The sequence below is a fragment of the Chionomys nivalis genome, chromosome 8, assembly GCF_950005125.1.
Source record: "Chionomys nivalis chromosome 8, mChiNiv1.1, whole genome shotgun sequence".
Classification (NCBI taxonomy): Eukaryota; Metazoa; Chordata; class Mammalia; order Rodentia; family Cricetidae; genus Chionomys; species Chionomys nivalis.
This window is the reverse complement of record NC_080093.1, coordinates 91,264,836-91,545,475: the sequence shown is the minus strand read 5'-3', so window position 1 is coordinate 91,545,475 and position 280,640 is coordinate 91,264,836. Positions and strand designations below refer to the sequence as shown.

Sequence of the window (280,640 nt, the reverse complement as noted above, 5' to 3'; positions counted from 1 at the left end):
TTTCCTGTCCACTCCTTACTTCCTGGCTGTAGATGCTGTGTGAGCAGCTGCCTCTCACCACAGCTGCCGTGCCCACCATGATGAACCCTATTCACTGGCAGTTTAAGTTAAAATAAACCCTTCCTCCCTCATATTGTTCCTGTCAGATAAATTAATGACAGCAAAAATCAAAATGACTAATAACGCCATGCTTGTATATTAGTAATCCCAACAATTAAGAGGCTGAGGCAGGAAGACCATGAGTTCAGAGCCAGCCTGGGATATGTAACAAGACCCTGTGTCTAATTAATTAATTAAAACTTTGGTGCCGAGGCCAACAAGATAGTAAGTGGGTAAAGATGTGCCCCTGACAGCCTGAGTTTGATCCCCAGGGCCCACAATGTGGAAGGAGAAAGCAAATTTAAGAAGGCTGTCCACACATACAGCATCCTCCCCCATAAGTAAATACAATTTAAAAATGTTTAATTGATTAAGACATCCAGTGCCAATGGGATAAGAAGGCTATGACTAACTTTAAGTAAAGCTTCGTGCAGTGGTGAAGAGGGAACAGATACACCTATAATCCTGCACTCAGGAGACACAGGATGATCTCGATTTGCAGATCAGAAGAGGGCAAAAGACCCCTGGGACTGGAGTTACAGACAATTGTGCTGGGGGCTGAACCCCAGTCCTCTGGAAGAGCAGCCAGTGCTGTTAACCTCTGAGCATCTCTCCAGCCCTTATAGCCTTCTTATCCAGCACCTGTACCAGGTAAGTACTGGAACTAACAAATAACAAAGACTTATTATTAATTATGAAAGTTTGGCTAATAGCTTAGGCTTATTCCTAACTAACTCTTATAACTTAAATTAACCATTTATATTAACCCACATTCTACCATGCACCTAGATTCTCCTCCTCCACTTTCTTTCTCTCCCTGGAAATCCCATCCATATGGCTATTGGCCTAGCTATTGGCCTTTTAGCTTTTTATTACCCCAATCACAGCAAATGTATCTTCACAACAATGTACAAATATCCCACAACAATGTTGTAATGATTTCAGCCACATAAGGCTTATACTTCTGGGTTCTGGAGCCATACACGTGCAGATGGGCCCTCGGGGAGAGGTGCCTGAATGTTAAAGGGCTCTGAGTGACCCACATGCACGCATGAGTGGTTACATCCACTAAGACTCAGCTAAGCCCTCGCATGCAGGCACGGTTAAGTCAACGATGACTCAGCTAAAATGTTCAGTTCAGTGTGGATTTTTTTCTAAGAACTTCACTTCAAAGTCATGCCAGCCATTTTTTTCACGTTTTCCTCATATCTTCCCAAGTATTAATTACAATAGGCTCTCGTCAAGGATCCATTTTTTTCTTTTCTTTTTTCAATGAATGGGAGGCCATTCAAATTTTGTAGGCCGCCTAGACTGCTCTCCCAGTCTCCGGCACCTTGCTCTGTGTTGGAGTCCTGGGGATGACACCCACATCCTCTGAGGTTCAGTGCTTGCAGTCTTGCCTGAAGGACTCATCAGTCCGCTGGAGAGTGATCAGTTGGTTGGGAGGAGCAGAAACTATCTCAGCTAACTTACATGAAGGTGGATTTATTATATAAAAAAAAAAAATGTTCACAACCACCCCAGCTCCCAAAGTCAGCTGTTCAAACAATTTACTGAGTCTGGAGCCTTTCCTGGATTAACAAAGGAAGAGCCATTAAAGGATAATGTGGTTCATTTATCATTTCAATGGATTCCCAGGCAGAGCAGGAAAGAAACCAGACCTCTCCCTGATAATGGTGCTCACTAACGTTGGGAGGGAAAAGGCAAGATGCCCTTCTAATTGAGGAAACATATCCCTTTCAATAGAGTACAGACTGTGCTCACTGGAGCTGGATGGTAATATCTATTCCTGGGAGCAAAGCATCAGCTAAGATGGCAATTCTATTAATCTGACCCGATTCCTGCTCACACAAATAAGAATAGCAAAAATGAAACCTAGCCAGGAAAATCTAAATACGGAACCAACCACCAACCTGGAGGCTCTTCCTACTTCACCCCGTCCCATCGGTCTATATACAATTTTTAAGACTTCTGGGACAGTAAGCACTATATTTAAATAGTCCTAAGGAGCCTACCAAAAATCGACACATTAAAATTTGGGACCCTGGGGTAGAAGAGGGTGTTCTAAGGAGTAGTACCTGTAAAGGGTTTTTCCCCCAAGGAAGGTGGTGGCTTCTAATGCAGCAAGGGTCCGAAGGGGTCCGTGGAGAATGAAAAGTTGTGTGTGAAGAAACCTACACAGGACCACTCAGGCTGTCGGTATGGCTGGAGATACTGGTGAGAGAGAGTGGAATAATGAGAAAGTCTGCTCCAAACATCTCCTGTTTTCCGAAGAAAGCCATGGCAGCCTACAACACGGAACTCCTAGTGGTGAGAGAGCAGAGGACAGGAATGTCATAACGACAGGGTACTGTGGCAGAGGGCCGCCAAGGAACAGTAAAGTCACTGTTACCTGGGAATAAAAGCCTGGCCACTGTCAGCTACGCAAGCTGAGACGTCTCCCTCTCAGGCTCAGAGGCCTTTATTAGGGTGCCACTAGGGTTGCTGGCTTAGACTGCGGGAGAGACTTTCCAGATGAGTGCGAGGGAAGCAAACATAGCGAGTTTATAGATCAGGAGAAAGGACCGTGAGCACTTGAGGAGGGTCAGGTGCCCTGTTCGGAGAGGAACGTGCCTCCGCGATTCAGCAGCACCCACATGATTTTGAGAGTGGGGGAGGGGCTGGAAAGTCATGCTGCTTGCTCTTGCAGAGGACCCAGCTTGAGTTCTCAGCACCCACTTGGTGGCTCACAACCATCTATAACTCCATTTCCTGGGAATTCAATGTCCTTTTCTGGCTGCTAGGGTTACTATATACACACAGCACACATACAGACAGGAAAAAAAACTACACAAAAAATAAAATAAATCTTTAACTAAAAAGAGGAAAGCAGGGAGTTACATTGCTTAAAAAAAGTAATCTGTAGCTAAAGTCAAAAGAGGAAGAAAAACGTGTTATGGTCTGCTTATTTCTTACCAAAAGAAATATCAAGTTAATTTTGCTATGCACAGGTCACACAGAGAGCATAAGGCATGTGTTAACCTTGAACAGAGTTCATTAGGCATCTTAATAATCTGTGGTATTTTCAGGAAGTGGGGATCGACACAGGACAGCATCCACTTGGCTGAATCTCTCCACTCAGCAGCAAGAGCCTGATCAGGTTCAGGTACGTGAGGGTGAGGGGCTCTCCTTCTCACATCCCCTAGCCTCTTCCCATCATTCCATCCTGCTTCTGGGAGATGAGACCAATGCTTTTGTGTCCTTTTGTAAATTTGGGGACATAACTTTCTAAGGAGGGTGTTGGGGGCACTAATAAGATGTTAGAGAGGTTGGGTATTCAAAATGACCAGAAATGAATACCTGGGTATTAATTCTCCTGATTTCAAGTCCAGAGTTGATCCCACTCAATTTTGACACCTTAATTCCTCATCTAATCTTGTCATGCACTCGCTTTTCATCAAGCTTCATAAAAATACATACTTTTAACCAGACAGGGTGGCACATGCCAACAATCTCAGCACTCAGGCAGTACGGGTAAGAAGGTCAGGAGTTGAAGGATGCATAGTGTGTTTGAGGCCAGCTTAAACTGTATAAGACTGTCACGTAAACAGAAAACAACCAAACAAAAAAGCATATACTCTTTTTATCCTGAAGACTGGTCATGGGAAGCATTACACCACAGGTTCTGCTCCACTATAACCTCTTTCTTTCTTCTCTTTTGTCTTCCCTCACACCCCAGGCCCTACTCAGAGTGAGTCACGGACAGGTATTTTACCCACCTAGAAAGCCTTGACTTATCAACTTCTACCTCAAATGAGCTTGTCGATGAACGTCCCTTATAAAACCGCATTATTCTCTCTTGAACAAATCTGGTTTGTGTCTTTCCTCCATCTTGTGAACTTAGAATCAAGTGGACCATCTCACAGAAGGAGGGTCCAGAAAGGCCTTCGAGCTGGAACCTTGTCAGGAGCCATGTCCCCCCAAAATTATTATAGGAATCACCGCCGTGAGGAGTTTTGCAGAGAGCCCCACTTCCCAATTGTATTGAGAATAGTCTTATTGACAAAGCCTATCCCACACCCAAATTAACTGTTAATAGAGAGCTATCTGTTAACGGAACCCGCCTCACATTCCAAACTATCTAGAGAACTAGGTGTGTCAACTTGTGACTTCCTGACCAAGGAATCGTGACCTGACCGATCGTAACCTCTTGGCCTACGAGATGGGCGTGGACCACGTGGCAAGATCCCATGCCCTAGCCCCCCAAGCTCCTCATCCAGGGGCTATATAAGCTGTAACCATGACTCTAATAAACGGAGGCTTTGACAAGTTTGCTTGGCCTCACTCCTCTTATTAGCCCATGTCTTTCAGGTGGTACCTCTCCATGACCCTGGAATAACTGACCAGCCAGGTGGGTTACAGACCCTAGACAGAGTAACCCGTCAAGGCCGTCGACAGAACCTAGAGAGCTGGGTTTCTCCTCTGATCCCCAAGAGCCTCCTGCTCTCCTAGCTCCTCCTCGGGCACCTGTTCCATTCTGCTTGCCTCAAAACTAGACGTCCTGTGGCTACTTACCAACAAAGTGGAAGGCAACCCAAGAGTGTGGGCTCTTCCCTGTAGCCTTAGAACTCTGGGAACTGGAACAGAAAAATTACAGCGAGCTCAAGGCTAGCCTGAGCTACAAAGTGAGTTCTAAGACAACCAAAGCTACATAGAAAAACTCTGTCTCAAAAAAGATAAAAATGAAAGAAAGAATAAATTAAAGAAAGGAAAGGAAGAGGGTTATAAAGAGAGCAAGGGGGGATAAGAAGATAGGAGGAAAGGAAAGAGAAAGAAGTGCAGGGAAAATAGGCATCCCAATCCAGCAAAATCTACTAGTGAATGATTATAGTTATTGATTCTTAATAGGATTTCTTGAGAGATGAAGAGCAAGAATACCAAACTGGAATATAGTAATCCCGGCAGCATCTTGTAGATCAGTTTTTCATTGTTATAATATGACACGTGAGAAATGATTTAAAAGAGAAAGGGCTGTTGTTAGCTCACTGGTGCAGAGACCTCAGTCCGCAGGCACTGGATTCTTTTGCTTCTGAATCAGTGTGAGGTGAAGCTAAACATCATGTCAGGAAGCTGGGAGAAGAAGGTTACTCACCTTGTGGCAGCCATAACACAGACAGGAACAGACAAGGACAGTACAGCCTTCAAGAGAATGCTCCCAGGGGCATGTTTTCTCCAACCAGGCCCAGCTCTCACTATCTCCCAATAATGGCTTCGACTCTAGGAATCCTTTAGTGAAGTCAGTGCCCTTGTGATACAGTCATTCTCAATGATTACATTCACCAACTGGGCATCAGGCTTCAACACAGGAGCCTGAAGAACACCTCATATCTCAACCATTGCAGTTGGCAAGGTGGGATGGTCCTTCCCACTGGGAAGTAGGGTCTGTTTCCTCATCCACTCAATCTACACTGGTCTTTTAGCTCTGGTCATCAAGAGCCCCAGAGCTGGAATGTGCCATATCTGGGCCTCAGCCCTTTATTTTTCCTGGCCCTGGCACAATAAACTACTCCAGATTAGCCTGCTGCAGAAGGGTGGACACATGGCCCAGGCTCCCACGTCACTTCTGCCGTTAGACAGACAACAACCAGACGTGAGTAAGTAAGGCCATCCTAGGCTCCCAGCTGACCAGCCAGATGGTTTACAGACTCTTGCACAAAAATATACGGTTGTCATTTTAAACCACTAAGCCTCAGGCTGATTTGTTATGCAACATCAAATAACTGACAAGACGTACACTGTGTGTGATTATATACAATATGTAAGCCTGGTTGCTTACACTTCTAATCTCAGCACTTAGGAAACCAAGACAGAAGGATTGCCATGGGTTCAGGGACAATCTGAGCTACTTACTGAGCTACAAAGGCATGGCTCTGTAGCAAAAGCCTGCAAAAAATTAATTAAAAATTTAAAACCTGGGTAGGATGGAGTTACAATTCTATAACTCTAGCCCTCGGGAAGTAGAGGCAAAAGAACCATACATATTTGGAGACTAGCTGGGGATGCATGATGCTCTGTCTCAAAAATAAATAAATGAAATTAAAACATTTAGTAAATTTACAGATGTCAGTGCTTATTTTAAAAAAATTTAAAGAAGAAATAGCCAAGCCCACAGCAGCCGTGTATCCCTTTGAGGAACACCGAATTTCATGTAATGCAGATTCTAGCTAGTACCAGCTAACTGGCTGATTTCCCTTAAAATGTGATTCCATAATATGGACTGAAGGTTTGTCTTTGCTCACTGGAAGCTTACAGACTTGACAGTAGTAACCAGGTGAGATCGTCCTGGAGAATTCCACTACTGAGAGCAAACCTAGTTGGCTTCCCTTGGTCCCACTGCCAACTCTTTCACTAATGTGTTGGGTGAAGACTGGAGAGCGTGAAGAACAGACACATCTTGTGCCCCACACAGATCTTCTTGGCTCCCCTTTTTCTCAGTTAGAAGAGAAAGCAAGCATCATGCACACAGAGCATCCGTAGCTAACTCACCTTCACTTTTTGCCCAGAGAACATGCAGTAGTATGAGTAAGAATGGGCCCCATAGGCTCAATGTTTGAATGCTTGCCCTGAGTTGAAGGAACTATTCAGGGCGGATTAGAAGTTGTGGCCTTGTTGGAGCAAGTGTGTCACTGGGGGGGTGTCTTCCGCCCGCCCCTCCATCTCTCTTGCTCACAGAACAGGATGTGCACTCTAGCCTGAGTCCCAATAAACGCTGTCTATCATAAGTCACCTTCATCACAGTGTCTCTTCACAGCAATAGAGAGGTAACTAAGGGGGCGATTCAGTTACTCACAGAGATGACCTAACTGGATGATGGGCATCCCCTGCCCTGTCCTGTGTCTCTTCCTACTCTCTGGGATCTCTGTCCAAGAAAACTACCAGCCCCAAGAGTCCTCGTCTCTGGCTCTGGTTGGTGTGTATGGTGCAGGGAGAGGTCTGGAACTCACAAGATGGAGAATGTTACTCAGAGTCATTCTGCCCACCTCGTCCTCAGGTGGGGAGAACCTTCTGGTAAGCATGAAATGTGGCCCCCTTCCCCTCCGGGCCCTTCTCAGGGATATATCCACAAAACTCTGTTCTCAGTCTTATCAACAGTTCTCCAGTGTGGCCTTACCAACCTCTGATAGAACCATGAGTTACCACACACAAATCTGTGTAAATTCATCCCCAGGACATGTCGTTCAGACTGTCAGTGGCTGACTTCCCCTCCGTCTGACACCTGTGCCTGGATTTTTATGGATTTTATTTTTTTTATCTTATGTTCATGAGTGTTTGCCTGTGTGTATGTCTGTGCATCCTATGTGTGCCTGCTGCCCATAGAGGCCAGAAGATCTGGTCCCTTGAGATTGAAGTTGCAGGTGGTTGTGAGCTACCACGTAGTTGCTGGGAACCTAATCTATGTTCCCTGCAAGAACAAGTCTCTTAACCTCTGAGCATCTCTCCGGTCTCCTTTTATTTTATTTTTTTAATTGGTTTACAATGAGGTAGATTTCCTTATTGCATACATAATTTGGTTGGCTCATCCTCTTCTCCATCTTCCGACCACCATCTCCATTTATAAACACAGTAATTCCCCTTCTCCTTTCCTGTCCCACATATTAGCTTGACCACCTCGACCTCTCTCCCCTGAACCGTGGCCCCCTTCCATTTGCCGCATCCTGTTCTCTCCACACACTCACTCCCACATACCTAAACACGTAAGAATCGGGAGCTGAGATCTGCATACGCGAGAACATGAGCCTGGGTCACACACTTAATATGATCCAGCTTTACCCATTGTCCTGAGAGTTTCATAATTTCATTTTCTTTAAGGAGGAATAAAATTCCATTCTGTATATGTACATTTTTATTATCCAGTCATTGAGTGATGGACACCTAGGCTGACTCCACTTCCTCCCAGTCAGCCCCTATGCACGGTGCCCCTGTTGTCATGGACACCTAGGCTGACTCCACTTCCTCCCAGTCAGCCCCTATGCACAGTGCCCCTGTTGTCATGGACACCTAGGCTGACTCCACTTCCTCCCAATCAGCCCCTATGAACAATGCCCCTGCTGTCATGGCACAGTGTCGTGAAATCCCTTAAATAGCAGTACCCAGTTGCATCAAAGAAAGTCCAGTGGAAGAGCTGATGCTAAGCCAGTGAGTGCGAAAATATTTATTTATAATTATGATAAATGTTAGCAAAGAAACATGCTAAAGAGGGACAGTGAGATGGCTGTTTGCATTTAACTATGCGAAACAAATTGAGTTAGATTCCTAGAACTCATGTAAAGGCAGAAGGAGAGAACTAGCTCCACAAAATGGTGTCTTCTCTCTCACACACACACACCACACACACACAAATGCACATGCACACACACACAATAATAAAAGCAACAATAATAATTTTAAAAGAAAACATAGAGAGATGGCTCGGTCATTAAGAGCATTGACTACAGCCAGGCATGGTGGCTCATACCTTTAATTCCAGCACTCAGTGGCAGAGGCAGACATTTCTCCAAGTTTGAGGTCAGCATGGTCTACAGAGTGAATTCCTGAACATCCAAAGCTACATAGAGAGACCCTGCCACAAAACAAAATAAAAAACAAAAACAAACAAAAAAAAAAAAAACCACTGACCACCCGTGCAAGGGACCCAGATTATGGCAGCTCACAACTGTCTGTAACCCTAGTTCCAGGAGATTTATCACCCTCTTCTGACCTCTGCAGGTATCAGGCACACACATGGTGCACATACATGCAGGCAAGCAGAACACACACACACACAGAAATAAATCTTTTTTTATTAAAGAAAGAAAAATACTAAACACCATGACATTGTATTATATACATGGACCTGACTTCATGATGCTGAAGGTGACTTGCAAAAAGGCACCATGACGAAACTGTATTTAAGTTAAAACTCAAATAGCAATTTGTTTTTGGGTGACAAGCGGGTACCCAAGAGGCAGAAGAATCGCTATATTAAGGTTTCCCTGGAGAGCGTGTGTCACCAGCACAGACTCAGGAAGAAAGATTATCGCTGTAGCCTGCCAGGAGCCCTGCCACCTTGCTCTTTACATGAGGACAGGAGAGCCTGAGGGAGGCAAAGCTGCTGTGTACCCCAGACTTTTGTGTGCAAGCATGAAGCACACAGTAGGGCTGGGATATAGGGACCAGACTTTGTGTGAAACCATGAAGCACACAGTAGGGCTGGAATATAGGAAGTTTTAAGGAAGGGTTTTCAAAATATCATGTGGGTGGCCTGCGGAAGGCAGCCTGCGGAAGGCGGCCTGCAAAGAAACAACTGAAGACAGGAAAACCAGTGAAGGCAAACCGAATTGTATGGCCTCATAATCCCTCCGAACTCCTCCTCTGAGCACATGGGTACAAACAACCCTAGAGGCTGATATTGTGATTAGTAAGATAAAATTTTACAGACATTAAACATTAAGGTAACATTATTTTCCTAAATTCATCTCCCCCCTCCCCCCGTTTTACATTCACTTCAGTTCAAAATGCTTCCATCCTTTATCCTAAAAAACAAAATCCCAAGTTTGTTTTCTCTTCCCTCACACAGTTCCTAATTCTCATGAACGTTAGGGGCCAGGGATGGCGCTCTGTTGGAAGAATGCCTGCCTAGCAGGTGCCACACCCTGAGTCTGTTCCCCAGCACCACATAAACCTGGTCTGCTGGCACATGCTTGTCATCCTGGCTCTCGGAAGGTGGACGCAGGAAGACCAGAAGTCCAAAGTCATCCTTACATAGTGACCCTGTCTCAGAAAAATAAAGTTCTCAGTTCTAGCAAGGTTCCCTGTGTGGTCTGTCTCTCCTTGCATCTCCTTCACAGCTTGGTTACCAAAGAAACGGAACAGAAACCTGCGTGTATTAACCACCTAGCCGCAGATCTCTGTCTTCTGGGGACCCTAACCAAAGCCTGACTTCTGGGTTGTGGCGGGCTCCGTAACTTCCTCATTTTACCTGCTTCCTATTACCGTCCCCTTACCACGGGCCTTGAGCCTGGAACATTTGGACTTCGAGGAAATCACTCCACACCCAAAGGCTCTCCGTCATGCCTCAGTGGCCCCCACAGCTCCTCAGCTGTGTATCTTTCAAGGAACCCTGCTCATACTTGAGTGTTCACACCCTCCTCAGACTGAATCTATGCCTCCAAATCCAAAACCTCCTTATACTGCAGCCCTTAACGTGTTTGTTATAATGATTTTGTTTCTATTAAAATTTTACTTCCATGACTGTCAGCTCCTCAACAGTAGTGACGACCCTAGGGCAATCCACCCTGGTCTCATCAGAGCCTGTCGTGGGTTCTGTCATAATCTGCATGTGCACTTGTGTTGTGGGGTAGTTGTCCACTGTGATGATAGACAGCTGTGATGGTTTAATACAGAGCTGATAGGCAGGAGGTATCGGCGGAACTTCTGGGCAGAGAGAGAGAGGAAGAAGGAATGAGTCTAGGTAGTCAGGAGACACCAGGAGACACACGGAGGAGACGGGAGGTACAAGATGGAAGAGAGGCAATACCACTTGAGAGAACGTAGATTGAAGTAAATGGGTTAATTTAAGCTGTAAGAGCTAGTGGGACAAGCCTAAGCTAGGGCCCAGCCTTAAGGTCCAGCAAACATAAGCTGTCATAATTAATAAGAAGTCTCCGCATCATTATTTGGGAGCTGGCTGGTGGGACAGAGAAAGACTCACTACACACTTGCTAAAAAGTGAATGTGGATAAACTAAGCCTAAAAGTCCCACTACCTTTGAGCTAATTGGCCTGGTGACAACAGAGCTCGGACTCTAGATGGCCTGTGCTTGGGGATTTGCCTTGGACCATTAACCCTGATTCCTTCCCGCCTCCAAGGAGTCTGGTGTGAGGGACAGCTAATTTCTCTCTCTCTCTCTCCATCGTATCTTACCTGTTTACACCTGAACCCCACCTTGGGACCTAAGTCAGATGTCCCCCCAAGTGTGACGCTGCAGTGCCATCTGCTGGTGGTTGGGACACCTGCAGGTCAGGCTGGAGAAGGAGTGAGGCTAGATTTAGAATCACTGTTTTCATGATGCCCTTAAAGCCCAGCTATTGGACCCTGCACCAGGAAGTCCCCACACACCAATGGAAGCTCAAAATTAATGAAAGTTTTTCTTTAGATTTCCCACTAGTCAAAGACCCTGAATTACGTCTCAAGGGGAGATAAATGGTGTTTGGTGATGGCGTAGATGTGAAAACTGAGGCAGTAAAAAGAATTGGAAAAAAAAATTGACATTTGCTTAGCATTTAACATTTGCAATGCTGGCATGGCTTGGGCCTTTCTTCAACCTTTTCAGAGCCAAAGTTCCCACCCTTAACCTCCCCTTTTTCCAGAGACCCTAACCCCATGGCCCAAGTATTGTCCTCAGTCCCCTAAGAACAGAGTCATACACTCAAGAGCATTAACTACAGTAAGGTGTGACTTGGCAGAACATTTCCTCATATTCTGAGAGGATCTGAGCTCTGTCTGCAGTGATGGGAGACACCAGGGTACAATAAGGGACTGTCTCAGCCTTTGGTAATAAACGCCTCCTGCAAGCCTTCTCTGTCCCTTTAGAACAAGGACCCTGCGTCAGACCCTCAGTGTTCAGAGACCTATCCTCGGGTCCTCAAAGACCAGAGTATCTTTTCCAGACCCCTCATTAACACAGCAACCCCTCTACCAGCATGAACAGACTAGGAACCTTCACTCAGACCTCACTCGGTCTCCTCAATGACTAGAGTCCTCATCGACCAGGTACTTCACACAGACCCCTCAATGACCAGTGTTCCTCCCTCGGTTCCCCCAGGTCTCAGTGACAGAGACCCTCCCTCAGTTGCAACATTAGGGATGAATTTCATCACTGGATCCATAAAAAGGAGGTTATGGTGTCATCAAAGTAGAAACACCCAAATAGGGCAGAAAACAAACTTTTTCGTGAATTTATCATTTGTAGAAAAACATTCAGTGAGATAAACAAAACTTTATTGACCTTGTTTGATGGCTTTACTGACTTATTTTCTGATAGATACTGTTTTGTTTAAGATAACATAAAAGCAATTAGCAACTTTAAGGTGTTAAAACTTTCAACACTTTTGATCCATCCTCACTCCCATTGGGACCTCTCATTTGCAGCTTTGTGGCCAAATATCTTTCGTTAAGGTCCAGCAAACATGATGAGCTAGACAGTCCCTTCAGACCACCCAACTAACTGTTTTCCACTTCCCTCTGGCCCCCCAAGAAGTTGAAATCTCCCAGATTCTTCCTCCTGCCTTGTCCCCAGGCCCTTGGTACAGACAGAGGACACAGCTGTGTCCAGGCCACTAGAGGTATAGACTCTAATTGGGATAAGCCCAGAGATTGCTTCCCAAAAGGCCAGCGGTAGCTTCCCCTGCCCAGTCTGCCTGTGTTAGCAGCAATTAGCAATGACTCTCTGGGATGAATCTGACACACACCGTCCTCCCGGACAGTGTCAGATAAACAGAGCCGCTTCCACTCTGACCCCAAATCCTCTGAGGCTATAGCACAGGGTCAGAAGTTAGTGTGATTTATGAGAGCAATTAGAGTCAGATAGAAAACAAACAAAAAACTTCACCCCCAGCCTGAGCCATCTTTTCCCTCTGTTTTGGCCCATGCTGGGCCTTCCTGCTTTTAACTGGTAGGAGACTCCTGCCAGGGACTCTGTTAAACTTTAACCACTGTTTTCATCACCAAATGCCACAAAGCCTACTTTTTGCCTTCCGTACTATTAATAAATAGAGCCTCCAGGTTGAGGACTCATGCCAGAGAAATAAAAGCACCCCTTGTTAACCCAAAGCAAAAATGGGTCAATCACTAACTTCATTCAGTCAGTCAGTCTGTACTCATTCATTCATTCATAGTGAATTTACTGAGCACAGGTTCTATGTTAAGTCTGGAGAACAGACAGTGCTTAAAATTAAACTTACCTCCCCACTGGGAGGCACAGATTGCAGACTACATGGATGTTTGTCATGTGTGTGTATGTGTCCCTCCGACACATGCCACTGCCCAGTCCTGGGATCACCGAGCCACGCCCCTGTTGACTCGAGTGCTCAGGATCTGAGCTCAGGTCCTGATGCTCGTGTTTTACACTCTGAACTGTCACCTCTGCTCTTGCATGGTTATTGATGGAGAAACGGTTCAGCACTCAGAGCCCTGGCTGCTCTTCCAGAGGACCCAGGTTTGATTCCTAGCACACACATAGCAGTTCGCAAGTCTGTAACTCCAGCTCCAAGGAATCCAATGGTCTTTTCTAGCCTCCAAGGGCACTCATCACGAAGGCAGGCAAAACACCCATACACATGAATTTTTTAAAAAAAAATTAAGCAAAAGGGCATAAGAAATGCTGAAAATTAGCTGGATTGTCTCTGTGTCCAGGCCTGTGCTTCCTTCTCTGGGTGAAAAACAGATGAAGCTGCACATCTGTCCATGACGTACATCTGTCCATGACGTACATCTGGCCGGCCGCTCCTGTGAGAGAGGCTTAAAGAAGACCCTGGGTGTAAATCAAATTCCTTTGGGTTCATTCATTTGCTTTAGTCTGAGTGTTGATACCATCTTACTGTGTAGCTGAGGAAGGCTTCAGTTCTGGGACTGTACCAGGGTCGCCCTGTCCCTCTCTCGTCTGCCCGGTGCTGGGACTGTACATGTGTGTCATTACTCTTGGATAAATAAAGGTCTTGAGAACATTTCAAGCCAAGTGTGGTAGCGCTCACCATTAATCCCAGCACTCCAGAAGCAGAAGCAGGGAGATCTCTGTGAGTCAGAGGCCAGCCTGGTCTACGAAGAATTTCACACATGGCTGTTACACAGAGAAACCCTGTCTCGAAAAAAAAAGAAAGAAAAGAAAAAGGGAATATTTCAAAACTCCCATGCAGAAAGACAAAACAAGCTAACTAAAGAGGCCCAGAAAATGAGGCCAAAATGTCAAGACAGAAACGAGAGACCAGCTATCCAAGCTGAACAGAAGACAGGCTGAGTTTAGGAAGCATAGTTGCCAGCTGCTGGAGGCTGGGGATGCCACAGACCCAGAGAGTGGCCTGCAGTAAAGGCAGGCTGCTTAGGAGTCAGAAAAAAGGGACACACAAGCTTCCTAGGCAAAATGGTTTGCTCACTTGTATATTCATCTATCTGTTTATCTAGGAACATGGTAGTTAATTTTTTTTTTCAAGTTTGATAGGAAAATAGACAGGTAAGCAAACATGAAATACAACATGTTAACTGCAGTTAAGAATATATGCCTGAGGTGGGTGCAGCGGCAAAGGCCTTGGACTCCAGAATTCAGGAGGGTGTGGCGGGAATATCCTCATAAGTTCCAGGCCAGCCTGGTCTACATAGTGAGTTCCAGGTTAGCCTGGAATACAGAGTAAGACCTTATTTCAAAAAAAAAAAAAAACATATATATATATATATACACACATATATATGTGTGTGTGTGTGTGTGTGGGGTGTGTGTGTGTGTGTGTATAGGATTGGTAAGATGGCTCAGTGCATAACCACCAAATGTGAGGATTTGAGGTCCACCCCCAGACATCTCTAACTCGCATAAGTTGCCCTCTGGCCTCTACGTGTTCACCATGACACATACGTACATACATCCCCATACATGTGCACATGCATGAAAGCACATACACATAAATAAAGGTAACAAAATACTTTAAAACACACACGTAGCTTAGTGTAGTCCCACCACGAAAGTTCTTTGGGTACTCACTTGCACCCTCACTAGTTTGGAGAGCAAAGGGAAGGAGGCACCACAGCCTACACTGAGGAAGTGCTTCTCTAGGCCTGTGTTCCACGTGTAGCCAGCAGGAGTGGGCAGATTGCGAGCACAGTCACGGTCTTGTCAGCTTCAGATTATTGTATCTAGTTGATATGTTATCGTTATTTTTACCATTGGCTTTGGTCCCTGCAAGAATTCTCCCTAGGTTTAGATAAAATTGGGTTTAGCCTTTGAGATGCGTGTGCATATGGACGTCATCCACCGTGTGTGGGTGATGAAGGAAAGCTTAAGAATGGCCTCCACGCACGGCTGCACACAGCACAGGGTGAGTCACGAACCTCAGACCAGAAAGGAAGCTGAGTGGGAGGCCCGAGCAGGCAGAGCCTCAGGTGTGAATCGTGACAGCGCAGTCTGGAGGCAGTCGGGTGGCAAGAGACCGCGCTATTGGCCTCCCACCGATGCCCACACCTAGCCAGTCCTGGAAGCTGACAGGGGGTTCCCAGAAGGCCAGCGGCAGGTCAGGGTCCCCTATCACAGCAGGGTGCAGTGCTCTGCAGAAGGAGATGTTGGGGAATCTTTTCTATTTTCTCTTCTGTTCAAAAGAATTTTTTCAGAAAACGCTGCCTATATCTGCCTTTTTGGCAACGAATATGCAGCTCTTGTTTCACTTTAAGGTGTTTATTAAAAGCAATATTTTTAAGACCTTAAAATGAAAATGCCAGCTTGAGCTATGTTCAGAAGAATGGAAGAAAGTTTTGCTCACATCCCTCCCTGACTTATTTAGGGGGGGTGGGAGTGAACCAGTTACGAGTAGAGAGGCAAGGGTAGGCAGGCGGTTTTCAGTCATAATAAAAGGAGAGAGAGAGAGACAGAGACAGAGAGGCTGAAAATGATTGTAAGATCTGAGGCAGCTGGGGAGGTGAAGGAGAAGAACTGGGACCTCCAGCTTCGTGGTGGCGGACCACCCACCCTCTCTGCAGCTGTTTTCATAGCCCGAGAGAAACTAAGGTGAGAGCCGGCTCTAGGCCTCAGAAGCCCCACAAAGCCCAAAGACAGCTGAGCTGAGGTGGGAAACTGAGTAAGGAATGTCCCCAACTGTGCAGCCTCTTCCCTCATCCTTAGGCCTGAGTCTTTGAGAATACGTCCACATGCCATGTTCCCATAAAACGTTTCTGGCGCTTTGACCCTGACTGACCTCTCTGTTAGCATTAATTATTAGCTTAGATCCCTTACTTGACTTGCTTTCTGTGAGCTTTCTAACAGTCTGTACTTGGCCTGCTTATGAGTGCTTTGGGAGAGTCTTTTAAAGTCAGTTTTTTTTGGAAAGGGGTTGTTTTGTTTAGTTTTGTTTTTACTTTACTTTTTTTTTTTTTTTTGAGATGGAGTCTGCCTTTGAACTTGCTGTCTAACCCAGGTTGGCCTCAGACACACCATTCTTCTGCCTCAAGCTCCCAAACTCTAGAATTAAAAGTGCCACACCAATCTAATCTACATGGGAAGTAGAAAAAGACAAGATCTCCTGAGTAAATTTGGAGCATGGGGACCATAGGAGAGGGTAGAAAGGGAGGGAGGGGAATGGGGAGGGGAGTGGAGAAAAATATGCAGCTCAATAAAAACAATAAAAATAAAACAAAATAAAATAGCAAAAAAAAAATGTCACACCAGCTCTCGCTACAGCTAACTGCAAACATTTCCTTCACTGGGCCTGGTGTGGTGGCGCACGCCTTCAATCCCAGCACAGGGAAGAGAGGCAGGTGGATCTCTGTGAGCTGGAGGCAAACCCGGTCTGTATAATGAGTTCCAGGACAGCCAAGGTTACAAAATGAAACCGAAAACAAATTCCCTTCATTTGTTCTTTTATTCGGATTATCTATTTTTAACGCTAAAACTTGAAACACCCTGGTGTAAGGTCAGACAAGTGTTTAATCTCTCTGTACATGAACACGTCTGTTACTTTGAAGGTGGAGACTCTTGCCAGAAATAGATACTTTATAGTTCTGGATTTGTCTTGGGTATTTGGGGTCTTCGTTTGCTGTGTTCTCTCTCTCTCTCTCTCTCTCTCTCTCTCTCTCTCTATATATATATATATATATATATATATATATATATATATATATCCCTCCATCTAGAAAAGGCTTGATATATAGTGCAAGAAGAGGACCAAAGTTATTTTTGCTTTGATGACAAGTGTGTACAGAATAAAGTCTTTCCCCAATGATGTCTGATTCTACCCTTATAGTATGCTGATTCCTTTCTTTTTCTTTCTCTATCTCATTATTTGTTTGCTTGATTGCTTAATTATTGATTCCTCTCTTTTCCTCTTTTTCGGCTGAGAGCAGAAGCCAGAGTCTCGCACATGCTAGGCAAGCACTCAGCCACTGAGTAGCAGCTCCAAATTTATAACGCATATGGAATCCGTGCACATCAGGGTCATCTTCATCCCAGGCAACACACTTGATTCTAGAAAGGAATTTGGCTGTATGGTCTAGATTCCTGTGTTAATTTCATTCTAAATCACATTTTACACCCAGCTATTTAGGCAACAAATCTTCACTAAACATTGACAGTGAGCCAACAACCAAGTACTGGCAATAGGGAGAATAAGGTAGACCCAGGCTTTCATGCTGAGCTCAATACTGACTAGATGATAAAGACAATGTGCAAATGTGTTTAGTAACAAACAGTCCATCCTAGAAGTGACAAGATGAGGACCGCAGAGGGCCGCAGGGAGGTCTCCAAGTGTGCCCTGGTGTCAAGTCAGGAAGCTAAGGTGACTCAACCGTATGGAATGGGGTTGATGTGACCCAAGCAACGAGGAGATGAAGAGCAGACACACAGACACACGTACAGGAAAACCAAAGTCAGAAGGATGTGTGCTTTCAGGGAGACAGGCTGGAAACTCTGTGTGTGTTTTACATATCATACTCAGAGAGGCAGGTTTAGCTAACCATGGTAGGGAGTGTCTATAGTGATCAATCTCGGGCTGTAAACATCGAAACGAAGGAAGCATTCATCAGTGACATTCTTCCGCTCATGGTGTCAACAACTGCACATGGACCCACAAAAGGCTTTGCCGTTCCCATGGTCTGAAGCATCGAGGTCCTTGGCGTGGCTGTGCACTTGTGAACAGCACACATTCACTCAGGACTTCATCCATTCCCCACAGTCACAGAATCTGAGCTAGGCTGAGACCTGGGCCAGGTTAGACCCTGCCAGAACCTCGGTTCTAAACTCACAAGACCAGTGGAGCCTAGAGTTGAGAAAACTGGTTTTGTGGTGGTGCACACCTTTAATCCCAACACTACTTACAAGGAGGCAGGAAGATCAGGAGTTCAAGGTGAGCCTCAGCTATTTAGAGTATTAGAGGCTAGCCAGGACCACAAGAGACACTGTCTAGGGAAGAAAAGGGAAACCAGACAGAAGACTGGTCAATTGCCAGGCAGTCTTAGCAGGAAGGGGAGCTTGACTCCACCACAAATGCCTTTGAAATATTTCTACATAATTCCTTCTTTTCCAGAATCTTTCTTGGGTTTCTCTGTGTAATAGCCCTGGTTGTCTTGGAACTCACTCTGTAGACCAGCCTGACTCCAAACTCACAGAGATCCACCTGCCTCTGTCTCCAAGTGCTGGGATTAAAGGCGTGTGCCACCACCTTAACTGCTGAGCTATCCCTCCAGTCACCACCACCACCGGCACCAGCACCAGCACCAGTGCCTCCACTGCCGCACAGACGGGGAGACTAAGGCTTGAGGTGTCTACTTTCCCAGTGTCCAGATCCCAAGAAGGGAGAGATGAAACCCGAGTCAAGAGCACATCACCTTGGGTTGTTCTTTTCCTTGCTGGGGGAATCTTTGCTCTCCTGAAACTTAGCACTTCCTGGTTTCACGCCACCCCACCCTCAGCCTGAGTCTCTGTAAGTTGACATTGACTCACCAGAGTTCTTAGACTGGCTCAGTCCTGGGTCAGACCCTGGAATCTCTCAGGCCATATATGGTTTTGTCTTTCTAAGTTCTCTGCCTATTGACCATTACAGCTCAATGAGCTCATAACAGTCATCAGGGCCCAGACACTGCTGCAAGCATTTGTACCAAAGCCTCAGTACAACTTGTACCATCGGGATCACAGTCTTACTGGGAGTTTTATGGGACTGGAGTTGTCATCTCTGTAGGGCATGGCCAGGACCCACCCATATGGCTGCCATATTTCCCATTCTCCAGACCCCTATGTTCCAGTTGGTTCCCACCACCTCACCACAATGCCATGTCAACATAAGCAAACTATACCATCACTAGTCCAGGTGTGGCCTAGGCACCACTGCCAGTCCTTATCTGTTTGCTATCAATCATTGTAAGTTCAGAGGTTGATAGCTACGTGTCCCAGAACTTGGGAGGCAGAGAAAGGGGGATCTCTGTGAGTTCAAAGCCAGCCTGGTACACGCAGTGAGTTTCAGTATGCAGAGCTACATAGTAAAGAGACCCTGTCTCAAATAAACAAATAAATAGCTCAGAGGTTGAGAGTAAATACTAAGAAACTTGTATAAAGCCTGGTATGGTGGCGCACATCTTTAATCTCAGCACCAGGGACATAGAAGCAGGCAGATCTCTGTGAATTTAAGGTTAGCCTGGTCTACACAGTGAGTTCCAGGACAGCCAGAGCTACATAGGAAAAAAAGGGAAAAAAGAAAAGACAAAAAGAAAGATTTGTATAAAAAAATTTGATAGACTACTAGTATGTGGAGCCAGATGTGGTGGCCCATGCCTGTAATTCCAGCACTTGGGAGGCTGAGGCAGGAGGATGCTGAGTTCAAGATCAGCCTTATTCACTACTTAGTGAGCACCAGACCAGCACCATGTAGCAAGACTGTCTCAGAAAGAACAAAAACCATGATCTGTGGTTACAGCTCATCCTGTGGGTGACTTGACCAGTGTTATATAAAATCCTCAGCGTCTTGAAAACTGACATGAAGACACATATCTGTGATGCCAGCACTCAGGAGGAGGAGGAAGGTGGACTGAAGGCGAAGGCGTAAGTCACAAACAATCCCACGCTACTTTGGAATTATGATTAATATAATGGTTATTTATTTAAAGGGGAAAAAACTTACAGATCACCGTCCCAGACAACAGCCCTCTGCGCAATCAGGAAGGGAGTCTAGTCGCTGGAAGCGGAGCAGGAAGTAAGAGAGCAAGGAGAGAAGTGGCCGCTTTTTTAAGGAAGAGAGACCATGCCCCAATGGGCTGGTATCTCAGCGGCTATTGGCTGGAGGAGCAGAAGGACCTCCAGCAACAGTGGACCAGGAGTTCAAGGTCAGAGCTGGGGGATACAGCTCTGCTGGTAGAACACAGCATTTAAAAAAAACCCCAAGGTTTGATTGCCAGCAGCACGTAAAACTGAGAAAAGCAGTACATGCTTGTGATCCCAGTGCACAGACACAAACCCTGCTCCATGTGGACCAGCCCAGGATAGACAGACCCTGCAAAGACGGTCAAGGTCTTCCTTGGCTTCATATTGAAGCCTTTGACTCAAACTAAAAGACTAACAGTATGTGGTTTGAATCTTATAATTCAAAATTCTTCTAAATGCACTCTAGAATTCCAAGATCCCAAAGAAGAAAGAGGACATGGTGGGAAAAGCTGCTGATCCCTAAACCCAGTCTGCAGATACACCGGGGCTAATTTGTCAGCCTTAACAGGTGTGTAACAATTACACATGATTTCATCTTAGCGGAGCTGAGGGAGGGGTACACAGCAACATTATACTCTGAAAATTCCCTTTAAATCTATGTTCAAAGTTAGATTTTTAATTTTTTTGAAAGATTTATTTTTTATTTCATGTGTATGAGTGTTTTTGCCTGTATGTCTGGGGATCCTGTGCATGCAGTACCCACAGTTGCCAGAAGAGGGAGTCAGATCCCCTGGAATTAGAATTACAGGCCATTGCTGGGCCTCCTGATACCGGCTCTGGGAGCTGAATTCGAGTCCTTAGAAAGAACAATATGTGGTCTTAACTGCAGGAACATCCCTCAGCCCTTAAAAAGGAAAAAAAATTAATGAAACTAGTCTTCTACGACAACGTTTTGGAAGCATGTTCATACAATGGATTTGTCATGAAACCTTTTATGAATGATCACCATGAACGCTGGGTGTCAAAGGCCAGACAACAGAGCCATTGCACCATACATACTATAGCTAAAGGCCCAACACACGGGGCTAGAGGTGGGTTGGTGGTTTAAAGCACTTGTTTCTTGTGCAGAGGACCTCCGTCCCCAGCACCCACATGGTGACTCATAACCACAGAATAGACCCTGTCACAACTCTGGACCGAGTGTGGACAGCAGCAAGAGACTGGGGCATGCCAGTGTGTAAGGACGGATGCTGGGCCAGCCTGAATACCAGGGTACTCCAAAGTGCCTTTATTTGTAGGCTGGAAGAGCCCCTGTCTGGCTGTGTCAGAATAGGACAAAGCCCTAGCTTGTGATTCGGCCCCTTTCTCGAGAGTTCTGGTGGTGCTGGGACATGCATTAATTCTGTTTCACAAGGTCTGACACAGACATCCCAGGAGGATCCTAGCTTGTTTGGGGTGTGTGGATGGCAAGAACAGCTGATTCAACCGTGGGGGGTAGCTAGGCTACACTTACAGAGAGGTTTGTCCAGACCTCTGGGCTGCTGACCCTCCTGGGATATTTGCAATGGACCCGGGCAGCTTAAGCCGCAGGCAGAATCCTGTCTCCAGAGGTTCTGCCTGGAGACATCTCCTCAGAGTGTCTTGTGAGAATTCATCTCATTTCCCCTCCCTGATCCCACTGTAACCACAGAGGCACAGCCTGCAGCTGAGCCTGTCTTAACTGACCCTTCTCACCCTAGGGACAGGCCTCCTGTGGCGCCATCTGGTTCAGGCTTCGTGTGAGGCCACAGTGCCATCTGCTGGCTATTGTGAGCCTTGCTGGCCATGCCAGTAACAGGCTGGACTTGGCCAATATGAAAAGCCTTCTCCGTTTTCAGTTCAGGATTAAAGAAAGCGGTTCTCCCTCAGATGCCAGGCTTGGAGGATCAGAGCCGCCCTCCAGGTCTTTCATCACCACAGCTTCTTCCAGTCATCCACCCTGGATGTACGCACTCATACTCCAGCCCCACCCCGGTAGTGACCAGGGCTCCCTAGGTCGTGAACCCTGTGGTCAAGACCTCTTACTGGGCATCCACAAAAACCAGAACTCCTTGTTCCAGCTCCGCAATGGTAAGGGAGCTGCAGTCAAGCTTCCCTCCATGACAGTCAGCCCATGCAATGACAGAGACCTGTGCTCAAAACGACTAGAGGCCAGGACCCCTCAATGAAAGTCTGTAACCCAGTGACTGAAGGACTGAAGAGCCCACTCTGTTAGGTACCTAGAGGCCAATACTTGGAGGCCACTGCACATTCAGACTGGCATATAAGACTGATAAGGTCCTATTTGGTTCCCTGTCTATCGCCCTGTCCCTGGACTCAGCGGAGACCAGTGCACAGGGGTCCCAGTGTACAGGGGTCCCAGCTTGTCCTTTCTGTGCTCTTGGCACCATGCCTCAGACCTAGTACGAGCTGTGCTCCAGTCTCTCTGCTAGAATGATCTATCCCTTCGTAGGAAGTCTGGCTGGAGAAAACCAGACTGCATCTTCCAGCCACCTGTTTCTGCTGCTACCTAAGCCTGACATCTGGCCTTTGCCAGAAGTCCAAGAGTCCCAGATCTCTGTACTGTGTCAGCTCACTGCCCACAGAGTCCATCAAACCTCAGATGCCTTTATACAGAAGCCAAGAACCTGTCAATCCCAGCATCCTGCAGTGCCTCCTACCTGCTTCTGGGACTGGCTTTTCTCCTCTTTTCCCTACAGATCCTAGAACATTCAGGCTTTCTTCCCCAAGCTCCCATCCTGCTGAGTTCACTTCTTTATTCAAACAAGGCACCACGTGCTAGGAATCCACCAGTGCAGCACAGAAATGCAAGGAGCAGCAACAAAGCAGGGACGTTGGGGTTGAGAGTCAAAGGATGAATAGGAGTTGACTAAAATATCAAGGGGTAGGGAAGCATTTGCAGAAGGAACCACGATGCAAACGCACAAATTCAGAAATGATGTCCCGGTGTGTCTAGGACATCTGAGGGCTAGGGAGAAGGGAAGAAAGATTGGAACAGAATCAGGTAGATAAGGGTTAACATTGTCTGAAACAACTTGGAGGAAATAAGTATGAATTCTTTTAATCTTTCATTTGATCAGTCAAATGGCATTGTAGAAGTTTGGAGAAGAAGAAACACAAATACAGTCAGGTATACCAGTTGGTTCAGCTACTCAAACCATGAATATTCACTGAATGTTGAAGTGAGTTCAGTGGTAATCCCACCTCCTCACCTCCTCCAAACTATGTGTTCTAGAGCCTGTAATTGCGACTTGCTGGGAAAAGAGAGTCTGCAGAAAACTAAGGGGGTCCTAAAGCCAATGACAAGTACCCTCACAAGAGACACCCACCAAACTAACTTTGATGGCCTGTGCCTGTAATCCCAGCACTTGGGAGGCTCAAACAGGGGGATTTCCATGAGTTCAAAGTCATCCTGGACTATACACCAGGCAATAAATGGGGCTACATATAACAAGACCGTACCACCAAAACAGGGCAGACCAATATATAGTTAGATCCGCTGATCAAGTGCTTAGAAAGGATTCAAAAACCTTGGGTGAAATCTCTAGGGCCACGTAGACCCAGTGTGGGGGTGCACATCTGTGATCCCAGTATGGAGGAGGAGAAGGCAGAAGGATCTGAAATCCCAAGTCATCTTGCTACACTTCACATTTTAGGTTAGCTCAGCCTACATGAGACACAGTCTCCAAAACAAACAACGAAAGCAGGCTCACAACGGCATAGAGGGTCAGGCAAAGACAGTGGAGAAATTGGCACAGCCATACCACAAACTACGGAAGGCCAAGTGAAGGGTCCTTCCTTGTGCCCTTTGGAGGGATATGGCTCTGATAAGTCTTTTCTATTTTTAAGCCTGGGCCTCAGAACTGTGTGTGAATAAGTTTCCACTGCCTGAAGCTACTGGGCTGTGGTTATTTGTTACAAAGTCCTCAGCGGCTGCCCTGGAGCAACCGTGTGCTGGGATTGGCACTGAGCATGCAATCCACACAAACGCACACTCTGTATCTTATCGTTGAACAAACTTCATCTGCTCAATAAATATTTGCTTTAGTGCCTATTAGATGCCAGCTACTGTTCTAGAAACTGGGTTACATGACAGAACAAAGGCTCCACTTCCACACAATTAATTCCACATTAGCAACTCCTTCATTTGTTAATCTCTGGGTGGCCTGATTCTGGTTGGAGACTCGGTCCTTTCTGTGTCTTCTGTAGTGCTAAAGATTGAATTCAGGGCTCTCAAAGGCTAGGCAGGCTCTGCCACTGAGCTCCACCTCCAGTCTTCTTTCTATTTAGGACATTGTCACAGTCTCTCTCTAGCGCCCCAGATTGGCGTTGAACTCACACTTGAGATTACCCTGCCTCAACTTCCTGAGTATCTGGGTGCCTGGCCACCAGGCCCCACTCAAGATTCAGTCTTTCTCACCACCCACGTGACCTATTTCTTATATTGAACTCTGTCTTGAGGTTGGACTGATGACTCAGCAGTTACAAATGCTTACTGTTCTTGCAGAATACCTTCAGCTCCAGCGCCTAAGTCAGGTCGCTCTAAACTGCATGTAACTTGAACTCCAGAAAACCCAACACCCTCTTCTGGCCTCCTCAGGTAGCCACTCACAGTGAGCCTACCCACTCACAGTGAGCCTACCCACATACGGTGAGCCTACCCACTCACTCACAGTGAGCCTACCCAAACACAGTGAGCCTACCCACTCACTCACGGTGAGCCTACCCATTCACGGTGAGCCTACCCACTCACTCACAGTGAGCCTACCCACACACAGTGAGCCTACCCACTCACAGTGAGCCTACCCACACACAGTGAGCCTATCCGCTCTCAGTGAGCCTACCTACTCACGGTGAGCCTACCCACTCACTCACAGTGAGCCTACCCACACATAGGCACACACTCATACACATAATTTAAAATAAAATATTTATAAATAAATAAATTCTATCTTACTAGAACATGCAATGTGGTTCATTTTCTCACAAGACCCTAATCATATAGATGTAGAATGAGGTATTACATTCAAAACTGTGTTGAGAGAAGATCCATTGAGCACCAAGAGATGCAAAGGGTTTCAAACCACAGGATAAAGATCTGTACGTGCCTGGCACCGTGGCATACATCCTTAATCCCAGCACTCAGAGGGTAGAGGCAGACATCACTGTGAGTTCAAGGGCAGCCTGGTCTGCACAGCAAGTTTTGAGCTACAAAGTGAGACTCCGTCTTAAAAAAAGGAAAAGAGACAGAAAGACAAGAAGAAAGGAAGCAAGGGAAGGTGTCAGGAGCCATGTCCCCCCAAATTATTATAGGAATCACCGCCGTGAGGAGTTTTTGCAGAGAGCTTCACTTCCCAATTGTATTGAGAATAGTTTTATTGACAAAGCCTATCCCACACCCAAATTAACTGTTAATAGAGAGCTATCTGTTAGCGGAACCTGCCTCACATTCCAAACTATCTAGAGAACTAGGTGTGTCAACTTGTGAACTCCTGGCAGAGGAATCGTGACCTGACCAGTCGTAACCTCTTGGCCTACGTGACGGGCATGGACCACGTGGCAAGATCCCGTGCCCCAGCCCCCCAAGCTCCTCATCCAGGGGCTATATAAGCTGTAACCATAAATGAAGGCTTTGACAAGAATTATGCTTGGCCTTCTTCCTCCTATCAGCCTATGTCTTTCAGGTGGTGCCTCTCCGTGACCCTGGAATAACTGACCAGCCAGGCGGGTTACAGACCCTAGACAGAGTAACCCGTCAAGGCGGTCTACAGGAAGGAGGGAGGGAGAGTGGGAGAGAGGAAGAGAGGGAGGGAAGGAGAGAAGGAGGGAGGGAAGGAGGGAGGGAGGGAGAGAGGGAGGGAGGGAGAGAGAGAGAGAGAGAGAGAGAGAGAGAAAGAGAGAGAGAGAGAGAAAGAAAGAAAGAAAGAAAGAAAGAAAGAAAGAAAGAAAGAAAGAAAGAAGGAAGGGAATGAAGAAAGGGAGAGAGGGAGGGAGAGAAGGAAAGGGTACAGAGAGAGGGAAGGAGGGAGGGAGGGAGGGAGGGAGGGAGGGAGGGAGGGAGGGAGAGAAGGAAGGGGTACAGAGGGAGGGAGGAAAAGAAAAGATCTGGGGCTAGCATTGCATTTCAGGGAGAGAGAGGAAGCTGTGGAGTCATGAAATGCATCTGAGGGTATGAAAAGAACAATGCATAGCTCCTGGTCTGGTGGCACAGGCCTGTGATCCTGGCCACTGCGGAGAGTGAGGCTCAAGACCAACCTGAGCTAGCTATTCAAACTGTCTCTAAAAATGAAAAATAAGAAGGGATTTGGGATTGGCTTCTGTGGCAGAGCACCTGTCAAACATTTGGGAAGAACTGAATTATGTTTCCTATAGTCGTAGAACTTAGGAGATAGAACTTGGGAGATCAGAAGCTCAAAACTAACCGCAGCTCTATGACAAATTCCAGGCCATCCTCAGTTATAAGAGACCTTGTCCAAAAAACGTTATGAATGGGAATATAGTTTAGAGTACGTGTTATGGTTGTGGCCCCTAATCCCTTTAAGAGACAAGCCACGCCCACTCCCTTCCCCATCCGCTGAGGCAGGCTGATCTTCAGCTTCTGGGCTGAGCTCGCTCTCTTTTTCATCTTCCTCTCAGAGAGGCAGCTTTGCTTCTGCCTCTCTCCCCACTTCTCCTCTCCCCCCCTTCTGTCTCTCCTCTTCTCCTCTCTCTTTCTCCCCCTTCATAACCCCCTGAATAGATATTCAATCTCACTCTGCAAGTCGTGTCTATCCATGTTTCTGTCTTCTGCCCGCCTGCCATTGTCTCCCTGCCTGAGACCAGCCATTGTTCAGGGACCAGCAGCCATCTCTGCCTGGGACTGGCTGCTTTCAGGGACTGCTGCCTGCCACCACATGGCCTGCCACCACTGCTTGAGACACCGCTCTGGGACCGGTAGCCATCTCTGCCTGGGACTGGCTGCTCCCAGGGCCCGTTGTCTGCTGCCACATGGCCCGCTACCACCATTTGGGACCTACAGCATTTCTGCTGCCTACTGCCACCAGGAATCTTGAAGCATTTTTTTAAAAAAAAATTATAAAAGTACGGGTTTGGCCTAGTAAGAAAAGAAAGGAGCCAAGTAACCAAGGTTGTGGGGTAGATGGGGCTATCTCTCACTCAAACTCTTTAAATCAGGAGTTCTTCACCTGTAGGTCATGACCCCTTTGTGGAAGGAATGACCTTTCCACAGAGGCCGCACATCTGATCTCCTGCATATCAGGTACTTACATTAGGATTCACAGCAGGAGCAAAACTGCAGTTATGAAGTAGCAACAAAATTTGATCTTATGTCTGAGGTCACCACACATGAGGAACTGTATTAACAGGGTCACAGCACTAGGAAGGGTAAGAACTGAAAGACCCCCGGTGTAGGGAGACCCTCCCAGTAACTCACAAGAGACCGTCCTTGCTGCAATCACACGAGGTTTATTTGACAGGTACCAGAGCAATGGGGTCGAGACTCATAACCCATGCAGGGGAAGAGTTCGACCCCGAGTCACTGGGAGAAGGGGTTTTTAAGGGAAGAAACCACAGCCCAGTAATCTGAAGGTGGTAGAGAGGGCATCATAGAAAATTCCGAAAATCCAGTGATGATCACAAGGGGGCAACTCCTTGTTTCTCAAGATTATTCTCAAGATTATAATCAGCTAGTTCCTGAAGCAGAGTATTCAAAAAATACCAATGATCATCACAAGGAGGAAACTCCCTGTTTCTCAAAATTATTCTCAAGATTATAATCTAACTTTATCTTCAGCTAGTTCCTGAAACTGAACCAGGTAATCCTAGATTTCTGATTCTTCTCTCCCTGCTTAGATTTTTGGCTCTATTTTTTTTCCTGCTAGGGGGGTTTGGATTTATCCAGGTCTTTCAGAACCACTGCTTTAAATGGCTCCCAACTGCGACCTTTATAGTCACTGCCTCCATCAGTTCTTCGCTTGGGCTCACTCCATTTCTTATCCATTCTCAGCTGTCCAGTTGTGATTTCCTCCCAAGGTCTTCTCCCTTGCTCTTCCCTCTGCAGGATTATTTCCCCCAGTTAGCTCATCACAGCTCCTTTGACTCTTGAAGAGTTCTAACCCATCTGTTTGACCTGAATACACACTGAGCTTCCCCTCCCCTCCCCACCCCACCATCCCACCTCTCCCCACCCCCCCATCCACACTGCTTCCTCCATAGCAGTTATCATCCCACTGAGCTCCCTTCACCACACTACTTTTGTCAACACCATGGTAACGAGGACTTCTTGATATTTGTTTACATATTCTCAACACCGAGAATTGTGTCTGTCACATTGCAGGGTTCTCTTCTAATTTACCAACGCAAGTAATTAATTCACTAGGAGTGTGATCCGATGTATAGGGTGTGTACATGTCGGTGTGTGTGTGAGAGAGAGAGAGACGGAGGGAAAGAGGGAAGAAGGGAGGGAGGGAAGGAGGGAGGAAGGAAGGGAGAGAGAAATGCTGCCAATTAAACCCAAGACTTCATACAAACACGCTATCACTAAACTATATCTTCAATCTGACATCCAATTTCAAATAAGGCCAGCCATGATAAGCTAAGTATGGGCAGGTCACCCAAAAGGAAGTTCTTTATTTTTAACTATTGTCACCTGCCATCTCTCATCTCCAAACAGGGAAGACTAAACTAGCATCAAAGTCAGAGAGGGTGCTTGCTTTACCAGCCCACGCACTAAAACTGGAACGATATAGGGAATATTAGCAGGGTTCATGCATGAGGATGAAGTTCAAATTCATGAAGTGTTCTATATTTTAAAAAAGAAAAGCAGGGCTGGGTGTGGCGTCGCTGGGTGTGTAGCATCACACGCCTTCAGTTCCAGCACTGGGGAGGCAGTTCTCACAACCTTGAGGTCAGGGATACATTGCATAGGAATTTATGGAGGGTTTACATGACCGGGGATCAGTTTACCCAAGATGGTTTTAGCACTTAAAGTATTCTAAGGAATACTTTCACAAAATGGCACAGCTATAACTCAGGGGTCCACTACACTAAGAGACTTCAAGGTATATATTAACTCTGGCTATGAGGTCTTGCAGAAGTCCCAGCCTCTTAGGAGGTAAGAAATATTTCCATAACAATAGTTCATTACTAATGCGCATAATCCTCAGAATCTCTGGTGCTTACAGTCAGCTGATCCCAAAGATGCTGATGTCCAATGTGTCACCCCAAGTCTAGGTGAGGGTCCACACTGGCAACAGCTCCTGTTTTCTTTTTTATTGTTGTTTGAGACATTCTTTCGTAGTCCAGGCTGGCTTAGAACTCTCTGTGAAACTGATGCCCTTAAGCTTCTGCTCTTGCTGTCTTCAGCTACCAAGTGTTGGGTATAACAGGCATGTGACAGACACCACATCTGGTATTGGCATTCCTATTTCTTCTTTTCTGAAAAAGGAAGATCGATATGGGGGGAAAAACAGAATCCATAAAAGAAAAGTTGAACTTTAAAAAAAATGCATTCCAATAGCTGCCAAAAGGGGAAAAATAAAACTAGAAAAAAAATTGAAACATCTATTTTGTTTTGTTTTGTTTTGAGACAAGTTCTCCAAAGACTCTGGCTGGCCTTAGTCACACTTGTTGTGTGACTGAGGATGGCTTTGAACTCCTAACCCTCCTGTCTCTGCCTCCCATGTGCTGTCCAGCTCAACATGGGAACTACTTAGTCTCTTTAGGAGAAAAGAAATTCTTAGAAATTTGTAACACCAACAACCAGGCTGGAGAAGTGCCTCAGGGATTAAAGAGCACTGGCTGCTCTTCCAGAAGACCCAGGTTCAATTCCCACCACTCACAAGAAGGTTTACAACTGTCTATAACTTTGGGTTCAGGGGGTCTGAAGTCCTTTTCTGGCCTCTGTGAGCACCAAGAAATGTGCATGTGTACAGAAATACATGCAGGCAAAATACCTATACACATAAAGATAAAAACCAAATCTTAAAAAAACAGAAACAATTCAAAAAAAATGGATAAAGGAAAGAAATCAAATAAAAATTTTACAGATGGCTAGAAATACAAAAGGTTCAGTCACAGGGAGGCTCTCAGCTTCGCTCATGAATCCTACCACACAAGCCAAGCTAACACGAAGAGTTTCTACAGGGAGTAGATGCCAGCTACGGTTGTCATAGCGGAGAGGAGCTTGGTGGCCAGAAACAAAGAAGACAGCTTCATTTTCCTTTACCTTTCCACTCTCCACCCTTTCGAACCTACCATTTGAGTTTAGATTCATGTAAATATGTTACCTGTTTTTAAATGTAATTCAAAAATCTTCAACAAAAGGATTGGAACTGAAGTCACTATCACTGTCTGAACCCAAACCAGTTTCCAGACTTGCATGGATCTTGCTGCCTTTCTGCCGCCTCAATCTAAACTTCTTGCATCGTACAGATCGCTTTAGCCACTGCTTCCCTAAAAGGCTCTCATGGTCACTTTAGTCCCAACTGAACCTTTCATCTTTCTGAACACAGGAACTGTTTTTATACATCAGTCCTGAAAGGACACCAAAATAAAAATTAGTCACTCCAAAACTCAACATGTTCTCTACAGATCACACACCATAGCCATGAGGACGCAAAGTGAATTGAATGCAAATCTAATTAGATGCAGTGCGGGGGGGGGGGGGGGGGGGGCAGGAAGTGGGGAAATGGTTTGGGCGGGGGAGGAGTGCTTGATACACAAACTTGACGGCCTGAGTATGGATCCCAAGAGCCCAGACAAAGCCAGATTGTGGCCTCTATAATCCCAGCATTCCCACAGAATGGAAGACAGAGAGAGAAGCTGGAAGGCCAGCAGTTGGGAGACACAGCAGCAATCAACAAGAGACCCTGTTGTGCTCTTACCTCTCTGTCTGCCTCTCTATATATGCATGCATACATACATACATATATGTTCAATGAGGTTTTCTATCCTGCCCAGTTCCTGCAATCATTAAGTCCCAAAGAAATCACACGGAAGTCTACATTAGTTATAAACTGATTGGCCCATTAGCTCAGGTTTCTTATTAACTCATAACTTATATTGACCCATTATTCTTGTCTATGTTAGCCACATGGCTCAGTACTTTTTCAGCGAGGCAGTCACATCTTGCTTCTTCTGTGGAGGGGTCACAACTGCATCCTCTTCCCAGAATTCTCCTGTTCTCATTGACCCACCTCTACTTCCTGTCTAATTGTTCCACCTATACTTCCTGCCTGGCTACTGGCCAATCAGCATTTCTTTAAAATATAATTGACAGAATACAGACCATGGTCCCACACCACATATATACATACATATGTACACACTCATATACTATATTTTGCAAAAAAAGAAGAGGAGGAGAAAGTGAGGAAAAAAGAAAAAAACAGGAAAGCAGAGAGGAATTGAAGTGAGTGAAGAGAAGGGGAGGAGAAGAGAAGGAAGAGGAGAAAAGAAGGGAGAAAGGGGAAAGAAAAGGAAGAAAAAAGGGAAGGGAAGAGGAAGGAGCAAAAAAGGGAAACTTCACCTTCATTGCCAGCCTTTGTCATCTGTATGATCTTTGACCTTCCATTCATTTCCCCACCTGTCCTACACAATGTTTGGCTTTCAACATGCAGAAGAGCCTTATGAGGCATGAAATGAAGATGAAGTAAGCTCTGCCTGCCTAGTTCCCTTGCACACAGGTCCGCCTGCACAAGACGCTGCAGTAAGGCTGAACCATGTTTCGTCACCCACATTTGGAATCATTCCTCAAAGCAGATGGTTTTACTTATTCTGACTATGACACCAGCGTGGAAGTAGAGTAATATCCCTACACATTCAAACATTTCCAAATGTCACTAGGCTTCCCTAATCAGTCGGCCTATGTCGCCCAGAGTGCTGTTTCCTATCTTTGCTCAAATCAGCAACTTCTTAGCCCAAATGTCTGCTTGTGTCTTTTGTGCTAGAGCAGTGGAAACCTTTCAGTCTACGATGTGGGAGGTTCTTCTGTATATGTGTTGCTTTTATTGGTTAATGAATAAAGAGGCTGCTTTGGCCTGCAGCAAAACAGAATCCAGTTAGGCAGAGAATGATGGGAAAGAGAAGGCAGAGTCAGTGAGAAGCCATGTAGTCATTGCAGGAGACAGGATGCCAGATGAAACCTTACTGGTAGGCCACAACCACATGGCAATACACAGGTTAATAGAAATGGGTTAATTTAGCCAATAAGAAACATGAGCTAATAACCCAAGCAGTGTTGTAATAATACAGTTTCTATGTGGTTATTTTGGGTCTGGGAAGGCGGAAAACAATTGAGCAGTTTCCACCTGCAAATCTAAAGATAGGAATTAAAGCAACACTTGTAAGGTAAGGAACTAGATCACTTCCTTGGTTATTTAAAATACTTTTTAGATTTATTTATTTTATTTTATGTGTATGGGTGTGCTGCATCCATGTATGTCTGAAGTACTCAAAGAAGTCAGAAGAGGGCATCTTAGATCCTCTGCACCTGAAGTGGCAGATGGTTGTTGAGGGGATCCCCAGCAAGCATCATGCCATAATTGGTATAGAAACATCTGAGTGAGGTAAGAAGGAAACTCAGTTCAGTCTGACTTAGCTGAGCTGGTTCAGTCTTCTGGAGTCTGGCACCAGGCAGTTTATTTTAAATGTATTTATGTTCAGTACAGTTTTGGAAAAAGGTTTCCTGGTAACAATTATCTCAACCCCCCCTCCACACACACACAAATGTTTAAGGCATGACTACATCAAAACTCTTGCAAATCACATGTAACCTCTACCATAAAGATGGGCTCTTTAGTTTAAGGGCCTAGGATCTGGTGTAGTGTACAACCAAGAGAGTGTAGAAAGTACCAGGCTATCCAGTATATGTGGCATCTCCCTAAGGATGGGTTCCATGGACTGAGAAACAAAGTTAAAGATAAATGCCTAGGGAGGGAGAGTCTGGGGTAAGTATTTTGGGAGATTTGGGTGAGGACTGTACTTACATATAGCAAAGGTCACCAGGTGACAAACAAGATCCACTCCCAGCCTTCTGGTTGGGAAATGGGTATACATTTCCTCCATTGAGGAGATGATCCTTCATGACTAATGGCCCTGGTTTCTTTAGTACCTGTCTGTGAACACTCATGATGTATGTGCTGGGAAACAAACCTGGGTCCTCTGCAAGAACAACAGGTTCTCTTAACTGCTGAGCTCCACTCCTCACAGTCATTTTTTTTTTTTTTTTTTTTTTTTTTTTTTGGTTTTTCGAGACAGGGTTTCTCTGTAGTTTTGGTGCCCGTCCCGGAACTAGCTCTTGTAGACCAGGCTGGCCTTGAACTCCCAGAGATCCACCTGCCTCTGCCTCCCAAGTTCTGGGATTAAAGGCATGCGCCACCACCGCCCGGCCTCAGTCATTTTTTGAATGTCTCCAGGTTACTTATTTTCTGCTATTGTTTCTGGGGTTTGTTTTGTGTTTTAGACAGGGTTTCTCTCTTTAACCTTGGCTGTCTTGAAACTCACTCTGTAGACCAGGCTGGCCTTGAACTCAGAGATCTCCCTGCTTCTGCCTCCTTGAGTGCTGGGATTAAAAGTATGCACCACCACTGCCCAGCTCCAGTTTACTTCTTAACCAGGCAAGGAGTGGAAGAAATTTCTCTGATCCTGGTTTCAAATTACCCATCATAAAGGCCAGAAAGGTAGTGTTAATCCCACCAAGAGAGAATAAGACCACTACTGCAGTTTAAACTCAAATTTGAAGCAAACTTTAATTAAACACTGGCCAGGTTGATTGACCTTCTGGCCAGATCCATCTCTGGTTTTTCCAGAAAATGGCCACAAGTCACAGTGTGAAGGGGCTTAAAAGACAAAATCCACAATTTGCTGTATTTCCCATCAGGTCCAATCAGAAGCAAATGTCTTCTTCTGATGCATTTCCTGCCTTTAACCTCCTGCCCACATGTGATCAAACATATCCAGGGTAGCTGCTTAGGGAGTGAAAATGTGTGTCTTTTATCTTACATAGTCTCCAGCATTGCAGGAACTGTCTGTCTTGGGAAAGGGGCTTGCAGATCAGAGGCAATTTTGTTTCGTGGATCTCTTAGGCACAGTAATTAAGATAAAACTAACTTTGGCTCTCACAGTGACTCATCAGCTAAGAGTATTTGCTGCTCAATCATGAGGACTAGAGTTCAAATCCCAGCACCCATGGAACAAGCTGGGCTTTCTACAAACACCAGCCCTGAGGAAACCAGCTTTTGGTCTGTGGCATGCTCACCCTGCACATATCTGTACACAAATAAAAATAACAATAAATAAATCTCTTAAAATGAGAACAAAATGAACAATTCCTTGGTTATTTGCAGTGTGACATATTTTCCACTTTCATAATCATGTCTAACCTCTGAGGCATGCTGTCTGGGAAGGTCACGTGGCATCTTCAGATCTGTGGCTATTTCATAAACTTGAACTAAATCATGGCTTGAACAAGAGTTTCACAATGAATTATGGGGAAAGAGGATGGGACAGAGTCACACAGAGGGAGTAAGACATCAATACTGGGTTCAAGACAGAAGCTTGGGCAACCAGGAAGAACCCCAGACTTGGATTTCTCCACTGACTGACTGTGGGACTTAAATGGACTTAAATCACAGTCTCTCTGAAATGTGGTTCCTAAAAATTTAACCTCCTTTAGGGACTTGTGACACTTTCATTAAAGGTCCTTCCTTTTGTTTTTCTGTTTGCTTTTTTCCTTTATTTGGTTTGATTTTGAGTAATGCCTTGCTGGATAGTTCCGACCACCCTCACACTCAGCGCCTCTTTAGATGAGACTAGTGGGGTACAGGCGCCGCACAACTCACTTCCCCACTTCTTTCAGAGATTCTTTTCTAAATTATTAGTGTGTATATGTGTGTACCTGCACCGGGGGGGGGGCGAGGGTAGGGGTGCCAGTGTATGTGGAGGTCAGAACATAGTTCAGCCACATTGTGGGATCCAGGGGTTGAGGTCAGGTTATCAGGATCTCATGTAAACATCTTTATTCTTTTGTTTTTCTGTCTGTTTTATGAAGTGCAGGCGCATAACTTGGAGCTTTAAGCACGCCAAAGCAAGCACTCTAGTAGTGAGCCACACCCTCAGCCCCGAGCTTTGCTTTCTTTTCATTGGGTTTGTCTCCGTGTTTTTGAGCGTGGTCTCACTATGTAGCTCTGGCTGGCACAGAACTCACAGAGTTCTTCCTACCTCCTGGTTGCTGGGATTAAAGGTGTGCACCAACACACCTAGCCCTCAAACTCACTGTTAATGATAAAAAGCAGAGAGGAGGCAGGTGGTGTATCACATGCCTTTGATTCCAGCACTCTGGAGGCTGGATCTCTGAGTTCGAGGCCAGCCTGGTCACAGAGTGAGTTCCAGGACAACCGGTGCTGCACAGAGAAACCATGTCTCAAACAAACAAGAGAGAAAGAGAGAGAGGAGAGAGAGAGAGAGAGAGAGAGAGAGAGAGAGAGAGAGAGAGAGAGAGAGAACAAGGGATGGAGAAAGGGAAGGAGGAAGGAAGGAAGGAAGGAAGGAAGGAAGGAAGGAAGGAAGGAAGGAAGGAAGGAAGGAAGGAAGGAAGGAAGGAAAAAAATTGTGGGTGTGTGAGGAGGAGCTGCTGGCTGTCATTTTCAGCTATCTGTTACTCAACATGGAATGTAATACTAAGGGGAAAATAACCAATAGAGCCCAGAGAGAACAAAGAGTGAGACACGGAACAACGCCATCACTGCTGGGAACAGGGTTTTCCTACTTCCTGGCTATGTGATTCGAGACAAGTTACTTAAGTCTCTGAACCTGTTCTGTCATCCGTAAGAAAAAGGCACGCCACACAGTGAGTGTCGTGTGTGACTTCTAGGGCGTTAAGGCAGGAGACATGGAGAGGATGACTATCATGTAGGACTTATTTGTTAAAACAATGGAATTTTAATCTGTATGGTTCCTAAATCATCTGTCACATAGAAGGCAAAAATCACTGTGGGTGTTGCCGAGGCAGAGCGGGTGTTGTGGTGAAAGAGGAATCAGAAATATGAAAATATCTACCAAGTTGTGAGCCCGTTTATGGTAGACAGGCTTGATCCTGGCAACCTGAAACATGGTGACGTCTTGAAGCAGAGACCGTGGGAAGCTGTGACTTCAGCACTGCATCCTGATCTTCAGCCACAGAGCTCCTGCTATTCAAGTTCAGGAGTAAAGACAGAGAACTGGGTCTCCCCTGTTGGTGGAGTGCTTATCTACCACATGTAAAGTCCTGGTTTTGATCCCCAGTGCTGCACAGATCAGGCACGGTGGGCATGGTGGCACATGCCGGGAATTTCAGCATTTGGAAGGGGGATGCAGAGAGAGGAGTGGAAGCTGAAGGTCATCTTCATCTACATTAGAGCTCAAAGCCAGTCTGGCCTACAAGGGAACCTGTGAGTGGAGGAAGGGAGGGAGGGCAAGAGGCCCAGGAACTAAGAGTGTCTATGGGAGAACTATTGTGTTAGATTATACAGTATGGTTTACATGGACAGGAAGCTATGGTGGGGTAGATACCCAGGAACAAAAAAAAGGGAGAAGGACTGGGCATTGGAAGGTGTTTGTGGTACTGACATTAGACCTAGGGTCTTTCTCATTCTGGAGGTACATCCCTAGCCTTGCTTTTATTTTTTATTATGAGACAGGGTATAAGCTTTTAAGGCTGGCCTTGAACTTGAGTTTGTAATCCTCCTGCCTCAGCTTCCTGTGTAGCTGGAATTACAGGCCTTTCCCAGCACGCCCAGCTAGACTAGAACCATGGATGAGGTCAGAAGACAATGGCGGAAAAGTACCTACCTCTAGGGCTCAGCTTCTTCAGAGACTAAACATGGTGAGAGATGTAAAAATCTCTGGCTTTACCAACTGGATCTCCCCTTGTTCAGCCCTCGGGGTTGAAACATTCTTTTCTACATTACACTCCCATTACACATCTCTGAGTCACTAAAAATGAGCTGTCCACATTGAAACTGTATGGCTGGCGACAGCAATGTCTCAAGCCACATACCCGTGTGAGGCAGCTCTGCATTGACAGCCTCCTCCAGCAGCGCTGGAGATCATTGGCAAATACTGGGGACATCGTCTGTCCATGTGAGTGCTGACAGGAACCAGCTGGGCTTGGCTTGTTTGGGTGACTGACGGAGGAGGCACAAGCTACCCAGTCATTGTGATGCCAGCTGTGACAAGACTCACAGCTGACCCTCTCTTTCCAGATCCCTCTCCCAAAGTAAAGCAGATCTACACCGCATGAACTAAAGTACCGCACTGAACCTTCTGCCCTGGATTCTCTATCTGCATTCCCACCACTAGAGCGATTCCAGTTTTCTTCAAGATAATGTGACTACTCCCAAATCTAGAACAGAATTTAGCTGGGTGTGGTGCATGCCTTTAATTCCAGCCCTTCAGAAGCGGAGGCAGGAGAGCTAGCCTGGTCTATAGATTGAGTACAAGTCAGTCAGGACTACATAATGAGACCCTATTTCAAAAATAAAATTAGAACAGATTTTATCACATATTTTCTTTTTTTTTTAATATTTATTTATTTATTTATTTTACACATATTCTGTCTGCGTGTATGCCTGCAGGCCAAAAGAGACCCCATTACAGATGGTTGTGAGCCACCATGTGGTTGCTGGGAATTGAACTCATTACCTTTGGAAGAGCAGGCAATGCTCTTAACCACTGAGCCATCTCTCCAGCCCTTATCACATATTTTCTATAAAGCTAAGAGCACAGGTGTTAAGACTCATCCCATCCATGCTGTGATTTCTCATCTCTGACACGGGTGTCATAGCTGATACAGGTGATGCATAATGAACAAGATGGCAGTGTGCAAAAAAAAACTATTTATTGACACTCAGATCCAAATTTCATATAATAGTTTGTCTCTGTTCTCTCCCACCCCTGCCTGATAAATATGTGACATTTAATACCAATTAAATCATGCCATGTTCACTGTAGTCACACACACCTATAATCCTGGAAATCAGAAGGTTGGGGTAATGACATGCTTTGTTTGATCACACAAACAGTGACAGAACTAGGATTCAAACCCAGGTGGTCTGAATACAAAACTCCCCTTAAGAGTTCCAGGACCAGCTTTACTGGAGGGGAGTCTATATTCCCTGCTCTGGAGTTGACTGCTTATAAATGCAGTCTCATTTCACTGGTACTCCCTAAAAATTCCACAGGAGGGAGACCTTTCCCCACCCAAACCCAAAGATGCAGGTTTTCATTTGTGGTCTCCTGGGCAGTTGAAGAGCTGGTTGGCCACCTGTATAGAATTTACACAGGTCTCCTGACAAAGAGACCCAAGAATCATAAGCAGGCGCTCAAACAAATTATCTCAAGGTAGGAATTAGCTCAGATGGGAGATTACTTGGCTATCATGCACAAAAAGTCAGGCTTGAATCCAGCACTGCACAAAAACCAGGCCTGGTGGCACGCACCAGCAATCCCAGCACTGGGGAACAACAGCCATGAAGATCATAAGTTCAGGTTAATCCCAGATACATAGTTCGAAGTCAGCCTGAGCAACATGAGACCCTATCTTTAGAAAACAATAACAAAACAAGCAAAGACAAATAACCCAAATTTAACTAGAAACTTTTCAGCCCCATTCAGACAACCCACACTGATCAACCACTCTCAGAAAGTGGCACCAATTCCTGTATTGGTGTTTTTCATATATGTATTATGATTATGTATGTATAATATCACATGCATGCCTGGTATCTGGGAGGTCACAAGAGAATGTAGGATCGCTTGGTGGAGTTATGGATAGTTGTGAGAAGCCATGTGGATTCTGGGACTAGAAGCTCGGTTTTCTGGAAAAATAACAAGTGCTCTAACCACTGAGCCATCTCTCCAGACCCCGAAGCCTTTAATCTTTATGCAACGACCCTTCCCCGAGAGCTGCTCATTGTGCAGACAAGCCCACAGGAGGTTCCAAGGTCCTAACATGTTGGAGAGTAAGGCAGTTCTCACCACTCTCAACACCAGCCTCGTTCATGGTGACGTAAGTTTTATACTGGAACCCTCTCCTGCGACTGAGGAGGGTGTGGTGGGTACACATGTGCAGCCCAGATTTCCATCTGCACTTGAGACGGTCATGACCCTCAGCCTCTAAGGAGCCTCTACCTAGAAGAGTCACCTCGTCTGTGGCCACATCCCTTCCCGAGGCAGAACACATCCTCTGACGGACCAACTTAGGGAAGACTGAAGATCCAGCATCCTTCCCTTTGCTTGGAACAGCTCTGAAGGTCGATCTGCTATAGGATCAGCTGAGGCCTCTGGAGAGACTCTCCTCACCCACTGCTCTTTGCTTCCTTCCCTTCTCAGGTGTTGATTCTAAATGCAACCCATAATAGCCCTCCTACATGTTCAGCTCCAGCTTGTGGTCTGGAGAAGCCTGATCTCCAGGTGTTGGTCCTGGGAGTTATCTGAGAAAGTAGATGCTGGTTTAACATGGAAGTGAAAGGGATGGGTTGCTCAACACCTAGCTGGTGGCAAAGACAGTATTCATCCCCAGCAAAGGGGCACTCAGGAAAGGTCCTGACAAACAGGGTGACTTGGTAGTGTAAGGGAATGTATTCTCTGGCTTAGTGCATTGTACTTCCTTGTTTCTTTTGTTGAGATAAGGTTATATTATGCAGTTCAGGCAGCCCTGGAGCTTACTGTGTAGCTCATGCTGGCCTTAAACCCATAGCAACCCTTATGCACTGAGATTACAAACACTAGCCAGAACATCTGACCTGTGAACCAGACTTTTTAGAAAATGCAAGAAAAATGCTAATTATAAGGATAAGAGAAATAGCTAGCTATTGCTCAGCCCTGTCAATATTCTGAGGAGAAAATACAACAAAACAAAAGCAATTAATTGACAGAAAAATTTGAAAATGATAGTGTAAGTGAGGTAGGTACGCTTCAATTGACAGCAATGATTTGAGGCCTTCACAAAGCGGGTTTTGAGAAGATGTGTATAAAGCCAGAGTCACTACAAAGTAACTGTGCCATGGACTCCACAGGACATGAGGTTTACTAAAGCAATCAGGAACGTAAGGCAAAGTAACTGTTCTGTGGACTCCAGAGGACATGAAATTTACTAAAGCAATCAGGAATGTAAGGTGAAGGTGGAACCAGAATGCCCTGAGAGATCATATGGGTTCTTCTATACAGGCCAAGGCTGGCCTAAGGAAATACCACTATTTAGTTGGACTCGTGGACAGCAAGAGAGAAGTTACCTTCCAAAACAGAGAGGAGGCGGCAGCATGTAACCATCTGAACATCAGAAGGCTGGTAGCATAGCCCAGCTACATGAGAACCAATCACAAAAATAGATAGATGATAGATAGATAGATAGATAGATAGATAGATAGATAGATAGATAGATAGATGATAGATTGATAGATGATAGACAGATAGACAGACAGATAGATGATAGATAGATAGATAGATAGATAGATAGATAGATAGATAGATAGATGATAGATAGATAGATAGATAGATAGATAGATTGATAGATGATAGACAGACAGATAGATGATAGATTGATAGATAGATTGATTGATGATATAGATAGATAGATAGACAAATGATAGATTGATAGATAGATTGATTGATTGATGATAGATAGATGAGAGAGAGAGAGAGAGAGAGAGAGAGAAAAGGAGAAGGAAGGGGGAAGGAGTGAAGAGCTTCTAGGGTTGAAAATAAATAGCTTTTGTTATTTGTTTTTTTTTTTCGGTATCACAAACAGTTTTTAAGACAACAAAGGTGTGTGAGGTGTAGTGTCCCATGCATTTAATCCCAGCACCTGGGAGGCAGAGGCAGGTGGATTTCTGTGAGTTGGAGGCCAACCTGGTCTACAAAATGAGTTCCAGTAAAGCCAGATCTGCACAGCAAGAACCGGTCTAGTGGGGGATGGGGGAACAAAGATGTGTTAAATTATGTGTTTATCTTCACACCTGTGTGATCAGTTTTGATGGCCTCTTTAGAACTATAACACTTCTTTGAAGTAAGTGTCTGCGGTTAAGTTTACTTCAGTCTCCCTTGTGAACAGATGTACCATCTCCACCCTGCCCTCCAGGAAGTATACCTCAGTGAGGCAGTCCTCACTTCTTGGAAGTGTCTGCTTTTGTCCATCTTCGCGAAGATCTTTGGGCTACACTGAAACATGTGCCTTTGGTTTTAAATAGTCTTTATGTTCATCCTGGAGGTCTGAGTGTGCTGGTCTCAGGTTCAGGTCTGAAGTTTGGGGGCTAAAGACATGGCTCAGCAGTTTAGAGCATTTGCTGCTTTTGCAGAGGACCCTGGTTTGATTCCAGGTGCCCACATGGAAACTAGCAACCATTGGCAACTCTATTTCAAGAAACCTGTCACTTTCTTCTGACCTCCCCAAGCACCATGAGGCATTCTCATGGTGCATGTACATACACAAAGTCAAAATATGCATATACATAAAATAAATAAACACATCTAGGTTTTTTTATTTGAAGAGTCAAACAGTCACAGATCAGAAATAACGTGGGGCTAGGAAGAATAACGCCTGCACTAAATGTATCCTTTTTCTTGTTAGCAATACAATGTAACAACTATAGTTATTATTAGGAATAAGCAGTCTAGATGGGATTTAAAGTATATAGATGCGTGTAGCTTATATACAAATGTAGCGCTATTCCTGAGCATCCTTGAGCTTTGGTATACAAAAGTATTCTGGGAAACACAGCAGGAAAACTGTACCTAACTCAGAGCCCTCAGGAAAGTCCAGCACGTTATCTTGTGTGGTCATTACCATGATTGTCTGAGATGAAGTCTGCAAGGCAAGGGGAGTCCCTTGAAACTCGTCCTCTAAGGAAACTGCTAGCGGGATTTATAGCCTGGGCTCTTAGCCCGGGCAGGAGTCAAACAGATTAGACTGCTCTTTGCTGTTGTAAAGTGCCTTTGTCTTAGCTTTTCTCAGAACCAGAATGGAAATAGCAATAGTTTTTACTTTGCTTGGAGGCAGGGTCTCAAGCAGTTCAGACTGGTCTAAAACTTGACCACAGACAAGGGTGACCTTCAGCTTCTATTTCCCCTGCCTCCACCTCCCAAGTGGTAGGATTACAGGCATGTGACACCACACCCAGCTCAAGAATAGTATTATAGCTATTTGTGGGATTGGGGTGAGAATTGAAAATTCGTCATTGTAAAGTACACAGATCAGTGTTTAGCACATTTAAAGAATTCAATAAATTGAGCTTTTTTAAAAAAATTTTCTAAGTTTTTGAGACATAGTTTCATGCAGTTCAGGATGGACTCAAACTTCTCAAATTGACTTTGTAGCCAAGGGTGGCCTTTAATGCCTATTCCTGTTGTCTCCAATTCTTCCTCTATTAAGAAGGAAGAAATGGCATCCTTCTGTGAGCCCAAAGTCCCCTCTATCCAGATAATTCTGAATTAGATTCTCAGCTAGAGCTACACTAGGAGACTTTTGGCTGGCACCCACCAGTAAAGCCAGCCAGCACTGTGGAGGCTGAGCCAAGACACAGCGAGACCCTGTCTCAAAGTAAAAAAACAAATAAAATAAGATTTAAAACACTTACGTAACTGCTTTCTGACTGGAGACCTCCAAAAGGCAAGCTAGAACCTATACCTGGCACCATTATCAGGGTTGAGGATCTGTGGTCACAGGCCCTAGGAGAGAAGCTCCTACTATTTACTCTGCTAAATAGGCACAACATTTAGATGACTCTGGTGTCTGATTTCTGTACCCGTAGATCACAGCACGTCTCAGCCCTCAACAGAGAAGCTTCTTGAGGCAGATGAGAGTTCATACAGACACCTACCGAGAGAACAAGAGACTTCCAAGTGATCTACCCTGACTAGGGTCTAAATCACATCTCTCTTCACAAGGAGAGGAGACTGAAAGAGGTGGTGAAAAACCGAAAGAGCCAGAGGCAGTGGATGACTACAAGCTGTTTTGGGGTACAACAAGGAAGTTGTCTGCAATGAAGTCACAGCAATTGTGACAACATGCACAGGATATTCAAGCTAGACAAAATTCCAGCCTGGGTGTTGGAGCACCAAAGTCCCACTCCTAGCTAAGGAAGATGATGGCATTGGATAGCTACGAGGAGAGAAGAGTCAATTCTCTTTAAGAATATGTCTTCCGGTAAGTCACCAGACTCCAGGGCAGGCCGCACACCTAATAGTGTTGCTCTTCTAGAGGACCTGGTCCAATTCCCAGCACCCACATGACAGCTCAAGACATCTGTAACTCCAGTACTGAGGGATTCTACGCCCTCCAGCAAGCATTACACACATGGTGCACACACATACAAAATACCCACGCACATAAAATTAATAATAATAACAATAATAGGACAAATTTTTTAATTAAAATAAAGTAATATTAACAAAAAATTAAGTGGCTCAGGGGTGTTGTAATGCTTCTAGAGCATATGGAAACCCAGGGGAGGGACTTCTATGGCAGATCAGTCTGCTCAGTGAAAGGATCGCTACCCCAGCCCTTTCTCCCTGTCTCCCTTCCAAGTCAAATGGCTAGCCGAGCCTGGTATCTATTCTAGGAATCTGAAGGTAAAAAACGGGGACCGAGAAGCCTTCTAGGAGTCTCCTAAAAGCTTCCACCAGTTCCAGTCCGAAAGCCCCGGGCAGTCCCTGGCCAGCGCGCCCCGCACAGCAGAGGCTCATGGTGGCGGCACTGGTCACCGCAAAGTGCACCTGCCCACCTCCAGCGTCTCCCGGCGGCCCGCAGAGATGGGGCGTGGCAGGGGCGGGATCGGGGCCGGCCGACGAAGCCCCCTTTTGCTCCGCCCCCAAGCTTTGACAACACTCCCCGCGGCTGCTGGGGAAATCAGAGGAACAGGAAGGGGAGGAGCTGTCTTGTGGCTGGCTGCTGAACGATCAGTCAACCACAACCAAGGGTGATCGGGTGTCTCCAACGCTACCCGGGGCCCGAGGGCCAGTGTGGGCCTCGGCCTGTTGGGCCTGGAGGGGTATCCACTCCGGCCTACGAAGTCTAACAATGCCCCACCACGGAGCGTCATCCGGCCAGGGCCATCTCAGAGCCTGCTGGGAGCAGAGGCTGGAGAGGTCCTTACCGGCACCCAGGGTGAAACTCCTTTGGATGGGGCTGGGCCTGGTGCTGATGCCGGCTCTGTTTGACTCCGTGGTTCTCTGGGCTCCTGCCAGAGCTTATCCTCTTCCTAACCAAGAACATCCCGTCAAATTCAGTGCCAGAGTGCCTCCGCTCCAGAATGCCTTCGGGTGGCGGAACCTCACCTGCCCGGCCTGCAAAGTCTTATTCACTGCTCTAAACTATGGGCTGAAGGTGAGCACTAGAAGGGAGGATTGTAGTGGAATGCTGGGGGCAGGGTGAGGGGCACTGATCTGCCCCGGGGCTCAATATACTCTCGGTAGAGGCTGCTTCCTCTGTGTTCACGGCAACCACTTCCCACTGTGACCTTTACCCCACTATGACCTTTGTAAAATAAGAGTAAAGAACAATGTCTTGAGAAATCCTGGGCTTGAAAGAATACCAGAGCTGAGCTAAAGAGTGGACAGGTAAGGGCCTGGTGCGCCTGTCGCGAGGCACTGTGTAGGAGGCACTGAGATCTCTTTATCTTGGTGCCACTGAGTTCATCCTAGCCCTGATTTAGACACGGAAGCCTGTGGAGTGGTGGCCGGGGTTCACTTGGTTCTATGTCTGACCTCTCGTCTTTGTTTCCATCCACCACAGCAGGAGCCTAATGTGGCCCGGGTAGGCTCTGTGGCCATCAAGATGTGCAAGATGCTGAACATAGCACCACTGAACGTGTGCCAGTCGGCTGTCCATCTCTTTGAGGGCGATATGGTGGAGGTGTGGAGACGTTCGGTTCTGAGCCCATCTGAAGCTTGTGGCTTGCTTCTGGGTCCCTCCTGTGGGCACTGGGACATCTTTTCAACGTGGAACATCTCTTTGCCATCAGTGCCGAAGCCACCCCCCAAACCACCGAGCCCACCGCCCCCAGGTGCCCCCGTCAGCCGTGTCCTCTTCCTCACTGACCTACACTGGGATCATGACTACCTGGAGGGCACAGATCCTAAGTGTGCGGATCCACTCTGTTGCCGCCGGAGCTCTGGGTGGCCGCCCAACTCCAGGGCAGGGGCTGGGTACTGGGGCGAGTACAGCAAGTGTGACCTGCCTCTGCGAACACTGGAGAGCCTGTTGAAAGGGCTGGGCCCTGCCGGCCCTTTTGAGATGGTGTACTGGACAGGAGACATCCCTGCCCATGATGTCTGGCAACAGTCTCGCCAGGATCAGCTGAGGGCCCTGACCACCATCACAGACCTCGTGAGGAAGTTCTTGGGGCCTGTGCCAGTGTATCCTGCTGTGGGCAACCACGAGAGCACTCCTGTCAATGGCTTCCCTCCCCCCTTCATAAAGGGGAACCAGTCTTCACAATGGCTCTATGAAGCAATGGCCAAGGCCTGGGAGCCCTGGTTACCAGCTGACGCCCTTCACACCCTCAGGTACTTACAGTCTGTGGAAATTCAGGAAGGGAGAAGAAAGATGGACAGAGGGAAAGGAAAGAACTGGGTAAACTCTGTTCTAATAAGTGTCCTCAGCATCTCCTGCCCTTCCCTTAGAACTGTGTAAACTCTGTTCTAACAAGTGTCCTCAGCATCTCCTGCCCTTCCTAAGCTGACCCCACCTTCCCTTTCTTATCTCCAGCCACCCTCTTTTAGAAGTGAGCAGTGCAACCTCACCACACCCCAGCTCGCATCTGCTTAGGGCGGCTCTCTCTTAAATGATTCCCCTCCCCTTTAAATATCTCCCATTTTCCTCAACTTGACTTAGGCTCATAGCATCCCCCCTCAGAAAGGCCTTTGCTCTCTGCCTTCCTTGAATCTCTGTCCTGAATTCCTGGAGCCCTCAGCACTCTGAACCTTCTTTACTGTGGGAGGAGCCCTGTAATTACCGCTGCTTTGGTCTTCAGCTAGGATGGGAGCTCCTGGAGGTGGGGGATGATGTCATGTGTGCCTATTCCTGGCACAGGACCAGGGGTGCAGGACTAGGATTGTCCAAGAAGTGACACCTCTTGCTTACTTTGTTTCAGAATTGGGGGCTTCTATGCCCTTACCCCACGCCCTGGCCTCCGCCTCATCTCTCTCAATATGAATTTTTGTTCCCGTGAGAACTTTTGGCTCTTGATCAACTCCACAGATCCTGCTGGACAACTCCAGTGGCTGGTGGAAGAGCTTCAGGCCGCTGAGAATCGAGGAGACAAAGTAAGGGGGAGTAATCACCCTGGTGGAGTAGGTGCTGTGGGGGCTGGGAACCTGTGGACAGGGATAGGGCAATGTCACTTCACTTCCTGGAACCCAGTGTTCCCTGGAGTCCACGGTCACCCTCTGATGTCCTTCAGGTAATCAATCTTCTGGCCACTCCGCCCAAGGCTATCTGTTGTTCCTCAAATCTCTGCTAACTGCCCCTAATTCTCCCTTCAGGTGCATATAATTGGTCACATTCCTCCAGGGCATTGCCTCAAGAGCTGGAGCTGGAATTACTACAAAATTGTAGCCAGGTAAAAAACTAGAGGGCTGGAGTGTGGAGCATGAAGGGTTGAAATCCACTCAAGAGTAGAATGTGGTGGCACACACCTTGATCTCTGTGAGTGCAAGGCCAGCCTGGTCTAAAAAGTGAGTTTCAGGACAACCAGGGCCATTACACAGAAGAAAAAAAAAAAAAAAAAACTGTCGGGGGGGGGCAGTTTCCTCAAGCACCTCACAGTCTCCCAGTCTTCTCCACGGGGCGGAGGAGCTACTTAGCAAGTTGGAGAAGGACCACCCTAACTCCCCAGATCTACCCACCCTCACTTCTGCCTCCCTACAATCTAATGTCACTGTGTCTCTGGCCAGGTATGAAAACACTCTGGCTGGTCAGTTTTTTGGCCACACTCATGTGGATGAATTTGAGATCTTCTATGATGAGGAGACTCTGAGCCGGCCGCTAGCTGTAGCCTTCCTGGGGCCCAGTGCTACAACCTATATCAACCTTAATCCTGGTAAGTGAAGCAGAAGGGAACCTTCCTTCCCGAGGCTTGTGCGACAGAAAGGGAAGGAAGTCAAGGCATGGCAGGTCCTCCCCAGAGTTGCCTTTGTTCCTTTTACCATGTCAACCCTTTCTTGCAGGTTACCGAGTCTACCAAATAGATGGAAACTACCCCGGAAGCTCTCATGTGGTCCTGGACCATGAGACCTACATCCTGAACCTGACTGAGGCCAATGCACCAGCAGCCTCACCACACTGGAAGCGCCTCTACAGGGCTCGAGAAACCTACGGACTTCCAGATGCTCTGCCTGCCTCTTGGCACAACCTGGTCTACCGCATGCGGGACAATGAGCAACTTTTCCAGACCTTCTGGTTTCTCTACCATAAGGGCCATCCGCCTTCAGAGCCCTGCGGCACACCCTGCCGCCTGGCCACGCTGTGTGCCCAGCTCTCAGCCCGTGCAGACAGCCCTGCTCTTTGCCGCCACTTGATGCCCAATGGGAGCCTCCCAGAGGCCCATAGCTCGTGGTCACGGACCCTGTTGTGCTAGAATTCCAGGGCCCAGAGTGGGGAAAGTCCGTGTGTTAGGAAAGGGACACATTCCTAAGCACTGCTGAGTCAACCAGGCAAAAACTTCTGGGGAAGGAGCCCTGTCGGGCCAGGGAGCAAACCTTCTCATGGAGAGCTTGTTTGGCTGGATCTGGGGGAGGGTTTGGCTGCCCTACCTATACCCAGTGTCTGGATTGCCCCTGAGGCTGATGTCCTCTCAAGGCCACAGAGCTGAGGTCTCCAGTGCTCTAAGGATCCAGACAGGAGCTGTCGCCCTAGGCCTGTGCTACCCTCCAGCGAACCCTGTTGCTACCTGATCCTGCCAGGCTGCTAAAATAAAAGAGACTTGGACTCCAGATTCCACTGGCCCAATTTCTTCTTCCCAAACAGGGAGGGCAAAGGGAGCCTGGCAGCATGATCCTGACTGAGGAGTTCATGTGAGCTGGGGAGACACACAGCAGCGCAGACAGACTTTATTAGTGATATCAGTACAGCAGAGGTGCCCGCAGGACAAGGGAGAGGGGATCCATGCCGAGACCAGTCCCCTCCTGCCCTGCTGGGCCTTTGAGGGTGGGGCCTGGCTTGGACCAGTTCCTCCTGCTTCACCTCAAACACTGGGGATGGAGAGCCCAGGGCTGGCCTTGCTTCTGGCCCTCATGTCATTAGCTCAGTGTAATGACTTCTGTGAAGGAATTCAATTTCTCCCAGCTCCTAGGTAGGGAACCCCAGCTACTGAGGAGGGGCAGCCTGGGGGACATGAGGCCTAGGAACAGTATCCAGGGCCCCTAACCCTTGAGTTCCCTGGGGCCCAATACAAGCAAGTGGAGGAAGGATGGGATTTCTTCATGGGGTCTGGGATCCTAGACGTTTGGGCTTGAGGGAACCCCACAACGACTGAACACCCCTGCGGACAGTCCACCCTACGCGTCTGGCAACTGACTCCGCAGGGGGTGCTGGGAGGCAGGAGGTGGAGGTCTGGGAACGAGCATCCAGACACTTCTGGTAGCGGAGCTGCAGAGAAGCAGAGGGGCAGTCACTCTCCATCTCAGCCCCTTAAGGTCACACCGCTATCCCACTCCCCTCCCTGCTTACCATGCATGCAGCCTGCACAGCCTCAGAGAGGCTGGCAGCATTGGGCTCGCACCAAAACATGTGGCAGCAGAAGGAGGCTGGGCCGGCAGCCATGATGAACGCAAACGTGTGTACATCTCTGCCCACAGCCAGGAAGGAGAGGAACCGAACCCGGCACTCCCCCAGCACTGCCTCTGTCTGCAGGGAAGGCACCCAGTTAAAAAGGAACACCCAGGCCCTATCCCATTGAAGCACACCCTTCTGACAGTCCTCACCAACTTGACGCCCCTCCATGGCAAAGCTCAGTCACACTTTCTCCTACCCCGCCCTTTACCTGCTGGTGTAAGATGGTGAGAGTGGCAGGGGCCACACTGACGTGGCTTGGGGTCCACTGTTCACGGCTACTGGAGGACAGAACTGACTCCAGGGCCCCATTAATCACATCCACCCCTGGAAGACACAGAGACAAACATGACAGCTCTGCCGGTCAAACTCGGGCAGCCTGTGGCCTGAGGATGTTGCTGTCTAGGTCATCCGTGACCTCAGTGACTCCCGACCCTTGCTCTTTCTATCCTGAATCTCCAGCTTGGTTTTCTTCACTGACTCTCGCTTCAGTCCCCTAAATGGAAGCCCCTCCCCACCCCCCCCCAGAGCTGCGACTTCCCCATCTGTTACCATGCATATTCAAACATTACCTGGACTCTTTGATACAATAGTGGCTTCCAGTCAGCCAGGTTCGTCCTCTCTCTCCAGACCCAAACTTTTTAAAATATTTATTTATTTATTGTATTTATTTATTTATTTTATTTTATTATGTATTTATGTTCACGGAGGTCAAAGGACAACAGGCAGGAGTCAGCTCTCTCCTTCCACCATGTGGGTCCAGGAGACTGAACTCAGGTTGTCAGGCCTAACTGCAAGTGCCTTTACCAGTTGATCCACCTCCAGGCCCGGGTTTTTTATTTGTTTGTTTGATTGTTTGGGTTGGATTGTGGTTGTTTTGTCTGTGAGACAGGGCTTCATTGTGACTTCAAAACCTGGTATAGACATGGAGTCCAGGTCAGCCATGGCTACACAGTGAGACCTTGACATGAAAACAGAAGAGTAGTAGCTAGGAAGAGGAAGAGGCTCAGCACTGGGGTCAGCTGCAGCGGTGCGTGATTACCCAGCACTGTGGAAGCACAGGTAGGCAGATCTCGGTGAGTTTCAGTCAAGCCTGATATACACAGTGAGTTCCAGGACAGTAAGAACTATGTAGAAAGACCCTATCTCGAAACCAAAACCAAACTAAAACAAAATACACACACATACAAACACATCAATCAAACAGTAAGTTCAACAGGAGTGGGAGGAGAAGATATGATAATAGAAGGTGAATATAAACAAAATACATTGTATACATGTAATGAAATATAGCAAAACTCATTATTATATATAACTAATATATGCTGATAGAAACATTCAAATAAAAAAGGTCTCTCTGGAAATGGTGGTGCACACCTATAATCTCATTACTTCCACAGAGACAGAATGAATTATACGTAGTGAGATCCAGGTCATTCATAGCTACCTTGTCTCAAAAATCAAAATCAAACAATCCCATAATGGTCTCCTCCACTTCAAAGTCCTATAAAATCACAGACGTGGAAGGCAGAGTCAAAAGGTTCACCACAAGTTCAAGGCCAGTCTTACCTAAACAACTTTCAGTAAGAGCTACTAGTGAGACAGGTGTGTGTGTGTGTGTGTGTGTGTGTGTGTGTGTGTGTGTGTGTGTGTGTGTTGGGGGGGGAGGGTGATATGAGGGGAAGGATGCCCTGAAGGACATTTATTACTAATAGCCAAGTCCCCAAGGGCTTTTTTTCAGTGTCCACTTTAGTCTTCCTGACTACCATCCTAGGTCTCACCTGGGAAGCCTTCTCCAGGGCATGGAAAGGACACTCTTTTTGTTGTTGTTTTGGGTTTTGTTTTTGTTGTTTTTTAAGATATGTTTTGCGTGTGTCTGTGTGTGTAGTCCTAGCTGTCTTGGAACTTTCTGGTCCTGAACTCAGAGATTCACCTGCCTCTGTTCCGGAATGCTGGGATCAAAGGTGAGCACCACCACACCTGGTTTCAGAGATAACTCTTATCAAGGTGTCTTGTAACTGAAGAAACCCTCTTTCTACTGTGGGTTACGGTCATTTCAAGGACAGAGACCAAATGTGACGGGATTCTGTTTCTCAGTCTGACACGGTTCATTTGCTGAAGGTTTCAGATACACAGGAATGGCATCTGATATGCTACACTAAGGCAGCAGGGGCATACGTGTGGAAATGGGAAGTCTAATAAGGCAGGAGTGCACAGGAGGATGACGACACAGGAAGGAGCAGATGGGCAGAGTCACGCTGCAAGTCGCCAAAGCAAGGCAGAATGGTGTGATGTCTACGACATTTAAACTGAAGCGATGGGAAATTTCAAAGTTCATGGGGGTGGAAGAATCACCCAAGTCAAATGAAAGAACAAGCGGATGATCTTGGGGTGGAGCCTGGCTTCTGAGTCTGTGGTGGGTTGAGGGAGATGATCTAGAAAAGGCAGCTGGCTGAGTGTGGTGGCATACACCCTTAATTCCAGCTCTTGTGAGGCAGAGGCAGGTGGATCCCTGAGTTCAAGGCTGGCCTGGGATACAAAGAGAGTTCCAAGACAACGAGGACTACACAGAGAAACCCTGTCTTGGAAAAAAGAAAAAGAGGAGGGGGGGAGGGAGGGAAGAAGAGAGGAAGGGAGGGAAGGAGGGAAAAAAGGAAGGAAGAAAGGAAGGGAGGGAGGGAGGGAGGAAGGGAGGGTGGGTAGCTGAATTCATAGATCAGGGTTAAAAACCTGCACTCCTATTCCCCTATCCTGCTCATCTCTCCCCTGCAGCCGCTGTCATTTTCAGATACACTGCGCAATGCACGCCTCTTTGATTGTCTCTTCTCGCTGGAGTGTAATCCATTCGAATGCCAGACCATGCTCAGTGCTGTTCACTGATATATGCTGAGATTAGAACGATGCCTGGCACAAGTAAGGTATGCAAGAATAACCTACTGGATAGATGGGTGAACCCTGTAGCTTCAGGGAGGACACTGTTTAAAAAAAGGGAGGGGATAAAGAGGGAGCACAGGGTTGGCAAGATAAATCAACAGACTTGCCACAGAAGCCTGATGACCTGAGTTTAATCCCCAGATCCCACGTAAAGGTGGAAGGAGAGAACTGACTTCTCAAGGTTGTCCTCAGACTTCTATAGGTTAACAGATGCACACACGCATGCACACACGCACGCACACATGCATGCATGCACATTTTGACAGGAGTGTACCGATAAAAAGGAAGAAGTAACCTAAGAACCCACTGGTCCAAAAGCCCTGTCTTTGAAAGGACAGACCCATGGAAGTGACAGGGTAGCCAAGGATTGCTTTGGAATTGTGAGGTCCTGTGTATAGCGTCAAATGAAACGGAACAGTAATGAGTTGGGGCTTATAACTGGAAGAGTCAAGGGGGGGTTAGAAGTTGTGGGTAAGAAGGAAACCAAAGCCAAGCAAGTCCCCAGGTCCGCAACCTGTTTCTGTTCTCTGAGAACCTGTTTTCACCTCCAGCTCCTGTTCATTATTCCTTCATTCTTTCTTTCTTTCCTACTTTGATTTCTTTTGGAAGGAGGATCTTAGTTATGTAGCCCAAACTAGCCTCAAGGTCATAATCCTCTTTTCTATGTCTCTCGAGCTGGGACTGCAGGCGTGCACCAGGATGCACCACAACAGCCACCATTCCTTGGAGTCCTCTCTTTGTCTCCTCCCACCTCTTTCCTGTTGTCACTGTCCTGGAAGCGTCATCTTCCTCCACGCAGACATTAAATACTGGAAGACTACAAAGGTGACCTAACCTATTTTCCCTTTCACTCTGAGCTGCCCATATTCTGGTGCCAACCTCTGGTGCCATACTTAGGACTGACTGTCTCTAAAACCTAATAATGCCCAAACTTCTATCTCAAGTCCAGATCTCTGATCTCAGCTATGGACAAGACCAATGAACCTAGCTGCCAACCTGATTCCCACTTAGTTTGTCCAAGGGTACGTTGAATTTGGCGTATTTAAAACCGAACTCACAATCCCATACCTAAACCAACCTCTGCTAGTATCTGTTACTTTTAGCTGCTATCCAGTTAGCACTCGGCTATCAAGTCAATGCCAACCACTCTTTAACAATGCCTTTAAGTCATCCGTAATGCCTCTGCCTCTCACCCTACTGATGGTCACCAACGCCTACTGACTTACAGTCCTTTTCAGCCCCGCTGTTGTCTAAGATACTCCCAATACCAACTGCCATGAACGTCAATATCCTCCTGCATTCCCTACATGTTCTTCCATCTGTTCAACATCTTTCTTCGTGGTACAACTAAAGCAAGCTTTACTATATTCAAATCTGTCCAAGAACTCTCCTGAAACATGTACGGTTTGGGTACATGTCAAGTGTTCCTCACAAAGGCCCATGTGTTAAAGCCTCAATCCCCAGCCCTGTGACTGGAAGCTCTGGAACCTTGAAGAGACAGGAACAGCAAGAGGTCTGTCCCTGAAGGGGACTGTAGAACTTTGTCTTCTTCTTCTTTTGTTCCCAGGGTGTGAAGGGAGTAGCTTTGCTGTAGGATGTGACACTGTCACAGACAAAAGCCAAATCATGAGCCAAATAAACTGTTTCTCTTTCAAAGTTGATTACCTCTGGTGTTTTTATATAGTAATGGAAGCTGGCCAATGCAAATGGCTCCCTGTATCTCTTACCTTGAAGAAAATATTAGTATCCTAAACTAGGGGTCTCTCAGTTTGACCAGTGCACATCCTCAGCACAGGCCTTTACAACTATCTCTTAGTGCTTCCCAAGTCCCAGTGTCCCCTGCTCTGGACCCTCACACACCGTCCACTCAGCTGAGCATAAGATTCCCCTGACCTGGCCTGCCTTCATATAACTTTAACACATCTAATACTGTTCATATTTCTCAGCTCACTGAACACTGTCACGAGAAGACTGTTTTCTTTTCTTCCTTTTTTGCATGAGGGAGGTAGGTCGAGGAGACAAGGTCTTTCTCTGTAGCCCTGGGTACTCATTATACAGCTCACCACACTGTGGAAACCCTGTTTCAGCTTCCCAAGTACTGGGATTACAGATGTCACTAGACCTGGCTTCACAGAAGTGTTTTCTGGTTCCCCAAATTAAATGAAGGTCTTTGGTTACACCTTGCTATTTCCTTTCCATAAAGGACTTAATTTATAATGACATTTGTTTGATTGGTTCCTGTTTACTATACTATAAGTTCCCATAAATGCCATGAAAGTTCGGCTGTGGCCATTTTCCCCAGTGCCCAACACAGTGCCTGATACAAGGTTTCAAAGGCAATTGTTAAGTTAATGAACAAACAAATGTAGGTTCTTTGAAAGCATGGTCTCTTGTCTCATTTCATTATCTGCAAACAGGTATTACTGTAACTGTTACGTACGATTATCAAGAATTAATGAGGGTTGGAGTTTTAACTCAGTGGTAGAATACTTGTTTGTATGCCTGAGGATTTGGGTTTGATCCCCATCACCTCACACACACAATTAAATAAAATACTTTTTAAAAAGCCTTTATGTTTCACAATACCAAAACCTGTGTCAATGATACTTACTGCTTCTTTCTCTGGATGCTCACGGCTCAGTTAAGACTGAACCCAGTGCCAGGCTAAGGCCGTGCGTTTCCAGAAACTCAAATACCTACCTCCCAAGCCCATCAAAGCTCTCCCATGGGATGGGGGTTCAGGGGAGAAACTTTCCCAATGAGCCTAGCTCAGCACTCGTCACGTGATAGCTGTTCACTATCACACAGATGGAAATGTGCTCAGTGGAGCTGCAGGCAGGACACAGGGCAGGCGGGGACAGAGCTATAGGGAGATGGGATGAATTCTGAAAGGCAGGGATCTGCCTGCCACAGATGACAAGGTCCAAGAGAAGCAGCCCCAGAAAGTACAGGGTGGGGACAGAGCTCTAGAACTGAGGGGTGGCCCCTGAGGAAGAGTGCACACGTACCAACAGGTTTAGCAACAGGTACATTCCCGAGGTAATAGACTTGGAACTTCTGTACCAGCTCATTCTTAGGTGCTGGGAATTCCACTGTGGAGAGAAGAAGAGGGTCGGCCGTTCTAGCCTGCAGCAACGGTGCAGAAGCTATGCACTTGCCCAGCCAAATCCTCACCCCCACTTCTCCCTGCCTCCCTCTACAGAAGCCCCTCTACTTAAGTAAAGCATCCCATCTCCACATGCTGTGCCTGCCTAGGAACCTGTGCCTCTTCTTGGGTCACCTCACCGTAACTAACAAAGCTGAGCTGGGCCTTGAAAGGCTGTAGAACTCACCTTGGAAGGGGACATCCACAAGTTTGGAGTGGTCCAGGGAGAGTCCATTCACCAAGCAGCGAGCATTGCGCCGTTCAGACATGATCTGAGGAGTGAATGGGGGTAGGGGGATGGGATCTGTCAGAGTTACATCGCCCTGAAGATCCCACCTAGTTACCCACCAACTCAGCAACCCTGCCCACACCCTTCTAGAGCAAAGGTGACAGCTAGTCCAGGGAGTGGAGGGGCCGTGCCTTGGAGCAGATCTCATGCAGGCTGGTGGCGATGTTCTTGGCGGGTGCCTCACAGCGAAACACGTGGCACTTGAGCATCTGGGTCAGCTTATCACGAGCTACGTAGGCAAAGTCCCTGTTGGGGGAGGGTCACTTCAATGTTTCCTAGAACCATCAAGTACCAAGCCTGGCCCCCACTCCACCCACATCCTCTCTGTCCGTGGCAGCTCCTACAGGGCTTCTGCCCTGGTGATCTGTAGGTTCTGTCTTAAGGAGACAGATAGGTAAGCATGCTGAGATGGGGGATAATGCCCAGCATAGCACATGAGAAGGTACAGGGCACAGTAAGGGGGCCTAGGTGCTTCGAAGCATCAGGTCCAGGCATGGGAGGGAGCACAGCCAAAGCAGATGGGCGTCAATACCTCTCTCTGGGTCCGGCAGCACAAGAGAGCCAAAGAAGAGATTAGAGAAGAGGATTCTGACTGCTGGGTGGATGAGCCCCACCCTCACCCCACAGACTCTTGTGCTCACCTTCCACTGTCCCGCCCGACGCCCCACACGCGGATGCTGACGATGGGCTGGGCATGAAGCAGCGCCTGGCTCTGTGGCTCCACCAGTTTTAGTGTCTCATCCTCCAGCTGGAGCAGCAGATCCTTTCCCTGCAAGCCCAGGAGGCGGGACTCAGTGGTACCCCAGTGGGAAGGTGGCAGAGACCCGCCAACTCCAGCTCAAGGGACATTAGCCACCCCCAGGGAGGAGCAGGGCTTATTTAACCATCAGACCACCCAACTGGGGGCCTTACTCCAATAAAGGTTCCCATGGCCCTTGTCATCCCCGTCACAGTTCAGCAACCGCCCCTCATGGTGTCAGCCTGGGGTTACACATCCAGCCCATGGCATACTACTTAAACCAACATCCACTCCGGTAGCCTCACAACCCTCTGGGAGACAAGTCCAATCTCCCGCATCTCACAACTCCCTGCATCTCCCACACTCCCACCACCTCACCAGCTCAGGCCCTCACCTCTCCCCAGCCCCCAGACATCGGGTCATGTAGATTGTTTTTATGGTAGGAGAGCTGACGGATACAATTGTTAACTGCCACGCTGCTGCGTCCTGGAGCCAGCTCCTCCTCAGTCATCTCTACCCAGCCTAGGGAGCGCACGGCGAAACACTGCCAGACACAGAAGAGGGTTAGGGTAGATCTGAGATAGAACTGGAGGTGCCCTGGGCAGAGGACAGAGGGGCTCCTTATTTAGAACAGAAAAGGTGGGGTGCATTCTGAACCAAGACGGAAGCTCCACACACAGGACATGGGCAGAAGAGACACCAGATGATCCAAGCCTTCAGAGTCCCCAGGAGACCCTTGGGCCAACTGAGTTAAATACTGAAGGTGTCAGAAGACTGCCCAGCTCGGACACACAGCCCTGTGACGAGACTGGGAAGAACTCCCCGTTTGAGAGCTGGCTGAGACCACAGACACCCTCACAGCACACCATGGGGGCCTGCTTACAAAATGGGTGTTGGTCTTGAACAAACCTTGATCCCTGGGTTGGCATTTCGTTGGGGCAGCTTCTCCTCCTCTTGGGGCAATGGTTCCGGGCTAGAGGCAGATGAGAACACTTGACATGGTACCCCTGTTTTTGGGGTTGTCCCAATACCCCTTCCACACAGAACCAGCCTACCTCTAGCCCACTGTGCCTGGTGACTCACCTGAGGCTCTGAGCTGGGAAGGGCAATGTCCCCTCCTCAGGGTCCTTCAGCCCCAATTCCATTGGGGCCTCCTCACTGGGTTCATCCTTTTTCAAAGGAAAAAGGGATCGAGGAATTAGGGCCTTTTCCAGTCACCCCCACAATGAAGCTAGTCTTTCATTTACCTTCCAAAATTCTCCTTCCTCAAAGCCTTCTTGGTGAGCAAAGCCGGTCCAGGTAAGCTGGAGAGGGGATGGTACAGGGGTGGTAGTGTCACCTTGTCCTGGCAGCACAGCCCCTTCCACCCCTGGCATGGAACAATAAGCTGCTGAGTCTCACCTGGGATTCCTCTTGTGGGCTGCTCCCCTGTGAAGGCGAGGCTCGGCCTGGGGGCTCCCACTGGGTGGTCCCTGTTGGGATGTGCCAGTAGTAGGTCCCTGAGGTGTCCTGGACCCTCATCCATCCAGCTGGCAGATCGGAATCCGTCTCGAAGGCGTTGGGGTTCCAGAAGGAATCTGCCAGGTAGGAGGCTCAGTGAGGGCCAACCCACCCAACGAGCAGTCAGTAGATGCCCAGTCCCCTTCCCAAGCCCCCATGGCTGGGAAGGAGGAGCCAAGGAAGGGACAGTATAGTCCCTGCTTGCTTGTTGAGTCACCAGTGGTGAGCATGGCTCAGACCTCCTCGTGGGCCCTGCTGCTGCCCAATGTGGCCACATGGAGGGAAAGAAGAAAGCAAGGAGGAAAGAAGGTGAGAGAAGGAGTTGAGTGATCCCAGTTCACCTCTTCATACATCGTGCATGTGCGTATGTCTGGCTATATAAAGGTGCACACACTGACAGTTCCTGTCCATGTGCACACGGATTCACAATATATGTAAGCCCTACTACACACCTGTGCAGCCATAAATAGTACACAGCACATAGAAAATTCTGGAAGGTATCACATACAGGTGCACTTGTAAATTCAGCAGCAAACATAGCAACACCAGTTACATACTCATGTAGAGCTTTGTGTATATACATACATACATGCATGCATACATACACACACACACGCAGCCCTACCACAAAGATGTGTACATACCACACCACCAAAGGCTCCCAACATATGTGTGAGTACCACACATACAGGTGAGGACACACTCAGACACAATACATTATCAACCCTTGCCACCTCTGTGCAGTCACTACACACACACAGACACCCACCACCCAGACCCCCACACACAAATATGTCATGCACACACATACAGACTACATATCTGTGATATACACCCTCCTCTCCTGGATCTAAATCACTCCATCCTGTCATCCAGACTGTGTGCCCTCCACTTCTGTTCTCTTTGTCAGCCCCGCCCCACATCACACCCAGCCCCATGCTGCCCCTCACCTGGACTGTTGTCCTGCAGGATGATGGCCAGGAAAAAGTCCTGGGAGAACATGGCGCTTACTCCCTGCCCCTCCTGCCTCCACCCTCCCTCCTCACATCCCCTTCCAGCCCAGCCAGCTGGGCTCACAGCCTGGTGCTGGGCTGCAGAGAAAAGCTCATCCCGCCCCCTTCTCACCAGGGCAGAGCGTCTGCCAGGCAAGATCCTCCTCCGCCTGGAGTTCTCAAGGGAGGGGCCAAGACCACCATTCTAGGGAACCTCCTTGGGATGGAGATGGGATGAGAAGAGGGGCTCATGAGACCCCAGCTCCTCCTATTCTACTTTCCTTACCCTGGTTCCCCTCCTCTATCCTGAGTCTCCATCCCATCCTCCAGCAGTGACATCAATGACACAGTTAAGCCAGTTTTACAAACACCAGGAGACTCAGCCTCGTGGGAATAGCTCAGCCACCTGGGGCCCTGCAGAACCTATAGTGCTCAACATAAACAGGGTGTGGCTTCCAACCCTCAGGGATCTGTCCCTTATCCAGACCCTACCCAGCACTTTCAACTAAATGGTGGTCTTTGAGAGCCTGAGCCCTAGCAAGATTGAGGATTTGAGGCTTCCCAGCACCACCCCCCTCACCTGCCAGGGCCCAGCTAGGCTGCAGCGTCTCCTCGGCAACCGCAGCAGCACTGGGATGGCTGGGAGCGCCCAGACTGCTGACGTGCTTCCCGTTACCAAGGATACCAGGAATCCTGACTGGTCCAAGAGGCAGCACTGAGGGACAGGCAGTCTTAAGACCCAAGCTGCTGGGTACCAAGACACAGAGGGGCTGGGAGTGGGTGTGGCTATGCCAAGGTGTCTCCACACCTGACATGAGTTAGTCAGACGAGGCGCTCCGCCATCCTCAGCCTGCAAATGAGGTAAGTCCGCAGACACCCAATGAAAAGGGGTCCTTTGTGCCCATCCACCTTCTAGGCAGCCATCACTGTCTCCACCCTCACTATCCCACTCTACTGAGGTTCAGCAAATGTGTGCTTTCCCCCAGACCCTCCCCCTTCAGGACTTTGTTGCTAAAACCTTCCAGGAACACCAACCCCAAGGGCCCTTGCCCTCCCCAGCCTGCTTCACGGTGGGTCGGGCATTTCTGGAATGTGGGGAGCAGTTTACGGTTCCCCTGACTGAGTCATGCACACCAATCCATCTGCCATCCCTGTCAGCCCGTGCCTTCCTGCTTCAAAGAGCTTCATCCTTCCGATCTGTCCTGGAGGGGGCAGCTCCTCCCGCCTTGACCATCTGGGAGGCCCTTCTGGAGCTTGGCACATCTCTCTCCAAGCACAACCCAGCCGGGGCCTTTGCTTCCACACACGCGCATTAATTCCACAACCGTGCACTTTCCTTCAGACACTCACGTGATCCAGATATCATTATGGCCTCCCTCCCTCCCTCCCTTCATTCACCCATGAATGCCTTAGTGGCTTAGGCAGGCAAACTAGTTTGCTCAGGAGACCATGATTGTGTAGTGCTCCTTCTCCCCTCCCCCTGTGCACATCACTACTACAGTCCGACAACCAGCACGCTTTAATGTGGATTACTGCAGAATCCTCTCAACTGGCTTCCTCTGTCTCCACTACGGACTACAGCCTGAATGGTTCTTAGGAGATGCCAAACCAATCAGGTTCCTCTCCAGTCTAATACTCTTAACTGCTCTCTCATTACCCTCAGGACAGAATCCAAACCCCTCCTCGGGTTTTAGGTGCTCTTAAGAGCCCCTAGTTGTCTGCCTCTTAGGCTTGCCTCTGACAACTCCCTAGTTCTCCTCCCTCCCTCCTAGGTAATTACTATTACTATTACTAGCTACATTACTCAGTCCACCTTCAGACAACAGTGTAAAGAGAGCTCTCACTGCAGACCCATCTTCCCCGCTCCCGCAGGATGGCAGGGCACCCTCCTTCTGCTCCTCTACCCACCTGCTTATCATCACTGATTATGGCTGTCTATTTCTGTCTCCTCACCAGACACTCAGCACTCACAAGTACTGAGAGGATAAGAACATCTTTGTCCTGTCAGGTCTGTTCTCAGCATTCAGGACAAGGCCTGGCTCAGAGTGTGACTCCAACACAGGTAGGGAATCCATTAATTCATGACCCATTCACACCGCTCACTCAATTCACACAGCCCATTCATCACCCATTCACACTATTCACTCAATTCACACAGCCCATTCATCACCCATTCACACTATTCACTCAATTCACACAGCCCATTCATCACCCATTCACACTATTCACTCAATTCACACAGCCCATTCATCACTCATTCACACTATTCACTCAATTCACACAGCCCATTCATCACCCATTCACACTATTCACTCAATTCACACAGCCCATTCATCACCCATTCACACTATTCACTCAATTCACACAGCCCATTCATCACCCATTCACACTATTCACTCAATTCACACAGCCCATTCATCACCCATTCACACTATTCACTCAATTCACACAGCCCATTCATCACCCATTCACACTATTCACTCAATTCACACAGCCCATTCATCACCCATTCACACTATTCACTCAATTCACACAGCCCATTCATCACCCATTCACACTGCTCACAGTCCATTCATCACCAGTTCACACTACTCACTCAATTCACAATCCATTCATCACCCATTCACACTACTCACTCAATTCACACAGTTCATTTAGTCAAAAACTACTTTGTGGAGATCTCAAAATGGGGGAAAAAACTTTTGTTCTATCCTACCCCATTTCTACTTAGCAGAAACCCACCATCTGTGACTCTCATAAAAGAAGAAACACATCCAAGAAGGAACAAGCAGTAGCTGGACCCCTCCTACTGCTGGGACTGGCCTAACACCTCCGCAACCAACAACCCCTAGACTCCAGGAGTCCCCTCTCACTCCTCCATGGCCTGTTGAGACCACTGGCCATGCCCAGCACACCCTTAGTCCTTCTGTATTGCTGTCCTCCCACCGCAGAAGATCAGAAATGCTGCCACCAGTGACGACAACCAGGCCTCTATTTGGCCAGCGACTCCTGCCCAGGGTAGCAGAGGAAACCAACTGTAATCAGCAGTGAGGCGAGCCTCAGAGAGACACATATGACCTGCACAGCTCTTCTGAAAAGCCAGAATTAGTTACTGACATTTAGAATTTGGGAAGTTTACATTGGAATCTAACTTTCGGTGTGTAGATCTTTTTTTCTCTAAACTCAATCCAATAAGTAAGTAACTTGAATAAAATGAAAGATGCTCCCTTTACAGAGGACGGAGACATTGGCCACCAAAAGCCACTAACAGCACACAAGGAGAAACAATTAGACTTTACCTTTGGTATTGTACCACCTATGAGGTGCCCTCCTTGCAAAACAAAACAAAAAGCCACCAAACCAGAATCTGACCAAGGCTCTAGAACAATCTACTAGTTTACACAAAATCCAGAGGAAGAATATATTCAAAACTATTTGGAGAAAGAAGCTAAAAAGTTCAGATCATGGAAAACTCAAGACAGAAAACATACTGTGTGCGCAATCAACAGAAAAATAAAGCAAAAGTTTATACACGTTCAGGAAACTTCAAAGTCAGGCATTGTGGCTCACGCTATAATCCAGCACCTGGGAGAGGCAAGAGCATCATTACCAGCTGGAAGCCAACCTGATCTACATAGCAAGTTGTTAGTTCTAGGTATCTAGGATTATAAAATGAGTCCCTAACCAAGCAAATAAATAAACGAATAAACAAATTAAAAGAAAGAGGAAAGGAAAGAAGAGCCAGTAAGATGACTCTTCAGGTAACGGCGTTTGCTGTCAAGCAACACCTGAGTTCAATCCCCTAAACCCACATGTTAGTTTTTATTTTGGTTTTTGGTTTTGTTTTTTTGTTTTGTTTTGAAACACGGTTTCTCTGTGTAACAGTTCTGGCTGTCCTGAAACTCACTTTGTAGACCAAGTTGGCCTCAAATTCACAGAGATCTGCCTGCCTCTGCCTCCCACGTCTGGGATTAAAGTTGTGCGCCACCATTGCCCGGCAAAACCCACATGTTGGAAAGAGAATCAACTCCTGAAAGTTGTCCTCTGACTTCCATATGCATGAGCATGCATTTAAAACAAAACAAAAAACATAACCATTGTGGATATCAATTCATATAGTTCTCATCTTTTCAGAAGGCTAAGTGGGACAGTTACCAGACAACTATGCTAACAATAAATAATCATTTGATAGTATGAGTTCCCTTCCAAAACACACAGATAAATATACGCAAAACCAGGCTGCGTATGTAGTATGGTGTGGTTCATGACTACAATCCCAGCACACTCCGGTGGAGACAAGGACCCAGCAAACCTGGGGTCAGCTGAGGTTACAGAGCGAGACTCTCTGAAAGGAAAAGAATTAAACACACACACACACACACACACACACCTAGATTGAGGCTCAGCAGTGAATAATAAGGCATTGATACAGCAAGATTAACTATGCATTAATGATTATAAAAATGGGTAATGAACAGGTCAGGCTGTCATCTCTACTTCTGTATGTGCTTGAGAACATTCAGTTGGGCTTTTCAAAAAGAGAAGATAAAGAGCTCAGGTATCTGTAATGCATCTCCCATGCCAGCATCCATTTAGTAGAGTGTAGACACTGTTAGCACCTTGAGAAGTCAAAGTCAGAGTCTGTCTCCGCATCTGTCTTTCCAGGAACAGAACCTAGGTTGAGTATGCTAAGCAAGTGAGCTATCATTGACTCAAGCCACCCCCCACTGAAGCTTTTCTTATATTCCCACACTCAGATCTTTTGGGCTGTAGCTACAGCCACAGTAGGGAAATCTCTACTCTGTATAACATTAGCAAATACAGAGTCCCAACTTTATTAAATGGGTCGCATTTAGCGATCAATCTTTGTTCTCCAGTATCTATCTCCCTAGAAGGAAGCACAAGTTTACTTTCTTTGTCCCCTAACTTTTAGCCAATATTTCATTCCTGAAATGGCACCCTGGCAACGGCCATAATGGCACTCTGCAGAGGGCATGTGGTTCATAAGCAGAAATGAACCCTCCCAGTTTGCAGAGGTGGAAAGCGGGAGTAGACATGACTCTCCCAAGTCCACCTTGGTGCCGTGCTGTTCACAGAGCTCACTCAGTCTGGACTCAGAGCTGCTTTAGCTTTTAGCTGTTATGATACAGGACTATCTGTGACCCTCGGGAAGCTATGACACTTGTCGGGGCCTTTTTCTCATCGTTTGTAATATGGACATAGAAAGAGTATCTATGTCACAGCATTACTGTAATTATAAGTACCACAGTGCTGACTAGAGGGTCAGTTTCTTAGTAAGTGCTCATCAAAGCAGTTAGTCTACACATCAACCATGACAGCCCACACAATGAATAGATACACCCTTCACGGCATGCACGACAGACAGACCTATGGCCAAGCACCCTCTGACTGAGGCAGCAAGCTCTGCACCTCGTTCTCGGGCTGGCCCTGGCTTCTGCATGACTCCATGCCCTCCCATACTGCCACATCTAGCTCCACATGGTACCTGTGTCCTCTGGGGAGCCATAGGACGGGCTGCCCTGTGATAAGGTGGCCCAGCTTGAGTCCTCATCACTGGCTGCACTGTTCCGCATGCCAAATAGGAGGCTAGCGCTCTTGCTATGTTCCCGGGGGCCATCCATGAGGGCCTGGGGCCCAGAGGGGACTTCCACACTCTCCAGGGGCTCGGGCAGCCCTGGAGGAGAAGACAAGTCCTCCTCTTCCTCTTCTTCCTCCTCGTCTTCATCATCCTCCTCGGCCTCCCCTGCTGCCTTCTCCTCTCCTTCATCTGGTCCCTGTTCCTGGGTGTTGATGATCAGGCCGGGTCCACAAAGCCCTCGGTTGGCTGCATTGTGAGCTGAGAGCTCCAGCTCAGAGTATAGATGAATCAAGCCTTTGGGACCCAAGGGTGCTGTCTCAGCCTCCTGGCTGGCCTCTTCTGCCAAGGTCAACGTCACATTTCGGTTCTGGTCTCGATGGGCCGTGGCAGCCCTCCGAAGCTGGTTCTGGCCTTCCTTTAACCACTTGGCGTTGGCGGGGCCTGGTTCAGGCACACCACCCTCTCCCATAGCATTGCGAAGGTCCTTGGGTACCACAGCTGTGGCTTGCAGCTTGGCGTTCAGCAGCTGGTTATGGGCAGCGTGCAGGGGCAGCGGGAGGCTGAGTGCAGGGCCTCCGTGGCTGTTAGCATTAATGGCCGATTGGCTCAGGGATGATGGAACAGACATGGCCTTGGCAGATCCTGCGAGACAGGAAGGAGAGACCATGTTAAGTAGTCCTGTTTCTGACCAAGTCTTAGGTTCTGTCTCTCATCTTCTTGTGCTCCGTAGGCCAGCACACACCAATACATGCCTCATGAGCTACATTCCCATCAGACTGCAGCCCCACCCCCACCACAAGCCAGGCCCAGCTCTGCACCGTCTTTCCCTGGTGTTCTGGAGCAGCACAGTAGTGCCTGCTTTCTCCTCATCACCAAAGGCAGAGTGTCTGCACAATGGCTCTCTGTGCATCCCCACGCCCCACTTGACCAGCCGGGGCTCACTGTGCCAGGGACATAGCCAGCACAGGACAGGCTCGTGTGTTTTGGATACTAGACACTGACTATCCCTTCCCTCCTACCATGGTGTTATCTGGACCCCCCTCACTGCCAGCCACCCTAGGCTGTATTATAAATCACTCATACCAGCCATCCCTCAGCCCATTCGACAATAATGACTGGCTAAATAGGACAGATGGGTGTGTAGAGATGGCAGACAATGTCCAGGAGAGCAGGCCACAGAGAAAGGGCCTTCAGCTCCAGTTCTTGGCCATACAGAGCCTTAGTATAGACAGTGTTTGTCTGTGAAATATCTCACCTAGGGCACCAGTCTCTGCTGCCAGTCCTTATAATGCTCTGGTCCCCTCAGGAGTCTCTGATCTGGAGCCTCCAGCCTTTCCAGTCTTTTTGTGCAAGGATCACTTTATCGGAGAGACCTTCCCTATATATCTGTTTTTTAATTGCAGGCTACCTCTCCCCAGCTTAGTAACCCCACAGTCTTCCCAGGCATGAACTTTCATCTACCAATATAATTTATCATTTGTGTTTTTATTTACTTATTTATTTATTTATTTATTTATTTATTTATTTTGAGACAGGAGTTTCTCTGTGTAACATCTCTGGCTGTCCTAGAACCAGGCCGGCCTCACACTCACTGAGATCCACCTGTCTCTGCCTCCCGAGTGTTGAGATTAAAGTGCCTCCTGGCTTCGTCTGTGTTTGTTTACTGACCTCCTGATGGCTAAATTCCATGTTGGTCAGGATTTTGCATTATTGTTGTTGTTTACAATACCGCATTCCCAGCCTCTAGCAATGTCCTGGCATAGAGCAAGAAGCAGGAGCCTGGTGATTAGCAGTCACCGAGGAAGTGTATAGCCTGCCCTCACATCTCCCCAGACCCCAGTTATGCTGTGCTCTGGATCCGCCTGTCTCCGCAGTGGCTTCTGGTACCTTGGTCACACTCCTCCAGTCTGCATGTGAAAGGGGACCCCTTCAGTATCAGCCACTTCTCAGGTGTCTACCACACATGCCCCGACCAGGTTCTAAGTATGACTTATCCTCAAGGGTCCCTGGACAGCCTCCACAACCCAATCAACCCTTCTCACTGTCAGTGACCTGTGCTGGCTATTCTGTGACCCCTGCCTTCCTTGGAACCCCCACACCAGTTCTTCCTCCTTGATCACCCACTACCCAGTCCTCCACTCTTAATTCTTCTCCCTGCAGTCTACTGTCACTCTCCCGCCCAATAGTGTCACTCGAAGCTCTCTCCTCCTCCTGGACCCTTCCTGGGCAACAGGACCCCCACTGCATACCTCTTCCCCCCATCTCCATTCTCTCTTGGCCTTCACCTGCCTCGGTCTCCTCTGCTGCCCATATGGAGTGCAGCTGTCATAGTGTACCTGAGCAAGGCCCCCATCTCTCCAGGCTTGGCCCAGGACCCGGAAGCAGGAGTCACAGTTTGCATCTCTACCATTTCTAGCTCCTGCGAATGTAGCACAATGCTAGGAACGTGCACGAAACAAATGAAAAAGGTTTCTGTGCACGTGTGTGCCTCACCTTCACGTTTAACTAAACTGTTGGGCTGCCCTGCGGCTCTACCTGGACTGCGAGCAAACCCATGGTCTCTGGAATCAATGGAGAGGAAAAAATAGGCAGTTCTGTCTCCACCCAGAGCCACAGTAATTTTCCAAAAATGGAAACCACATTGTGTCACTCCCTGGTTGACAAAATTAAAGGGCTCACCACTGACTTTAGGATAAGGTCTGAGCTCAGTTTACAGGATACCTGAGAGGCCACTGCAGCCAACTCAGCCCCTCTCAGCCCCCATCCCCGTCACACCTTATATTCAGCCATATGAAGTACGAGAGGCTCTGGAACACATCAAACAAAACCCAAGCCTTTGTTTACACTGTTTCCTCAGCCTGGATTCCTCACCTAAAAAGGACCATCCTTTCCTGTGTTCCACAACAACCAGCGTCACATGCTATTGGAATATATGGCACTCTGTCGCACTCAGAATTACAATATCATCAAGGATAAAATGTTGTGTGTCTGCCAGAGTGGCCACTGTGTGGAAGGGAAGGATGGATGAAGGGGACAGACGCTGGGGAACTAGAAACCTGGAAGTGTTGAACTGGCTGGGAACAGATACCAGGAAAGTCTGTACAGCCACCTCAGGCTTGGGTAGGCAAAGAGATCTTAGGGAAGGTGCTGGAAAACGATGAAGGAGCCCTAAAAGGCAGGATGAGACAGGAGTCCCGGTCAGGTGAGGCTCAGGTCTGTGTAAAGAGGGAGGAAAAGAAACACCTAAACCAGTGCTGTGGCTTAATGACTATCCAGTGGCAGCTAAGACCCCATGCCCCTGGACAGCTCATGGGACTTCAGGAAGGATGTGTTCTCTGCAGCAGAGGTGGACAAAGCCATGTTTCTAGGTCAAGCTGAGGCTGACCTTCGTGACACTGGGAAGTGTACCTGCAGAGAGCAGATGTTTTGTGGGTCAGGGCAGAGCCAGGTTGACTTTAAGGAGTCATGACCTTTGGCTCCAGGGCAGAAAGCGTTGAAGTAAGAAGTGAAAAGTCTGTTCCAAGTGCTGAGACAGAGCTGACTAGCCTGAGGCAACATGACCACCACCTTCTTACTTATGAGAAAAAAAAAAAAAAAACTACCTAGTTTCTTCAAGAAAAAACACAATCCAACTCCTTTCTCACTGGGATTATCCATAGTTGGGGCAACTCAAAGGATAAAAAAGGGCCAACATGGCTCATTAGGTAAGGGAGCTTGCCAAAAAGTCACAAGACCCAAGTTTGATTCCCAGGACCCACATGGTGGAAGGAGAGAATCAATTCCATAAATTGTCTTCTGGCCTCCATACCTTCACACCTTCACTGTGGTGCATGCACACCTATATCCCCTGACACACACACTCATATCCCCCCACACCTATATCCCCTGACACACACACTCATATCCCCCCACACCTATATCCACACACACACACACACATACACATACACACACCTATATCCACACACACACCTACATCTCCCCATGCCTACATCCCCCCCCAATAGGACATGGATCCTCCCCAGGAGGAAATCACATTCTAGGGAGTCACTGTATAGCTCCTTGCTGCATAGTAGGACACAGACATCTAGAACAATTACTGGCACCTATATGCACCTTCTTCTTTTTTATTTTAATTATGTTTATTTATGTATTTTGTGTGCGGTCACACCCTCACCACAGCACACGTGTAGAGGTCTAAGGACAACTTTCAGGAGTCTGTCTTATTCCTCCACCACATGAGGCCCGAAGAGGGAACTCAGATCATCAGGTCTGGTGGCAAACACTTTCACCTGCTGAGGCCATCTCGCCGGGCCACGAACAAGCACTTTTTATTGACGATGCAGTGGTGGAGGAAGAACAGGACACCATCAGAGCCTGGGACTTCATGCCTGCGCACCAGTCGGAATTCTCCTGGATCATCCGTCCTCTCCCATTCTCTCTGTCTCCTCTCCAAACTCACAGGAGAAAGGGAAGCCATTTGGGGAATATCCTCAACCATCCAAACTCGATGAATCTGTTCTCCTTTCTCTTTTTGCCTAAACCAAGTGCTGCACCTACCACTTACATTCTCTCAAGGTAAGAACAAGATAGTTCTTAGCCTGACCTTCCCCTGAGCTCTTCAGTGCTTTTCTCTCCGCTCACTACGGCCAGCCTCCTCTTCCCTCCTGGATTTTCTACCCCTGCTTCAGTGTCAGCAAGAGAGGTAACCACACCTACTAAGGTCAACAGAGGCTGTGGCATTTAACCGGTGGATGCCTAGTTGGCATGTGTACTCTCGGGAGAATTTAACCCCGTGGCCCCCACCCAGTGTTCATTCATAGCTCCCCTGCGCTATATGCCTGGATTTCTTTCCATGCCTATGGATGTTGTTTTCTTGGCCTGTTAGACTTCCTTGCTTGCTCATCTTCCTCTCACCCATTACAGAGTGGGTTTCTCAGTTTTACTGTACCCCTTTCTCTTCCTTGTCCTGTATTCAGTAGAAGTAGTCATTCATGTGTACAGATTCAGCTGTCACCTATACAATGATGATTTCCAAATCTCAAGCTCCCTCACCTGAATTCCAGACACATACAATCAACTCTCTACCCAACAACTCCATCTACCTCTCCCAAAGGTCTCTCAAACTAATACATTCATTCCTGTTTCTCATTCCTATCCCCTCATCTCATTCTCTTTCAGGGGCCATGGATGAAATGACCACCCATTCTGTTGTCCAGTATTGAACAATCCTAGATCCATGTTTCACCCTTGCTGCTTACAGTAAATTCATTCCTAGACAACGACCTCGTTCTGAGAATAAAAATTCTGGACTTATCCACTCTGTAGTACCTCCACTATCAACCACAATCTGTGCCAAAGTCAACGACCTTCTGGTCAAAAACCTTAGCATTGTCTAAATTGTCCTGTTAGTTTGCCCATGGTCTTCCTCCCCTCTGGGAGGAACTCTTATAATTGACCTCTCCAACCAAAGCAGCTTTCTTTGATTCCTGGAAGGCATCATGGTCTTTGTTCTACATGGTTTCTCTTCAGCCCATTTCTGGGACTTCATTATACTAACTTCCCCTTTACACTCTAGTCAAACTAAGCAATTCCTCAACGCAACCTTCCCTTGACCCCTTCACTCTGACCCCCAGCCAGTCTAGCTGCCGTTCTTGAGGTCTGTCAAAGCACTGTGCATCTTCCTTCATGTTTAGCCTTTCAATGCCATTCTTGTTTGACATCTTCACAGACCCTCATTTCTCTATGGACAAGAGCCAGCCTATTCTGTTCTTTGATTAAATCCTTAGTGCCTTGTAAATATCAGGAGCTCAAATCCTATCTGAATAAATGATTAGACGCATTTTTAAAATGACCATTACGAATCCAATGCTGATAACAGCTAAGGGGGGGTAGGCAATGGGGTGCGATTGGAGCAGTTGGGGGCATCTAGAGTAAGTTTGACAAGAGTTAGAATCAAGTGAAATTAACAGACCCAGGAATTACTGAAGTAGTGGGTGACACAGAAAGGGGTGAAATTCTGTGGCGGAGAGAGGGAGTGTCGCTCAGAAAACCACTGTGAGCAGAACCTGAACTGAATGGACAGCTGCCATTTTGGGGTCTGAAGGAACAGCAGATACGGAAGTAAGGTACAAGGAGAACAAGAGATGTGAAAATTAATTCACCTTGGAGTCTACAGGTTTGAAATTCCTGTGGGATGATGAAAAGGGTGCCGGAGGCCAGCTGGGCATATGTGAGTTTGGATTTCATCAGAGTGGTCTGGGCCAGACAAATAAATCTGGGACTGGACAGTTTACGTATTAAATTTAAAGAGCTGGAAATAGAGGAACTGGTAAGGGAGAAAGGACAAAGTGAAAGACCGCAGCTCAGGCCAGAACCCAGGGCCACATATGCAGAGAAGAGAGAAAGAAGAGAGCACCAGAAACTGAGAAGCAGCAGACAGTGCCTAGGAAAGAAACCAGGAAAACCTTCAAGGAGACTGAACTGGCACAAACCAGCTATACGCTCCTCAAAGGTAACAGGATCTCGACAATGGGTCCATTGAAGTTACAGGGAGGGCTCCGGTGACCTTGCCTGGAAGCTCGGGTGGACGTCAGAGAATGGAGTGGATTTTAAAAATGAATGGGAAGTTGGGGGTTCGAATGCAATAGACAAACAGAACTCAGAAGAGGCTGGGAATAACCTCTGAAATGGAGGGGGGAAACTGCTCCGAAGAGCACTCAGCCACTGCTAGGCCTCTCTCCGGCTGACATGAGAACCTCGCCGGCCCCAGGGCACACCCCTCGGTCGCTGAGGACAACAGAAGGCAGCTTGACAGATCCCAGGCCTGGGACTCTAGACTGGAATCAGGCGACCTGGCTCCTACCCGGCTCCAAGTCCCCTTCCCAGCACTAGACCTCCCCTCCCCCACTCTTCCACCGCCCCTCGCTTTGCTCCCCCCCCCCCCCCCCCCGCCACCTCAAGGCATCCTAGAGGATCAAGAAGCATAGCTATGGGGAGAGGATCGGTGTGAGTATGGAAGTGAACCCTGTGGAGGGTGGTCTGCAGGCCCGCGGTAGGAAGGCGAAACTGGGATGAGGCAGGGGGATCAGGCCTGGTCCGGAGACCTAGACCCTGCGAGGAAGGGGCTGCAAGGGCTGCAGGCTGCTGAGGCTGGGGATCCCGCTCCCGGGGCTGTGCCGGGGCAGGGGCAGCTCCTACCTGTGCAGCGAGGCCCCAGGCCCAGGTGGCGAAGGTGGCTCAGGCTGCAGGGCTCCCGCTCCGCCGCAGCTTCTCCATCACAACATCCCCCGCCCAGGAGCGCGCAGACCGCGGGGCCGCGCCCCGAGCGGCGGAGTCGCGCACGGGAGGGGGAGGGGCGCCATCTTGGCCGGGGCGGGGCGCGCTTGCCTCCGCGATCTGCACTGGCTGCGGCTGCCCCAGCCGCACCCTGCAGACCCTTGGCCCTCTGCGAGCCCTGCGGCCCATGCTTAGCCCGCCTGGCTGGCTGCACCCGGCTCCCAGGACCGCTACCCAGCTCTCCCTTTCCATGCCACCAACTCACCTTTCGCGTCCGCGAGGCCCTGGTACTGCACAGACGCCGGGAGACGCTCCTGGAGCGTGGAGCCTGATCCCCACTGGGGCGGTGCTGAGACCGCGGCCGCGCCTGGAGAGGCTGGCAGCCGGCTGCTCTCTGGCTCTTGTGGCAGCACTCCCTGACGTCCTGGGGATAATAATAGCGCGTATTTATTGACCGCTTGCTCTGTGCCAGGCTCTATGTTCAACCGTTTGCATGCATTCATCCTCAGATCAACACTATGCAATCCCCACAATTGTTATTCTCGAATTTGAAAGGCAGGTGCTGACATTGTGAAGGGTAACGCGACTTGCCCGCAGTCACAGAATAAACTAGACCATAACTGAGATATTTCTTAACACTCTGCTTGTGTCTCTGAACATAAAGCGGTGACACAATCCCCCACCCCGGCTCCCGTTAGAAATTCACTAAAGGAAAGTGTAGAACGAGAGTGAAAAATATGAGGAAGAACTGTTGGGTGCTTGCTATATTCCTGTTCGCTGCTGGCCCTGCGTGGGCAGTGAGGTAGGTCTTAGCAGTCGTCAGATCGCTGGCCCAGATCGCATCAATAATAAAAAGAGGCAGAACCCCTAAAAGCATGGTCCCCTGAGCTTTAATCGTGAACTCCGAGCATACTGAACAATTGATTGGAGATGCATCTAACAGTGCCCAAAGTATATTCATTATTTCATCTTGTGTTTGTCTTCTAAGGAATTTTCCAGAAGTGGAAAAGTACATGCACACGCACATACGAGCACACACATGCCCATGCGAGTACACACACACACACACACCAGATCTGGATGAATGATCTTTATCATACCCTGACTAGTTCAAAGCAGGTACTCCAAGGTTGTCTTTGAATATATTCTTACTTATCTTGTGGTACATATAAACGTTTTTTTAACTTTTTGTTGTGGACATTCTCACATATGTGCAAAAATAGAACAGTGTAACAAAACCCCCAAAGTCCGTCTCTCAAAAGTTCATTGCAATCTAACAAGGGCCTATAATATATAAACCATGTTGGTTCCCACGCAGGACAAGAGGATCCCCAAATGAATCTGGTTTAGCACCTGACCCGAGTCCTTGAGAAATGAGCAAGGTTTTTCTAGAAGGATAAGGTATCCTTCTCATTCATTCGTTCACTCTCAACAAGTAATTATAATGTGTGAGGCACTGTCCTTGGTGCTAAGAACACCCAAAGGAACAAGGTGAGAGAGTTCCTGTTTCCATACCATTTCAAAGTTAACAGAAAGAAGAGACAACAAGCAAGTAGTTAGAAATATGGTGTCTTAAAGAAAATGTACAGGGCACTGTGTGGGTAGGGTTAGTCTGGCCTGGGAGGTTTGGAAAGCCCACACGGGAAGTAGAATTTAAATACGAGAACAGGATAAAGGTAGTAAATATTAAACTGAAGAAGAGGAAATTTTTCAAAGTAGCAAGAGGACAGGAAAAGCATGGGTGCTGCTATAGTTAAAGATCTCCACCCAAACTCACGTTGAGTCAAGAGGACAACCTGAGTTATACATAGTAAGGTCCTGTCTCAGCCCCTCCCATCCACCCTGACCCCAGAAGTCACAAGGGTTCTGCTTTCATACATGAGTTTATCCATTCATGGGTTAGTGGAATAAAGGGTTATGTGGAGGACAGGTCTGTTATAAAAGCCAGTTGGTTGCTCTTCTCTCTCTCTCTCTCTCTCTCTCTCTCTCTCTCTCTCTCTCTCTCTGTGTGTGTGTGTGTGTGTGTGTGTATGGTTTTATAAGACATGGTTTCTCTTTGTAGCCCTTGCTGTCCTGGAACTTACTCTATAGACCAGATTGGTCTCAAATTCAGAGATACTCCTGCCTCTGCCTCCCAAGTGCTGGGATTAAAGGCATTACTACCGCAGCCCAGCCAGGCTGTGTCTTTTTTATGCACCCCCCTCCTCTTACCATATGATGCCCTGTGCCATCTTGAAACCCTGCAGAGTCCTAACAGCAAGGTGAACCTCACTAAATGTTCACCTTGATCTTGTACATCCAAGACTCCAGAAATAAAAACTGAACAAATCTTTATTATCTGTAAATTACCCAGTTCGTGGCATTTAGCTATAACTACAGAAAATGGATGAAGGCAAGTGTTAATGGCGCAGAAAATGGCAAAAGAGATGGAACAATGCCAAATCAAGTCAGGTCTTGTACGGTCAGTTGAGGGTTCAGAACTTTAAGGGCAGTAGAAAGTCATCAGAGCTTAAAGTGAGAGAATGGCAGATGTGGTCATCTGGGTATTGAGGGAGAATAGATAGAAGGGACTGGAAGGATGGCTCAGTGGTTAAGAGAACTGGCTGCTCTTCCAGAGGTCCTGAGTTCAATTCCCAATAACCACATGGTGGCTCACAACCATCTGTAATGAGGTCTGGTGCCCTCTTTTGGCCTGCAGGCATACATGCAAACAGAATACTATGAATAATAAATGAATAGATAAATCTTTAAGAAGAGGTCAACCTTGGAAGGGTAGAGACCAATTAGGAAGCAGTTAAGGTGTTCTAGGCAGGAGATGATGAGTAAGGACCATACAGTGGGATTAGGAATGGAGAAAATTGCAAATCAGGAGGTAGCAGTCACAGAATTTAGTGATCAATTAATTTGTTAGGAATAGACTTGGGGGAGTAGCTTTTAGATTTTTGCTTTGACCAATGAAAAATGCCAGAATATCACTCACCTAAAATGGCCCCACCAAAATTTTCTCTCTAAGTCTCATTGAACAGGAAGCTGAGGTATTCCAGGAAATATTTCCAGATAATCCCAGAGACACAGACAGTCTGATGAGAACTGTTACTTTTCTGTAGCTAGGCTTTAAAACACCGTGACCAAGGCAACTTGGGGCTTATCTAGGGCTTAACAGTTCTGGAAAGAAAAAAGCCCATCATCATCATGGCAGGGAGCATGGCAGCAGGTGGACAAGGCATGGCGCTGGCATTGTAGCTGAGGGCTTACATCTTGATCATCAAGGCAGAGGATTGACAGGAATGTCCCCAGTGACTCGCCTCCTCCAATAAAGCCATATCTCTTAAGCCTTCCTAAGCAGTTCCACCAAGTGTTCAGTCTAATGGCCTATGGGACCATTCTCATTCAAACCTCCTAGACTAATTAGCTATAGTACAAGAAAAAAAAAACTAAGTGTCTTCCATACTGGGTTCCTCTTCAAATGCTGAGATTTTAAGCACATGCTGCCATACTCAATGGCATAACTCATGGAGTTATGCTATTAAATTGGATAAACCAATCAATTAGCATTCCTTGCCAATTGCTGCCCATGTCATCTATATGGAAGAACAGAATTTTCGTCCATATTAACACTTTTAGGGAAAAAAAAACAATGCTTCACTACATGTGACTATTGGAGGTTTATTAATTTTTACTTACTTATTTATAGAAACATTTTTGCTTATTTATTTTGTGTGCATATAAGCGTGAGAGCTCATGCATGCTATGGTGCTTGTGTGTAATACAGGAGACAATTGCAAGAGTTGGTTCTCTCCTTCTACCGTCTGGGTCCCAGGGATGCAACTCAGGTCGTCAGTCTTGCACCAAGCCTTTACATGCCTGGGCCATTTTGTGAGCCCAAATATTGTCTTATATGATTTCTTGTATTTAAAATAATAAACCCTAGTACTTCTGAGTGGTGGGTTTTGTTTAGAAAATCTATAGAAATCTGGGTGATGATGGCTCACACCTTTAAACCCAGCAATTGGGAGGCAGAGACAGGCAGATCTCTGAGTTAGAGGCCAGCCTGGCCTACAAAGCGAGTTCTAGGACAGTCAAGGCTACACAAAGAAACCCTGTCTGGAAAAGCAGAAAGGAAGGAAGGGAGGGAGGGAGGGAGGAAGGAAGAAAGAAAAGAAAAGAAAAGAAAATCTATAGAATAAGATATTCTCCTACGCTACATGAGGTGGAATTCAGAAATCAGACTGCAAGCCTGGCAAGGACTTCCTTAAGACACTTCAGTAGAAATATCCTAGGCCCCAACAGCACTAAGGTAAAAAAGACATGAAGGTCTCAAATGCCTGAGATCTGAACTCTAGAAATGCCAGGATTTAGGGAGCCAGCAAAAGAAAGAACAAGCCAGGAAGGAAACTGAGAAGAAACTTGAGAGTAAGAGAGGAGATGAGAGAAATTAACAATGTGGACCCGATCCAAGGAGGGAGTTCAAGGACATTAAACCATCAACAGCATCAACTTCTGCAAAGATTTCCAATAGGGTCGAAGCAGAAATGGTGTCCTTTGAATCCAGCATGGTGAAGGTTGTGAACTCCCATGATCCACATCAGCAGAAAACTGAGGTGTCCAGTGTGGTGAACTGAGCAAACAGAAAGTAGATAAGCAAGTGAAGGACTTCCATGTGAGAAACTCGGAAGAAACAGGAGGTAGGAAAATGATTTGAGGTTGGAGTTAGGTTTGGGGCCACATGTGATGGTGCACACCTTTAATCCCAGCACTCTGAAGAAAGAGGCAGGCGGATCTCTGTGAGTTAGAGGCCAGTCTGGTCTACAAAGTGAGTTCCAGGACAGCCAGGGCTACGTAAAGAGACTCCATCTCAAAAGAAAAACTGTCTGGTTTGGCGAACTGCAGAGATGACTTAGTTAATAAGTTATTAAGTACACTGTCTACTCATTAAGAGAGCCCTCAGCACCCACATGGTAGCTCACAGCTGTCTATAAGATGAGCTCCAGGGGATCTGATGCCCTCTTCTGGTCTCTGCAGGCACTGCATACACATGGTGCACAGACATGCTGCCAAACATACTTATATGCATAAAACAAAGTAAATCTTTTTTAAAAAATTAAAAGGTTCTACTTTTGTGGAATGGAGATTCCTCAAGAAACTAAAAACAAAGCTCTTGAGAGACGAAGCAGGAGGATCTCAAGTTTGAGGCCACCCTGGGCTACATATCCATATCCTGTTTCAAATTTTTTTATACATTTAAAATCTAAAGAAATAGGGAGGAAGTGGCTAGAGAGATGCTTAGTAGTTAAGAGCACTGTAGCAGAGTCGAGTTTGGTTCCCAGAACCTGTACCAGGTAGCTCAGGAGCACCTGTGACTATAACTCCAGGAGAGCCTACTCCTGTGGCCTCTGGGCGTAGCCATACATAGGTGGCACACTTACACAGACACATACACTTTGTTTGTGTGTGTTCTTGTTTGTTTGTGACAGTATTTTTTGGTGTAGCCTTGGCTGTCCTGGAACCTGTAAACTAAGCTAGCCTTAAACTTAGAGGTCTGCCTGCGTCCCCTGAGTGTAGGGATTAAAGTGTGCAACCACCCTATCTAGTTCACATTTAAAAAGAGGTTTGTTTTTTGTTTTTGTTTTTGTTTTTCGAGACAGGGTTTCTCTGTGGTTTTGGAGCCTGTCCTGGAACTAGCTCTTGTAGACCAGGTTGGTCTCGAACTCACAGAGATCCGCCTGCCTCTGCCTCCCAAGTGCTGGGATTAAAGGCGTGCGCCACCACAGCCCGGAGATTTATTTATTTTTATTTGTGTGTATTGGAGGAAGAGTAAGGCCAGAAGGGAGCTTTGTATGCCCTGGAGCTGGAATTACAGGTAACTGATGAGCTGCCTGGTCTATGAAGTTCTAGTTTGGAGCTCAGAGAGAAGTTCTGGGAGAGCATTATATGCTCTTAACTGCTGACCCATTCATCCAGCCCCCACATAGATAAGTAAATCACTAAACTAAAACTAGAAATTGCATCTAACTCAGAAATCCCACTCCTGAGAATAAATACCCTTTACTATTGGCACATTTTCACCAATCCTAACCTCAGTTATGTGACCCTATCTGGGAAAGCTGTGTCTTGGAGACCCGCCCTTCCCGCTCTTTGCTTATATAGGGTCTTAGTCCCACAGCCCATTTCACAGTGGGCTCCAAACTCAGAGCTACACTTGCATAGTGAATGTAGGGTATATGGTCTGAGCTCATTTCCGGGTTTGAAAACCCAACCCCTGTGTTCAAACACCCACCAATTCATGAGCGCAAGATCCCATCAATCCCTGGGCTTGCCTCCAGCTCAGGACTAGAAATTCTACCAATATCCATCCTGGAAATTCTGCTCTTCTGCCCCTCCCCACAAGAAACGCTAAATAAAGCCTGCCTCCTGCTCAGTTTTCTGCTGCTTCTCACCCAGCAGAGGCAGCTACTCTCCCGCATCTTAATCTCTGTGTGAGGTTTGTTGTGTGGTGTAACTTTGTGGCATCCTTGGCTCCTGGCTGCCAGGATACCTTTCCCTCAGAGCTGCGACACTTAGAATGATCAATCAATTCCGAGATGAACACACAGCTAAAGAAGAACACAGAAATCAGGTCCAGGAATTTTCCTGGAACTATCAAGCTCAGTGTAAGCCTTGGCAGGCATCTTGTCACTAAGGAGGTGGTGCCTTCCTGACAATGAGGCCAATGTGGGAGAAAACAGCAGGGCTCAGAACAGAGAGGCCTGATAATAACAACTTAACATCTGTATTGCTCTCGGCTTGAAGTCAAAATCTACTTACATAGGTTTTAGCCACATAAATCAACAGATTTTTCTCTTTGCTTCTATGACTTTATGTTTCTTTTTTACAACATATGAGTTGTGATGGATGTAGGTATGGCAAATTTCACCTGTTGGTACTCACCCCAACAGCCACTTGTCTGTAACACCCCCGGCACCATCTAAGCCTAGGATCTGAGAACCACAGCTCGTGTATCTCTCTGTCAGCTTGGTCCCAGTTAAGTCTGAAGGTGGAAGCAAGGGAAATCTCTCCCTCCTTTTCTGTCCTTGTCTCTAGCCACATCAGCCGTGGTCCCTGAATGTCAATCAGAAATAAGGATGGATCCAAAAGTATCAGCAGTACAAGCCAGTTCAGATGTGCCCACCCCAGCTTCTGCATCTTTAGGCAATACCTCTTCTCTGTTTTGCTCCTCTAAACCATGATTGACAGTTAGCTTCCTAGTGTTTGGATAATGCTGTTATCCCCCACAGGCATCTCCAAACTCAACTTTGTAACAACTTTTTTTTTTAATTTCTTGTCTTCTTGGAATGCCCAGAGTTTGCTTTTTTTTTTTTAAAGATTTATTTATTATGTATACAGTATTCTCAGTATTCTATCTGCATGTGTGCTTGCAAGCCAGAAGAGGGCAACAGATCTCATTACAAACGGTTGTGAGCCACCATGTGGCTGTTAGGAATTGAATTCAGGACCTTTGGAAAAGCAGGCAGTTCTCTTAACCGCTGAGCCATCTCTCCAGGCCTGAGTTTGCTTCTTTTTGTTCTAAAATTTTCAAATGTTCTGTTAATTCACTAGTGTGGGATTTTTCCAGCTTTTTTATGTAGGTGTTTAGTGCCATGAACTTGCCTCTTAACACTGCTTTCATTGTGTCCCATAAATTTGGGTGTGTTGTGTTGTCATTTTCATTGAATTTTAGGAAGTCTTTAATTTCCCCCCTTTATTTCTTCCTTGACCGATTGATGATGGTGAGCATTGTTTAATTTCCATGTGTTTATGGGTTTTCTGGAATTAGTATTGCTGTTGACTTCTAGTTTAAAACCATGATGATCTGATAGGGTACATTGGGTTATTCCAATTTTTATGTATTTGTTGAGGCTTGTTTTGTTTTGTTTTTTTTATTTATTTATTAAAGATTTCTGCCTCCTCCCCACCACTGCCTCCCATTTCCCTCCCCCTCCCCCGATCAAGTCCCCCTCCCTCGTCAGCCCAAAGAACAATCAGGGTTCCCTGCCCTGTGCGAAGACCAAGGATCACCCACCTCCATCCAGGTCTAGTAAGGTGAGCATCCAAACTGCCTAGGCTCCCACAAGAGGTTTGTTTTGTTACTGAATATGTGGTCAATTTTTGAGAAGGTTCCATGAGGTGCTGAGAAGAAGGTATATTCTTTTCTGTTTGGATGGAATATTCTATAGATGTCTGTTAAAACCATTTGAGTCATAACATCTGTTAGTTCTTCTATTTCTCTGTTCATTTTTTGTCTGATTGACCTGTCCAGTGGTGAGAGGGGAGTGTTGAAGTCTCCCACTATTAGTGTGTGGGGTTTAATGTATGACTTAAGTTTTAGAAGTGTTTCTTTGACATATGAGGGTGCCCTTGTATTTGAGGCATAGATGTTCAGTATTGAAGATTTACTCTTAAAGGATTTTTCCTGTTACTAATATGAAATAACCTTCTTTGTCTCTTTTGACTGATTTTAGCTTGAAGTCTATTTTGTTAGGTATTAGGGTAGCTACACCTGCTTGTTTCTTAGGTCCATTTGATTGGTATATTTTTTTCCCAACACTTTACTCTGAGATGATATCTGTCTTTGAGGTTGAGATGCGTTTCTTGTATGCAGAAGAAGAATGGATTCTGTTTTTGTATCCAATCTGTTAGCCTGTGTCTTTTTATAGGTGAGTTGAGTACATTTACATTAAGGGATATTAATGACCAGTGGTTGCTATCTCCTGTTAATTTAGTTTTCATTGTTGGTGATGTTAATTTGTGCATTTTTTTTCTTCTTCGGGATTTGCTGTTATGAGATCATCAATTGTCTGTGTTTTTGTTGGTGTAGCTATCTTCCTTGGGTTGGAATTTTCCTTTTAATATTTTGTGTAGGGTTGGGTTTGTAGCTAAGTATTGGTGATATCTAGATTTGTCAAGGAATATCTTGGTTTGTCCTTCTATGGTAATTGTCAGTTTTGCTGGGTATAGTAGTCTGGGCTGGCATCCGTGGTCTCTTAATGTCTGCATAATGCTTGACCATGACCTTCTGCCTTTCATCGTCTCCAGTGAGAAGTCAGGTGTAATTGTGATAGGTCTACCTTTATATGTTACTTGACCTTTTTCCTTTGCAGCTCTTAATATTCTTTCTTTGCTCTTTATGTTTAGTGTTTTGATTATTATGTGGCAAGAGGACTTTCTTTTAGATCCAGTCTATTTGGTGTTCTTTAAGCTTCTTGTATCTTCACAGGCATATCTTTCTTTAGGTAGGGGAAGTTTTCTTTTTTTTTTTTTCTTTTTTTTTTTGATTTTTTGAGACAGAGTTTCTCCATAGTTTTTGGTTCCTGTCCTAGAACTAGCTCTTGTAGACCAGGCTGGCCTCGAAGAAAGTTTTCTTTTATGATTTTGTTAAATAATTTTCTGTGCCTCTGAGTTGAAGTTCTTCTTCTTCTATACCTATTATTTTAAGATTTGGCCTTTTCATGGTGTCCCATATTTTCTGGACATTTTGGGTTAAACTTTTGTTAGATTTAATGTTTTAATTTTTATTTAATTTAATGAGTCTATTTCTTTTGTTGTATCTTCAGCGTTTGAGATTCTCTCTTCCATTTCTTATATTCTGTTGTTCATGCTTGCATTTGTCGTTCCTGATCTTTTTCTCATGATTTCTGTTTCTAGAATTCCTTTGGCTTGTGTTTTCTTTATTGTTTCTATTTCAGTTTTCAAGTCCCGGATAGTTTCTTTTATATGTTTGGTTTCTTTTTCTTGGTTTTCTTTAAGTGATTTGCTGATATCTTCCAATTTTTGTTTTTTCCTCCATTTCTTTAAGGTAATTCCTCATTTCATCTTTAAGAATTTCAAACATTCTCTTGAGGTTATTTTTTAGATCATTTTCTTCTGGTTCATCCATATTTGGTTGTTCAGGTCTTACTGTTGTAGGGTCTTTAGGTTTTACTGGTATTGTGTTGCTCTTTGTGGTGTTATATGTGATTTTACCTTTTCTACTCATCTTTTCCTCTAATAGGTGTGGTTGGGGCTGTCTGAGATTCTGTTGAATAATCTTCTAGGTGCCAGTGAATCCAAAGCTCATGGTTGCTCCTCGTGGTACACTCAGTGTCACAGTTCTAATTACCCCATTGGTCACTCCTGTTCCTGGAGATAGCTCAGCACTCCTGTGCTTTGCTCTGCTCCCTTGGAGTTTGCTATCTCAGCCCTACTTTGTCCTAGGTTTCTGGCTCTGATCTGTTTCTGTAAATCCTGGTCTGGATCCCCTCCTGCAGAAGTCCCTGGCTTGGAGATGAACTTGTTCTGGTGGAAATTGCTCACTCTGGATCTAGTTGCTGGCTCTATTCTGATCCGCCCATGTCCTGGGACTGGATTTGCTCCTGGCTTCTACTCCTGGTGGAGCTTGTTCTCTCTGTCCTAGGTAGGTTCAGTCCCACTCTGGTTCCAGTAGAGATTGCAGACTCTGATTTAGGTCATTGGCTCAATCCTGGTCTGCCAGTGTCCCAGGACTGGGTTGGATCCCGGGACTGGATTTGCTCCTGGCTTCTGCTACAGGTGAGCTTGTTTCTCCTTCTCTTTTTATAGCTAAAAATGACAGTAAGACAGAAAAATGAAAGTATTGTTATGAAAGTCATTCAAATGCTCAGTCCTGGTGTTCAGTCCGGGAAGCAAAGCATGGCTTTCAGGGACTAGAAAACAGTGAAAGGGAGAAGAGCAGAAACATGGGTAGGAATGGGGTGTGCATGGAAGAGGGTAAAGGTAGGTTAGGTGGTGGTGGGCACGCCTTTAATCCCAGGGCTCGGGAGGCAGAGACAGTGGAATCTCCGAGAGTTTGAGGCCAGCCTGGTCTACAGAATGTGTTTCAGGACAGCTAGGGCTACACAGAGAAACCCTATCTTGAAGGAAAAAACAAAAAAAAAAAAAAAAAAAAAAAGGGAAAAAAAGGTAGATTAGGCTCATACATGGTATGGTAGTTTGAATAGGAATGGCCCCCATAGACTCATGTGTTGAGTGTTTGAATGCTTGCCCCATAGGGAGTGGCACTATTAGGAGATGTGGCTTTCTTGGAGGACGTGTGTCGCTATGGAGGTAAACTTTGAGGTCTTATATATTCAAGCTATGCCCAGTGTGGCACAGTCTCCTTCTGCTGCCCACAGATCAAGATGTAGACTTCTCAGCTCCTTCTCCAGCACCATGTCTGCCTGCACGCAGCCATGCTTCCCACCATGACAACAACAGACTCAACCTCTGAAACTAAGCCAGCCCAAATTAAACATTTTCCTTTAGAGGGGAGAGGAAGGGCTGTGAGAGCCAGAAGGGCCAAGGACACCACACACACACACACACACACACACACACACACACACACAAAATCAATTAACCTGGATTCATAGGAGCTCACAGAGACTGAGCCACCAACCAGAGAGCACAATTACTAAAAGCCCAGAGACAGAAATTGGGGTTCAACCTGAAGGTCAGAAAAGCAAAACAGAGCCGGGCAGTGATAGTGCACACCTTTAATCCCAGTACTCGGGAGGCAGAGGCAGGTGGATCTCTGTGAGTTTGAGGCCAGCCTGGTCTACAAGAGCTAGTTCCAGGACAGGTTCCAAAGCTACAGAGAAACCCTGTCTCAAAAAACCAAGAAAAAAAGAAAAAGAAAAAAGAAAAAGAAAGAAAAGCAAAACAGCTAGTCACTGACTTACCTCTACTTCAGTCTGAATCTCAGAATGAGACTGCATGTAAGAGCTGTTTTGTATTCCTCTCTGGTGCTGGGATTAAAGGCGTGCACCACTACTGCCTAGTTTCTATGGCAAACTAGTGTAGCCACTGGGATTAAAGGTGTGTGTCACCACTACCTGGTCTCTAAGGCTGATCAGTGTGGCTGTTTACTCTCTGCTCTTCAGGCAAGCTTTATTTATTAAAATACAAATGAAATATTACTCTAAGAGAACATGGGACTGCCCTAGGCACTCTGCACATATGTTATAGATGTGTAGCGTGGTCTTCTTGTAGAACTCCTAACAGTGGGGGCAGGGATTGTCTCTGACTCTGTTACGTGCTTTAGGGACCCTTTCCTCCTACTGGGTCGCCTCATCTAGCCTCAATAGGAGAGGAATGCCTAGTTTCACTGCAATTTGATATACCATGGCTGACTGATCTACGTGGGAGGCCTGCACTTTTCTGAAGAGAAAGGAAGAGGACTGAGTTAGGGGGGATGGGAAAAGAGGGGAGGCTGGTAGAAGAGACTGGAAGGAGAGGAGGGAAGGAGGGGAAACTTGATCAAGCTGTAAAAAGTTAATGGATTAACTAATAAAAATTAAAAATGTGTTCCTTTATACATATGTGTTGCTGTGGTCATGGTGTCTCTTTACAGCTATAAAACCCTGAGATGTCTGGGAAGCGGGATTGAGGGGTTTCTTCACAGCGAAATGGTTGTGAGTGAGGAAGAGCAACAGTTTGGCCACAGGGCAGCAGAAGTAGGGGAAACATTTGCGTTCGATACCTTTCTGCAACTGAGAGGACACAGTCAGGAGCGCGGTGGATAATGGCCATAAAATGGTGCAGCGAAAAGCTGGAAAGCTGGCTGGGGTGAAAGCGCTGGGTTTGGCAGAGCGAGCCTGCCTCACTGGGAAGCAGGACGAGTGGTCCAGGAGGAATCTTGGCATTGACCTTGGGCCTCATGCACAGACACCTACCTACACACGTGTCCACACACACATTCAAAAACAGGCAGACACACGTACTAGACAAGCATTCCGTCACTGAGTGCGTGGTAGTTTGAGTGTAATTGACCCATTCTCATAGGGAATGACACTATTAGGAGGAGTGGCTGGTTAAAGTAGGTGTAGCCTTGTTGGGGGAAGTGTATCCCTGTCCTGTGTGGGTGGGCTTTGGGGTCTCTTTTTTTCTCAAATGTTCCTCAGCGTGACTTTCAGTTAACTCCCTGTTGCCTCAGCTACAACTACAGCAGCACATCTGCCTGAGCAGTGCCACGCTCCCCAGCATGATGGTAACGGACCAAACCTCTGAAACTGTGAGGGAGTCGCCCTAATTAAACGTTTTCTCTGTTAAGAGTGGCTGTGGCCATGGTGTCTCATCCCAGCAGTCGAAGCCCTAACTAAAACAGAGTTATATCACCAACCCTCTTATTATGTTTTATTTGGAAAAGGCCTTGCTATGTTGCCCAGACTGGCCTTAAACTCATTCTGTAGCCCAAGCAGCCATGCTTGGCTTGGTGACCTCTCAGCTACCCAGTCTCTGCAATAACTGGGATGGCAGACCTGTGCCACCAGGAGCAGCACTACACCCATTCTGAAGAAGTCATGGAGAGTAGGATGTAGATGATCAGAATAAAACCTCCAGTTTGGGGCTGGAGAGATGGCTCAGCAATTAGAAGTACTAGTTTCTCTTCCAGAGGACCCAGGTTCAATTCTCAGCATCCACACGGCAGCACCCAACTGTCTAGTAATGCTGGTCCCAGGGGATTAGATGCTCTCCTCTGGCCTCCAACAGCATATATGCAGTATACCGCACAGTACACATGCAGGCAACCCCCCCAAACACATAAAATAAATAAAAAAAAAAACACCTCCACCCACCCAGATAGAGTTTCAGGCTTTTTTTTCTTGGCCCTAAAACAAACGAGCCTCCAATCTCAGCTGATTTTGGAAGGGAATAGATTCTCAGCTGAGATCCACTGTTACACCTCTAACCGGATGGTTGTAATGGAGCCTAAATTTGGGTTGGCATCTGAGCAGAAAAGAACCAAGCATTGTAACTTCTATGTGGGAAGCATCTACTGGCCTCTGGGTGCAAGCACCATGGAGGGTCAAAGGGAAGCCAGACGGCTCCTACCAGCAGACGGCATGAGGTGCCATGGTGTAGGAGGTGCTTCTGTATTTGTGTTGCTTTCATTGGTTAATGAATAAAGAAACTGCCTTGGCCTTTTGACAGGGCGGAACTTAGGTGGGGGAGGGGGACGACAGAACTGAATGCTGGAAGGAAGAAGGGCAAAGTCGGAGAAGTCATGGATCCTCCACCTGAGACAGTTGCCAGTTAGAATCCACTGCCACGTGGCAATACACAGATTAATGAAGATGGGTTAAACTAATATGTAAGAGTTAGCCAATAAGAAGTTAGAGCTAATGGCCAAGCAGTGTTTTAATTAATACAGTTTCTGTGTGGTTATTTCTGGGCTATGCTAGCCGGGCAGCCTGGACAAACAAGCAGCCTCTCCGTGCAACAGAGCCAGGCCCCAGAAGGATCCCCCAGAGACTGGTTCTATACATACATATCACTATTACACTTTTCAGAGTCGTTCCTTCTGTCCCCAGTCTGCCACTGATACACACCTCCTGTTCTTGCTTTCTCACTTGGGCTTAACTCAAGGCAATGAAATTGTGATGGCTGAATTCTACCAGAACCACTCAGAGCTACAATTTGACTGCCCCCACCCCCCCCATAGAAGAGAGTCCACAGCAACTCCAAGCCATCACACTTTGGATAGCATAGCTGCCCCTAAGCGCTAGGTTCCTGATGCTCTAGGACCAGTTGTGGTCAATCTGCAAGTTAGGTCAGAGTCTTAGCTCTCTTCCATGCCATGCATACTCAACAGTTTCTCTTCCTACGCTGGTCCTTTTTTCTCACTGTGTGTAGACAGGAATACATCATGTTCTGGGCTGGGAATGTGGCTCATTTGGTAGAATGTTTGTCCAAAAGACACAACGTACAGGGTTTAATCTCAAGCATGGCACAAACTGGGCATGGTGGTGCATGCCTGTAACTCTAGCACTGGAAAGGTCACGGCAGTAAGGTTAGAGAAGTCCTTGGCTAAATGGGAAGTTTGAAGACAGCCTGGGCTACAGGAGACCCTGTAAGAAGAAGGGGGGGAGGGGAGGGAAGGGACAAGGAGGGAAGGGGAGGAGGCTCAGAGGAAGTAGAAGAAATAAAAGAAAAAGCAAGCTGATACAACCTGTGGTTTGAATTAGAAAGCCATCTATGTATTTTCCTTGCTTCCCAAAGCCCTGTTTGAGCTTGGGAGTCTCAAAAGAGTGGTTGCTTGAGCAGGAGAGATGGCTCAGCTTTTAAGAGTTCACAGCGCTCTTGACTGGGATCCATGTTTGCTCCCCTGCACCCACGTTGGGCATTTTATAACTGCCTGTAACTCCAGCACCAGGGGATGCAATTCCTCTCACCTATGTGGGCACCTGCACTCATGTGCACACACCCATACACATTCCTATACGTTCTAAAATGATCACACCCACACACATTCTTATATGTTCTAAAATGATCATACCCATACACATTTCTATATGTTCTAAAATGATCGCACCCATACACATTCTTATATGTTCTAAAATGATCACACCCATACACATTCCTATACGTTCTAAAATGATCACACCCGCCGGGCGGTGGTGGCGCACGCCTTTAATCCCAGCACTTGGGAGGCAGAGGCAGGTGGATCTCTGTGAGTTCGAGACCAGCCTGGTCTACAGAGCTAGTTCCAGGACAGGCTCCAAAGCCACAGAGAAACCCTGTCTCGAAAAACAAAAAAAAAACAAAAAACAAAAAAAAAAAAGCTAAAATGATCACACCCATACACAACCCTATATGTTCTAAAAATGATCACACCCATACACATTTCTATACGTTCTAAAATGATCACACCCATACACATCCCTATATGTTCTAAAATGATCACACCCATACACATTCTTATATGTTCTAAAATGATCACACCCATACACATTCCTATACGTTCTAAAATGATCACACCCATACACATTCCTATATGTTCTAAAAAATGATTAATATGTATTTTAAAAAGAGAGTTGCTAGCTTTTCAGTTCAAATGAAGAAGACTGTTTCTCAGTCAACGCCCCATGATTCATGTGAAGAAGCCATCCAGTTTTATTAGGATGAAAATGGAGAGGTAGCTGGGCTGCACTGGGCTAATTCCCGTCAAGGCTTCTTCTTATTGACTGCAGCCAAGGAGGCTGTTGACTCTCTGGGGCTGAGGAACCACCTTGGCGGCATTCAGTTTGTCTATACTACTGTAGCAGTACAGATTGGGCCCATGGATAAGGTATAAGCTGGGACCTTTGGAAAAACATGAATAGGGACCAAGGGACTTGTCCAAACATAGGGCCCCATCAATTTTCTCATGGGGCCAAGAAAGCTCTGTCCATATCGCCTGAGCTCCTGACTTCAGGTCCAGCCACCATAGCCGCCGTCCTGGAAAAAATAGGGAATACACTTAACACGGCTCCTATATCATGAGGACCTTCATTTAGCTTTTCTCATGCCCTCCTGATCATCTATGCCATGAAGAGTCAGCAAAAGAAGACCCCTTAGCACCCAAAAGCTCCTCACCTGCTGTGACATAGAGCCTGGAAGAACCAGGGCAGATAAAGGTCGAATCCACTGTGTCAAGGCTGATCCCAGGAGGGCTCCCGAGTTCCTTCTCCAGCCGCTTTGGATAACCGCTTACTAGGGTATTGCCTCCCTTTGTCAGGAAGACGTATACTTGAGTGCCCTAGGGGACAAAGGAGAGTAATGAACATAGACCTGTATAGCCCTGTCCTCCTCTCCATGTTAAACCTCACTCCCGATACACACCTGGATCAGATAGACTTTCCCATCCCAGGAAAAGGCAGCATCGACTGCCGAAGGCCCCTGGGGCCAGTGATGAGCAATGGGCCAGCTATGCCACCCATCACGGCTGGTGTCCAGACGCCAGTAGTGGGAGCCTGTGGGATACCAAGAGGTAGTGTGAAAGCTAACGCAGTGGAAGGACAAGCCAGGGGTACAGGACTGAGTCGTGAGAGGGAAAGAATGCATGCCAAGGCCAAGAAGAAACAGGGAGCGTGAGAGGAGAGCCATGCTGGGGGCTGTGGCTCCACAGAAGCTGGAGTCAGCAGGGCGGACAGAGGCAACCGCGGAGAGCAGCAGACAAGACTTCAGTGTGCGGTGTATGTGAGCGAGGCACATGCACATGTGTGTGGAGGAGGACACACACACTCATGCATGTGTGCAGAGGCCACAGGGGGATGTCGGCTATCCTGCTTTATCAACCATTCTCCCCTCTCCCCGCATCATTCTCTTGAAAACCAGATCGCTCACTGACTCTAGAGCTAGGCTGGCAGCCAGCAAACCCCAATGGTTCTCCCACCTCTGCTCCCCAATGGTAATGGGGTTACAGGTGTACACCCTGGTTTACCTGGCCTTTTTCATGGATCCTGGGGAATCCAAACTCAGTTCCTCACACTTGAGCAGCTAGCGTCTGTCCGATCGTTTGGTCTCATAGTAATATACTAAAAGAATTAACACTCCCACTCATCTCCCTTCCCCTCACGGCTCTCTAATTATACTTGTGTTTCTATCTTCCGTTGAAATTGCTCAAGGTCAGCACTGTCCTCCAAATATACTGGTTAAGTTCTACCTCCTGGCTTTTGGCTGCAACTGGGTCTCAGTTCTCATGTAGGTTATGACCTTCTGATCCTCTGCCTCCACCCGCCATGCCAGTTTATACAGTGCTAGAGATCTCCAGAGCTGTGTGTATGCTAAGCAAGCCCTCTGCCAACTGAGCTACATCCCTAACCAGTCCTTCTTTATTAAACATTCCAAGAAAGAATCTTGGCTCCTACAATTCCAGACTTATCCGGTATGATGATTATCTTTTTGACTATCGTTTTTGGTCTTATATCTAAGACATCTGAGTTCCTGTTTTGTCCTCTTTCCTTCTCTAAATACCTTTGGCTCCCTTGGTGGGTGTTCTCACGAAAACCATCCGTATGCTGAGGATGAGCCTGACCTCTTCTCCACTCAGAACGACATTTCCTTTGAACTTTAGGCTCAAATTCAACTGTCCACCTGACACATTCATTTGATCCTATTTGGTACTCCAAACCTAGCATGCTCCAGCCACTCTCTGTCCCCCCAAACACACGTCCCCACACACTTACTTTGTGTTTTCCCCTAATGATCCCACATGCTTACCATATATGCATACTCTCCTGACACTTACATGTTCTTACTGTGACATGTGTTCTCAGCCCAGTTATGTATAGTCACGACATGTATGTTTCGTCACAGCTCTGTTTTCATTAAGACGTGCATTCCTGCTGAGAGGATACACTCTCCATGTAGCTATATATTTCTCAGTAGAACCTGTTAGTCACAACACACTATATTTGCTCAGAATTAAAAAGGTAATTTCACTTTTCTGGGCCCTTGGCATTTATGCCACTTTTGCTACATATATCTCAGGTTGGGTGTAATGTGGTTGTTTCCTCCCCGTTTTGTAGATCTCTTCAGTGTAGAGAGTGCCCCATCACTACCTGCCTGAGGAGTCATATGTCCCCAAATATCATGAGGTGGCTTTTACCATCTGGTGACAAAGGACAAGGGATGGGTCTCTTCATTGGACAGTCAAAGTAAAAATCTCCCTGAAGCTACATCCTAAGGGTCTGGAGTGCACAATGCTTCTTTTCTGTTCTTTGCAGTGGGAACATCTCATCCCTAAGTGATGCTGAGTCCAGAGACCAGGATGTAAGAACTAAGCATCTTGGAAAGATGGGTTCCTAAATAAATGAAGGGGACCCAGAGTACCCAGAAAGGCATGTACGAGAGCAAATGACACAAGGAGGCACAGACACAGCCAGATCCAGAGAGGAAGCGAGCCAGGAGTCTCAGAGAGACATGCAAGAACAAGCGATACAAACAGGCATGGACACACTGAATCCAGAGGACTCAGCAGGGCAAGGGAAACTTGAGAAATTGCTGGGATAGAAGGGTCCCGCCGAGTACACAGACAGGGGAGTAGGTGCCACTGAGAATCAGACTGGTAGAAGATGTGGAAGGAAGGCTGGACAATCAAGGATAAGGCTGAAAGTACGCATGTGAGGGGATGGGAGTGCAAAGTGAAGGTGAGGTGCAGGGACAAAATACAGGACATGGTGAAGAAAGTGCAGGGGCTGTGTAAGAGAAGAGGTGCAAGAAAAAGAGCCAGGAGGCTGGAGATGGGGAATTTGGGGTAGTCTCTCACCACTGAAGGCATAGGTAGCACCACGGTGGTCAGACATTAATGCAGTCAAGCCGGGATCTGGGCTACAGCGTGAATGCATAGGATGGGTGCTATTCGTTGCATTTCTGGGTCTACCATGGCCTGGAAGAGAGGGAGGGAGTTTGGGGTTAGAGTAGGTTCTGCTGATGAAGAGATAGCCAGGGTTAGTAGGAATATGAGCTTCCCCTGTTTGTGGATAATAGGAGAACTCACTCCTAAGATGTTAGCATACAGAGTTAAGATGGGAGGTGAGCATATGAGGTCAGCAAGCTCAGCCAGCACGGATAAATTCCAGTAGGTCCCAGATGCCGGGGCTTTCTCTCTCACCTCTGCCAGGGCAAGACATGAAGTAGTCACGGGCATCCAGAGGGTATCTGGGAGGCACCTCTCCTGAGACGGGGTTGAAGCGCAGGAACTGGTTACCCTGGAAGCAGTAGTAGCGTTCAAGCCACCTCAAGGCTGCGGTGCAATTCCCAACAGCTGGCCAGGAGCGTTCCTTTTTGGTTCTTGTAGCAAAGTCCCAGAACCACTTGCGGTTACCTATGACCAAGAAATCAAAGCAATTCAACAAGGCTGGGTTATGCACACCTTGGACCTGCACTGGGGTCCACAGTGGATGGCAGCTACATAGAGCAAACAAGCATAGCAGGGAGGCAGCTGAAGAGAGCCATCACACATCGAAAGTCAACAGCAAGGTGCACATGATCAACCCAGTGATAGGAAGAGTCGAGAGAAGTCAGAGGAAGAGGAAACAAGCTGAAATGTGAGGTAGGAGTTAGAAAGCAAAGCTGAAGGCAAATTCGGTATGCAGAGAACAGTGTGGAGTTTCTGGAGACAAGGCCAGGGGATGTCAGAAGTCCAATCTGGAAGGTCAATAGGGCTTTGGTCATGGTGAGATGTGTACATAAGGGCAAGGAGCAGAGGTCGGCCCCGGGGTCACGAGGAATAAAAGAGAAATGTTAGCCCAGTTACCTTCATTAGAATGACTTCTGCCCCTTGCTCTACGTGACCTCTAGCCTGTAACAGGCTTTCCCATTTCCTTCCATATAAAGCCAACAGTGACGCTCCCACCATCAGCATGGGCACCATGACACCATCTGCGTTCTTGGACACACCTTGGAAGAAGAGGACGCCTTCACTCGGGCATTCTCCATGGTGGCACTCCACAGCGGCATCCAGTGGGTATGGGATTCCAGGGAATTCTTCTTGGAGCAGCTTTGGATATCCATTTTCCTTCTTTTCAGGGGGGTACACCCAGATTTTGTCTCCCTGCATTCGGAAACACTCTTTTCAGAACTGTTTACCTCCCGATACATTGCGTGTGTATGCACTTAGACAGCATCTCCTCACAGTTCCGTGCATTTTCAGTCCGCCGGTGGAGTACACCATTTTGCCCCTAGTACAATACTCCCAGCCAACAGTCGCCAAACTACAGCACATACACATCTGGCTAAGTATAAGCAGACACTCCTGTGTTACACTTAATTATAGCACTCCAGTTTTGGCAAGCACATCCATAGTAGGTATCTTCTAACCACTCACCCATTCACATATTCATTTGCCCATTTATTTATAGATTCATTCAAGAAGCACATACTGAATAACTATTCCAGCCTGAGCATTATGAGAAGCACTGAGCATCCAGGGATAACAAGTGCCCTTGAAAGCAACTGCTACATCCCAGCCATTCAGTTACCGAGGTGAAAAGCATGCACAAAGCACATTGATAATATAGGGGAATGTCTAGTTATGTCTGGAAAAGTCCCAGAAAGTTTTAGCATTGGAGAGAAAGCATATGACCGAAGAGATGAAAATGAGCGAGAATTTACCGGGTGGACAGAGGACAGCAGCATAGAGGACCCTAACAGGTACAGAGTACTCAGAAGGCTTGGTGTGACCTCATGTGACTGGTACACAATCAACATGGCAAGGGGAAGAAAACCAAAAAACCAAAACAAAACAAAACAGAAAAAAACAAGACCAGCTCCCTCAGACCCACGTGCACCTAGCATATGGCAACCAGGTACATGGCAGTACCTTTGCTGAAACAGGAAACACAGAGGAAAGGCTGCTTTGTAAAAATGATGCTTAATTTGGGAGGCTGCTGGATTTGGGGCAGCTAAGGAAAAGCTAAATCAAATATTTTTCAACAAGAAAGTGAAAAGAGATTTCCGAAATTCAGAACAACAACCCAGATCTGGTTTGTAGAGCACAGAGCCCTCAAACCCAGGGCAGTGGTTGGAATCACCCAGGGAAGGATGCTTGGAAAGGCTCAGAGTGGATCCCCAAACAACAAACATTTGGGGACTGTTTGTACTGGCTAGTTTTATGTGACCTTTACACAGCTAGGAGTCATCTGGAAGGAAGGAGCCTCAACTGAGAAGATGCCTCAGTAAGATCCATCTGTAAGGCATTTTCTTAATTAGTGATTGATAGGAAGGGCCCAGTCCATTGTGGTACCATCCCTGTGTCCCAGGTTCTATGAGAAAGCAGTCTGAGCAAGCCATGGGGAGCAAACAAGTAAGTGGCACCCCTCTGTGGCCTCTGCATCAGCTCCTGCTTCCAGGTTCCTACCCTGTTTGAGTTCCTGTCCTGACTTCCCTTGTTGATGAACGGTGATGTGGAAGTACAAGCCAAATAAACCCTTTCCTCCCCAACTTGTTTTTGGCCACAGTGTTTCATCACAGCAGTAGTGACCCTAATGAGGACACTGGTTAAGAAGAGGGAGTGGAAAGAGGCTGGAGAGAAAATGAAGCTGTCAGTCACTGCCACCCCAACCACACACACCCTTAGGCAGGTTAAGAGAACTTCTTCCTATGAGCGGACAGGTTGGGCCAGGGCGTGGGGCTTCATGAACACAAGAGTCAGTGTATTTTATCTTTTGCTTGCCCCCTTGGCCAGGTGCCACTGTCTTGGGAATAATCTTCCCCACATATAAACAGGATCATATATACAGGATCATAGAGGTCAAGGAAAGAAATTGCCATGAGTTAGGAATAACAAGGCCAGCTAGAACTAGATTAGGTATGAAGGATGGCCATTGGATATTGGCCTTTCCTGCCACAGGTGCACACGCTCCATCTCTCTGTCTCTCTGTCTGTCTCTCTGTCTGTCTCTCTGTTTCTCCCTCTGTCTCTCCCTCTGTCTCTCTCTCTCTGTCTCTCTGTCTCTCTCTCTCTCTCACACACACACACAGGAAAATAAGGCACAGGGAGAGGAAACTTTGTACCTACTGGCAAGGGTCCTGCCATAGTTTGAATGTGTCCTTCAAGGTAATATGTTCGTTCCCATGCAACAGTGCTGGGAGGCAGAACTTAATAAGATTAGTTCATCAGGGCCTAGCCTCATAAGTGGCTCAATATGACAATGGGAGCGGGCCTAGTTAGCATAAGTGTGGGCCACTATAAAAGCAGGTTTAGGCCCTTCCGGCTCTCTTGTGCCTTCTTTCTTTGACCTTGGTGCCATCTCTCTATAGGCTGTAAGAGAGCATGAGTTCTCTTGACAAATACCAGCACTATGCCCTTGGGCTTCCCAAACTCCAGACCCACAGGCCAAGGAAAATACTATTCATTAAAATCATCTAATATCAGATATTCTGTTGTGGCAGCAGGACCTGACCACGTCAGGCTCCACGCCAAGGACACCTGAGGGAGGAGGGACTCTAAGGTTGATTCAAGCCCTTTCTGGCCCAGCTCTTCCCTAGACCCCGCAGTACCTTGATCAGGAAGACACTGTCGGGACCACGGCGGAATGCAGCATCCACGGAGCCGGTGGAGTTCTTCCACCTCTCTGAGATTAATTCCCGGACCCCTGCATGACCCCTCCACACGAACTCCCCTGAAAAAAACAACATTCTCTGAGGGTTCCAGAGCAAACCTTTGGCTGATTGAGATAGTTTCAAAGAACTGCTATTGATACCCTCCAAAAACCCCTGAGCCCTCCCACAGATGAAGACACCCTCTCAAGGGATCGTGCTTGGAGGCCCAGATACGCCAACCTTTGTCTCTTTTAGACAGACTAATCCATGTAGCCTGGGCAGGTCTTGAACTTGTTATTCTCCTGCCTCAGGTTTCCTAGTTCTGGGAAATTTATATATTACTAGCATATGCCAGTATGTTTAGCTTTCTCCTACCTTTAAAGAACAGCATGGTTCCATTGTGATCCAGGGTGGTAGCATCAAAGCTCCAGCCATCCGAGCAGCGCTCTGGATCAGAAGAATATCAGTTAAGATGATAAAATGCAGAGACAGAGAAGACAGATTCAGGGAATTGGGGCCTCACCGATTACATCTGAGTCTGGCTTGGTTGCACTTTCACCAACATTTTCAGCAACAGTCTCACGGGCACTAAAGAGAACACAAATAGATATCTGGGTCCATTGGGTGCTACTCCTCTTCCGTAGCTCATGACCCAAGCCTGGAAACCGGCCCCATCACACTCAAGGCCAGATCACAATCCTCCATTGCTAACACCAGCTTTACTCACGAAGGGAGAGGGTTGGCAGCAGTCAGGGACCAGCACAGGCCCAGCAGCCCCAGGGTTACAGGTGATACCACTGTCCTAGTCATGACTGGGTTGGAAAGGCCACAGACAGCACTGGGCGTGAAGCTGAACTTATATAGAACTGGTAACAGCACCACCCCCATTTCCAACCCTATTGAGAAAGATTTGATTTCCACGGCTATGCCAATATTGGCAAATGACATGACAGCAAATAAGGTCGAAGTCTAAAAAAATCCAAGACTCTCTCTTCCTGGCACTAGCCCCCACCCCCTCCAGCAAATTTCCAGCTGCCAAGACTCGCTCACATACTTACAACAGCTGTAAGTGGTCATAAACGAGAACAGGATGGCTGTTTATCTCTACAAGGGGAGAGGGAAGAAGAGGGGAGAACCAACCTTCTTTGTGTAGTTGAGTATCAAGTCCAACTCAACTAAAGCCCACGGCAACTAGACAGATCGCTGCTTATAACCCTGCACACGCAAATGAGCTTCCTCAGAAATATTCAAGAGAACCTTTCCCAAGCATCAGTCATGGGGACCTCCTCTGGGGGGTACCCCAAACCTTTACAGCTTTATCTCTGGCCTACTGGTTTGGAGATATTGTCTCATTACTGCCAAATAATCCAAACCCTGACCCAAACTCAACCCCTGACCAAAAAAAAAAAAAAAAAAAAAAAACATAGTTGCAAAAATCTTCTGAGGGAAGGCACAGGGCCTGAAGAGAAGGCATTTTTTTTCCCCTGTTGTCTCTCTCAATAATTCCAATTTAGTGGGGAACACTTTATTTAGCTCTCACACTGAGCTGTAATTAGGATTGCAGGGTTACAACTGATTTTGGTACAATGTTGCCGTATCCATGCATGCTTTCTGGGCCAGCTTTTCTGACCTCCCAGCCTCTCCTTTCCTGTATGTCACCTACCAAAAACTTGAAATTCCATTTTTCCAACCATGTATTGATTACTTTTTGTTAGTTTTGTTTCTTAAGCAATCCAGGGTTTTCCGCACACCGGGCAAGCGCTCTGACATCCCCGGCCCTGATCTTGTTTTGTTTTCACTTTGCTGACCTACTTTTCCTCTTATTATGACATTTCTGAGAATTTCTCCTCTTCTGAAGCAAGTGGACATTATTAATGGGGGTACTTTTATGGCAGGTACATACTGAACTTTAGGGGTCACAGTTGCTTGTCACTGTCCTTTCTCTGGTGGTTCTGTTTTTCTCCCCAGTGTTTAGGTTCCACACCTTTCTGAGATATCACCTGTCATTTCTCACACCTGCTATTCTCATCACTTTGCTAGGATCTCTTCCAAAGCCGGCCTCATTTACACCCAAGATTTGCTGCCAGCTCAGTAGAGAATTGTAGGTAGTGCCAACTATGCTTTAGACTAAGTCTCCCAGATCTCTGCTCCTTACTGATCTTTCTTACTTGGTCTTATGGTCCTCCCATCCCTCTCCACAACCATAGCAGAAGCCCGAGATAACGCTGTTCTTCTGCTCATGCTGAGCACAGCTCTGCTCCTCTGGCCCCATGATCTCTTTTCCATTCTGCAAAACTTCCTCTGACTAGAAAACCGGAGTTCTGGGAGTTCCAGGGCATGACACCAGTCTCTGCCATCACACAATGTTCTCTTCTGACTAAAAATGAACACGTTTGTTAGTGTCACTTCCTTATGACTCAGTGGGCAAAGATAGACTCCCAAAGGACAAAGCTCCTACACCTGAGGTCTGCCACCCACCTTCTCCCATGGCAGGGCATCTCTGGCTGGATCTGCACTGACAGCTGGCACTCCCGGACTCCTCTCTTCCTTCTTCACAGCCTCTGATACCTTATATAGCCTTTCTGGGGATCCATTACTAACTTGTAGGCCAGTCTCCCTCTGCCTGGCAGAGTCCTCTAGAGAGATATACAACTAGATGCTCATTTTATAGTATGGCCTCTTCCAATACAGCTCTGGGCCCCTTCATTCCATCCCTGGATTTAACACCTGCCTCAGAACAGTGTTTCTGGCCCTTTAATATTGTTGTTTCCTAACTTGTCTACCATTCATCATCTGGTGGCTTAAATGCAATGCCAGAACCTCCGGGGACTTTCTAGGCCTCAGTATTTCATAGCCTCAAGCCTCAACACAGCACTGACCTTGCTTTCTATCCTCTCACCAGAGGCGGCCACCTCTGCTTGTCCCCAGTCCATCCAGCTCTCCTCTGCCTGGACCAAGAGACTTGCCCACAGTTACGCACAGGCGCCCCCTGGAGACCACAGGCACCAGTGCACTCAGGCCTTCAACCACAGGCCAGAGGCTGGGAAGATTCCCCTCCTGCTGACCGACTTTCCAAGCTTGCCCTGTCACTTCTAACCCCTAGCTACATGAGTTTAGGGGCGCATCCTTTTCTCTGCTCCCTTCTTGTCCTCTGTAATCTTCCACTGTTCAGAGGGGACTTAGAGACCTCAATGTCCGGCTTGATTTCTGGGGAAATTCAAGCTCTCAAAAATACAGTCATTTCCTTTTTGGTATAATCTTTTCAAGTCTCCCAACCAACAGCTTTTTTACTTCCTGCAGGAAAGACTGAACATAAGCCAGCAAAAGCCTTGATATCCCCGGGCATTGCTAGGCTCTATATTTAAGCTGAACATTGACCTCATTATCCCTTGGGACAGCTATGTCCAACCTGCCCTAAAGCTAATCTGATTTCAGTCATTCCTCCTGGGGCCACTGACTACTCAGTGTGCTAGGCCAGATGCTTTCACTGTGTACCCCAGAGTAGGCACTGGGTTCTCCCTCTCCTGTGGTTCGAAAGCTTAGGAATAACTCCAGGCACCTAAAGAGCTCACAGCTCCCAATGGACCCCTCCAACAAGAACATTTTTCTTGCTTTATAATGGATCTTGGGAATAGCCCCTTCCTTTTATTTTGTTTCTTATTTGAACGTGTGTGTCTACTTGTCTGGGTGTGTATTGTGTGCAAGCAGGTGCCTGAGGAGGCAAGAGACGGGGGTTGGAACCCTGGAACTGTAGTTACAGGCAGTTGGAAGCCTCGGAATATGGGTGCCAGGAACCACACTCTGGTCTTCTGAGACATCTCCTCTGTTTCTAAACAGTCCATTCCTATCTCCCTATGAGTAGAATTTATTCATATCTACCTATATTTGCTGTTGTATCAAGCAACTTATTGAAATTTCATTTAGTTAAATGTGCTATTTTATTCTTGTGGTTTGCAAGTATTTATCCTCTCCAAATTCATGTACTGAAAGTCTACTCCCCAATGAGGCAGAGGTGGGAGGTGGGACCTATGGGGAAGGTTTTAGGGAAAATGCAGTTATAAAAAGGTTCTCTCTCTCTTCTGTCATGTGAAGAGCAGCCCCTCCTCCCTGGGCACCCAATCTACCAGTACCTTAGTCTCGGACTCTCTGGCCTCCAGACTAGCACCTTAATGTCTCAGACTCTCTGGCCTCCAGACCTGTGAGGATACATTCCTTTTATAATCATTCACGTGGACATTTTGGGTTAGCTGTAGAAATGGTCAAGGCAGAACTGTTTGTCTTATTTTATGATTGTGGAAACCAATATAGATATCTTAGCCAAATCACAACATTAGCAACTGATGGAGCCCTGATTTAAATTCTGGCTTCCTGATTCCAAGGTGGGCTCCTAAGCTTATGAGGGCCCATGCTGCTAAGTACTTAGTAGGTACTACTAGAGGGAGGAAGTCCTGATTCATAACATTTGCTGCCTTCTATGGTGGAAATTCTTCTATCACAGTTGATCAGGCTACCAAACGTTTGAAATACAGTAGGGGAGACTTGTCTACTGTATGGAGTTTATGTGGTCTTCGTACCCCACAGACATAAAGAAACTCAGGGCACAAGTAATAGTAAAATAAGTAGCAAGTGATGCTTTTGAATATTCTTCATTGTTAATTTTTTAAAAAAAGATGTAACTTTAAGGTCATAGTTGAATATTTGTTTTTTGGAGATAGTATGTAACCCAGGTTGGTCTCACACTACAGTCTCCTGACACTGAGCTCAAAGGCTTGTTTGGTTGTGTTTCAAAGGCTTTTTGAGACAGGGTTTCTCTGTGTAGCCCTGGCTGTCCTAGAACTCACTCAAAGCAGACCAGGCTGGCCTTGAACTCAGAGGTCTGCCTGCCTCTGTCTCTCAAGTGCTGGCATTAAAGGTGTGCACCACCACTACCAAACAGCTCACAGGTTTCTGATCATAGATCCCAGAGAAACCTACATGCCCATCAGCATGGAAAGGTTCATAAACTTTTGCTAATACACATTTTTATTTTTAAAAACCCTACATGAACCCTTAAAACAAAACAAAACCAAAAGCCTGGGGATATAGCTGGGCATGGCAGTATATGACTTAATTCTAGCACTCAAGAGGCAGGGGCAAGAGGATCTTTGTGAGTTCGAGGGCAGCCTGATCTATGTAGGGAGCCATGATGCCTAGCTACAGTTTAATGACTGGCTTTTAGAAACCATGTCTCAGAGTCCCTGATAGCTTTTGTGAGGCAGGGACAAAGAACTACAGAACCCACTAGTCACCATACTGTTTAATTGTGTAGAGAACATAATTATTTTTTGGTACTGGAGAATCAAATATGGAGTCTGGCACACATTAGACAAGCATCCTACCAGTGAGCTATACAACAACAACCCCAAGATAACGGCTTTATCTGCTTTTTCTCCCACGGATGTATCTTCAGGATATGGAACAATGCCTAAAATACTGTATTACATAAATATTAAATACTGTGAGTTCTGCTTTCTAATTATACATAAAGCCTGTATACTTCCTTCTGCCCCCTTACTAGTACATGCCCCATGTTTTTCATCTGCCCACTGAGATAGCTTCCTTCTGTTCCTCTGGAATCAGTCTGCTCCTCCACACCGTTTTCATTATCATGGTGCTCTCCAAAATGATACCTGAGGTTACCTGTTCTTGCTTAGAAGACTTATTACATATTCCAGCTTTGTCACACCTCACCACCTCTTCACCTGGCCCCCTTTTGAAGCAGGCTGGCCTGGAACTTGCTATGTGGACTAGACTCTCAAATGCATAGAAATCCCACTGCTTCTGCCTCCCAAGTGCAAGGATTGAAGGCATGTGTCACTGCCTGGCTCTTTTCTCGTTCTTATACTACCCTCCTTAAAAATAAGCATCTGACTGAGGAGCCTTCTCTTTTACAGCACACCTCACATATCAGCTTTTTTGGGAGGTTGTTTTAAGACAGATCTGGCTATATGGGCCTGGTATCATTGTGTAGCCCAAACTGGCCTCAAACTTAAAGCAATTTGCCCACCTTAGCCTCCCACGTAAAGACAAAACTATACATTGTTTTTGCCTTTTGGGATATATGTCCTGGAACTCTCTATATAGACCAGGCTGGCCTGGAACTCACAAAGATCCTCTTGCCTCTGGAGTGCTGAAATTAAAAGTACATACCACCATGCCCAGCTATGTCTCCAGTTCCTGTTTATTTGGTTTTTAAGGTACACTAGGGTATTTAAAGATACAGATTAGCAAAAAGTTTATGTACCTATTCCATGCTAATGGTCAATCTGGAATCTGTTTTCTGTTTTAAAAGCTGTGCTAGGGGCTGGAGAGATGGCTCATAGGTTAAGAGCATTGCCTGCTCTTCCAAAGGTTCTGAGTTCAATTCCCAGCAACCACATGTTGGCTCACAACCATCTGTAATGGGGTCTGGTGCCCTCTTCTGGCCTGCAGGCATACACACAGACAGAATATTGTATACATAATAAATAAATATTAAAAAGAAAACAACAAAAAACAAAAGCTGTGCTAAACATTTGGTGCAACTCTTTTCGTAGTTGTCCAGCATACCCTAGATTTTCGCCCCTAGAACTGGGAGGGAACAGGTGATTTTGAAATGCCAGGTCTTCCACAGGAGCAGTTTAGAGATGTTAATCACTTTCATTTCCGCTGATGTCTCCTCCCTGCCACTCTTCACACCAGCTCATCACTGTATCACCCCTCCCTAGTGCTTAAGTTCTTCAGCGGTTTGTGTTACAGCTCTAACTCTTCCAATCGAGTCTTTTCCTCTCCTCAACCAACTTCTTTCTGAAGCTACTTTGGCCTCCTTCAGATTCCAAACCCATCAAGACCTCCATTCTCAGGAAATTCCTGCTTTCTTTACATAATATGGTTAGTCCCTTATCCACTCTGCTTCTTTGGCAGATGAGGAGAGACCTCCCGTTTGCCCCACTTAACACTTTCTGTCCTCGAACTTTCTTTTCCCTTCACACTTGATCTCAAGTTGTCTTACACATGTGGCTCTTTGTCCTGACATGTCTTCTTTCCTACTAGGTGTAACTTTGATAAGGATATGGGCCATTTCTATCTTGTTATCCTAGGGCCCATTGTTCTTTCCGACCAATTGTCTAGAGTAGTAAGTGTCCAGCAAATCTTTACTAGATGAATGAGCCTGTGGAACATGCACAGCCATAGGGCAATGGTTCTCAGATTGTGGGTTGCAACCCCTTTGTCAGATATCCTGCATATGTGACAATTATGTAGCAGTAGGAAAATTCATAATAGTGGGAAAATTAGTTATGAAGTAGTAACAAAATAATTTCACAGTGAGGAGCCACCAAAACTAAGGAACTATGTTAAAGGGTCTCAACATTAGGAAGGTTGAGAACCACTGCCATAGATGAACAAGCAGGACTTGAGTTCATGCAGGACCACAAAGTGACTTTCTGGTTTGTCATGACTAAGGATTGGTAGTGATGCCCCATGTATGTGAAGATCATTTGAGCCACCTCAATTGAATCAGGACACGATTTCTACAGTTAGGCAACTATTATACTTACCTGAATCTCAGTTCAGAACTAGTAGAAAACACCCAGTGTGGGTGGACCTAGGAGGAATTAAGTGACTTCATTTTGAGACACCTCTTGCATAGCCTAGGAAGCCTGCCTAATGTAGAAACAAGCTCTAGAGTCCTGTTCATTCGCTGGTGGAAGAACTACTTAGAACTTCTCGTCCAAGGAAGGTCCCCCTTATTGTCCCTCTATTTCCCTCTTTAGCATTTCGGCATTCCAAAATAGATTGAAAATAGGAAGTTGGAGCTTCTATTCCACATCACAGCTGGTGCTTGCTCGGAACGGAAGGAAGGAATAGATGAGCCCACTGCCTCTTTTGCTCAGTGCATGGACCGAGGCAGCTCTGCTCAGAATCAGAGCCAGAGGGGTAGGCCTGGTGTGAACACTGCCCTACAGCTTTCAGGAAATTGTGTCCCTCCACCTGCCTACTAGGTTTCAACCAGCAATGATGGGAAGGACCAAAGAGGTAAGTATAACCAAGGCTTTTATGTAGTCCAAGTAGCACATCCTTGACCTCTGCCAAGATTTCACGATGTTTATAGTGCCTCCTATCGAAGCCTAGGATTTATGCTATGTTGGACAATATCTTCTTCTCTGTCCCAATAACCTCTTATGAATCTTGTGGACTTTCTCTGCCAGTCATGCTAAGTGCACAGAGCACAGGATAGAGAAGGCACTGTAATTTACTGTTAAGAGAATGACAGCTACAAACCAACTCTGCTCTTCAGTCAAGGCTTCAATCTCTGATAGAGAAAGAGAAACTGTAGTCCCTACCTCCCAGGTCACTGAGTACTGCTTTAAGTATCTCTGGGATTAGCAGTCCTACCATGAGACTAGAGCTCTGGAATGCAATGTGGAAACCTCAATTTCATTGTGGGAAAGGGGCGGCAACCTTGGAACAGAGAGCTGGAAAGGGTTAGGGGTCCCGGGCTTTGGGAATGGCCTCTAGCGCTGACCATGGAGTCTCTTACATTCAGGCTCCACTCGGAGAGGCCGCGAGGAATGCTTTCACGGGACTACAGTCGCTCTCCTTGCGGCCCTGGCTGTAAACAAAGTCTCAGAAAGGGGGTGGGGGGTGGGAAATGGCCTACATCTACAGGACTTGGAGAGATACAGGGCCCAGGAATGAGGAACTGGCAAGTGGCTGAGGATCCCAGGGATTCATTCTTGCTCTCCTCTCCTGAAGTGTTACATGAAGATGGAAGGAGGACTTGTTGAGGGGCTCCAGGGGAGCTGCAGTGGAAATGACTGAAATACATTGTATACATGTGTGAAATTGTCAAAGACTAAGTAAAAAAATATCCTTTAGGGCGTAGAGAGAAGACTTAGAGGTTAAGAGTCCCCTTCGTTCTTGCAGGATCTAGGTTTGGCTCCTAGCACCTACAGGATAGCTAACAATCACCTCTAACTCCAGATCCAGGGGACCTAACCCTCTCTTCTGGCCTCCACAGACACTGTGTTCAAGTAGTACACAGTCATATAAACACAATACCCATATTAGTAGAATTAAATGAATAGTTAAAACAAAACAATTTAAAAATATTCTTTAAAAATTTCACCACTTGAGTCAGGCAGTGGTGACACCTTTAATCCCAGGCAGGTGAATCTCTGTGAGTTCAAGGTCAGCCTGGTCTACAGAGTGAGCAGGACAGCCAGGACTGTTTCACAAATAAACCCTGACTAAAAAAACAAAACAAAAAAAAAAAAAACCACCACTTGTTGTAGAGACTGTGTCCTTTGCCTGTCTGCCCGACTGCCTTTTAGTTCAAATTAGACACCAACACCCCAACTCTTCAGAGACCCACCCCTCAAGAACCTAGCAGAAACACCTTGGCAAACACATTTATTTAATACGGGGTGGGGTATTGCTGTCTCTGTCAGTGTGTATGGGGTGGCAGGGAGACAACCAGAGGGACTTCCTTTGTGAAGTAAGAGGTTGTTCTGGCCCCAGGCTGGGGGGCAGAGAGCAGACTGAGGGTGTTAGAGGGGGTGTGTAAATGGGGTAAGGTGAAGCTCTGCACACATCCTTTGGACCAGTCCAGGCCCACCCAGTCACCAAAGCAAGAACCGAATAAATAAAGTGCAACCGTGGGGTTGGGGAGGCAGGGAAGGGCACTGGGCACACCCACGCCCACAGCCCACATTCAGTGCTGCCGGGTCTGGCCCACCTCTTAGCCAGACCCTCTTGTCCAATCACCCCTATGTCTGTCCCTCCACGAGCCAAGCAGGGCCCTTGTGCAGCTACTGGAGGTAGCGATAGGCCTTAAAACAGTGGTTGCCAGCATCAGCCACTACCACGTGGCCATCCGAGGTCAATGCCAAGCCCTGTGGGCCGTACAGTGGCTCCGCAGAGGTGTTGATATAGGATAGGAAGGAGCCAGAACTGTCGAATACCTGAGAAAGAAGTGAGAACGGAAGCAGAGAGCACAGTCAGGCAGAGAAGAGGCTCGGCAGGAAGCTTCACTGGGGTCAGCCCTGGGCCCTACTCACCTGAATTCGGCTGTTGCCCCAGTCGGCTACAATGATGTTCCCGTTGGAATCCACAGCTACTCCCGTGGGGGCATTGAATTGCCCATTGCCCTCGCCGTGTGAGCCAAATTTGAAGAGGAACTCTCCGTCAGCGTTGTACACCTGGTGGGGGAAGGGGCTAGGGACTGGGGCCCTGACCTCAGGCAGAGGGCAAGGCCGTGGAGGGTGGGGTAAAGCTCCAGGGAGAATTCCCAGATCTGCAGCTTAGCCCAGACCACACACAGTATCCCACTGCCCATCAGACATTTCAGCTGAAGCTTCCCTGGGAAGGCAGTACTTCCCATTTCTCTGTCTCAACATGCTACTACCCTGCTGCCACGGCTGGTTCTTGACTCCACCTTCTCAGCTGAACAGCAAACAGATGAGCACACATCCCTGATTCTGTCTCCGCTGTTTCTCATAAACACTGCTATACTTGTGTCAAGGACCAGACTCCCATCATTTCTCATCTAGATCATGGCCTCTAGTATCGCCCTAGTCACTGGGGCCTTTCTAAGATGAACAGGGGTTCATCACATCCTATCTGAAATTCCTCAAACACTCCTCATAGCTTTTAAAAAGAGAGACAGCCCCTTCACAGGGACACAGGCATTATCCTCACCTTGCACCAACAACATACCTAGTGTAAATTACCCATGGCTTCCAGAGCACACCATAAATGGTACTGACTTCCATGGCCTTTTCCTGTCTTTTTTTAAATAGTGTATCCTGTACCCCAGGTGGTCCTTGAACTCACCACGTAGACGAGGATGACCCTGAACTCCTGACCTTTACTTCTAAGTGGTGGGATTACTGGTGTGTATCACTACACCTGACTGCCTCTGTATTTCAGGCCTTCCCCTGTTCCTCCCACAGTTCCCGGCATCCATCCCAGAATCTATCACTTCAGATTGTAATTTCCTGATTGTCTTCTCGTTCCAGACAGACTCTAACCAAGAAGACAGGGAATGGGTTTGTTTCCTCAGCACTGAATCCCCAGCTTCTAGCACAGTGCCTGGGACAAAATCGCCATGCCATAAATGTTTAATGGTTCAATGAAGGATTGCAAGGGGGCTTGGGAGAAGGAGGGAAGGGAAGAAGGAGTTTTTTGAAGGGGGCACTGACCTTCACCGAATGGTTATGGAAATCCGTTACTACAATCTCATTCTTGTTGTTTACAGCCACAAAGTGGGGCCCTGAAAACAGAAAGTGGGTCTTAATGAATTAAGCTGAGGCACTCGGTCAGAGAAGGGTAGGATCTCTGGACGGGGTGAGATACCCTGTCTCTGGAGGGCTGGAACTAGATATTAAGAAAGGGAAATTGGAGTGAAGATATAGAAGGGGCCTTTATAGCTAAAGGACCCTGGGAAATTCCGTGGAACTCGAATATCACAGGTTGGACCTTGGGATTGTTCTCTCCTACCTGCAAAGTGGCGGTCAGTGGCCCCACGGCCTCCAAAACGCCCAACCAGCTTGCCATTGGGCTGGAAGGTGAAGACACAGCAAGATTTGTTGTCTACCACAATGATATGCCCGTTCCGGTCCACAGCCACTCCTTTGGGCCCCATGAGGCGGCCAGCTCCAATCTTGGTCTATAGGAAGGGCAAACCATAAGGGACTTCATTCTCACGAGTACAGTAGAGAGTAAAGTCCTGGCCTGGCAGCAAAGCAGAATCTTGAGCTGGTGATAGACCACTTTAGGCCCTGACCTAGTGTGGTCAGTGGAGCAGGTCACCAGGGGTTCAGAGTACAGCAACAGCAAGCCTCTCACCTTGAACTTGCCCTCAGGGGAGAAGATGCTGACCCAACGGTTGTCATAGTCTGCCACAATAATGTCTCCATTGGTGTCCACTGCCACACCTGTGGGACGCTGTAGTTGCCCAGGTGAGCGCCCACGCACCCCAAATCGGAACTTGAACTGGCCCTCATTGGAGAAAACCTGGAGTGGAGGAGCAAGGGAGGGAGCAGGGAGGAGGGGAAACACTGTGGGTACAGAGGAAAGGGAGCTGGGTCCTAGTAAGGTCCCATTTATTCTGTCATTCCACAAGCACTTGCTGACACCATGCCAGGGGCACAGAGGAATCACACAAAAGATACCTTAGAGGACTTACAGTAGGGATATGGAGGGGAGTGTGAAGACACAAGAGGGACCAAGGGATGGTGGGGAAGGCGATATGTGAGCAAACACTTATAAAGATGCCAGTTATGAACCAGCAAGAACAATCTTTGAAAGGAATGGAGCCCAGCTAGCATGAACCCTGTCTGAGGACCTTGCTAGTGTATGGAGTAGTGAACAGGAATCACATGGAAAACTTATGACCAGAGAAGTGACAGATCTGCTTTCACGAAAGTATTCTAACAGGACAGAGTCAGGATTGGAAGGAGGTGTAACAGGAATCCAGATGAGAAAGAATGACGGTTTGTACCAAGGAAACAGTCGAGAGGGAAGCAGATGGATTCAAAAGGAGCACAAGAGGAAAACAATAGAATTTCACAGCAGCGTGGAGAAGGGTAGGTGAGGAGAAAGTCCAGTTCCCTTCGGTCTATGGGCTGACAAGGGAGCCTTTCTTCTGGACAGAACTTTGTTTTAAGAATTTTATTTTATGTGTATGAGTATTTGCCTGCACACATCTCTGTATACCACCAGCGCCGGGTGTCCATGGAGGCCAGGAGGGGGCACTAGATCCCCTAAAATTAGAGTAATAAGACACTTGTGAACTGCCATGTAGTTGCTGGGAATCAAACCCTGGTCCTCTGGAAGAGCAGCAGGTACTCTTAACTGCTGAGCCATCTTTCCAGCGCTCTGGAATGAATCTTTCAATCTCCCTTTCTCCTACTCCTGCGCCTTAGCCTCTCAAGATGCTAAGATCTCTTCATCCTGAAACATCTCTTTTAATCTTCTTTTCCTCTTAAGCTAATTTGACAGCTCTATCACCCGTTGCGTAATTCTCATATACTCCATTTTGTTACAGCCTCTGGGGAGAAAGGATGGATCAGAGCCAAGAAGCTAACACAGAGAGCTCAGGTTCCGTGCCTTGGGCTCGATATTCAGTTCAGCTCCACTCTCTCCTTCACGGGCAGGACCATCCTACCACAGCACATCATGTTCTCCTGACATGACCTTGTAGCAAGCCTGGTCACTTAGTATAGCACTTGTGTTCTGCACTGGTCCTATGGAAAGTCAAAATCGTCAGGAGAAAGGAAGTGCCACAGGATAAGGAATGGAAGTGGTGAGGGGGAGACTAAGAGGAACAGCAGTGGGGAAGGCCACCAGCCGTCGCCCACTGGAAGCTCCAATACAGACTCAACATTGGGGAGGGTTTCGAAAGCCTCGTTCTTCCCACCCTTGCTCACACTCCCTATCAGAACTGGCCAACTCCTATTTATCTTGAGAGCTCCAAAGTTTCCAGGTCCCTTCTTCAGAGTTCCCACTTTCTTCACGTCAGAACATACATGTAAAGTTAGAAACTACAGTATACATTTTATTCTTCTTAACAGTTGTCAGCTTGTGACGGAAGACCTGTGGTCTGCCCCTTCTAAGGATGCAAGCCCAGTTAGGAGCTGGTGCTATATCAGCTTTGTCTGCCGCTGCATTTTCAGTTGTGTATGGCTTCTGGCATTGAGGATGCATTCAACCAACAAAAGAATCCTCCAGTTCAATCTCAGGTCTAAACTCAATGAAAAGATCCATTTGAATGCCACAGAGCAACCTCAAAACTCAACAGGGATAAAAGTGAACTCATTAACTTAAAATGGGGCCTGCTTCTTAATGGGAACGCCACTGACCCAGCCCACCAAGTCTCTCCATTCTCCATCCCAGCCCCTTATCCTATGACATCTGATACTCAGTAAAAGCTGTTACACTATTTCCTTTCCAGCACTAGAATTTGCTGGCCTCTCATTTTGGCCCCTACACCTCTCTCCTATATCATGGTGACATTAAGTAGATCTCTGACTTCAAGGATCTCAGCAGAAAATGACAACAACAAAAAGATAAAACAGATAAAAATAATGAACCAACTCAGAAAGAAGAAAACTCCCACAGCAACAGGCTGCGGAAAACAGAGAAGAATGTGATCTGCATGCTGCCTGCAGAGAAAGAGGATGCTCAGCAAATGCTTGGACTACGACAATAACACAACGCCAGTTATTTACAAATTAAATTGTTTGCTCAAAATCATAAAGTATTTTCTTGTTGTTGGGCATGTGTGTTCTTTCAGTAGGGTTCCACCTTGCACTATAAGACAAGCTCACAAGGACCCCCAAGCCTCATGAGCAAAGTAGGGGAGGCACATCCTATAGATGTGAGCTCAGCCTACATCACTCCTGAGGCGTCCAGAGTAAGAGACAGAAACACTCAGCTTTGGAACCCAAGAACAGGCTTCCGGCAGATATGACATCAGGGTAGACTTGGAATTAAGAGAAGCAAGGACTGTAACAGAGTAGCGGATGTTTGGAAGAGAGGACCATGCCAGGCCTCTCTCACAACCCCTTGCCAGAGGGCCCACCAGCACCAGCTTCTCTGTGTGTGTGAACAGGACAGGTGTCCCAAATCTCAACCTCTGTGCTAGAAAGCATGTCTGGCCTAAAGAAAAGAAAGGAGGAGGAGGTGGGAGGTGATGCTGAGCAGAATCCCAGCATTAACCCAGAACTCCCAAGTACACCTCCCCCACCCATCATCTAGGCCAGTCCAAATCCCTTATTCACTTTCTCTGGTCCTCTACCCTAAGAAAAACAGTGAGCCAGCAGCCTGAGACTGGCTGCAAGGGTTTCCGCTAGGTAGAGTGGGGTCAGGGAGTCGACGAGAGTGCCAAGACAGGCAGAACTGGACTCGTGACAAGGGTGTTCAAGCAGGGTCGGGAAATCTAAAGGTGCAGGTGTTCTAAAGTAAGGATCTTTGGGTTAAGGTGTACATTTCCAAGAGCTGAGGTGCACAGTAGCTAATCTCACAGGGTAAAACCAAAATTCCAAAGAATCACTTCCAAAACCATTTAGAATCTGACCGTGGCCTCTCCAAGTTCCTAATAGCAAGCTTCCCGCAGCTCCTTCCCATCCCCTTGCCTTTGTTTATAGTCTATACCCGGACAATGACATTTCTAACAACAGCTAGGTGGTAGGTATACTGCACTACACCATTTAATACTCCCAACAATCCCGAGAAATGCTTTTCCTAATTTTACACATGAGTTAACTACAGTGTCAAGGGGTCACATAACTTGCTAGTACAGGGAGAGCCAGGATTCCAACTGAGGTGTCTGGTTTCAGAACCCAAGCATTCAATCACTACACTATCTGCCACATTCGCATCCACTGTGCTAGGATCGGGGCTTTCTGCAAGGGATCTAGAGAAGGGAACACATCTTTCCTGGTTGTAGCAGAGACCATGAACACTGAGTATGACTGATGCCTGAATCCGTTGTGTGAGGTACAAGGAAAAGAAAAGCAGGTATAGAACCACGTGAGGTTGTGTGCCACCCTCTAGCTGATGACAACCAGATGGCTGCATTCTTCAGGCAGATAACAAACCCTGGAGCCAGGTTGGTATGCTGGAAGATAGTGGGGAAGGGCAGACCTGCAACCTGACCACTAAGTTAAGTTGACTAGCCAGCAGACGGTTCAAGAAAAGACAGAGAGGAGAAAGGAAGGAGCCGATGGAGGAGCTTACACGGCTTCGGCATGGCCTGGGAAGGAACGGCAACAAAGCACAAGAGCCCTGGCTCTGACTGATGGTCCTGGTGGGCAAGAGGGGCTCAGAGTCACGCTCTTTAAAGATGGTTCTAATCGTGGGTTTCATCTTCAGGAGGTGAGCTGAAGGCTGTGGTGTATAAATCCTCTCCAGTAGTAAAGGAGCCAGGCAAAGAGGCTTACCTGAATGCATTGGTTGTTGCTGTCTGCTACCACTATGCGGCCACTGCTCGCGGCAGACACACCTTGTAAATTAGTGAATTCACCTTTCTCCCTTCCACGGCTGCCTGTGGGTAAGAGACGAGAAGGAAAACACCAATTAACTGAGATCAGTCTGAACTTCTCTCCCCGCCTCACTGAGCCCCTGCCTGAGCCAGCCTCCACCATCCTTCCTTAGGCCCCCATCAGGCCCTCCCCTCAACCTTCATCCATTTGGCTCTGTGCTTGGCCTCCCTACCAACGCGGAAGACAAGTTCATCCTCAATTGGGTTTTCCTTCCGTTTGCCACCAGTGCTGTACATGGAGCTGGGCCTACGCACTGCCTTCTGGCGCACGTGGCTGCCAGGACCACCGGGAGACTTGACCCGGCGCTTCACATCATCCGGGGAAGGTGGCAGGTCCCCGGGCCGCAGGGCTCGCACACGGAAAGGGCTGCCACGAACCGGCTGTCCATAGAGCAGCACTGAGAGGAGCAGGTCGCCTTCTGTGCGTGCAGTGTACACCAGCTCATAGGTGCCATTCTTGTGGTCCACCACTGGCACCGCGAGGCGTGTGCCGTCAGGCCCAGTGATCTCTGCACACAGCTCTGCGCTGCCTGTGCGCACCAGCCGCCCATCCTTGTCTTTGGTGGTGACGGTGAGTGAAGCAGGCTGGCCCACGAGTGCCTGGCGCAGGCCCTCGCCCGTGGCCACTGTCTCATGTGCAGTGGCACTGGTAGTGAGCAGTGCACCCAGATTGAGTACCGATCTCCTCAAGCCATCGACTTCAAGGACCAGTTCCAGCTGTGCATTCTCATGCGGCCTTTCTGGGAAGGCCTGAGCCGCCAGTGCAGCCAGCCTCTCTCGCATGTGCTTTCTCACCAGCAATACCTCAGGGGCAGAGCCCAGTCTCAGGGCCTGCTCTGCAAAGCTGCAGCTACTGCCAATGTGTTCCTGACCCTGGCGCAGTGTGTCTAACTGTGTCTGCAACACCTGTTGAAGAAGAGGAGATTGAGTGGGTGTGCAGACTAGCAAAAATGGAGCTGCTGTGATTACTGATGAGCTTGTAGTATCATGGCAGAAAAGAAATACACATAGATGCATGTGGACAGGGAGGCAGAGGACCACAGCAGTGACAGACCAGGTGGACAGGGAGGCAGAAGACCATAGCAGTGACAGACCAGACCATGTGGACAGGGAGGCAGAGGACCACAGCAGGGACAGACCAGGTGGACAGACAGGGAGCAAAGGACCACAACAGTGACAGACATGTAGAGAGACAAAACAGAGGCTGGAGAAAAGGAAACCTTAAACGGACAATGGAGGCAGAAAGAACATCTCGTCACAGACCACGGTTAGCAAGGATGACCCAACACACCTTCTGCTTGGCCCCACAAATGCTCTCCAAATCGCTGACCAGAGCCTGCTTGCGCTGCTGCAGGGCTTGCTCCAGGTCCTCAAAGGCTGCACTTATCTGGGCCAGGGCCTCTGCCTTGCGCTCTTGCAGCTGCTGGCTGATGCCCCCAACTAAGGCGATAGCTGCAGAGAGCTGCGGCAATCTGAGGAGGTGAAACGTCTCATACCAGGGCTGCTGGAGGGGCCTTCTCAAGACAGCCTCACTACTGCCCTCTGGAAGAACCCCTCTCTGACCTTCTAGAGCCTTCTATTCTTACCCTTCCCAGGCCCGTTCTTTCCCCTCCCCAGAGCCCCTGCCAAGCCCCTGCTGAGGCACCAGTCCAGATCCCCTGAAGATGCCTACCGGCCACGCACAGCCTCAAGCTGGCGCTGCAGGGCTGCCTTGTGCTGCTCTACCACGTCGCGCAGCAGCACGGTGCCATGCTCCCGGTGCTCCCCTGCGCGGCACTCACCACACATGGCCGTCTCACAGGCCTCACAGTAAAACTCCATCGTCTGGTGGGACAAGGGCTCCTATGAGGAACAGCCAGACACTACACTTCTTTGTCCCCTCCTCTTCGGCCCTCTTTACCCCTGTCAACACCCCACCCACGGCCACCCTACCCTTATCACTTCTCCTTCTCCTCCCACCCCAAGTCCTGGCCTCACTGGGCCTCGCTTGGGCCCACCTTGCCTTCATGGTTGGGGCAGGAGAGAGGGCGGCCAGCCACTGCGCTGAGGGGGTGGGGGTCTTCAGGGTCGTGGGCCCCCTCAGGTGCCTGCTGCATGGCCTCCATCAGGCTGCTGATGAAGAAGTTGTTCTGCAGGGCTGAGACACCCTGTTCTGGGAGGATGGATGTCTGCCGGCACACTGGACAGGACAGCGTCAGACTCTGAGCAGGGATATAGTTCTGGAGGCATCTGGGCAAGGAGAAAGAGAGTCAAAGTGGGGGGGGAGGGCCATAAGCACCCTCATAGGTGCCTAACTCCTTTTACACAGATGTGCCATTAATATTTCATTTCGAAACTTCTTTGTGCTGAGCGCACATACATACACAGAGGCCTCATCGACCAGCAGGTGTTAAAAGGCTCTTGAGGACTGAGCAGAAATACATCCGTGGTCTAAGAAAAGACATGTCTGCATTCCTCCACTTGAACAAACACAGGCTCACCTTTCATAGGTGTTTACCAAGTCTCCTCAAGAAAATATGTAACAAGCCCTCCTCCTGCTTCTCCTGCCCTCCTAACTCATTAAACATTTACTGACTGCTTATTCTTGCCAAATTTGTACCAAGCTCTGGGGATAAAAAATAAAACGCAGTACCAGCTTTTAAAATAGTTCTAATCTTCAGAGGGAAAACAGATACAGAATTAGAGTTTAACGAGTAAGGACATTGGTCCTTGAGTTACTGTGCCGCGGTTCGATTCCCTGGCCAGGGACCCAATCCACTGTGTGACCCTAACAAGTTACTTTCACAAGTTCTCTTCCTTATAAGATGGAGACAGTATGGAATTCAATCGCATGAGGATTAAATGTAAAAGGCCCGATTTCATGTCAGGAGGATTAAATGTAAAGTGTCTGGCCCACTAAAGCATGATGCACAAAGGGCAAAGTAGATATGGTTGTGAGGGAATGTGTGTGGCTCAGGTGAGTGGCGAGGAGGCCAGAAGAGGCTTCAGAGGTGATGGAAAGGAAATCTGTGGAGGAATAATTGTTAGGCCAAGCAGAGAAAGATGGAGGGAGAGGAAAGAGTGTACATAAAGTACGTTAGCATGAAGGGGGGAGCAAGGAATCAGAAGAGAAGGTGGAGGAGCCTGGCAGTGGACCCTGGCGGCAGCAGTGGCGGCAGCAGCAGCAGCAGCTACTGACAGCAGAAGGAGGAATGGGAACAGAAGGTGGAGGAGCCTGGCAGTGGACCCTAGCAGCAGCAGCTACAGAGGTAGCAGCTGTGGGAGCAGCAGTGGTGGTGGCAGCAGTGGCAGCAGCTATATGACGCCAGAAGGACATAGTGCTGGGTGCTACGCTTTGTACTTTGTATGAAGAAGCACATGAAGGGTAAATGGTCAGAGTAATCAATCTAATGGATTGGAGCATTGGAGCCTGGTTTTAGATGTAAAGCAGCCCTGTGCTTGACCAACAGACTCACACTATTCCAGGGAGGAGGAGAGATAGACCTGGATTCAGGCTACGGGTGGGAATAAATTTATACTGAAGAACCATGGCCAGGTGTGGCAGCACATGCCTGTCGTTCCATCACAATGGAGATTGAGTAAGAGGCCTGGCTCAATTTCAAGGTCAGCCTGGGCTATGTAATGAGGCCCAGCAGGGGTGGTGGTAGAGTAAATTTAGAGAATAAGAGAAAAGCAAAAAGAAGGTGGGAAGCCAGCAATGATGAGTAGGTATGGGGAGTGAGGGAGACCATTCTTAACTGGCTTCTGGCCTCCTAGCCTGGGCATCCAAGGGAATGATGGTGACATAAATCACAATAAGAAACACAGAAACAGCACTGGGGTGGGGGATAGGAGACAGAGATGGGGGACATCAACATTCAGATAGCCTCAGCAGCCAAGAGAGAGGATGAGATCAGAGAAGATGTGGACAGTGGTCGGGGAGAGGGACAGAGAATTCAGCAAAGATGAACATGCCAGAAGAGTGACAGTGTCGGGGCAGCAAGGAGAGCACAGAAGGAGGGAATGAGTCACTAGGGTGGGAAGTGGCTGAGGAGTGGAAAGTGCCCACTGCATTTGGCAAACATGAAGAGACTTTTCTCTGGGAAGGCGACACTGATGGCAACAGCAGTGGGAGAAAAGCTTAAGTGGTACAAGTCGTAGAGTGGCGGAAAGGCTGGGTATTGAGTGGGAAGGGGCTTGAAGAACTCACTGGTGCTGCGGGGGACAAGAAAATAGCTTCTCTGTGCTAATAATAAGGGGTAGGTTTTGCCATTTACCCAACCTAGCACTGAGCCACGCCCCAGCCCAGCTTATTTTCAAGCTGAAGTTCACAGTACAGAAGGGGCAATGGGGGAGGCTAGGAAGCCAGGAGAGGGACACGCTGGGCCTGAAGGGGAGGCATGGACCCCGTCTTTCGATGGAAGGAAGGAACACAAGAAGGGTGGCTTTAGAGGAGCATGGGGACAGAGTCAGAATAAGGGTGTCTAACTTGCCTGAGGCAGGATCAACCACGGAGTGAAGAAGGGAGGAGTGAGGAATGGTGGTGGCCCCGGGATTAGTCACCAGAGGGAGGGAGAGGACAAAGACTCCTAGAGACAGACACCAGACTGAAGGCAGCTGTGCTTGGAGATCATGAATCTATGGAAGGAAGATACCCATGGCGCAAATGTCCCGTACCTCAGGCTCTTCCTTCACTCTGGCCCATACTTTTGTTCTTAATTAAAATGTGACAACATTATGTGTAGGGAAAGATTTTAAGTGCTTTACAAATATTAACTGGTTTCTCTGTGACCTACTTCTCCCTGAGGTCCCTCCCAGTAGAGTGGTTTTTGTTTCATGCTCCACATTCCTTAGGACCAGGCAGTGGGGTTGAGCCCTCCGTCTTCCCATCTAGAATATTTAATGTGTCTGCAGCTCTTCTGAAGCTTCTCTCTTCTGCCTATACCACACCATCTTGCTACTGCATCCACTGACCTTCGAGGTGTTTCTCCACTTATTGAAGTTCTTTTCCTAACCCAGTTCTTGTCATACCCTCGCCCCCTCACATTCTGGCACCTTCCTCAGTGGCTCTGACATCTACCAGATGACCCTCCTCCAGCATGGTTTCTTCATGCTTAGTGTCTTACCACCAAGAACCTTTCCTGCCCTCCACCTCATCTGTCCATTCCCTGCTCCCACTGCCACCCACATCTCATCAACTGTCACTCCTTGGACTCTGAAATCTGTCCCAGCCTGTCCCTGCTGGCTCTCATCCTCTCTTCTAGCTCTGTTTCCACAATGTACCTTGTAAGCGATGGACAACTCCTTCCTGTTTGTCAAACATCCTTGGATTGCCATCATTTCCAAACGGTTTTGTTTCTTCCCTTGGTCCTTTAATATTTACTCTCCATACAACTAGTGAGCCTTAAAATTTCTTTTAACATATATGCAGAGGACCTATATGCTACAATTACATATATCTCACTAGTTGTAGAAGAGGAGACGGCTAGTCTCGCTGCAACTTGATCTACCATGGCTGGCTGTCAGCCATAGGAGGGAGACTCACGGTATCTGAAGAGGAACAGAGGAGGAGAGGATGGGAGGTGAGGCAGAATGAAGAACTGGAAGGAGAGGCAGGGAAGGGAAACTTTTGTTGGGATATAAAAAACAAAAAATAAATAAAAACAATCAAATTTTAAAAATCTAAGTCAGACATGATGTCACACACCTGTAATCACAACACTCGGGAGGCTGAGGCAAGAGGCTCACCTGTACCATGCCAGCCTGGGCTACAAGAGACTTTGATTCCACCTCCTCCTCTCTCCTGCCTCACTCACCAGCACACACTGGCTTCTTTTCTGCTTTTCTCCTCTGTTTACTTCCTTTTTGATTACTTTTTATTCTTTCCCTTTGAGACAGCCTCACTACATAGCCCCTCTAGCCTCCAAGGTGATGGAAATTAAAGCCTATTCCATCATACCCAGATCCGTTTGCTTCCTCAGCCAGCACCCTTCTCTCTTCCCACATCCTTCAGTTATTCATATGCTGTGGAGCCTTGGCTATCTACTTAATAACTTAATGACGTCTCTAAAATGGGAACAATGTATCTTTTGGAGCTGGGAGGATGTTTCAGTGGGTAAGAGCACTTGCTGTGTAAGCAATGAAGGCTTGAGTTTGAATCTCCAACACCCGCACAAAAAGCCAGGTATAGCTGATGTGCCTAGAACTCCAGCGTTGGGGGGTGGAGGCAGCAGATTCCAGAAGCCCGCCAGTCAACCAACCTAACCAAACAATGAGCTTCCAGCTCAGTGAAAGATCCTGTTTCAAGACAGTAAGGCAGACAACAATACAGAAAGACACCTGGGAATCGTCCTCCGGTCTCTACATGAATGTATGTGGACTTACACAGCTGAAAAAGGAACCCGCTCATACAGCACTCACGAACAAGGGAAAAAATATCTTAAGTCAATCAATACATGTAAATCAAGTAGAAAGTCCATAGCCAACTGTAAACAGTCACTGATTTCCCCCAAGAATGCTCAGTGATCTGGGCATAGAACCAAGTGCAGAGGCATCCAGTTACAGCTCTGACCCAGCACTGAAATTCTATGGCATGGCCTTAGCAAAGGACAAAGGTGTGAGGGAAGCGGGCGAGGAACAGTTAGATGATCAGCTGTAGAGCCAAGGATGGCTAGAAAAGAAAGGGAAGCCTGGGCCGAAGTGACACATGGAGGAGAGGAAAGAGGAGGTTAGGCTTTTGATTGAGTCAAAGGTGACATAGCAGGAGCAGGTGACAGGAGCTAGAAGAGGAAGACTGGAGTGTCACAGAAGTACTAGTCTGTCATCTGTCACCTGGAAACTTGCACTGACGGTGCATCAACTAGCGGATGATGTCCAGGGCAACGTCAGGAATCGAGACATAAGTGGGTAGTGGGGGTCACAGGACGATGGGAGAATCTGAATGGGCAGGAAGGCTGAGATCTTTGCTCACTGATAAATGGAGACGAAGGTAAAGCTGGAATCTCAAAGAGTAGGGTTGCCAGGGAAGCAGGATCAAATTTAGTAGAAGCAGGGGATAGACGGAAGGTCTGGAGAGACTCTGTCGAGAAGACCCAGGGACTAGGTCATCTAAGATATAGCCATGAGCTATGAGGCCAGAGAGAAGATGTTGCCAAAATATACAATGTGATCATGAAGAAAACCACACAAAGGTCTTGAGTGGCTATCAGGTAAGACAAATTTCCTAATGGGTGTCTTGAGTTCACCTGCCTATCTAGTTTCATCCCAGGCCACTTCTAATCACTCACTCTGTTCCAGCTACACAGGGCTTCTCACAGGCCCCCTCATCCAACACATTCCCCACCGAGGCTACGTGGCCTTGTTGAGCTTTCCATTCTGCCTAGTCTGCTCTTACACTCCCTTTACCTACCTAACTCCTGTTCCTCTCTGGATGCAAAGGATTCTCCAAACTGTAACAGATCACTGTGGGCCTAATAATCCAGCTCTATGATTATTTGATTGCTACCTCCCTCACTTTACTACAAACCCTTTAAGCACGAAGATCATGTCTACAGGGATGGGTATGATGGTGCATGCCTTCAGTCTCAGGCACTTGGGAGGCAGAGGCAGGTGGATGTCTGGGAGTTCAAGGCCAGCCTGCTCTATATCATGAATTTCACGCTATCAAGGGTTATACAGAGAGACTTTGTCTCAATAAATAAATAAAACAAAATTCTGTCGGTAGTTCTGCTCCTCGGTGCATATTCAATGACTCATATTGGGTCTGACACATAGTAGTTACTCAGCAAAGAAATATCAGCGGAATGAAAACACAATCAATGGAAGCCTAGAAGCTGGGAAGGGCTGCCTTTCACTTAATGCCTCAGAATAGGCAGGGAAGAACACACCTAACTTCATATATCCATCCTTCCATCAGTCACAAACTATACTGGCTCCAGTGCCAGTCTGTATGATTTCTCCTCTGGCTGCTCTGTGGTCCAGTAACACTGTGGCCCAGTACTCAGGGTTCCTGGTTCTCTCACAGCTTATTGCAAGCAAATCCTTATGTCCTGCACGATGGGACACACTTGTCCTTCCTTCCCACGTGTGCCCATTCCCTTTATTTATAACACGCTTTTCCCTCGTGGGGGGGGGGGTAAGAGGCGCTGCAGGGTCCTTGTCCCTCTCTGGTAGCTCCCCTCACCTTTCACAGAAGGTATGTAGACAAGGCAGAACTTTGGGGCACCGGTACCGGTCCAGGCAGATACTGCACACCAGAAACTGCTTGTCCATTGGCTGCACCTCCGGGCCAGGACTGTCCTCCCTCTTTGCCATGGTGACCACAGATGGCTCCTGCCACTCACACCAGCCTGTGTACAGAGAAATAGTCAACAGCAGGGAGGCCGGCACTCCCTCTCCCCACCCGATCTCCTGCAGAGAAATGTGCCCCTTTCTTCCTTGCCAGGGACAGGACAAGGTGGTGGCTGGAAGATCAGGGTGAAGCGCATGGGCTGAGTGACTCCTGAGCATGGCACTATTTTCAGAACACAGATTTAGGGTTACACTGGATTTTAAAGCCCCTCTTTTGCCGTTTTGGTGATTCTGGATCGTTCTCCAAACCTGTTTCTAATTCCTAATAATGCAAATACTAATTCCCATCTCTAATACTTGTTTTAAGAATCTGAGAGGGTCCAAGTCACCGTACAGGAATAGCTCGTTCACTGACACCCCAACTCTTTTCTGCTCAGCCCCTTTCCCGACACTCTGACCCCACACTTAGCACATCTGCCTGGGGTTGCACTCTTTGCCACACCAATCAGTACTGAGACTGACCCCAAGCATTCCTTTCTGCCAAACCCATGCTGTTGCTCCCATCCCAGGCTGCCCCCGGGCTCTCTGCTGGATGCAGTAACTGTGCCATCCCACCCACCACCCCTTCTAACCACCGTGACTTTTCTGAGCAAAGATTTGACCCTACCATTACTCTTTTTAAATTCCTTCAATGGTTCTCCACTGTCCAGAGGATAAAGTCTTTAAACTGGGCCAAAAGGCTGAACAGTACCTTGTCCATACCTCCCACTCAATCTCTGGCCTCACAGTCTATGATCTCTCATAATGGTTTCAAGTCCTAGAAAACTCCAAGCTCTCTTTGTTTCTGTAGTTACACATTCTGCCCTCTTTTGCCTGAGGTATTCTCATGTCCTTGCCTAGGCATGTAAATGCCACTTCCTTTAGGAAGGTCCTTTGGGACTTCCCACAGTCTGGGTTGGGTGCTACCCTGTCCCTCCAGTCCTTGTATTTCCTCCATCCTAGACCTTACCCTAGCCTATGACTGTTACTTCTCTGCTCCCCTCATATGCAGTATTCTTGAAAGCAGGCATACCACGTTACTTCTCCATTTCTAGGGCTTGGCAAGGACTCTGGTTAAGAATGACCTATCTTTACTGGGTCTGATGACTAATTCGAAATATTTATTTACTAAAGGCCTACTGTGCAGAGACACTGGAAATGTCTGAGCAAAGGTGGGGAAGCGATAGCGAATTAAAAAGTATGATATAAGTAGCTGGGTTGGAGGCACACACCTTTAATCCCAGCACTTGGGAGGCAGAGGCAAGTGGGTCCCTGTGAGTTTGAGGCCATAATGAGTTCCAGGTCAGTCAGAGCTATGTAGAGAGATCATGTCTCAAAAACAATTAATAAGAAGAAAGTATTATAAGTAACAAGTAAATACATAATTGGCCATAGGTAGCTAGGAGCACTATGAAGAAAAATGTGACGAGGAATTAAGCTCTTTACTGAGTGATCACAAAGGGCTCTGCAAGCAGAGAAGTAGGGGTACTGGGAGGAACAATGGGGAACCCAGGGAGGGGCCTGAAGCAAAAGTAAATGCACGTTCTTGGGAGAAGGCTCGTACTTAAATGGACTATGTGCTTAAAGCAAAGTGAATAACAGTAAGAACACTGAATATTACTTTATCCTAAGACAGGCAAAGGGATGAAGCAATTTACAAATAAGTGAAAACAAACCAAGACATTCTTTTGGTGTGATGACAGCTGCAGAGAAACAGAAGCCAGGGTAGGGTGAGGAGGGCTAGTCAGGAAGTTACCCCAGTTCTTCAGGTAACATGGTGTTACACAGCTAGAGGCAGAAAGGATGAATGAGGACAGTGTCATGTTCTAGATGCCAGAGGGAAAGGGGGGCATTGATAACAACTCCCCTGTTTCTCAAAGACAGAAAAGGCTAATAAGGGGCTGTCTGGGTCATGCTGTTCCAGGTGCGCTAAGTTTGAACTATATACATGATGTTCAGGTGGAGCCGTTGAAGAAGAAGGAGAATACGAGAGCTCAGTCTGGGCTTGTTATTGATTTGGACTCATTGGCATATTAATGGCCCTTAAAGCAATGAGATTGGATGATAGAGCACTTCGGGACAGAAAGATGAGAGTGATGGGGGGTGAAATAGGTTAAAGACTAGACGTGTTCACTATACTTGGTTAGGGCAGAAGCCAGGTCAGAATGATGAGTGAATGCATGAAGTTAACAGAGCAGATGTAGATAATCCATAACAGAAATCTACCCAGGAAGAAGCTGAAAAATAGACAGTGAGTAGGACCAGATCACCACTGCTATGCCCAGTCGGACGCACCACAGGCATCTTAAAGGCAATGGAAGAATGGCAGCCCAGAGGACTCTCCAGCTTTGGGGACAGTAAGAGAGCTAAAGTGCATTTGTCCTGAGTGGATGTGCTGCTGGGTGTGGGAAGGAACGGAAGGACTTGCCTGAGAAATTTGCGGGACACCATAAGACGGAGGGCAGCTAGACGACAGAAGAGGGGGGCTGAAGACAGACTAAAGCTTGAAACTGTAAGTGGGAAGGCCTGCTAAGCCTGGCTGGGGCAGCTGGACATTAGGCTCCACCCCTCTCAAACGCAGGGGATCTCCCAGCCTGTCACAGAAGCAAGAATTGGGCTACATCCAGGGACCAACAGCTCCTCCCTCTCTTCCCCTTCCTGTTTCAGCTTTCCATTCAGATTCTCAGGGCATCACTTCTGCTGTGGCCATACCCGAGCCTCAATCTAGGGTTCGCTAGACTGATTCATTGATTCCCTGGGGTCTTCCTGCTCCTGGGTCACCGTTCTGTTCTAGACATCACGGCCGACACTTGGAGGACCTTGGACGCAGAGCTAAGTTGCATCCTCCTTTGTGGGTGTCTTTGTTCCTTATCCCACCCATATCCTTCCTGGCTCAGTCCTAAAGGCACTTTTCATCCCCATTCAGAATTCACTGGACACCTCTGCAGGGATACAAAAGTAAATGAACACCGCTGAGCTTTCATGGATTCCACAGTCAAATAAACAGATTTCTGCAATGCAGTGTGGTGATGAACATGACAAGGAAACACGATTGCTAGAAGCACAAAGTAAGTTCCCTAGGCAGGGACAGGCCCAGAGGAAAGGAGACTGGGAAAGGGGAAGTTATAGAGCACGCGGTGCCTTCTGTCTCTGGAAGCTGCGTTACCCACTGTGGCAGGAGAGGGCTAACACAAGAGATGCAGAGCTAAGCAGGGTCCGCACCACACAATGCTTTGTTGCCCTTATTAAGGACTTTAGACTTTACCCGCTTCCCTGCTAGGGGATTAAGGCTTTATCCAAAGTGCAAAGGAAAAGTTTGGTGATGGGGGGGGGGGGGGAGTTAAGCCCAGAATGACAAAAGTAGATTTTTTTGATTGCGATGTGGAAAATACAGGGGTCAAGAGTGAAGTTTAAGAGGCTGACTTGAAGATGGTAGTTGCTAGGGAAGGCTGGAATAGTTTTCACAGGGAGAAACCAGTAGAATCTGGTAACTAGTTGGTGCTAAATGAAGAGACAGGGTAGGAGAAAGGATTAGAAATGGTTGCTAGTTTTCTAGCTTGGAATCTAGAAGACTTTGGATGACAAGGTGCCAAGTCCAGTGCTTAACACAATGACTCAAGTGGAACAGTCCAGTTGTCAGTTAGAAAGTAGGAAAGAGAAGACACGGATTTAGATTTCTTTGGTGTAGGGATATTCCTGAAGCCACAACGAAGTAGATGACACCAGAGCAGAGTGAGAAAGGAAGGCCTACAACTTAGCCCCCGTGCACGCCAACATTTAAGATAAAGGCTTAGAATATAAAGTCTGCAAAGAAGAGTGGGAAGGAATCAGAGACAGGAATGTCAGAGGAGGCAAGCTGTCTGGAGGCAAGGGGAGAAGAAGCCTCGCCATCAAAGCAGTGATCCTCACTGTGAAGCATCAGAGGCCCCATCAGTTAAAGCCCCCAAGAAGCTGCTCTGGCTTCAAGTAGTGTACTTTCTGGGAGATGCAGCAGTCAGATGCTGAGAGCTAAGGAGCTGATTGTGAACAAACACAGCTAGTGCTGAATAAATGGGATCTTTGACATATAGGGGAAAACAGGTTTCAAAGCTTTTCAGGTTCTCAAAATCTTCAAACATCCAGCCTCCCCCAACACTCTTCTCCAGTCACACTAGGTTCCCAGTGTACAGGGCTTCCACAGCTGTGAACTGGAGGTGAGCACAGGCATTGCTGAGGTGTGTATGGGTGGAGGGAACTGGCTAGGCTCACTTGCTAAAATGATTCACTCCTACTCACTAGCCTCTAGGTGTGTTTGACCATTTGAGGCTCAGAAACATAACAAATGTCTGTAGGCTGTAGCCTCTGGGCTTTCTCCAAAGGAAAGGTAACAACAATGGAAGAGGAAAAGCCCTTAAACCTGAGCAACCCTTCCCTTCCCAGGGAAGGAAAGCGATGAAATTCACATCACTAACCCCGCCCCCACCCCAATGCCTGGCGGAGTAGGTACATGGATCATTCAATTAAATGTCCCTGGACACATTCTAGAGACACAAAGTTAGATCAAGTGGCTCCCTACCTTTCACCTGTGGGAAACTGACATGTAGATACATGATGACAATGTGATAAGAGCCATGATATTAACAAGTTCAAACTGCTAGGGCAGGAAGTATCTAGTTTGGTGGAGAATAAAAAAGGTTTCCAGAGGAAGGGGTATTTGAGCTGGATCTTGCGGGACAAACCTGAGTTTGATAGGTGCCTTGGGAAAACTGAGTAAAAGAATGGAAATATGAAACATTTACAAACAGAATAAGAGTGTAAGAAGGTAAGCCTCAAAAGGGCAGCACCTAAACCACATGGTTTTATGACCCACTGATCTAAATACCCCACTCATTGCACTGGCTGCCCCCACTGCCCATTCCTTGTGGGGTTTTGATTCAGGGTCTCTTCTCTGCTTATGTAATCTCATTATTTCCTACAATCTTAATTCACATGAGGATCTAGCCCCCAAAGCCTTGTTCTGAAAGACTCTCAGACCTGTATATCTCATTGCATTTCTGGTCATCTTTGCCTGGATGACAAACAGAAATAGTCCCAAACGGAACTGATTTCCTCCAGACCTTTTCTTCCTGCTGTGCTTCTCCTTTTCATAACAGGCACCACCATTCACCACGCCACATCAGTCAGGGCCCTAGTAATCTCAACTCTGATGCAAAAATGTGCTCAGGTTTAAAAAGTGGAAAGATGTATCCATTGGGGCTGGGGTCCCCATGACCCTATACTTGTGCAACATATGTAACAATAACCAAAGAAAAGGAGGCTGTCAGTTTGAGAGGAGTGTATGGGAGAGGTAGGGTAACTAGGAGGGACTGGAGGGAGGAAAGGGATGGGACAAAGTGATGAAATTCGATTTTAGTTAATTTTTTTTTTTTTTTTTTTTTTTTTTTTTTTTTTTTTTAGTTTCTCAAGACAGGATTTCTCTGTGTAGTCCTGGTTGTCCTTGAACTTCCACTGTAGACCAGGTTGGCCTCGAACTCAGAGATCTGCCTGCCTCTGCCTTTCAAGTGCTGGGATTAAAGGCATGTGTGCCACCGCTGTTTTTTAAGGTTATGAAATTGAGGATCTAGTCCTGTCACTAACTCCATTACACAAGATAAGTCTAAGCAACTTTCTACCCCATACCCATATTTGTAAAATGGGAGGGAAAGGGTTTTCTTGTTTTCAAAATCTGAGATTCCAGAGGCTCCCTTTCAAATTAAAGACTCCTACAGACAGCATTGTGCCCACAAATAAATCCCACCTCAAACTAGCCTGATGATTTGATTGCTAATTTCCATTACAAAGCTAAGCATATTAGAGCGAGCTCACAGGCTGCCCCTCCCCTTGCTTTCCAAAATAAATGTTGTCTGAGTTTAAGTCACCCATGGCATCCACTCTCTGCACTCTTCTGTACAGCAATCGTGTTTTCTGGACATAGGCGCTACTATCCTAACTATGGTCCTTTTATCTCAAGTTCTATTAGCAGAAATGCCCCTGTCTCCTAAGCAGCTGGGTCAGTAACTACCATATAGAAAGTCCTCAATAGACGCTAGTGACAGGAGTTGTGTTTAAGCGCTGCAGGTCCCTTTCACCAAAGAAAAGCAAAATCAAAAGCAGTAACAAGACAAAGGAACAAAGTTCCAAGGAGAGAGACCTCCATTTAGCATAAGGTAGCTTTCCCACAGCATGAAAGAGTAGGTGCTCTCTCACTAGAGGCATCCAAGCCAAGAGAGGTAGGGCACCTGTCAGGCCTGCAGCTCTCATTCGCATTCTGCAGCAAACAAGAGCCCTGCTTAGGAGATAGGCACTGATGTGCTGCCCAGTGTGGCTGGAGGGACCTGTAAAGATAACCACTGCACCCACCCTGAAATCTCGGATTCATCTCCCCTATGGGGCAAGTCCTGGTTTTTGTTTGTTTGTTTGTGGTCCACACTGGACTCCCACACCAGGAACATGCACAGGGCCTGCTTTTAGTCATACTGACCTCCCTGGGGTGCAGCCTGCCCTTCCAACCTGCAACCATCTGTCCCTGCAGGTTTGCGACCCAGGTTCTGAAACCAAGTCAAGGAGGAAGGTGGTGGGAACTAGGGAGGGGCCTGGAGTCCTCCAGGCGGAGCCCAGGTTGAGGGAGAACTAGAGGGGTCCTTTCCTACAAGAAATAGCCTCTGCAGGAAGCTTCCTGTCCAGCAAACAGTGCCCGCAGCGGAGGAAGGATGTCCTCCATCCTGACTGGTGGGCTTCTTGGAACCCACGGAGGACGGAAAAGGGAGCAGGGGTGGAGGCGTCTGTACCAGGGAGAAAGGAACCCTTCGGACAAGCGGGGCCACAAGATTCCAGAGTGCAAATCAGCAACCCCACCCACCACACACCACCATCGGCCGCAGCATTCGGTACCCTCCGCCAACACACACAGGCTCCCAAAACCCGCGCTCCTAAAAGGAACCATCACCCATCCACCCGCGCCTCCCCCCACCGCACAGCCCGCAAACATGGACCTCACGTGAGCAGCCACAGCCCAAAGAATCCCCCCACTGCTCTCACAGACACGGACACGCCTCACGTGGACAGAGACTGGAACAGCTTTTGAAAAGCATCCGCGCCCCCACCCACAGACGCTCCGATCGACACACAGCCGCTAGCACCCGGACCCGGACCCCGACACACAGGGGAACCAAACGCACCCTGGGGGCCCGCGCGGCGCACTCACGGCGTGGGAGCAGGATGGGAGGGCAAGGCCAGGACTGCAGCCACTCGGAGCGGCCCGCGGCGCTGCCCCCGCTGCCAGCGCCCGTCCGCCCGTCCCTGCCCGCGGCGCCGCCCCACGTCCCGCGCCTCCGCCTGTCCCCGCGCCGGCGCCGCCGCCGGACCCGTCGCACAGGCCGGAGGGAGGGGCCGGGGCGGGGCTGCGGACCGGCCGCGGGAGGGGGCGACTCGGGAGCTGAAGGCCCGCCCCAGCCACGCCCCCGTCTCACAGACCACGCCCATCATCCCCTCCGCCCTGCGGCTCACCGCGCTACCTCCGCGGTGCCACTAGAAGCTGGCGAGCCGATCCCGGATCTAAGACCTAAGATCCCGGATCCTCGCCCGCTGCCTCCGGCTTCCGAGGCCTCAAGGCAAGCAGATGGGTTCAGGGAGTGGCACTTGGTGCCGTCAAGGAAAAGCAGCTAGAACCAGCTGAATTCAGTACTCCGAGACCCCGTCCCAGCTGCTTTTGATAGCACCTTCTCTGGCTTTCCTGGGGGCTCCTGTGAAATCTGCTAGTTTGGTTTCCGCTGGGTAAGAGGGAGGGGGACCACCTGTACCTCGGTCCAGAACTCTGGGAGAGGGGTTTGAGGGCTAACTGGGAGCTTTCATTCGGTTCTAGGTGCCTCAGGAGCCCCCTCGTGAGGAAATTTGGTTTAGACCGTTCAGCGACTCCATCCTCACACCAAAGACCCAGAGCAATTCTCAGGATCATTGCATTATGAAAAAAACGGCCTTGGTAGACTACAATAAAAACTGTACATTAACAGGGACTGAGTGTTTATTACGTGCCAGACAGAGCTAATCACTTTACATACATTATCTCATTTAATACGCATAACCGTAATAGGTAGCTGCTTTTATTAGCTGCTTTACAACGGAAGGAGAGGAGCGTTCGTTCCCCAGGCGTTAATCCTAATCAGCTAGAAAATGGTGGAACCAGTTTTGGGCTCTGTTTTCAGGTTCTGTCTTTAACTATCTGGAGACACAGTGCCCTTACAACGAAAAATCCCCATTGGCCCACGAAGTAGGGGCTAATATGAGGACCAGCACCTCAATAATCAAGGCAGACAGCCGACTACATACAGTCTAGCCAAAACCCAGGAAGCCTGACTCCGGGTTGCAGTATCAGTGACTCTTCCAGACTGGAGTGTGCCCTGTTCTAGGAGAACCTGCTGACTGGGCTGGCTCCTTTCTCCACCCTCCAGAGGTGAGGGAACGCTGAAAGTCTGCAGTTGTCTTTGGGGCTGACAATGGGTGGCACCTGAGCCCCGACTAGTGTTGCTGCAGTGTTCTTGTGACTTTCCACATAATTCAGGTTTGACTTCAACGGGAGCAGTGCAGGTGCAGCAGGAATGATCAAACTGCCTTTACCTCTGCAAGCAGCTGCTCACTGCTTGTAATGGAGCTCAGGCAGGGTTCATGCTAAATAGAGTCAAGCTAGGGCCACTAGGCTACCCAGTAACCCAGAAAGTCTATTTTCTCAACCCTAGGCTTTTTCTAGGCTGTCAAATCTCTGACTGAGAGGTTTCTTAGTTCCCTTTCCCCAAAGATCAGAAGTCCTACCTCTTGTCACACCCACTTAATTTTTCATTCCAGACTTCAAGTCTATTGGCCCTTCTGCCTGGTCTATTAGCTTCTTTTCAGAATTGTTTTTTATTTTAAACTGGCCTCACCACCCTACCCCAGTCTAAGCTAGATGCCCCTTATCAGGTGCTCCCACTGTATCCCGTATCCTAGCACTTCTCATTGTATTGTAGTTGCCTGGTTACTTGTCTCTATCCCCCACTTGGCCTTAAGCACTGTGAGCAGGGACCGGGTTTTATTCACTGATGTTTCCCCAGGGTCTAACGCAGTGCCTGGCAAATAAAAGCACTCAGTAAACATCAGCTATATGATTTAACGCATGATGGTTAGCCAGCCCAACCCTCTGGACCCTACGCTCTTCAAACCCATAGCTGTCTTGGTACTAAGGGGGAAGAGGAAAAAAAGCTTTGGCTCTAACTAGGACTGAAGGGGATCAGGCCTTCAGCAGCTTCTGAAACTTGGCCACAGCTCTTGTGAATTCCTAAGAATTGAATGCATGACTACTGGGCATTTCTTACCAATCCACCCTCTTGCTAGTCCCCCACAAATTGACCTCACTGGGCCTGCTTTTATGAAAGGTTTATTCCTAGTGCTAGAACCCAGACTTCCTGGGCTCTGAGCACAATTCAACTGGGTGGGTAGATGAGGGGAGGGCCCATTCAGATGCAGGGCCATTAATGGGGCTCCCCATTTTCCCCACCCCTTTGGTCCCAGTTCCCTTCTCTGCAATGGACACATATTGAGGAGGGACAAAGGGTACTGGAGGCAACACTATTGGCCCAGGGGAGCCCAATAAGAGCTGCCATTGGCTGACAGAGCCTTTTGAGGTTCTGTCTTTGGTGGGGGGGGGCCACATCCCAAGAGCTGGGGATAGGCCGGAGGAGTGATGCCATTGACCTGGGAGTGTTTTGTCATAGCCTTTGGCTGTGGAGTGAAAGGAAAGATCTGGGAATGAAGCCCAGTGGCTGGGAAGATAAAGGACAGGGCAGCAGCTTCTGGGCCTACAGGCCCTCTTCAGACCACAGCAGGACGGGCAAAACTGGTGTCAGACCCCATTCAGGAAAGGGGAGCCCAAGCCAGAAAGTAAGTGACAAAGGACATCCCGCGTCCAATCTCCTGCACCCTGGGGCTGCCCCGCCCAGTGTCCTTCTTATTAGCCAAGTTGGGCTGGGAGTCGCTCACTGCTCCTCTAGCCAGGAAGGCTTCTCAGCTCCTGGAGGCCGCAGCTTGATGTTGAACTGCTGCAGGGTCTGCTCCAGTTGTTTCTGGTTCCCAGCAAAGTAGGCGGACACCGCATTGTGGAAGAGCAGCAGCTGTTTGTGCATCACCTTGATCTGGGGGCCCAGCAGGGTCAGCTAAGGCTGGACTCAGGCACCCTTCTTGAGGGGCTGTGCCTAAGCCCAGGCACTGACCAGGGCATATGGACTCTGCTCTGACAGTGCTTTGGGGGTGGGGACTTTCCAAAAAGTCAAAATAGAAGGGGTAATATGAAGAAAGAAACCTGTCTCGGTTTGTTGGGTCTAGAGTTCTGGCACCCCAGCAGAGGGGGCATTTTTTTTCAGGTGTGTTCCTAGGACTAGTAGCCAGATCCTCAAAACAACAACAAAAAAGGCCAGAGATCAGGAAGGTGACCCGAAAGGGCTCAGGTATCAAGGGGCAGGGGAACCCACTCCCTAGCCAGCAGCGTCTCCCCACTCAACAATCAGAGGGGTCCAAAGGGAAGGGTACTACTGTCAGATGGGAAGGTGATTTAGGACCAAGGGAGTAGGGCAGCACCTTGTTTTCTTCCAGGAACTTGAGCTTGATGGCCACATCTCCCCGCAGCTTCTCATATTTGTCCCGATGAGTCTGGAAAGTGGCCTGGGCACTCTCAAGTCGACCACGTGTCCCTGCATCCCGGGGGCCTAGGCTGAGCTCCTCTAAGTCTGTCCGGTAGGCATCATATTCCAGCCTGGGGAGGGGGTGATAAAGGCCGGTCTCCACCTCTTCACCAACACACGTAACTCCTTTCCTTCCCGAATTTGTATGCCCCTAGATGTTCAGATTCTCACCCATGCCAGCCAACTTCCCAAACCTTGCGCCCTGTCAGAGCCCACACCTGGCAGCCTCATACTGTTTGACAGTCATGAGTGTGTCTTCCATGGTCTTGGTGACCAGTGTGTTGATGCTAGAGACAAAGAAGTTCACAGCCCCTAGCAGCGTCTCCCCATTCTTGCACAGCAGCTTTTGCGTCTCTGCATTATAGCCAAATTCCTCCTAAGGGCAGAAGGGAGGCACAGGCCTTGAGTAACAGCCCTTACCTGATCCGAGCCGTAGAGCCCTTCATATCCCTCCGTCCCAAAGAAGAAACAGCCATCAAAACTAAAACAACCAGACTGCCTCTAGCAAGGCTCTCTTAGCCACAGAGTTAGCGGGGTCACCCTGGGGATGCCTGGGGTAGGAATGTAGAGGCAGAGTTCTTGGTAAGTTTACAAGACAGGAACAGGGAAAGCTAGTGCGGCAGGCAGGGGAGGGACTCCGATTAGGCCAAGCACCAAAGGCATTCTTGATGACATGGAGAAGGGTTACTTGTGAGGCACCAGTGCGCCCTCTCCCACAACCCCTCCAACTTTTGGACCTCTGTACAAACCCTTAGGCTGCCTCCATAGGTGAGTGATGCTGGGGGCAGGACTGGGCACACCCCAGAGGGATTCTCCCTGGGGGCTGCAGGAGGGAGGGAGGGAGGGAGGCTGAGGAATGCCTGCCTGGAAGGGCCAGGGCCCAGGACCCCCACCCTCTTTGTTTTGGCTGAGGCACCTGAAGCTCTGGGGACTTCTGGCTGAGGTCAGCAAAGGCATCACCTAGTGCATGCTGGGTCTGCAACAGGCTGTAGAGGTGGGCTGTCAGTGCCCGGCCCAGCTGCAGGACACTTTCATACTTGCGCTTCGTCTCACGCAGCAGCTCAATCTGCAGCTCTAGCTCCAGGTCCACAGTCCGGGAGCCTCGGCCAAATCTCTCTGATAACAGCTGCTTTGTGCACTGATTGGGAAGTGGGTGGGAGGTCAGAAATCTAAACACCCCAACACCAACAAATAACTACTCCAGCACCCCCATTCTCTTAGTCACAGCAAAGATCTGTAGTAAGATCTGGGGACAAGGAAAAGGTACTCATGGGGAGTTTCTGGAAAGAGGCACCTGAATCTTACCTTATATGTGTTGATGCCCCACTTCTTGACGATGTCAAACTTTTCTCCGGCAATGCCCCGGGCCACCTCATCGCCAGGGCCAGAAGGTGAGGTGCTCTGAGACGGATGGCGGCCAGACCCTAAAGAACCAAGTTCTCTGACAACAGCTTCCCTCACATACAACCAGATAATTCTGTGATCTCACTTCCTTTCCTCCCAGCACATGAAGTGACCTCTCTGAAGGAGGAAAGACTAAACACCTGCACGCTTCTGCTCACAGGGGGAAGAAGGACTCATGCCCCGACAACCAGCTCAATTCAATGTGCATAGCTGGCATTCTTGGGATAGGGTAGGAGTGTTGCTGGTAGACAGGGAAGAGGAGACACAAGCAAAGACAATGAGTGGAACTGAAAACAGGGAACTTGGTTTGTATTTCCAAGTAGAAGTCTAGTCAGTAGAAGTCTAAAAGAAAACTCGGAGCAGCTCACAAATTGGCCTTGAGCTCCGGAGCTCCTGTGACTCGGCTCAGGTGGTGGCACCGGAGAAGGAAAGACAAATGAGACTAAGCAGCAAGTGGGAAGCAGATGACCAACTCTGAGAGCTGGTCTGGGATTGTCAATTCTCCAATACATGATTCAAGCTTTCCTGTGTGTCCTATGTGCCTCCAAACTGTCCTAGTCTCCCTCCCACTCAAGCTTCCTGTCTCTTATCATTCATACCTGTGGGGATGAGTCCATCACCAGAGCCCCCATAGCCACCAGACACAATGCTAGTTTCGTTGAGGTTGGGTCCAGACACCATCACCTGCTGGAGGTCCTACGGGTCAGAGAAGATGGGAGCGGCTGAAACATTTTGGGGCTGGAGACAGCACACAGTTATAAAGTCTGTATAGAATCATAACGAAGATTTGTAAAGTATAAAGTGGGTTAACTAAACGAAGGCTACTGGGATGGGGAAAGAGAAACATTTAGGAGTTTGCTGAATTGAAACAAGTAGAAGACTCAAACAGAAGCACCTGCTCCAGCCCATCGTCTTCAGGAAGCTGCCCAGCTTCACCATTTCCATGGATGGGGATCTCCATTGTGGCAGCCTTCCCTAGGATCCCGTCCGTCATGGCTAGGGAAGGGACTGGAGTCAAGGTCTCCACCCCAGCACGCTGTAAAGCCCAACACAGACAATCTTGGAAAATGGCCAGCACTCCAGAACAAGGAGGCCTTTCCTGTGTTCTCAGAGGTGTTAGGGATTGTCCTATGGCTAGAGCGTCCCTGGGCATCAGCCACCACTTCTTTCCTTGAGTGTGTGTATTTCTTTTCTTCCAAGTACATTATTTCTAGAGATGCATGCATACCAAAGCCTCGGGGTTGGGATGTCTTCTCACAACCCACAACCTCACCTTTAGTAACCACGCATGCATCCAGTCACTCAACAAACATTTAGCAAGTGCCCACTATGTGTGAGATACCGAGGCAATGGTATTGCAGCAGGGAGGACCAGAGAGAATGTCTGTGCTCTCTGGGAACTTAACCATGCATAGGCATGTTTACCAGGAGGCAAAACCCTTTCCTAGGCTCAGAAGCTCACTTGTCACTCAAGCACGCTCTGAGATCCCTGGCTTTCCCATCCTTTGGTGTTCCTTCCCCTCTTCCTTTACACGGTCTATCCTCTCTCCACCTCCTGCACCTGCCTCCCTCAGGCCCTCCCCACCAGGCCTTAGTTGAAGCAGTTGGTGTGTTCCTGGTGTCAGGTAAAAGCCTCTCTTTCCCAGGACACAGGCAGTCCCTTCCAAAGTCAGTTTATGCCTCCCAGATGTGAGAGGTCCCCGCCACCCTCCCCCCCCACACACACCTGGGCATCAGGTGTGTCCTCATCTTTGCCAAGGGCTCAGGACATTTTCTCAGCACAGGTTCGTGCGTTCAACTTCCCTTCGTACAAGTATGTCCTTCTCACCTGGGCCGGGCCACTCTTCCCCTCAGGGCGCGAGGCCCGGACCGCGCGCGGGGACCTCTGGTTCCAGTTCTCGTCGCGATCTTAGCAGCAGGTCAGAGATTCGGCGGAAGTGACGTGGTCTCTGGGCAGAAGAAGCCGGCCACGTCGCAGAGAAAAAGGGCGGAGGTGACGTTAGTAGTCATGGGCAGGGCGATACTGGGGCCACACCTCCCAACTCTTGGTTACTAGCGAGAATTTACTTCCGGGGCGGCTCCGCGCCCCCAGGGCGGAAGTAACGTGGGCTACGCGCCCCGAGCGTGATGGAGCAGCAGCAGCTAAGAAACGTGAGTAAGAGCTAAGTTATTCTCGGGGCTAGGCATGCGGTTTGTTTCCTGGGGTACAGGCTTCCCTGCGCACCCTGGGAAGCTCAGGAGTGGTGAAGTCTTCATCCGCTTTTCTCTCAGTTGCGAGACTTCCTGTTGGTCTACAATCGGATGACCGAACTGTGCTTCCAGCGCTGTGTGCCCAGCCTGCACCACCGAGCTCTGGACGCTGAGGAGGTGGGGATTGACGGGGCCCTAGAGTTGACAATAATTGACATGACACACACCCCCTTCCTCTCCGTTTGAACCTCGTTCTTCCACGACCTCACCCGTAAACTGGGGGGACCTGGAGGGAAGGAGGCAGGCTTGACACGACCCGTTTTGGTCTCTACTTACATCCGTCTTCCTTCCAGGAGGCCTGTCTGCACAGCTGTGCTGGGAAGCTCATCCATTCTAACCACCGCCTCATGGCCGCTTATGTGCAACTCATGCCCGCCCTTGTCCAGCGCCGTATCGCGGACTACGAGGCTGCCTCGGCCGTGTCAGGTCCTGCAGAGCAGCCCAGAGACTCGGCAGCAGGCAGCTAGCCATCCCTTGGCCCGGGAGAGAAGGTGCTTGGATGGGCGCCTCTGTGAACTTTGGTCTTGACGAAATTTGTACAGAGATTGAGCCTGAAAGCTGGACATTATTGCTCCTTTTCTTGGAGCCAATAAACCGAGTTTTTACTCTGGTTTATTTTCTGGGCAGAAACTTTTTTGTCCATTTATTGGTATTGACCTGTATTCTGTCATTTAGTGTCTATCTACCGCACTCAGCCCTGGCAATTGAGAAATTGCCTCAGTTATGTAGAAGGACAAACTAAGCATTCCCAAATTCCCAGGAGAAGCGCAGGTACTTTTAAGGTTGGTCATTGCAACAGGAAATTGGTTCCAAAAGGAGAGTTCTCAGTGGCTGTGCTTGAGTCTAACTTAACGGCCTGAATATATTGTCTAATAACTAGTTTTATCTGAACTGTCATACAAAAAGAATTGTACTAGATCTAGGGGAAGAAGGGGCAATATAAAACAACAAAAGGAGGAAGAAAACAGTACCGCAATAGGCGTTAGCCACCAATTCTTAGGAGATCAGTGAAAGCAGAACAAAGACAAGCCTTTAAGATTTAAGGAAATTGTCCAGAATTTCAGTCATTTCCCCAGTTTACTATCTTAATATTTCCTATCTTTGTGAAATCAGCAATAAATACTTTAAACAACAACAACAACAAAAAAAGGCTTTCTTCTCATCTTTAGGGCAAGTCAAGAGGACTGCACTAGTCAGATTTCAAGAAGAGAAACCTAAGGGAGAGGTAGATGCTGGTAGAGGGGACGGTTAGATATAATCTGTGCGACCCCTAATGCATCCTTAGTGTTTCACTGCTTGCCCAGAACCTCCCAATCCCAGCTCTACTTTCCACCTTACATACTTCTCTTTGTAAATGATGCCAGCTTTTCTGGTTTCATTACTGCCCCCTCCCTCTGAGGCGTTGTGGGGTTCACATCTGTATACAGATACCTCCTTTCCTGGCCCTGCCTTTTCCATGACATCATCCCTAGTATGGGGATAGGGAAGGAAGTAGGATGTGGCAAATACCACCATGTGGGCTTCAAGGATAATGAGAGGATGCAGGGCAAGCAACAGTATGGGGTCTATATTTGTTTTTGTTTTACTGGGGCTTACACTCAAGGGCTGTGCATGTCAGGTAGAAACTCTAACAGCTTAAACTATCCATTTCCTCTTCACTGCTTTCCTTAATCCCATCCCATCCCTTCAAGTATGGCAACAGGTGGCCAGCTTTCACGTTTCACAGAGGGATTAAAACGTAAATTCCCAGCCAAAATCAACCATTCACAAAGTAAATTTTCCCCCACCTAGAGGTCAGAAATATGCTTTTTATTTTTGAGATAGGATCTCAAAACTGACCTGGAAATCACAATAACTAAAGATGACCTTGAACTCCTGATCTTCCTGCCTTTACCTCCCTAGTGCTGGCCAGCCAAAAAAATTGAAATATTTAGTCAACTCTATGTTAAAATGCAGCTCTTTCTCCAGGCCTTATTATGCATGCCTATAAGCCCACTGCTTAACAGATTGAGAAATGAATTTGAAGGCAGTCTGCTGTGTATCAAGCCCCTATCAATAAAGTGCAGCTGAGACAGTAACTACAATGGGCTGCTTCTCAAAATCATGTCTGTTGAGTATATTGTATAAATTTATCTTATTTATTCATTTTATTGCAAACCTATGATGTATTATTTCCATCTACCAGGTAAAGAAGAACCCAGAATGTATGAGAGTTCTGTCTTATACACAGTTCTTTGAAAACAGATTCTAGTGTGTCACTGTGTTTTTTTGTTTGTTTGTTTGTTTTTCATTTTAGGTGATTTTGCCATGGGGTCCATTGGCCTTAAACTTGTAATCCTCCTGTCTCAGCCTCCCAGGTACTGGGATTACAGACATGGGCTACAACTGGTTGCTAGATAATTCTTTAGGAAGATAAAAATTGCTGATGAGGCACTTCCCTGTAGAATGACCTCATGTCTACCAGATAAAATTCACTCCTTGACAGTACAAATGTAAGTAAAGCAGCTTGTGAACATCTTAATTCCCAAAGACAGGAAGGTAGAAACCCACGGGAGAGCTCTCTCACATCAGCATTGTATGTATCCTTTCAGTAAACACGTCCTGTGAGTTGTCTTTGCATCCTTTGTTCCCGTATCACGTGGTTAGTGATTGCTAGGAAAAGACCAGGAAGCCACTCTCTTCAAACTACCTGAACTTTGGTTTTTTTGTTTTGTTTTGTTTTTTAAGATGGTCTCAGTATGCAGTCTCACACCTTGAGTTCAAATCCTTCTGGCCTCTACTTCCCAAGTGTTGGGATCACACGTGTTTTCCCCACACTCAACCTACAGAGCTCGTTCAGGATTATATTTGCATCTTCTGCCTTCAGTGCAGCGACAAATGTGCCTCCATCTGCTGTCGGTCCTTTTCTACCTTCAATCTCCAGTTTCTTCCCTTCAACACTTAGGAGAAAACCCACTCCTATGGTCCCACTTCTTATAGTTGGTCCTTTCAGGTCTTGTCATAAAGTGATGGCCATTGGTATAGTGAGAACAACAGGGCAGTACTGTTGGGCACGGTATACAAGAATAGTTTTGTTGTTGTTTTGGGGGGGATCTTGGCAGGGTTTCCTACATGCTAAGAAAGTGCTCTATCATTGACCTATGTCTCCAGCCCAAGAGTTCTTTGACATCGCCTGGCTACATCACACACGTTGGAGACAGAGGTCGTGGTCCTGTCGTGACTTTAGAGCTTCCCTGTGTGTTCCTTGGCCCAGTCTGCTGGCTTTAAGATTGTTCATCCACACAGCCCTCTTACTGCTTTACTATTCTCGCCAACTCTGTCTTCCGCTAAATAGCTCTTCCCTCAGGTAATGATTTAATGTTTACACAAACAGTCCATTCACTAGTTCTGTCTTAGCTCTTCATTTAGTTGTGTCTTAGATATTGCCATCATTCTAAACCATTCGATCTTGAGAATACTATTACTAAATCAAACAACGGAGCACTATTTCTTGAATTTTATTCACTGACCATATTCTTTCTGCTTGGTTTAGTAAGTCATTGCCCCTGTTGTCCTTTGATTTTACTGTAGCTTTCATGTTTTTTTTTCTCACTAGCGTTTGCTTTTAAATCTCTAGCCAGCTTAAACCCCAATGATTTTCTTGCTATAAGCTGAACTTTTTATTGCACTGCCTCCTCATGAAACATTTGTTTCTCCTTTTGAATAGCTAAATGCTGCTCAAGGAGATCACCACAGAACAGATTTATGCCACTTTGAATTCTTGGTTAAGTTCAAATGGAATCTCAGCCCTCACAATCTCATGATTGTGTGTGTGTGTGTGTGTGTGTGTGTGTGTGTGTGTGTGTGTGTGTGTGTTATAGTTGTTTGAGCAGGGTTTCATTCTTTAGCCCTGGCTGGCTTGGGACTTAAGAGATCCTCCTGCCTCTGTCTCTCAAGTGCTGGGATTAAAGGCACACACCACCCACACCACCACACTTAGTGATTTTCAGTTCTTTGCTGCTTCCCAAAGTAACTATTTTAGAGTCAGTATTTGTAACCCTCTTACCCTGTTTTCTTTTTCTAGGCCATATTATTTCTCCATGAGGAAAGCAAAGCTATCTATAGGTAATCTCTACTATCCGACTGCTGACTAGCCCATTTGCATCATTCCCTTCTAAGTAGGGAGAAGCCCCCTTATGTAATGCCAGTGACCATTCTTGGACTTTGAGTCTTAGTTATTTCCTTCTTGAATGCTTCCAACTTCCTCTTGCTTATTCTTGTCAGTTTCTAAATATGGTAAGGACTCCACTGTTTAAAAAAACCCTTATACCTACTTCCCATTGGGTTAACATCCTACTTTTACCACTTGACAGCTATATCAGACGCAGTTGTGTCCGCCTTGCAAATCATTCTCCACTCCCTTTCCTCAGGCTAGTGCATTGTGAGTTATGTAACCCTTACTCCATTGAAATAGTACTTACCAAGATCACTTGGGTGATAACCTTGTATCTCTAAATCCATTGGTTATTTCCTGGTCCCCTACTTATTTTATCTCTCAGTGGATTTGTTGTTATTTTATACTTTGTTTTTTGTTGATGTTCCATCAGTGCCTTAATTCCACTCTTATGTGTTCCTCCTACCTCTTTAACCATGGTGTCTTAACCTTCATAGTGTGCTCACCTTCTTCATAGTCTTCACTAGGTCACTTTTTCTCTCAAATTTTTCTCAATGGTTTCATTCCCCCACTTTGGGTTTTAGGTACTGATGAATCCCAGGTCTTCAAGCTACTTGGTATCTTCACTTATGTATTGCAAGAACAAGTCAAACCTAATTGTTTTCTTATAAACTTTCCTCTTATTCCTGGTATTCATCTAGTTGTAGAAGCTAGAAACCTAGCACATCCTTCTTTCTCATCTTCCACTCAGTTGCCAAATTTCACTTTATATTTCTAAATATTCCTGGATTCTGTTTCTCCCCATCTTCACTGTGATCTTCCAGTATTAGAGTTACAATGCTGCTTTTCCCTATGGCTACTTTTGCACCCCTTCAAACCTATCTACTCATCAACCAGGAAACAAACATGCTTAAAACCATTCTTATGATAGAAACTAGAACTTTTTCAGTGCTGGGGATCGAAACCAGGGCATTGTACATGCTATGCAAGTGCTCTATCCAAAACCTAGAGTTCTAGTCATGATTTACAGGGCCTTGTATAATCCCGTCCTACCTCTAACTTTATCTTAACTATAAAGTACTATCAACCCTATTTGTTGACTTGACTTGAGCCACACTTCACTTTTTCTGTACTCCAACCACACTGGCCTTCATTTCCATGGTCCTGTCATGTACTGTTCTAAGGGCCTTTGTACTTGTTGCTTCCAGGTTCATGATGCAGGAGAGAAGTCAATACTTTACCTACTAAACTTTCTAATCCAATTGCCATTTTCTTAAAGAAGTCTTCCCAGATTCAGCTCCCATAGTTCTTTGTGCATTGAGTGTGTGACACTTTTTAATAGTTTGTACCTCATGAAGACAGAGTCCATGTTTTTATAACTTACATTGTATCCTCATCAAAGTAACTAGTGCATAACTTTTAGCTTCCTTCATGTTCAAGCTATTATTAAGAGAAAACCAAGAGAAATTTTGTTTTATTGAATGATAGAGAATTGAATTTGCAATTGTAGTCTTTTGCCAATAATTTAGAGTTTGAAGTATTTCTGTTGTTAAGCTGTCACTATATTGCCTAGGCTGGTTTTGGACCCCAAAGGTGTAAACTCACTCAAGACAGAAAATTGACCACAGACCAAAGTAAAGATACCTCCATAGTCCAACTTGTTGAGTTAATGATTTATCGGGATTACTCTTCCCTGGAGTGTGCATAAGGGGTTACTTACAGGACCAGAAATGACTCCAGGACAGCATATTACCAGAAGCCCAGCCCAGCATGGCTGACAGCTCACAAAAGCTAGAACCTGGGGCATCCTGCATACTTGGCAGGCAGCTTGTTTGAGAGTGTCTCTCAGCAGTCCATGCTGTGTACGTAAGCTTGGAGAGGGAGGGGTCTAGTGCCTTTGGTCAGATTCAGGAACTTTTAAAGCTTTTGATTTGTTTACTTCCTGATTTGAAGGAGCTTCCCTGCAGGGTAGACTACTTCACCTCTTTCCTTTTTCTAAAGATACTTCCCTCCAAGATGTAGTATTTGGTCTGGGAAGAAATTACTACACAAGCCGGGTGATGGTGGCGCACGCCTTTAATCCCAGCACTCGGGAGGCAGAGGCAGGTGGATCTCTGTGAGTTCGAGACCAGCCTGGTCTACAGAGCTAGTTCCAGGACAGGCTCCAAAGGCACAGAGAAACCCTGTCTCGAAAAACCAAAAAAAAAAAGAAAAGAAAAGAAATTACTACACAACACCATGTTCGCTTCTGGAATGCTAGGAATGTTTTGCTTTTTGTTTAACCCAAAACTCAATGGACAGTATCTTCTAACATTGTACGATAATCATCACCTGAAAGTCATCTACAGCATTTTATTGGTTGAATTTGTAGGCCCTCTAGTCCCGTGTAAATATTTCTTAAACACTTGAATTCTTTTTATTAGCAGCTTAATTTAACTTTCATCAGTTCATGATACAGATGACCGAAGCTGCCTCTTAACAGCCTTTTGTTGTGAGTCCAGATTTGATTAGTTGGAATAGCTTTGATTAGCTCAGTTAATGATAGCAAAGAGTCAGGAACAGCAGCTTACCATGTTTTTATTTCTTTTAAATAAAAAACCTAATCCAAAGCCTGTGGTCTGAGACCTAGGCTGCTTCACAGTTTTCTGATGGGATATCACCTTCATTCTTGTGACCTAAGGTGAAGCTTTCATCACAGAACAGAATAGATCAGTTTGCTGGTGCAGGATATGCCTTCCTCCCTGGAAGTTGCAAGGAAGGCTTGAACTGTAATCTCTATTGCCAGTCATCTACCCAGCTAAAGATTTCTAAGGAGGGGGCTGGAGAGATGGCTCAGAGGTTAAGAGCATTGCCTGCTCTTCCAAAGGTCCTGAGTTCAATTCCCAACAATGACATGGTGGCTCACAACCATCTGTAATGGGGTCTGGTGCCCTCTTCTGGCCTTCGGGCATACACACAGACAGAATATTGTATACATAATAAATATTTTTTTAAAAGATTTCTAAGGAAAGGGACTTGACTTTAGAATGACATACCAGTTCATTTTCCCGATCAGCCATCTGTAATACATCCTCTTTGGCTTTGGCTTCTGTGTCATCAGGCTCAGCATCACAACTGGGACTTTGTCTGAACAGGTCTCACATGGCCTTTTTAGACTCATCTTTAAGTCTCTTTCTTTGGTTATGTTTTTGGTGTTTTGTCTTTTGCTTGCCATAGAAAGGACATGTTGTTTGTGGTTCTTGGATACATTTTCTGATTATGAACTCTGTCTTTGCGTTTTTGGTTAGTCTTCACACTCACTACTATGTGTTTACATATGGCTCTGATGTTAAGTTAGCTGATGATTAAAACAGTGAGAGGGGGGCAGTAGTTCTCTTGGAACTTAATGTGTAAAGGTTAGTATAGGAAAAATAAGCACAACCATGGTAAGTTTTGTATGGAAGAGTGTATATTGTCATGAAAAATAACCCTAGTACAAATTTACCTGTTTGTGGGACCAAGGTTTTGAAGAAATGGTTGGGTTTTTTTTTTTTTGCATTTTTATTTTTAAGAGAGGGAGAGAGTATGTGTATATAAGCACAGATATATATGGGTGTCCCTGGAAGCCAGTTTCCTGGAACTAGAAGTTACAGGCAGTGGTAAGCTGCCCGATATGGGTGTTGGGAATCTAACTCGGGTCCTCTGAAAGAGTAGCAAATGCTCTTTACCACTGAGCCCTCTCTCCAGCCTCCTGAAGAAATGATTTAAAATTTTAAATTACATTTATACTTATTTTGTGTGAATGTCAAATGCTCTTTACCACTGAGCCCTCTCTCCAGCCTCCTGAAGAAATGATTTAAAATTTTAAATTACATTTATACTTATTTTGTGTGAATGTGTATGTGTGGACATATGTGCCATACTGTGCATGCAGAGGTCAAAATTCATCTCAAGGTGCATCATTAACCTCTGCCCAAGCTTGCTTCATGTTGGACTGCCATTACAGATTTTGAACTTATAATGTCCATACATGAACCAAATTCCATCTTTCCATCCCTCCCTCCCCTCTTTCTTACACACACCCACACACCCCTCTGGAGAACCCTCTTTTTTTTTTTTTTTTTTAACAGGAGGTGAGTTCAGGGTCTGGCCGGTCTATAGAGTAAGTTCCAGGATAACCAGGACTGTTATAAAACAAACAAACAAACAAACAAACAAACAAACCCTGTATATGTGTGGGGGGGAGCCAGGTGATAAAGTTATTATTTGAGTATAAAACAATAAAATGGTGATGAGTGTGAATAAGAGGTTTGAAATACTCTTATGCAGAAAAGGGAATTAACTGATAATACATAGTTAGACTTCAAGGCAATATTGAGGACTCAGCAGTGTTGTTTGTTTTTTACTCTTTGTTCTTTGGGGGCCCACCACCCAGCTCCCAAATAAACACATGGAGACTTATTCTTTCTTATGATTGCCTAGCCTTAGCTTGGCTTATTTCCAGCCTGCTTTTCTTAAATTACCCCATTTATCTTTTGCCTCTGGGCCTTTACCTTTTTCTATTGCTGTATATCTTTTCTTTCCTTCTTTTCCATGTCTGGCTGTGTGGGTGGCTGGCCCCTGGCATCCTACTCTCCTCCTCCTCTCGATCCTCCCTCTTTTTCTCTTTCTACTTTTCTCTGCCTGGCAGCCCTGCCTATCCCTCTCCTGCCTGGCTATTGGCTGCTCAGCTCTTTATTAGGTCAACCAGGTATTTTAGGCAGGCACAGTAGCACAATTTCACAGAGTTAAACAAATGCAACACAAAAGACGTCAACACATCTTTGCATCATTAAAGAAATATTTCACAGCATAAGCAAATGTAAGATCTTTAATTAAATACACAACATACCAGGAATTACTGAACAAAATTCCCATTCATTTTTGCCTGTCTGGAAAACTTACCTTAAGGCCTAAACTTCCTGACCTTCATCAACTTGAAGAGTTGGTTGTTTATGCCTGTAGTAGTTTTTTTTTTTGTTTTTTTGTTTTTTGTTTTTTTTTTTTAATTCTTTGTTCTTTTGGGGCCTGGTACCCAGTTCTCAAATAAAATACACAGAGACTTATTCTTACTTAGAAATGCCCAGTCTTGCTTGGCTTGTTTCTACCCAGCTTTCCTTAATTTAAATTAGCCCATCAACCTTTTGCCTCTAGCTTTTACCTGTCTCTATTCTTTGTTTCCTTCTTATTCTGTGGCTGACTGTGTTGCTGGGTGACATCTACTCATGGTACCTAGCACTAAGGACTGGGGATAAGCTAAGGGGCAATAAGAACAGTTAGAATCTTTGCAACTATGAAGTTTATATTTTTAGTCAGGATAAACAGGTAAGTTAATGAGTAGATGAGATAGCAATCAACATGGAGAAAAATAATTCGGGGTAAAGAGGAAGGTATGTGGGAGAGTGTTGATTTCTATTGGGAAGTTAAAGAATTCATTGTAAGCCTATTTGATCAGAGACTTGCAATGAAGTCTTGAGAACATGTGGGCAAAGTATTCACTCTTATATACTTACACTGATGAGATGAGCCAACAAGGTCACCCAATCTTTTCCAAACATCCAGACATATGAACCTGTTGGGGGCATTCTTATTCAAACCACCACAGCCACTGAAAACAAAGGTAAGATGTGGAAGCTTTGCTTTTACCCGGGTTTGGGTAAATGAGCAAATGACGAACACATGCAGCTGCCAGGTCATGCCCTTAATAAAAAGAGGCGTCCTTTTCATCATAGTTGGAGTGGACCTTGGCAGATGCAGAGGTGAACGCTCTTGGACCCTGAAGACTGTTACCATAGCCTTTGGGAAGAGAGAATGCTCCAGTCATAGCCCTAAGAATACTTGTGCTTGAATATAATGTGAGAAGTTGGATGTGGCACATAAGCATATCCTTTCACTTAGGAGGCTGAAGCAGAGCAATCATGAGTTCAAGGCCAGCTTCCCTTTCAAGACTCTGGAGATCAAACACAGGGCTTTGACCGCGTAGGGCAAGTGCTCGACCACTGAGCTACACCTCCCGCCCATGGATATCTGATAAGTATCTCAGACTTCAAGCTTGAAATATCCAAAATCACCACCAGCCCCCAAGCCTACTCTTTTTTACCATCTTCTTCATCACAGTTCTGGCATACCAAATTTCCACTGATTGGGGCAAAATCTTAGAGTCATACATACCTCCCCATCACAGAGAGACAGGATAGGGCTTCTGTTTTTGTTTTGTTTTGTTTTGTTTTTTTAAATTAAACCAGTCATAGATTCTCAGCCCCAACTAGATGTGTGGCTTTTGAGAGGGATAAAGGGTTTTTGTCTTCCGCATGCTTCTTTACGGAAGGTGAGGTGCACAAACAGATAGGCTGACCAGGGAGAGGAGGGGAAAATCAGTGAACAGATAAGCGGGTATATGTATTACACTTGCTCCACACAGCCTAGATGCTGTTAGTTCCCCCAAATCAATCCTGTCATTCCTTCTTTCTCCCAGATTCTCTTTTGGTCAGGTTACACGCGACCTGTAGGTGTGGCCGGGGCTCGGGGCCCGCCCCCAAGCCCCGCCCACATTGCATGCTGACCCCTCCTGGCTCCGGGCTAAGGCTTGGGCCTCCAGGATTCTGTAACGGTTCTAACTGCTGGGAGTCGGTGGTCCTCAGCTCGGGATCTGCATCTGCTGCCCTGATTGCTCAGATCTCCCTGCTCCTCGGGAGGCTCCTCCCACGGGCAAGCCCGGGGCCGCTTCCTTCTGCCCCTTCCTTCCTGTAGGTGTCCTCACCTGCCACCCCACTGAGCAGCTGACTTTCCCCTCAGGATCTTCTTGGTTTGTGGCGAAGACTTCAGGTGATTTGAGTTTTGCCACCTCTGAGTGACGACCCCTTTGTGTCTCCTTTTCAAGGCAATTACCAGCCTCCACTCTGAAGGTTCCCTGCTGTGAATGCAGTTTTCCAAAGATTTTGCTAGCGTGTGTCTGTCTCCGTGTTAAGTGGTTGGAACTGAGCCTAAGTTCGTTCTCTACAGCGAGAGCTCCGCAATGAAACCTCATCCTCAGGCCTCTCCCCGTTCCCTTCCAATGCCTTCTGCATCCCGGACACCAGGTGAGACAGGACAATTCCGAAAATGGTGGGAGGCGCTTCTCCTGGGTCCTCCTGGGACCTTCTGCTGGTCTTCCTGTGCCCTGCAGCTCTATCCATCTTGCTGTCCTAGCCCAGAGCCTGAACCTACCCCTCCCCACCCTGCCCCAACAGGGCTGGATCACACAGGTGAGACCCAGCAGCCAAAAGCCTGGAACTGGCATTTAGACCCTCAGCTGTGGGCAAGATCAGTTCGGCAACAGTTGAATACCTGCCTCCGCTTTATTCTGGAAGAGAGGAGAGTACCTTCGTCTCCCAATAAGCCCTCAGTTGAAGTCCTTGAATCTAGGCTGACTGAATGTAGCTGCAGCATTCAAGGACATTCCTGGGACTGTTGGAAGAAACAGAAGCTCCTTAAGGAAGTGGTTGAATCAGAGCAACGGACATCGCTGGAGCTGCTGCTGTCCGAGCTGCGGTCCCTGCTGTCAGCTGTGCTGCAGGATTGCAGCTGTGAAGCCTGGCGTTATCTGCATGCAGTACTGGGCCTGTTGCCTCCATATCGTGAGATGCTAACTGGTCAGCTCGAGTTGCTGCCTTTACTGGAGCAACTGTATTGCTGGGCACCCAAGGTCCAATCCCAACTCCACCTGGATCTGCTAGATGCCATAGATAAGGCCTTTCCCCCAGATACCTCTTTATTACACAGTTCTTCCCATGTTGACTGCCGTCCCTGGATGAAGAGGTCTTATCGAGGGCCTCCATGCCCAGCATGCCCTTTTGTGAAGGCCCGGTGGGGCAAACAACAAAAGCAGGAACTAGCCACGTGGCTGCGACCATTGACACTGCCTGAGCTACAGCACAGCCTGGGCATTGTTGGTGTTGAGGTGGCCCTAGAAGAGACCCAGTGGCTGAATAGCCTTAGTCTCCTGCCCTTGGCACTGGCGACAGACATTCCTGTACAGTATGGAAGCAGCGATGCTCACCTCGCAGAAGGGGAGCCTGCTGAGAGAAAGTGAGTGGCCTGGTCCAGGGCTTTGAGTAGAGGAGAAAAAAATACATTAGTTTTAGGTGCCTGCGAGAACACTGGCTTTTTGAGTCCCCTCCTTATGGCTCTTCAGGATTAGCCCAACTCTAAACTACTCTGGACAAGGCTGTACCTTTCTTTCTCCCCTTTCACTTGCAAAACAAAGTCAATGTCTCTCAATGCTAATCCTTGGGAAATGCTGAAATCAAAGGTCAGCGGTTAGGAAGCCAAAGCTTAACCTTGCAGTTTCCAGTCAGAAGCTTCCTTGGGGGTTCATTTTCTCTGTCATTTATAATCACTGAACCACACTTTGGGGCTTATCTTGTGTGGTCCTGGGTGCTTGGTATGGATAGGGTTCTTGGTTACTCCTAGGGAGTGCTTGTCTGCCTGGTCTTCTCCCACAGGTCTCTATGAAGTATTTCAGGTCTAAGACAGAATGCTGCCTCTGAGTCATCTCTTTGACTTTAGTCCAGCAACTTCTCACTAGCTCTGGTCTGATTTTCTTGATATTTTGTAACTTGTCTATGATACAGTCTAGGGGGAAAAAGCTAGTTTTGCCTTTAATCAAGCATGACTTCCTCAGATTTTGCTTTTAAATTTATGACTGGATCAATTTATGACTCTTGTAGCCGGGCGGTGGTGGTGCACGCCTTTAATCCCAGCACTCGGGAGGCAGAGGCAAGCGGATCTCTGTGAGTTCGAGACCAGCCTGGTCTACAAGAGCTAGTTCCAGGACAGGAACCAAAACCACAGAGAAACCCTGTCTCGAAAAACCAAAAAAAAAACCAAAAAAAAAAATTTATGACTCTTCATGAAGTCTCTGATTCCTAATGGTAGACAAGAGGGGCAGGTTCCTGGAGCTGTGAAGGAAGGTGGCAAATGCCAGCAATTTCTGTCTTCAGTCATCCCGACAGAGCTTTGCTTTTTCAGAGAGGCCCCAAGACTAACTTTTCTCTCTTGCGAGACCTTAACAGAAATGGTCATGGGCTGATATATTAAGAAGGAATCAACTTCTCATATCTCTCTGAACCTGGCAGTCAATCTCTGAGGTCTACCTAATGTTCTACAGAGCTGTCTTCCAAGGCCCCGATTCATTTAATTACTATTAGATACTTGGATGTATCTAGATGTTGGGAATGGAAGAAATGAATCAGACAGACTCAGTTCTTTCCTTTGGAGCCTTGCAGTTTGGTAAGAGAGACGTTAGGGCATGTAAGATATGATGGATCTCTTGTTAATGCAGAAGGATGCTCACAGCCTTTAAGACACAATAGCTGAGAAATAGGTGCTCCATCAGTATTTGTAAACTAATGGGATCAACAAGCTATGGTAAGAAGAGGATATGTAATACAGCAGAGTAAGGGATCTAGCAAACACACGGGAAAGTGACCTTGCAGAAAATAAAGGGCACACTGTCCTTCAGACTGGGGAGACAGTATGAGAGAAGGCAAAGGAAACCAAGGGAGAAGCTCAGATTATGCAGGCAAAGAAGAATGTGATGAGACTGAAGCTAGGCAGGGTTGAGCATCCAACCAGTTAGATGGAGGGGCTGGGCACAGTAGCTGTTTGTCTATGACATCAAAACGAATGAGCCTTGAATTCAGACTGGACACTAGGGATCTGTTCAGGAGCCAGTACTTCTGATTTTGTGATTATGTAACCTCACTACTAAGGAAATACTGTTTTTATTTTTTATTTTTGTCATGCTAGGACTTAGGATCAACCTGGGTCTTCGTGCATGCCAGGCAACTGCTGTACCACTGAGCCAAAGGTTTAGTCGTGTTCGTACCTTTTAATTGAGATAGTGGTTTTCTAAGTTGCCTCTGTTGGTCTTGAACTCACTGTAGCCAGGCAAGTCTTGAACTTGATATCTTCTTTTGATCGCAGATATAGTAGTTAAGATGATTTGGTCCACTATCAAAGCCTATTGCTGATAAGTAGGACAGAGGGCTTATAGGGGAATGAGCTAGAAAAATAATGTCTTCCTAGTACTGTATACAATGTTACATAACACTACTGCAGTAATCACAGCCAGTCTAGTCGGATCATTTATCAGGAAAAGTTTTTCATGCTGGCTATAGTTGTCTACAGTTGGCAAATGTGTGGTGGGCTGACTGCATTTGCCCGGTATGTGTGTAGATTAGACAGGCTCTGACTGTATGTACCACCTGTGTCCCCTGGGGCACTTGATCTAATTCCTGCTTTCCGTGGTCAGTGATGGCAAAGCCCCCCTCTAGGCACTGACCTTTTTGTTCTGCTTTTCTCCCTGATTTATTTTGTCACTCAGGTCTCAGCGTGCCTCTGAATCTCCTGAGGAGAAGGCCTTCAAGAAGAAAAGTTCTAAGACTTCCTTACTGAAAAGTAAAGTGAAATCCCTTCTGAAGACAGACTGGTACCAGAGGAAGATCCACTTCCTCTATCTCAATGTGGCTCCTGACCGGCACTTTAAGTAAGAGCCGCCCCCCACTCCTTTCTTTCTCCAGCTCACCCACTCTCCAGCCTCACAGTTCCCAGCCACCGCCTCTGCCCTCTCCAGCTCCTCTTTACCCCACTTCACTTTCACCGTCTGAACTGTGCCTTTCTTTCTTTCTTTCTTTCTTTCTTTCTTTCTTTCTTTCTTTCTTTCTTTCTTTCTTTCTTTCTTTCTTTTTTTTGAAACAAGGAAAGCATGTATTTATAGCCTCGGGAGCACACTTAATGCTGACCTTATCTAACTACAGTGCAAGAATCACATGTCGAGATCTCAATGTTAGAGAAACATTGGTTTTCCAAAATTGGTTTGTGTTTAGACTGAACTAAAATCTTCTTTTACTTCTTGGCCTCTTTTGTAACCAGCGAGACTAACAAACAAGTAAATAAGGTGAGACCCTCCCAATTCCATACCAGCTGCATTCATTCACTTTCTCCTTTTCGACCCACTTTTTTCTTCTGGTTTTTTTTTTTTTTTGGTTTTTCGAGACAGGGTTTCTCTGTGGTTTTGGAGCCTGTCCTGGAACTAGCTCTTGTAGACCAGGCTGGTCTCGAACTCACAGAGATCCTCCTGCCTCTGCCTCCCGAGTGCTGGGATTAAAGGCGTGCGCCACCACCGCCCGGCTTTTCTTCTGTTCTTAAATGGAACTCAGGAACTCACAAATGCTAGGTGAGTGCTCTACCACTGAGCTGCACCCCCGCCCTAAGTTCCTCTTTCCATCCTTCCCTCACTCACACCCTTTACAGGCTCCGATAGCCACTATTAACACACCCCATCCCCACCATACACACACTTCAGCATCGTCAAAATGGCAATGTATCTTAAAATATGAAGAAGTATCACAATGGCAGGATTATTCATCTTAGCTTCTCACAGAAGAATACTGAAGCTTACACAGATGATGTCCTGAATTTCATGAGATGTTCTGTATCTGAAGATAAGGACTTGGAACAGGCCAACAGGCTAGATGCCTTTTTCTTTCTCACCATCTATCTCTGGCTTAAATTTCTTAGTATTTGTTCAGTCATTCTCGTTTGAATACTGTTCTGCTGTCTTCCCACCTTTCCTACTTTTTTCTACCTCCCTCCCTTCCTATCTCCTTTTTCTCTCCCCATCCTTCTTGGGTCTCCTCAGGATATGTGCACAAGTTCTTCGGTTCTCACTAATCAGAGATGGTTTTCATTTTAAAACAGGCCTTACAACCTGGTAGTGGTGCCACCGGACCAGGTGGATCCCGAACACTACATCTTCTCTCCCTTTGGGATCCTGCATGTGCATCCTGTGGAGGGCAGTGAGACCATGACACTGGGTACCTGGCATCGCAACGCCACCATCTGGCACGAGCTCCAGTGCATTCCATTCTTTAGGAATTGCCTCTTACAAAAGGCTTTGACCTGGTAGGTAATGACAGAGTTGGGTTTGGGTAGAGACGTGGATGAGGGAAATATGGGAGCGTATTGACACTCACCTCTAACCTGCAGCTGGAAGAAGAATGTGAGGCTGCACGGACTGCACCGAATCCAGACTTTCCTGAAGAGTCATCTGCTCTTGGCTGTTCCTCACTTTGGAGCTGGGCTGCTCCATATTAGCAGGTGAAGTATTACAAACACACCTGCCATGAAGTTTTCAGTTTTGCATACTGGGTATGCTAGGCACACCTGGAGTCCTCTCAGAGGCTGGGGACTGGGTATGCTGGGGACACCTGAAGTCCTTCTCTCAGAGGCTGGGGACTGGGTATGCTGGGCACACCTGTAGTCCTCCTCTCAGAGGCTGGGGACTGGGTATGCTGGGCACACCTGTAGTCCTCCTCTCAGAGGCTGGGGACTGGGTATGCTGGGCACACCTGGAGTCCTCCTCTCAGAGGCTGGGGACTGGGTATGCTGGGCACACCTGTAGTCCTCCTCTCAGAGGCTGGGGACTGGGTATGCTGGGCACACCTGGAGTCCTCTCAGAGGCCGAGGCAGAAGACCAAGAGTTTGAGGTTGACCTATGTTACATAACAGACCCTATTGGTTTTTTTTGTTGTTGTTGTTGATTTGGGTTTGGGTTTGGTTTTTGGTGTGTTTATGTGTATGTTGAAATGCTAGGGACTGAATCTAGTGCCTCCAACATACTAGGCAAGTGCTCTGCCACTGAACTGTATCTCTAACCTTCAACATTTTGTTTCAATAACTTCAAAAAATTATTTGGAAAAAGGAAATACCACGTCCATTTATAAAATTTTAAGATACAAAAAGCACAAAGAAAAAACTCTATAATTTTACCATTCATAAATAAGCACTAAGACTATTACATTTTAGTTTTCTAGTCCTTTCTCCTATTATATACAAAATATTTGTTACATATTGTTATATAACCAGTATTCTGAATATATAGTTCCATGTAATTGTATGTTCTTCTATACCAACTTATTTTAAGTATAACACAACTAAGTACTAAGCCTGTGGGTCAAACTTAGACATTTGAACCCAGAAATTCTTTAATCCCCTCCATTTTTCTCTCAAACACACCCACACTTTTTTGACAGTTGGTTATTCCTATTTTTATCCCTTGCTCGCCTTTCCTTCATGGTGCGTCAGGTGTCTTCTGTGCTAGGAGTTGCAGGCTCAAAGGCTCAGGGAGCCTCACTGTACACACTGTAGAAGGCCGTGCTAAGTGAGACATTGGGGTCACAGCACGGCAGCCTGGAGATTGCTTCCGAAAGGACAGCCACTTCTCAGTTCCAGCTAACTGACGTTCTGGAGAACAGGCCCACTGTGATCAGCTCACCTTGTGTTTTAGCATTTCCTAGAGATCTATGTATCATGGTAAAATTTAAATTTAAAAAATTAAATATTGAGCTGGGCGTTGGTGGCGCACGCCTTTAATCCCAGCACTTGGGAAGCAGAGACAGGCGGATCTCTGTGAGTTCGAGACCAGCCTGGTCTACAAGAGCTAGCTCCAGGACAGGCTCCAAAACCACAGAGAAACCCTGTCTTGAAAAACCAAAAAAAAAAAAAAAAAAAAAAAAAAAATTAAATATTGAAAAAATACTGTGTTTTAATTATTTGTGTGTGCTCATGTTCATGTGTTCTCTCTCTGGTGTGTGTGTGTGTGTGTGTGTGTGTGTGTGTGTGTGTGTGTGTAGATCAGAGAATAACTGAGGGAGTTAGTTCTTTCCTTCCTTCCACCGTGTGGGACTTGGAGCCTGAAGTTAGATCATCAGGCTTGGTAACAGCAAATGCCATCTTGCTGGCTTTACAAAAATTTAAAATTTTAGCTGTTGGGTTCAAGTTTGAATTAAAAGACTGTGACTGTAAGGATTAATTCTTAACAATGCACAGTGGAAACTTTGATACAATGGATACCAGTTTACAACCTCTACTTTAGGCTGGTACCATCCTCTAGATTTGCCTAGTCATCATAATGGTTTTATTTATTTATTTATTTATTTATAGACAGTGTTTCTCTGTGTAGCTTTGGAGCCTGTCCTGGAACTAGCTCTTGTAGACCAGGCTGGCCTCAAACTCACAGAGATCTGCCTGCCTCTGCCTCCTGAGTGCTGGGATTAAAGGCATGCCCCACCACTGCCCGGCCTATTTTTTTTTTTTTAATTTTTTAGCTGTTTTGTTTTTCTGGTTGCTTTATGAGACAGGGTCTCATATACCCCAGGCTTGCCTCTAACTTGCTACATAGGCTAATGTTAGCTTTGAACTTCTGATCTTGCTTCAACCTCCCAATCGTTAGGATTACAGTTATGTGTCCCCATACCTGGTGATGGTATAAATTATAAGGATTTGGAGTTTTGAGGACTGTTAGGTCTGAATCTAGATCCTGAAAACTAGCAAGGAGTCTGTTCTTTGAGCCTCAAATCAGTGGTCTGCAAACTCCTATAGATTTGAACTACACAGTGCAAATAGCAAGAATTACATGAGATTATGGACAGAAAGTACTATATGTCTGGTGCCCTTTAGCAGGTACAGGATAGATACCATAAATTCATCATTAAGTAATCATCCTTACTACTTATTGGGGTTGTTCATATTTTTCAAGGAATCTCCAGAGCTATGGATGGAGTTCTGGGGAAGCAGGGAGGGCAGAGAACAGGAGGAGCTTCCTTGGTGGCAGTCAACTCTAGAGAAACTGAGGTTTAATCACCTTTGATCCGAACATGTGCCTGTCAACCTTGACTTTTTAGGACCTTATTTTCCTTATTCCCAGGATGAAGTCTCTTGTCTTTTCATATCTTGGGATTTATCTGAGCCCCTCTTGAAATAAAGGTCACTAGGTATGAGCATCTGTTCATTCCATGAGGCTTTTCTAAATCATTTTCCACCTGGCAACTGTCATTGGTCACTGGGAATATTACAGTCTATGTAAACATTTGCTCAGTCTGGGTTGAACTGGGTTGGGAAGAGTTCAAAGGTGTTGAAAGAGGTATGGCTGGGATACCAGCTCTAACTAATTTATTTATTGATTCTAGGCTTCTTCAGGAGCTTCGTTCTGTGTCCTGGCTACCCAAGGAGCCAGATAAGAGCTATGAGCTTCTGGACCTGCAGAAGACAATAGCCAAAGAGAATCACAGGGCTCTGAGAGTGTTCTGTCGCTTTCTGAATCTATGCACATCCATCCTTCAGCTGGTAAGAGGCTTTACTTTCTTGTGAGCCTTTTCTCCAACCAGAGCTGTTCAGAGTTCCAGCCTTCTTTTGATTACCCTGGGACCCCTGTGTGACTTGGATCCTGCTGTTGGATTAGACACAGTTTTCTGCTCAGCAACTATAGTTTCTATTCCAGGACAGATGGATCAACAAAAATTGAGCAAAGATTGGGATCCTAATGTTCTCTAAGGGTTTTTCCTGGCCTAGGAGCAGGGGGAAGAGGAAGGTCTGTTTTGTCAGGTGTTTGTGCTAACAGGAAGCAGTTGGGCATTCAGGAAATTAAGAACTAGAATTCTTACCTTTCATGCATCTGGGATTATCTTTGAACCTGTGGCAGGCCTCTGTGGCTAGTAGAAGAATACAGTGATGGAATCTATCCTAATTATGACTGCTTTGTATCTGAGGTCCACATCCCCATTGAGTACTCTAGGTGTCTTGTCAGGTTCTTGCCTCTTGCCTGTCACCTGTTTTTTTTTTTTTTTTTTTTTTTTTTTTTTGGTTTTTCGAGACAGCGTTTCTCTGTAGCTTTGGTGCCTGTCCTGGAACTAGCTCTTGTAGACCAGACTGGCCTCGAACTCCCAGAGATCCGCCTGCCTCTGCCTCCCGAGTGCTGGGATTAAAGGCGTGCGCCACCACCGCCCGGCTGTCACCTGTTTTTATGCTTTTGTTTGGTGTTTAAACCAGGTGGCATTGTGGCAGTGATGGGAGGTGGAACCTTTGGAAGGTGATAGAGCCTTGAAGGCTCTGCCGCTGCCCCTCCCCCTCTTCACCCTTTTCCTCTCACTGGAGGATGTGGAAAGAAGCCTCTTCTCGACCTCCACAACTGTGAGAAAATAAATTTCTGTTCTTTATAAATTATTTAGTTCCAAGTAACTTGTTATAGCAACACAATTGGACGAAGACAATCCATTGTGATTGTCATCTGAAAAGGGACCCAAGGCTGTTTCCAGATAGTGTCAGAGTTAAGTATGGGATATACACTTGGACTTTGCTGAAGAAGTGTTTGCTGCATATGAGAAAACCGCTACATGTCTGTAGCAGATTCAGAAGTGCTGTGTTCGCTGGTGTGTGTGAGAGTAATGTTCTGCTCCCACAGAGTTTGTTAGACATTGTAAATGTAAATCCTATATCAATTGTATGACAAGCTTGAAGCTTACCTTTTCACTGTTTTAATTATGTCTTTTGGTAAACAAAAATTTTAATTTTTAAATTTTTTACATGTATGCGAGTTTTTCTTGCATGTGTGTCTGTGCATAATATGTGTACCAGATGTGCACAGAGGCCAGAAGTGGACATAGGATTCCTTGGAGCTGGAGTTACAGTTGGTTGTGAACCATCATTTAGGTGCTGAGAATTGAATCCTGGTTCTCCAGCCCTTGATTTTACTCTTCTTAAAGTTTTTTTTTTTGTTGTTGTGTTTTTGGGTTTTTCGAGACAGGGTTTCTCTGTGGTTTTGGAGCCTGTCCTGGAACTAGCTCTTGTAGACCAGGCTGGTCTCGAACTCACAGAGATTCACCTGCCTCTGCCTCCCAAGTGCTGGGATTAAAGGCGTGCCACCACCGCCCGGCTCTTTCTTAAAGTTTTCTTAATCAAGTGTAGCAGGCTTCCTCTTTTGGGTCACCGTCCAGCGCCCAAATCATGACATGGGGAGCATTATTATGAATGCTCAGCCTTAGTTTAGGCTCATTTCTTGCTAGCCCTTATAACTCAATCTGTTTCTCTTCATCTCATCTACATTTTGCCTCAGGGCTTTCTCCCCCCCCCCCTTACTTTCCTGCTGTCTCCATGACTGGCTAGTGGCGCCTAGCTTCTGGCTCCAGGTGTGTTCCTCTTTCTCCCTTGTTCTCTTTGTTCCTTCTCTTTTTTTCTCTCAAGCCTAGATTTCTCTCATGTATTCTCTCTGCCTGCCAGTCCCACTTATTACTCTCCTGCCTAGCTATTAGCTTTTATTAGACTAACCAGATGCCTTAGGCAGACAAGGTGAAACAAATGTAACACATCTTTACATCTTTAACAAAGGCAGCAGAAACAAACATCTAAATATTACTTTGTCTAAAGTAATATTCCACAACAATCAAGTCTTTTGAGTCCTTGTTTAAAATATCTGCACTTATTCCGAGTCACACAATAATATCTTATGTTTTTCTACAGTAGTTTTATTACTTCATCTTTAGAGTTAGGTTTATAGTCTGTTTCAATTTTTTTTATATGTGAGGTGAGGTAAGAGCCAAAATTAATTTTCCTTTGAATTAATCTCTTTTTGGCCGGACAGTGGTGGTGCATGCTTTTATTCCCAGCTCTTGGGAGGCAGAGGCAGGTGGATCTCTGTGAGTTCAAGGCCATTCTGGTCTACAAAGCAAGTTCCAGGATAGCCGGGGCTACACAGAATGCCCCTGTCTCAAAAAAAAGAAATCTCTCAAAAACCTCTTTTTTCCATTTAATATTATTGATTGATGTGGGATGTCCTTCTGTATATGTGTTGTTTTTATTGATTGGTAAATAAAGCTGTTTTGGTGGCTTAGCAGAGTAAAGCCAGGTTGGAAATCTGAACAGAGACAGAGTAGCTGAGGAAATGTCATGTAGCCACTGGAGAAGAAAGATGCCAGAACATTACCAGTAAGCCACAGCCTCATGGCGATACATAGGTTCATACAAATGGGTTAATTTAAGATATAAGAGCTAGCTTGGAATATGATTGAGCTATTGGCCAAACAATATTGTAATTAATATAGTTTCTGTGTGATTTTTCGTATCTGAGACACAAAAGTGAATATTCATTTACAATTGATCTTTCCTTCTTTCTTTCTCTCTTCCTCTGTCTATTTTTTTCTGGTGTATTTGTGTAGGGTATACATTTGTTTGTATGTTTATATGGATGTATGTATAGGCCAAAGGTAGATGCCAGCTGTGGTCCTCAATCGCATTCTATACCTTCTCTGTTTTTGAGACATGGTCCCTCACTGAACCTGACACTTACCAGCTGTGCAGATTTGCTTATCAGTGAGCTTCAGGGATCTACCTGTCGCCAGCCCACACACTAGAGTTCCATTCCAACTTCGTCTTCTTTTTCGAGACAGGGTTTCTTTGTGTAGCCCTGGCTGTACTGGAATTCACTCTGTAGACCATGCTGGCCTAGTGCTGGGATTAAAGGCATACGCCACCACTTCCCAGTTTACATTCCAACTTCTTAACTTGGGTGCCGAGCTCTAAACTCAACTCTTCATGCCTTTGAGACAGATACTGTTTTCTTAAATGATACCCTTTTAAATCTGTAAGAGTTTGTCTCTAAAAATCTGTACCATTCGTAAGCCTACCCATATTTTTTCAGGATCACACTGACTTCATTATTACAGCTTTCTGATGAGGCTTTATATCTGGTATTGCAAATCATACACCTTTTTTCATCTTAAAGATTGCCCTGGCTATATTGCACTTGCTTTTTTTTTTTTTTTTTAAGCATATGGTCTCTCTTTGTAACCTTGGCTGTTCAGGAATTAAATATGTAGATCAGACTGGCCCTAAGAACCCGAAGATCTGTCTGCCTCTGCCTCCCAAGTGCTGGGATTAAAGGGGTGTACCACTAAGCTGTCGTCAGTTCCTTAACCATGAATGTGGATCTCTTCGTGCTTTGTGTTCGTGACTTTCTCTTAGATGTCTTGAACACATTTTATTAGATTTTTCACTAGGTCATTGTTTTCTAACTAATGCTTCAGTGCCATTCACTATGGGTAAAAGATATCATTGCAAAAGAAAAAAAGAGTCTTTTAGACTATGGGGCAGGATTTTTGTTGTTTTGAGATAGGCAAGAGTTTCTTTTCCTGGTTCTGAGGATTGAACCCCGAGACTTACATATGTTAAGGTCACTGCTCTAAAGAAATTAAACATTGTTTAAGAAACAAAAAGACAAGCATTAGACACATAGAACAGTTTTCTCTGCTGCTGCGTGGAACAGAATGAAATATCTCCTGGCCAGTGATCACCTTCAAGAGGTAGGGGTGGGATATGTGAACTCAGTAATTCTCACAGCCGCTCACTGAGCTGTTCAATCCAAACTTTTAATTTGTGCTGAATAAATGCATTCCATGTATAAATGCATTAAAATACAGCATCATGAAGACAATATAGTTTTGAAACGTTAAAGAAAAGATGTTAATTGTGGATGTTTTGTGACTCTCCCTTACTCATTTGCTAAAGCTTTTTTTTGTTGTTTTGTTTTTGTTTTTTGAGACAGGGTTTCTCTGTGGCTTTGGAGCCTGTCCTGAAACTAGCTCTGTAGACCAGGCTGGTCTCGAACTCACAGAGATCCGCCTGCCTCTGCCTCCCGAGTGCTGGGATTAAAGGCGTGCGCCACCATCGCCCAGCTTGCTAAAGATTTTTTTAAAAATTAAGAATGGATGTTGAGAGCCGGGCGGTGGTGGCGCACGCCTTTAATCCCAGCACTCGGGAGGCAGAGGCAGGCGGATCTCTGTGAGTTTGAGACCAGCCTGGTCTACAAGAGCTAGTTCCAGGACAGGCTCCAAAACCACAGAGAAACCCTGTCTCGAAAAACCAAAAAAAAAAAAAAAAAAGAATGGATGTTGAGTTATATTTAGCAGACATAAAAGAAGTATAAATTCCAAGTTATTGTGCCTAGTGATGGTATTTTCAAACTGTATACTGATTATTTTTCAATCATAATTATTATTGTCATTTATATAAATTTATGCTGATTAGCAACCAAGGAGACCCTTCAATGGAAGGCATTATATTCTTTCTCTAAATATTTAGGATGAAACTACTCTACAGAGTATCAGATTTCAGCATATCATATTTTTACATTATGATTTATAACAGTAGCAAAATTACAGTTATGAAGTAGCAATAAAAATAATTTATGGTTGGAGGAACTGTATTAAAGGGTCGCAGCATTAGGAAGGTTGAGAAAAACTGTACTAGACTGACAGCTATAAAGAGGGTATTGCCGTAGCATGGAAAATGACACTTTGCCATTATTGAGGACATGCGTTCTTAGGGCTCAACTGAGTTGCAGAACACGGAAACTTGAGCTCATAGAGAACAGAAATACAATGCGCAGACATCAATCTGCTCTAATCACAAGCTCAGTGGAGCATAGCAAGGAACAGGGGAGCATCAGGGACCATCGGGTTCATCTGGCCAAGCATAGCTTTCCTATGTCTCTCTTAGATTCCTCAACTGGACAGATGCAGAAACTTGACAACTTTCAGCCTCTGTCAGTTTAAAATCTTTCTAGATCCAAGAAGAACCCATAGAAACTCCCCACACCAACTTCTCAATTGCAAGTCTATGTCAGTGCCCATAAATATCTTGTAATAGAATGTATGTTTCTGAGCAGGCTCCATCATCCCAGGCCTAATGGTTAGAGTCCAAATCCTGTGATCATTACTAGCTTTAATCATGCAATCATTATCTGCGCATTGCCTTGTGACACTCCCTTTTTCTAATCGAGGTTCATCCTGGGTCTTTTGTTTGTTTGTTTTGAGGCATGGTCTCATTATAACTCAGGCTGACCTTTAGCTCCTGATGTTCTTGCCTACATATTTCGAATGTTGGGATTACAGGTATGTACCACCAAGGTCAGCTGCCTTATCCCGTGGCCTTTCCACAGGTAGGCCTGGCCTATCACTTTAACACATAAGTCCTCTGAATGTAAGTCCTTGGTTTGCGTCTTCTCAAGTCATTTAAAAAGGTATGGAGCAGTCTCTACTAAAAAGGAACCTTCCACATGCAAATCTAGGCTCTAGGTTCAGAAAACCAAGACCTCGTTGCTTGCGGGGACCAGTGGGTAGCTGCTTTCTTTCCTGTCCTTCTCTGCGATGAGTTTCACCTTTCTCCCTGGAAGGTTCACGAAGACACATATCAAATGCAACAGGGCCTGCAGGAAAGAGTGCAAAACTGGAACCGGATCAGGAAAGGCCAAGGCTCTGTACACCTTCAGAGGGTGTTGTGCAGGCATTTGGAGAAGAAGCTGAAGCAGGCAGAAACATGGTTGCTGAAGCTGGGAAAGTTTGCCCGCATGATTGACTACATGATTTGTCAGAATCTTGTTTCCATCTTAGAAGATGAAATAACTTCCTTTATAGCCAACACCATGCAAGTGAGGTGGTGGGTAGGGTGGGACCAGACTACATGGGGGCAGGGGAGGTGCCCTTTCATCTGGCCTGTAACCTCTCGTGATCCTTTTTTTACAGGTCCCAAGAGAAAACCCCTTTCTCTTATCACAGCTGGTCTTTGATGACAATGGCCGGTTGTCTCCTATGCCTTGTGTTGAAACTATCATCCAGAGTCTTACTAAGGGCCTGCAATCTATCAAAACCTCTGCCTTAAAGGTTTTTTGGATTGGGCAGGGGGCGGGCCCTTGGAACTCCTAGTCCTATCCTCTATTGAATCCAAACTTCTCAGCCTGCTTAGACTCTCATTGTTTCTCTTTTTCTGTTCCTTTTCTGTCTCCTAACATGAAGGTAGTGCAGTCTACAGACCTGAGAACCTCCATGGATCCCCTGAATTCTGAAGGTATTTAAAGTGGCAGACACAGGAGATAGGAAGTCTGCATGGAGGGCAGGGACACACGTAGAGTGCAAATGGCATAGAAGTGGACAAGAGGCTCAGCGTCAGGCAGGGGCAGCTCTAACCTGGGTCCTGTGCATGTCTATTGGGAGGTAGGAGAGTCCAGAGGGAGTTGTGCTCACCAATTCATGTGCTTATGTACATGTGCTTGCTTATTCATGCACTTATGTAATTGTGTGTGGTGGTGAGTGTGTATGTGGATACATTGTCTGCTCCCCGGTTCACTCCAAATTCTGGATTTTCTCTAATACCATAATTGCATTTTATTTTCTGTTGAATTTGATTGTTAAACTAATGTGTGCTTGTTTGACAAGTTCTGCTTGCTCAGCATCTTCATGTGGCCCTGTTATTTCTGATAGGCCAATTCATTAAGATGTTGAGATATTAATCTTCAACTTAAAGAAAAGTAAAGTTTTTAAATGATTTATTACTTATTATTTTATATGCATTAGTGTTTTGCCTGTATGTATGAAAGTATCAAATCTCAGGGAGCTGGAGTTACAGACAGTTGTATGCTGCCATATGGGTGCCAGAAATTGAACTTGGGTTCTCTGGAAGGGCTGCCAGTGCTCTTAACCACTGAGCCATCTCTCTAGCCCTAATCCTCAACTTTGTTAACCATCAGAAAGGAAATACATATTGACATTCCCTTTTCAGGGTACTAATGTTGTCATAAAAAAGCATTAAAAACATTAGATGTCTTTTAATTTTCCTATCCAACTGATATGTCTTCATGAAGATGAATGAAAAATGAAATTAATTTTAGGAGATCATTCATAAAGAGAAAAGGGTTCTGGAAAAGGAGTCTGTATTTTATATTGATAAATACATATCAATCACACTCGATGGGCACATATTTTCAAAAAGTAAGCTTAGATTAAGTGACAAAAAGTATTGGTGTTTTACATACCCATAAATGCTGGTATCTTGAGGCTAAAAGTGGCTAGCTACTCACTGGTACTTTGGAACTTGTGTGCATTTTCCTTAGTTGTTTAAATATTCCACATAGGTGAGTTTCTAATTGCTTTGTCATTTTGCCAGAATCCCTTCTGGCAACACTGTTACTGTTTCTACGTGGAACAGCCTATAAGGTATTGTAGGCAAGAGCCAAAGCAGGCAAAGACTAGAAGATTACTGCAGTAATGTGCCCAAGAGTTGCTGTCTGGACCACAAGTTTCCAGGCTCTTAGCATCTTATTGAAAGAACTGAAAGAGCACACACAAATAGCAAAGCAGCAAGTTTTACTTAAAGAGACAGTACAGGACACACTGACAGAGAGCAGTGGGCCATGCGGGCTAGGGTGCCAAGTGTTGTGAGGTCTGAGAAGATGAGGAGGGCTGCTAAGTGGTAGAGTGTGGTTGATTCTTTGTTTTAATCAGCAAGCTTGAATTATGTAAGCCTAACTTTGCTATGTGTATCTTTTCCCATGATGCCTCTGACTCTAAGCATAAGAATGCCCAATTATGCATAGGCATAAATGGCAAATAGGGGATTTACCCTAAAAGTTCACTCAGAACACTGTGCTTGAATACGAATCTGGTTCATGCTGGATTGCCCCTTCCCCCTTGCCTCTGGTTTCTAGATAAATTCTGTAAAATATTTGAATGGAAACTAACCACAAAAGGAAAGATACTAAGAGGTTGCTGAGGGGAATAACTTATTTCAGTGTTTGAAATGGATTCTACACTTCAACTACAACTCAGTGCAGGATGGAGAGTCCAGGTTGTTGGCAATGGAGAGTGTGTGTAGTTTAAGCCAAGCAGAGTCCAGACTTCTAAGCTCTCTTTATGGTTGCCTGCCTTTGTAACGGCAGTGAAAGACAATGGTGACTTGGTTAAGGTGAGGTAAAGTGATGATAGGTGTGGGGAGATTAGCTGGACTTTGGATATAATCTAAAGGTGGACCTCGTGTATGTTAGTGTGGTGGTTGACTGAGAGTGGCTCCTTCAGGCTCATAGGCTTGAATACTTGCTCCTCTGTCAGTAGAACTATTTGGTAAGGGATGGGAGATGCCGTCTTGTTGGAGGAGGTGTGTCACGGGGGCAGGCTTTGAGGCTTCAAAAATCTCCCATACTTCCTGTGTGTCCTCTGCTTCCTGCTTGTAGTTTTGTTTTGTTTTGTTTTGTTTTTTTATTCTTTTTTACTTAAAATTTCCAACTGCTCCCCGTTTCCCATTTCCCTCCCCCTCCTCCCACATATTGCCCCCTCCCCCCGCTCCCCTCCCCCTATCCCCACTCCACTTCTCCTCCCCCTAGTCCACTCCCCCTCCCTCTCGATACTGAAGAGCAGTCCAAATTCCCTGCTCTGCAGGAAGACCAAGGTCCTCCCACTTCTATCTAGGTCCAGGAAGGTGAGCATCCAAACAGGCTACGCTCCCACAAAGCCAGTTCATGTATTAGGATCGAAACCTAGTGCCATTGTCCTTGGCTTCTCATCAGCCTTCATTGTCCGCCATGTTCAGAGAGTCCAGTTTCAACCCATGCTTATTCAGTCCCAGTCCAGCTGGCCTTGGAGAGCTCCCAATAGATCAGTTCCACTGTCACAGTGGGTGGGTGCATGCCTCGTGGTCCTGATTTCCTTGCTTATGTTCTCCCTCCTTCTGCTCCTCATTTGGACCTTAAGAGCTCAGACGGTTGATCCAAATTGGGTCTCTGTCTCTCTCTCGATCCATCGCCAGATGAAAGTTCCTGTGCCATTCTCCTTGGCCTCTCGTCAGCTCTCATTGTCCACCACATTCAGAGAGTCCGGTTTTATCCCATGTTTTTTTCAGTAGCAGTCCAGCTGGCCTTGGTGAGCTCCCAATAGATCGGCCCCCCTGTCTCAGTGGTTGGGTGCACCCCTCATGGTAAACCCAAGGAAAAACATATAGATATCCTCCCAGCTATGGGAAATAGACAAGATTGATGGGCAAAAAATGGGAATCTTGGGGGGTGGGGTGGGATGGGGATGAGGGGAGATGGGGAGAGAAAAGTGTGAAGGAGAGGATGAGGGGAACTGGGGGAATCGGGGTGATTGGGGGTAAAGGAAGGCTGGATGGGAGAGCAGGGAAACTCATACCTTAGTTAAGGGTGCCACCTAAGGGTTGGCAAGAGACTTGAACCTGGAATGGCTACCAGAAGCCCAGGGCAATGTCCCCAGTTAGTTCATTGGGGCACCTGAGGATAGGGAACCTGAAATGAACCTATCCTATAATCATACTGATGAATATCTTGCATATCGCCATAGAACCTTCATCTAGCGATGGATGGAGATAGAGACAGAGACCCACACTGGAGCACCGGACCGAGCTCCCAAGGTTATAATGAGGAGCAGAAGGAGAGAGAACATGAACAAGGAAGTCAGGACCATGAGGGGTGCACCCAACCATTGTTTTTTTTTTTTAAGATTTATTTATTGTGTATACAACATTCTGCCTCCATGTATGCCCGCACGCCAGAGGAGGGTGCCAGATCTCAGTACAGATGGTTGTGAGCCACCATGTGGTTGCTGAGAATTGAACTCAGGACCTCTGGAAGAGCAGCCAGTGCTCTTAACCTCTGAGCCATCTCTCCAGCCCCCTGCTTGTAGTTCTGAGATGTAAACTCTCTCAGCTATTTCTGCTGGCATCTCTTTTAACCAAAAATACTGGCACTGGCAATTAACCAGTTCCTAAAATGTTATAGGGAAAAGACAGGTCTAAGGATAATTCCTTGGGTGGATATTGGGAACTGGCACATTCAATCATGCATCTGTTCTGTAGAGGCTAAGATGCTCCGCAGTGTACTTTCCTGTCCCCTTGCAGCTAGACAGCACAGGTGATGCAGAGCCCACCAATTAAATCCATCTGAGCGTTCAATTCAGAATTAAGTTGGAGAAAAGGCAGGTTATATATCCACTCTGCAGATGTTGGTGACGTGGTAATGACACCCCAACTTGCCAGTCAGCCAGACTCTATTCAGCCTACAGCATTTTCACTTTTCAGATCTAATTACTCTGAAACCCACTTGATAAGTTGTAATAATTTCCTTTCCTGCTTACACTAAACAAATTCTATTCTCAGCATGTGCATTCTTGCTGATCCACTCCTTACATGGATTTGCTGTACTGTGTTGGTTAATGTTGATAATGTATGTATAGACTCACTCAATAGCAGGAAATAGCAGCATGGTGTGCATTTAGGAGAGAAAGAAGGTTGGTGTGGTGTTCTGGAGAGTGCTTATAAACTATTATATTGTGTGCTTCACTAGATGATAAAGACCTGGAATCAAATGCAGAATTCCTGATGCCCAAGTTTCATGGAAAGCCCAGCGATGCTGTTCACCTCTTCTGTGGCCCAAATGTAGGATTTGTGTGGCCCTGGAAGTCTCATGCAATCACTGATGTCCTGGAGGTCCGTGGGCACCGACTTCGGGGTCAGTATCTACACACCAATTATAATCATGTACAGGAGGACTTGGACAATAATACTAGAATCCAACAGGCACTGGCTGTACAACAGGCACTGCTGGAGGTGAGAACAGAGGCTTGAGAAATGGGCTGTTGGCTGCCAGCTTTTATCATAGCCACTGCCTCTGCCTTACACACCTTATCTACCCTTAGGACATGCTGCAGGAGGTTCGGGAATTCTGCAGTGAACAGCAGTGGGTGGAAGGCATCTATAAGTTCCTGAAAGCTTGGGATCCTCAGAAGTTAGAGGACCTGAGAGGCTCCCCCATTAAGCACTATGTAGTACTAGTCAGCCAGCTGAAAGATTGGCAGGAACGTGTCTCCAATATGCCTGTCCAATTGCTGACAAAAGGCAAGTTGCTGCTCCTGAGTGGCCATGATGTTCAAGCAGAGTTGGGTAAGTGCTTGTTATCTTCCCTGCATCTTCCTTCCTTACCTACATGTACACAGTCATCTTGGGACTAGCATATCCTCCAGGGACCTTTGGAGCCTTCCAAAGCTCTAGCTCACAACCCTTTCTCTTTGCTATCAAAGATATGGTCCAAGAGGTCAGCTTCTGTCTGGCTTCATTCATTCCCTGTATTCATTAGGAATCATTTGATTGATGAAAACTTTTCTATCCCTGTTTTTATTTATTTTTTTATTTTTATTTTTTTTTATTCTTTTTTAATTAAAATTTCCACCTGCTCCCCGTTTCCCATTTCCCTCCCCTCCTCCCAAATATTGCCACCTCCCCCCACTACCCTCCCCCTATCCCCACTCCTCTTCTCCTCCCCCCACACCATTCCCCCTCCCTCTCGATACTGAAGAGCAGTCCAAATTCTCTGCCCTGCGGGAAGACGAAGGTCTTCTATCTATGTCCAGGAAGGTGAGCGTCTAAACAGGCTAAGCACCCACAAAGCCAGTTCATGTATTAGGATCGAAACCTAGTGCCATTGTCCTTGGCTTCTCATCAGCCTTCATTGTCCACCATGCTCAGAGAGTCCAGTTTCAACCCATGCTTATTCAGTCCCAGACCAGCTGGCCTTGGTGGGCTCACAATAAATCAGTTCCACTGTCATAGTGGGTGGGTGCATCCCTCGTGGTCCTGGTTTCCTTGCTCATGTTCTCCCTCCTTCTGCTCCTCATTTGGACCTTAAGAGCTCAGACCGTTGCTCCAAACTGAGACTCTGTCTCTACCTCGATCCATCGCCAGATGAAGGTTCTAAGGTGATATGCAAGATATTCATCAGTATAGGATAGGGTCATTTCAGGTTCCCTCTCCTTAGTTGCCCAAGGTACCAGCTGGGGACATCTCCCTGGACACCTGCTAACCCCTCTAGAGTCAAGTTTCTTGCCAACCCTAAGATGGCTCTCTTAGTTAGGATATATACTTCGCTGCTCCCGTATCCTCCCTTCCTATATCCCAACCATCCTAATCCCCCGAGCTCCTCCCATCCTCCCCTTCTCATGTTTCTCATTCCATTTCCCCTTTGCCCCTTGCCACCTCACCCGCAAGTTCCCAGTTTTTGCCCTGCAATCTTGTCTACTTCCCCTCTCCAGGCGGATGACTATATGATTTTCTTTGGGTTCACTTTCTTATTTAGCTTCTCTAGGATCACAAATTATATGTTCAATGTCCTTTATTTATGGCTAGAAACCAATTATGAGTGAGTACATCCCATGTTCCTCTTTTTGGGTCTGGGATACCTCACTCAGGATAGTGTTTTCTATTTCCATCCATTTGCACGCAAAATTCGAGAAGTCATTGTTTTTTACCGCTGAGTAGTACTCTAATTAATGTATATATTCCACACTTTCTTCATCCATTCCTCCATTGAAGGGCATCTAGGTTGTTTCCAGGTTTTGGCTATTACAAACAATGCTGCTATGAACATAGTTGAACAGATACTTTTGTCATTTGATGGGGCATCTCTTGGGTATATTCCCAATAGTGGTATTACTGGATCTTGGGGTAGGTTGATCCCAAATTTCCTGAGAAATCACCACACTGATTTCCAAAGTGGTTGCACAAGTTTGCATTCCCACCAGCAATGAATGAGTGTGCCCCTTTCTCTACAACCTCTCCAGCAAAGGCTATCATTGCTGTTTTTGATTTTAGCCATTCTGACAGGTGTAAGATGGTATCTCAAAGTTGTTTTAATTTGCATTTCCCTTATCGCTAAGGAGGTTGAGCATGACCTTAAGTGTCTTTTGGCCATTTGAATTTCTTCTGTTGAGAATTCTCTGTTCAGATCAGTGCCCCATTTTTTTATTGGGTTCATTAGCATTTTAAAGTCTAGTTTCTTGAGTTCTTTATATATTTTGGAGATCAGACCCTTGTCTGTTGCAGGGTTGGTGAAGATCTTCTCCCAGTCAGTGGGTTGCCTTTTTGTCTTAGTGACAGTGTCCTTTGCTTTACAGAAGCTACTCAGTTTCAGGAGGTCCCATTTATTCAATGTTGTCCTTAATGTCTGTGCTGCTGGGGATAAACGTATCAAAATTCTTCACAGATCTTGAGAGGACAATAATCAACTTTATATGGAGAAACAAAAAACCCAGGATAGCCAAAACAATCTTATATAATAAAGGATCGTCTGGAGGCATTACCATCCCTGACCTCAAACTTTATTACAGAGCCTCAGTATTGAAAACAGCTTGGTATTGGCATAAAAACAGAGAAGTCGATCAATGGAACCGAGTAGAAAACCCTGATTTTAACCCACAAACATATGAACACCTAATTTTTGATAAAGGAGCTAAATGTATTCAATGGAAAAAAGAGAGCATCTTCAACAAATGGTGCTGGCAGAACTGGTTGTCAACGTGTAGAAGAATGAAAATAGATCCATATCTATCACCATGCACAAAACTCAAGTCCAAATGGATTAAAGACCTCAATATTAGTCTGAACACACTGAACCTGATAGAAGAAAAAGTGGGAAGTACTCTACAACATATGGGTACAGGAGATCTATCCCTGTTTTTAAAAGACCCTTAGCCTGTACTTGGTTTTCTTCCTACAGATTTTTGGGGATCTAGAGTGCACCTTTCTTGAATGTAGTGGTGCTAACATTTCTACCACTATTTGCATGTATGAATAGTTACTCTTTGTTCTTGCCTTACTTTGTAGTCCTAACTCTGTGGGCAGTGGCTAAAGAACACACTTCTCCTAGTTAGACGACTCTTCTCATCCAAAGCAACCACTCTGGTCCAGTTCAGTCTATTTTGAATGTTTGAAATGCAAAATCAAATTTATGTCCTGGCAATGCTGAAGTGTGCAGGGCAGTCCGTATATGGTGGTTCTATTGAACTTGTCCATATCGGGTTTCATGGTCTAAGTTGATGAGAACAACTGACCAGGTCTCTTCCTCAAGAGGGCACCAGGTCTCATTACAGACGGTTGTGAGCCACCATGTGGTTGCTGGGAATTGAATATTGGTTAGTTCAGAATTCTTAGCACCATTGATTTATTTTTATTTTTTATTTACTTATTTGCTTTTGGTTTTTTGAGACAGGGTTTCTTTGTATAACAGTCCTGGCTATCTTGAAACTAGCTCTTGTAGACCAGGTTAGCCTTGAATTGACAGAGATCTGTCTGCCTCTGCTTTCCGAGTGCTGGGATTAAAGGTGTGTGCCACCACTGCCTGGCATACCATTGATTTTTTAAAAACTAATTTATTTTTTAAATTTCATTTTATATTCCAACCAAAGTTCTACCTCCCACTCCTCCTCCCGCTGCTCCTGGTCTTCCCCAGTCACACACCCCCATCTACTCCTCCCAATGGGTGAGGGCTCCTCTGGGGAGCTGACACAGTTTGGCACCTTAAGTTAGGACAGGACCAAGCCCTTCCCCTCTCTCTTAAATCTGAGCATGGTATCCCCTCATAGGAATGGACTCTAACAAGCTAGGAATGGAATAAATCAGGATAAATCTTGATCCTACTGCCAGGGGCCCTTCAGATAGCCCAAGCTTCACAACTGTCTCCCACAGACGGAGGGCCTGGTTTGGTCCCATGGAGGCTCCACAACTGTCCGTCCAGACTTCATGAGTTTCCGTGAGCTTGGTTCAGCTGTCTCTGTAGATTTCTCCATCATGATCTTGATCTCCCTTGCTCATATATTCCCTCCTCCCTCTCTTTGACTGGGTTCCCAGAGCTCGGCCTAGTGTTTGGTTGTGGATCTCTGCATCTGGTTCCATCAATTAGTGGAAGAAGGCTCTAGCTTCTCTGGAGCTGTGGATTGTAGTCTGGTTAGCCTTTGTTTTATAGCTAATATTCACTTATGAGTGAGTACATAACGTGTATGTCTTTCTGAGTCCGGGTTACCTCACTCAAGATGTTTTTTTTCCCTAGTTCCATCCATTTTCCTGCAAATTTCATAATATCATTGTTTTTTACAGCTGAATAATACTCCATTGTGTAAATGTGCCACATTTTCTTTATCCATTTATCAGTTGAGGGGTATCTAGGGTTTTTTTTTTTTCAGGTCCTAGCTATTATGAATAATGCTGTTATGAATATTGGGTTTTTGTTTTTTTTTTTTTGATTTTTTCAAGACAGGATTTCTCTGTAGTTTTGGAGCCTATCCTGGAACTTGCTCTATAGACCAGGCTGGCCTCGAACTCAGAGATCTGCCTTTCTCTGCCTATAAGAGTGCTGGGACTAAAGGTGTGTGCCACCACTGCCCAGCTCTATGAATATTGTTGAGCAAGTGTCCTTGTGGTATGATTGAACATCCTTTGGGTATATGCCAAAGAGTGATATTGCTGGGTCTTGAGGTAGATTGAGTCCAGATTTCCTGAGAAACTGCCATACTGATTTCCAAAGTGGCTGTACAAGTTTGTATTACCATCAGCAGCAGTAGAGGAGTGTTCCCTTGACTCCACATCCTCTCCAGCATAAGCTGTCCTCAGTGTTTTTGATCTTAGCCATACTGACAGGTGTAATACACTGGTATCTCAGAGTCATTTTGATTTGCATTTCCAGCACCATTGATTTTTTTTATTCTCAAGTATAAAGATTTTTTTTTTTTTTTAAGGATTTTCGAGGCAGGGTTTCTCCGTAGCTTTTTGGTTCCTGTCCTTGAACTAGCTCTTGTAGACCAGGCTGGCCTCGAACTCACAGAGATCCGCCTGCCTCTGCCACCCGAGTGCTGGGATTAAAGGCGTGTGCCACCACCGCCCGGCTCTCAAGTATTCTTTACTCCATTTTACTTCCACAGTGGCTCTGGGGAAGCCCACTGGGTTATATACTGTCTGCAGAGTATTACACCTTGTTGCCTGGTTCTAGTCCTCTTAACATTGATGATTCTGTGCTGCTGGGTCCCAGGCTGATGAAGCTGGTGTGTGTTCTGTGCCCATTCTTTCCTTTTCTACTTAAATGTATTCTTAATGTGTGTGTGTGTGTGTGTGTGTGTGTGTGTGTGTCTGTGCAGGTGGCAGGCAGAAGAAGACACTGGATACACTAGAACTGGAATCATGCCCAACATGGATGCTGGGAACCAAACTTCCATCTTCTGTATGAACATGCCCCCTTAACCTTGGAGCCATCTCTCCAGCCCTCAACTTTTCTGAGTCAGCATCACCATGCCATGGCTCTTACTGCTGTGCTGTGGCAGATCTTTGGGGGTTTAATGAGTTGTTGTTGTTGCTGTTGTTGCTGTTGTTGCTGTTGTTGTTGTTGTTGTTGTTGTTGTTGTTGTTCTTCTTCTTCTTCTTCTTCTTCTTCTTCTTCTTCTTCTTCTTCTTCTTCTTCTTCTTCTTCTTCTTCTTCTTCTTCTTTTCCTCCTCTTTCTCCTCCTCCTCCTCCTCCTCCTCCTCCTCTTCCTTCTCTTCTTCATTTTGGTTTTTTGAGACAAGGTTTCTCTGTACCTTTGGAGCCTGTCCTGTAACTAGCTCTTGTAGACCAGGCTGGCCTCAAACTCACAGAGATCCGCCTGCCTCTGCCTCCTGAGTGCTGGGATTAAAGGCGTGCGCCACAGCCACCCAACGAGTTCCTCTTCTTATCTCTTAGGCTTACTACTTGTTTTAGGCTGACTACTCCTGTTATTTACCTTGGGGTCCCTTACTTCCAAGACAGAAACTGCATCTGGACCCAGTGGGATCAAGTTCGGCTGTCTTTGGTATCTCCTGCCATTTGGGACCAGGGACACTTAAAAATGTTGGATTCAGTTTCTTTCTGCCACAACACAGCACACTACAATTCTCACTATGCAGTGACTATTCATGTTCAGCATGGAACCATTTAAGAAGGCCTCTTCCCACAGCTCCATATGAAAAGTGGAACATAAGAGAATACTATTCTATTTTCTCTTCAGTCCATTTTATTTTCTTCCTCTTGTCACTTTTTATTTTCCAAAACAGGGCTTTTCTGTATAGCCCTGGCTGTCCTGGAACTTGCTCTCTAGACCAGGTTGGCCTCAAACTCACAGAGATCCGCCTACCTCTACCTCCCCAGTGCTGGGATTAAAGGCATGCGCCACCACCGCCCGGCCCTCTTGTCATTTCTTGTGAAGGGAAATTATTGGTTTACCACCTCTTTTTTGTCATCTCACCTTCCCTCTCTGTTCCTTCCTGTGGGAAGGACGGCTCATGCTATCATGTACTAGCTGAGTGCCTGCCTGTACTAGAGCTGGCCTTAGAAAGGGTTATGACGGGATGGATTAGGAAGCCAGTAGTTTGTTTTCTTAGGAGAAATGCAAGTTGTTTTGATTCTCAAACAGTTCCAGCCATAGTATTTATTGCTAAGGTTAAATATTGGACTTATCGCACACACACACACACAAACACACACACGCCTCCTTTCTTTATGAAGGTAAGAGCCTTGACTCTGGGACCTAGAGACAGATTGCTTTGCTTGAAAGCATCCCGCCTGCCTAACCCTCTGCTCGCCTAGCCCTCTGGCTTTTGCTCCTCACTCGGTTTTTGCCTCTGATGCTTCCAACTAACTCTTGGGCAGGGGTTTGTTCTGGCAAGGTAGGAACAAGATACTGTGATTAGTTCACTTTCTTTCTGACTTTGTTTTGGGCAGGCCTTTCACTGGCTGTGCCCCAGGAGTCTGTTCTCTTTCTAGTTTGTAAAATTCATGATCCCTAGTCCAGGATCCACGGGCTCTTCAGTTCAGAGCTCGTGTCCTAGCTCGCTCTGTTTCTCCCTTGCGTTATGATGTGAGACACACAGCTCCAGTTTATTTGTAGCCTAGATTACTAAAATGTGTCACTCAAGGTTATAGGAAGGAAAACAAGTTTTGTTTTTTGCTTTATTTTTGAATTACTTCTAGAAATGACCAACATAGGTACTGATGTTTTTCATTTTCTCTTATTCTCTCTGTCTGTTTCGGTCTTCTTGCTGATCATATTCTATCGCCTTATTTGCTAACTCTGCTCTTTTTTTCCCCCAAACTCCCTTGAACAGAGAAGGGTATTAAATATACCACACCCAACCCATTACCAAGTCTTCTCCTTTCTTCTCCCTTTTACTATCTCTCAAAACAGTTTCTTAGTCCATCTCCACCCAGCTCATGGACCTAAGGAGCCGGAAAATTTCATTTATCACTGTTTCTTCCCACCATGTGGTGTCACTGTTGCTCTTCTGCCCAGCCCTCCTAGTCCCAAAGCAGCCCAGTCCAGTGCCCTAGCAACAACAGAAAGGCTCTGTTCAGCATCAGTGCCCTATAAAAGTTCCTTCTTAGTAAGTTTTATCAGCTTCATCTCTTGGTGCCTAATTCTCTGAATACACTCTTCGAGTCTCTGAAAGTGCCATACGCAGTGGATCTCAACTGTTTGCCTCCAAACTCACTGTTCTACCTACCAGTTGCATAGATGCTAATAGCGGGTAGGTATGTTTACTTTTACATAACATTATGTACTATATAAAATAAAGTATAATTATACTATTCTACTTGATATGTGTATATATCACAGACTACCTGTATACTTGCCTAACTTTATATTACATTTGTAACCTGAAGTATAATGGAGTAAAACAAAGTTCTCTAAGTATGACTCATTATTCTACCATTGTGTAACGTGGACCTATACAGTTAACCTCTCTGAGCCTATGCTTATTTATAACATAAGTATATAATAGTATGTACTCCAAGGGAATCTATAAGGATAAAATAAGTTAATACATGTGAAATACTTGAAATAATGTCTGGCATATAAGTACTCAGTACTGGATTTTCTGGTATTCCATACTTTTATATGATATTTTGATATCTCATGGCTATTTTAGCATATCTAAACTTAAGAAGTGTCCTAACAGCGTTATAGCATGTCCGAGTTAATTTTTTCCTTTTTTGGTAGTATATAAAATAATGATAGCTTTTATAACCATCTTAAGAGTCAGTGAATTGTATCATTTAGATATTATTCTTGCATTCTTTTATAAAATTACACTTGGGACTAGAGAGCTATCTCAGTGGTTATGAGTGTGTTATTGTTGTTCCAGAGAATCTGAATTGGCTCCCAGCATCCCTCTCGGGTATAGCTCCAAGAAATCAAATATATCTGGCTTCCCTGACACCTGCACTCCCATACACATACTACTCCCCCCACACATAATCACACAATTAAAAATAATAAAAAATAAAAATTACATTTATATACTGTGTGTATGTATTCCCATATCATGGTGCATGTATGTATAAACATGAATGTGTGGGTGTGTAAGTCAGAGAACATTCTAAAGAGTCAGTTCTCTCTTCCACCTAACTCAGGCTTCTTGACAAGAACCTTTTCCCATCGGAGACAGGTTTATAGCCCCCTTATTCCTGTTTCTCCAGACAATGAAGTTTTTCATATTACCAAGGGCAGATTGTCTTCTAACCTTATCTACCTGAGTTGCTTTTCTTTTTTTTTTTTCTTTTTTTTTTTTTTTTTTTTTTTTCAAGACAGGGTTTCTCTGTGGCTTTGGAGCCTGTCCTGGAACTAGCTCTGTAGATCAGGCTGGTCTCGAACTCACAGAGATCCGCCTGCCTCTGCCTCCCAAGTGCTGGGATTAAAGGTGTGCGCCACCACCGCCCGGCTGAGTTGCTTTTCTTTAATCTGCAAAAACAAAAGACAAGTTGGGCTTGGTGGCATGTACTACATTAAAAAAAACAAGCAAACAAGAACCCAAAAGGACAAAACAAATAAACAAAAGCAGAAAGATGCAGCTTTAACCCTCTTCTTGATATCCCTTCTGCAAGAAGAAAGACTCCAAAACATAGACAAGAATGTGCATTTCCATGTTCATGCTCGGAGTGTTAAACTACTCTTACATTCATTTCAATATCTGCCTCTGCGGAGACCTCCTCAAGCCTTCTCAGGGTCCCCTTCCCTTCCCATCCCTTCACTATGCTGGGCTGGGGGCTCCAGGCAACTCAGTGATTTATCACACTGTAGAATCCCTTGTGATTGTCCCTTTATGCTCATTTGTTTACCTCTATTGTCATATTATGAGGAAACTTCCTGCTTGCCCATTCACTTTTCCTTTTTGCCCTTTTTTTAACTGATTTTTATTGAGCTCTACATTTTTCTCTGCTCCCCTTCTTGCCTCTCCCCTCCCCCTTCCAACCCTCCCCCAAGGTCCCCATGCTCCCAATTTACTCAGGAGATCTTTTTTTTTTTTTAAAAAGATTTGTTTATTTATGTATTCATTCATTCAGTCAGTCAGTCAGTCAAGTATCCTGCCTGTAGGTCAGAAGAGGGCACCAGATCTCATTATAGGTGGTTGTGAGCCACCATGTGGTTGCTGGGAATTGAACTCAGGACCTCTGGAAGAGCAGTCAGTGCTCTTAACCGCTGAGCCATCTCTCCAGCCCTACTCAGGAGATCTTGTCTTTTTCTACTTTCTACTTCCCATGTAGATTAGATCTATGTAAGTCTCTCTTAGTGTTCTCATTGTGTCTAAGTTCTCTGGAACCGACTCACTTTTCTATATCAATTCTTGTACTTATTTTCCACGCATCACCGGACACCATATTTTTTTTTTGTACCTAGAGTCCAAGTTAAGCAGCATGAGGAAGAACATTCTTGCGCAAGTGCAAAGTGAATGCTGGAGCCGTAATAGGCAACTGATGACAGAGATGACAGATTTCTTGCAGGCCTTCCAAACCATCAACTCAGACATCCATGCCATTGCACAATGCTCCCAAAAGGTGAGGTCTCCTCATCCATTTTCTTCATATAGCCCTATATCCTGCCTGCTCAAGGACTCAGCACACAGCAAATCTCTTTAGATTTCTGTTGAGCTTTATGGGGTTTGATGAGCTTGAACTGTGCTTACATATGTCGTTTCTCCTTGCTGATTCTTGCCCTGTTTGTGCAGTGCTCTGCTTCCTCATGCCAGGAGCAGACCCTGAAGAAATGAGATAGAATCTTGCTTGTTTTACAGTGTTGTCAACCTGTGGGGCCAGTCCCCTTTGGACACCCAACAACTCTTTCACAGGGGCTGCCTAAGATCACTAGAAAACACAAATATTTATATTGTGGTTCATAACACTAGCAAAATTACAGTTACTAAGTAGCAATGAAATAACTTTATGTTTGGGGGTCACCACAGCCTGAGAAACTATACTAAAGAGTCACAGCAGCTGGGCGATGGTGGCGCACGCCTTTAATCCCAGCACTCGGGAGGCAGAGACAGGCGGATCTCTGTGAGTTCGAGACCAGCCGGTCTACAGAGCTAGTTTCAGGAAAGGCTCCAAAGCCACAGAGAAACCCTGTCTCGAAAAACCAAAAAAAAAAAAAAAAAAAAAAGTCACAGCATTAGGAAGGTTGAGAACCACTGCTTTAAGAGGCATGGTTCTGTTCCTTGGGACAGTAAGTAATTTAGAGATATGTTGCCCTGTCATCAGGTCTGGGAGATAAGAACTAGACTGCATTTAAGACCCAAGTCAAAAGGGAATCAGATCCTAGATAACTCTCCTATCTCAAATGGTTTCAATGCCGAAACTGGGTCTGGACCTTCCAGATGCCCAATCTGGAAGATGGGTTGCCTCTTCAGGGTGAGTTCGAAGAGATGGGCAGGGTTGTTGGCGTGCTGGTCTCATGCTGTAACCTCTGCAGTTGAATGAAGCCAATGAGCAATACGGACAGCTGGACGAACGAGTGGAATATGTCCGATCACTCCATGACCTCATCCGCAACCACTGTGGCCTTTTTATGGCTGAGAATGAGACGCTAGACATCTCGGTGAGAGAACAATGAAAGGAGTCATTCATTTCTCCTGGCCTCCCTCCTCTATAACCATATCTCACTGTTCTTTACTTGCCCCACAGCTTCTGGATATATGGGAGACTTTTCAGTTTGAGAGAAGCCAGGCTTCCGAGTTCCTACTCAGTAAGCGACATTCCATTGTGCCCAAGCTGCAGCAGTTGATGGCAGCAGCATTGACAGAGTTGGAGGGCCTGTTGGCAGAAGCACTGTCTGGTTCCTTCATGGACCCTTCACAAGAACAGAGGAGCACTGAGCAACAGCTTGCTGCCTTGGAGCACCAGTTCTTGAACACACTCAACAACTTCAATGACCTACGCTATGCTTACAACACCTTCACGGGTACTGATCTTCACCTTCTCGTCTTTCGCCCTAGGATGAACCCTCCATCTAAGATAAGGGTTGGGACTCCAGGTCTTGTGTCTTTTGTGATCTTAAGCAAGCCTTGGGAATCAATACCTTACTGGTCTCTTTTACAAACAAGCATTGCAGGACAAAAGCCTTATTTGTTGTATGTCTCAGGCGTTGTGTTAGTGGATCCAGGAAGTTCATAGGCTGGTAGGGAAAACAAACAACTAAGTGATTCATTAGATTGTGATGGGTCCAGGTTAAATGCTGGTTTGTGAGAAAGTGTACACTTAGCATCATTGTTCAGTGTTGTCCCAGTCTAAGCAGCAGATCACAGAAAAGAATAGTTAGGATCTTGGTGTGGTAACTACTGCATCCAGCCAATGGATCTAGAAAAAAGACTGAAGGGGGCTTCACTTCCCACAGAAGCCATCCAGAACAGAGCTACTTGTCTGAGATCAGTCTTCTTCTACAGGAGTTCAGCATGGGCTCTTTTCTCATATGCAATCACTTATCTCTTGGAAGGGCACATTGTGATTTGCTTCTTGGTCAGCTACTGGGCCTTATGGCCAGGTGAAATGGGAGATGCTTTAGAACCATCCTTCATTAGGAATTTCTCTCTTTTTTTAAGTACTGGGAAGCCTTCAGCCCACATCCTAACTGATGTTAACCATAGACAAACTCCTGTTAGGAGTTTGAAGTATTAATAAAAAGGCAGGGTAGAGGAGTTAGGCCAAGTGGTACTAGGCCCAGAGAACAGGACAGCAGTGTGTTCACTTCCTTCTTCTGTCCTCAGCTCCTCACCTAATCCCAGCTTTTGTAAAAAATAATCTAGTCCTTTAGACCCTCTTGATTTAAAAAATTATCCTTGATTTCTGAGAGTTCATTCACTTATTCATTCATCCAACACTTATTTGGTTAGTGCCTGCCATGTACTGAACTCAAAGTGCATCAATGAATAAATGACAAAACAATTTCCATAATGGACCCAATATTGCAGCTGCAGAAGAAAGATGCTAAATAATAATTATAAATTATAACTAAATTATGCAGCATATTAGAAAGTGATAGCTAATCTAGAAGAAAACATAGCAGATCAAGAGTGTCTGAAAATGCCAAGTGAGTGGAGAGCAGTGTCTTATGGGATGGATATTTGAACAAGGGCTTGGAGTTGGAGGTGGTGAAGGTGTGAATGGTGGTTCTCTGTGGCAAGAGTTTTCCATAAGGAAGGAGCTGCTGGTTCTAAGGCCCTGGCAGAAGAGTGTGTGCCTGTATATCTGAGCTACAGTCAAGTCCACTGTGACTGGAATTGAGGGTGAGCTAGAGACTAATAGAAGGGAAACTCTTTTGTTTTACCACTATGGTGTTTGTCCACGAATCCTTTCTTTGAAATAATTGCTCTTTGGATGACACCACGTCTACTGTTGAACTCAGATTTACATAGGCAGCACACTTTTTTCCCCCTTGACTTTTGTTCATTAAGGACTCTTCACTGACCCATTTCCCCGATAACTGAAGTCTGAGCCAGCCTTATTCCACAGGGGATGAGTGTACTATGTCCCCACCTACTTCTGGGAACCGGCCTATTATACAGCAGCAGCGTATCTGGAGGCTCTACCGAATCATCTCTGAAAACTTCAGTGAGTGGAAGTGCATGGCTTTTACCAAGGTACTTCCGGGAGCTCTCACCTGGGGCAGAAGTTGGCCAGGCGGTGGTGGGTGGGTTTCAGTCTGACAGTGAACTCTGCTCTGTGCAGTTCAGTCTTTCTATGGCCCGGGAGAAGACAGATGCCTGGCTGACAGAGGCTGCACGGCTCAGTGCCACCCTGGGGCTGCACAGTCCAGTGCTACAACGCTGCATGCGCACGCTAGAGGACTTTCGAAACTACCTGCCCTTGCTCACCAAGCTGGGCAGCCTCCAGCTTCAGAACTTTAACTGCCAATCCCTCTTGAGAGGTGTGTTTGGGAGATGGATGGGAAAGATACAGTGTTTAGAGCAATTCCCCTGCTGCTCCTGCTAGAGATCTTGTGTCCTCTTTCCCACTTACGCTAAACTCATTTCACCAGGAGGAACACATTCCTATGCTCCCTCCTTACAACACAGGGTCCTCTCAACTGATGGAATTGGATGCAGGTTGGAATCTGAGATCTGGGGTTGAGTTCTTGGGTTCTGAGTTCTTGGCTTTGTGTTGTACTCCTGATACTGCACTGCAGTCCAAGCTGGTCTGGGCTCAGGGGAGAAATGAGCACTCGGATGTGAGCTCTGCTCAGTCATGTGCTAGGACTTGCTCTGACTTGCCTGTTCTATTCCAGTGTTAGGGCTGGGCGGTCTGCAAAGCTTCGACCTTATCACAGTGGGCCAGCTGCTCAACTGTCCACTGCTGGAATTCGCAGACAGAATCAATCAGGTGGGGCCCACAAGGGTGAGGGGACTGATTGGAGCCGTGAATTGTAATGAAGTCAGTCAAGACCTACAAGTCCCTTGGGCTATGGGGCTATGGGACTATGGGGCTGTGGGGCTATAGGGATGGGCATTGGTTAGCACATAAGTGAGAGGAAGTTGGGAGTAATGACCTTCCTGGAGGGTAGGAAGAGTCTCCAGCCGTCTACAGTCGAGAATCTGATGGGCACTTCCAGACTCTTAATGCTTCCCCTGATGGAAGGAAGTGAATGGTGGCCTCAAAGCTGTGGACACATAGACGGACATATGTCTGTCAACATTTCCTTGATCACTAAAGGGCACAGGTTGACTCTAGGTATTGCCTGCTCAGTGGAGGCAGTGGGACTGGGCCAAGTGATAGTGGCACATTGCTGAAGGCCAGCAGTTCCACTCCTCCTTCACAGCTGAGACCTCCACACTCCAGGCCCTTGAGTTCTGCCTCAGACCCAGTATTCAAGTCCCAATTTCAAGACTGACTTTCTTTAGCCACTAGCTAGTTCTGGTTTCTGAGACATACCTTTTCCAGGTCTGGCAGTATGATAAGGAACGAATTCATGCCCAAGAAAGCCTTCAGCAGATGCAGCAGTACTGGGAGGGCCGCCAGCTACGCCTTCTCAACTTCATCCTGCATGTGCCCTACAACCCCCCAGTCTCAGAGCGTTCCAAAAGGCAGGCATTTCGAAACCCCCAGTGGGAATTAGTTGGCAAGGATAGTGGCACATTCCTCCTCTCAGGTGAGTCTCAGCCTTTGTGATCCAGCTAAAGGCTTTTCTCATTTACCAGTTCTGGTCAAATATGGGTTAATGATATCTTGAGGCATCCATGTGTTGAAACAGTATCTTCCAATTCTCTTAATGCCTTAATCTTTTTTTTTTTTTTTTTTTGGTTTTTCGAGACAGGGTTTCTCTGTGGTTTTGGAGCCTGTCCTGGAACTAGCTCTTGTAGACCAGGCTGGTCTCGAACTCACAGAGATCCGCCTGCCTCTGCCTCCCAAGTGCGGGATTAAAAGCGTGCGCCACCACCGCCCGGCTTAATGCCTTACTCTTTGCAGGAACTTTTTTTTAATTATTTAAATTTTCCCAGACTGATCACAGTTTTCCCTCTTTCCCTCCTCTCCTTTCAATCTCTCACTTACCTCCCCCATCCACTCCTCTGTTCTCTTCAGAAAAAGGCAGGCCTCCCATTTATATCAGTCAGCCATGGCAGTTCAAGTTGTGGTAAGAGTAGGCACTCCTCTTCTATCGTGGGTGAACAAGTCAACCCAGTAGGAGGAAAGGGTCCCCAAAGCAGGTAAAAGAGTCAGAGACAGCCCCTGCTCCGACTGTTAGGAGGCCCACAAGAAGACCAAGTTACACAACTGTAAGGTATGTGCAGAGGGCCTAGGTCAGTCCCATGCAGGCTTTCTGGTTGACAGTTCAGTCTCTGAGAGCCCCTAAGAGCCCAGGTTAATTGATTCTGTGGATTCTCTTTTTCTTTTTTTCAAGATGTACTTGATGATACATTTTTCCTTTTTTATTGTTTTTATTGAGCTATATATTTTTCTTCGCTCCCTTCCTTTCCCCCCTTCTACCCTCTTCCATGGTCCCCACGCTCCCAATTTACTCAGGAGATCTTGCCTTTTTCTACTTCCAATGTAGATTAGATCCATGTATGTTTCTCTTAGGGTCCTTTTTGTTGTCTAGGTTTTCTAGGATTGTGAATTGTGGGCTGGTTTTTTTTCTTTGCTTTATGTCTAAAAGCCACTTAGAGTGAGTACATATGATATTTGTCTTTCTGGGTCTGGGTTACCTCACTCAATATGATGATTCTATGGATTTTCTTGTGGCGTCCTTAGCCCCTCTGGTTTCCATAATCCTTCCTCCACCTCTTCCACAAGATTCCCCAAGATCCTAATGTTTTACTGTGGGTCTCTGCATCTGTTTCCATCGGTTGCTGGGTGAAGCCTCTCTGATGACAACTGGGCTAGTATAGCAGAGATCATTAGAAATCATTTCACTTACTTTTTTTTTTTTTTTTTTTTTTTTTTTGCCAGTCATGTTTGGTTCTATCCTAGGTCTCTCTATCCAGCCTCTGGGTCTAGGCCCTCCAGGTAGAGTCAGGGGTGTGACTCATGGCATGGGTTTTAACTGGAACAGTCATTAGTTGGCCACTCCTACAGTTTCTGTGCCATCTTTACCCTAACACATCTTGTAGGCAGGGCAAATTGTAGGTCAAAGGTTATGTGGCTGGGTTGGTGTCCCAGTTCCTCTATTTGAAGTCTTGCCTGGTTCCAGGAGATGGCTTGTTTAGGCTCTGTATCCCCCATTGCTAGTATTCTTAGTTAGGGTTACCATCCATCATAGATTCCTGGGAGTTTCCAATACACTAGGTTTCTAGTTCATCCCAGAAGATGGCCCTGACTCCAGTTGTCTTTTCCAGTACTCTCTCTGTCCATCCTCCTGATACCTAATCCCTTCTGTTCCCATATCCTCCCATCCAGACCCCTTCCCCATCCACCTGTGATGTCTATTTCCCATCACAGTGAGATTCATGTCTTCCTCCCCAACCCCTTGAACCCTCCTTGTTACTTAGCTGCTTTGGGTGGTCTGTGTTTTGTAGCATGGCTATCCTTTACTTTACAGCTAATATCCACTTATGAGTGGTACACACCATGCTTGTCTTTCTGAGTCTGGGTTACCTCACTCAGGATGATCTTTTCTAGTTCCATCCATTTGCCTGCCAATTTCATGTCATTGTTTTTTTTTTTAACAGCTGAATAATAACTCCATTATGTAAATATACCGCATTTTCTTCATCCATTCTTTAATTGAGGGACATTTAGGTTATTTTAAGTTTCTGGCTCTTATGAATAGAGCAGCAATGGACATGAGTTGAGCTCGATGAATAGAGCTGCTATGAACATAGCTGAGCAAGTGTCCTTGTGGTATGGTGGACATCCTTTGGGTATATGTCTGGGAGTGCTATAGCTGGGTCTTGAGGTAGATCCATTCACAATTTTCTAGGAAACTGCCATATTGATTTCCAAAGTGGCTGTACAAGTTTTCACTCCCACCAGCAGTGGAGAAGTATTCCCCTTGCTCCACATCCTCTCCAGCATGAGTTGTCACTTGTATTTTTGATCTTAGCATTCTGACAAGTGTAAGATGGAATCTGAGTCGCTTGTAGTCCTCTAATGGTTAAGGATATCGAACATTCCTTTCATGTGTTTCTTAGCCATGTACAATTCCTCTGTGGAGAATTCTCTGTTTAGATCTGTACCCCATTTTTAATTAAATTATTTGGTTTGTTGATGTTTAGTTTCTTGAATTCTTTATATATTTTGGCAGTTGGCCCTCTATCAGATGTAGGGTTGGTGAAATATTTTCCCATTCTGTAAGCTGCCATTTTGTCCTATTGACAGTGTCCTTTGCCTTACAGAAGCTTTTCAGTTCCATGAGATTCCATTTATTAATTGTCAGTCTTAGTACCTGTACTATCAGTGTTATATTCAGTAAGCTATGTCCTGTGCCAGGGCATTCAAGGCTATCCCCACTTTATCTTCTATCAGGTTTAGTACGTCTGGTTTTATGTTGAAGTCTTTGATTAATTTGTACTTGAGTTTTGTGCATGGTGATATATATGGATCAATTTGCAATCTACTTGCTGACATCTAGTTAGACCAGCACCATTTGTTGAAAATGCTTTCTTTTTTTCCATTGTATATTTCTGGCTTTATCAAAAAATCAGGTGTCCATATTATGTGGCTTTACATCTGGGTTTTCAATTCAGTTCCATTTATCAACTTGTTTGTTTTTATGCCAATATCATGTTGTTTTTACTACTACAGCTATGTAGCACAAGCTTGATATCAGGGATGGTAATACCTTTAAAAGTTCTTTTACTGTATAGGATTATTTTTTATTAATCCTAGTTTTTTTGTTTTATATATGAAGTTGAGTATTGTTCTTTCCAGATCTGTAAAGAATTTTGTTGGGCTGGAGAGATTTGCCTGCTCTTCCAAAGGTCCTGAGTTCAATTCCCAATAACCACATGGTGGCTCACAACCATCTGTAATGAGGTCTGGTGCCCTCTTCTGGCCTGCAGACATATACACAGACAGAATATTGTATACATAATAAATAAATAAAATTAAAAAAAAGAATTTTGTTGAAAGTTTGATAGGAATTGTATTGAATCTGTAGATTGCTTTTGGTAAGATGGCCATTTTTACAATGTTAACCCTACCAATCCATAAGCATGGGAGATGTTTCCATCTTCTGACATCTTCTCCAAATTATTTCTTTAAAGACTTGAACTTCCTGTCATACAGGTTTTTCACTTGCTTGGTTAGAGATAAACCAAGATATTTTATTATTTGTGGGTGTAGGAAGAGGGAGAGCTACTTGTTGGTTCCCAGCTGCTCAGCCCCAAAATAATCACACAGAAACTGTATTAATTAAAACACTGCTTGACCCATTAGCTCTAGCTTCTTATTGGCTAACTCGTATATTAATTTGACCCATTTCTATTAATTTGTATATCACCATGTGGCAGTGGCTTACTGGCAAAGATTCACCATGTCTGACTCTGGCAGCTCCATGGCGTCTCTCTGACTCTGCCTTCTTCCTCTCAGCATTCAGTTCCATCTTCCCCGCCTACCTAAGTTCTGCCCTCTCAAGGCAGTTTCTTTATTCATTAATGGTAATCACAGCACACAGAGGGATCTCCCACATCATGTGGGTATTGTAAAAGGTGTTGTTTCCCTAATTTCTTTTTCAGACCATTTGTCCTTTGTATATAGGAGGGTCGCTGAATTTATTTGGTTTACCTTGTATCTAGTCTCTTCCCTGAAAGTGTTTATCAGCTGTAGGAGTTCCCTGGTGGAATTTTTAGAGTCACTTATGTATATTATCAAATCGTCTGCAAATAGTGAAAGTTTGACTTCTTCCTTTCCAATTTGAATCCTCCCTGGTCTCCTTCAGTTGTCTTATTACTCTAGCTGACACTTCAAGTACTCTATTGAGTAGGATAGAGAGAGTGGGCATCATTGTCTTGTCCCTGATTTTAGTGGAACTGCTTTAGATTTCTCTCCATTTAATTTGATGTTGGCTATTGACTTGCTGTTATTTTAACTTTATTGTGTTTAGGTATGTCCCTTGTATCCCTGATATTTCCAAGACTTTTATCATGAAGGGGTTAGATTTTGTTAAAACCTTTTTCAGCACCCAATGAGATGATCGTGTCATTTTGTGGTTTTAGTTTGTTTATATGATGTGCTGAATTACATTGACAGATTTTCATATGTTCAACCATCCCTGCATCTTTGGGATGAAACCAGCTTGATCATGGTGAATGATCTTTTGGATATATTTTTGGCTCCATTTTGAAATATTGTATTGAGTATTTTTGCATCTATGTTCATGTGGGAAATTGTTTTGTAATTCTCTTTCTTTCTTGAGTCTTTGTGTGGTTTGGGTATCAGGGTGACTATGGCCTCATAAAATGAATTTGGCAATGTTTCTTCTGTTTCTATTTTTGTGGAATAATTTGAGTCTTTTTTTTTTAAAGCTGGGTAATGGTGGCACATGCCATGCCTTTAATCCTAGAATAAGCAGGTGGAACTCTGTGAGTTTGGGGTCAGGTTGGTCTACAGATCAAGTTCCAGGACAGCTAGGACTACACAGAGAAACCCTGTCTTGAGAAAGAAAGAAAGGAAAAGAAGGAAATTCTTTGTGGTTATTTATCTCTACTTGTCAATACTCTGTCCTCTGGATTTTATCCTGCTGATTTTACCCTTTTCCCACTCATCCATTTATTCTTTTCCCCCAGTTGACAGAAGAGAACTATATTGGGTCCCTGAGTTTGGGGTCAAGCAGGATTTCAGCTTTATTTGCCCTTCTTCTTGGGACACAGGTTGTTGGTGTGGCTATACTCCTTGTGGCAGTTGATCACACATTCAAATTCACAATAGATAACCATATAGAGGACAATAGGTAAGGGAAGACTAGTACTTGTGGCAGATTGTGGCAGTTGTACTTCTGGGTGAGCTCACTAAGGGCTACTTCAATGATGTCACCATGTGCAGGGTGTACACTTTCTGGATGTTGTAGTTAGGCAGGGTGTGGCTATCCTCCAGCTACTTGTTGGTGACATCAGCCACTGCTTGTCAGGTGGGATGCCTTCCTTGTCTTCAATTTTGGCCTTGACATTTCCCATTGTGTCACCAGGTTCAGTCTTGAGGATGATGGTCTTGCCCATCAGGATCTTCATGAAGATATGCTTGTCTGCTGATTGGCCACCTTGTTGAAAGACAAAGAACCATTTGTTCTTTTATTCTCACATTGAATTCATGACCTCCTTTGTGCCAAGCTCATGGCACTCTGAGATTAACAGATACAGTTCTGGATCCCTCAAATTTACAGCCCAGTGAGAGACACCGAGAACACCAGGCATTTCTTTCTTTCTTTCTTTCTTTCTTTCTTTCTTTCTTTCTTTCTTTCTTTCTTTCTTTCTTTCTTTCTTTCTTTCTTTCTTTCTTTCTTTCTTTCCTTTTCCTTCCTTCCTTTCTTCCTCCCCCTCTCATTTATTTATTTTTGTTTTTTTTTTTCAAGATGGGGTTTCTTTATGTCGCCTTGGCTGTCCTAGAACTAGTTATGTAGACAAGGCTGTCCTCAAATTCACAGAGATCTGCTGGCCTCTGCCTCCCTAAGGCTGGGATTAAAGATGTGTGCCAACATCACCCAGCCAATATCATACGTTTAAATTCATGATAGACTACCGTATTGAGGGCAGTAGGAAAGAGAAGACCAACTCAAAGAACCAGGGTTATTAAGAGAAGTACCACTTTAGAGAGTGGTCCCAGGCTAACTTTTGAAAAAGTAAGTTTGTCAGACTTGCAATGTGAGAAAAACGTTCCATATAGGGAGCAACACTTTTACAACTTAGGGGAAGAAAGGGTTTATTTGTCTTATAGTTAACAGTCCATCATCATGGGAAGCCAAGACTAGAACTCAAGGCAAGCATCTCGGACAGGAAATGAAGCAAAGACCACAGAGAAATGATTGTTACTGGCTTGCTTCCTCTGGCTTAGTTACTTCTCTTATATAGCTAAGGCCTACCTGCCTAGGTATGGCCTGCTTACAGTGCAAGGGGCCCTCCTACATCAATTAGTAATCAAGAAAATGTCCACAGATGAAAGTAGTTCCTTAACTGGAGTCCCTTCTTCCCAGATGTGTCTAGTTAAGATCTGAAGCTAACTATGACAAAAAGTATAAGAAGATGTGTTGGGAACTGCTGATAGAGGAGACATTCTCTTATTCAACATAATTGGTATCAGAGAACTCAAGAAATTAGTTAAATATGTAATCATGATAGGTAGCTAGCTAGCTAGGACGTGAGATTTTGGCTTATAGAGACAGGGTTTCTCTGTGCAGCTTTGGAGCCCATTTTGGAACTAGCTCTTGTAGACCAGGCTGGCCTCAGACTCACAGAGATCCTCCTGCCTCTGCCTCCTGAGTATTGGGATTAAAGGCATGCACCACCACTGCCTGGCCAGGACTTGAGATTTTTCTTTTCGTTAATTTGTTTGCTAACATTTTATTCTAAGAACAAGAGCTTTTATTAGCTCGCCTTTACCTTATATTGTTTCCTTAACAACAGAAACCCTTTCTCACACACACTCCAGTAGTTACTTTATTAGATTAGATTACATAATTAAAACTGGGGCAGAACTCACACAAAAATGTTTTCAAGCTAGCTCATTTAACTTGCATTTAATCAGGCATACAATTTATTTTGGAGCAAAAATCTTGGTATATTCTAAATAATAACTTGAGATTTATACACTTCTGTTGGATTTTGATCATTAGACAGTACCATTGTAGTGGTTTGATTTGCAAATCTCCCTCATGCTCATGTATTGAGGGTTTGGGATCCTAAGGCTTTAATCTCTTGATGGATTCATAGTGTGATGGCATTGTTGGGTGGTAAAATGTAGGAGATGAGGCCTAATTGGAGGAAGTACTTCAGTGGGGGTGTGTTCTTGAGAGTCATATCTTGCTTTGGCTCTTCCCATTTTCCCTTTTCTCTGCTTTCTGGCCACAATGATGTAAACTGCTAAGTTTGTCCTCCTCCATGATTGGCAAAAACTTTGAGACTGTGAATTAAAATGAATATATCCATCCTTAGTTGTGTGTACTAGGTAATTCATCATAGCAATGAAACTTCTGATTAATACAGTCAGTATATCTATGATAGAAAGGAGAAAATCCGCGAGAGGACCTTCCAACTTACTGAGATACGAGTCCAAAGACTACTTGGAAGAAGAAATAGGCACGAGAAGTTTACAAAAGAAATTATTCAGTAATATTTAAATCATAGAGAATGTTTTGTTGTAGGAAATTGATAAAGTCAGAGTTTAATTCAACACAGAGAATTGGGAGGCAAAGAATAGAGAAAGGAAGATCAGTTAAGAAACAACTTGTGTAACACAAGTGAAAAACAATAATAGCCCACACTAGAATGGTAGCAATGGAGAATGAGGAGTAGATGCATTTGGGCTACTTATGAGTCTGTCTGGGAAAAATGTATAGGTAGTGCAAATTTGTCATAGAAGAGAGGATATGGGATATGTCTGTAAACAGAGACTGTTCATTTGTTTCCTGGCTGCCCAGATCCAAATAATAACATAGAAACTGGATCAATTACAACACTGCTTTGGGCAATAATTTAGCCATATTTTTAGCTAACTCTTACATCTAAAATTAACCCATAATTCTTGTCTGTGTTAACCATGTGGCTTGGTACCTTTTATCAGTGAGGCATTCTCATCTTGCTTCCTTTGCATCTAGGTAACGAATACAGACTGAGTCTTTCATCTTCCCAGAATTCTCCTGTTCTGGCTGCCCCCCTTATACTTCCAATCAGCATTTCATTAAACCAATACAAATAACAAATCTTTTCAGGGTACAAGACCATTGTCCTACAGTATATGTCTTTTCTTTATCTTTGTCATGCATCCATGTTCATTATTTGGTTTGGAAAATGTTTTCTATCTATTCTCACATGGAATTCTTGTTCCCACCTCTCTTATTTAGGACTAATCATTTTCAGTGTTGACTGAAACATATTAAGACCAGACATCTGTAGTTAATACTCATACCATGATTCAAAGGACATTCTCTTCCCACTTTGGACAAGCATATTAATGCTGATCTTTTTTGTTCATGTTTGACCCACAGTTTGTCAGTCTGCTTCTTTGTTGTATTCGGCTTTCCCATGTGCCCTTGGATTCCTCTGCTACTAAAGTAATTTTAAAAACTAATGAAGTACAAAATATGGATTTTTTGTGAAGTTTGGTTCTTAAATTACTCCTAAATATAACTTCAGGTACCAAGTGGACTCTTCCAATCTTCATTTGAGGTCACAGTCCTTAACCTACTTTCTGTTCAACTTTCCCACTGGCTCTAATTCAAACAGAATATTGTATACTTGACATTTCTCCCTACAGTTTTGTCCTTTCTCTATACTAGGATTCTGTATCAGCTCTGGGTATATTAGTCAAGGAGACATTTTATGGTGGCCATACACCATGAAACTAGTGACTTCACTTGCCTGAATGGGCCCAAGACGATGAAAACTTAGGTTTTAACTCTTACCACAGGAAGACATGTTATTATAGGGTTAATGACACTACTAATCATTCAATCTCCATTTTCTTTTCTTTTCTTTTTTTTTTTTTCGAGACAGGGTTTCTCTGTGGCTTTGGAGCCTGTCCTGGAACTACTCTGTAGACCAGGCTGGTCTCGAACTCACAGAGATCCACCTGCCTCTGCCTACCGAGTGCTGGGATTAAAGGCGTGCGCCACCATGGCCCGGCTTCAATCTCCATTTTCGAATCTTAGCAAAATTAGGAAGGACATACATGAAAAGGATAGTTCAACATCCAAAATATCCCCCAAGAAAGTGTTTTTTTTTAAATATATAATGTGTTGGCAGATATAGCTAGATTAAGATTTCATGCAACCTGTTTTAACCTTCCCAAGATCAGATGAGAATCTCAGGTCTGTGTGGGTATATAAAGGAAATATGGCATCTGAACTGTCAGATAGCTATGGGGATTTATACTCTGCTCCACATTATTTAGACAAGCACAACAGATGGGCCTTTATGCTTCCCCACCCTCTAGAGATCATTTAATGGGGGATAAAACAGAGGACCCAAACTGTTCCAATATTGTTTTCTCTAGAGATACTCTGAGATGTAGATACTGTGTATTTTCTTTCAAACATGAGTATTTAGAGAGTTCTACATCTATCCAAGCCAATCTCTCTAAATTCTGTTGTTAATCTAGTGTTTATGCTGTACCAGGCCTGGCCTCATACAAAATTATGAGGTAATTCTTTACATGACCCCCAAGGAGCTCCGTGCTTAGATCATGTGAGAAAATTTTGGTCTCAACTTTTCTACCAGGATTCCAGTCATCCCAGAATAGGCCTTCTTGATGCAAACATACTATGTAGGGACTTGGAGCCATGAGGTGTCTTTCTAGGATGAAGCTCTGGCATATGAAAGAATGCCTGTAGAAGTAGATAAGAATGACAGTATCTAGCGGGAGAAATCCACTGGGTTAGCATCTATACCCATAGTGCCAGTTTTAAGGTCTCAGTTCTCTACCATATCAGCTCTATCTCTGAAGACAGAAAGGGTCTTAAAAAGTGATTGCCTTCCCTGGAAGGTCAAGATGTGTTCTTTCCTGCCCCAGTCCCTGCCCTTGAGTAATATAGTGATACCAGCTTAGCTGAGCTTTGACAGCGCATCTTTTTCTTCCTAAGACTACAGCAGCCTGCAAGATGCCATCCAGAACAGTCTTCAGGCACTATTCAAGATCCTAGCCATCCAGAAGTCAGGAGAGTTGAATAAAATAGCTTTAGAGTGGGTGTCCATCATGTACGGCCTAGGTGAGTATAGCGTTCTAGTTGGGTAGATGGATGGAACCTAATGTAGACTGTCCCAGAGGTATGAGGGTAGCAGGGGGACATTGGATAGAAGATGTGAAGGACAAAGTAAGGACTTTCCAGGCTCCGTCTTGGCTTGATGTGACCAGGTCTTTATTTCTGGTGACTGCTTTACTTCCTCTAATCAGATCCTTGAGTTCTGCTGAGCAGTATGTTTCTGTTGGGGCTAGTGGGTCACAGGAGAGGTCAGGTGTATGCTAGACCCCCTTGAAGGTTTTGGAACCCATTTCCCTCAAGTATTTTTCTGACTGTTTACACAGGTGCCCTACTGGAGGTGTGGGTGGCTTTCCAGCAGAAGTGGATTTTTCTAAATAAAGTTCTACATGAGATGAAGATCCAGTTTCCTGGTGCTGAGCTGGTAGGGAAGGGAGTTAAAGAAGGTGGGCAAGAGCTCCTGAGTGTCAGGGCTCTGGATGGAAGAGTGGAGCTGCCACGCTACCCTCACTACCACCTTTCTCGCCACAGAATGCCCGTTTCAAAGTCATGGATGATCAGTATCGGACCCTAATGCGAATCTCTGTAGCTGACCCAATGGTTCTGTCACTAATAGTGCCCAATGCCAAGAGGAGCCCTTACTTTCAAGGTCAGCATCTACAACAACTACTAAAAGCAGGATCTGTGGAGCTGGAAGCCATCATCATGGCTCTGGAGGATGTCCTCTATGGGGTATGTTCCGACTTCCCCCGCCTTTTCTTCCTCAGTGACAGTGAACTGGTGGCCCTGCTTGCTGCCCCTCTAGAGACCTGTGAGGCTCAACCATGGGCACAGCGCTGCTTTCCTCACATTAAAGCTGTGGACTTCAGGTCCAACCCAATTAACGAGAAAAGCAAGAATGACCAGGAGCCAAGCTCAAGTACACAGACTCCAGTGGAGACAATCGCTGTGCTAGGGGCATGTGGAGAGAAAGTGAAGCTTCAGGGTCCTCTTCCTCTACACCCAGATCTCCCTAAGTGGCTAGCCTCTTTGGAGAAGTGTCTGCGTTTTGTAATCGTGAACTTGCTGCAGAGCTGTGTGGCCACCCGCCTTGCTCAAGGCCCATCCCTAGTTAAGGCACTGAAGGCACTGCCTCAACAGAGAAAGGTGCCCATGCAGCTCTATGTCCAGCACTGGCTAGATGCAGTGGAGGCCTTTCCATGGCAGTGCATACTGGTGGCAGAGGAGGTAGTGTGGCGGGCTGAGATGGAGGAGCTTCTGTCTGAGTGGGGGACCATGCGGATGATTCCCATACATGTACACAAGCTGGAAGTGCTGGTGCAATTTATACGATCTCAGAGGAGCTCCCAGGGTGAGCACCCTCTGCCTTCTGTTCGCCAGACTAGCCTATTCAGTACCCTGCTGGTCATGGCAGTGACTCATCGGGATGTAGCACAGCTCCTGGGAAAGCACCGGGTCAGCCATCTGACAGACTTCCACTGGGTCCGCCAACTTAAGTATCACTTGGGTTCATCTCACTCAAACCCCAAGGGGCCCGTGCAGTATCTTAAGACTGTTGCATCTGCTGAGCCCTCTCTGTCACCAGCTGTATGCTGGATAGATGTGCTTGGCCGGTCCTTCATATACAATTATGAGTATCTGGGACCCAAACTGGGGCCTCTACCCAGCCTGATGCATGAGCGGCAAGTGCTGCTTCTCTTATTGGCCATGGAAGAGGTGGCCTGTGGGACCCTACTTGGCCGAGATGGTTTGGGCAAGTCAGAAACAGTGAATAGCCTGGCATGGGCCCTGGGCCGCCAACTGGTAATGATGCCCTGCTTGCCCCAGATAGAGTTCCGATGTCTGAGCAATTACTTGAATGGTGCCCTTCAGGGTGGAGCTTGGCTGCTGTTGGAGAACGTTCACCAACTGCCTCCTAGCTTGCTCTCTGCCCTGGGCCAGCGTCTGGATGAACTACACCATCTTTATGCTCCACTGTACCAGAAAGCTTCCCAAAACATCAGTACCATAAACCCTACTAAGCCCCTATTCATTGGCGCTGGTTTCTTTGAGAAGCACCATGTGTTCATGCGCCTTGGCTATGGCTGTTTCCTGACATTTCATGCCCTGAGCCCTGATGTGCCTGCCAATCTGCACCTGCTACTGCGTCCTGTGGCCTTGGCACTGCCTGACCTGCAGCGAGTGGCAGAACTTTACCTACTGGGAGCAGGGGTAAGGGATGCCTCCCGAATGGCTACTCGGCTATCCAAATTATTCTCCTTAGAGCGTGAGCTAGTGTCTGGGACCTTGCCCTGCCGCTTGTCACTGCTCAAGCAGGTGCTGGAAGATACAATACAGACGCTAAATGCACCTGTGGAGGAAAACAATTCCCAGCAGCCAGACAACCTAGCTGCGCCTGAGGAGGCTGCCCTACTGCAAGCCCTGTTGCACTCACCGCTGTTCAGCATCCTTGATGGGCTCCGCCTGCAAAAGCTCCGAGAGCTGCTCTGTGGGATTTTCCCGAACGCTAGTCACATGCTGGCGGAACCTGTGACCCATAGACTGATGAGGTCCGTAGTGGTGGAAGAACTCCAGCAGGTAGGCCTGCTTCCCACCCCTAACGTATTGATGTCTCTGGAGCAACTCAGTCAGGCCCTGAGCCGGGCCTCTGGTATTCTGCTCTTGGGCCCTGCAGGCAGTGGCAAGAGCAGTTGTTGGAAGAGCTTATTTAAGATTCAGAATCGGCTGGCAGCCATGGAACAAACCTCAACCCAGGGTTTCCAGTCTGTGGAAATTGCCCACCTATATCCTAGCGTGCTCAGCTCCCAAGAATTTCTAGGGTGGTCAGAAGGTCCCTCCTGGCACTATGGCATCTTCCCCAAGCTTCTTCGTGCTGCCCCTCATTGTAAGAATGTGAACTCAGAAGAGCAGTCAGAGGAATTCACAAGGATCCAGCAATGGATAGTATGTGATGGGACCCCTAATTCTACATGGATAGACTCCATCACTTGTCTCCTAAGTGACCCTCCCCAGCTGAGTCTCCCTAATGGTCAACAGATAGCACGACCCCTGAGTACCTTTTTCTTGATGGAGGTGGCAGAGGCAGCAGGCATGTCTCCTACAGTGGTAGGCCGGTGCGCTCTAGTCTGGTGTTGTGGGGAGCAGACGTGGCAGTGCATGCTTAATGTCTTGATGGCATCCCTGCCTCATGAATACCATCTGCAGCAAGAGACAGTCATTGAGCTCAACCGCTTAGCTGAAGTACTGGTGCCTGCAATGCTCCGATTCCTTACCCGCATAGGTGCCAGTTCTCTGCTACAGGTACATGGGCATCAGACTGTTTGCCCAGGTGTGGCGGAAGTTGCCAGTCTGGCCCGCATTTTACGTGCTCTGCTTGACCCCCATCTACGCTTATATGAAGAGGAGAAGCCACGTGTTCAAGGTAGGGAGGTAGAAAGGTTGGCTTTTGAGAGAGCTGGGATCCTGAGGAGAACTGGGTTACATCTGAGGCAGAGACGCGTGGGTTCCTCAGTGAAGCTGGTTCAGGGAACCAAAAGTGGGGAGAAGTAATGCAGCCAACTTCTGTTTTCCCCTCCATCTTCTTTTTCGATGGATTCCTATTCTGACCACGGTGACCATTGCAGAGGACTTTAGTGGCAGCGATCTTGCAACACAAAGCTTCAAATCTTCAAAAAGCAAGGTCCAGTCTGACAGTGACGGCATGACTAAAAAGCAGAGGAGACATTTGCTGGCTATCAGCAGCTTTCTTTTTGCCACGATCTGGGGCTTTGGAGCACACCTTCCGTCCAGGTACCACAAGAATGGGAGGTATAGTGTACGAAAGAACTGATGTAGACTGGTCTGTGGTGACTAAAATTCATGGGACATTACAGTGGGGATATGGTGGAGTATATGAAAGCCATAGATGGAACTTTTATGACTATCTGACTCTTACCTATGTGTCCTCTGAGCAGGCACTGGCCTCTCTTTGATAACTTCATGAGGAATTTTATTAGTTCCCTATCCAACTACCCTGAGCCACCTCCTTCAGCCTTGGTGTTTGATCTACATGTAAACCTTGAAGATGGAACACTGGTCCCCTTTGCTGGCCAGTACCTGAGCAGCTGTGTCAAAGGAAACCTGGGTACTTTCCAGCCCTCTTCCCAGGTATAGAGACAGTGGGGAAATAGTTTGGGTTGAGGCTTAAGGAGGTATGCTAGAGGGTGGCCCACATTTGAGGTCCTCCTGAGGCCCAGAAGTTCCCATACTCTGGTGTTTTCACAATTGCAAGAATACATGATTTGTTCTTTAAGAACAGCTTTAAGAGCCAGGTGGCAGTGGCGAATGCCTTTAATCCCAGCACTTGGGAGGCAGAGGCAGGCGGATCTCTGTGAATTCAAGCACAGCCTGGTCTACAAAAGCTAGTTTCAGGACAGGCTCCAAAGCTACAGAGAAGCCCTGTCTTGAAAAACAAACAGACAAACAAGAACAGCTTTAAGACAATTTCCCTAGAACTAATTTTCTGCTTGACTGTTGTCCAATTTGGAGCTGCCACAGTAAGTCCTGATCCTATCCTGCAGACTGAACGGCTTTTGTATGTGGTGAACCTGCTTCTATCAGATGGACAGCCAGTGCTGCTTGCTGGAGAGATAGCCACAGGGAAGTCAGCTTTTGTGGAGGTGCTAGTGCAGCCGAGTCGCCCTTCCATCCACAGCCCCATTCACTCTGCTTTAAGTTCTGCCCACCTTCGTCATGTGCTGAGCAGAGGGGTCCACGGTCAAACACAAGCCGCTGGCTCATTCCTGGGTTATTACCAGGATTCCAAAGGATCACTCCTTTTCCTGATGGAAGATCTGCACCTGGCTAGTTCTGGTGAGGAGCTGGGAGAGGAAATGAAGGGAAAGCTACTGCCAGCGCCGTCTACCACTGCCAGCTATGCCCCTTGAATGCAGGTAGAAGGAAAAGTGGGGAGAAATAAGAAACTGTATTACAGTATTGTTGTTTTCTTGTATTTGCCTGAGGCAAAGTCAAACACGTGTCCCTAAATAAAACACATGGATAAACATTATCTAGAAAAGCCAAAGCCTGGAACTAACCTAATACCCCTTCATGTGCTGATGGATCTACAAATTGTGGCATTTTTGTAATGGAATATTATGTGTTGTATAATAATATATCAAATTACTGTTATATAAAAATGTATGACTGTCAAAAGCCGGCAAAGTGAAAGAAAACAGTATGATCAAGAAGCTACTATATGATTCCATTTATACAAACTTCTATAAGGGGCATAGTTGACAGTGGTAGAACTCAGTTTAGAGAGCAATGTCTGCATGGTGGTAGACAGAGGGGGGGACTGTAGAGCATTGTCTGCATGGTGGTAGACAGAGGGGGGGACTGTAGAGCATTGTCTGCATGTCGTAGACAGGGGCAGGATGACTGGAGGAGCACGAAGGAGCTTTCAGGGCTGATGAAATCTCAGTAGCGTTGAAATGGTGGTTTACAGAGGTGTCTGCATTGTTAGGACTCCACCATATGTTTAAATATATATTTGGCTGTAAATCACATCTTTCTCTTTAATGTTTTTATTAGGATATAAAATAATGGGTTTTGTTATGGTATTTTATACATATGTGTCTTTATACTTTGTTCTCAACTCCCTTCCCATTTCTATCATCATTTTCCTTGCCTCTCTCTTGTAAATCACATATTAAAGTCATATAAAATTTTATTTATTTGTGGGGTATGTGTGTACATGTGTGTGTGTGTGTGTGTGTGTGTGTGTGTGTGTGTGTGTGTGTGTACAGGTGCACCTTGTGCCACAGCATGTGTATAGAGGTCAAGGAACAACTTTGAGGAACTGGGTCTCTCTTTCCTTCCTAAGGCAGCAGGATCTCTCTTGCTTCAATGCTGTGTTATGTACTCCAGGCTAGCTGGCCTACAGCTTCCCTGAAATTCTCCTGTTCCTACTTCCCATCTCTCAGTAGGTGTCCTGGGATATACCTGGCTGTTTGACATGGGAATTGGATTCTAGTTGTCAGGCTTGCTTGACTAGCAGTCATACTCACTGAGTCATCTCCCTGGCCTTTTTTTTGGGGGGGGCAAGTTCTCCTGTAGTCCAGGTTGACCCCTGAAGCCACTATGTGGCCAAAGGTGGCCTTGAACTTTTGATCCACCTGTCTTTATCTGCCAAGTGCTGGGACAATAGGTATGTACCACCATGACTGGATCAAATCATAGGTGGGATATAACTGTGCATTCTATAATGAAGATGATTTGTACTTTCTAATTGGGATCTGATTCAGTTTCCAACATCTCAGTTTAAAAATCTTATTACAGTATTCATTTCCTTTAGGCAATGAGTAAGTAGGATCTAAGGGAGGAGAGAGAAGACATATTTCACTTAGGAATGTGTGGAGGGAGAGCAACTTGCTCAGAGGTTACCAAGTGCCAAATCATCAGGCACACAGAATACTCTGTGTGCTGGAAAGAGAGGAGGCAGGGATAGGAGGTACACTGGGTACTTCCGTGTGGACTTGCAAATGCCTTTCAATGCTCGTCTCAATGTTTTACAGACCCAGAGAAGAGCTGCCAGCCAGTGCTGGAGACTCTGCGCCAGGCAATGGAAGGCACCATATATGCTCGAAACACCTTGGAATTACAGACGCTGCAGCCTACAGTCAACTTCCTTGCCACTGCTACAGTGCCAGGCTACTCTGAGCGCCCACTCTGTCCACGTCTCTTCCGACTCTTCACAGTGCTGGCCCTGGACAACATGAGCCAGGACAGCCTTTTGAGAAGGCATGTACCTGGTATCCAAGCCTGGCTGGAGCGCTTCCCCTCTATGGAGCGGGAGCACATTCTGGCAAGAGCCCTCGTCAGAGCTTCCGTGGAGGCTTGGGAGGCCGTGTGCAACTGCTTCATGCCTTCCCCTCTCTGCCCACATTACCGCTTTTCCCTGCATTCTGTGAGCCACATTCTGGAAAGCCTGCAGCTGCTGCCTACTAGAATGGGCTCACGAGGTTTTGTAGATTCTTTCCATCACCAGGAGCATCTGCGCCGGGTGTCCGGCTTACGTGGAACTCGCCTGACTATCATGATGTCCATGCGCGTCGTGGTGCGTCTTTGGTTACATGAGGCACAAAGGACATTTTGTGACCGGCTGAACAGTGATAGGGAACGTTCCCATTGTGCTAAGCTGCTTCTAGAAATAGCTCAGAATGTCTTCTGTTGTGGGCCAGTGTCTCAGCCCTTGGTCAAGGACTTTGAGGAGGAAGTGGAGGAGGAAAAAGTGCCTGAAGTAGAATCGGAAGGAGAAATAGCCCAGTGGGAGGACCTAAGCAGCAGTAACAGTGAATCAGAGGAAGAAGAGGACCCATATGGCCTTCAGGTCGCCACAGGCTCATTCCTCGGTGATAGCAGTCTAGCACCATTACCCCTACGACTGGTAAACAAGAACACAGGAAGTGTAAGTCAGATGGCTGAGCAGGAGGAAGAGATAAGGGCTTCTATTGGTAAACTCCAGTCAGAGACACCCAAGAGTGAGTGGCAGACAGCAACCCAGATGGACTTTAGTTTACCCTTGTTGCTGCCCGTGCTGTTGTTCTATCCCCAGGAGAAGCCCTCAGACCTAGTGTTCAGTCTGGAACTTACACTAGGATCTAACCCCGAGAGCCCCAACTTGTACTTGGAGCGGCAGTGGGAAACTCTGGAAAAGCAGTTGGCTGCCTCAGCTGTCCGGTTGAAGCTGAACCCTCACCTCACTCAGGGCCACATGATGACCCAGCATGTGGCCCGCCTGGTCCGAGTTCTGGCTAGGCACCGGCAGCATGGCCTGCTGCTCTCAGTGACTCGGGGTACTGGGCGCCATACAGCCGTCAGTCTGGCTTCTAACATTTGTCAAGCTCACCTCTTTCACCTGCCATCTGAGTCAGAGGAAGCTATTTTCCAGTGTCTCCGAGATGCCAGCTGGTGTGCTGGAGTATTAAACCAGCCAGTGGCTCTTCTGGTGCCTGAGACTGTGAATGTTGCTATCTTTCACCGGCTGGTGGCCCTGGCAACCTCAGGTAGCTTTCCTGACCAGTACACAGAGGCAGATCTGGATAACATCGAAGAACATCTCCCCAAGGAGAACTCTGTGGTCAAACTCATCATTAAGAAGGACACAGTATTGCATAGGTAAGGCCCAGAATCCATCCATGTCAGCTCTGCTTTTACTGTTTCCTGGCTAAAAGAACAAGAGAAAATCTATAGGCTGTCATGAGAACTCTGAAAATGTGGGCTAAAGGGTGGGGTGGATATGTAAATAGGTCTAAAGAAAGATGACAGCTGAGTCCCTGACTTACAGGTTCTACCAGCAAGTATGTAGCAACTTGCACATGTTCTTCTTGATGGGAGATGACCAAGCCCAAAAGCAGCTGCCCTCCACTCTTTTCCTGAAGCTCCTTCAACTGACCACTGCCAGTGTTGACCGCTATGAACCCTGGGACCAAGCTTCCCTCGTCAGGATTGCCCAATACCATCTAGAGGATGCTCAGAGTCTACCTCTTGATGATGGTGAGCCACTTTCCATTTGCTCCTACCACTCACCCCAACCAGCTAGTGAGAGTTACTGCCCAGGGCAGTCTCTGCCACCACTCACCCCAGCCAGCTCGTGAGAGTTACTGCCCAGGGCGGTCTCTCCCATCCTCTCGCTCTTCTCCTCCTCTCCTTGCTTTCTGACTGATATTTTCTGCTTTCCTTCCTTTCTTATTCCCCTTCAATCCTAGAAGGCCAGACTAAAACTATATTCATTTCAGGCTCTTTAAAGTGCCCAGATATCAAGGCCTTCATTCCTAATGTGGCCAAAATCATGGCTCTCATCCACCTTTCATCTGCCTGTTATCATCAGCATGTTTGCCCTGCATTGCCACTTGTCACGCCTAAGACATTCCTGGACTTCTTGGACATGTTCCTGCTGCTGCAGCAGCAGATGGTCCTGAAGATGAGAATGAAGGCCCGGCGGTAAGCATCCCCATCCCTGCAATCTACTTCTTTCCACTCTCTCGAGTCCACTCACTGGCATATTGTGTTTCCAGTATCCACTCTGCCCTAAAGACTTTGAGGCTGTTGGTTGAGAGGCACAGCACCCAAACTAACCTGCTAAGTGACCTGGAAATGCGGCTAAAAGGCTCCTACAAGGTAAAGAGGGAGAAGACTGTGAGATTTACACAGCTGTGTCTAAACAAGAAAACAAAAAGGGACTGGGGCAGAATCAACATAAGTGAATCTTGGTTCTTGTTTCTCTTAGAGTCTTCCTTTCCATGGAGGGTCACTCTGATTAGAGTCCAGGGCCCAAAGTTTCCCATGATACAGTTTGACAAGATGAACTTTTCTAACACATAAATCTCAAGTGTCTGCTCCTTGATGCCTTTACTGCCTTAATTCGATACAGTTTGGTATGCCTCTAAGATCTTGGGATTCCTTACCCTCTTGAGTCATCTGCTTTTCCCACCATATCACTTTGTTTTGAACTTTCAAAAAAAAAAAACAAACAAAAAACACCAAATGTATGAGACTGTGGTGAACAATGAGAAAATGTGGATGAGAAATGGAAATAGAGGGGAAACATACACCGCAGCAAAGAAACAGAAACATATTTAAATGGTATATCAGACTTTGGTGTCCTAAATTTCTTTAGTTGGCTTCTGCTGTTGGGTATTTCCAAGCGCTATCTCCTTTCTTCCCTCCACTTCTTCCCACACATGCTCCACTTGCTCATCAATCTCCTCTTTCCACTTGAATGTTAACCCAAATGTAGTTCCTTTCTGGTCCAAACCCTAATCTTTTTGCTTTGATATACAGAGCCAATCATTTCTGAATAAATAAACCTCTCATATTGTGCTAAAACTAGTGGGGGGTGGGGAGGGAGTTGTTATTCCTTTCTGAGCCAAATGCTGTACTTGAGGTATTTTACAAACCAGGGAGAAGTTTTGTTTTTATTACAATGGCTTTGAAACAGCACTTTGTTAGTTTATACCACCTAAGTCTTTTTTTAATATTTATTTATTATGTATACAATATTCTGTCTGTGTATATGCCTGCTGGCCAGAAGAGAGCACCAGACCCCATTACAGATGGTTATGAGCCACCATGTGGTTGCTGGGAATTGAACTCAGGACCTTTGGAAGAGCAGGCAATGCTCTTAACCTCTGAGCCATCTCTCCAGCCCCACCTAAGTCTTTGAAAAAGGTTGAAGACTAGCTGCTAAGTAGTAAACTGGTGTCCCATTCTCAATTAGGTAGTCTGCTCAACGTTCTAGCAAGCTTTCAGCCCTTGCAACTTCTCGTACTTAGACAGCCTCTTCATATCAGTGTGAGCAGAGTATTTCTTTATGTTACATAAATTCCATAGTGTTCTGTGTAAATTGGGGCCATGGAGTTCTCAAGGTGCTGGTGCCTTCTTTCTATTCTGGTCATCCTATGCTGACCAGGTTCGACTTCAAGACTCAGATGAGTTTCAAAATGGGGAATGAAGGCTGGTAGAAAGTTCAAAATAAACAGGGTCTCTTTTCTTACATTTCCTAAATTCTAGTGTCTTGCCTTAGGTCCTACATTTTCTCAAGATAAATAATACCACAAATTACTGATCTTATTAAGAAGTCTTGTTATTTCTTGTTTCCTTATATCATAATATAGGAAGCTCCAAATATATCTAAGAGATATTTATAGTCTCAGGGGTTATTTGGTCATTCACTAAATGGTCTTAATAATACATCCTTTTAGTATTTCCCACTTCAACAAATGACACTATCATTCCCTTAATCATCTAAGCCAAATCCCCAGAAACAGTCTGATCTCCTCCAATTTTCCCCTTTCTCATACTCAATTAGTTCATTTATTCATTAGTATCACCAGCAAAATTAATTGAACTCTATAACTTTTGCCCAGGCCCTCAAAGTTTATGTCTATATATGTGTTTATATCTACATGTAAATAGATGAATAGACTGATGGGTAGATAAAAATATTAATACATTCCTTGCACAGGAAGCAACTGTCCCTTTCCGATTTACTGATGAGAAAACAGTGATCCAAAGAGGCTAAGGGACATAGTTTAGATTTGTCTCGGCAATTTCAAACAGTTATTTATATTATAAAAGAGAAAGTCCAGAGTGCTCTAAGATATGCCAAGAAGAGTTTTTCAGAGAGGGAAGAAAGGGGAATGGAAGGAAGGGGAGGAAAAGGAAGAGGAGGAAGTCTCAGTATCTAATACAACATGTGTAGAACGAGATGTGTACACAGTATTTCTGTCCTGCCTGATCCCATAGCCATTCAGTCCCAAAAGAAACACACAGAGGCTTATATTAATTATAAACTATTTGGCTTCTTAGCTCAGGCTTATTATTAAGTAGCTCTTACAATTTAACCCATAATTCTTATCTATGTTTAGCCACATGGCTTGGTACCTTTTCTCAGTGAGGCATTCTCATCTTGCTTCCTCTGTGACTGGCTGGTGATTGAATCTCTGCCTTTCCTCTTCCCAGAATTCCCTTAGTTTGGTTGCCTGGCCTATGCTTCCTGCCTGGCTACTGGTCAATCAGTGTTTTATTAAACCAATATGAGTGACAAATCTTTACAGTGTACAAAAGCATTATTCCACAGCAGAGGTAGATGTTGAAAATTCCTTTAAAATGTAAACAACAATGCAGTTGTTCCCTAGGTAATATTTGGACATGTATAAAAGGAGGTGGAGAGGAAGAGCATCTGGGTTGAAGCGTCAGTATGAGTGAAGAGACATAGACTAGAAATCATTCCCCACACTAGAACTGAAGTCAGGAATGTCTGGGGAGTGTGGCGCTCAGGGAAATAAAACAATGAGCCTGGGATGAGGAGCAGCCAAGAAGGCGAGTGTTCAGACACAAAGACAATGAGAGTCACTTAAAACCAATTAGGATGCCCTATGGCAGATGATTGGAGGAAGGGAATAAGAGAAGAAACCAAAGCGCCAGTTGGAAAAGTGGTATGCATTTCAGGAGAGATTCTAAGTGTCAACAGACATTGGGAATGGAGATAAGAAACATTCAAGAGGTATAGTGAAAAGATCTAAAAAAAACTGAGCTAGGTTTGAGGAGATAGAAGAGATGGAACCAAGGGTAGCAACGAGATTTCTTCTGTGAGCAATCTGAGTATATTCTGTCAGAGTTTTTTGGAAAAAGGACACAGGGAAGTGAGTAAAATTGTAAGACAGGTAAGGAGTCATGAACACATTCATTTTAGAGATTTTTAGAGTTGGAGAGGTTTAGCATGAAAGGTTAAGTATATGGACACATAGTGTAAGGCTGGGAAGAAATGTGGCTATAGAGATTTGAGTTTTTAGAATAATGATATGGTATAGTAAAACACTACTACAATAGTACAATGGATCAAAACTGTGATGTTAAGGATGTACAGAAGTGGAGGATGAGGACCGGGTTGGTGATGCAAGCCTTTTATTCCAGCACTCAGGAGGCAGAGGCAGGCGGATCTCTTGAGTTCAAGGCCAGCCTGGTCTGTAGAGCAAGTTCCAGTACAGCCAGGACTACACAGAGAAATCCTGTTGTGAAAAACAAAAAACAAACAAAAAAAAGTGTAGAATGAGAATAAATGGGGACCTGAAAACATTTCTGAAGGAAGTAGTTTAGGGATGGCAAGAGAAGAAAGGCCAGGGAAGGAGAAAGTTTCCAGAGGGAGGGACAGTGTTCTCCAACAACTGTTGCTAAGGAGTTGGGAAGAGAAGAAATGTAGCAGAATAGTTACACGAGCTTTGGAGTTACTTGTATGGAAGTCAGACAACAGGAAAAGCACCCCCCCACACACACATACACTTAAGGTTCTGCTATCAGATGTATAAATCACAGACCCAGAGCAGAAGCTCTTATGGCCTACTGGGAGTCTGGCCAGGTCACTCTGTTACATTCATGCTATCTATGAGGGTAGTCGCATACAGCCCAGGGAATGGAGCTGCAAGGTCTGGACCTCTGTTCACAGAATGTTGGCATGTTTCAAAGCCAGCTCGAGGAAAGCAAACTCCTATACAAGCAGAAGATGGCAGAATGCCAACACCAGGAGAGCCTCATTGAAAATCTTGTCAGGCAGCAAAATGCCCTCCAGGCTCAACAGGAGGCTTTCCTGGAGCAGGTAGGTTCCTCCTGCTGCCTGCTCTTCTGGGGAGAGAACAACCTCTCCTAGGATAGTCAGAGGACAGAGTAGGTGAGTAATAGGGCTCTTGGCAGGGAGGACAAGGTTATAGGGTGGCTTGGGAAGGGACCCCCATGAGGAGCCTTAAGAGAGATGAGTCCTCTTGGAAGCATCCTAAAGAATGAGCAGAACATGGCAGGATCTCTGCAGCATGCATCTGTTTTCATTTAGATGGGCAAGGCATTTCTAGGTCCTTTGAGCCAGCTGCAGGTAGCTGACTTTGAGGAAATAAGAAGCTATCGAGCCCCTCCAGACTCTGTAGTCCAGGTGACGGATGCATTGTGTGAACTGTTTCACCATGAGACGGGCTGGGCCAGTGCCAAGCAGCTGTTATGTACTGAAGATTTTTATCAGGTAGGGAAGATGAGGGGTCACATAAAGGAAGAATTGGGCAGGATTAGCCCATTAAGTCAAGGCCAATCATATCTTCCTCTTAACACATGTCCTCCCAGGAACTGGTATTCTTCCCCAAGCAGAAACTGACTGACTCAGAACTGATAAAGCTAAACCAAGCTCTGAAAGCTCCAGGTATGAGAGATGCAGCCTTGAGGTCAGTAAGCATCCCTGCAGCAAACCTGGCCATTTGGCTCTGGGCTGTTCTGCGCTACGGGCTGGCACAGCGCCGGGGATTGCCCACTGGCCTGCTGCTGCGGCAGGTGGAGGCAACACTGGCTCGGGAGCAGGCCCGTCTAGGCAAGTTCCAGTTTCAGGCCCATGATCTGCTGGAGCAAATTTCGTCTCTTACGAAGAAGCTAGAAGATGCCCTAGCCTCTCATAATCTTGTCATGGAGACCCTCAATCAGGCACAATGTGGACAGTATCACAAATGGCCCATGAAGTCTGCACTGCTCACACCCATGCACATGTGGACCAAACAGCTCCAGGTAACAAGCCCTTCCCAAATGTCTCTCGCCCAGTTCATTGTACAGCCCACCATGTGCCTTGCTTCTTCTGTCCTTCCATGCCTCCCTCTCCATACTTTACACATTGCCTTGTTTGCCTTGATAACCTTCTGTGTGCCCTTCCACATGCCTCCCTACCTTACTATCTATTCATGTTGTGGTTACCTCTCCACACCAGAAGATGAAGGATAACTGCAAGACTGTGTTTGGAGATGCCCTCTTGTGTTCAGCCGCTATTGTCTATCTGGGTCCCTTCCCACCACAGCGGCGCCAAGAATTGTTGGAAAAGTGGCTGTCTCTGTGTCAGGGCTTTGAGGAAGCCCTGGAGCCGGATGATGTGGCACAGACACTGAAGCAGAGATCTGTTGGGGTGCCACCAAAGAACCCTCTGGTACCCACATGTACTCCCTTCAGGATTTTGACCTTACTGAGCTGTGGATCTGAACAGCAGGAGTGGGACAGAGACCTGAAGCCCCAAGCAAGGTCAGCCCGCTTGTTAGGCCTGCTGCTGCGAAGCCACATCTACTACAGAAGTTATCGTTGGCCTCTGCTGCTTGACCCTAGCAACCAGGCCCTTGCCTGGCTGAACCCACTACCTCCGAAACAGAACATGTTGTTGGCACCACCTAAAGAGAGCAGAGGTAGGCATGAATAATGGCGTTATGCTTCTGGGGTGTCTGAGCTCCCCAGCACTCTCAACTTCCTATGTATGATCTGCCCTTTCATGGTAGAGATACTGAGTTTTTATGGTTAACACATATATTTTACCAGCCTGAATTATATTAATAAATTTGTTCTCATTTACTGTTTTTGTCTAATTGGTTTTAGCTCATATTACAATGGCCCTAAATCTACACAGCTAGCCAAGCCATGATTTTCCACTTCTCTGCTCTACTTAACACCATGGGAAATTTTGCTTGCAACTGAAACTTATAATTTTGGGTAATATTTTATTACCCAAATTCATACAACATTCAGAAATTCTTGGAAAATAATATCATTGGCTATGTTTGAATAAGGGACCTATAGTAATATATTATTTGTGTTTTAATAAATAAAGATGGCCTGAAGATCAGAGGGCAAAGCAGTCATAATAGTCAGCCATTCAGGCTAGGCATTGATGGCACACACCTTTAATGCCAGCAACCACACCAGTTAGCCATAGAGGCTGAGCAGTGGTGCTGCATGCCTTTGAAACCTGCACTAGGGAGGCATATAAGACAGGAGGAGACAGGTCTCAAATTCAGTCTCAGTTTGAGGATTCATGGAGGCATGATCGTCCATTTTGGTCTGAGGTGGAGGTAAGAGCCGGTGGATGGCCAATTTGCTTTTCTGTTCTTCAGCTTGAATCCCAGTCTCTGGTTTTTTATTATTCATGGTACATGTGGCGCCCAGGGTTTGGGATACAAATTCACAAAAAGAGCCATTTGCCTGTTGCTTTGCAGCTACCTACACAGACCAGAGCTACACACAGCCCTACTGGCTAGTTTTTTTTCTTTCTTCCCACCTGGCAGGCTCTCCCTGAACCCCTTCTTGGGTTACTGCCAAACTAGGTAACAGCCTTAAAATGCAGCCAGGCTTTCACTGTTCTATGCGGCAGCAATCAGCCTCACATCTTCATCATCATTGGTGAAAGATTTGGTGAGAAAATTGGGAATTCTTTAAAGGAGGAATTAATTAAAAGAGCTTTTTTCCACGTTAAAAAATGGGAAACAAAAATAAATAAATGGGAAACACAGTTACAATAAAGGAAGTTAAGTCACTGCATGATTATATAATGCATGATTTAAAATTGGAACGACTAAACTGGGACTGACGAACTATTAATTATCATTTTAATAATTCTTGCTTTATCTCTTTAAAAGTTGGTTTGATTGTCAAGATACAGACCTTAGAAAAACTTAAAACTGATCATAGAAATACTCAAATCCAAGATTACCATCTTTAGCCAGGCTGTGGTGGCACATGCTTTTAATCCCATCACTCGGGAGGCAGAGGCAAGTGGATCTCTGTGAGTTCGAGGCCAGCCTGGTCTACAAGAGCTAGTTCCAGGACAGGCTCCAAAGCTACAGAGAAACCCTGTCTTGAAAAAAAAGAAAAGAAAGAAAAAGAAAAAATTCAAATCCAGACAGAGGATTTTGGTTTTTTTTTTTTTTTGTTGTTTTTTCGAGACAGTGTTTCTCTGTACTTTGGAGCCTGTCTCATCTGGGGCTGGACGCTCAGATACTCAGTGGTACACATCTATGGGCTCAGATACTCAAGAAGTCACAGCATGAGGATGGTTTGAGCCCAACAGTTTGGAAACCACGAGATCCTATCTTAAAAAACCAAACAAACAGCAAATAATGTACTAAGCCTGAAGAAGAGCATCCAGCCCCAGATGAGACCTTCTAAGCCCAGTGTGTGGCTGAGCAGAGAATCTAGCTGTGCTGGACTTCTAGCCTTCAGTACTTAAGGATAATAAATCGTGACTTAAACTGCTAAATTTGCAGGAATTTATTAGCAAGAGAAAATGAAGGCAACAAACTGTAGGCCTGAGCAACTTCCACTTGTAAGAGAACCTAGAAAGTTTCTTACAGGAGAAAAGGGATTGGGAAGGGAATGGCTGTTCCTTACACCTCCTTTGTGGTTTACAACATCACAGCCATGAGTTTTCTAATGCAATAGTTTATAGCCCTTCACTTACAAGCCACTGCTCCAGGCACCAATTTCCCTATCAGGGAGGACATTTCTATTTAGTTGCTACTGCCAGAATAGCTTATTTAAAAAAAAAAAAAAAGATAAGGGTTCTAACCAGCCCATAGAAAGGGCAGAAATGGAGTCAAAAATTTAGAGATGGCTAGCCCTTTACTTAGAATTTAGAGTAATAACGACACCCAGCATTTATTGCTTGTCATGTGCTTGTTCGTACTGTGTATTATCACAATCTCCAGAGTAACTACAATATTAGTTGATATCACTAATATCAACCCAATTTTTCAGATGTAAAAACTGAGTCATAGAACTTAAGCAGCTTTCTTAAACTGTCTTCCCCTAGACCTCCACTCATGAATCCTCCCCTGGGTAACCAGAACTCCTCAGAAAACAAGCTCCTCCTCTAAGGAATACTCTTTTGTATCTTTCCATCCCAGCAAAGTGCCATATGACAAACCAAGACAGTGAGGATGAAACAGAAGATGAAGGTGATGATGATGAAGAAGAAGAACAAGAACAAGAAGAAGAAGATAGAAACAAGGCCAATGGCCAAACAAAAGACCAGAAGACAGAGGAAAGCAAGAGTGAAGAGGGCAAAGAGAAGGAGGAACAAGAAGCAGAGAAAGAAAAGAATGAGATAGAGAGTTCGAACTTAAGTACACCATCTGAGACTCAGTCTCCACCTCCCTGCCTTACTGTCCTCTCGGGTGCTGACCCAGAGTTAGGGCCTCAGCTCCTGGAGGCGGCTGCCAATGGTGAGAACCACAACTCCCATTTTTTCCCTAATTCTGTGGCGCCACAATCTTTTCACACCCTCATCTGGCCTCAGCTCTGATCCTACATCCCACCATGTTGAAGAATCTTGATTGAGCCCTTTTATTAGCCGAGAGAAAGTTGATTAGAAGCAGATCTTGTGCAGGGACTGGTGCGTGGGTGCTGGCACTGGGGACAGCTGTTCTTACTTCCTGTCACAGGCCTGCCTGTGCTCTTGACAAATATGGAGCTGAGCCTAGGGTGCCAAGAACTTCGTTGGCTGCTGTCGAGGAAGGATCTGAGTCCACCCCATGTGCAACCTGGCTTTTGTCTCTATCTGAGCACAACCCTTCCCATCCATGCTTTGGAACGAGGTAAGACCAGAGGGCAGCATACCTTTGTAGGCCCCCAGAACCAACCTAAAGAGGATTTCATTCACCTAGGCCCAGAGAAGGCTCAGAACTGTGATGGAGAGCCAAATTTCCTGTCTACTCTACCCTTGACTCTGAGTGACTTAGCCTTTTCCATGTGACCCCAAGTACTAGGTTGTGAATTGCTGAAAGGGTTGAATGTTCTGGATCTGGGCCTGAACATGGAAATACTAGAAGAACAGATGCTGCACGAAATCCTGTGTAGAGAGCGTCCAGAGCTTGAGACCCGCTGGCAGGACCTCAAAATCAGAGCAGTGGATACCTATGAAGCTGTGGAGGCTGCTGAGGTGCTTGGGGGCCTAGTCTGTGGGGTGGATAAAAACATGGGGAAAGTTCAAGTACAGAGCTGGAGAGGATGTTTGGGGACCATCACAAAGGTCCAGATCCATCCAACAAATTACCACATGCAGGAACAGTTGTTGGCGATATTGCTACTTCAGAACCAAAGGCGTCAGAAACCATCCAAGTTTCTGAGAGAAATGGTGAGGACTCAGGCAAAGATATGTCAGCTGAATGCCCAGATGGAGGAGATAGAAGAGCAGAAACTGGAAGAGATGGTACTGTGGGCACCCTACCGGCAGGTAGCTTGTCATGGAATCGCTGTGGTAGAGGCTCTAAGCTCACTACAGAAACTGCTGCCATTTTTCTGTATGAATTTAGAAAACTGGTTAGCAGTCACCAGGAGGGCCCTAGACAGCATGAAACCACATGATAGTCACCACGGAGAGGACTTGCCCAGCCATCTGCTGCAACTGAAAATCCACCTGACCCGCCAGCTGCTGAGCAGCACCGTGGCTGCCCTAGGTTTGACCCAAGCACCCTTGGTGGGTGCTCTGGGTGCTGTGGCCCTGCTGCAAGTGACAAAGAAGACACCAAAGCTAGAGAGGTTGGCGCTGTGGCCTGGACTGTCGGCCTCTCCCAGCACAGGCCATAACACACAGGGCCCTGGTATGGCTAGGCCAGCCTGGTTAGGCTTAAGAGCCTGGCAAGAATGTGGGGCATTGGAGCTGCTGTCCCCATTTGCTGGGCTTCGTGCATCCCTAGCAGGCCACTCCAGTGTGTGGCAGGATTACCTGTCACTATCATCCACCGTGCTGGGTCCTGCACCTGGTCCTAATTCTGAACCACTTAGCCTCTTCCAGAAGCTGATACTGTGGCGTGTACTGCGACCAGATTGCCTGGCAGCTGCCCTAGCAGACCTCACCACCAGCCTACTAGGTCGGCCCCTAGATGAAGACCTGGGTGCCCCTACCATGATATTTGAACACAGTCAGGCTACTCAGCCCATACTGATCTTGCTGCCACCATCTGGCCACCCTGTAGCCACTTTGCATCCTGTGACTGTCATCCGGAAACTAGCTGCCAACCATGAGGTTTGTATCTAGTCTCTTGACCCAGAGTGAGTGGGCTTCTATGGGCTGGGATGGAGTGTGGGACTCTGGCCCGTCATCTTTATGGGTCTATTTAAATCACATAATCACATAGACACTTTAGGATTATTGTGGCATAACTCTGAGTCTATCAAGTCACCTCAAGATCACGTTGAGTTACTCTGTCTCCTTTCTAACGGTCCCTAGACACAGAAGCATCTGCATGTCATCGCACTAGGCTCTGAAGATTGGGATCCCGTCTCAACTATAGTCAACACTCTATGCCAGGCTATGCTCCAGGGGCACTGGCTGGTGCTGGATAACTGTCATTTGATGCCTCATTGGCCAAGAGAACTGCTACAGCCCTTGCTGGGACTGCTGGATGGAGCCAAGGGTAAGTGTCCTGCTTCAGGATGGCTTCGAGGCTCCTACCCTAAACTTGACCCTGAGCTTGAATCTTAGAGCTTCACGGCTGATCTCCAAGTGTGAAGCCTATGCCTTTGGCCTTGTGTCTGACTCCTGTTGTTCCAGTCTTGAATATGGCCCTTGGACTTGTGGGTCAATCTACTAATTACCTGAGGATTCATTTCAGTCCCATATCTAAACTTAGTGGTCTCAGACTCGGAACTGTTAGCTGAACCAGAAAACAGGAGTGTGGCCACTGTCCACAGAGATTTCCGTCTTTGGCTGATTGTATCTACTGAAGCCAGTGCTTCCTTGCCAGGTAAGGAGCATCCCTTTAGGAGCTCTCAAGTCCTCAGGAGGGAGAGTGACTGGACTGTGCTGACTCAGCACTCTGCTTCCTCCACAGGGGTGCTGATCCATCACTCCATGTCTGTTTTCTGGGACCAGTCCTTAGAACTACGCCGTATCTTGCTCGACAGTGTGGATTTGCAGCAAGGACTCTGCATGCAACCCCTCAGTCGGACACTGCCTTTGTTCCTCCTGCATGGTCTCCTGCTACACCGACAGCTCTATGGGATAAAGCTGCAAGCACACAGGGGGCGCTGGTGAGAGAGCCACCAGTCCTGGTCAGTCACCCAGCACACATGAGTACCTTCTGTATACTTGCATGAGAAAACCGATCTTTGGAACTTCCAAAGAGTGAAGGCAAGGAGGTTTTCTCCCCGGACTTTGTTTGCAATCTCACTCCGAACCGAGCCTTAAAAGCAGAAGCCAGTTGGGTAAAAACAGGGCTTTTTCTAAGCACAGGAAATGACTTCAGTGTGGCTGAGGTGGACATGCTGGGGATGGAATAGAGAAAGGTGAAGCTCATCACAAAAGGCCTTTAGGGCCATGGCAAAAGGCCTCAGGTTATCCTGAAGATATCAGGAAGTCTCTGAGGGGGTTTTAAATAGGCCAGGAACCTTGATCCTATCTGTGGAAAGCACCACCCAGACTGAATGTGAAGAACAGAGGGGGTGGGCCTGGAGAAAAAAGCAGCTTCTCAGGGCGCTCTAAGAAAGCGATGATGATATGGGCGACAGGGACTAGGGTGGTAGAGTTGGGGTCCAGAATAAATATATGGTGAGGAATAAGGATGACTTCTTCTTAGACAACCAGGTGGCTGGTGACACCTCTCACTAAACTAAGAGGTAGAACAGACTTCTAGGGGAAAATGATTACTGCGGTAGAAAGCAAGTTGTATTGGGGTACAAAGTAGTAATGTCTAGTGAGCCCTCCTAAGTCAGAGCTCAGGAGAGCGGTTCACACTGAAGGATGTGAGAGTCCTCAGTATATTTTTATAAACACTGTATTCTCTGTACCCTACCCAGGAGTCAAGTAACCTTGACCAAGATTCTTCAGACCCAAGAGCATCTGTGGGCCAGTCTCAGTAACCCCGGTGCTGCCTTGCTGGAGCTGGCTGGTGAGCTTTTCCTCCTGGCCTCCATAGGGTGCCCGGATCCCAGAAGACATGGAAACGGGTGGGCTGCAGTGGAAGTCTGAAGGCCAGGACACATGTGATGGATAAACGCATAATTTGACTTTGAGGAGTGGTGGAAACTGGAATGACTGAAATTCTGACTTTGTCTGCAGCCTCAGTTTTCTATGGAGGTTCTGTGGGGGACCCAGGAGACAGAGAGGCCCTGATTAGCCTGACACAAACCTGCCTAGATCCCAAGAGCATGAGCTGGGTCCAGCCACACACACCTCAGTATCTGCTGGCCACTCTGATGCCTAGTCCAGGTAAGCTTCAGGCAAATATCCACCCTAGGGTGGGGAATAGTGCATTGCCCTGCAGTCTCCACAGGGGTACAAATAACATCTGCACCAATGAAGGTATGAGAGGGCAATGTTGGTAGTTATGGGGTCAGAGGAAGGCCTGCCTCATTGGGTCTGGTGGGGAGAATCTATTTGTTCCTTACCTCTAATCCTAAGAGCTAGGGGAACTAGATGCCAGGACAGAGTGCAAGGCCCGGATGCACCTACTGCCCACACCAGCTGAACCTCGTGTCTGCGGACTGAATGAAGGGCCTAAGTCCTGGCTATTGAGACGCCAGAGTCGTGCTCTCCTGAGCGTGCTACAGCAGTGTTCGCCCACATGGGTTCCTTCAGCTTGTGGAGGAATCAACCAGCGTAAAGAAAGGCGACTTCGGCAACGCCTGGTGCAAGCCAAGAAGAGGCTGGTGGCCCTTCAGGCTTTGCTATCCAACCGTAATCGCTCAGGCCAGTGTATCACCCCGTGGGCGGTGCTGGGGCCCAATGCCCACAGGCCTCTGGAGGGCTTCTTAGAGACAGAGGTGCTGGAACTGAAGCAGCTGGTGTGCATACTGCAGCGTGACCTTGACTGTTTACTGCAGCAGCTGAAGGGTGAGACCCCGTGTGCCTCCAGACGCTGTGCTGCAGTGGCCCATGCTCTTTGGGCAGGACGCCTACCTCGGCCTTGGAGATCTCATGCGCCTGCTGGGCCACAGCTACCCTGGCAATGGCTGCGACAACTGTCCCGCCGTGGGCACCTACTGATTCGCTACCTGGACAGTGGCACGAGCGAAAATGCCAATGAACCAGAGCGCATATTTCACCTGTCAGCTTTTCGCCACCCTCGTCGTCTGTTCCTGGCACTGCGTTGGGAGGCGGTCTTGGAGTCCAGGGTGCCAAGCCCCAATCTTCCTGGTATCCAAGGCTCTGGCTCCAGCAGTCTCCCTCCTAAACGTCAGGAGCTGAACAACCACCCTCTGCATATCCGGGTATCTTGGCATCACCCTTTCTGCTCCCCATTCCACCTCAAAGTATGTGATTACACCCCATCCTGTTGATCTTGACCATGATCTGACCCTCATAGCTTTGCCTGTTTTCTGGCACCCCCAGGTGGAGAATGGCCCAAATCCCAAGGTTCCTGAGATGGGATTGTTGCTGATCGGGTTACAGCTTCATCATGCAGAGTGGGACCAGATGGACGGGGCCTTGCAGGACAGCTTTTCCAGCCAACCCAGCCTTCTGCCTCCTGTCAGCGTCAGCACACAAGCCCGTGGTGCCAATAACACACCAGTCTCAGCTGGCCTGGGCGTGTACTCCTGTCCCGTATACATGACCGGGCCCCTTGGCACCACTAAGCTTCACAGTAAGAACATCCTGATGCACGTGCCACTACCCACGAAGCTCAGCCCTGACACCTGTATCCAACGGAGAGTTCATGTGTGCAGCCCAACCTTAACCTGAGCCCCAACCAAAATAAAGCTGTAGTGGTGTCAAGAATGATGTCTGGGATTTGGAAGAAGATTGGAGTATGCAGAGTACAAAATGTGGCACACAGAGGGAAAAGGATGCTATTGATAGAGGAAGACGTGGGGCAAAATCTGGGTACTCTTTGGGTACAGGCATCTGCTGTTATGTTCACAAAGAATAACCTAGCAATGGCTAACTCAGAATTCTGACTCTGCTTAGCTTTCTGCTGTGGTCTCAGCACTTGTATTAAATATCCAGTGGGTGGTTTTGAATGGAGAACATTATTTGAAAGTTGCTTAAAGCATTTAGCAGCATTATTGGAAGGCCCTGCTTCTGCCCTACAACATTGTCTGAATGAGTCATATTCCCAAAACAAAGGCCAAATGAGACTCACGACCCCTCACTCATTCAACAATAACCAGCTGAGCAAAGCACTCCTCCACATGAAGTGTTCTTTCAGACACTGATGAGGCTGTTCAGCACAAATTTTCCGTTTTCCTTGGAAATCTATTTCCTGTCCCATGGAAGTTCCAGGAACGTGTTATACCCTTCAAAAGCACCCTCCCAAGGGGCCTCCTTCTAGGCCATACCCTTTAATGGCCCATTCAGTCATTGTTGAAATTAGAACCTTGATTATCCAGTCAGCCTCTGATAGTGCCACCATGAAGGGAACAAGCCTTCTGTGCACACACCCATTTGCGGGATACATCAAATCCACACAATGGGACCTCAAAGGTTATTGTTTTTCTTATAATGCAAAGCACACACTCCCCCAACACCCTCTCTGTTTGAGACAGGGTCTTGCTATGTTCCAGCCTGACCTCAAACATTTTCTTTTTTGTTTCAAGACAGCGTTTCTCTGTGTAGCCTGACTGTGCTGGAACTTGCACTGTAGACCCAGCAGCCTCTGCCTCCTGAGCACTGGGACCACCACTGGTCCTGTGCGCCACCACTGCCCAGCTAAATTTTTGTTTTGTTTTTTTCCTGGCCTCAAAATTGTGATGCACCTGACTCAGCTCTCCAAATGCTGAAATTAGAGGCCCAAACCACCATATCCAGCTCAAATGCATTTCTCAAAAGTTTACATTCAATTTCCTCAAACCTAAACCCTTAACTGTAAACCCCCATAAAACTCAAGAAATATTCTAATATGTGACACAAGTAAGCATTTCCAAGAGGGTGGAATAGATGGACAAAGAAAGCCTGGAGCAGAGTAAGAGTAAGACAGCAGGACATGTAGTCCTGCAGCCCGTTCCCAAAGTACTCGGGTGCATGGTGATGCCCTGCGAGCTCCAAAGGCACAGGCCATTTGCAGCCCACGTGGCTTCTCTAGACCTTGCTCCACTCCCTGAGGCTTTCCATGGCAGATGCTCTGTCCGTGGCCTCTCCTTACTTTCTAGAGTCTCCACTGCAACTCCACGCACTCATGCAACTTCATACACTGTCAGAGATTTCCCGTGGGGCTTCTGACCCTGCCACCCATACATTGGCCTTCTTTTAGACTTTCCTCTGAAATAGAGGGAGAACCTGTAATCCCACAACTGTTACACTTTACATGCTTGGAATGCCAAGGTCTACTGGTAGTTCAAGCAGTAGCTAATCCTCTTCAATGGCCTCTGAGTACATGATGGGATGAACGTGAGGTAACACTTTCCTAGGTGGTCCTAACTGAACAGCTCTCAAAGCAAAATTTTTGAATGAATTGAAACCTTTATACCCATGTGCCCACCATGGGTGGCAGCTAGCCAATTCCTGAGAAACCCTCTGGTACTTTTTTGTTGTACTGATGCCAAATATGTGCATAAGTGTTTTGTTTGCATGTGTGTATATATGCACTATGTGCATGCCTAGTCCTGTGAAGATCAGAGAAGGTGTTGGAGTCTCTGGAACTAGTATTAAGGAAAGTCATGAGCTACCAAGTAGATTCTGGGAATGAAATCCAGGCCATTTGCAATAGCAACAAGTGCTCTTACTCACTGAGTTGCTGCTTCAACTTCTTTATCTTTTGAGACAGGGTTTCATATAGTCAGTCTGAACTTCAACTTGCTATGCAGCTGAGGTTGGCCGTAAATTCTTTTTTTTTTTTTTTTTTTGGTTTTTCGAGACAGGGTTTCTCTGTGGTTTTGGAGCCTGTCCTGGAACTAGCTCTTGTAGACCAGGCTGGTCTCGAACTCACAGAGATCCACCTGCCTCTGCCTCCCAAGTGCTGGGATTAAAGGCGTGCGCCACCACCGCCCGGCTGGCCGTAAATTCTTGATCCTTCTGCCTCGTATCTACCAAGTGCTGGCTGGCACTGATAGACATGCACAACAACATATAGTCTATTTAAGTTTCCTTATTTTTCTTTTGTTTGTTTTTCATGACATGGGTTCTCCATGTAGTCCTGGCAGTCCTGGGACTCACTTTTGTAGACTCAGGCTGGCCTTGAACTCACAGAGATCCGCCTACCTCTGCCTCCCAAGTGCTGGGATTAAAGGTGTGCGCCACCACTGCCCAGCTCTCTTAGTTTATTTTTAATGGCCCTAATCTCTTTAACAGCCACATTCCTCTTGGCTTCAATTTTATTTTTAGTTTTTGTTTCTGCTCAAAGTGAAAGATTTTCAAATTTTAACACTTTGCTTTTGGTAACAATTTTTGCTATAGATTTGACTAAAAGAAGCTAGTAATAACCATACCATTTTAATTCAGGCTGGCTTGAAATGTCCTCTGCTGTATAACTAGTATGAATCTTTAAATTCAGCCTCATACAAAGAACTCAGGATACTGCTAAAATATAAATAAATTCTTTGCTGGGATTAAAATGAATGATGTGTAATCTAATTCCCTGAGAGAGACCTTATTCTCACCTTTACTAGCAGCATTTTAGCCTTCTGAGTTCTCAGCAGAATTGCCCGTTAAGCATTTCTAACAACATTCTGGATCCTCCTAGTTTGTTACACTGCACTTTTCCAAATTCTCCCAAACCACAAAGGTTTAATCACAATAACAAGTTTTCTTCTCCAAGATAGATTTATGGTTAGACTTTCTGTCGACGTGACCAACACCTGAAAGAAACAACTTAGGAAGGGGCTGTTGGCTCATGGTTGCAGGGATCTCAATTCACAGTTGAGAATTCATTGCTGTGCACCTCTGGTGACCGGGGCGATGAGCATGAACTGCAGTAAAAGTTGCTCACCCCATGATGGGCAGGAAGCAGGACAGAGGAAAGAGCTGGAGACAAGATAGGGTTTTCAAGGCTGTATCACCAATGACCTGCTTCCTTCAGTTATGCCCTAAAATCTAAAGTGCCTACCAGTTCTCAAAAATAATACTAAGGGACCCAAGTGAAGTCTCCTAGTAATGGGGGATACGAGCCCAAACTGGCCATCTTCTATAACCAGGCAAGGCTCCCAGCATTAAGACAGAGACATCAACCTAGCCACAAAACCTTCAACCTACAATCTATCCTTCCTGTAAGACATGCTGGGGCAATGGTGGCACAGAACTGGCCAAACACTGGGCAGATCCAGGGGAACCCTGAAAGAGAGAAGGTGGAAGGATTGCAGAAGCCAGAGGATTCAAAGACAAGAGACCATGGGCCACAGAATCAACTAAGCAGGGCTCATAGTGGCTCACAGAGACTGAAGCAATAAACAGGGACCCTGTATGTGTCTGAGCTAGGTCCTCTGTAAATATGTTGTTGTGTAGCTTGGTGTTTCTGTGCGACTTCCAACAACAGGAGTGTGTGTAGGGCTGTCACTGACTCCTTTGCCTGCATTTGGGACCTTTTTCATCCTACTGAGTTGCCTTGTCCAGCCTTGAAGGTTTGTGCCTAGGCTTGTTAGTCCTGTATCTTGTTAGGCCATGTTTGGTGGATATCCCTGGGAAGTCTTCTTCTTCTTCTTCTTCTTCTTCTTCTTCTTCTTCTTCTTCTTCTTCTTCTTCTTCTTCTTCTTCTTCTTCTTCTTCTTCTTCTTCTTCCTCCTCCTCCTCCTCCTCCTCCTCCTCCTCCTCCTCCTCCTCCTCCTCCTCTTCTTCTTCTTCTTCTTCATCTTCTTCTTCTTCTTCTAAAGGGAAACAGAAGGGGATGGACTGGGAGGAGTGGAGGGAGGAGAAACTGTGGTCAGGATATAATGTATAAGAGAAGAATAAAGGTTTAAAAAACTTTTTAACACACTAACCATAAAATAGTTGCTTGTGTTTGGGAAGTGGCTTTAGGTGATAACAGCCTTCTGCTGCATAACCTGGGTGATTTTCAGTGACTTTGTGATAAATCAGAGCTAAATATTGTTTTGTTAGTTTTCTTTATAGGTGCTTTGTCCCCTTCAATTATAAGAGCTCTTAAGAGATTACTAGTGTTGTGCTTTCCTGTCCCTTAGCCACGCCCACTCCCATTACCTCTGACCTGCCCGCGCCATCTTGCCCCTTCCCTCTCTTCTGCTTCTGTTTTCTCTGTCTCTTTCCCACTTTCTATCTCTTCTCTTCTTCTTCTTCTTCTTCTTCTTCTTCTTCTTCTTCTTCTTCTTCTTCTTCTTCTTCTTCTTCTTCTTCTTCTTCTTCTCCTTCTCCTTCTCCTTCTCCTTCTCCTTCTCCTTCTCCTTCTCCTTCTCCTTCTTCTTCTTCTTCCTCTCTCTCTCTCTCTCTCCTTCAATAAATGCTTTTATGGCTACTTTCTGTGTCCATGGGTCTGCTCACATGCGCCCGCTGCATTGGGAATTCCACGTCTCCCCGCCGATGGGAACTCTGCCACTGCTTGGGTGCCAGACTCTGGAGCCGGCTCCCGACACATGCCCACCCCGCTGGCACCCGCTGGAGCTCGCTGCTGCTCTGTGAGCCCTGGGGGGGACTCCCCCACATCATTTTAGAAAGAATAACAAATGGTGCCATGACTCGGATGATTTGTGCATCCCCGACTTCCACCCGGGGCCAGAGTTCCGGCTTTAGGCGCAGTCTGGGACTCTGAGCTGCCCTCCCGGGGCAGAATCAGGGCCGAGGACCTTTTCTACACCACCCACGTGTTCCATCTGCCTGGATGCGGCTCCTCCAAACAGCACCGGCTTCTAATCGTGAGTGCCCCCATTTTGGCCAGCTTAGCCATCTTTTTTAACCCAAGGGATTGACTGTTGAGCTCCCGGCAACCCTTTGCGGTTTCTAGGGATGGGGGGAACCTCCAACCACGGGCCTTCAGGGCCTTGGTTGTTCCCTTCGCTGGCATTCAATTTGGCTTGTCTCCTGTGCTAAGCCTGTGCCTGGGATGGCGTGGCCTTAGCCCGCCCCTCAGCTCACCCACACCTGAAGGCCCGGGGTCTCCAGTTCTCCCTCTTTTTTTCTCGTTTCATTCCTTTTCTTTTCGTTGTAACTGCCGCTATGGTGCGGCCTGACCTTGGCTGAATTCGACTCAGCCAGGTTATAGCACGCCCCCTGTGAAATCGGACACCTTTTCACAGGGCCTGGGTGTTCGTGCCATCTGTATCTCGCCTTAACGGGGAGCCGTTCTCCTTGTAGGCTTGAGATGCCACGGTTTTTGCGGGTGTTTTCACAGCCTTGACCATGGGAGCCAAGCCATGCAGACCTATCACTCCGGCCTCATGCTTTAATGCCTTACATTTATCCGTCTCTGTCCAAATAAGTGGCCCCATTAAAACTATAGACAGCCGTTTTTTGGTTCCAGCCTTTTGCCCCTCCCCGCTGCGGCTTCTGTTATGTCAGGGCGGCTCTCCAACAGAGCAGACTACACATGGTGGTCGCCATCTTGACTGAGGGACAGATGGGTCAGGTGACTTTTTTCGTCATCTTGGCTGGGAGCCAGGCCATGTGACCACACTCTCCCGGTTTTACTCCCGGTTTTACCCTGCCTCTTCACCCTGCCTCTTCACCCGGTTCTCACTAAACTCCTCATGTTAACTCGGTTAAATGTGTTTTGAGCAATGGTCAAATGCCTTTAATAGGGCCCATTAGCGGCATCCACGTTGCCCAATTCTTGTTCACTCTTTCTATGTATAATAATTGTTTATTACATCTCATTTCAGACTACAAAACATGAGTCTCATATTTTAAACTGGTATGTACCTTTAAGTCTCTTAAGCTGTTCTCTACCATTGTCGGTTCCGCCACTAACCTTATATTACAAGCAGTTTTTTTGCCCTCAACTGCTCAGAGATCTGGGGAATGTGATATTTAAGTATTTAATTATTAAAAACGTTTCACAACAACAAAAAGAGACAGGTTGGCTCCTAGCAGCAGCTCTCTGCTCCCTCCAAAGAAGACAGAAGACAGATGCGCGCAGAACAACGTCCTTCTGCATTTCGCTTCGACTGCAGAGCGCTGACCATTGGGCAAACCTGCCTTTTGTCTAAAGTAAAGACCTCCAGACATGGATGAAATTGCTGGAATCGACAGCCTAGCTGCTCAGGTCAAGGTAGGCCTGTCTTCCTACAGATTTCTTAGCCCACAGGGTCTTCTGGAGCCTGCACTAAACAGAAAAGGTCAAATGCAACCTTCAGCGACCACGGAGGACCCAAAAAGAGTAGCTCTGGGTACCAATCAAGTAAGCTCTCTGTCATTTTTTAATCAGTAACTCAAGTAAAATCTTATCCTTCTCAAAGATCTCTGACAGTTTGACAGCTGAGAGGTTTCGCCAGGTTGAGGTTTTGCAAGGTGACCTCACCAAACAAATTTCAAATTAAATTTATCTCTTATGCCACAGTCATTATATATCTAAAACTTCTGTTTTCACAAACCCAAGGAGCTCTCGTGAGTTCCAGGGAGCCGAATTAAGAAATCCATCTTAAACAGGTCAGATACCTCAATTCCCTGGTCCTAAAATTTTTTCCCTTAACTTTGTTTTTGTTCTGCCAATACCTTAGGGACACCAGACAATTCTCATGCCACAAACACTGGTCAAAGACAAAGAGACCAGCTATGACAGGATGTGACCAGCACCCAGCCTTCTCTCGCCCCCCCCCAAAGACGACGCCCACAATCAGCCGGAAGCAGTCTTGAGAGTTCGCCGCCCCAGTTTCTTTGGGCTGTGGTGTCTCGTCTCCTGCTTTTTATTATAAGGAAGACCTGGGAATGTTGTGCTTTCCTGTCCCTTTAAGGGACAAGCCACGCCCACTCCCATTACCTTTGACCTGCCCGCGCCATCTTGCCCCTTCCCTCTCTTCTGCTTCTTCAGTGTGCGCACACGTTTTCTGTCTCTTTCCCTCTTTCTATTTCCTCTCTCTCTCTCTCTCTCTCTCTCTCTCTCTCTCTCTCTCTTTCTCCCCTTCAATAAATGCTTTTATGGCTACTTTCTGTGTCCATGGGTCTGCTCACATGCGCCCGCTGCATTAGGAATTCCACGTCTCCCTGCCGATGGGAACTCTGCCGCTGCTTGGGCGCCAGACTCTGGAGCCGGCTCCTGACACACGCCCACCCTGCTGGCACCTGCTGGAGCTCGCTGCTGCTCCGTGAGCCCCGGGGGGGACTCCCCCACATCATTTTAGAAAGAATAACAACTAGTGCCTCAGAAAAATAGCAATGTATTTCTCACTGAAGTGAAGCCTAAACCAGGAGATCCTATTCATGGGAGCCTCTAGTTTTGGTGATACTCAGGGATTTAGGAACCTCTGCTCCACTGCATCAAGTTGAAAAATACGGAAATGACATGGGGAACTGTTTATTAAAAGATCCAAGTCTTCCAGGTAGTGGTGGAACATACCTTTAGTCCCAGCTCTTCGAGGAAGAGGCAGGTAAATCTCTGTGAAATCAAGGCCAGCCTGGTCTACAGAGCGAGTTCCAGGACAGTCTCCAAAGCAACACAGAAAAACCCTGTCTCGAAAAACCAAAGTGGGAAAAGGAAGAAAAAGATTCAAGTATGAAAGCAGTGGTTTCATTATTAACCAACTGTCTTGACTCCATCACCTTTTGACACACAACTCTATGGGAAGATGAAGAATGTAGTATAGTTGACTTCCCAGGAGGAAAGTAAGTTTGAAGAGCACTGGCATTTTCCGCTATAACACACATATCTAAGCTACTGTGTATTGTGAAGAACATTGATATTCTCCGCTATAGCATACATACCGAAGCCACTGTGTATTGGGAAGAGCACTGGCATTCTCTGCTATAACACACATTATCTAAGCCACCATGTATTCTGAAGAGCATTCGAATTCTCCACTAAAACACACATATACTTAAGCCACCGTATATTGTGTCAAAGACATTTATATGCATCTAGGGACATAGGAGGGAAACAGGAGGAAATAGTTTGGAGCCATATGGACACAGTGACTGGTACTTCTCATTGGCACAAGGAAAGAACTGTCACCTGTTGCCTGGCAGGATAAATGTGCATGGGATTCCTTTGGGCTCCTTGAAGTGTCTTGAGGCATGTGGGGACCTTCTCTGGGAAACCTTAGCATTAGGTGAGGCTTTTTGGCACTAGGTGGCAGTGGATACACTGTGTCCTAGTTTGCTGCCTGTAGCTGTGGTACAACACAAAAGCAACTTGGAAAGGAAGGTTTATTCCATCCTACAGGTTGGAATCCATCATCAAGGGAGCCAGGGCAGGAGCTTGAGGCAGGAACCTGGAGGCAGGAACTGAAGCAGAGGCCATAATGCAACTTAACTAGTTTGCTTCCCCTGGTTTATTCGATTACTTTTCTTACAAAGCCCAGGGGGTGGCAATGCCCAGAGAGGGTTGGACCCTGCACACAATCAATAAGGAAATGCCCCACAGACACGCATACAGGCCAATCTGATGGAGGCATCTTCTCAGCTGAGATATTCTCCTCCTAAATGACTCTAGTTTGGGTCTATTTGACAAAAACTAACCAGCACACACTGCCAGGGCTTAAGCTATGGACTTGAGGGGCAGTTGGGTTATATATCATAAGGAAGCAACCAAAATCAGTCAATGCACATGTCCCTGTGGAGAGCTCTGGGTACTTCAGCATCATACACAAGAGTTAACAGTTAAGGGTTTATCTTGGTAAAACATACTAATCATGTACTAATTGAGTACATTTAATCTTCCAATCCCCAAACAGAAAAAGTAAAGAATGAGTAAGAAGAGACTGGGGAGGTGACTCGGTGGTTAAGAGCACTGACTGCTCTTCCAGGAAACCTGGACTCAATTCCCAGCACCGACATGGCAGCTCACAACTGTCTGTGACTCCAGTTCCTGGAGACCTGACACCCATGACAAAACACCAGTGCATATAAAAATGAATAAGAGATCATATTCCTCTAATATACTGAACTGAAGAGAACAGTTTGAGCCCTAGGAGCTACTGATGTGAAATGTGGGAGTGGCAGAGATGGAAAATGTATTTAAGGGTTTTTTGTTTGTTTGTTTTTTAGATTGGATCCTGTCATCATGGAGAATGTAATGTATTTATACCAGAGTACTAACAATTGAGCAGCTCTTTGAAGTGAAGCCAAAAGGTGTGGGGGGAGTGCTGTGGCAATCCGAGAGATGTCCAAGTGGTCCAGTAGGTATGGTGTCTCTCGCCAGTTAATGTATCTTTGACAAGAATCAGAACACCAAAAGCACAAATCCCAACTAACACCTTTGAGCTCCTGAACTAAAGCCAAGACATCAACTAATGAAGTAAGTCACAAAACTCATCATTAGTTGATGAGTAATGAAGTAAGTCAGATACCCTGTAGGAATTGTTTTACATGTTTAAGACATTTACTGGGAATTTTCTAGTCATAAATAATTGATAAAGTATTTCTGTTTTCTGATGTGAGCATTCTTTTTCTTCATTGAAAAGTAGGATAAGGGGTTGGAAAGCTAGCTCACGAGTTAACAGTGGACTCAAGTTCAATTTTTCACACCCTCATCAGGCAGCACACAGCTCTTTAACTCCAGCTCCAAGAAATTTCATGTCTCTGGCCTCTGCCACTGCACTCACTCACACACATATGCATATATACATATATATATATATATATATATATATACACACACACACCATATATATAATTAAAAAATAATTTTAAAAAATCTTTAAAGTAGGACAATTAGAGAGTAGACTGGCACGTTGAAGTACCTGCAGGAAGCAGGGTTTATAGTGAGGCAAACAGAAGGCATATCCAGACACATAATGACAATTGGGTGACATGCTCACACTCATTAGCTTAAGGGGCTTGGGGTTTAGATCTGTTTCGGGGTCCATTTTTTTCCTAAAATAGCCAAACTTCTTCTTTTTTTCGAGACAGGGTTTCCCTGTGTAACAGTCCTAGCTGTCCTGGAACTAGCTCTTGTAGACCAGGCTGGGCTTGAACTCACAGGGATTCACTGTCTCTGCCTCCCAAGTGCTGGGATTAAAGGCATGTGCCACCACTGCCTCGCCTAAAAATTAAATTGTGTTTTTTGTTTTCTTCTTCTCTTTTGGTTTTTAAGAGATAGGGTTTCTCTGTAGCTTTGGAGTCTGTCCTGTAACTAGCTCTTGTAGACCAGGCTGGTCTCGAACACATAGAGATCCGCCTGCCTCCCAAGTACTGGGATTAAAGGCGTGCGCCACCACCGCCTGGCTCGAAACTTCTTGTATACTATGACTGCATCACCTTCAAAACCTGTCCTTCCTAAGTAGGGCAGGGAATGGAAGAAAACGGAAGTAGCTCAACTGCCTCTCACTTCCTTTGTCTGGTATGAAAACAAGCTGGGCAGTGGAGGCAGGCGAATCTCTGTGAGTTCCAGGCCAATGTGGTCTACAAGAGCTAGTGCCAGGACAGGCTCCAAAGCCACAGAGAATCCTTGTCTTGGAAAAAAAAAAAAACCACTCCTACTATCCATAGCCTAATGTACAGTGCTGGAAAATATAGTTTAATTGTATGTCCAGAAGGGCTCCGGAGGAATTCTTTTATTTATTTATTTATTTATTTATTTATTTATTTATTTATTTATTTATTTGAGATTTTTGCCTCCTTCCCGCCACCTCCTCCCCGGAGGAATTCTTCCACAGGAAAGTGAGACACGTCACTGGTAAGGAGATCCAGAAAATGAAAACAAATTAGTTGAGGGAAGGAGTATTTTAGGAAGATGGAGGGGTCATGTATAGAAGTAGAGAGGGCACGGAGTGCAGGTGGAGCGACTAGCAAGCTCCTGCTGGAGAACTGAGGAGTTAAGATGCAGCTGAGTGGCAGAACAAAGCCTGGGTAGGATCACACAGGACCTGGGAAGCAGTCTGTCTTTTGTTCTCAAGCAATGAGAATCCATTGAAAGATTTTACAGAGAGGTGACATAATCTGATTTACATTTTCACAAAGATCACTTGGCAGTGTGGAAAATGAATTGCTTTGGGAAGCAGAGGCAGTTAAATCCCCATAGCAATCACTGCAGTAGCCAAGAGTCCGACAACCAGGTGGCTAGTTAGAGAACTCACCTGGGAGGGAGGATGACCTGAACTTGAGAGGCTCGCATTACTAGTCTCTGTGAGCACCAGAGGGCTTTGTGTGGTTACGTAACTGCTGAGCTGTCTCTGCCAAGATCACACTGTTTCTTTTGGAACTATGTTCTCTCTAAGGACTATTTTACGGGAACAAAATCAGGAGCACACGAATAATTGCAGAACACTCTGCTTGGAGAGCTCTGAAAGGGATACTGAACATGACCCAGGTCTAGATCGATATCCATACCCAACTTTATTCTTGGCTCCTACAATCCTAAAGGAGTAAACTCTGTCTGCCGTGGACAAACGCTGAAGCAAGCCTATAATCTTCTTGTTCTATTTGTTTGTTTGTTTATTTACTTAGCTTTGCTTGAGGCTATAGCAAGCCTATAATCTTCTGTTTATTCATTAATTATTTTACTTTGTTTTATGAGTGTTTTGCCTGCATGTATGTCTGTGAACCACATGTGAGCCTGGTGTGCCCAAAATGGGCACTGGAGTCTGATAAAGGTTACAAGCTACTTTGTGGGTACTGGGATGGAACCTGCATTCTTTCCCAAGAGCAGCCAGTATTCTCAACCACAGAAACATCTGACCCCCCCCCCCCCCCACTGTGATATTCTTAGTTAACGGACAGTCCCGTGATCAGCTCAAGGAATAAATAATTTAAATTAGCATGTATAATTCTGTGTAACAATAAGTAACTGGCCCCTGTGGTGGCTTTAAATCTCCCTTCCAGCTTTGCCTCACCTAAGTCACAGAGGCTGCATTGGAAAATGGAGGAGAGCTCCTTGCTCTCCATAACTTTTTCCCATCTCCTTGCTAATAATTCCAAGCACAATTACTGAGGAGGAGAGTCAAGGAAATGCAAGTCTGGCTTGACTCGGTGGTTTGAATGACAGGTAATCCCTGTTCCTACCCGATAGATACTACACTATTCCGGGTGGCCTCCTGAAACCATTCCATCAGCCCAAATGGCTGACTCCTCGCTGCTTGTTGTGAAGTCTCTTTATCTCTTCAAAATGGTACCATGGGACTGGACCCAAGCTCACCTTACACTTAGCACAAGATGTACAGAAGATATGCATGTGCTCTTGCCAGGGCTCTCAGGAGCATAAGGAAATCGTCAGGGCACCTTCTGCGAATGCAAGCCAGTGCCAAAGCAGCAGCACCCACTGCCACACCATCCAGCCTCTGAGCTTTTCCTTGCCTTTGTTTTTCAGGGCAGGAGTAACTCTAGGCTCATCAAATCCTCAGCATCCTCTCATGGCTGAACTTAGTGTGTTATTAACACTACCAATACTTCTATGCTTCCTTAATTCAGGGTCTCACTGTGTATCCCCTGGGGCCTGCTTCTGCCTCTCAAGTGCTGGAATTAAAGGCATGTGCCACCACACCCAATCATTACTCATTCTCACCTATTCTCCTCGAAATGGTCTTCATCTTCTCGAAACTCCAGTCCTCTTGCCACGTTTACTTTTATTTATTTATTTTTTTTGGTTTTTCGAGACAGGGTTTCTCTGTGGTTTGGAGCCTGTCCTGGAACTAGCTCTTGTAGACCAGGCTGGTCTCGAACTCAGAGATCCGCTTGCCTCTGCCTCCCGAGTGCTGGGATTAAAGGCGTGCGCCACCACCGCCCGGCTCACGTTTACTTTTAATGAATAAATTTTGCTTCCTCCTTCAAGGAGAAAACCCAAAGCCACCAGAAAAGAATTTCTAGGACCCTACTAAGATCTACAGAACCAGAAATGACAGGAGAGTGCTGGGAATGCATCATAATGAACCTTGCAGATAATTCTACCAGTTAACTCAGTTAACATGCTGTAACACAAAACTTCTACATTTTTCCAACGAGAAATGGAATAGTCAGAAATTAAGTGATTAAGCTGGGTATAGCGGCCCTCGCCTGTAATCCCAATAATTATGAGGCTGAGGCAGGAGAATTGCCATTTGAGGTTAGCCTGGACTAGTGTGAGATGCTGTCTCAAAACAACAACAGGAAGGAAGGAAAGAAAGAAAAAAAAAAGAAAAAAGAAATTAAATGATTCTCAGCTCCAAGAATGAAATTAAATAACTCCCAGCCCTAACTGGCAAACTAGCATTGGGACCTGCCATGAGACAAAAGCTGTGTGTCTATAGCCTTGTAGTCGAAGGAGCAGAGACTAGACAACACAGAAGATGGCACAGTGGAGTGCCCATGAGCCTTCTGAAAAATGAAGAGAAACCAAATCCAGAGATCCATCAATTCCAAGCCAACTAGTTTACATGATATCTGAAGGGACCCACAGTTCCCAGATACACCAAACCCTTCACAATAAACTCCTCATTCTTGAGCCTGCTCAGGTAACTACATGCTTTTTTAGCCAAGAAGGCTCCAGCAGAATAGAGCTGAGCAGTATTCTTGGTACAGAAGGAGGGTAGCACCAGGTCCTGGCTCACAGCGTGGGCAGGTCCAGTCTTCAGAGTTCTGAGTTTGGAGTCTGAGTCCTCCCCTGATCACCTGCGCTTGTAGAGACAGGGCTGAAGTTTCAGGCCTGAGAGTTGGGCTTTGGGTCCGACTCGAGGAGGCCCAGTCTTTTCAAAGTCAAACAAGAAGAAGTGGCTGTTGGTCAAGTCCTAGGAGCAGAAAACACCAATAAGCTACAAAACCCTCACCTCAACCATACCTCTCCATGCATTTCTCCAGCTTAGAGAACTTTTCACAGGTCCTCCTGAAGTTTTGTCTTGAAAGAGCAAAATGTCTACTTCTGTGGTTACAGCCTCCTTCTTGAACACCATTATCCAGGAAAGGACAAAAACAGGGGCAGACCTCTTGGGGACCCTCACCTTGTAGATGACCTTAAAGCCAAGTTTGGTCACAGCCCCCAAAAATGTCCGAATATCCTCAAAGCGGCTGCTGACTTCAGCTACTTTGAGCAGACCCCTGGGAAAAGGAGGAAGTCGTGTGAATGTGTAGACACATGTATGCACACAAAAATTCACCTGTGTCCTAGGGACTCACCCTGGTTTCAGCACTCGATTTGCCTCCTCAAGGAAGTCCCTGATGTTAGTTCCCATTAGTGAAAGGCAAAACACAGCCACATCCACAGATTCATCCTCCAGAGGCACCTGATGAAGACAAATGTTAGAAGGAGCACACAGTACTGTAAGGGGAAACTCGACACCAGTGCCTGAACTGGATAATAGGATGGGAAGACCAGGAGGAAAGGTCAGAAAAAGCACAGGCCAGATACACAGAGGTGCTTACCTGGGCCATGTCACATACAGTGACCCTGGGGTCCAGAGAGGCCAAGTCAAAACAGTGTACAGGGTTCCGAACACTTGAAGCTAGGCGGCAATCTCCACAGCCAAAGTCAGCTACCACCAAGGATGCAGGCCTGGGAGTAGAAGGGAGGGTCACATGCTGGTCTGGTCTAAGTCCTCCATCACCCACTTCACCCTCACTCAGTGTACAGCCCTTCCCCTCCTCCCATTACTTCTGGCGGAGATCTTTGGCAATACGATCCACTGGGTGCAGTGGCCACTTCTTCACTTGTTTCTGAAAGCCACGGTGATAGAGCAGAAAAGCCTCAGGGTCTTCCTGGAAGAGGCGCTGGGCAGCACTGCTGGGCCCCGAGTACAACTGTTCGTTAAGGTATCGAAATCGCGCCCCATCCAGCCGTTGTGTCATGCGTGCTCGCAGGGCTCCGGCGCGAGCCTGCAGATCGTCTGACGCTGGAGCAGGAAGCGTCTCAGTCTCCTCTGCGGAAGCTTTGGAAGGAACCTGCTCTGGTGTCTGAAGTGGCCGAAATTTGTTCTTGTGTCTCCGCTTGTTCTTCTGCCGGTTACGCCACTGTTTGCGGCTCAAGGTATGTAAGGAGTTACAGGATGTGGACTCAGGGCTTGGCTTGGATGGGTCAATTGTAGCAATACTTGTCCTCGAATTGTGAACTGCAGAGAGGGAGATGAGAAGACATTTGAGACTTGATCCCCTAAATTCAGAGACATGGCAAGTCATTCTGGTTATTCCCTTGTCCTTAAGACAGAGTCTATGGTATGGATAAAAGTGCCCTTTACCACAGTGTGTGTGTGTGAGAGAGAGAGAGAGACCTTTGTCATCTATACAGTCAGCTCCTAGTCCCCCCTCCCTACCTCATAAACACATATACTGGTACCTGTTTGGCCAACACTGTCCAGGGGCTGGGTTGGGTGTGAGTGGGAATATTTCTGGCATTTCCTCTTTCCTTTTTCTTCTTCAGTAGAGATCCCACCAAGAGAAGTTTGTCTTAAGCATTTCCTTTCTACTTCCTTGTCCTCAGAGTCACTGACAGATGACACCTGTTTTTGACATTTTCTTTTTCTTTTCTCCCCTACTTCCTTAGAGGCATTGGCAAGTGAGGTCCTTTGGAGGTATTTATTCTTCCTTCCTACCTCCTCCTCCTCAGAATCGCTGCCAGGGGGGCTGGGGGATTTCCGGGAAAGAGATGCTGCTTCCAGGGTTCGTAATGTCGCTAGGAGATGGCGGCGCTTGCGGCCCTTGGAGGCAAACGAGGGATGAGAGTAGGTCTGAGAACAGGAGATGGGGACTTGGCTTAGATACTGCCGATACTTCCCAGCCAATTTAAAGAATTTGTTGTGAGGTCTGACAAGCCCAGGACTTCCAGGTTGCAATCCCAACCTCTGGGAAACTAGAGAGTGGGAAGATGCTTCTACCCTACTTTTAAAAATGTGTAAAGGGTTGTCAGGTGATGTTCCTTAGAAGAATGTGCTAAGGTCACAAACAAGACTGCAGCCGACAGCATTCTAGGAGCACCAGAGAGGTTTCTTGAAAAAAGAAGGGCAGCATCACAGAGGTCTACTAAAGATGTTCCTAACTGCAGCAGAGAGAACAGCCTGATAGGGTGAAGCTGCACACAGGCGGGCCCGCATTACAAGGCTGGGCTACACTAAAAGTCAGGAACCCCCTCAGGAGGGACCGGGTAGTTCCCAAACCTGAGGACACTCAAAGGAAAAGATTTCTGGGAAGCTGATTTGTGGTGCAAGTCCTGCTGCTGGTCCTCGGCCACGTATTTACCTCGGAAGTTCTGGGTTCCCTGAAGCTCCTTTGAATAGTGATTCTGATAACCTTCCCTGTCACCTGCTTTGATTGTGTTCAATATACTTTCTACAGTAAACTAAAAACCTTTTCAAGGCCGGGGATGCTGTTCAGTAGTGAGTACTAGTCTACCATGCTGAATCCCTGGAACTGATCTCCAGTATAAAGTGACGCCGGGTGATAGAAAATGTGGAGAAACCACTCCGCTGCTAGAACAACTCCACTGACTTCTACCCTTAGTGTAGAAAACTTAAGCTTAACTTTTCAAACCTTTCATTTACTCTGTGCTCCACCCTCCGAATCTCGCATTCCTATTTGGATACCCTCGAACCCGGTGTGTTGCTGCCCCGGGGCTTCTCCACGTTTTTCTGCGTCTCAGGTACGCTCTCTCCGCACCAACTTCTCACCAACTGTATTTTAAGGTCAGTTTTTGTTGTTATTTTGTTTTTTAGTTTCCGGATCTTCAAATAAGGACTAACTCCCTCCATCCAGATCCACGACAGCACTGCAGGCTCTCCCGGTCCCCAGCACGCACAGAGGCGCCGGGGAGAGTCGGCTTCGCCGCCTCAAACAACCCAGTCCCGGGGCCGCTCACCTTAACTGGCGGGGCAGTCGCCGGCCGGGTCTGCGTTGTCGCGGGATGGAGGCCCACGACTGCTGGGGCCGCCTCGACCCACTCGGGCTCCTCGAACATGCCGATGGACAGCAGGGTCGCCGGAGCCCACGCTGCGGCGGCGCACGTGCAGAGCCCGTCAGGGAGTCCTAGCGCTGGACTCAGACCAAATCCAGCCGGAAGCCACTGAGTGAGAGCCTGTGGTGGCTAGAGCGGCTGGCGCGGAGCAGAGCACCATCGAGTGCAGGAGCTGGCGAGCTAGAGAGGCAGTAGGAGGTCGGAAGGGAGGGACGGCGGCCCGCGCTGGCCGGAGAGGGCCGGGGCGGGGCCGGGAGGCGGGCGCGGCCGGACGGGAGTTCCCCAGAGAAGGCGCCTGCGGCCCGAGTCCCGGTGAGTGCGGATAGCTCAGCGCCCTACCCCACATTGGTTCTGCAAGCCTGTCTCTGCGATCTCTGCAACAGTTCCGAGCTGGGAGCCGGGGCGGCCGGGAAGGACCCCTGTCCCCTCCCCCGGGTGTTTGCAGCTTGCCCTTCCTCCCCCAAGCGGTACTCGCGGATCGGGACTCGGTGCCTACTGACGACCAACTCAGGAGATTAGCCGAGTCTCTCCTACATCGCCAGACCCCGCCTGTCCCTCGCGCCCAGTGGTTGTCCACTGCCCGAAATCCTTCATAGACAACCACTGTCCCTCTCACGACGCCTAGCCTCCCACCCCAGAACAGACACTTCTGTAGCGAACAGAGACGGACTCATCCTCTTGTCTGTGCTTTCCTGCAGTCCCCCAAGGCTTCCCTAGTCCCGGGTCTCAGTGCCGGGACGCCGCTATGGACGACATTTTCACTCAGTGCCGGGAGGGCAACGCGGTGGCTGTGCGCTTGTGGCTGGACAACACAGAGAACGACCTCAATCAGGGGTGAGCTGAAGCGCTGGCAAGCGAGAGGACGACTATCGGTCCACTCTCCGCTACTTGGGGTGCTCATGTCGGGCGTGGGGGGGGGGTCAACTGACTTTGCTATCCAGTGTGAGGAGTAGTAAGCACAGACTGTTGAGGGCGGGGGATCTACACAGAGGAAGCTGTGTCTGAACTGAGTTTTTATTAAGCTTCACAATCGGGTTCCGGGTTGCTTTGCAGCCTCTATGAACTCATGTCAAAGGCACACCACAGTGCTAGGAAATTGTCTAGAATTACATGTGGTTGGAGGATAGGTTTCTGTGCTCTAGGGCGTTGGATAGAAGTGGAAAATGACAGATGTCTGTAAGCAAAATTCTGAAGCTGTGCAGTGATGAGACTACCCATTTGTCAAATGTCATCCTGGATGCAGTGGCTTTGGAGTGATGTTTTGAACTAGAATTGAGACAGGTGAAAAACTAGAAGTGGTGAGATCCCCCCAGAGTCATGAGGATGAAGTAATTGACTTGGCATAGGAACTGAGGATACTCAAGGATGATCTGGGTTTCATGAGGTTTGGATACTTGAAAGTTGCTGATGTTCGTTTCTGGACTGACTGCAGTTATGGTGACCCTACAGCAACTGGGAAATGTTAGGCAGGGTATTCGTTTGTAGATTTGAAGTTTGGGAGAGGTCTGTCTGGGAGACCAAGAGACAAATTATCAGCTAAATGGTATCTGAAGATTCTATAGTGTGAAAAATAGTACCTCGAAAGAGTAAAAAATTAAGGCACAGGATTAGAAGCCTGGCTGACTGACAGGGAGCAACCACCTGGAGGAGAAATAAGAAAATGGATTAAGATTAGAGAATGGTTTAATCAAAGGAGAGCTATCAATAGTAGCAAAGGCTCCTGAGAAGTTAAAGAATATGAATGACCATCTAAAAGGCTTCATTAACTTACATTTAGGATATATTTGATTTCTGTGAATGCTATTGCAGAAAAGTAACAGGAAACTCCAATGTACTGGTTCCTTCAACTAAGGAACACCACCTGTGGTAGCGGTGCTAGAGTCCTTAAGTCAGACATAATCTATACCCTAAGATGACAGGTAGAAAAGTCAACGAGAAGTGAGGAAACGGAAAAAATATGAGCACTTTCTAAAATGCTGGCTGATTAAAAAAAAAAAAAGCAAGAAAAGTAGTATTGGGAAAGTTTGGTAGGTAGCTTTGGTTTGCTTTTGGAGACAGGGTGTCAGGTAGTTAGCTCAGAGTGGCCTCCAGCTCTCCATCCTGCTGCCTCAGCTTCCTAGTGCTGGGTTTTCAGTTTGCTGCCACCATGTGTGACTTTAAGAGTGTAGTTTTTAGGTTGCAAAGGATCATCTGTCATCCTAGACCAGGTTTTACCAGTTCCCTATAGGCTGTGTTATTTCTCTGTAATCAAAGTTACTTGTTTCATTTTTCACATAATTTGTATGCTCTCTCTGGCAGACACTAAGCTCTGACATCTGTTTTGTTGGTAAGGAAACAGAAGTTTAGGCTGTTGTTCAGTGGGAGTGGTATTTTTGAAGATTCCTTGCTGTCAAAAGGTGAAAGGGTATTGCTAGGGAAACCAGAAAGATCTGGTGGCGTGAGGGGATAGGGTGTGGTGCTGGAGGTGGTTAACTCCCTGCAGGCTTTCTTGAGGTAGAAATCTAGGCCCTAGGGTGACAGTAGGCAAAACCCTGAGCTTTTATTTTTGCCCTCAAGCTTGGGCTTATTCTGAGGCCACAAACTGCTGGAGGCTGTTAGATCAGAACACATGAAAAGTCTGGGAGACAAGACTGATAGCAACGGATATGCTCATATCCTGGGAAAGCTTTTGCTAATAGTGTTAGCATATGAGGGCAAAGTGGAAGAACAAACTGGAGTTTTTTTAAAGCTACATAACTTCCTTCAGCTGTTGGGGGATTCTGGGTGACCAAGCCTGGATCAGCTTAAGACTCCTCCTCCAGCCCCCTCACAGGAAGTGACCACAGCACTAAGGCATCTGGAGGCTGCAGGCCTAGACCACAGACCGCCCCCTGTTCCGCCCCTTAGATCTGCATCCCTGGACTGGAGGGAATTTCCTTTTATGGCTCCAGGCTGTCAGTGTGACCCAGCCCACCCAATTGTTTTGTTTGTACATGTCTCTTTGTAAAATATGTGTTCCTAGGGAATAAAAATACAAACCAGATATACCTTTTATTCCAAAGCTTCCGTTAATGTTTTCTTTTGTGTGTCCTGGGTTGGAAGTCAGAAAATACTGTTTTGTGTGGCTGTCTGCCTCATCAGTAATCAAAAAGCATGTTTCCTTGTCATTATATCCCTCCAAAACATTTTAATTCCATTCCATTTTTAGATGTTAGTTTCAATACCAGAGCCAAATGGTAAGCATGTTTCCTCTCCTAAGTTATGGCCAGCCTTCTCCAATATGCCCCTCTCCCATTAACCTGCAGAGAACATCAGCTGTCAGACTGTCCTCAAACATATGATCCAACAGGCAAGACAGCATATATTAACAGATTCTTATAGTCGTCAGTGTAACTTTACAGCAAGATGCACAAGCAGTGGAAACAAAGGATTGCAGGTGTTGCTAAAGATATATGATGAGAGATAAAGCTTAGTATATAGCATGTGCCAGTATGTACAAAGTCCAGGGTTTGATTTCTAACACTGTCCTTAAAGGGAGGACAAGGCAGCAGAAGCCAAAGGATTCCATGAAGAGTATTATCACCTAATGAAGAACTGCTAGAGGAAGGGTTTTAGGATGTGGTCATTAAAGTAATAAACCTTACAGTTGTAGGGACATCTAAGTGATTGTTTGGGTGTGAAGCTCAAGAGAAAATCTGAATTGAACTTTGTGAATAAGAACTAAGCATTAGAGAGGCAAACCTCAGTGAGTATAGAACCAACCTCCCATCAAAACTTTAACTCCCCAACTCCAGCTTAAGTGTCTATGCCTTTTTCTTAAAGGGATGATCATGGCTTTTCGCCCTTGCACTGGGCCTGCCGAGAAGGCCGCTCTGCAGTAGTTGAGATGCTGATTATGCGGGGAGCACGGATCAATGTGATGAACCGTGGAGATGATACCCCCCTGCATCTGGCGGCCAGTCATGGACACCGTGACATTGTACAGAAGGTATGGGCAAACCCTTCACCATCCACATCTCACATGCAGTGTGAAGTCAGTAACAGGCACTGTCCTATGGAGCATGTGTACTGTTCTCCCCTTCCTCATGCCTAGACAAACATCTCATTTGGGACTGTCTTTTTTTTTCTTGGCCACGGGGTGCAGCTGTTACAGTACAAGGCTGACATCAATGCAGTGAACGAGCACGGGAATGTGCCCCTTCACTATGCCTGTTTCTGGGGTCAAGACCAGGTGGCAGAGGTAAGTACTCAGACCCCAAATCCTAGGATGAGTGGGAAACAAATTGAGCATGGAACCATCAACCCATCCTGTCAGTCCTACTGTGTGACTCTCACAGGATTGTGCAGTGCATCTGTGTTCATGCTTGCTTGTGACTGACAGTAACAGAGGCCCCTGAATAATTATCTTTTCTTTTCAGGACCTGGTCGCTAACGGGGCTCTTGTAAGCATCTGTAACAAGTATGGAGAGATGCCTGTTGACAAAGCCAAGGCACCCCTTAGAGAGCTTCTCCGAGGTCCATTCTCTACCCCTAGCTTGTGTTCTCTTGTCCCATCCTCTATCTCTTCCCTCTATACTATACTTAAGGCTAAGACTGTTTTTCTTCCCCAGAACGGGCAGAGAAGATGGGCCAGAATCTCAACCGTATTCCATACAAGGATACATTCTGGAAGGGGACCACTCGCACTCGGCCCCGTGAGTCACTACTGTGGGAGGAGGGGTTGTAATGCAGGATCCTAGGCTATGGAGGTGGTTAGGGTGAAGTGATACTTGACCTGCTCATATTCTCAGGAAACGGGACCCTCAACAAACACTCCGGTATTGACTTCAAACAGCTCAACTTTCTGGCAAAGCTCAATGAGAATCATTCTGGAGAGGTGATCCTTGCCCTTCTTGCTCCTCCCTCTCTAATACAAACTGCCACTCTGTCTTGCTAAGGTTAAGGTTTTTTTTTTTTTTTTCCAGTTAATGGAAAGGAAATAGTATAACCTGAGCTAATGCCTCCTAACCTCTACCTGTCTGTCCTTCAGCTATGGAAAGGCCGCTGGCAAGGCAATGACATTGTTGTGAAGGTGCTGAAGGTTCGAGACTGGAGTACAAGGAAAAGCAGGGACTTCAATGAGGAGTGTCCCCGGCTCAGGTGGGACAGCTGAAGTGGAAATTGTTGAACCCCAAATAGTACTGACGAGGGAAATTCTGTTGGGTCTCACCACTCTCTCTCCCCCAGGATTTTCTCGCATCCAAACGTACTTCCAGTGCTAGGTGCTTGCCAGGCTCCACCGGCCCCCCATCCAACTCTTATCACACACTGGATGCCATATGGATCTCTCTACAATGTACTACATGAAGGCACCAGTAAGGATGCTGGCCTTGTTGGGAAGGGACTAGAATAGAGACAGACTCTAAATTATTGATTCTTGTTTCCTGTTAGATTTCGTTGTGGACCAGAGCCAAGCTGTGAAGTTTGCTTTGGACATGGCAAGAGGCATGGCTTTTCTCCACACACTGGAGCCTCTCATACCTCGCCATGCACTAAATAGCCGTAGTGTAATGGTGAGGTCACAGGTTTACTACTGGGCCCTGAAGCCTTCTGCTTGCCTACAATAGGACCCACTTTTTTGAACTTCTCTTCCTCAGATCGATGAAGACATGACTGCTCGAATCAGCATGGCTGATGTCAAGTTCTCTTTCCAGTGCCCAGGGCGCATGTATGCACCTGCCTGGGTGGCCCCTGAAGGTAAGTGAGGGCATCATGTTGAGAAATTGACAAGAACCAGCTCAGTAACAGTAGAAGAGGCAGAGACAGACAGGTTAGACAGCTGTAATACTAAGCCCTATTCCTTCCAGCCCTGCAGAAGAAACCTGAAGACACAAACAGACGCTCAGCAGACATGTGGAGTTTTGCAGTGCTTCTGTGGGAACTGGTGACACGAGAGGTGCCCTTTGCTGACCTCTCGAATATGGAGATTGGAATGAAGGTGAGCACAGAACTGCTGATACTTGTACTCCTCTCGGTTTGTACGGATAGATAGTAAGCCCATTGAAGGGTCAAAAGGTTTTAACATGTGATCAACTCAGTTCTGAAGCTCACCTTATTCCTTAAAATCTGCAGGTGGCACTGGAAGGCCTTCGGCCTACCATCCCACCAGGTATTTCCCCTCACGTGTGTAAGCTCATGAAGATTTGCATGAATGAAGACCCTGCAAAGCGACCCAAGTTTGACATGATTGTGCCTATCCTGGAGAAGATGCAAGACAAATAGGACTGAAAGGTCCTTGCCAAGACTCCAGAGGTGTCAAAACATGGTTGGGGGAGTGCACTTCCCCAAAGCTGAAGGCCTCTGGTTGCCTCCCCTGTCTCCAATCATGGTACTACCCCAGTTATGGGGCTCATCCCTACCACTGTAGCCCCAAAAGGGGCTGGGCTCAGAGCTTTGTCACTTGCCACATCATGTCTCCCAACATGGGAGGGATAAGCCCTGCCTGTCACAATAAAGTTTATTATGAAAACAGGCTGTTGTGGGGACAGAGGAAAAGACAAATACATCTGGGTTAGGTGGCTCAGGTGAAGTAGTGCGGCTTCTTCACATTGATGCCATATTCACTGAGGGCAGGGGTCAAGTCCTCCATGGTTAGGGTGTACTTGCGGTCCTATGGGAAGAGGGAAGATCACCAGCTGAGCACAGTAATCCCAGATTCCAGTCCCTTCTGAGTGACTCTGAGTAGACCCAATACCTCCCCTAGGATGCTGCTCCCCAAAGGGGTTTCTGGATAAATTAGCCTGTACTGCTGTGGAAGGTGAGCCTCCTTTCACACCTTGCTCTTGCTCCGGGAGCTGCCAGAGGCTGTGCCCTTCATTTTGCAGTGCTGTAGGGCATCATTAGCAATATCTGAGATGAATTTCTGGGCAGCTAGTGAGATGAGCCGGATTCTAGAGGAAAGTGGGGAGGAGAGTAATGAGATATGTAATAAACCACCCAATACTCAACGATCTAACTTGCCTGAGTTTACTCACATGCGTGGGTCTGAAGCTTCAAAGCCAGCACGGTTCAGGTAATAACCAGTCACTGCATCTGGGATCTGAGAAATCAAATTAAACAGCGGTAAATATTAGCCATGACCCATGATGCGCTGGATGGGAAGGAGGAATAAAAAGAGATAGTAGTGTAGCAAAGAGGACGCTTGAAAGCACGAAGGTGTGATTGAAAGGCACGGCAGAGAGCCAGGAGGCCTTATTCAGGCGGGAAGCCCACCGTAGGGGTATAATCCTCTAGCTGCATCAAGAAGTCCACCAGTGGCGTGCTGGACACTACGGGCTTCACTTCTCCGTTGGCCGCGCTCGGCAGGGCGTAAACCCCGTTGGACATTGCCCCTTCAGGGGGAGCCGCGCCGCCCGCTGCCACTGAGGCTGAAGGAGAACCGACAACGGAGGTGAGAAGAGCAGGGTTCCCCCGCGGCGGGGCCCAGTCCGAGACCCCCACCCCTCACCCGGCCCCAGCGCTCACCTGGCCCGCGCCGCTCCGCCGGCTCCCCGGCTCGCGCCGCTACGGGGCCCGTGCCCGTAGTGGCGGCTCCAGCCCCGGGTCCCCCTGCCGTCCCCGCGGGGCTGGCCTTGCTCTCCGCGGCTGTGCTGGTGGGCAGCGTGGCGGGAGCCGACACCGGAGGCGCCGGACCCGCGACCGAGGCGGCACAGGCCGGCGCCGCCTCGGGGTCCGCGCCGGAGCCGCTGCAGCTCATGGGGCTGGTGGGAGAGGCGGCGAACAGAGCCGCTTCCGCTTCCGCTCGCCCAGGCGCTCGCCGCGTGACGTTACAGTTCCCGCCCACCACTCTGGGCGGGCCTGCGGCCGGCACAATTCTGAGGCCGCCTCACCATGCGACCTCTAGTTGACTGTGGGCAAATTAGGTGTAGACTGCGAGGCGGAGGTCAGCTCTGAGCGATTCTGGCCAACACCCCGCGGTTCAACTCACGCCCGAGTGGGGCCGCAGAGCACCCAGGACTCTGCATACTTCGCCTGGGTGCAGACTTTGGGGACTCATCGGTCAGACACTTCTCCACTGTCAGTCTCCTGACAGCCTTTAGTCTTTGTAGTTCCCTTACTTAGCCGTTTAAGGGTTATAGTGGATTTGGTGAGTGTCCCTCCCACCCACTACGATCCTAGGAACGTGCTGCTGTAAATGGAGAGAGAAGAGTGTTTCATCCTGAAGAAATAGCATGCCAAAGTCACAGCGAGTGAAGCATATTTGCAATTCAACAGTCATTTATTTAATTCCTAATTGCCAGCTACTGGGCTGGGGTCTAGGAATACAAAGTTAAATAGGATAAGATTTTGGCTTCCTAGCAACAATGGTCTGGGAAAGGAAGGCAAAGGAATTGGCTATTCAGTACTATATGGCTCCCAGACTACATGTAGGTACAGTGCAGGGAAGAAAGGGAGTTAATATCAGTTGCCTAATTCCAAGTGTCAGATATTATCAACGTTTATTCCCTGATTTTGAAGGCAGGTTTTGATGCCCATGACTTTTACCCAGTAATCTTCAGTTTGTACAAGTAAATATACTCCTTGATCTGGAAGATGACTTACCCATGGGTGGGAGGTCAAGGGTGTTGAGGGGCTTTGGGAGTGATTCCCCACCCCAAGTGCTTCATAAAGTTTAGAGGAAAACAGTATGGGCTCAGAGTTAATGCAGTTGCAGTGGAGATGAAGAGGTATGTGCGTGTGCGCGCGCATTTTTGAGGCAGGGTCTCATTATGTAGCCCTGGCTTGCCTCAATCTCTCTATGTAGACCAGAATGGCCGCAAATTCACAGCGACTTACCTTCCTCTGCCTCCTGAGTGCTGGAATTAAAGGTGAGCACCACCATACCAGCTGATAAAGACGTATTTGAAAGGGAAAGTTAGTAGAACTTGTTGGTTAAAGTTAATAAGGAGGTGAAAAAAATGAGTTAAGGGCTATAGGTTTTGAAAGAGGCATTGTACTATAGTGGCATTTCACTTGCATTTTAATAAATAAAGCTCACCTGGGGATCAGGAAAGTAAAACAGTCACACTGGCCAGCCTTACAGACCAGCCAGTAATGACATACACCTTTAATCCCAGTAGCCACAATGACCTGCACCTTTAATCCCAGTAGCCACACTGATTGCCATAGAAACTGGGTGGTGCATGACTTTAATCCCAGTGGTGCACACCTTTAATTCAAGAACTAGAGAAGATTATAAGCTGGAGGAGAAGCTCTCACACACAGGCTCATTCTGAGATTCCTGGAGGTAGGGTCGTCATTTTGGACTGAGGATTAGGTAGGAGCAAGGAACTAGCTGCTTTGCTTTTTGGATCTTCAGATTGAACTCCAATTTCTCTCCCTGAGTTTTTATTAATCGTGCTTCATTGTATCATATACCAAGAAATGAAATAGTTGAGGTTTGGCTAGGAGGAAGATGAAATATTGAGGTATCTTACATTTGAGGTATCAATCACTATGGGTATAGATGTCAGTCATTTGTTTTGAGGGGTGATGAATGACGCTGGAGCAATGAAGAACACCTGAATTCTCGGAGTTAGCCTAAAAGGAGGCAAACTGGTATGCTTAGAGTGGCTATGTGCTGGAAGCTAAGGAAAAAGGAATCTCATGGAAAGAGCAAAAACTCAGGTTCACAGAAGCTAGATGTTTGCGAATATCTAACAGCTGAAATAAAACCAAATGTTGCTTTACTGTAGCCAAGAAGGGGGAAATAAAATGTAAATTTTAAAAAAATGACAAAAAAAGTTGAAGCAAAATTTAAACGTGACAGTCATTTGTAATGACCTATTTATTTTGTTGAGAAATTTTGCCAATGAGAACCTATTTAAAACACTTTGAACTTACAAATTTTTAACTTTCTTTAGACTATGCAACTTGTTCTTAAAAGCAAAAACACAAAACAAAGACTGAGAAGTGTAGGATGAAATGTCAGGGAGACCATTTCACCTCGGTGCCAGGGGAAGAAAGACTAAACAGCGCAAAGTTCTCATCAGAGTGAATGGAGAAGGAAACATGAAGAGAAATGGAGCATCCAGTCAGTGCAGAGGCGGTAAACCCAGACGGACCTGACGATATCAGGAATGGGAGGTAACCGCCTCATCCTCCTTTCACATCTCAAGTTGGAAAGAGGAAGAGATGGGGAAAGGGTGAGACGAAATATGATGGTTAGCATCTTGTTGCGTTAGGAGACCTGAGTTTGATGGAGCACAACAGGGTTGGGAATCAATCCTGCTCACAGCATTTGAGGGTTAGGGAAAAGATGTTTGCAGGAGGCAAGTGTTAAGAGTTTAGCAGGGCTTCCATTGAGGCAGAATAAGGGACTAAGCCTTCTCCTGTAGCACAGGGGACAATTGTGCTTTCCCAGCAGGAGAGGGTCAAGGGTTGAGTAGAGTCTTCAGTAGGGCTGGGAAGTTGGGTGTTCCCCAACCTGTCACTGGATCCCAGCCAGGACCAGAGCAGAAACCTTGACCTTCCACTTCTTCATTCAGACAGGACTCATGGCAGCCATGGGTTACCTGGGAGGAGGTGGTGGGCATCAGATCTGGGTCTGCTGGTACCTGTCCTCCTAGACTATATCTCATTTATATTCACATCACAGAGGCGATCCCATATAGCAGAAGTCCCCCACGTTCATGTTAGCCCTTTCCATATCCTATGACAGCATCCATCCCCTTGCCCCAGCACTTACATCAAAGAGTCCTGCTCCATGCTGCTGATAGAGCCGGGGATTGAGGAAGCCAAGAGGGGGGCGACCATTGAGGATTCTGTGCTCATTTATCAAGGATAAAATTCCCCCAAACACTGGAGTAGAGGCCTGCAAAATGGAGATGCAAGAATAGGTCAAGGTTTCAGAGTTACAAGATTTTTGAGGAACCATGCTTGCAAACATCAGAAGTCTCTAAGGAGTCAGGGGTTCTAGGTGCAAGATTTCGTAGGGAGAGGGTTTAGAGCTGAGCTGATTCTCACCGAGGTTCCAGATACCCATGGAATGGGGACCTTGTTGCTGACTACCCAGTAGCCGTCAGAAAGTGCAGCAACATCTGGGTAGGCACGGCCACTAGCATTGAAGTAACTAGACGGTGGTAGATGGGAGCTGGACTTCAAGAACCGGGCCACCGCTTCCTCCTGAAGGACATTTCTGAGTGTGAGTATTGGCCAGTAGCCTACGGAGCCCATCCTCCACATATCCACATGAACATGCACAAACCTGGTATGAAGGCTGTGGGAAAACATTGCTGAAGCCTCCACCACTGATATAGTCAACTACTTCATTTGTGATGAGGAATGGATTCCTGAACGAGGTGCCGCCTACTGTAGTGACATAGGGGCTAAGGAGAAGACAGTATTCAGACAGTGCATGACTCCCAAGATGTGTGGAGGTAGGTGGGTGTGGTCTGGGTCTTACTGGAAAAGGGAGTAAGACTGTGCAAACCTGCATACAGGGTTTACTGAGAGCTTGAAAGCTCTCAAGACATGACTTGAGTTGACTTACATAGTTTTTACGTGAGAAACAAAACAAATTCCTGTAACTAAAATGCCTAGAGACTAAGAAAGAGAAGTTTTGTTGGCCATTTTCTGCTCAGGAGTCTAGTAGCCTGGGACATATAGGAAGAAAAGAGGGGAGAACAGCAATCAAGACAGGTAAAACTGAAGGTTGAGTCATAGCAGCTCCTGGTGGGGACCAAAGTAACAAGTGCAAGATTTGCGGGGTGCTTACCTAGAAGCAGGGAAGCTAGGACGGAACTTGTGTCTTCCGGAGACAGACCAACATCCAGCTCCAGTGTCACCTAGAAGAGACATCAAATATTCATATTAGTTAGTGAGAGCTTAGGGTGTAGGCTCATATGCCAGAGAAGAAATGTAGGTGCCACCTCTTACTGCAGGTCAGAGTTTACAGGTCGTGTCAGTCCCTGTTAAGGCTCTGAGTTCCTAATATGAGGCCGAAACCAGGCTGAAGTGTCAGTTGGGACAACATGTCCAGGTTGGCTAGGTGGGAAGTCTGAGTTTAGGGTAGAAGGTTACCTGAGGCAAAAAGTAGGGTGAGACCCCGAGCAGCAGCCTTCATGAACTCAGTGTTGACTCTTTGGATGTAGACGCTGCTGAGGGAGTCTTCATCATCTCCATAACTCACAGTATGTACATGTGGCAAGGTTGACTGATTGCTGAGAAGCAGGAGCCACTGCAAGAAGGGCTCCTGTGCTTCATGCCGGCCTGGATTGTTTTAAAGGAAGGGATATGAGTGGTCATTGAAGAGGTGCTAGACTCTCCCTTCAGTCCATGGCACCCCCTTGATAAAACAAAGCAGAGATCAACAGCCTACTCCAAACCACTCCCCCTACCCCAACTAATTCTTTTAGCAATACCAGGGCTACTGTAGACCCAAGTGGAGATGTTGGCACCAGCACTCATCAGGTATTCCACATCTAGACTGGCCTCGATTCCAGCTCGGCCTCGCCCCTGTTTTCCAACCACTCTGGCTACTGATGCCTGGTGTGCAAAATCGCTACCGAACAGGCGCATGAACTCAGTCAGATCTGAGTCATGGAAATACTGTTCCAGAAACTGTGGAAACAGTCAAATCAGAGATCATGAATCAGAGAGTGAGGTCCAGGGTAGTAAGGCACTAAAGGTATCTTGAGGAGGTTGTGAGGATGCCAGGGCTTCGCATGCTCACCTGGGCACAGGCTTGGCTGTTGTTGGTGGTGCCAGAGCCCACATCTTGTGCTGTCAGGTTGTATCGCTGACGGAGCACAGAGGGAGTCACTCCCAGGTGCAGACCAACAGTTTCTACCCCCTGTGGCTTTGGGCGTTGTCTCAGCGATGATGTAGGGGGAAAACGGTGCAGTCCCCCCACTGTGGAAAGGAGTCAGACTTACGGAGGGCCTACAGACACTACTACTTCTGGCAACACCCTATGCCTCTTGTGGCATCTACACTTCTAGATCTGCCTTCCCCAACCTCCACCAACCCCATTGGGTTTACCAAAGTCCACATGAGGAGCCAAGGCCTGGGGGAGCTGGTAGGGATGTGGGGACCTTACAACTTGGGTCTCCGCAGGTCCCCCCACATAGCGATGAAACTCAGCCCCAGGGAGCAGCAGCTCAGCCTGCCTGGAAGTCAGAAAACAGGAAGCATGGAGGGGAGAAGTGGCCTGGGCCCCTCTTACCAGCCAGTCATCATCTCCTCATGCATTAGCTATTACCCACAGGCTCGCAGCAAGCTCTCAACTTCCTTCTTTGGGAGTATTTTGTCTCCTTGGTAGGACAATTGACTCCATGGGGCAATCATTACTTCTCACCAGACACTCAGCCAGCAAGTCAGAAAGTCCTGTGTGGTCACTGAATGGCAATTCCGGGCTCCAGCTGCCAAGAGCCACTTTCGGACAGTGCGCAGGGTCAGTGGTGATGGCCGGACCAGCTCAGCTACATCCTCTAGGGTTAGGTACTTTCCTGCAGGGATTCAGAAGAGGATCTTGTCTTGATTAGCGACTCTCCTGGGTTGCCCGTTTGGACCTCAATCAGTAGACATCAAGACTTCTCAAGGAGGATTGTGTTGGTGCTAGGCACACTGGGAGTCTAAGGGGAGAAAAGGCTGGAGAGACTTGGAATGTCATGGCCAGGAAACACGCACAGCATGCATTGCTGCAGTCACAAAACACGCAAGGAATAAGTTAATAAACTTTAAATGTCCCAGTTTAAGCTTATCTTCAGAAAAATTTTCCAAACTTTTGGAGCCAATTATACAGAGCCATTTAATTTAGCTTAGATCTTCATACTTGTTGATTTTAAACAACATAATGATGAGTCATTCTTTCCTGCATGCAAGGAACTTCTTGGGTGATCTGAGGATGCCCCCTCCCCCACCTCCATTCTACACACACACACACACACACACACCCTTGCCTCACCACGCAGGACTTTAAGCAGGAGAAGGATCCAATCCAGCCTGACCATCAGAGAGAATGTTCTAGAATAGTGTGGGGAGTGCTCTGGGGAATGGGGTGGAGGAGAGGAAACTGCAAACCAGTTAGGGTGCTGGGCAGTAGTTCAGGAGAGAGAATAAACAACTGAGCTGGTGGCAAGAGGGATGGCCAGGGTGGATTAATCCAAAGGCAACTTCGGTATTAGAACAGAGGACAGAGGAACAGATATGATGTTTGGGGGAGGACTGTTTTGTGATAATCTATTATACATACTAAGTGCTATTTCTCTAGTTGGTAGCTGGTAAGTAGAAGTCAAAATTTTACATCTAGAACTGATGATAAAACATGTGCTCTTAAACACATCTACCCCACCCCTACCCTCATCTTACTGGACGTTGAACCTAGGGTTTTACATGCTAAGTGAGTACCCCACCAACGAGCTTCTTAAGCCCGCCCCCCTAAAAAACACTGAAAAAAAATCTTGACAGTCTTGTTACACTGCCCAAGAGGGCCTTGGATTCAAAACCTTCCTGTTTTAGCCTGAGCATCTAGGATTACTACCTCATGCCTAGATTTGTTCTTAGCTTTAAGACTGAAGAATTCAGTGGAAGAGTAGGGGTGTGTATGTACATGAATGTGGCAGTTACTGCCATTTGTCTGTCATACGAGAAACATGACCCTACATGACCTGCACCAGCCTGTGCCTGCCTGTTCGTGCCTCCCACTTCCTGCCCCCACTTCTGATAGGCACCGTATTGAGGAGAGCTGGGATCCGACACAGCCTGCACCAGCTCTGAGAGTCTTTCCAGGTTCTGCTGTTTCAGGGCAAAAGTGAGACTCAGTTCTTCTTCAGGGTCCACACGGCCCAGGGACACCCAGCCTGGGGGCAGCCTGCAGGGTCAGGGATACGACTTGGTTAGGCCGTAGATGGGAAATCCAGATCACGGAGGGTTTGGGATTAAGAACCGAGACTTTGGGTGAGATCCCAGATGCAGAAAAGCTTCAGAGGAGGTTAAGACAGGAGATTTAGCCTAAGGGTTAGTGGGGAAGCCTAGAGAGTGGGCACTAGGAGCAGCTGTGAGGGCGAGGAGAACTGGACCGAGCCAGTGGCTGCAGAGAAGGATAAAGTACAGGCGGCACTAAATCCACTCACATCCAGTGCTGGTCCGGCTCAGGGCTGTAAGTGCATTTGCCAGTGATGATGAGAGCAAGGAGACCTAGGAGGCTGCAGGGAGGGCAGGTGGGTTCCATCAGGAGCTGATCACCACTGTATCCCCTCTACATGTAACCCCTCGGATGGAATCCCCTTGAGCTGCCCTCCCCACCAATTTCTCACCAGGCTTGGCGTCCCATTTTGGCTTTCGGCTGCTCTGGAGTCATGTGACCAGTCACATGAGCACCGTCTGTCACCTCCTCCATCTCCCTGCCTAGTAACTAGTGACGTTGCTGACTCCTCCCTCCCAAATGAGCTGTTTTGAACACTGCGGCTGCTACAGGGAATACCTCCTTTAAAGCATCTAAGCCCAGGGCTCCTCACCTGATGCTCAAGTCTGTCACTCCAGGAGTCACAAAGGACTGGACTTTGAAGGTCCAGAGGTGTGGGCTACTCCTGGCTGTACAATCTTAGCAAGCTAAGCTCTTAGAGCATAGGTTTCTTCATTTAAAATTCAGTGACTGTTGCATAAAAGCAATCTACCTCATACTTGGGAGTGAAACATACACTGAGATAAAGCAAGCAAACCGTGGCTGAGATGGACCTGGCGGGCTCAGCAAATGTGAGCTCTTATTAATGTGGGTGTTTCATGGTTCCAGGGTGTGTATACATGGGCAGGGCTGAGGATCTCTTCACTTACCTGCTCTTGTAACCACCCCCATTTTTTTCTAGATTCCCCAGGCTTAGAACCTTACACTTCTCTCTATGCAGTCTCTCCTGGAGATCACTACATCTGCGTTCCTGTCCATGTTAGAGCGAAAACGTTGGAGAGACCAGAACTAGGCTCCTGAGCTTGCTGTGCCTGCCCTACTCCAGACGTCCTCGTGTCTTCCACCCCTCTACCTCTGCCAGGTATCCACAGTACTGTTCCAGGCGACTTCTGGTTACCCGGACAGAACAGAGCCGGAGGCTGGATACAAACTGCAGTTTATTAAGGCTCCAGAGTGAGAATTGGCACTTGTTCTGGGCAGGGGCAGGGGTGTCAGAGGAACCCAAAGAAGCCGGGCCCTAACAGTTGGACGGACCTTCCCCATCCCCCTACCCCCCAATAAATAAAGTCTCAGCTCCCCTGCAGGGTGCTGATGCAGGACAGGAAGTCTTGGCTGAAGAGAACCCAAGGCTGTTGCCTCGTTCTTATGTCTCCCCACGCTGGATCTGGTCACAGGTGAATGACAAGCAGACCCTCTGTGGTCCTAACGCTGAGGAGACTGGGGTGAAATGTGGGACCTGTCCCAACTGTAAGAGTTTGGGGTGGAGAGCTGGGGACCGGTGGTGGCCTCCCCATGGCCAGTCATGGTCCGAGGCTGCCCAGGGCAGGCTGAGAATGGGGCCTGCTTTGGGGACACTGTACGTATCCCAGGTCGGGGCCCTGTTAGGGCCACTGCTAGATGCGCAGCTCTGTGTCATCAGGCGGCTCCAGGCCAGACTCTGTGCTGAGTGCTGAAGCCGAGGGGCCCTGGGCTACCCCGAATGGCGAGACAACAGGGGAGCGAGCAGCCAAAGGAGACAGTGAGGGTGAGAAGCTGGGAGACATGGCGGCTGAGGACAGGGAGCTTTCATGGCTGATGGGGGAGCGGTGAGAGGCTGGTGGGAAGATGGCCCGGGCTGCAGCTGTGTTTGCAGGTTTCGGGGGAACAGACTTGGCTCCTGGGTGGGCCACAGCAGTGATGAGGGGTGGCGGGTCAATACGGGGAGCGGGAGGACATGGCCGACCTTCATCCTTGAGCCGAGCTATCTCTGTGAAGACACTGGCCAGAGGCTGGAACTGAGGGCACCAGCTCAACAGGTAGTCCCAGTTATAGCTGCCGCGGAGCTCTTCCTCACCAGCCACGATGGCTGTCAGTGCACCAGCTACACATGGCTTTCCATCTGCTGGGAAGCCATAGTCCCCAGTGGGTGCAGGGCTCAGGCCACAGCCCCCTAGGAAGGCCGTGGCCGTGGCTGGAGGCCCCTCCTCTCGGTACAGAGTGGCTCCCGCACCTGGCAGCAGCAGCCCTGCCTTTCGGCCCTTGTACCAGGTGTCAGGAGCAGGAGGCTCACAGGACGTGTCACTTAGTCCATCTGCATCCTGCTGGATGCCTGAGTCAGGGCCTCGGGCAGCCAGGGAGGAGGCAACGCTGGCCACACGGGGAAACTCATTAATCATGCGGATCTCGTCATCCTCTGCAGCCTCTGCTGAGCCTCGGCCACTCGAATGTGAAGGGTCCAGGGATCCACCACGAGGGTAGGGTCCTCCAGCTCCTGGCCCACCATAGCTAGGGAGAGTCTGATGATACAGATGTTCAGAGGGTGGTGGACTCGGGGGTTCCCGGCCCAGCTTCTGCAAAGAGCTACTGGCTATGGGTGCTGCTTGTGACATTGGGCCAGGGGCTGCCTCAGCCTTGCGGTTCCGTGCTCGAACAAGTCCGAGAACCAGAGCTGCCAGAGCAAGCACCACCACAACTCCCAGAGAGGCTGCCACAGCACCTACCAACAGCAAGTTGAGGTCAGGTGCCAGGCCCAGAGCAGTGTGGGTAATATCCACAGTCACAGGTACTGTGGCACTCCGGGATCCAGGCAGAGGCCCTCTTGCTACTACCTCCAGCCTTAATTCCCGAGGTGCTTCACGTCGGGTTCGGCCCCCACCCCCAGAGGTGGTTGTTCCACTTCCTGGTGCCCGACTGTCCACTCGCAGGTACAAAGCACCTGTTGTCTGGTTAATACCAAAATAAGGGGAAGAGGTAGCCAGCGAATAGAGCACCAGGCCATCAGCACCCCCATCCTCATCTGTGGCCTGCACATGGCCCAGGCTATGGCCACGCTGGGCACCTTCTGGCACTTGGAAGTGGAAAGCTGGAGCCAGGAATACAGGGTCATATTCATCTTCTCCAGTAACCAGCACTGACACAGTGACAGAGGCTGAGAGATTCCCAGCATCAACAGCACCCACTAGCAGACGGAAGCTTCCTGTGTGCTCGTAGTCAAAGGGCACCCGTGCCCGCAGTTCCCCTGTTGAGCTGTTCAGTGAAAATGCCTCACGACCCTCAGGCCCTGACACTGCCTGTAATAGGCTGTACTGAAGTCTACCGAAAGTCCCAGCATCTCCATCGATTGCATGTAGTGTGGTCACAAGGGTGCCCGGAGGCTGGTTCTCAGCAAGGCTAGTACTGAGCAAGTTCAATGGGAAGGCTGGACCATGGTCATTCACATCCTGGACCTCAACTGTTACGGGTACCAAAGCAAAGTGTGTCCCAGCAGGATCAGCTGCCTGCACCACGAGCTGGTGTCGAGCCTGGGTTTCACAGTCCAGAGGGCGGGCCAGTCGCAGAGCACCTGAGCTCTCATCCAGCTCAAAGAGCCCCAGAGGGTCACCTGAGCTGAGGGTGAAACGCACAAGGCCGTGAGGTCCAGGGTCAGCATCGGAGGCCTCCACATGCAATAACTCAGCTCCAACAGGCATGTCCTCGGGTACTGTCACACGGTAGGATGCTCGGGTAAAGACAGGTGGGTTGTCATTGACATCCAGAACAGTGACAGTCACTGGCACAGTGGAACTGCGGGATGGCTGTCCACGATCAGCTGCAGCCACAGTCAGATTGTACTGGGTCAGGCTTTCAAAGTCTAGAGGCTCAAGCAACACTAGGCAGCCCAATGCCTGGGGACCTGGTCCAACACCCTCCCCCGCCTCAGCCAGTCGGGGTTCCAGCTGGAAGACTCGGCCCCGATTCCCACTGATGATGCTGTAGTCCACGGTGGCGTGGGTGCGGCTCCCGTCAGCATCTGTGGCCTCCAGGGTGAGCAGGGTAGAACCAGGAGGCAAATCTTCAGACACGGCAACACGGTAGTGTGGCAGCGTGAAGCTGGGGTCGTGATCGTTCTGGTCCTGCAGCTGCACGTGCACTGTGGCCCGTGCTGCCCGGCCTGGAGCCCCATGGTCTCGTGCTTCCAGCACCACGTCCACCATTCCTGGCCCCTCCTGGCCCAAAGCCACTGCTCCTACTGTCGTGAACAGAGTTCCTGGGACAAGAAGGGTAGGGAAAGAAACAGGCATTCAGTGACATCACTGTGTCAACAAGGGCATCTCCACAGTCTAGGCATGGCTTTGGGAGTCAGCCTCCTAGGAACAGCCCATGTGCTGGGGACAGTGTGCAGTGTCTTCAGGTATTCAAAGCTCAGGAGACAGCTTCCAGACATACAGTCAGGAGGGACCTTTATTAAAGATGGGGGCAGGGGATGTCCGCTCTGGGTCAGAGAATCAAGAGTCAAGATATGACGAAGTAGCAAACTTTAGGACTGAGTGCCCAAAAACCCAATAGGGTCAATGATAAAGGGATCGGATTCTGGAGAAGACATACCATTGTTGGGGTCGACATGGAAGCCCTCAGCAGGGGAAGCCAGATGATAGGAAATGTGACCATTGGCACCAGAGTCTCTGTCAGTGGCAGAGACGGAGAGAATGGCACTGCCTGGCGGGGTGTGCTCCAACATCATCACCTGAGGAGTAACAGAAAGTATTCGAGGCCAAGCTTCTCAGATGCCCTGCTTTCTTCCTCAGCCTGTGAGCTGGAGGCTGACCCCATAAACTGTACTTGGTGTCCAGATTAGAACCACACTCCCTGGCACCGGAATAAGAACTGCCCACCCTTTCCCTTTTAACCACAGAATGCAGAACTTGGATGCAGTCCACAGGACTTGAAAAGCTGGTGTTAAACAAGACACTCCCCACACACTCCCACACCAACCCCGACACCCAGCCCAGTCAGCCACTTCTACCTCTGTTATGGTGTTCCAATAGGAACAGGCCCAGGCCCAGGTATGGGGACATCCAGAAAGAGCTGGTACCTGGTAGAGGCTCTGGGAGAAGGTAGGTACGTTGTCATTGACGTCCTCCACAAGCACTGTGAGGTTGGCACGGCCCTCATGAGGTCCATCGTGTGCCAGCAGCTGTAGGTGGTAGTGGTCACATTGCTCAAAGTCCAGGGGGCCCGTGAGGGAGACACGTCCTCCATAGCGGCCGATGCTGAAGGGATCCCGAGGCCCAGATGGGCTCAGCACATACCATAGGACTGGTCCAGAGTCCACATCATTCCCAGTTACCTGTGCGATCTCTGAACCCAACAGTGCATCTGCAAAACACGAGGAAAAGGTGACTGTAGAGTTCTTCTCACCGTGGGAGCCCTTGACACCTCTTGTTTTCCTTGACCCTCACCTTCTGATACTCGGAGCTCCCAGGGCTGGGGGATGGTGGGGCGGTTGTCGTTGGTATCGATGACCATCACTGTCAAAGTAGCTGAGCCCACCAGGGCTGGGCTTCCTCTGTCTGTGGCCATCAGTACCAGCCTAGATACAGAGCATAGTCAGGGAGCAAGGCCTAGAGACAGGAATGAACTCCGGGAAGGGCAAGGGGGTGTGGCCTAGAAATTCAGAGAAATGCAAGACAGCTTGAATCCACACAGACTCAATCCGTACAGGTACCAGGTCTCACCGTGTTTCAGCCCAGATTTCCCGGTCCAGAATAGCCGTGGTCGTGATAGTGCCTGTAGCTGGGTCTACATGGAATAAGCCCCGTGCTGGCTGGGATGCAGCCAGGCTGTAGGAGATCTGTCCTCCAGAACCTTGATCTAGGTCATCTGCTTCCACCTAGTAAGTGTAAGAGATTGCTGACACTGGCTGGGCCACAAACAAGTCTGACCAGCCCTGTCCCTTATCTTCCCATCACACCCCACACCTGCAGCAGGGGACCCTCCAAGGGCCGGGACTCTGGCAGAAAAGCCACATAGTGAGGCCGCAGGAAACGGGGAGCGTTGTCATTGGCATCTTGAAGGGTCAGGGTCAGCACCGAGAAAGCAAAGGCTCCTCCACTCTCTGCTTGGAGCACCAGTCGTAGCCGTGGGCTTGTCTCAAAGTCAAGCCCCTCTCCTGAGTGGACTGTGATGGCTCCTACAGGAGATAGGCTGTGTCAGCCATAGTGCCTTTCCTTGCTCTGGAGCCTCCCTCTCTGAGGGCAACTCCTCCTCCCACCAAAACCTTTTCTGGCCCAAAGAGCCTACTCCTCCAGGAGCCTTCCTCCTGTAAGACTTCCCGCTCCTTACCAGTGCTCGGCTGAATGGAGAATATTCCTTTCTCATTCCCACTGAGAATGCTATAAGTGATTGGCCCATTTGAGCCCCCTGAATGGACAGCCTTCAGGGAGATGACGGGAGTTCCTGCAGGGAAAACAAGAGAGGAAACATGGTATTCGTTGGACTGTAGTCACTACATGTCAGTCACTAACCCCAGTCCTTTCAGGGGTTCAAATCTGGGACATATAACTGGGGACCCACCTGGGGGTGCATTTTCACGGAGTACAGCCTCATTACTAGCTCGGGGAAAGCGGGGTCCACGCTCAGACTCTCCCTGTATTCCAACAATGACCACACCAGTGGCAGAGCGAGCTGGTCGGCCAAGGTCAGTAGCCACGATGAAGAGGACACGATCCCGAGGTCCCAGAGCTACAGGGGAGCGAGCCACACGGATTTCACCAGTGTAAGAGTCCACAGTGGTGCCGGGTGGTGGTGTGCCTGCCAGCCGGTATAGAATGGAGGCATTGGCACCAGCATCACGGTCTTCAGCTCGAAGTGTGGCCAGAGCCAGGGTTGGTGTACTGAGGCTAGGACCTGGGCGGGGTAGGCGGAGGCGCAGAGGACTGGTGGGGAAAGCAGGTGCGTGATCATTGACATCACGCACTGTGACGGTGATTGGTACTGTGGTGCTCAGGGGCCCAGCAGCTGCACCGTCCACTGCAGTCACAGAAAAGGCATAGCTGGCACAGTGTTCTCTGTCCAAGGCAGTAGCTGTACGCAGCTCTCCAGAGGTGGGCTCCAGCAGGAAGGCCCCTGCTGTACCTGCACCCAGGTAGTACATCACACGGCCATTATCTCCGTCATCTGGGTCGTGAGCCTGTAGCTGCAGCAGTAGGGTTCCTGCAGGTGCATCCTCAGGTACCTCCACAGAATAAGCAGGCACAGGAAAGGCTGGGGCATGGTCGTTGGCATCCAGCACTGTCACTGTCACGAGCAAGGTGGCACTGAGGGCTGGCTGGCCTCCATCCCTGGCCTCTATCTGCAGCTGGAATGTAGGTTCTACCTCCCGGTCTAGTGGCCTCATGGTGCCAAACTCCCCAGAAGTGAGATCTAGGGCAAAGGCTCCTGAAGGGTCGCCATCTGCAGAGAAGATGCACACACAAACGTGCACATGTTAGCCCCATGAGTAGGGGCAACTTCTAGGTAACAACAGGAATACAAGCAGTAGAAGGGAGCTAGGAGAAAGGCAAAGAAACACTGAGGGCAAAGAAGAACACTATAGCCCGGCAGTAGTGGCGCACGCCTTTAATCCCAGCACTTGGGAGGCAGAGGCAGGAGGATCTCTGTGAGTTTGAGGCCAGCCTGGTCTACAAGAGCTAGTTTCAGGACAGGCTCCCAAAGCTACAGAGAAACCCTGTCTTGAAAAACCACACACACAAAAAAAATTGAAGAACACTATAAAGAATAGAGTGTGATCCTGGGACTCCTGAGTCCCCAGAGACCCTTTCAATATATGTATAAAATCAAATTACTTTCCTAAAACATTTTATGTCTTTTCATTCTCATTATCTCAAAAATATATTTGTGTACTGTATTTTCCAGAATATTCTAGGTTTAAAAAAAAGATGTATTTTCAGAGATTCAATTTGTCTTGGTGACCTTTAGTTACATTTGGGATTACTGCAACCTCAATACTATTCAACGATGTTTGAAATCCTAACATTTTCTTATGCCTATGCAGAAATAGCAAACAATATCCTTAATTGTTCATTCCTCTATGATATCTAATTCTTTTGTGTTTTATTATGAAACACAGCAAATACTGGTTTTTTTACATGCTATCTATGAACCCTTTGGGGCTCTGAAAACTAAACAGTATAGCTGGCTTCCTAGTATAATCCCAACTGCTCTGGAGCCTGAAATTGGACAGTCATGAATACAAGACCAGCATGGGCAACATAGTTGAAGATCCTATCACACAGAACAAAGTTTTTTTCTATTTTTTTTTTTTTTTTTTTTTTTTTTTTTTTTTTGGTTTTTCGAGACAGGGTTTCTCTGTGGCTTTGGAGCCTGTCCTGGAACTAGCTCTTGTAGACCAGGCTGGTCTCGAACTCACAGAGATCCGCCTGCCTCTGCCTCCCGAGTGCTGGGATTAAAGGCGTGCGCCACCACCGCCCGGCCAGAACAAAGTTTTAAGAGCCCCTGAGACCGAAACAGTTTGAGAACAACTGACTTTGTGTGGAATGACAGGAAAAGAAATAGATAGAGAAAATAGGGGTAGAGAAAGATAAAGAACTGGAGATGCTCTAGAGGTAACTTGAATACACAGAGCTCCAGGAAAGAAACAGAAGACACAAGAAGGGAAAAAGACACCGAAGCATTGGCACAAACTGACAAGGGCCAAGAAGCAGCAAGAACTGGGCAAGTAGGTGCTGGCCTTGTGGCACCGGACGCCTCTCACCCAGGATGCGGTACTGTAGCTGTCCATTGAGCCCCCTGTCTGGATCAGAGGCGCGTAGGGTGGTAAGGGTTTGGGGGTCCTGGCCTTCGGGCACTTCCAGGGAGAGGTGGGTGTTCCCAAAGGTTGGAGTATGGTCATTCTCATCCTCCACAGTCACTCGAACTATGGCATGAGTTAACAGGGGTGGCAAGCCTCTGTCCCGGGCATATACTGTGGAGAAACAAAATCCACAAGGTTTACCCTACCTCATGCTATGGAGAAACACACACACATGTTCACCAGGTCCACATATAAAGCAGAAAATGTCTATCTCACAGCACACACTTGTGCACACATGTGGGCACACATGACATATGTCAGAAAACTCCCCTTTCCTTTCTGTGTCCCATGCTGTTTATATGCAACTAGCGTCAGTGGTGGTGTGACAGAAACAGCAATTAGGTATCAAAGCCTGAACTCATCTCTCAGCACAGCCACTTCCAACCCGTTAGCTTGAGCAAGTCACCTAACCTCTCTGCTAATGTCAATACTCTCCTCTGTTAAGTGGCAGCAGTATGACCAAAGGAGGCGGAAAAGGCTTGCTGGTGACAGTAAGCACTGCAAAGTTAATCAGTATACCTGTCAAGTTGATCTCCTCCTGCTCCTCCCGATCCAGGGCCCTCAGGGTCGTGAGAACTCCAGTGTTTGGGTCCAGGGAGAAGCTCTCGCCAGAGACACCCCCATAAGTCACTTGCCCATTGGCCCCTAAGGAGAGGCAGCATGGAGGATGAGCAAACGGTAAGTGTATCTTTTATTTCCCTGTTCCATCCCTTTATCAATTCACTCCCAACTCGGTCCCTCCCACAATTCATTCCCACAGGTCTTACCAAGGTCAGGGTCAGTTGCCTTCAGAGTAAGCAGAGACGTGCCAGGTGGACTGTTCTCACGAAGAAGGACGCTGTATTCTTGTTGAGGGAAAGCGGGCGCCTCGTCGTTGATGTCAACAACACTGACAGTCAGGAGTTGAGTGGATGAACGTGGAGGGGAACCATGATCCAAGGCCACTACTGTCAGTACGTGCTCAGCTCTCTGTTCACGGTCCAGAGGCCGCACCACGGACAGCGCTCCTAGGTCACAGTAAGGTGGTCGGTAGCCAATTTTAGCATTCCTTGTACTTCACCACCCTCCATGCCTCCCATCCGGGGCCCAACTCTCACCAGTGGTAGCGTGTAGCCGGAAGTGGCCATCTCCTCCAGCCGCAAGGCGATAGGACACGCGGGCAGCCTCCCCCAGGTCTGGATCCCGAGCTACCACGTGCAGCGCCGCGGGCCCGGGCGGCTGATCCTCCGGGAGGCGCACCCGTGACGGGGAAGCAAAGACCGGGGCATTGTCGTTTTCATCCGTGACAAAGACGCGCGCCGAAACGCGCGCTGCCCGGCGACGGCTGGCATTGGTTGGCCGGTCGGTGGCTTCCACGAGCAGCAGCAGCGCGGGTGTGGTCTCGCGATCCAGGCCGCGCGGAGCGCTGAGCGCTCCAGTGCGCGCGTCCAAGCGCAGGGCGGGCACCGGGGGTTCCTGCCGCAGCAGGCGGTATCGCACGTCGCTGTTGGGACCTGGACCATCCGCGTCCGATGCACGGAAAGTGTACAGCGTGGCGCCGGGCTCGGGGTTCTCGGGTAGCGCCAGTGCCAGGGGGTCTCGCGCGAAAGTGGGAGCGTGCTCGTTCTCGTCCTGCACGCGCACTTGCACTCTCAACAGCCGCGCGCCTGCGCCTCCCGGCCCCTCGGCGCGCACCGTGAGCGCGCGCCAGGCCGGCCCGGCCTCGAAATCCAAGGAACGCGCCAGGTACAGGCGACCTGAGACCGAGTCCAGGGCGAAGGTACCCTCGGGGTCGGCGCCACTCACCAGAGTGTAGGTGAGCGCGCCCACATTGGTTGGTTCCTGTAGAGCCACCGAACCCAACAGGGATCCAGGTCGAAGTCCTTCAGCTGCTGTCACCGTCAAGACTACAGGCACCGTTGCCGCCGGGTCAGGTTCTGTGAAATCCGGTGACTCCACCGTGCGGGTGGAGGGAAGCACCTATTGTGCACCAGAGCGGGAGGGAAAACTGAATCAGGAGGATCTTGGGAAGTAGGGAAGGTTAGTCAGACTGGACTGACAAAGAGTCCAAGGATCTCAAGAAGCTGGGTCTACAGGAGGGGACCCAGAGGGCCAGAAAGAGGGCTTTTGGAAAGGCAGCATTACCTGCACCAGCAGTTGGAGGCTGGCACTTCGAGGGGGGCTGCCTTGGTCGTGAGCACTCAGAGTTAAGACATAATGGGGCCGCTCTGCTCTAATCAGGGATTCTGCAGTGTGCAGTTCCCCCGTGTGAGGATGCAGAGAGAAGAGCTCGGAGCCAGGACCTGGGGACAAGAAGAGGAAGGACTGAGGTTTTAGCAACCAACGCAAGGTAGGCCATGAGAGCCCTGATCACTCCCAGGGTCCCACCTCTCTGCCCTCATACCAGTTAAGGTGTACAGGATGGTTCCGTTCTCCCCCTCATCTGGATCTTTGGCCTGCAGAGTAGTTACCAGTGTTCCTGGAGGCACACGGTCTGGCACCTGTGGGAAGACACCTACAATTGTCTCCTTCCAACGATTAAAATAACCCAGAATCGGCTTGCATTCATTCATAGGTGGAACTGTTTTCCTTATGTCCTACACCTGTTCTAGGAGGCAGTCTCTCTTACCTATACTCAGCTCCATTGGGAGACCCTCCCCGACTCTTTATACTTCTTGACTCACCTGTATAGGGAGGCCCCCACCAGCAGCCCCCGAAGCCTGCAGGAAGGCGGGACTGTTGTCATTGAGGTCGAGCACTGCCACATGCACCGTGCCTGTGGCGCTGCGGGGCGGACTCCCCGCATCCTGCACATGTACCAGCAGTTGGAAGCTGCTCTGCTGCTCTCGATCCAACGTCTGCAGGGTAGTTACTTCTCCTGGAAGTGAAGATGGAGAATGTGGTGGGATGTTTAAGGATTCAGAGCCTGGGAACTACAGATAAGCCGTGGCTGGGAAGTGTGGGCAAGTACCAGGGCCAAACTCCAGGCTGAATCCTGATGCTTACAGCCCAGATCTGGGCTGGGGATCTTGTCTGGGTATTTGCCAGTCTGGAGATGAGGCTGTGAGGTCTCAGTGCTTACCGGTCTGGGGGTGGATGCGGAAGGCCTTACTGTCTTCTGATAGCTGTTGGAGGCTGTAGGTCAAGCGTCCATTAGGTCCTGAATCTCTGTCAGTGGCAAAGACTCGGCCTACACTGGTCCCTGGAGGTTGATTCTCTGCTACAGCCAGGAAGGTGGGCTCTTCAGACAAACGGGGACTGTGGTCATTTTGGTTGAGGATGCTGACCCTCACAGTGGCTGTGCCTGTTTGTTGCCCCAATTCAGCTTTGGAACCAGATACAGCCATCACCTTCAATGTGTATAATTCCTGGGATTCCCGGTCCAGTGTTGCCCGAAGCCATAGCCACCCACTCTGTGGATCCAGGCCAAAGGGGTTACTGGCTCCATCTGCTGCAAGATGATAAGTGACAGGACTCCCATCTGGTGCCTGGGCTTGTACTTGCAAGATCTGAGTTCCAGTGGTAGTGCCTGAGGGCAAGTCCACACGGTAGGTAGGGCTGTCAAACCGTGGAGCCAGCCCATGGATTCCCAAGTCCTGTGTCACCACACGAAGCCGAAAGTGGCTGGTGCGTGGTGGGGAGCCTCCATCCCGGGCCTCCACCTCCAACTCATGTGCTGGTCCCCCTGGAGGCCCCAGAGGTCTCATAAGCCGGACGTGACCTGTGATGGGGTCCACAGTGAACACTCCATCACCTCCAGCAAGTAGACTAAAGGTGACCCGACTGTTAGCTCCCGAGTCAGGGTCTAGGGCACGCAGGGTATAGATGGGAGTCCCTGGAGCGGTGCTTTGCGGCAGTAACACGGTGTCTTCAGGTGCAGGGAAGGCAGGAGAGTTGTCATTCACGTCATCCAGCAGCACACGGACCCGAGCCATTGCAAAAGCTGGGGGGATTCCACTGCCTGCTTGAACTTCTAGCTCTAGGACAGGTCCCAGAAGCTCCCGGTCCAGAGGGCGAAGTGTTTTTAATAGCCCTGAGGGTGAATCTAAGGAGAAGAGCCCTTGGGGGTCCCCACCTGAAAGGGTGAGGGTCACAGGCCCTAAGCGACCTAGGGAGAAAGAGAGAAACATCAGGAAAGAGATAGGGGTCACCTCTTGATCCCAAGAAGAACAGTTTCCACCTTTGTGCTTTATTGAGCATTAGGAAAGGGGCAGGTGTTGGCAAGGAAATCGGCATTAAGGTGGTATTTGTGTGCCACACTGTTTTGTGTTAGAGCTTCCAGTGGTGCGCTGCTGTAGGGTCACCCTGAGATGGTACTGAAAGACTGTACTGGGATATCTGATACCTGCTGGGTTGTGTGCCTGGACTATGCCCACACTGGTGCCTGGTGCCACATCCTCTGGCACCGAAAAAACATATTGTAGTTGGTCAAATATAGGTGGTGTGGGGGTTCCAGGCACAATGCTGATGTTGACTCGGGCAGTGGGTTCTGCTTGCAAGCCACCTCCATCCTGAGCCCCAATCTCCAGCTGCACCACAGAGTTAGCCCGTCTGGCCAAGGGCCAGGCTACTGTCAGCAGCCCTGGAGAAGGAAGAGAAGCAAAAGAAGGTGAGGGAAAGAACAGGGAAAGGTCCTGGAAAGAGGAGGTGTTGTATCATTTGGACAGGTGGGGAGAGGGGACTGATAGCAGGTGTTGGTGATGGGAGGCTCCTCACCTGAATGTGTGTCCAGTGCAAAGAGTGGGGGACTATTGCCAGCCAGGATGTGGTAGGACAGTCGCCCATGGGGTCCCTGATCAGGGTCATGGGCATGCACCCTCAGCACAGCTGTGCCTGGTGTACTCTGAGCACTCAGACTGGCGGCATACTCCCGTGGGTAGAACCGAGGTGGGTTATCGTTCTCGTCAGCCACAAACACCTTCACATACACTATGGACTTGAGGCCTCCCTGGTGGAACATGCAATCATCAGTCAGTAGGCCTTGTCTAGCCTCGGTGAGAACTCTACCCCAATATCTCTGGCCAAGGTCCATTTACTTACCCCATCAATAGCTGTCACCGTGAAGTCAAAGCTTGAAGGTCCCTGGTCACGATCCAGGGTCCGGGTGGTACATACATCACCACTGTGGGCATCAATGTGGAATGGGGGAGATCCAGAAGCTCCAAGCCCAGCACCCAGGGAATAGGAGAGGACGCCAAATGGACCACTGTCAGCATCTGTGGCTGTCACCTGGGGAGAGGCTGGGGTAAGTGATGCCCCCTCTTGCTGGTCAGAAAAGTTAGAGCTAAATGGAGATTAGGAAGCACTGCTGGTGCCCAAAGACCTTGGATGGCACACACAGAGGACTAGAACGCGGACCAAAACCCAACCCCAGGCCAGATCCCACCACTTAGGTTCCTGGCAGGCTCTGGTTACAATTGTTTTTTGTTAAATGGCAAATAAGACCCTGCCAAGGCTGAACCTTGGAAACAGCTCTTTACTGTGGCTGTGGGCCCAGATATCCGAGGAGACAGACTTTCTTCTGCATGAATCCCTGTGGGCAGCAGCGCAGCTGCAGCCATCAATATGTAACCTTGTTTGATGTGTGCTTGAAGGCACTTTAATATATAGCGTTGATTCATTAACATTGACTTCACAGACACAATACAGTAAAGATGCAGCCATGGTATACTTAGATACTCTAACTCCCGTTTGACCAAAGCTGATCTAATGCATGTAATTTATTCTAAAAGGCACATCGCAACCTTCTACTGCACTAGGCAGAGCTCTACGGTTCTACTTGGGGATTGTTTTAAACAACAAAATAGCTAACAGAAAGCACAAAAACAACAAAACGTGCCGCCAAAACAGAGCTCAGAAAGGACACTTGGTCACAGGAAGAGAGATGAGACGGGAAGCGAAATGTCACCCGTTTCAGCCTCAAGCTGGGAACCTACATATTAGGCGACCGGTCTCTGCATGTGTCTGGGGTTATGTAATGATGCATATAACAAGGATCACCTACAAAGCAGAGTACTGAGGGCAGCAACCTTTAATTCCAGAAGACTACAGGAAACAACTATCCTCATAAAGTCTCCTAATCACCTAAATCAGAGACCTGGTTGATGAATAGTTACTAAGATTGATATTTTAAGTCGAATCTTGTATGTGGAGAGTGTTGTTTTGTTTCGAGATGGAGATCTCACTATTCTGCTCAGGCTCACCCTTCTAAGTGCCAGGATCGCAAGTGTACCACCAATCCCCGCTTGTATGTCTAATCTTTACTAAGAGTGTTCTTTACACTGTTGAATCTGATCACTACAGGGTCTGCTCCATGGTTTCTGGATGGGGCTCATGCACTTTAGCCTAGGACAGGGCCAGGTACACAGTACACGCTCTGTGCATATTCGTACATGGAACGAATAGACATCCAATCACCCTGCTTTGTAAGAAAACTTTCTTTCACGCTCAGTTTTACACATTGGGTGCACACTAGGCCCTCCATAGCGGGTGAGCTGGTGGCTGACTGCTGCAGGCTGTGACAAAGTGCTCTTTGTGGGTAGAGAGACCTCAGGGTCATGATATGCTGCAAGAGGAAGCTGCAGAGTTCCCCTTCTCAGCCAGAAAATGTGCTCAGAAAGAAAGCTGGCCAAGGATTTCTAATTGTTGCCCAGGCCCTTGACAGAAATGATCTGTGCCATTGTTTATCCTCCCGAGAGACATTAAGACCCTGCCATGGCTGAACCCTAGAAACAGCTCTTGCTCCAGCTCTTCACGGTGGCTGTGGGCCCGGATATCCCAGGAGACAGACTTCCCCCTTGAATCTGTCCCCATAGGCAACAGCGCAGCTGCAGCTGCCTTCAGGAGCTGTTAAACACCTCTGCCCTCTGACTCTGTTGCAGGAAGAAAGCAATAAACAGTGGTGGGGGGAAGTAGTCAGGAAGTGACCCCCAAAAGGCGCAGGGGCCTTTGACTGGAAATGACCAAGGCAGAAGTGAATTTCCTGACCCCCTGCTCAGAGGTTTCTCTGTAAATGCAGACTGTTTTCTGCAGGTTCTCAGCTCTGTCTCCCGTCTCTGTCTCCTGGCTCAAGGCTGTAAGAAGCTCACTCCTCAGATGCACCATTTCAAGGACAGAAGAAAGACCCTGTCAGACTCTGAACTTAACTGTAGCTTCCCATCCTGACATCTTTCCCGTGTGCCTCCCTCGTTCTGATTTCTTGCTACTATCATAATCTGCTTTCCTCCTGTTGGTCCATCCTCACCGCTGGCCTTCTCCACTTACTGGACTTTTTTTTTTTTTCTTCACCTGACAGGCCTCTTTCACTTTCTCAGCCTCAGGAAACATCTCTGGTAAGCTTCAAGCTTAGGGGACTATCCCCTTAGGCTGAAAACTTGTACATCCAGATGCCTGTTCACTATCTCCACCTGGCTGTCCCACTGTGATCTGAAATCTGAACTGTCCAATACTAAACCCATGATCCTTTCAAACTTGCTGCCTTTTCCATCCACTCGCTCAAGCCAGGAGTTAATTCTTCCCTTTCCCTTGCCTGGTATTTCAATCAGTCAGGGATTCAATAGGTCCTCATTAGCACCCTTCTATTGAGTGCGTCTCTTCATCTGACCTATTTTCTCCTGAATTATTCTGATTCATTTCTTATAGGTGCCTGACCCTCCAACCCATTAACTCTAAATAAGGGTTTTCAACCTTGATATTTCTGACATTTTAGGTCAGATTATTTTTTAAGTTCCGGTTGCTACTGTATGCTTTATATCATGGTTATCAGCACCCTGGACCATTGCTCCACTGGATACTGGGAACATCTCATCACTTATAACAATACAAAATGTCTAACTATTGCTGACTGTCTCCTCTGGAAGGCAAACCTGCCTCCAGTCGTAAACCACTGGCCTATACTGAGAGCCACTTGAGAGACAAATTTGATTATTTTACCTCTGTACTGAAAAAGAAACTTCAATATTTTACATAAGAGAAACAAATTCCCTGGCGTGCAGTGGGTTCTTCCCTGGCCGACCTTCCCATATAGTCTCATTTTCTCTTCTCACATCTCAAGCTCCAGCAAAACTGAATGACTTGGATCCCCTCAAGCAAGTCAGGTTCTCTCCTCTGTAGGTGTCACCTAGCTTGGAGCCTTCCACCTGTCTGGTCACCGCATGAAGTCACTCTTATTCTTTAGGTTTCAACTCAAAAGTTCCTGTGCTTTAGGAAAAATCCATACTGCCTATTGCCCCATCGTGGAAGTTTTCTTATTTCAATAAGCTGTTTATTTGCAAATTAAGGCTTATTCAGTGTGAGTTTATTTATTATTATATTTTTTATCCCTAGTACAGTGACTGGGCATATGTGGTGGATATTTAACAAATGTACATTGAATAAATCAAGTGTTAAGACTTTGTAACAGTTATGAACTCCCAGTGGGCATTTTTATCTTTCCTTCATTGTTTTTAACAGCAAAAACTCCAGGAAACCACCTGGAAAGTTGCTGTAGCAGGGAGAGGAAAAGTTTGGAAGCAATAACCCCCTGGTCCTGGCCAAAAGAGCACACACATGTGAGAGTGGGTGGTGGGAGCCAGACAGCAGCAAACAGGCAAACATCCAGGACCTGGCCAGAAGGCAAGGGATCAGCTAGAGCTAGGCACTAGCCTAGAAGTCTGGGCCAGCAGACAGCCCAAGAAGACACTTGGGTTGGCCATACATCAAGCACTGGTCTCTTAAGAGACCTCCCTGCCCTCAGTCTTCTCTCTTGCAGCTATACTTCAAGGTGCCACCAAAGCCATCTCTCCAAAAGACATGTTGAGCTTCCTATGATTTTTAAGAAAAAGTCAAAGCCTGAGATCTAGCCCACTAACTATTTTGTCTTCTCTCCCAACAAGTCTTTTTCATCTGTATAACTGAGGCCAGACCGAACAATATAGCCTTAACATTGTGGTGTTTATTCAATAGCTTTCTGTCCACACAACACACAGTATTCATTAAGCAAAGTATCGTTAGTTCTTCCGGGTCCCTCCTCTGGGCTTCCAAAGCTCTTCATGTAGTTATTGGTCTATCTCCCTATCTAGACTGGGTCCTGCCTGAGATCAGCAATTTCTTGTTTCCTGCTTTGAGCACATTTACATTGCTAGACTTACAGTGCTCAGGCATGATTCATCACTCACATATTGATCCATCTACCCTTCACGCTTAGAGTAAGTTAGCTACTTAAAACGGACAGAAAAGGGTGCTGGAGAGATGGCTCAGAGGTTAAGAGCACTGCCTGCTCTTCCAAAGGTCCTGAGTTCAATTCCCAGCAACCACATGATGGCTCACAACCATCTGAAATGAGATCTGATGCCCTCTTCTGGCTGCAGACACACAGACAGAATATTGTATACATAATAAATAAATAAATATTTAAAAAAAAAACGGACAGAAAATACAGTCTAATCGTGCTCTTCCTGGCTCAAACTGCAGTGATCTCCTTTGTTTTCAGAGTAAAGTCCTAACACATGGTGGCTAAGGATTTCTGCATTTGGCCTCAGACTGCATCTTTAGGTTCATGTTTTCCCCATCTCTTTCCTCCTCTCCCGAGAGGCCTTCTTTCTCTGCACACGAGGATCTTACTAGATTGCTCTTATTATTTCCCATCCTTGTCTTTGAATCCATGTGTCTCATCAAGGCTCCCATGCAAGGGAAGGGATGGAGATCTCTTTGAGAAGAACCTAACATTGGACTAAGCATCCAGGGCACCATAAATGCCGACCTCTCCCTGGGGAAATAGGAGCCATACGAGTGCAGAAACAGCCCCGCCTCTGCAGTTTTGAGACTTTGCAGAGCATTTCCTAACACCACACTCTTTTCTCTTCCACATCCCATCGTAATTTCCTTAACTGCCGAGATTACTGTCTCAGCTCTTGCACCATACTCTTACCGTCCCATTACACCATCGGCACAGACGCCGGAGTTCAGAAACAGGACCAAACCCTCGGCTTCGGTCACTGTCAACACTTGCAAAGCTAGGCTCCTGCTCTGAGGTCCTCGGTGGCCCTCAGACCTACTCTTTTCTTGCCCACACTCTGCAGGGCCTACCCACCTGCAGGAAACAGGTTCCAGGCTGGGTACCTTCAGGCAGGGAGGCATTGTAGAAAGTCCTCTGGAACTGGGGCTCATTGTCATTCACGTCTTGTAAGGCCACACTAACTGTGGCAGAGGAGGCTAAAGGGGGCAAGCCCCCGTCCGTGGCCACCACGATAAGCTGTGGCTGAGGTTCTAGCTCATAGTCCAGCACGGCAGCTGTGGTAATGATGCCTGAGGTGGGATCAACGGAAAACCAGTGAGTGTGCGTGCCAGGAGCCAGACTATAGGTGACCTGACCGTTGGTGCCTTGGTCAGGATCCCGGGCAGTCACCCGTACCACGAAGCTGCCAGGCAGTGCAACTTCAGGCAGAGGCTCAGGCTGGTAGAGCTGGCGGTCAAAAGCAGGTGCGTTGTCATTGACATCAGTGACATGTAGCACGAAGGCAGCTTCGGCCCGTAGTGGGGGTGAGCCTGAGTCCGTGGCTGTAACTCGCAAGTTATAAACATCCCTCTCCTCCCGATCCAGTCTCCGAGCCACACACACCAGATAAATGACACTGTCTTGGGTACTCAGGGCAAAATGGCCCTCTCCACCCTCCAGGGACACATTGACATGAGCAAAGTCACCATCATCTGGATCTGAAACCGAGATTCGAGCAACAAGCTGTCCAGGGGGGGCAGCCTCAGACACGCGGGGGGAGCCATCAGCACTCAGGAAGATGACAGTCATAGAGGGCTGATTGTCATTGGCGTCTCGCACGTGCACTGTCACAAAAGCTGAACCCAGCTCTGGGTGAGCCCCACCATCCCGTGCCTGTACCACCAGTTCATGGACTCGCCTTTGCTCAAAGTCCAAGGGTCGCTCCAACCTCAGAAGCCCCGTGTGTGAATCGATGGAGAAGGGTCCATCACCTTCACTCTGTCTCCTGTTGATCTCGTAAATCACAGCTCCATTGGCACCAGCATCAGCATCAGATGCAAACACTTGCAGGACAGGACTGCCCGGGGCCAGACTCTCAGATACCACAGCATGATACCGGCTTTGATTGAAAGCTGGAGCATGGTCATTGATATCCAGCAGTGTCACATCCAGCAGGGCCTGGGCTCTCCGGGGGGGTGAGCCACCATCGTACGCCTCTAGCTGCAACATGTAGTGTGAGCGGTTCTCCCGGTCCAGTTCTCCAGCAACTACCAGCTCAGGCACTGGAGCTCCATCAGGACCAGGACGCGTCTCCAGTCTGAAGGTCTCTCCAGCCCCATCACCAGACAATGCATAGCCTTGGGTTCCTAGGCGGCCAGCGTCTGCATCCCGAGCAGGCTCCAGTGGGTAGCGTGTACCAAGAGCTGTATGTTCAGGTATCTGCAGGGCAGCCCGAGCCTGAGGGAAAGCTGGCGCGTGGTCATTGATATCAGCTACTCGCACTGTAACTTCTACGGTGGCACCATCAGGAGTGACTGCAGTGAAGCGGTAGCGGTCTCTCCGCTCACGGTCTAGGACACGAGCTGTACGGACCACCCCACTGTGCTCATCAATAGCAAGGTCTGTGCCTACACCACTGCCTTCCTGGGCAGAGATGAAGTACATGGGAGGAGGTGCTGTGCCTGGTGGAAGCCCTGCACTGATGTCTCCGATCAGTGTGCCTGCTGGTTGTTCCTCGTCTATCTGTAGGTCCAGACTCCCTGCTTCAGCCCAGGTCCCTGGCACTCCAGCCCCCAACAGCATCAGCAGCGGCAGCAGCAGGAGAGTCCTGAAGCTCTTCATGCCAGGGCAGGAGAGTGCAACACCCAGCTCCTTCTCCATGGCAGGGGCAGTCCAGCTGGAACTCCAGCTCCAGACCAGACTCGTAGCCCAACTTGATTTCAGGATTTGGATCAGATCCAACTTGGGCTCTAGTTGCAGTGCAGGCTCCCTGACCTAAGAGAAAAGCAGAGGGAAAAGGTCACTACTGGGGGAAGGATTAAGAGGTCCAAGAGACTGGGAATCGGGCCACACCAAATCTCAGACATGCTCAGTAACAGCAGGGGCTTGAGCAGCAGCTCATCCATTTCCAGCCCTCCTTGGGACTCTGCACTTCGGGATTCCCCGGAGTCTCCTCCAGCCTGCCCCCCTGGCAAACCCCTAAACCTCATCTCTAAGCAGATTATTCAGGTCTGAATGCCTACAAACTTCCCTTTTCTATTTCTAAACTTCAAATTAGCTATCTTTTCATATATTTTTCTTACACCCAGGACTAATACCCATTTTCTAGCCTCAATAGCCATGTATGTGGTAACCCTGCTTGAACTGTCAACCCTTTCCTCTTCCAGACTTTTACTAGTAAAACACCCAGTGCCCTTTAGCCCTACGTCACTCCCGAATCTATAAGACATGATTGCCGACTACAAACAAGGCAAACAGGTCCTGGTTTCATGGAGCTTATAACTATGAATTGAACAGTGAGTCACAAATATGATAGGGTTATGGAGAAATCTTGGAAGCAGAAGAGGACATAAGGGGCTTAACAGAGTCACAGGGAACTATTATGAGGCAGTGACATTCAACTCGAGAGCCAAATGATTAGTAGGTATTAGCTATGCAATGGTGGGCAGAGGTGAAGGATACAGAAGAATAATTCTGGAAGACTAAACAGAGTTTGGAAGGACTTCGAGTCCACATGAGAAGAAGGGTGGAGAATGTCTAGGAATGGTTGGGAAGCATCACCTGTGAGGTGCAGTGTTGGCACAGAGAGTATATAAAGGGCAGGGACTCACTCATGCATAGCATATTGAAGGTTCTGACACTACCCTAAGTGCAAAAGGAAGGCATTGAAGCATTTCAATAAATGCCACAATGACTTACACACAAAACAAGCACATACAGATAGGGCAGGGAGGAGGGTTCGGTATGGCACTGTTTCCATGCTGGCTTGGAAGCGTCAGCAATAAAAATGGGGAGTGATAAGTAAGTTTGTGGGGAAGGGACTGGGGTAGAATGGGCAGGGCTTGATGACTGCTTGAAGGCAGGGGATGGGGGACTAGATATCAAAAGTGATGGGCAAGTTTCTGGTGGAAGTGACCAGTCAAACAACATATCCTTAGGTGTCAGACATCGAGAAATAAAACCAGAGAGGGGAGGTGCCTCTGGGAACCCTCTAAGGAAATGAGGATTTCAAAAGTGACTGAAGTTCAAGGAGAAGGAAGTCTTTTGGTAACTAGCAAGAGCCGAATCAGTGGCAAGGTGGAGCAGAGGCTGATGGGAGGCAGCTGCAGGAGGAAACGACAGTCCCTGTAAGGCTGTTTCACATGCTCCCCCCCCGCCCCCCCCCCCCCGGGTCACCTTCCACCTCCTTCGCTCTCTGTGACACCTCTCCCGCTGAGCCCGTCAAATCTTCCTTTTACTGGATCATTCTGCATCAATGACCACTAACTCCATGAGGTCCACTCCCCCTGGTTTTACCACCATTTCCGTCCACACTTTTCCCTGTCCACTCCTCAGGCTCCTTCAAAAGCTCTTCTTCTCCATCCAGCCCTTCAAAACCAGTGTCTTTCAGGACTCTGTCCTAGGCCTCCTTTTGCCATCCCCATAGTCTGGCTGGGCATCTCTCCCCACGCCTTCACCTCTATTTTCTTTCCCGTGAACAGCACTACCATCTATCCACGCCTCAAAGCCGGAAATCTGGAAGCTCTCTTTGGTCTTTACTTTGCTGTTAAAACCTGGCCACGTCACCCAGGTATTTATCAGCTCTAGCTTTCCTACACTGCTGCCACCCCAAGATTAAGCCTTGTCATCTATCTCTCCTTTCCATTTCTGCAACAGATCCTTTCTGATCTCTCTGCTCCTTGGAGGGAGACTTGGACCCTCTTCTGCTCCATCCCTACCTCATCCGAGAGAGCTCCACACTTACCTAACCAGGTCTGTAGAGGGATCTCACTGATCCCCCATTCCTGGCAGCAGAAAATTGCTGCCCCTCTATCCCCAAAGACATGCAGACACATGTTTGCACAGGCTTGTGGCTGAGGGTTCAGAGGACCCCTGTTTTAAGCATAGAATTTCTGACCCGCATCATAAAGTCCACTTTTCATTAGTGTCCTTGCACTGGGCCCTGCCAGTCTCTCTCACGGTCCCTACCTGTAGTTTCTCCCTCCGTACTTTTTCATTCCCAGATGAAATATGTTCCTCAATTCTTTCTTGCTTTGTAAGTAGCATTTTCTCTTCCTAAGGTACCTTCTAAGAATCGTGTCCATGTGGCCCTCTGTTATTAAATTTCAAGATCCAATTTAAACCTCTTATCTTCTGTGGATTCTTCTATGACAAACCCACCCCTGCCCATGCAATACTGCTCTACTGAGCATCTACCACAAGTAACAAGTCACTGAGCAGTCCAGATGTGTTCACGTGTCTGCTTCTGCATTGGATTGGAGGCTCCTGAAGGGCAGGGCAGGGCAAAGCAGGTCTTGTCTCTGGTCACACACACACCCCTCCCCCGCCCACACACTCAGAGAAATACCTATAGGTATGCGAACTCAGATGACATACATGAATGACTATGGGAACCCAGGACCCTGGATCCTCTGATCTTCATGGATTTGCTCTTCTCTAGGACTTTCTAATCCCTGAGCATAGGTGTGTCTGTGACCTTATCTTACACTTGCAAGTCCCAGCTGCACAGGGCAATAGAAAGTGTGCGCTGGGTGTAGGGAGGCTGGAGAGATAGCTCTAAGTGTAATAAAAAAGTACCTGTGGCACAAGCATTGCCCAAGCACGAGAAACTGAGTTCAGATTTCAGAACCCACACAAAAAAATCTGAGAATCTACACATATGCCTTTAAATCCTGCACCATGGGGAGAAGAGACAAGAGGATCAGTGGGGCTTGCTGGCCACTGACCTAGCTCCAGGCCCAGTAAGAGACCCCGTCTCAAAAGAAGAAGAGGAAGAGTGATAGAACATACAAAGGCACATGTGCCTGAACACACATGTGCACATATACCACTACATACACACTTTAAAAAAACCCAGCAATACTTTGAATCCAATCTAAACATTAATTTGCCTAATCTGTGAATTAGGTTGGCTCCACGCGCAGAGACTGGTTGAAGATGTTGACGAGAGAAGCTCACGCACAGTGAGGTCCAGGTTCTTATCACACTTTGCACTATAATTATTTGAGCATAGTGCAGAACCAACACACTTTCTGAATGAGAGGTGAATCAATACTAGGAGATAAAAGTTCAGACGAAACAGCCTTATGGGGAAGGATGCAGGCCAGGTGGATCCCCTGTGTAAAAGCAGCCCCTCCTTCCAGACTACAGATTTCTGTAACCTCTTCTTACCTAATACAGACCTCTGGCCACGGCAAACTCCCTCAGGGCACTCTCACACTGATCCACACAGGTTTACACAGAACACAGCCCTCCCTCCACACACCCTGGCACACACATAACACTGACAGACAAGCTCACACAGATATTTTCAGTCAGGCCACTCACATGTAGACAGGCTCGATCTACATGCACTTGTACACAGACTTACTTTAAGACACTACCAGGTTACATACAGACACCCCTCGTCACATGTACTCTGATACCCACTTTCACATGTGTTAGTGTATTAACGTAGGCATCTATAACTCACATACACGGAGATCTCCCACAGAGAGACACATCCACATCCTCGATACACACACAGGACTACTCACACACATGTCCCTCCTGCCCAGGCAAGCGCACTGTCTACTTCACACAGACTGACAAGGCAGGCACGTGCACACACACTTACAGACCCACCCACACGCAGGCATGCTCTCACACATGCTGCCGGGGCACTCGTGGTCAACTCTGCGGCTGCAGCTGTGACCTCCAGGTCCCTAGGGCCTCTGTCTGGACTATGCCTCATCACTTCCTGCTCCACAGCTTCCAGTTCCAAACTCGAACTCCAGACTCTCTCCCGAGACCGTCTCATCCTTTCTCCAGCCTTTTCTCTGCACCATGCCTCCCATCTGTCCAGTGTTTCTCACTGCCTCTTCCCTAACACATGCTCCTCCTCCTGAGTCTCATTTCTTTCCTTCCCAGGTCTGTCTCATCCATCTTGCCTCCTTCCCCAATCTGTCCTGCCTCCTGTCAGGCTCGGTCACATCTCTTCTTCCACCCAGTGCTGCCTTCCCATGTGCCCTGACTTTGTCCTCAGTCCTGTTACTTGGTCCTGACTCCATCTCACTCTCCCCCTCTATCCCCACATCTGGGCCTCTGGAACCACAGCTGGTTCTCATTAAGAGGGGGAGGGGCAAGACTGTTCATTGGGGCCTGAAACGTGATGTCAATCCCCCCTCTCCTAGCTAGCAGAGCCCCCCTTCTTGTCCCCAGCTTGTATGTCTACAGGGCTGGGATCAACTAGAAACATGGGAGAGGAAAGAAAGGTGGGCTATGGGGAGGACCAGAGGGACCACAAGGGAAGGAAGAATCTCTCCTGCAGGAAGTCTAGGAGTGGCCCAGAGGTACAGAAGGGGAAGCATGCTAGGGGAGCTGGCACCGCCTAAGCCTCCTCCCTCAACTTCCTGTCCCAGGGCCAGCGAGGGGCAGGACCAGAAAGACAACAGTGGTGAGGAGGGGGGCTATAAAACAGCAGCTGGGCTAGAAGGGGGGAGACTAGGAGGGTAGCCTCAGTGAGCAAAGGGAGATGTGGATCCAGGGCCAGGCGAAAAGAGAGGAGGAAGAGGTGAGCGTTCTGGTGGGAGCACGGAAGCAGCAAACCTGGAGGAGAGCAAGTACTACAACAGAGGAACAGTCAGGCTAGGGGCCTGTCGGGGAAGGAGGGGAGGGGGAGAGAGGCGGTGGGCGGAGGAGAAGAACACTGCTGGACCAGCTTTGTGGATGTCCACGAGATGTGTCCCCACCACTCCCATCCCAGGGCAGTGGTCAGGGCACTGCCAAGGCCTGGCTCTGTCCTACCGAGGATGTGTTCCCAGGAGGCACTCCAGGGAGAGCCGAGGAAAGGAGAGAAAAGCAGAAGAGGCTCTGCTTCTGAGCTTTTGCTGTGTGCTGGGCCCCGTGCCAGGCAGTTCACAGACAGTATCTCATTTAATCATCATAACAACCGTGTGAGGAAGGAATCCCAGCTTCCAGTTTCCAGTGAGGAAATGGAGGCTCAGAGTAAAACAATTTTCCCAAGTTAATGTCTCCCTAATCTGATCTCAGGACTATGCACACTCCATATTGCCTGCAATTCAGAAGAGGCAAAACAGTGGAGGAAACAACAGCAGGGAAGCTGAGGGGAGCACCCTAGCAGGACGGTGAAGGCAGAGACCAGATACGAGGAGTCTGCAATAGTGCAGGTTAGTGGTGAGGGTACTGAAAAGACAAAGATGTGGAAGATGGAGGCGGTGAAGTGGACAGGACCTGGCTGAGGACCCTGCAGGAGGGGCGAAGGAATGGAGAAGCTTGACACTCTCCTGGGGCTCCAACCACAATATCAAAGTGGTTCTTATTAAGATACTGAAGACAAGAAGCCACTTGGGGAGTAGTTGTTGGGATCACCACCCAGACATAATTGGATCTTCAGGTCTGGCTTGTAGGAGAGGCGTGGCTTAGAGATATGGATGTGGACAAACTGAAAACTGTAGGTGTGGAAATGCCAATCTGATAGGGTCTAGAGAGTGAGAAGAATCTAGGCCCAAGCTCTGTAAAACAGTCACAGCAAAAGGAAGCTGAGACCTTTCTTCTTCTTGGAGGCAGCGTCTCCGAAGGGAAGGAGGACACCTCAGAAAGAAGGAGAGAACATCCATGTCCAGTGCCATCAAGAGTTCGAGTGAGGCCAATAGGCTGAGAAGTAGCTGCTGTCTGTAGTGGTAAGGAGGCCACTGACGGTATTGGAAAGAATAGCATTAGGGGAGAGGTAAGGGGGCAAGGCTCCTGTAGTGGGAAACCAGAGAGAATGCATTGATTCATAACTAGGTACAAACCAGGTTAGACTCAACATAGACGAACCTATTAATGCATGTTTATTGCATTCCTACAACAGGGAGACAAAGAGTATGTCACATGTGGCAGAGCAGGAGAGTGGCATAGATCCCAGCAACGGGAAAGTTACTTATTAACTCCTCCTCCTCCTCTTCTTCCTCCTCCTCCCCTCCTCCTCCTCCTCCTCCTCCTCCTCCTCCTCCTCCTCCTCCTCCTTCTTTCTCAGACAGTGTCTCCTAAGGCTAAAGCCCAGGCTGACTTTGAACTCACTAAGCAGTCCAGGTTGACCCTGAACTCCTGATCATCCTACCTGAGTGCTGAGATGATAAGGTTAAGTCATCTTGCCTGGATAACATAACGTGTGTATCAAAGTGCCTACCTCAATTGACTGATGCAAGAGTTAAGTGATAATTCGAAATGTTTAGCATTAAGGTTCGACTACTGCTCACTGGCACTGTAGTGTGATGCACACATCAAACCCTGGGATGAGTGTCCTTCCACAGATGAGGAATCTGAGCCTGGTAGATGGGAGTGAAGAGACATCTAAAAGGCAACTTTGATGGACATTAAAGCTTTTTGCTAGCCCAATTGCCTCTCTGGTGGAGAGCTTGGAGAGCCAAGATAAAGGCTTGTGTAGCTAGTCAGGCATACAGCAGGGAAAAAGAATAGTTCAGGAGAATGTCACTGGCACCGTGGGTGAACAGAGGAAGAGATAGCAATAAGGTCATCAGCACTCCAGGTACACATGCATTGTGGGCATGGGCTCACACAGTCAGAGGGCAGAAGGAAACTGGATGCCCAGGTTTCTAGGAATGAAAAAAAATGGGGAAGGAAGGAGCAGATGCAGGGTATGCAAGGATGTGATTCATGAACAGACGCAGTCAGCAAATATTTAAGGCCTATCGTGTGCCAAACTCACTAACCCCAGAGACAGAGCAGTGGTTCAGACAGATCAAGTCTCTGTGTCCATGGTGTTTAAAGGTGGGGAGGCCTGTGAACTGATCCCCCTGAGCTAGATCCCCACAATCACAGTCCAGGTTGTAGAGGAGACTAATGAAGTTGGAGATGGCAGAAAAGGTGAAGACAGAAACTCAGAAGGCAGGTTGAGGGCAGGGAAGGACAATATGAGCACCTAGATGTTAGATGCAAGATTAATTACAAGGTCCTGCAGTCAAGATCCAGCATGGGAAAAAGTGAGATTCAATCAGCTAAGTTAGTAGCTGAAAACTTAAGACATTTTCTTCCTGAACCTTCCAAACTACTTTAAGTGGATGTCATTACTTTCATCTTCACCTGAGAAAATGAAGCTCTAATAAGCTTAGCCACCCATTAGAAGGCCTGAGGTACAGCTACTGTCCTTTCTCTTCCCTTCTTCCTCTTCTCCCTTCCTGGCAAGGCACAAGGAAGCCAAGTTCTAGGCTCTGAGAGATTACAAGTTCCTTCTACTGAGTTGGGTGCGGAGGAGGAAGACAGGTTTTTGGTTTTTTTTCCTAAACCAGGGAACTGGAAGTTCCCACCCTCAACTGCCAGTAGTTGAAGATGCCCTGATCTCAGAGAGTTACACAGGCGACTGTAGACACTGGAACAGAAGGGGCAGCAGCAGAACACTGGTGAGAAACTGAACTCCGGCAGCTGGAACTTCTGGGAGAGGCTTCTGATAACAGGTACCACCAGCCCCAGAGAGGGGAGAGTCCAGGCTGGTTTCTGTTGCCATGCCAGGCAAGAACTGGGCAAGGAGGAGAGTACAGGAATCAGGGAACCTGGGATTGGAAGGAGCAGGGACTGGAATGCCAGGAGTTGAGCTCAGGGTGGGTGGGCGCTGGAGGCGGGAACAGCCTAAAGCATCCCCTTAGGAGGGAATCTGGCAGGCCTATACTGCCTGGTGGTCTAGGGATAGGTATGGTGGTTAATCTTCATTGCCAACTTGACTGGATTTGGAATCCCTTACGAAGCAAGTCTCTGGGTTTATCTTCAAAGGTGTTTTCAAAGAGATGGAACTGAGGTGGGAACACCCACCCAAAGGCGGGTGCCATCATCCCATAGTTTTCCTGCCTGTCTGTGCAATGTGACCAGTCACCTCATGTTCCTGCTGTCATGCCTTCCACAGCACGGTGGGCCACACCCTCAAACTGTAAGCCAAATACAGCCTTCCTCTCTCACAAGTTGCTTTGGTCAAGTTATTCCATCACAGCAATGAGAAAATCAACTAATAGACCACAGCTTTCAGACAAGGGTCTCCAGGGACACAGGCTTGCTAACTCCCAGTGCTTCTTAAATAGCTGCGGAGTAAATGAAAGAAATAAAGCAGAGGAAGAGGATCCAGGAAAAGAGAAATCCGGGGTTGGGGCAGGAGAGATCCTGGGGTAAGAAAGGAGACGCTGTGGAGAGGTAGGGAAAGTGTCTCCCACATGGTAAGAGGACCCTGTGAAAATGCCTCCATTGTGTGGGCAGCCGGGAAGAGGTCTCCTCAACAGTGAGAGTGAGGAATGAGCTCACACATTCATTTCTTTGTTCCTTGTCGAGCCTGTGTAGTGAAACAAGGGTCACAAAGACGCAACCTTGAGGGTGAGCAGTCCTAGGTTTGTGGGAGAAACAGAGTAAGGATAAGCGATGACAAAAGAGAAACCCAGGAGCCCCTGGAAGAGTCAGAGTGACAAGGGGAAGCAGGAGGAAGGAAGGAAGGAAGGGCCGTGGAAGTCATAGCGCAGCGTGCGCACAGGTCCAGGGGCAATGGAAGGATGCACTGTCTGTTGGCAACTACGAGGAACTCAACAGAACTTGAGTTCAAAATCTGAGTGCTAGAGAAATAACAATGAGCTAAGGAGGCTTGGGGAGAGAAAATTATGATTCATAAACCGTATTTAAAAGTTGGGATTTCCTGCAAAGGAAACAGAAACACTAAAGCACAGTAAAATGGTTGGATTTGCATTTTTATTCAAGTGTTTCTTGCTGCAATGAGACACAGATTGGAAGAGAAATGGGAAGTACAGACCCATTAGGAGGTGCCTCCAAAAGTTCAGACAAAAAGGCTGCAGGCACAGAGGTGATGGAGGAAATGGGATGAGATGTCAGACACTGTGGAAAGGAGGCAGAATCAACAGGTTCCTGGTCTTACAGAAAGCAGTGGTTACAGCTAATGTCTGCTTGTAAAAACAGGGATTTGGGAAAAGAAGGTGAGTTCAAGTCTGTATATGGTAAGGGGTCTGTAAGCTATACATTATGATCAAGTATATCTCAGGTCAAAAAGGTCACAGCTCAGAGGAGAGGTATTTGGGACTCATCAGTCTATGACAGCTAAAACCATGCAAAAGAGGGAGATGGTCATCAGAGGCCCATGTCACTGAGATAATCAGATGCAGGTCAGAATCTTAACAGCAGTATTTAGGAGCCTTGCAAAGTACCCCAAAGGTACCCAGGACAGCCAGGAGGAGCTCCACACTGCTGTCATCTGATTTTTGCCTGCCACCTGGCACTAAAGTATCACCCCACTGAGGGTAGAAACAGTGACTCTACCATTGTATTCTCATCACCTAGCAGCCTGCCTAGCACATCGGGTCTCATTTCAAGTTAAGAGAATAAAGCGGTGACTCAGAAGTCAAAATCAAAAACAGCTCAGAGAGGAAAGAAAGCTCAGCTATGTCAGCTCCTGCCAAGAGGTCAAGCAGCTGAAGACTCTTGAAAAAATCCCCTTGATTTGGCAGGAGAGAGGTCACTTTCTCTCAGGGAGAAGAGTGTCTTTGGAGGAGTGGGAATAAATGAAGTGAGCACAGCTTGATGCAGAAGGGTCCCTCACAAAACACAATGGTGGAGTAAACTGAGGAAGCCTCTTACCTACAGGGCATTACAGGGTTAAAGATAGAATTCTGATGTGTCTCCAGGAGGAATGGAAGCAAGGATGAAACTAGAGACATGGGAAAGACAAGAAATAGTCAAGTTAAATCCCCATGATGCAGTGAGGAATGGTATCCTAAATGCAGGTGTGGGGGGCTGGTCTTAAGCAGAAGAGACACCTACTTGTTATTAGGGGAGGATGGATAAAGGACTCTAGAGGATGCCAGTGAGATGTGAGGAGGTAGAAAGTTGAAGGAATTCAAGCCAGGTGCCTTTAGTTCCTCCCGTGAGTGAGCAAACCAGATTTCCACTTTCCAGTTCTCCCTCCCTCCAACACCCACATTCACGTTGTCAGCTTGCTGACCCCGCTGTTTAAAGAGCAAGCCCTGTCTCCGGCTGCTCCTCCAGTGCACGCCAGCACGCCAGCATGACCCCCTTCCAGGGTTTCTGCAATACCCCACAGCTATTCCCAGGCGCCTCCCCCAGTCACCACAGACCTGCTGGAGTAGTGTTTCTAAAACAAAGCTGGCTACATCATTCCACAGCTTCAAATGATTTGATGGCTTTCCATTATTCTGGGGTCAAATGAGCTTCCTGTGGCCATGCAGCCCCTGGATGATCTCAGTTTCCTCCTGACACTCCCCTCTCTCTCCTCACTTCTTGCTGTAAATGTCACAATTACTGGCTTGCTCTACCCCTCAGACACAGATACGTGAACTTTCAAATGCCGTCTTCTTGGCGTGGAATAGTCTCCACCCATTCTGCCTCATTTTCATTTCTCCTTCCTCGATTGACTCCTGACTAATTCACCAGTTTTAAGGCTTCTTCCAGAAAGCCTCTTCTGAACTTTCCATGGTTGCTTATGCTGTCTTGATGAGCACTGCTATGTTATGACACTCAACCGCCCCCCTCCACACTGAGTGTGTAAGCCTGAGGGTAAGGAGCATATCCATTTTATTGACTTTTGGAAAAGCCCACTCTACTACAATGTCTGGAAAAAATAGATATTTTGTATGTGTTTGATGAATGAGCCAGTAAGTTAATTAGTCTATTAAAAACAATGGGGTGAGTGATTTGGGTATGTGAAAAAAATTCTTTATAGAAGGTCTGACCTGGGGATTTACAGAAACCATAATTTCAATATGTGTTACTTAGTGTAGCTGAGAAATCATTCTAGACAGAATTGATAATTCACATTTGAGAAGACTCAGAGACAATGGAGCAGAGTGTCAAGGAGTGTTTGAAGGGATGGTTCTTCACCAGTGAGGTGAAACAAGAGTCAAGCAGGAGCAGATTAGCAGGAGTTCAAAGGCAAGAGGTCAAGGGGAAAGGTCATATCTAGTTAAAGTTGCAGTTTTCAACATGTGGGTTTCACAGGGGTCGCCTGAGACCATCAGCAAACGCAGACATTCACATTACGATGCACAACAGTGTTGAAATTACAGTTATGAAGCAGAAACAAAAATAATTTATGGTTGGGGGTCACCACAGCCCGAGGAACTGTGTTAAAGGGTCACAGGGTCAGCAAGGTTGAGAACCATGGGATTAAAGAGTAGAACAAGAGAAAAGACATCTGAAAGCTGTGAAGAGATGGGGGTTATACGCAGAGTGGAGTGCGGGAGTTTAGTCCTGGGAGGAGAGAAGGTACCAGGAGCTAAAGAAACTGTGAAGCTGGTTTTGGGAGATACCTAGGGCCATGGTAGGATGTAGGGTCAGGAAGAAAACAGTCTAGCTCTCAGTGCCCAGGAACAGAAGTTCTGGAGGTCTGCCGTAACAAAACTACATCTCTCCTTGTAACGCAGACGGATGGCCCATGACTGTCTTCTAGACGCTGTACAAGAGGCTCTGCGGTAAGAGCAGTTGCAACCCAGCCTTCTGCTAGCTCCAGGTCTCTGACATACCTGTAATTCATGAGCAGGCTGAGGAAATCTATGAAAATCCCTATGATGTGCTGCCTGATAGTATTTCCAATGGACGTGTATTGGTCTGAGAGGCGTTGGCTGGACCATGGTCTCCTGTGGTATGAGTTGGCTGTGACAATGATGGCCAGGTATCCTGGGCTGTAACACTTCTGCTGTATGCACACTGTACTGACATTATCTCCCACAGGTACATTCTGGCTTGACAGACACCTATAATGGGTGTTAGTTGGTTCTGACAGGCCATTTTAGGGATGTCTGGGGACTATGTGTGTTATCTCTTGAGAATGTAAGTTGCCTGGGACTGAGTCCCTATGGGGTTGAGTAGGGCTATGATTGTGTCCCATGTGGGTATTTGAAGAGTTGACATAAGCGACAATATTTTTCTGGCCTATGACCTGTGGCTGTGGGCCCAGCCCATGCACACTGAGTTCATTGTGCCTTTGAGTTCTTTCTCCCCACCCCCTCCACGTGGGACCTAGGCTTGCAGTGACCTCTCTCTGTCCCCTTACCAAGACTCTAATTTAAGCATCCTGGACACAAACTCCCAGGCTCTGGCACCAGGATGCACTCAGAACACAGACTTTGTCCTCTCTCCTCTGCTTTTCTACTTCTGCCCCTCAGTTTCTTTGTCTGTGTCTCCGTGTCTCTGTCACACACCCATCCCTGCATTCTGACGTATGGCTCCAAAGAGCCAGGTAAAACGCACACAAGCACGCACTCTCACAAGGACCCGCTAGTCCCGACACAGCTCATTCTGACCCACACCCCCTCCAAGTGACACGCACATGCACACACAACCTCGCGAGGACACTCACTGACTCACACTCGTTGCACACACACAGCCCAACCCTCACTCCCCACCCCTTGCGCACACTCAAGCACTGCCACAGTCTCCCACTCGATGACACCCGCACACAAAGACCCCCCGGCCCTGCCCCCATGCTCACGTTCACGCTCGCCCTCTCCCGCAGGCCCCGGCCCCCCCTCCCCCATTGTCTCGGCACAGAACAAAGCCCCCGGCTCCGTCGCTGCCGCCGCAGTCGGGGAGGCCGACAGACCCCGCGGGTGCGGCCGGACGGGCCGGGCACTGACCTCCGCGCGATGCGGGCTCCTTTGCCAGGTTCTGGGGCGCCGTCCGGCTGCGGTCAACCCCCGGGGCAGCACCCGCCTTCGCGGGGCCTGGGGCCGCGCATCGTCCGCCCTGGTTGGCTCGGGCTCACAGTGCCCACGGTGCGGCCCGCCGTCCGTCTGCTCTCGCTCGGCCGTCGGTCGGTCCGTCCGTCTGTCCGCCACCGCCGCAGGGGCGCCGCCTCCTGCACAGCCACCCCGCGGAGGATGCAAGATGCGCCGCCGCGGCCCGAGCCCCCTCCCCTCCCTCCCTCCCTCCCTCCGCGCGGTAACCCGAGCCCCCGCCCTCCGCCGAGCCCCCGCCCCCGCCCCCACCCGCGCCGCCGCCGCCGCGGTCCCCGCGCCTCCCGCCCGCCCTCCACCCCTCCACTTCCCGGCCCCAGGCCCCGGCGCCGGATCCCGCCCCAGAGCCGCGCCGTCCCTTCTCCCTGCCACTAACGCACCAGATCCTCTTGTCCCGTCCGGTCTCCTTCATCCTCTCTGCTTTCCTTTCTCCATTCTGTACTGGTCTTCGCGTCTTCCATCCTTATTCCGCCATGGTCTGCTTCTGCCCCACTGCCCTGTTCTTTCTCGCCCCCTTCACACTTCTTCTTTATCCTCTTTTCCCTTCCCTCTGCTCAGTGCTCATTCTGTCTATAGCCTCCCTCCATCAAATCCTCCCGTCTTCTTACTCTGTCCGTCTGTCCGGTGGTCCTTTCGGCACCTTTTCCTGGGTCTTTCTTTTGTCCGTCACTCTTCTTGCTTCACACCTTTCCCTTCCCTTCATCTCCCCGTCCTTTCCTTTCTCCTCCCTTCCATCTTAACGCCTCTTACTACCCTGTGCTAGTTATCCCTGTCTCCATATCAGCCCTGGCTTCTCATTCTTTTGGTTCTTCGTCTGTCCCAAATTTGAATTTAGAGATTGAGAGTTATTGAACCATAGAGTTTAGGAGTGGTGGTCTGAGAGGATATTCCCCAGAAAAGTAAAATGAGAAACTGGGTAGGAATGTGACAAAAGTCTAGAGGGACCAATTTGGGAGGAGAGGAAGTGTGTGTGTGTGTGTGTGTGTGTGTGTGTGTGTGTGTGTGAAGTCTGTCAAGTGGATGACAGTAAGCAACCTGGAAGCTTTGATGCCCTGTCTCGGGTCCTTTCTTAGGGCTCTGAGCGATCCTGAAGGGAGAAAGGTGTTCTGGCCTATATAAGCGGCACAGAAAAACCAGGAACTTGTCGGGGGAGAGGACAAAGAGCCTCTCAGGCAAAAGACGGGAGCATGATCATCGTGGAAGAGTGGGAGAGGCTAAGATCCTCGATGGCATCTGTACTTCAATCTTAGGCAGCCGGGTGGGTGGTGGTGAGCTCAGAAGCTCGTGGAAGGGGTTGGTCTGGAAAGATGATGACTTGGGATTTGGGGCTGCTGACTTTGAAGTGCATGTTTGGTAGGTAGATCTGCAGTTTGGAGGAGCGGTCTGGGCTGGGCATAAATATTTGGTAGTCATCTGCAAATACCGTATAAGTTTGAATATAGGGTGAGGTTTTTGCTTTTTTGTTTTTCCAAAATCATCTGTCAGGAAAGAGGGAGTAACCTTATATTTGAGTCCTTGCAAAGTCTCTCATATTACAGGGTTTGCTCTCATTTACTTTATTTTGAACAACAAACCACTGGATAGGGCAGTATGGTATGGTGACTAAGCTTGTGGACTCCGGAGCCAGACTGCCTGGCTCGGGGTCCAGACTGCCGTTTTCAAGCTGTGTGCCTTTGGGAGAGTTAGCTAACCTGCTTCTACCTCAGTTTTCTCATTTAGGAACTGGATGTAAGGATTTAATTATTTAATATAGACAAAGTGCTATGTACCTGGTACTTAGAAAGTGTCCAATAAATTCTAAGTACTCTTGCTATCAGGACAAGACCTATTAACCTGAAATGCACTCCCCAATCTTATTCTGGATTTTTGTAGAGGTCATTTGTCACAGAATTCCTAGTTAAAGAAATTTAATACGGTATGATAACTATTCCCGGTGGTATGACCTCACAACTGCATGTGTTAGATGACTCTAAATATACATTTTAACGATTGCTTTAAAAAGCCATAATGTCGTACTTGGGAGTGGCAATTAGGATGCTCAAAATGTTCTGTTTGTTGACTCGAATGACATTTCATGAATATTTCACTTTAAGACAATGCATTGAGCTTAACACTTGACTTTTGCCCTTCCTGTACAAATGTTATACTTAATTAAAAAGTTAACAATTTAAAGCATGACTTTAAAATGCAATATGTCAAGTGACTCCATGAATCTACGCTCGCAGGGTGCATGCCAAAAACTACTGCCTAAATGTGATACAAATGGGGCTTGTGACTTGGAATAAAGTTTCCAATGACTGCATCACTTATGGATTCGAACTGTGCCATGTTCTTCCCCAAACCCTTCACTGAGAATGAAGAGAAGGTCTCCCATTCTGGGGAAATGTGACCTTGACGATGAGGTGGTCATTGCTTTTGAGGAACATGCTAAATGTATTAAAGCTGTTAATATCTTAAGAGGATGGAGAAAGGCAACATTACAAATCAGTGTTATTTTATTTGATATATAAATTTAAAGTATGTATAATGAACTGTTACACAATAGGTGCAGAATTTTCCTTCATCCTCATCTTTACAGAAATTAAGTTTGTTCTTTGAAAAAGATTTTTACTTTTATTATTTTTAATAATGTGTGTGTGTTTGAGTGCAGTGCCTGAGGTCAGAGGCATTGGATGGCCCTGGAGCTGGAGTTACAGGCAGTTGGGGGACACTTTGAGTGCTGGGAACTGAACTCTGCAAGAACAATATGTGCTCTTAACTGCTGAGTCAGCTCTCCAGCCTTGGAGCTTGGTGTGTGTGTGTGTGTGTTTAAGAGCTTGATTACAGGGAAAGAGAGAGACCTGTAGGGCAGGGGAGGTGGGTGACAGGAATTTTAGGAAGCAAGGTGAGTTTTTCAAATTGGAAAATCTGCATTTATTTATTTTCTACCTTTCATTTTTGACGGCACACAGCAAATAATTCCAGTCCTGGGAGGCTAAGCAGGAAGATTGCCATTAGGTTAAGGTCAGCCTGGACTACAGAATGAAAGAAACCTTGATGTGGGGGGAGAAAGAAGGAGGAGGAGGACAGAAAGGAAGAAAGGAAGGAAGGAAGGAGAGGAGAGGAGAGGAGAGGAGAGGAGAAGAGAGGAGAGGAGAAAGGAAGGAAGAAATTTTCAGGTTGGTCAAAAATCTTTGTGTGGGGTTAACCTTTGGTTTTGGTTTCCTCATATGGTAAATGTGGCAGAAGGTGAGTGAAACCCTATAGACCCATTATTGCTCAAAGAGAGTATGTATATTAGAAACGGGGAATGGCCTTGTTCAGTTCCCGAGCATCTCTAACATTTAAAGGTTGAGAAGAGAAGCTGGGAAGGTGGCTTAGTGGTTAAGAGCACTTGCTACTCTTCCAGAGGACCTGGGTTCAGTTCCCAGCACCCATACTGGGTGGCTGACAGAAGCTATAATTACAACTTCAACAGATCTGACTTCCTCTCCTGGCCTCTGCAAACATTTGCATACACTTGGTGCATGCAACTGATCCCCATTTTAGATTCATATATCACACACACACACACACACACACACACGGTTGGGGAAGACACTGAGGAAACAAGGAAGCAGGTGTGTAGAAAGGTAAGACGATTTGTTTTGTTATGGCGAGTTTAAGACGTATGTGAAGTATTTAATGGAAAAGGTCTAAAAGATGCTTGTGTATAAAT

At 47.2% G+C, this 280,640-nt stretch overlaps 13 protein-coding genes and 1 non-coding gene across 20 annotated transcripts; 6 read left to right on the top strand and 8 right to left on the bottom strand.

Moving 5' to 3' along the window:
* Window positions 1-28,741: 28,741 nt before the first annotated feature.
* On the top strand, window positions 28,742-28,848 carry LOC130880886 (U6 spliceosomal RNA). The gene has a single exon (XR_009057678.1). It is a non-coding gene; the product is annotated as a U6 spliceosomal RNA (small nuclear RNA).
* A 15,088-nt stretch (window positions 28,849-43,936) lies between these two features.
* Window positions 43,937-48,004, top strand: Smpd1 (sphingomyelin phosphodiesterase 1). The gene is made up of 6 exons (XM_057778162.1): window positions 43,937-44,396; window positions 44,805-45,577; window positions 46,165-46,336; window positions 46,556-46,632; window positions 46,967-47,112; window positions 47,240-48,004. The coding sequence occupies exons 1-6, from the start codon at window positions 44,091-44,093 to the stop codon at window positions 47,647-47,649; spliced, it is 1,884 nt and encodes a 627-aa protein (XP_057634145.1). The 5' UTR covers window positions 43,937-44,090; the 3' UTR covers window positions 47,650-48,004.
* Window positions 48,005-48,105: 101 nt separating this feature from the next.
* Apbb1 (amyloid beta precursor protein binding family B member 1) lies at window positions 48,106-71,730 on the bottom strand. 2 transcript variants are annotated; one of them, XM_057777934.1, is made up of 14 exons: window positions 71,584-71,730; window positions 63,948-64,682; window positions 57,351-57,526; window positions 57,197-57,253; window positions 57,033-57,118; window positions 56,859-56,922; window positions 56,344-56,493; window positions 55,852-55,979; window positions 55,342-55,456; window positions 55,109-55,193; window positions 54,785-54,868; window positions 49,054-49,169; window positions 48,741-48,917; window positions 48,106-48,659 (listed from the first exon to the last, which is right to left on the bottom strand). In XM_057777934.1, the coding sequence occupies exons 2-14, from the start codon at window positions 64,666-64,668 to the stop codon at window positions 48,492-48,494; spliced, it is 2,127 nt and encodes a 708-aa protein (XP_057633917.1). In that variant the 5' UTR covers window positions 64,669-64,682; window positions 71,584-71,730; the 3' UTR covers window positions 48,106-48,491. The 2 variants fall into 2 exon arrangements, with proteins under 2 accessions (XP_057633917.1, XP_057633916.1); XM_057777933.1 differs by lacking the exon at window positions 71,584-71,730 and adding an exon at window positions 71,241-71,367.
* Window positions 71,731-87,284: 15,554 nt separating this feature from the next.
* Window positions 87,285-95,157, bottom strand: Hpx (hemopexin). Its single transcript, XM_057779346.1, has 10 exons — window positions 94,881-95,157; window positions 94,677-94,741; window positions 94,529-94,600; window positions 94,112-94,233; window positions 91,512-91,665; window positions 90,724-90,936; window positions 90,379-90,498; window positions 87,951-88,081; window positions 87,705-87,867; window positions 87,285-87,566 (listed from the first exon to the last, which is right to left on the bottom strand). The coding sequence occupies exons 1-10, from the start codon at window positions 95,099-95,101 to the stop codon at window positions 87,307-87,309; spliced, it is 1,521 nt and encodes a 506-aa protein (XP_057635329.1). The 5' UTR covers window positions 95,102-95,157; the 3' UTR covers window positions 87,285-87,306.
* An 8,411-nt stretch (window positions 95,158-103,568) lies between these two features.
* On the bottom strand, window positions 103,569-125,912 carry Trim3 (tripartite motif containing 3). Of its 4 annotated transcripts, none has more exons than XM_057779577.1 (12): window positions 125,723-125,912; window positions 118,381-118,546; window positions 112,217-112,448; window positions 111,892-112,061; window positions 111,511-111,691; window positions 110,393-111,125; window positions 110,119-110,222; window positions 106,022-106,189; window positions 105,674-105,842; window positions 105,376-105,446; window positions 104,233-104,373; window positions 103,569-104,136 (listed from the first exon to the last, which is right to left on the bottom strand). In XM_057779577.1, exons 2-12 carry the CDS (start codon window positions 118,509-118,511, stop codon window positions 103,984-103,986), a joined length of 2,253 nt encoding a protein of 750 aa, XP_057635560.1. In that variant the 5' UTR covers window positions 118,512-118,546; window positions 125,723-125,912; the 3' UTR covers window positions 103,569-103,983. The 4 variants fall into 4 exon arrangements, with proteins under 4 accessions (XP_057635560.1, XP_057635562.1, XP_057635561.1 ...); XM_057779579.1 differs by having other exon boundaries at window positions 111,892-112,043; XM_057779578.1 differs by having other exon boundaries at window positions 125,749-125,912.
* A 643-nt stretch (window positions 125,913-126,555) lies between these two features.
* On the bottom strand, window positions 126,556-132,602 carry Arfip2 (ADP ribosylation factor interacting protein 2). Of its 2 annotated transcripts, none has more exons than XM_057779582.1 (8): window positions 132,482-132,602; window positions 131,550-131,690; window positions 131,254-131,350; window positions 130,556-130,674; window positions 130,167-130,388; window positions 129,469-129,626; window positions 129,147-129,321; window positions 126,556-128,704 (listed from the first exon to the last, which is right to left on the bottom strand). In XM_057779582.1, exons 2-8 carry the CDS (start codon window positions 131,646-131,648, stop codon window positions 128,549-128,551), a joined length of 1,026 nt encoding a protein of 341 aa, XP_057635565.1. In that variant the 5' UTR covers window positions 131,649-131,690; window positions 132,482-132,602; the 3' UTR covers window positions 126,556-128,548. The 2 variants fall into 2 exon arrangements, with proteins under 2 accessions (XP_057635565.1, XP_057635564.1); XM_057779581.1 differs by having other exon boundaries at window positions 132,380-132,590.
* A 134-nt stretch (window positions 132,603-132,736) lies between these two features.
* Window positions 132,737-133,523, top strand: Timm10b (translocase of inner mitochondrial membrane 10B). Its single transcript, XM_057778379.1, has 3 exons — window positions 132,737-132,804; window positions 132,925-133,020; window positions 133,197-133,523. The coding sequence occupies exons 1-3, from the start codon at window positions 132,781-132,783 to the stop codon at window positions 133,368-133,370; spliced, it is 294 nt and encodes a 97-aa protein (XP_057634362.1). The 5' UTR covers window positions 132,737-132,780; the 3' UTR covers window positions 133,371-133,523.
* Window positions 133,524-143,961: 10,438 nt separating this feature from the next.
* On the top strand, window positions 143,962-211,208 carry Dnhd1 (dynein heavy chain domain 1). Its single transcript, XM_057777955.1, has 40 exons — window positions 143,962-144,153; window positions 144,304-145,141; window positions 147,441-147,602; window positions 148,817-149,020; window positions 149,105-149,215; window positions 152,086-152,242; window positions 158,740-158,791; window positions 163,071-163,333; window positions 163,423-163,666; window positions 173,233-173,390; window positions 174,301-174,426; window positions 174,513-174,789; window positions 176,337-176,464; window positions 176,553-176,751; window positions 177,109-177,203; window positions 177,762-177,969; window positions 188,047-188,172; window positions 188,490-188,587; window positions 188,695-191,584; window positions 191,787-191,952; window positions 192,117-192,309; window positions 192,723-193,014; window positions 194,718-196,320; window positions 196,490-196,698; window positions 196,941-197,145; window positions 197,220-197,322; window positions 201,149-201,298; window positions 201,530-201,712; window positions 201,811-202,242; window positions 202,439-202,901; window positions 205,392-205,709; window positions 205,929-206,081; window positions 206,247-207,511; window positions 207,716-207,902; window positions 208,119-208,232; window positions 208,320-208,518; window positions 209,284-209,375; window positions 209,546-209,695; window positions 209,888-210,696; window positions 210,818-211,208. Exons 1-40 carry the CDS (start codon window positions 144,090-144,092, stop codon window positions 211,166-211,168), a joined length of 14,037 nt encoding a protein of 4,678 aa, XP_057633938.1. The 5' UTR covers window positions 143,962-144,089; the 3' UTR covers window positions 211,169-211,208.
* An 11,948-nt stretch (window positions 211,209-223,156) lies between these two features.
* Rrp8 (ribosomal RNA processing 8) lies at window positions 223,157-228,424 on the bottom strand. Its single transcript, XM_057777777.1, has 7 exons — window positions 228,207-228,424; window positions 226,692-227,052; window positions 226,014-226,467; window positions 225,785-225,914; window positions 225,539-225,645; window positions 225,364-225,460; window positions 223,157-225,153 (listed from the first exon to the last, which is right to left on the bottom strand). The coding sequence occupies exons 1-7, from the start codon at window positions 228,303-228,305 to the stop codon at window positions 225,034-225,036; spliced, it is 1,368 nt and encodes a 455-aa protein (XP_057633760.1). The 5' UTR covers window positions 228,306-228,424; the 3' UTR covers window positions 223,157-225,033.
* Window positions 228,425-228,502: 78 nt separating this feature from the next.
* On the top strand, window positions 228,503-234,772 carry Ilk (integrin linked kinase). Its single transcript, XM_057777778.1, has 13 exons — window positions 228,503-228,614; window positions 229,001-229,136; window positions 232,104-232,269; window positions 232,426-232,521; window positions 232,700-232,796; window positions 232,892-232,975; window positions 233,072-233,157; window positions 233,311-233,420; window positions 233,508-233,635; window positions 233,712-233,833; window positions 233,918-234,017; window positions 234,128-234,258; window positions 234,393-234,772. The coding sequence occupies exons 2-13, from the start codon at window positions 229,048-229,050 to the stop codon at window positions 234,540-234,542; spliced, it is 1,359 nt and encodes a 452-aa protein (XP_057633761.1). The 5' UTR covers window positions 228,503-228,614; window positions 229,001-229,047; the 3' UTR covers window positions 234,543-234,772.
* Taf10 (TATA-box binding protein associated factor 10) lies at window positions 234,753-236,054 on the bottom strand. Of its 2 annotated transcripts, XM_057777779.1 has the most exons (5): window positions 235,785-236,054; window positions 235,533-235,687; window positions 235,295-235,359; window positions 235,096-235,210; window positions 234,753-234,930 (listed from the first exon to the last, which is right to left on the bottom strand). In XM_057777779.1, the coding sequence occupies exons 1-5, from the start codon at window positions 236,014-236,016 to the stop codon at window positions 234,841-234,843; spliced, it is 657 nt and encodes a 218-aa protein (XP_057633762.1). In that variant the 5' UTR covers window positions 236,017-236,054; the 3' UTR covers window positions 234,753-234,840. The 2 variants fall into 2 exon arrangements, with proteins under 2 accessions (XP_057633762.1, XP_057633763.1); XM_057777780.1 differs by lacking the exon at window positions 235,096-235,210 and having other exon boundaries at window positions 235,281-235,359.
* Window positions 236,055-238,054: 2,000 nt separating this feature from the next.
* Tpp1 (tripeptidyl peptidase 1) lies at window positions 238,055-243,595 on the bottom strand. The gene is made up of 13 exons (XM_057777430.1): window positions 243,557-243,595; window positions 243,374-243,445; window positions 242,972-243,111; window positions 241,597-241,747; window positions 241,281-241,408; window positions 240,973-241,151; window positions 240,662-240,860; window positions 240,321-240,509; window positions 240,016-240,085; window positions 239,506-239,626; window positions 239,265-239,423; window positions 238,987-239,112; window positions 238,055-238,813 (listed from the first exon to the last, which is right to left on the bottom strand). Exons 1-13 carry the CDS (start codon window positions 243,571-243,573, stop codon window positions 238,673-238,675), a joined length of 1,692 nt encoding a protein of 563 aa, XP_057633413.1. The 5' UTR covers window positions 243,574-243,595; the 3' UTR covers window positions 238,055-238,672.
* Window positions 243,596-244,343: 748 nt separating this feature from the next.
* Window positions 244,344-277,458, bottom strand: Dchs1 (dachsous cadherin-related 1). Its single transcript, XM_057777429.1, has 22 exons — window positions 277,324-277,458; window positions 276,845-277,065; window positions 262,083-263,981; window positions 257,054-257,242; window positions 256,730-256,961; window positions 256,359-256,595; window positions 255,096-256,121; window positions 254,698-254,891; window positions 254,418-254,514; window positions 254,159-254,316; window positions 253,132-253,993; window positions 252,802-253,041; window positions 252,554-252,679; window positions 251,936-252,145; window positions 249,736-250,614; window positions 249,505-249,618; window positions 249,141-249,352; window positions 248,898-249,052; window positions 248,622-248,752; window positions 248,255-248,538; window positions 247,768-247,906; window positions 244,344-247,429 (listed from the first exon to the last, which is right to left on the bottom strand). Exons 3-22 carry the CDS (start codon window positions 263,865-263,867, stop codon window positions 244,818-244,820), a joined length of 9,882 nt encoding a protein of 3,293 aa, XP_057633412.1. The 5' UTR covers window positions 263,868-263,981; window positions 276,845-277,065; window positions 277,324-277,458; the 3' UTR covers window positions 244,344-244,817.
* LOC130879947 (basic proline-rich protein-like) lies at window positions 276,692-277,318 on the top strand. Its single transcript, XM_057778763.1, has one exon. It carries the CDS (start codon window positions 276,692-276,694, stop codon window positions 277,316-277,318), a length of 627 nt encoding a protein of 208 aa, XP_057634746.1.
* Window positions 277,459-280,640: the final 3,182 nt, after the last annotated feature.

What these genes read in the sequence shown, in the direction of transcription:
- Smpd1 (XM_057778162.1), top strand. Translation starts at nt 44,091, where the DNA reads ATGCCCCACCACGGAGCGTCATCCGGCCAGGGCCATCTCAGAGCCTGC. An exon ending in GACGCCCTTCACACCCTCAG is followed by an intron (nt 45,578 to 46,164) that starts GTACTTACAGTC and finishes ACTTTGTTTCAG; the next exon opens with AATTGGGGGCTTCTATGCCC. An exon ending in CTGAGAATCGAGGAGACAAA is followed by an intron (nt 46,337 to 46,555) that starts GTAAGGGGGAGT and finishes TTCTCCCTTCAG; the next exon opens with GTGCATATAATTGGTCACAT.
- Apbb1 (XM_057777934.1), bottom strand. Translation starts at nt 64,668, where the DNA reads ATGTCTGTTCCATCATCCCTGAGCCAATCGGCCATTAATGCTAACAGC. An exon ending in TTCCCAGCTCAGAGCCTCAG is followed by an intron (nt 56,923 to 57,032) that starts GTGAGTCACCAG and finishes ATCTGCCTCTAG; the next exon opens with CCCGGAACCATTGCCCCAAG. An exon ending in TCACCATCTTACACCAGCAG is followed by an intron (nt 48,918 to 49,053) that starts GTAAAGGGCGGG and finishes CCTTCCCTGCAG; the next exon opens with ACAGAGGCAGTGCTGGGGGA.
- Hpx (XM_057779346.1), bottom strand. Translation starts at nt 95,101, where the DNA reads ATGTCATTTGCCAATATTGGCATAGCCGTGGAAATCAAATCTTTCTCA. An exon ending in GCCAGACTCAGATGTAATCG is followed by an intron (nt 94,601 to 94,676) that starts GTGAGGCCCCAA and finishes CTTCTGATCCAG; the next exon opens with AGCGCTGCTCGGATGGCTGG. An exon ending in ACAGTGTCTTCCTGATCAAG is followed by an intron (nt 91,666 to 94,111) that starts GTACTGCGGGGT and finishes TTCCGAATGCAG; the next exon opens with GGAGACAAAATCTGGGTGTA.
- Trim3 (XM_057779577.1), bottom strand. Translation starts at nt 118,511, where the DNA reads ATGGCAAAGAGGGAGGACAGTCCTGGCCCGGAGGTGCAGCCAATGGAC. An exon ending in CTTGAGGCTGTGCGTGGCCG is followed by an intron (nt 111,692 to 111,891) that starts GTAGGCATCTTC and finishes TCACCTCCTCAG; the next exon opens with ATTGCCGCAGCTCTCTGCAG. An exon ending in TGAACTTGTCTTCCGCGTTG is followed by an intron (nt 110,223 to 110,392) that starts GTAGGGAGGCCA and finishes TCTTACCCACAG; the next exon opens with GCAGCCGTGGAAGGGAGAAA.
- Arfip2 (XM_057779582.1), bottom strand. Translation starts at nt 131,648, where the DNA reads ATGACGGACGGGATCCTAGGGAAGGCTGCCACAATGGAGATCCCCATC. An exon ending in AAGACGATGGGCTGGAGCAG is followed by an intron (nt 131,351 to 131,549) that starts GTGCTTCTGTTT and finishes TCTGACCCGTAG; the next exon opens with GACCTCCAGCAGGTGATGGT. An exon ending in AAACAGTATGAGGCTGCCAG is followed by an intron (nt 129,322 to 129,468) that starts GTGTGGGCTCTG and finishes CCCCCTCCCCAG; the next exon opens with GCTGGAATATGATGCCTACC.
- Timm10b (XM_057778379.1), top strand. Translation starts at nt 132,781, where the DNA reads ATGGAGCAGCAGCAGCTAAGAAAC. An exon ending in AGCAGCAGCAGCTAAGAAAC is followed by an intron (nt 132,805 to 132,924) that starts GTGAGTAAGAGC and finishes CTTTTCTCTCAG; the next exon opens with TTGCGAGACTTCCTGTTGGT. An exon ending in GAGCTCTGGACGCTGAGGAG is followed by an intron (nt 133,021 to 133,196) that starts GTGGGGATTGAC and finishes TCTTCCTTCCAG; the next exon opens with GAGGCCTGTCTGCACAGCTG.
- Dnhd1 (XM_057777955.1), top strand. Translation starts at nt 144,090, where the DNA reads ATGAAACCTCATCCTCAGGCCTCTCCCCGTTCCCTTCCAATGCCTTCT. An exon ending in GTCCATCATGTACGGCCTAG is followed by an intron (nt 188,173 to 188,489) that starts GTGAGTATAGCG and finishes CTGTTTACACAG; the next exon opens with GTGCCCTACTGGAGGTGTGG. An exon ending in CACTCTGATGCCTAGTCCAG is followed by an intron (nt 209,696 to 209,887) that starts GTAAGCTTCAGG and finishes TCTAATCCTAAG; the next exon opens with AGCTAGGGGAACTAGATGCC.
- Rrp8 (XM_057777777.1), bottom strand. Translation starts at nt 228,305, where the DNA reads ATGTTCGAGGAGCCCGAGTGGGTCGAGGCGGCCCCAGCAGTCGTGGGC. An exon ending in GGACAGTGTTGGCCAAACAG is followed by an intron (nt 226,468 to 226,691) that starts GTACCAGTATAT and finishes CCCTCTCTGCAG; the next exon opens with TTCACAATTCGAGGACAAGT. An exon ending in GCTTTAAGGTCATCTACAAG is followed by an intron (nt 225,154 to 225,363) that starts GTGAGGGTCCCC and finishes TTCTGCTCCTAG; the next exon opens with GACTTGACCAACAGCCACTT.
- Ilk (XM_057777778.1), top strand. Translation starts at nt 229,048, where the DNA reads ATGGACGACATTTTCACTCAGTGCCGGGAGGGCAACGCGGTGGCTGTG. An exon ending in GAGAACGACCTCAATCAGGG is followed by an intron (nt 229,137 to 232,103) that starts GTGAGCTGAAGC and finishes TTTTTCTTAAAG; the next exon opens with GGATGATCATGGCTTTTCGC. An exon ending in TAAATAGCCGTAGTGTAATG is followed by an intron (nt 233,834 to 233,917) that starts GTGAGGTCACAG and finishes TCTCTTCCTCAG; the next exon opens with ATCGATGAAGACATGACTGC.
- Taf10 (XM_057777779.1), bottom strand. Translation starts at nt 236,016, where the DNA reads ATGAGCTGCAGCGGCTCCGGCGCGGACCCCGAGGCGGCGCCGGCCTGT. An exon ending in TAGAGGATTATACCCCTACG is followed by an intron (nt 235,360 to 235,532) that starts GTGGGCTTCCCG and finishes TTGATTTCTCAG; the next exon opens with ATCCCAGATGCAGTGACTGG. An exon ending in GCTCCCGGAGCAAGAGCAAG is followed by an intron (nt 234,931 to 235,095) that starts GTGTGAAAGGAG and finishes CTCTTCCCATAG; the next exon opens with GACCGCAAGTACACCCTAAC.
- Tpp1 (XM_057777430.1), bottom strand. An exon ending in CACCCTACTTTTTGCCTCAG is followed by an intron (nt 240,086 to 240,320) that starts GTAACCTTCTAC and finishes TGTCTCTTCTAG; the next exon opens with GTGACACTGGAGCTGGATGT. An exon ending in CCTAGCTTCCCTGCTTCTAG is followed by an intron (nt 239,627 to 240,015) that starts GTAAGCACCCCG and finishes TCTTCTCCTTAG; the next exon opens with CCCCTATGTCACTACAGTAG.
- Dchs1 (XM_057777429.1), bottom strand. Translation starts at nt 263,867, where the DNA reads ATGGAGAAGGAGCTGGGTGTTGCACTCTCCTGCCCTGGCATGAAGAGC. An exon ending in CCGTGAAAATGCACCCCCAG is followed by an intron (nt 249,619 to 249,735) that starts GTGGGTCCCCAG and finishes TTTTCCCTGCAG; the next exon opens with GAACTCCCGTCATCTCCCTG. An exon ending in CCATGTCGACCCCAACAATG is followed by an intron (nt 247,430 to 247,767) that starts GTATGTCTTCTC and finishes TTCTTGTCCCAG; the next exon opens with GAACTCTGTTCACGACAGTA.
- LOC130879947 (XM_057778763.1), top strand. Translation starts at nt 276,692, where the DNA reads ATGCTCACGTTCACGCTCGCCCTCTCCCGCAGGCCCCGGCCCCCCCTC.